We start from the raw sequence: 264729 nt of genomic DNA on the forward strand, positions 1-264729 counted from the left end.
AAAGTTGAGGCACTTGATCAAGAATATTGTTTAACGCAGTCGTAAACAAGCGAAGTGTGTAAGCGAACTTTGATGCGGTACATTAGAGTATAAAAAAAAAGGAGATGGTCGAGAGCACTTAATTTCTGCAGAATTAACGTTCTCTCGCGAGAGAACGCCTACAAGATGCACCGTTATTAATGAATAAACAGCCTTTGGCAAGTCTCGCCACGCATGCGTGCAACCTCATGCGCAAGTTTGTATATGAAACATTGGGATTTATGGTAAGATTTAATTAGCGGTCTACCGTGTTATACGGGAGCCTGGAGTGTTGGAGAGAATTTTGTCCAACCTAAATGTGCGCGTGATTACATATGACATACGTGCAAATTATTTGTCGTTGAAATGATTTTCTGATAATTGATCCTAATTTGAAACACATGTCGATGCCTTAGATAAACTAAGTGATTGGAATAGTTAATTTTAATTATAATGTATAGAAATAATCCTCTTCGAATTGCACGAGCCCATTTAAAATCTCACCTTAACAAAGTATAATTTCGACAAAATTTATATTATTCTTGATTTTGTACATTTATTACGACGATAATGGATTAATATTCGCGTATTTTACGTGTATTATAATAACGTATTATAATAACGTGTTATATGTTTATCTATTAAATGTGAATGCAGATATGATATTTTGAAATTTTGTTTTTCAGGGCATTAATAAGATAACGATATCCTAAATATTAAGTTTAATGTGTAATTGTATTAAATGGCCGTAATGGTATTAAAAATTAAAATATATTAGAGTTGAACAGTTGAAAACCAAATATTAACGGCATATTAATTCTTTGAAAAGCAAGATTTCAAAATATCACATTTGCACTCGTATATTAGCAGATAAATTATATAATACATCAATATTTAAAATAATTATTAACAACGTAATAATATAAATACGCAAACGATTTAATTTCTTGGTATCGTACGAAAATATTTTATCAGTTTGCTCTTCTCATAATTTGGTAAGATGCTTTTGCACAAATGTTTTTACATTATTTCATACGTTTATCGAGTTTATAGACGTCATTACAGTTCACTTTTAGAGATATTTGCAGTAAGAAAACAATCTTTCAAACTGAGTTTAAATGTTTATCTTGTATATATTCAATATATGTATTTAAAATATAATTAAAGTATGTTATTCAAAATATAATTAAATAAATAAATAATAATAATAATAATAATTTATTATTAATATTATTATTATTATTATATATCTCAAAATAAAAAGAATTTTAAATAACGTATTTTAAATAACGTACAAAATAAATATATAATTTGATATTTCATAAAAAGGATTCTGATTTTAAATACAAAATAAATATGTATAACATTATTTATAATATAATGTAATAATATAATATTACATAATATAATATTACATAATATAATATTAATATAATATTACATCATATTATATATTTATTTTATATAACGTTTTATTTAAAATCGAAAAATCCTTTTTATACCCTCAATCTCTCGATGAGCGCTCTGCGGACTACCTTTAATCGTTGGGCTTTTAAACGATTATTCGTTTCGCGAGATTCGCCCTGCTGATTCGCCGAGAAATTATCGTTAATCGCGACAAACGAGCGAGCAAACGATTGTCAAGGAAGACATTCGCGTTCGCGAATTCAAAGCCGGGGTCGCGGGATTTGCCCGATCTGATACGCGAATCGGAACGCAATTGTTGCCGCCGCAACTATGCCAGCGATGCTTTCTCTCTCTTTCTCCGAGGGACGAACGGCCGCAGGAACCGGGAGAACAACGGGCAGATGCTTCATTAATACGCCGATCGTGAATTGTTACCATTTAATTAAATCGCATTTTCCGCGCGCTTTCCATGACTCCGCGGATCAGCCGGAGAGAGGCTGCTTCGGCGATTCGTAATTAAAACTGCGGCTCTTGTCCCTCGCCTCGTTTGTACGCCCCCTATTTCCCTCTATCTCTTCCCGGGCAACGATAATGAAGTCGCTGACGTCAACGTCGATCGATTCGTTCAACGGAAACGTCTATCCAGCTGTGAAAAGTTACGAGATCACACTTAGGGATGACGCGTCCTAAATAAGCGCGACGCCCGCTTCTTCCGACGAGATACAGGCTTCGCTTTCGTATCTCATATAAATGCGCTTACAAAATGCTGCCAGGCTCGCCGATGTATCGATAAAACTTAGTAGGTTTGCAAACTCGACGAAAATTATATCGAACATATTTTTCGCGACAGAGAGAGAGAGGATTTTCATAAATATCGCAGAAATGATAACATGTAAAAAAGGAAAAATGCTAACTGTGCGTAAATTCTAAATTCATCGGGAGGGCGAAATGTTTTCACAATATATTCGCAATTGAACGTAAAGCGTTGAGCTTAATAACGTTACTCCCTTTTGAATTCGGCCATTCCTTAACGAGGAATTTTTAGAGCGAAGCTCAAAAGGCAGCGCATCTCGTATGTAAAAGCAACAACCTCCGCCAGTGGGATGCATCCTTTTAACCCGAGAAACTTTTCATTCATGGGAATTTCGAACGTTCGTCCGAGATACAGCGGCATTAGTCGCTTTGTACATAATGTATGTTGAGCTATATTGGAGACTATCGTCAAAATTTCACATGCGCGGCGCTTTTACGCGTAAATATGATAACCGCGATATCTGGAAATTTATTATAAATAACCAAAATAAATTCTCGCCTTTTCGCGAATCCAAAGTGTTCGCATCGCGAGACGAGCTTCAAGCTTCTCTCGCAAAAATCCACGTCGTAATTTCAATATTCTTACCGGTAATTCTCGACGGGCTTTTACGATATCGGTTTATGCGATATTCGTCGTCGTGAATTCCCTACCTGCAGCTTCATCGCAAATCTACACACAAAGTCCCCCGTATTATCAATTCCGTATAAACTGGTTGACAAAACAAATTAAACATCCCGGTCACTTCTCCCTTTCCTTTGACCGACGTTCCTCCCACGACGTTGGAGCTTTCCCAACGTGATTTTATTTTCAAGATTTTATCTCTCGGATGATGATCTCTCTTGGAATTATCGAACGGGGGTGGTGGTATGTATATCTAAAAAGGGTAGATTCGCGTACGCGGCCAAAACGGGAATGGGAAACCGCGAGACCGCGAAGAGACGGGATGAAAAATCCGGCGAGCGGACAAGGAGGACGCGGCAAAAGGGGCAAGAGAAGCGACGCGTTCACCGGGTCGAAAGGACTTGACGGGGTAACGAACCGTCGACGATGACAATAACGACGAGTCGAGAAGGACCGAGGAGTATTTGTGTGCGCGCTGGCGTTTACGGATGAGCTGGGCGCGCATTGCGGTTATCGCTTATTGCCAACGCGAGGATGACCTCGGTCCCGGAGAAATAAAGACTCGATTGTGCGTCGTCGAACCCCCGGGTGAGGGGGCCGAATCCTCTTTCGACCGCGAAACGTTGTAATGTAACCTCTTCTCGCGAAGAAAATCTCCGTCGTAAATAGTTAGAGGGAATGTTTTAAACTGAAGAAATTTTTCTACATTTTTATACTCTTCAAATAAAAATATAAATACGCGAGATGAAAAAATGAAATTAAATGTGTAGTAAGAGAGAGATTAATTTTGTAAGATGTAACTGTGTATTTATTTGATGCCTCTTTCACTAATAACACTTAATTATTAATTAATTAATTAATTAATTATATAATTAACTGTATAATTTAATTAATATGTAATTTACTATTACATAAAATATTTGTATAATTTCAATATCTATGAAAAAACATAATTACACATATATTATTACATAATTAAGTTAATTACACAATTAAATGGGTTGCACCATTTTTTCTCTGGAATATGTATTACGAAAAATTCAGATTCATATTGAAAACGCAATTGTAAATTGGACGCTTGCGCTCCTACGAAGAGATCGGTGTCAGCGCATTTTTCTCCGGCAGAATAGCGGAATATGTATTAATCTCTCGCGGTTGCAAATGGGCTTAAAACCGCGTCCGGTTCGCGTATTACGCGTCGCGTGATACAACCGGTCGTCCCCACGGGCATGGTAGAGCGCATCCGCACGTATCTGGGGTGCGTGTGCGAGTGCGTGCGCGTGTATTCGCGCGGTATTTAATCGCGCGAGGTCGACGACGAGCTTGAAGTATCGGAAAGTAAATGACACATAATGGTCTGGTCATAAGCGCCACTTTGGCACTTGCGTAAAAATTGAAGCGCGTCGCCCGCCGCCCCCGGGCGAAAATCGAAATCGTTTATTGGGCGGATTTATTAACGCAGCTTCAAGTGACGATAACGCGCTTCAACTTTCCCCGGACAATTTCCCCGATATATCTCGACCATTCAACGACGCGACGGGTCAATGTAACGCGTTGTAGACATCGGTCGGAGTCCGATTGGATCCGCGCCAGAGTTGTCGTTGGCTATCCTATTCGAATCGTACATAAGTTACAAATGCAGGGTGTATGCTTGAATTTTGTAAAAAAATTCCCTCGTCTCCCAGACTTTTAAAATTCTAGGTAAAGAGAATTTTTTGAGGGATTTTTGGATGCAACTTTGTAAAACGAATTATTTTGTATGCGTTTTCCAATCCTTATCATCCATATAAAGGAAAAATAAAGAGCCATTTAAAAGTTGAAAATTTTTCCATCACTAAAAATTAAAATGTAAAAAAATATATACTGGATATTCTATATTTTATTAAGACTATTATTATAAACAAAAAAAATATAGATTTATATATAATATATTTAAATCAGTTATATAGTCTATTCAAATCTTGTAAAAGTTGCCTGAAAATTCTCTGATTTTTCACATTTTATTTTTGTTCAAAATTCCAGTTAAGAAAAATATTTGAAAGTTTTTTTATGCAATTTTTCTAACAAAAATAAGCGTTTTTATTGTATGTATTTCCTAATATTTTTCACTCGTACGAAAAAAAAAACAGAAAAGTTTTAACTATATATTTGTAAGTGTGAAATCTTTGAAAAAATTAAATAATTTTTGTACAAAATAAGCATTTTTTACTTGTATAAAATTTTCATTTTTTTTCTCACTAAAAATTACAAAATTACAAAAAAAACCATGTATTTTGTATTCAATATTTTAAGACATTGAATATACAGATATATATTTGTGTATTCATAATAAATTTTTAACACACAATTCACTTAGCTTGCCGACTATCTACAATATATGAGAGCAAAATTATCAAAGAAGGGATTTTTTTTTTTAAATTCTCAGAGTTTTTCAATAATAAGTTTCCATAAAAATTCTCTCATTTCTTTAGATTTAGAAAAATCTCGGCAAGTTTTCCATATTTTTCCAGGGAGTAGACGCTCTGTTAAATACATATAATTCACATTTGACTAATCGGTAGATTAGCTTACAGCATAAAGGCCAAATTAGCAAAGGGAGAATCTTTTTTTGTCAAATTTTCTAAATTCCAATAAAATTCCATAAGAATTCCCTGATTTTTCTAGGTATTAAAAAATCTCTGAAAAAATGTAGACTCCATATTTTTTCATGGAATAGACGCCGAAATGGGACACATTACGTGCATATAATTACCGTTGAATCAAGTCTTCATAGAAGGCACACTGCGCGTAAAACTTTCTTTAACAAAGCAGTATCTGACACTTGGACGCGGAGCAACTTTCGCGACGCGTATTAACTCTCAAAACTTGCGGGATATCGGTCACCGGGGGTGAGATGGATGTACGGGAACGCGCGTCAAATACATACGTCTCGCAAATGTAGTCTGCGAACGCGATTCCAATAACAATGGCAAGACTGGAGTCGCCCTTCTTTCTCCTCCTCCCCCTCGCACGTTCTTTCGCCGCATCCGACCGGCTTTAGCATGACAATCCGAACAAATTGGACGGCTCAATTTGAGCGAATTGCAACGGGGCGAGTTTCTACATCGACGCGATCTCCATCAACCCCCTCGAATACGCGCTCTCGCTCCGTTACCTCGAATCAGATCAACTCACTCGTCGCGCCGTCCGGAGGCCGAAAATCGGTTCGGGCCTCATTGTTGTTCGCAGCCAAACGAACAAACGAATGCACGCACGCACTCGGTTATGCGCCGATGCGCGCATAATCGCCCGCAATTGACTTTCTATGTACGCTGCTAATTACTGGCCGTTGATCGCGAGAACTCGAAACGAGTCGAGCCCGCTTCTCTTTCCGTCTCTCTCTCCATCTCTCTTGAACAATCTCATTTTCCATTAATCGATGTGCAAAATTTAAAGTAGCGTTTGAAGTGGAGCTCCTTTACGTCACTTATAAATTTTTGAATGCCATTAAAAAGTAGTACCTCGCGTATCGATCTAGACAAGAGCTTCGTAAGCAATGACGTGATTAAATTCCGCTACAGATGTATCATTAGTATTATTGGTCATCAGAAATTATTTGCGTAATAAAAAAATATCTTTAATTACGAGATAGCTAAGGATTAAAAATGTTAATTATTGGAATTTTATAATGAACATGCGCTAACATGTTACGGCATTTCGCTAATGGATGCAGGATTGAGGACTTGCATTTACTAAAAATCCACTTTGCCGGTGTGGTTTAAAAAAGTAAACAGCGCGACATCGAATTCGATATCCAAGTACTTGCGCGAATAAACGAATTCAGTTTGTTAATTAATTGACCGAATTAATAACACACGAACGGTTACGATGCATATTTTATCATTGATTAATTGAATTTGTTATTTGCCGAAAACGACCAAGTTAATTATTTATTCAGGCTTGATCAACAATTTTTCCGGACGTTTTGTGTACACAAGTCGTCATGTAGTGGAACCGGCGCACCGTTTCATTTCATAAAAGTTTCGTTAAAAATAATGCTTTCACTCGGAAACGGACGACTGTCGAGAGCGCGAACGAAGCTGTAAATAAAAATATACAGGTCTCAGGTCGCGTTTACGATACCGCAGCATAGCTGACATAATTGCTGGCAACATTTCGGAAATAAATTTCGTTGCCAGGAATATCCCATGGTGTCATATCGAATTCACGCTATTAATCATGAAACCTCAACGTCTCGTTTCATTGTCATTTTTTCCCTCGGAGAACACTCGATATTCATAAAGCATTATTAGGGACAAGATTAATGAAATTAAAATTGAAACAAAATTCCAATAGCAAGGTGAAAATAAAGATGCACGTCAATTTTGACATTTGACACTGTTTCCAGCCCGAGTACGATTGCTTGAAATAATGGGAAAAGTGCGCTAAATGTGAAAGTTTCTGACAATATTCCGTTTTACGCAGTCGAATCTCTGGCAACTTTCGACATTTCTTCGATGTTTACCGAACAGGGAGCAAATATTTGTCGGCGATAATATTATCAATGTACGCAATTGCCGCCAATATTGGCTACTTTGCCCACATTTGAGGACAACGCATGTCGAGCATGTCGACGGGAAACATGATCGTGATACTTTACCGCGACATGTGGAGCTTGCACATGTTGCTAGAGATGATCGCGACAAAGAGGTGAGGATTCAAGGCAGGCTACCTGGTCAGGTAGCGAAGGGCAGCTGAACATCCCAAAGGTTTTGCGAAGGCGTGCCAGCATATGTTTCCAACGAAATACACATTTCTACGGCGATGCGAAATGGATCTTTGGATCCTCTCTTGGCCTCGTCTCGCAGGCGAAATTACACCCTCGCCTTTGTTCGCTAAAGACAAATAAGGACTCGTTTGTAAGCTTGAAAGATTGAAGTTTGCCGGTCTCCAACACGCGCGCCTCGTCGTATACGACTTTAATAAATGTGGTGTTACGTAATAAACGCGTCCTCTGCATTCCTGCGAGCATTCCGATAGGACGTGCAACGTGAAATGAGATTGTCACATGTCGGTTTGGCTGCTCCAGCTCGCATTTAACGCATGTACAACTGGATACAGATGTTCCTGATGTATTTCGCGTGCATTGTCTTTTTTCCACGATAACAATTTTGTCACATTTTCCCCGCTAGTGTAAAGCGATAAAACGCTACTTTTATCGGCCCTCTCGTCATCATTATTCGCCCATTAAGATTGTCTCGACACGCCGAAATTTATCGGATCCAAGTTTAATTTACATGGCCGCGGCCGCTGCAACTGGGCCATCGTGATCGACATCCTATGATGCGCCGCACAGTGCAATGCAAAATACAGTTTTAATCTCTGCGACGCGGTTTATCATTTACCAACGGGGGTGCGAGATCCCCAGTGCATCAAACGCTAATTTATGCCATCGCGCACCCCCGAATTCCACGGTTACAATCGACAACGGAATAGGCGATACAAACATACATATATTAAAGAGACTGTGTGTGTGTATGTGTGTGGGCGTACAAAGAACCCATTTTGTGTAGCCCCTAAACCAGCCATCTCGGCGTTGGCGCTATCTTTCCTGCGAATTGCGAATCTATGCAAATCGCAACAGTTGAGTCTTCCATAAAGAGGCGTTTTTATTTAAAAGGGAGGGGAGAAAAAGCGAATGATTAATGCATAGAATCGGCAAACGAGGGGGAGGGGAGGGGAGTGTGTGTTTATAAAAACTCTTTCAAATTCTCGCGATATCTATCATATCGCAACTGCGACTGGACACGCAAAAATGCTAACGACACCACAATACCGGCTATCAAAGTATCATATCGCCATTTTGTCGTATCGATACATATTTTACGGTTACCGGGCATTCCCCGCTCGATACTTTACAGATACCGAAATAAGCTCCGCGCGAGAAAAATATTAATCTCCCTCTTTTTTTAGAAACAACGTACATGAGGGATGAGAGAGGGAGAGTTTGACGAATAAAAAATCCAGGACGGAGTAAGTATCGTAATTTCGCGAGTGTATTTGCGGATTTGCAGAGGACGATTTGAGTTTTATCCGATCGGAAGCGCGATCCATAAAAAGAAAAAAAAATATTCTACGCGCGCCCCTCGATCCGGGGTGCGCTCGCAGCAGGTTTCCGTCGTTTCGTGACGGTACACAGGCGGTCGGCCCGAAATGCTTGGTGGTCCCTCGAGTGGAGAGCCCGCGGGAGAAAGAACCACCTGCCGTAGAGATCGGTGGGGGCAAACTGCCGTCGTGCACAGCCTCTTACCCTCGTCCTCGCCGCTCCTCTACTCTCGCTCGACTAGGGCCCAACGTTCGCCGACACCCTTCTGTCCCTTCCTCCCCGCCGCGTGGTCTTCTCCCCCTCTCACCCCACCCCATTCCACAAGCCGCCACAGGCTGGCAGGGTTGGCTCGTGCCATATTAACGCCCCGAGCACGAGACGGTTTTCCCTCCGAATGAATTTCACATATGAAGAGGAAGAGACAAGGGGAGAGGAAAAATAGATGGGTTTACTTATTTAAATTCATATCGATCCGTTCCATAAGCGGAATATTTAAATAATTGTAATAGTTTCAATTAACAAGGGGAAAACGACAGAAGTTACACATGAGAAGCGCGTAAAAATGCATAAATACAATGAAAAATGCAAGTCTATTCTTATTCAGGGTTATAATATACTGTAGCAAAATTGGCCGGAAAGCTCTCTTAAGTAATTAAAATAATTAAACTCGTTTAGTCCCCGCATGTGCAGTCATATAGGTACCGATTAACAGACAATTCTCAAATTAGAGAATTACGTAAATTTCGGCAAAATTACCTCTCGCCAAAATTAGCTTGTCTAAAGCGCAGACGTCATCGCACGCTGCTAGGCTGTATTAAATTTTTCATGCAATTTTCCGCGACGGTTATTTAAAAAGGGGTATTTTTAATCGAAAGTACGTTTAGTAAAAATTTCATTATTAAACACTACGTCGAAACTATTGCGATCGAGCAATTTTTTTCTACACATGTACATTCGATTGCTCGTATATCATACACGCATCGGTTGTAAATTCAGTAAAATTAAATTGTACTAGCACATTGTTCTCTTTATTGCGATTGATGTTATAATTTTATACGCATCGCACGCGCAGTATTTTTCCTTAAGAGAATAAAAAAATTATTCAAATCTAAGAATGTATAATCAAAGAAAAACTTTTCGTTCATAATTTTTTTTTTCACTCTGACATGTTGAATTGTAAATACATTTTTTTCCCTTTACAGTCATGTCTTAGAATCGGTCTGTTGTATCTCTTAAAAAAAAAAAAACACGCTTCTCGTAAAAATGTAAACAGTAATATTACACACAAGACGTTATAAAAATTTACCGCCCTCATTAAATTCGTTGTTTCAAGAGGGCAAAACGTAATGCACCCTCTTCACATAACCAGAATGCACTATTACCAGCGAGTTGAAGTAGTTCCTAGTGTCTCGTCCAAGTACTTTACTTACGGTATATATCTCAAGAGAGGGACCATGTATGCAGCAGGGACCATATTTCGAGACTCAGCCTTATTTAAAGCTATTTCGTGCCGTAATGAAAATACGACATGCCGAATAACGCTAATTAACAATAGAAACTCCCCGCGACACGCCGTGGAATATTTTCGTGGCGCATAACGCATCATACTCGACGCTCCGGGGGAAAATCGCTGCCGTCAATTTATAAAAAAAAATTACTAAATATTATCGCGAAATTATTACGAGAACCGCTCTCTCCTCGCCGCGTACAAAGGACGCGTCCGATTTGAGAAACCCTGCGAGGTAAGCGAGTTCTCTCACGGCGCCTCTCGCACCTGCAGATGGTGCATCCGGCTCTGGCCGGTTACCACCATCGTCTTCTTCATCGTCTTCGTCGTCATCGTAGCCGCTACCACCACCATCACCGCCACCACCACCATCAACCACCACCATCGTCACCGCCGTGCTACAGTCGGTCGTAGTACGAACGCGGCACTCTGTGCGTGGCCGCTCGAGGGGTTGTGGTGGGGCGCAGGAGGGGAGGGGGGTGCGAGAATCGCGAGGTGGGGGCAGCGAAGGCGCGATGAGATCGCGGGCTCAGTTGCCGTGCGACTGTCAAGAGACGCACTGGCGGTGTCGACGGACGTGCGACGGTTTCGCCTTCTCGCGCCAGATTCTTGGTCGTTCCGTCTCGTCCTCCGGGGTGGAGAAAGGGAATCGCACTGTCTCGTCGTCAAACAGTGATTTAAAAATAAATAAATAAAAATAACAGTTTTCGAGCACCCCAGATACGAGGAGAAAAAGGAGGATCTCGATTTAAATCACCGACCGCAAGAAACCATCAGGTGTACGCGTACACACATATATATACACACATACGCACACACACATACACACACGCATCCCCTTGTACGGGAATGGAGTTTCATCTCGCTTTGAAACGAGCCTGATGTATCTGTCGGGCCATAGTGTCATCCTTGACGTAAGACCGCCGGCGAGCATCCGCCCGAGGACGGGCGAGCGATCGGGAAGGTAGCGATCGACGACGACGAGGACGATCGAGGGAAGCGGCGAAGGCATCGATCGAATTTTGATGAAACGAACGAAGCGATGAAGAAGAATGGTGGAGCGAGCGTCCCTCTCGTCGCCGTCGCCACTTTGGTGCGACGAGCCGTGCAGTGAATGTCATTGGGATGTGCGCGCGTGTTGTGTCACGGGCCTGTGAGAATATAAATAAATAAATACACAGGGTGAGGAAGGTGACCGAGTGATATATTGTACTGACGATGCGTATATTATTATTCGATTGGCGCCTTCGGTGAGAGTTTCGGGATCCAGGGAGGCTTTTGCAGCGAACGAGTGTGAAACACGTGTGAAATTACTATCCCCGCGTCAAGTTTTCTCCTTCTCTCTCGTTCGTCTCTGCATAAACTCTGTCTCCTGTAATCATGGATAGAAAGCCGAGGATCAACCGCCGCACGCAGATTGCGATAATGAACTTATTGCTGCTCTGCACCGGTGAGTATACTCCGATCCTTGTTACCGTGTTTTCCTAACGAACGTGTTGGACGCTATGATTAAAAACTAATTCCGTCGAAACGCGAGATGGTGGTTAATTAATGAACGATTCACGAGCCAGGGTGAGAGACGGGCTTGGGATCGGTCGACCGCCCTCTCTCGTCGGATAAATATCGAATAAATTGATAATTCCGCGGGGCGATGCAACACCCTCGCGAGGGACGGGAAGAGAGGTGTCGAGGAATGAAACCGGATTCGCGTATGCATTGCGTGGGTTGCGAGTTGCAACACTGGAAATGTTGAAACGTTGCTTGCTTTTGCCGCATCTCTTTTCTGTCAGATGGTCTGAAGAGTATTCCAAAAATATCCTCGACACCGAATATACGATTTTTCCCTGAACAAATTCGCGAGACTTTTTAACTTCCGCTGTATTAAATTAAATAACATGTCGATAGTTGACGGGTTGATCTCGAACTCAGATACATTGATGACGTCAAGCAATGTCAGAACGTTTTTGTACAATCAATGGAAACAAAATGAAATGACAGCACGAAAGACACTTATAAATTGGACGTGTAAAAATCCTAGACAAAGTAGTACGCAAAGTTAGTTGTAATTAGATCAGCTGTTGTAAGTCGATTAGAGAATGTATGGCAGGCGATAGGAGGTTGGCTTTTCACGAAGTTTCTATTGTTCCTTATCTAGCTAGACGTCGTAATATAAACGCTTAGATTGACGTAAAATTGAGAGGTTCTGGAGATGCGGTGCCGCGGGCGATATTTTAAAGATATTCGCGAGCGATTCCATTCCAAGGATCAAACTATACGAATGAAAGAAAGACTTTCATTTATTACGGGTTCTCGGATATCGCGGATGAAAAACAGTAAATAATACAAAGACGAGTCACGGGTGCGTGATCGTGCGTCGAACCGATCTTACAAAGAGCAGCTTCATGGAAGGCCGCCTCGGAAATTACCATCATCGTGATGGCTCCATCAAGAATGATCCGATGCGACTGAAGATAATAATAATAATAATTTCCATTTAACAATGTAAATTAAAGTTTTGATCGACACGGAATAAGGAAAACATTAGAAAGCTGTTTTTAAAAAAGATGTACGGTGTGGGAGAGATAGATGCTTCATCTGTTTTTGCTCTCCTTCTTTTTGTCTAAATTGATTTTACTTTCTTGAATGAATGTATGAATGAAAATTTCGACACAAATTAGGTAAATCTTTGGAGAATATTACTTTTTATTGACATCTTCATCGATATTACATCTTGATGCGAAATGGCATATTAATGTTGCATTGGTGTTCTTAACTCTCAGAAGAGCGTCTTCCTCTCTTGGGATCTTTAAGCTGCTTTCTCAGTCAGTTTCACTTTATTCATATTCAAATATACATGGAAGTCGCAAAATATAGGCTGTCACGACATCAAATGTGTAAATATACACATTTACACACACACACACATACATATATATATAAAACCTTTAAGTATAAAATTCTGGAAACTAACAGAATCAAGCAACGGTATCAAAGGAGAGGAATGACGTAATTTTTAAGCTCGTAAAGTCCCATTTAAAAATTATAGATGTGGTAAAACCGTCATATGGAGGAAGGAGTGAGAAATTTGCTCTCGTATACGATGTTCGTGGACGTCGATGAAAGACAACAGTGCACCCATAGCGTGCACGGATCGGTCCTTTGTGGCGTGTCAAACCGCGCGGTAGTTTAAACAGCCGCCGGTGAACGGCGGTTCGTAAGAAGAAGGAGAGGGGGGAAGGGTGAGCGGGGACGAGGACGGGAAGGGAAGCAGAGAGAGGCACGGAGGGAAAATTTGCATACGCGCAAGGTTACACGTCGGCTGCATCGCGACATTTTTCTTCCGCAATGAGTCCGCGGATTGAGATTCGGCGGATTTGCAAAGGATGGCCAAATTAAAATTGCTCTTGCCGCGGGAAAAAAAGATTTTATCCCGATGTAGGTAGATCTCGTTGGGTTTCGCAACAAAAATTTAGCGCAATTTTTTATACTTGCTATAATGTTGTTTGTAACATGTAAAATTTAATAGAAAATTCCAGTAAATTTAAATTCAATGACCAAATAAATATGAATTTCGATACTGCAGTTAGAATCATTTTTGTGAAAAATTATCTTCCTTACCATAATCGCGGATTTTATAACAAACATGAGGGTGTCTTCAAAAACATGGAAAACCTGAAATTTTCAAAGATTATTTTATAGTTGGAAAAATCAGAGAGTTTTCATGGAATTTTATTGGGACAGGGAATTTTTTTTAAATTCTCTCACATAATTTTGTTCTTATATGTAATCAGCGAACCAACAAAATTGTGTTTAAGATATATATTATAAATATATATTTTATTTCTGTTTCAATCTTAACAAAATATAGAATAGGCCATTTATATTTTTTATTGTAATTTTATATTTTTAAATTTTTAGCACTTGAAACTTTAATAGCCTTTTATATTTTCTTCGAGTGGAAAACATTATAAAACGTACGCAATGAAAAAACTTATCTTAGAAAATTATATCTAAAAATTCTCTTTACCTGCTAGGAATTTTAAACAAAAACACCTAGAAGCTCAAGGAATTTTCAGAGAATTTTGTTACAAAATTTAAGTATGTAGATTCTGTCTAATTAATTAAGGCGCCACATGATAACAGATAATTGACGCCACTTTCTAAATTTTACTAAAAATCCAGATTCCAGATATAAATTCCGTCTTTGTCCATTTAGATTAATTAAGTACAAAATGTATGCGATATTACAGTATTTATCCATTCACTCATCAATTATCATTTCACTCATTTATCTATTTTAATTCATTTTTCGTATCCAGAAAATTGTTGCAAGACAATTTTTTTTATTCGATTCACACAGGACTTTAATAAGGGAACATAATTAGATGAGAGGGCGCATTACACTTTATGTTGCGCGCATAGATCGAGGGATGATGGTGGCTTTCCTCCCCCCCATCTCTCTCTTTCGGATCAACTCATGGCTCGGAAAATCGCATCGTTAACGACACCGCATTTTCTAATCGTCGTTATCCACGAACGACCGTTTCCCACGCGAAGATCCGCGATTCGTGCCAAATGTTATCGCTCCGCGAAATTATCGGAAAGTAATTAACCGCTAATCGGCCGTAGTAGCCGGGATTGGAAATCGCAATGTTTCTTCTTAACAACGATGATACATTTAATTGCAGGGGAAAGCGTTGCGTCTCGAGTGCGTTTACCCGGCCTTTCCATCTCGTCGGGTGCGATAGATTTAATCGCGACTATCACGCACATGATTTCATTACTGCATTTGGCAAATTATATCTTCGAAATAATTTATATATTTTTAAATTACACCTGAAATCCCGCAAAAATTGCGCCAAGTGTATTTTATCCGATAAATGTCTCACAGGGCGTTTGACGAGTTAATTGAAAGATAGAAAGGGCGATCTCTGAAAACGCGATATTTGGTTGCAGGACAGGTCAGTTACAAGAAGATCGGTGACTATTTACGGTCGACAATCGTTTATTTCAAGTAAAGTGGCACGAGTAATCGATCGACGTCTTTGCGGCGGCCCCTAATAAATTTCCCGCTCTTATTGCCGCTGTTTTTCCTCGAGAGTGAGAGGGAGACCCGAGGAGCTTCTAAGCTGTCTGTCCACTCGATAAATTTCGACGACGCTTCCTGCGAGGAAGCGTTAAAGAAATGCATGCTGCAACGCAGGTGCGAAGGCGCCATTACCTCTCCGTTGTTGCATTACGAAAAGAAGATTACGAGGACGACGCCATGTTAATGGCGCGCAGGAGGGTGCCGACATACCTCTTCTCTCGTCGCGCGAAACATAAGCGATTAATGGCTTTAGTAAACGACCTCTTATTTCTTGTCGTCGCGCGAAGGTAACCCTGAGTTATGCGCCTTAGATCAAAAATTATTTATTTACTTGCCACGCGCCTGGCGATTACGCCAAGTATCGCGCCTTTCTCGCTCTATCTATCTTCATTCCCGATCTCTTACGGCGATAATGTAAAAGTGCCCGCGGCTATTTTAGATTTCACTTTAATGGAATTTTAATTCGATGATAATTCAAGGTATCTATTCCCTAGAAAAATATGGAAAACGTGGAATTCTCAGGGAATTTTATTGGATCTCGAGGATTTCTCTTTAATTCTCTTTTATAATGTTTTTATACTGTAAACAGTCTGCCGATAAGTAAAGTTATGAATTATATATTTTCAAGTTAGATATATATATTATATATATTTTTGTATGCAAATGTTTTGACGAAATATTGAATATGCAGTACTTATTCTTTTTATGCAATTTTTAGCGATGAAGAAAAACGAGAATGATATGCAACTGAAAAAAATGTTTATCTTACGAAAGCTATTCACAGTTTTTTTTTCCGGTACATTTGCAAATCTAGCGCTTGAAACTCAAGTGGCTCGGTATTTTTCCTTCGTATGAATAAAAAGCATTAGAAAACGTGTATAAAAAACACTTATCTTGTAAAAGTTGCATCAAAAAATCTTGAAAACATTTTCTTTATCTGGAATTTTAAACAAAAGTATCTCAAAGATCAGAGAATTTTCACAAAATTCGAGACACTATAACCAGAAGAGATTTTTTTTAACAATTAATGGAAAGAGATTAATTGTAATCAAATTACAATTTCGCCCGACAATTGCTGGGAGACTTTTCTCTAATCTTGTTTATGATAAACAATCTGAATTAATCGGGATTAAGAATTGACAATTGTGGACGATCGCGAGAAAGAGGCACGGAAAAAAGGACATTCTTGTTTTGAAAATATATTTAGTTTTAACATGGAAATCTTGAAATGAGATTATATTGCGTTAATTAAAGAAAAATATAATTGCTTGAATAATTGCTTACTTGAATGAAGCCATTTTATATAGTTTAATCAAGAAAAATATATATATGATTTAAGATTTAATTTTCTTGAATGGAAAAGAAACAATGTTAGATAGAAAATAACATTTTTAAATCAAAGATTATAATTTTCTTAAAGTAAAATTAAATAATTACATATTCTTGAGATGACAATTACAATATTGAAATAAGACTATAATATTGTTGAAATTTACAATTATTAAATTCTTCTAAGAAGATTATAAATTGTTGCGTATATACGAAACAATGAACGCGTTAGTTTAAATATATAAGTTTTGATTTGACACTTATTTTTTTCCTGTGGGGGGAGAGAGAAATGTCGCGACAAAGATCGGCAAACCCGGAGTGTATCATCACTCCGTTTTCACATTTACTCCAGTTTTCCAATCCGTGCGTATCCGTATTTCCTTACCGATTCCGCCGCGGGTCAAATATTTTCTTTTGCACCGATATATCCGGAGTCATTCCATTCCTTGAAAAGCAGAGAAACGGTCGAGGAATTAATTTTTTATATTACCGGACGGCAAGGTAGAGAAGGAGAGGAAGGGGGAAGCGGGGGACGAAATGGATGTCGGGGGGCGAGAGCGCATTTGTCGGAGGTAAACGCGCACGCACGTAGGGAGCATTATTTCGTCCGCCCCATACATGTGTACGTTTCCACCCCCGCGCCGCGCGGTGTGGAAATAAAAAATTGTCGGGCCATTTTTTCAAATCATTTCGCGCATCGCTCTCATGCCTCGATAGGGCCGATACCTCCGGTTCGACAACCGGAGAAACGGTCGGTCAATCGTACATGTCGCTTTTTTCCCAACTCCCGCCGTATGTTTCCGCGCGCGGATCCTATCGCAAAGGTCGAATAGCGACGTATCGAATGGACATATTTCAATATACGCGTTGTTATAGTTGTACGAGAAAGAAGCGGCGGGCTTTTTGTCAAACGACACAGGGCTCACCGAGTACCTCGAGTAACGTCGTTCTCTGCGTATAAAATACGCACATGTTTAAAAAGATTGGATATTAAATATCTTTGTCGCGCAATTTCATATATTTCTCCATTTTATTAAACGACAAGGCAAATGTTTGTTGAAATATCATTTTTACATTTTGTAAAGCTTTTTAATATAATTTTAAAAAGTACCCCTCTGTGTGATTGTATATATTTTTTATTAATATATATTATTAATTCATATTAATATATATTTTTAATATATTAATATATATTTTTAATATATTAATATATATTATTAATATATATTAATATATATTTTTTATTAATAAAATTCTCTTCGTCATCCGTCTTATCTTAAATGTCAATGTAAAATATTCCTGAGAAATCGTTGATCCTGTCGTCATCGAAATGATTCACCCGACATCCGTGATTGATAGAAAGCAGAGACGACTTCCTATGACACTATAAATGCCTTGCTTTGTACTACCATCTGGCCGGATAGCCTGTCGAGAGCCGATGAGTGTATAATCGTGTCTGAAATGGAGAGAGAAAAAGAGAGAGAGAGGTCGTACGCTTTTGGTCGGGTTTACGCTTTCTCTCGCGTTGAGGCGGACTCGCGTTTTTCGCATGTGCGTTATGCGACTACAATTCTCGCCGTCATATTGCACGGACGTGCATGTACGAGAGCCAATATTCTCGCGGTCGCACGCGGTGCAAGAATGCCTACGGCGATGATATTCGATGCGATGAAATAAGGTTCGACTGCTGGTCGCGCGCGCGACGTATTGTTATTGCTACGCCACAGACATTAACGCGTTTCGCTTTGTTATGTCCTGCCCACGGGCACTGTTGGATGTATATATATATAGATATGTATTTATATATAAAATGTATATATGCATGTACAGAGTGTCGCAAAAACAGAGAAACATGTGTCAATAGGGCGAAGAGACTAATAATAAGTCAATAGGATTATGACGAATATCATTAATTTTCAAATTATACAGGGTGTTTAAGTGCGAAAAATTTTAGGAGATGATTCTTTGTCGGAAATTAGAGTTTTTTCATATAAATATATATTCCTACAACCCTCCCTGTGGAGTTTCACTCCTCCAAAAATAGGAATAAAAATTAGGTTTTTATTTTTTTCTCAAATTTGGAAGTTAAAGAAATGAAATTAGGTGGATATTTTCTACTAGTAAAAATGTTATTTATTAATATTTTTTTCAGCCTCCCGTATTGTTATAAGGGGATGAAACTAGTAACCTCTATTCAATTTTTTATTACAACTTTTTAACGGGCCGGAATATGGAAATAAATAAAGAAAATAAATAAAAATAAAGAAATGAAATTAGGTGGATATTTTCTACTAGTAAAAATGTTATTTATTAATATTTTTTTCAGCCTCCCGTATTGTTATAAGGGGATGAAACTAGTAACCTCTATTCAATTTTTTATTACAACTTTTTAACGGGCCGGAATATGATCATCTAAAAATATGCGTTAAAAAGTTTGATTTATTTAGAAACTCTTTTATCTCTTTAATTTTTTTCATAAAATCAATACTTTTCAAGAAAAAAAATAAAATACGTTATCGAACGATAAAGCATCGTGCTGTGCACGATGCTAAATAGCATAGGTTTCGAATAACGAGAAGTTAAATTTCAAAGTAAAAATAAAATTAGAGTAAACGTTGGAAAATTTTCCTTCTTGATAAACTGTTATAAATAAATAAAAAGATTTGAGATAAAAAGAAGTAAATTTTCTATTCTGGTATAAATAATTACGATATTAGGTTAATCAATTTCGATTGGATTTCATTTTGACAGAAAAGTAATTTGACGCTGATTATTGAGGTATTAATAGTTAATTGATCTGGTGAAATAATTATACTTTTTATGGGTCACGAGACCAGCTAACGAGTAACAGAAATTGGGAAATCTATTGTAAAATTTTCACCAAACAAAAAATTAATTCCAATTAATCTAAAATTCATGGAGCACGCTATGCACGTGTAAAAAAATCGCACGATACACATATTTTGTTATTTCTTTCAGATTGCGCGATTTTTCATTAATAACAGCTCCCTCGTGTAATGCATATAACATACATATGTAATGTAATATAGTTTTAATTTCTCATACATCATATCCAATCATTTCGCGTAGTATAACATTATAACGCCTAAAGTATTAATATTTCAGCCATATTAACTTTACATTCCTGTCATTGTTTTACATCCATTTTACAGGCACGAAATACGGTAATTTGAATAATACCGCAAATTAATCGCATTTGCTCATATTTAGGTATGTTAGACGGGGTAGAAACAAGGTATGAGAACGCGTAGAAAATAGTGCGTGTATTTTACAACGTAATGCGCTCTCGCGAGCGATATTTAGATTAAGAATAGTTCCCTTTAAGTGGCCGTTTAATGCCACCAGGGGGTGAAACCCTTCATGTTTATTACCACAGGAAGGAAGTTAGATGGTGCACGAACGTGCGAGAGAACATGTTTGTTAATACTGCGGAGGCAACACCTCCGAAGAACCGTGCATTACGTCGGCGAGGCCGAATCGACACTAGTCACGTAAAGTTTCACGTGCACTCCTCCCGTTGCGGTCACGTCCGAACAAGTGGCAATGCAAACCCAGGTCTCATAAAGCGTGTGTTTTCTAAATAACTAAAATCCATTAGCGGGGGTACACGCTCGTCCCGACGTGACGCTGATACGTGAAAACGAGAGGGAGACCCGGGGAGGAAGAAAGAGAGAGGAATTATTGAGGCGAGGAGTTTACCTTATAAGAGAGACAACAATCGTATAGGAGAGAAAATTCTCCATATATATTTTCCACGTGAAGAAACACCTAAAGGCGCGGTCGCATTACGCCGAGATAACAAGGGGAGTCTCTGCAATAAAATCCGCAAGGAGGAAATTTCGATATTCCCTCTCCTTTATTTATATCGTATCATTCCTTTACGCAAGTATAATACATATCAGGGCGTTCTAAATAAAGGCGCACACGCGATAAAGAAGGCGCGATATCGCGCGCTCTCTATAAAATGCGCCCCCGCGATTGTAGTTTATGCAACCTCCCGCGTTCCATTAACGTTTAATGCGAAAATAATTAATATAAATTTTATCTCGAGCTCTTTTTTTCGCGAATGTTACGTACGCGGCCGCCTGTAAAATTTCGCTACACGATTCATAATATTCATGTCGGTTAATTAAAAAAAAAAAAAATTTTGTAAGCGTTACCTTAAAAAAAAAAAGTACTTTTTAAGAGTGACGCCTTCTGAAAATGTCATGGATCATTTCTCCGAGACAGTTCTCTTTGAGAAACACTGGCGAACGCGCACAAATGGCGATTTCTGCCAGCGACATCGATAACATCGACGATGAATAACGTGCCTTTACGTATTTACTATGCGCAATGTTGCCGACGTTTGTTCGTTTGTGCTCGTTTCGCGGCTCTTTGGCCTCGCATTAGAGGCCGATCGGCACGTTTCGCGATTAATACTGCAGGATGTTGCGACACATGTATCCTGCATCGCGTGGCACGTATTGCACTCGTGTTGGCGATACGACATTGTTATATTTATCACTCTTTTCTCTCTTTTTTTTCAATTAAAAGATTAAATTATAACGCCTCGACATAATGCGCGTCATATTCCTCCGATATAAGGATATTGTGTGCGAATAAAATACCCGCACACGTTACACGAATTGTTGAAAGTACAGAATATATTGATACAAGCTCTCTCTCTCTTACTTTGCAAAGTACAAGCAAAGTTCACAAAAGAAGCCTGACGTAAAATCCAATTAAGATCCATCGCGTCTTGGTCTTTTTATATTCCTATGATGAGAAAAATTAACTTTTACGCCAAACTTGAATTTTTCTACCGACTCGTAATATTCATAATAGAACAAATGAAAAAGGCAAGTTTTCACATAATGCTTGTATACATATATGTATATTATATAGGATGCTTTGATAAAGTGGGTTGATTAGAGCAGGTAAAAATAAACCCACACATTTCTAAAATTTTTTGTTATAACGTATCTTTTATCATCATCATTTTTATTATCAGCATTGTTAGCTTTCTATCGATCAAATGTATTTTTCTCGAAAATATTTAGTTTTGATGAAACGAAACAATAATACCCCTCTAAAAAATATGTGAAAAAATCTACAAAAATATTAAAAAATGAAAACAATCTACTGGTTAAAAATTTTACAAGTTTAGCAAAATTTTGTAATTTAGTTTATAGTCTATTTCCGATTCTCTGACGTGATATCAAGTAATCTATCACACTAATTTTTTTTTAAGATCTTGAAGATTCTTTATTTAATAAAATATAATTATTATAAATTATTAAATTCTGCAGAATGATACAAAAGTTATTTAAAGAAAATGTAAATTTGCGTAAATTTTAAAACAAATATCTTAATAGAGATGCGTTGAGAAAAAAATTTTATAGAAGCTTATAAAATTATTTTACCTATTCTATGAGAAGTTGCCCATCTTTATTGAAACATTCTGTATACATATATATATATATATATATATATATATATATATATATATCATAGCATGCAATATCTGGCAGCTCGCGCGAGATTAACCCTAATCGTTAACGATCCTCGCATCGGTCGCGGTCGGTCCAATACCGTGGCGAACTAATTTATAGACGACCGCATAAACCGCCGAAATGTAAGGATCCAGGAACCGGGCGACGAGTTAGTATTAATCTCGAGCGGATTTGCTTTGCGATGTACGCGTACATACATATTACATACGAACGAAGCCGACCCCGACATTAATTCGTCGCGTGCCGCATGCGAGGCGACGTCTTGGATAAAGTAAAAAAAAAAAGCACATACATGTAGATGTGTATGTACGTACGTATCGCGTGCATTCATTACCGGGTATATTAATGCAAAAAAATTGCCGTGCCCGGCCCGGCAATCGCTTATCGTCCCGTGCGTACGTAAACGAGCTTTAAACCCGGCGTAATCGCTGATCGAGATCGCACGAGACCGCTCGACTTTCCTCGCCTCGCGATTATGCTCGTTGCTGCCAGACTCGCCACGATTTATCGCCGGTGTATCAGTACCGGCAAAACCATCGCGCGTTAATGAGGTTTACATAGAACACTCGGCGTGTTACATAAGAGCTGCAGGAGACCCCGGGCTTGAAATTTCGGATAACGGAGTCTTGGATTTTTGCCCTCGTACATCTGGAATTGACAAGGCGCGCGGTTGTCGAAATTAAATTAAGCGTCGAGATTTTCCAGGACGATTAAATTACAAAACCAAATCTGAAATTTCGCGACTGGAGATCGCTCTCCGGCGATTATTCGCGACGTTTTACACAGACGCGAATGCAATTTCCAATAAATATCTTGAGGATTTATACCGACAATATTCTGAGCGACAAATTATTTGTCTGTTTATCGTTGGAAATCACTGGAAAACTATAATCGCCGTTATCAATTTGTATTACCGCACATTACTGTCGGGAATTATTATCTAATAATAATCGGGCATTATGGAATTAGTGTACATATTTTTGGTCGGCGGTTTACAACCCCCTCTCGCCTTTTCCCGCCCAAATGTCCGATAATGATTTAATGCAATTAATGCGACGAGCAAACTGCGCGCAACACGATTACGATTTTGCGCGATAGATTCACGAACGATAATTTTCTAGGCCCCCATACGCGGTGCGTGGGTGCGAATAGCGTGCGCGGAGGCGAAGGTCGGGGCGCGCGCCTAATTGTGTATACATAATTTTTCATTTCGATCGCGGCCGATAACGCTAATTTGTTTTCGCGAGTCGATATTACACTTCCCACGTGTTTTCATTGTATACTTATCGCCCGCTTATTCAAATATATTCCTCCCCCGCCCCGCTCCCTCGTTCCCCTCTCCCCCCTCCCCCTTTTCCAATACACTCGATACCTCAAATATTGGAAAAGGTATTCGAAAGTCCCCGAATTATCGTCGTCGTCGATCATTCCTTATGTTTGCGCTCCTCGTGATATCGCATCGTCGGGAGAGCCGGCCGCCTGCAGGCGGGAATAATCTCCCTAGCGGAAAATTCATCGGTGTGCCCCGCTTCCATCGGTGCGGGAAATGACTATGAGAATTTCGAGTAACTTTACCGCACATATATGCGAGGCGGGCGCACGAAATTTCGGCGCGAACATGGTTCTCATCGAGAGATGGCAAACAAGATGAAACGTGCAAAGTAATCATTCCGAGAGATTTCCGGGTATTTATGTTACATAATTATGTTATAGAAACTGTGTATTGCGATAGAGAGGGCTTTGTTTATTATTACCGTGTGTATTCAGCAAAGTTGATACAGTAATATCTATTCCCTGGAAAAATATGGAAAACTTGGAATTCCTAAGGATTTTTTTTTTTTTGAACCTGAAGGAAGAAACTTTATTGAAGCTCGGGGGGAATTTTTTCAGAAATTCTCTCTTTGATGATGCATTTATATCAACAGTCTCTACCGATAAGCAAAGTTACGAATTACGTTTTTAAATTATACTATTACATCTACCTTTGTTTTTATATTCAAATGTCTTAACAGAATATTAAATATGAAGTTCGTGTTCTTTATTGTAATTTTTAGTGAAAATTTTATGCAAAAATGCTTATCTTATAAAAGTTATTCAGTTTCCACAAAGATTTTACATTTATAAATCTAGCACTTGACATTTAAGAAGATTTCCCTCTGTACAAGTGAAAAATATTAGAAAACGCATACAATAAAAAAAACTCATTTTATAGAAAATTGCATAAAAAAAAAATCCTGAAAAATTCCCTTTATTTAGAATTTTGAACAAATGTACCTGAAAATCAGGAAATTTTCAGGTAGTTCTTTTACAAGATTTAAATAGACACCCCCGCTGAAAGACAAATAGATTTTAATTTCCTCCACTATTTGACAAAAATGTATAACAAATTTAAAGAGGACGAAAGCAACATTCCCGCTGGCTTTAGCAGGGAAGAGCGCGCTGTTTATCGTAATGTAAACCCCGCAATGCAAAGTGACGAAACATCCCTTCTCGCTCAGAAAGGAGACGTGTATGTCGATTGCCGACATCTGGCAAGGAGAGTCTCTTGCGCTTGTCTCTATCTCGAGCACCGGGAGAACCGACGTTGGCGAGAAGGTACCCTTCACGGCACTCGTCCCGTGCATCTCGTCTTCCCTCCCCGATCTTTTGTCCGCCGAACCGTAAATCTGTCCGTAAAACAGCACTATGGCCATACATCACGAGGCGCGGCCGGAAGGCGGGCGCGCTTTCCTCCTTATTAACGTTGGCGGCACGATGAACTCTCGAAGAGGAGATGCCTGCAGCGTCTTCATATTTCGTTCGAGAGTGCGTTTCTTTTTCTCCCTCTCTCTCCCTCTCTCTCTTTCTCTTGTATTGTACTTAATTGGCAACACGCGCGGGGGAGCCCTCGCCGCGAAGCATCCTCTCTCCCTCTCTCCCTCTCTCTCTCGCTCTCTCGCTCTCTTGACGCAATGCGACCGACGCGACGGCGCGGCGGCAACGTTTCCCGAATGCGCGGCTTCCGTGCAACCCCCGAAGTTGAAAGACAGCGCCCGCGGTTTGCCCCCTTCGTCTGCTGCTCGCGTGATTTACCGCAACCCTGCATCGGAGGCTGAGATGCCCTGTTTCGCGGGCTCCCAGATGGCAGCGCCATTCGAGGGATAAATTTATAAAGGGCCCGAAGAATGTGCATGTGTACGTGTGAAGGAGGGGGCAAGGGTTGTAAAAAATCCGATACGGGATTAATTCATTATTCTGGGTAAAATGAAAACACTCGAAAGCGAAAGTTGAATTTACGTTTTATATACATCACTCTATCGAGTGTCTAAAAAAAAAAAAAAGATACATTAGCTTGTCACTTGTCGTGCACGTTTATATACTACTTCTTATTATTGGTTTTTTAATCCGTGTCTGTCGGCTTTAAACAACTTTTACTTTTATATTTGTAATTTTGTGTAGTGTACAAATGAATTTTTTAAAACAAAATATCTACAATGTCTGACAGTATCTGATAGTATCTGAATAAAATAAAATAGACATCATTATAAGATAAATTATGAGAGTAGAATAGTAATATTAAATTTAAACTTAAAATTATTTAAAATTAGTTAAAATTAAAATTATTAATTAAAATTTAAAATTATTTAAAATTACTTAAAATGACATAATTATATACAAAAACAGAAATAGCATAGCATCAAATTTAAATAAATAAATAAAACACCAAATATATATATACATAAAAATAAAAAAACGAGAAATAAAATCAAGACAATTTAGATTGTGATCCATTGATTCCTTAAAAATTAAAATTAAAATTAAAATCAAAATTAAAATTGTGAACTTAAACTCCAATATTAAATATTGTTATTAAAATATCAAATCTAAAACTGAAAACAAAAACTGAAATAAACTCCAAAACCAGAAATTAAAAAAAAATAAACTCAAACAATAGATCTAAAATCTGGACATCTGTTAAAACCTTAATCCTATCAAATAAATCTCCCACTTTCTTTTTACTCCCTAACTTAAATTCGAAAGCACAAATTTTTAAACCTTTATACTTTTAATACCTCGGCAACTAAACATATTATTGCATTAACTACTTCTCATCAATGTTTATATGATTATTGGATTTGGAAAATGCAATTAATTACACTGGTGACGCTATAAAATCACACATAAACTTTGCAGCGGTGCAACCGTTTCGATTTCGCTGAACAACAGTTTAATTCCCATCGGATTTTTCTTTTCCTTTTTTTTTTACGTCTTTTTCGTGCGACTTTCGATCGCCTGGTACGACAAATCTTGACGTAGGAAACGTTTCAACGGTTGCCCACGATTTTAACCGCGCGACAGTAAATCACAGTAGGATTGCGCTCGAAACACGATACCACGTGGCATTCCTTCGACAACGTGTTGAATTACACTTCCTCGACGCAGGCAAATTTTGGGAGCGAAACGGTTTCCGTTAACACGTAAAATGCATTTCCTGCGTCGATCAAACGAATAGTCGAGTATTTAAATATATACAGAGAGACGAGTTTTAATTAATCTTTGCGAAAGAAAGAGGTAATTCAACTTTTAAATTAAGAGGCTCCGGAAAATTACGTACAACTTGCCTTGTTAAAGCACCGAGAAAAATCTAAGGTAAAACACAGGGCGAGTAATTTCTAACGCAATCTCTTGTGTTCTTGCGAGGGACGCACGAAGGGGATGCGCGCGGAAGGATCTCCGACTCGGAAAAATATAAAGTATAACGCGTGCTCCTCTCGTATTGCGCTTCAAGTTAAATACGCGAGAGATATTAAACTCCCCTTCCATTTTCGCGGCGAATAACGCTCGTAAGATCGCTGTAAGTCACGTAAACGTCCGTTATCTGGAGTTGTATCCGGGCGTTCTTGTAAGATCGCTTCCTTTATCGCCTGCCACGAGATAATGATTTCTACAACTTTTTCGCGCTACGTCCGAGTAACACGTCGCAGAAATTGCCCTCACGTCGAAATTGCTCTGTCCGGGGCTCACCACGATCGATGCTCACGACCGCTTTTACTTACGCCAATTGGCTAATCCTGTGTCCTCTTAATATTGCACAAAGTGTCGCCTCGGAATATTGAGCCGCCCTGCCTTAAAATGGCGCAATGTATCTTGGAAATTCATACTCGGCTGGCGCCGACACTAGTGAGACGTTCGTGTTACATACAGACTGGTATATGAGTCACTTGAACTTTGTGCGGTTTGACTTGAAACTAACGCGTACTACGTGTTCGCCTCCCCTTCTCGAGATTAATCCCGAGGAATTTAAAGTTCGACGGAAAATTATGCGACTCTATCTTGGCGAATTGTTCGAAAAATCTAAATCAAAAAATTAATTCCGCTCTCTAAATACAGTACTGGTGAAAAATAAGTTATAAAAAGGGAAATTACTCGAATGAATAAAAACATGTATAATTAAAAATAATAATAGAAATATTAAATTTATGAAAATTCTCTCAATTATCGGATTTGAAGCTACCTATAAAGCTATTGTAGGATAAATTTGATGGAATTATCCGAAAGATAAAACCTATTAATTAAAAACAACTGTAATTTAATAAATAATTTTATTTGCAAACATGCTGGAAATTAAATCAGTAACAATATTAAATAAACTGTCAAGAATGTCAAGTTTGTATGAATATTCAAAACAAATGAAAGTTATTGTAATCAAAAATTTAATATTTCTGTTATTATTTAATATTTGTTATATATTTTTTTAATTTCTACGCGCAATTAAAGCGTAAAATAATAGAAAAATATAAATAAAATATAATTGGTAATATAATATATATTTTTTGTTCAGTAAAGTAACGATTTTTATGAACATGACGAGTTACTTTTGAGCGATACTGTATACGTGAACACTTTAAAACAAGAGATATAAAAAAAAAAGTCTCTCTCCGAACAGCATACATACTCCCTTCCGCAACTGTATGAATTTAAAATCTGTCCCATAATTCTCTTTTCCGTCTCATCATCATTCTCTCCCGGAACGAAAGCAATTTTCTTACGGCAGAATTGTGCTGGGGATTTCCGAAAAGAAAAAAAAAATGCCATTACGTACACGGCACATGGTATGTCGCCACATCTTGCATTATGCAGTATTAACAGTTTCGTAATTGGTACGCCGTGGTAAAGGCGTGTGCCGTGCGTGTGCGCGATCGAACACCTACAAGAGATCGGTACGATTGTTACTACATGACTAACAATAAGCCGTATTTACGCAAGTCAGTATTGCGCGTAACCTCGTTATGCCATTCTCCAGTGTACAGGGTGTCTCCGGAGACCCGGAGTGCTTGCATTTTTAACAGTAGATTCAACATTTCAAAGCGATCGCTCGAATAACGAATCGCTCGATTAAAATGACATCACGCGCGCAAACACGTGGATAAAAATAGTACAGCTGTCAATCGCTCGCATCTGGTTTCAAGAACGTGTACGATCACTCGGTATGCATATGCATACATATATATATGTGCGCATAAAGTTACCGATGAAGAACGGCGCGAATGTACATCTCGGAGCAAAGCTGTCGCTTGTCGAAACGCGACGCGAATTATTCGTTATGCCTTGTCTTAATTACTCTGGTTCCCGGGTGATATACGCGGCTGGCTTTGTTCATTTGTGCCGGCTCACGCAGCCGTAAATATCGATTATACGGGATATAGCTTTGCGTCTATCGGGCCATTAATTTGTCGAAAGTTTGTTATCCGCCGCCGTCGAGCGTCACGCGCAAATTGTTTGCAATACTCGTCGAATTCTGTGTCGCGTAGAATCTGCGTCGCGGTTACGCGAACTGACGCATCACGCATGTGCTCTTCCGCTGAACACCTAAACTAATTGGGAAATGACTCATTGTAATATGTACTCTTTGAAAAACACGGGAAAATTGGGAATTTTCAGAAATTTTGTACTTGTGGAAATGCTTATGGAATGTCATTGGGAATTTTATTGGGAACATATGTTTTTTTTTAATTCTCTCTCTGATAATTTTGCTCTCATATATATGGTAAATAGTCGGCGAGCCAAGCGAATTAATATTTAAAATATATTATACTTATAATATATTTCTATATTTCTTCGTTATAATTTTTTACGATAAAAAATGAAAATCTTACGCAAATAAAAAATCAGGTTACAAAAGTTATCCCATTTTTTTCATCGGTATATTTCGAATCTAGCACTTCAAATTTGGGATTTGTATTTTTTATTTCGAATGAGTGAAAAACATTGAGTTTGTGCAGTAAAAAAATTTATTTTAAAAAGTTAAAGAATTTTGAAAATATTCTTTCTATCCGGAATTTTAAGTAAAAGCATCTAGAAAATCAAAGAATTTTCAGCGAATTTTTTCCAAGATTTGAGTAGACAATCTGAATAAAATCGCATGCACTGATTCACTAACAGATGATGAAAAAAAATGTATAAGTGTATTACTGCTCTCTCTTTATATGGACATTACTCTATTAGAATTATTTATTAATATTAGTCTCTTTCCGTCAGAACGATATTACTTGATACATTTATTCGATGCACCGGCAATATCGAGATGATATCTTTGCATAGTCGCTGCGACGTAAAGCGTAACTCTTGTTGTGCATTCACAATGCATGGGCGCGCGAAATGTTGATAATATTGGTACAGATAGCAGTAGCGCATACGGCAAGTGAGATACATGTATATACTCGTAGGAATACGCGAACGTCTACGTTCATAGAAGCATGGCTGGTTATACTTTCGGCGAGAGCGAGACGAGCGTGGCATTTGTGCGAATCGAGGCGCGACATGCGACTGTTCCTCGTGGTTGAACATTCGTCACGGGAGAAAGTTTCAGCAAAGGAAACGCTTTTGCACACAGGGGGAGATCTTAATTTAAATCCGTCATCGCGCAATTGACAAAAAAGCGGAAAGCTATAGAGTCAAGGTACAAAGGGATGATAACGAGAAAGGCGATTCCGGAGAGACGGAATGAAGAGAGGAAACTGAGAGGAGACGAAAGGGGGAAGGAACGAGTCATGACAATAAGATATATTATAGGGGTTGGTTCTCTATCCACCCCGTTTCACGTGGCACGCATAATCGCGGCATAAGCAGAAACCTCGCCAAGTACATCGAATATTTCGATTCTATCCCGTTACGTTTCAACCGCAGACGTCAATAGACTCGGGATTTTAAAGCGATTATAAATTAAAGAGATTTATAGAGATATGGCGAATTTGCGAAATTTTCACAATTCGAAATTAAACTAGGGTTGGTCGGAAAAATCCAACGAGTGGAACAAATCATGATAAATTTCGGTTTTTACTGTCCCGAATTTTATTCAATGAACTATAAACTGACAAAATTTATAAAAACAACTAATATATGATTAAAATGTAACTTTATGAAAAAAAATATTTTTGCTTTAGTTAAAAAAATCCTACTACTAATTATAGTTTAAGAAAATAAAATTAATATAATAATAAAGTATTTCTTAATTCAAAATAAATTAAGTAAAATTTTTAAAACGAGAATTTTAGATATATAAATATTATTAAATTTTAATAAAAAGAATTTTTACCAATATAGATGTGGTTCGCGTTTATTTAACATTTTCTAATAAAAATCTATTTTTTTGCTACATCAATTCTTAATCTGTTATAGATTACATTTTGGAAAAAGTTTAAATTAGAAAATATCCTCTCAATTGACGGATATAGAAATATTTTCCATTTATTTTAACATTTTTAATAGAAAGACTAGTTTTTGCCGGTTTTTCCGAAATTTTTACCACTGGCATGGATTTTATCTAAAAAAAGAAAAATGCAGAATTTTGTCATCCTGAATTAAACTTCTGGAAGACGATAAACAACGGGATCCAGGTAATCGAAAGATCAGCTGATACTGAAAATAGTCGGGTAAAATTTCGTTTCGATATTTTCAGCGTGAGATTTAATCATCAAGATATTTAATATTGCTGCCATAAGTGATGGACGTTTATCGAATTTCTGCTAAGAGAATAGCGATTGAAAAATCGATAAACCGTGACTGTGAGAAGTAACGCGCCGTCTTTTAGGCGTTTTCGCTCTATTTATTAGATTGTTTATTCTTTCACGATAGAGAGATTGATGCATATACCTTTTTCATTTTTTTTTCTTCCTAACGACCGTATCTTGTCGCGAAAAGATTTTGCGTTTGCGCACGCAACGCGTATCGCACGCAAAGAGAGCCAAGCGCGCTTTGAACGAAACCTGGTTAGAAATAGATTTAAGCAAAAGTAAGAGTCTCTCTTTGAAAGAAATGTAGAACAGAGCGGAATAATCTAGCGCGGAAAGTTGATTTTGAGCCAAGCAACGCGATTCACTCGCTCATGGAGCGAGCATAACGACTTAAAAGTCGCTCCGAGAGCGACTTTACGACGACAAATTGTAGTAACACTTGCGATCGACGAAGCGAGGAAATATGCAACGATGATAAAGGCGTAAAGAGGTCTGGCCTGGAAGCATCGATATGAAGGGAGAGACGAAAAACCAGTTTCGGACCATCTGTGGATCGTCGCGCGAAAAAGTCGCGCTTTTTCACAAACACGATCCATTAGATATTTATATTGAAGCCATTTTAAAGCTTAGATATTTTAGAACGTACGAATTTTTCAAAGAACAACGTTAAGTTCAATAAATGATTAAATTTCCCAAAACTCTCCCTTGATGTTTCGCGAAATCAACTTTCTTCATTTTTCTCCTCTTCAATAACTGTAAAACTTGCGGAAAATATTTCCGATACCGTTAAATGGGATTTTAATCCTGGCTCAGTGAAATCAATGCTCGCTCTATTTTAGTAATAATTCGTTACTGCTAAATAATTGTGGCGTTTCATTTTTGAAATAGATTTGTGTCAACAAAAGCTGCAATTCTGCTCTACTGTGCCAATAATAATGTTGAATGACAAAGTTTCTCTGCAGAAAATTATAAATATGACTTCGCACTTTTAGCATTATAATTCAATGTATGCTATATAACGAGGACAGAATTTTATTTTCAGATTCGTTTTGCAAAACAAGAAGACTAAAAAGGATTCTTTTATTTTTCATTCTTAGACCATATTCCGAAGATACCTGTTCTTGTAAAAGTTTGGCGAAATTTCCCTTCTTCTAAAAATCTCAGCAAGCTGCTAAAACTTATCCATATATAAGAATGTAATATCTTAATGGCGCTTTCTTGGGGAAGCCACGAGAATCAGGGTTCGCACCTTTAGGGCTGAACGTCAGCCGGAAGAGGAAAAGAGGAGGTTCCGCGAAAAATGGAGCGTGCATAAAGATCGCTGAAGGAAAATAAATAGGACAACGCGCGCGTTTCACGGTGAACGGATGTATAAGAGAGCGAATTCGTCGACTCGACAAAGTGTCGGCTGATGGGTGGACGGATGGGATGAACGAAGGAACGTACGAGCAATCAAACGCGTGGGTGAATATAAATCGAAAAGGGGGGTATCGAGATACAAATTCGACGCAGATTCGTACACGATGAGATGTAAGACGTATCCCTGACATTTCCAAACAGAATGGCAGGAGAGGATCCTCGATAGCAGGTTGACAAGTCGAGTCGACCGGCGGTTTTACCGTTACGTGACCCAATGACGAGAGAGATACGTGGCTGCTTCCACCACGTTCGACGGTGCCTCGTAACCGATAGTACGGTATAACGTGAATGCGTAAATGGGTTCGTTGACGCGAGAAAGTTCCACTTTACACCTCCGGAGGCACGAGGTCAAACGTTCATTTCGCCGAATTCATTAAAAGAATTTCGATAGATAATTTCCCCCTTCCGATGGCTCGTCTTCGGAGAAAATTTCGATACCCATTAAATATCCGATCCTTTAGTATCCTGTTCCATTACTCCGGGGAATTTTGCGTTTCTCCACGTATTCGCTTTTCGTTAAACTCGATAACTCTCGAAAATGCACGCTTCCTTTTACACCATCGTCCCCGTTTCTTTCTTCGTATTATTAGCTCCGGAATATTCAGCGTACGGCGTATTCTTATTCATGATGAACCTGAAAATTCCGGCTCTGAATAGGTAAGCTTGCGAGTGGCAGGGCAGGATAAGTCCGAGACAGACAGACATACAGACGAACTCGAGTGGTTCATAGGGTTCCCATTTGAATATACGAAACCATGACAAGACGTACGCTTGCAACGTACGTCATGAGCTTCATTGTTGAATATCACGAGCCTCTACGGGAGCAGTCAAACAGACAGCTGTTTCCGTAACTTCCGTGTATGATCCTTTTTTTCGTAAATCATAATCGTGACTGCGATTTAGATGGAGCATTTAGTTAACTTTGGTTAGTGTTAACCAACGCTGGTCGAAGTCAACCATAAATATTCGCGACATTTGTGGTCACGACATTGCGGGGAACTATTAGTTTTCAACGTCACCGCGCTGTGATATTCGATTTTCGCAATGATTTGTGTCGACATTCGATGTTACGTTACGATAGTGAACCGCCATGATGCTATCATAGGAAAATCGATTTTTATAACAGTGGAGATCCTTTAGACGATGCAAATCATATTAGAAAAATTTCCATGTTATTAATATCATATAATATATATATATACATACATATATATATATATATCAACATATATTATGCATTTTTTCTCTCATCTATATTTTTCATCGATTAATTTAAAGATTATTTCTCTCTAAAATATAGACAGATCGGAAAATTATATTAAAAACCTGGACGTATTAATGTCATAATACAATATATATTAGTATGTATATATTAACTTATAATATATATCTTCTCTCATTTATATTTTTCATCAATTAATTTAAAGATTATTTCTCTCTAAAATATAGATAAATCGGAAAATTATATTAAAAACCTCAACATTATTAATATTTTAATATAATATAAATTATATGCTAATATTTTAATGTATTATATTATATGTACATTATTTATTTATTTATTTATTTATTTATGTATAATCATCTCTCTCCTCTCATTTATACAATATTTTTTATCGATTAATTGAAAGATTATTTTTCTCTAAAATATAGACAGATTAATCTCTCTCTGAAAAGGAGAGATTTATAAGTTTATTTAGCATAAATTGATCATATGTGAGACATTGGATCAATAAATGTTTATCGAAGTGTCTCTCCAAAGTTGAAGTAATTATAATTGAATTTATCATGGAAATTATATTTAAATATCCATCATTTTACTGTCATACTGTTTTCACTGTCGATCGCTCTTAAGTTTCTCTTTAAAATTAAAACTGGACTCTATGCGCGTGCGTCCCTCTTAATTTGCATGAAGAATTACCGAAATTTCGTACCATTTATATTTGCTAAACAAATGTATATGGTAGAGAGGAATGGATGAGAATGACGTGTTGTTTCCACGGTTGGTTGCAAAACGCACAAACAGCGTTGCAGAATGCAGGATTTTTTTTGTTTCTCTTATAAAGATGGAACAAACAAACTTTTAAGCTCTGAATACTTTACATACACACGCAACAAACTTTAAAGAGATATACATATAACAGAGATGTATGTATTTTTAAATACTCATTTACAAATGGAGTGGAAGAAATTTTTCCTATCGGTTATCGCTTTTCATATTATATCATTTTTGATCTTTTATTGTAAACTTTGCGCGCGTATAACATATATTGGTTATCGTGTATAACAGATTCGTACGTAATAGATTTTTTTTTATGAAACCTATTTTAATATACACGGAATTAAAAAAAAAAAGAAAAAACATAGAAACGAGCTCGTTCAATATTTGTTATCGATACACGTTACAATGGTGTTCCTTTCTATGGACACAGATATTAAATCTGATCCGATACGTCATTGTATATGTAATGGAAGAATTAATTCAAAAATTATTCATTTACATATACACATATAAAATTGTTCTTCTTCTTCCTTCCTTTAAAATGAATCTTTACGGCCGTCATTCTTCGCGCTTTAATTGGACGGCTCACGACGAAAACACGAGGCAGGGTAAACCCAATTTCTCTCGCAGAATGCGAGAGCCGTCCCGGAGATATTCTCTATAACGGTACCGTTGCCGCTGCCGTGAAGAGACAGAAGGAATTCACGCAGCTGCGAGAGCCCGTAACCGGGCGACGAACCGTTTTCGAGCGTGTTCATTATTTCGTAAATGCGAGGAACATCCGACGCTTTTCGCGCCGGCAAATGCCAGCGCGTTATTTCCCACCCACTTGCTTCAATCGGATGACACGGCGACAAAATCGGCTGCGAAACGGTAGCGCGGCTCGCCGGTTAATTGTGCAGAAGGCGCGACCCCGTCGCCTGGAGTCGGTGAACCTAAAACTAGGTTGACGCCCGACAGGTAATTTGTATCGCATTAACGCACTCGCTCTACGCGTCGCGAATTTATTCCCCGTCGTCTTAATGGAAAACGCGTGTACGCGCTCCAAGAGTGTAAAGTCCAAGAGGAGACCGATCGATCCTCGCCCATCATTCTTGCGGTCGATTTGCTCATCGGGTCACCGGGTTATCGGGTCACCGTGACGCCGATCGATCGGTCGTTAACGCTACAGCACGCGCAAAGCTGATAGTGCGTGAGCCGAGGAGGAAATATTCAATTGGAATATATAATTTTTTTTTATTTTTTATCTCGAAAGATTTCAGTCGAATTTTGAACGAGTTTGCTTCTCCTTTGCTTCAGTACCCATTCATGCGCGCGTCGACGAGACGCAGATGGATACGCACGAGGGCTCGACGGTGCAGTTGCAGTGCCGGTTCCCGCCCCCGCGGGAGAACGTCACGTGCTTTTGGCTGACCCATACGAACAACAACCTCGACAATGCGGCGATCGAGAACCGCTCGCTGTCGCCGAACTACAAGGTGTTCATGAATCTGGAGGAGGGTCGCTACGATTTGCAAATCAAGAACGTGTCCTACGAGCGCGACAACGGCAAGTACGAGTGCAGAGTTAAGGTCAGCAGCACCGGTACCGATCTTCACAGAAAGTACATCACCCTGACGGTGCTGAGGGCACCGGGTCCGCCAACAATATCGCCCACCTCCGCCCAGGCCACGGAAGGTCAACGGCTCGAGTTGCAGTGTAACACTTATGGCGGTAGCCCCGAGCCGGAAGTGAGGTGGTACCGCGGTAACAGCACTCTACCGTTGCACACTGGTAGAACGCTGATGGTGGAACCAACGCGGGAAGACGACCGAGCGATCTTCCGGTGCGTCGTAAGAAATCGAGCGATGCGCGAAGGCGACACCCTGGACGCCTCGGTGACGCTCGACGTCAGCTACTTCCCGCGCGTGACTGTCGGCCCGGAGAATCCGCTCAAGGTCGAGGTGAACGGTACCGCTATTCTCAAGTGCGAGGTGGATTCGAAGCCTACGGTCGGCATGATCCGCTGGTGGCGGGACGGTAGTTTCATCGGTACCAATTTCGAGCACATGATACCTAAGGTGACGTTGCAGGACGTCGGCAGATACACCTGTCAGGCGGACAATGGACTAGGCAAGCGTACCGATGCCTCGTTGAGCCTGGACGTGCTCTATCCACCTACGGTGTCGATCGAGGGCAATACTTCCCGAGTGGCCGACGTGGAAGATAGTGTGACCATTCACTGCAACGTGAGCGCCAATCCGACGCCCACGGTGATCGAGTGGCTGCGAGATGGCCGGCCGGAATTCAGACAGCAAGGCTCTATCCTTCGATTGACCCGGGTCACGGCGGAGCACGCCGGTAATTACACTTGTCGCGCGGTGAACACGATCCATCCTACCGGTGGCGAACGCAGGAATCATTCGGCATTCGCCACTGTTACCATTCGGGTACGGCACAAGCCTGGCCCAGCCAGGGTAACTCCGGACTCGCCGGTCGCCATCGAAGGCTCTCGAGTGATACTCACATGTATAGCCAGCCCGGGCGGCTACCCTGAGCCGACTTACAAGTGGTGGAAGGAGGGTGAAACCAACGTAGGTCTAATACCGATGCCTTTGGGACCCAAGTATGAGATCGACTCGGTGCACCTCGGCAGCGAAGGCATGTACAAATGCAGCGCGGTAAATGAGATCGGCATTGGCGAATCCGCGGCAGTAAATCTCACCGTTCATCAACCACCAAAGATACTCACCAAACTGCAGCCTCATGTCACGAGAAAGTAAGTAGTAATTACATTGCGAATGTGTGCAAAAAGATCATGTTGCATTAAACTTTTCTTGAGCTTGTTGGAAGAAGAGTTGAAGTTTTATAAAAAAAAAAAACGTGACATGACTATTTCTAAATCATCTCTTGTTTTTCGGAAAATTGTTAATATTCTTAAAGAACGTATAATCATAACGCATTTTATACGTGACATTATTAATAACAATTACATATCTGCAAGTATAATTAATTTTGTTGCAAATTGCATGGTCTTTTTTTATCTATTTGACTCTTTAATTCTCCAGTTATTTTAAAATACGTTAGCGTAATTGTGGATCTGGGAACTCTACGTTTGTCTTCTTCTGCACTTTTCTTCCGTGAGATATGCGCCGCTCAGAGAATGAAGTAGTTCTTTGCAGGTAGAACAAGATATATGTTCTGTTCTAATAATGTAACGTCTTGTTGCTTATCGCAGAGTCGGCGAGTCGTCATTTCAAGTATCCTGCGTAGCACAGGGTAAGCCACGGCCTAGCGTGCACTGGTTGAAGGACGATCAGGAATTAACGGCCGACGAGAGGCTCTACAAAGTAATTACGACGGCGTCGGAGGGCCATGGTAGCGTAGTAACCGTAAATTCTACGTTGAGCTTTTTGGGTCACGCTCGTCCGCAAACGGACGAAATCGTGGCAGGCGATCGCGGCAAATACACCTGCGTCTTCATGAACGAAGTGAAGAAAGTCGAGTCCACGATGATGCTCAAGGTGGAGCACGAGCCAATAGTGCTCCATCAGCATGGCAAGGTGGCGTACAATCTCCGAGAAACCGCCGAGGTGGCTTGTAAAGTACAAGCGTGGCCAAAACCCGAGTTCCAGTGGAGTTTTGGCACCAACGTCGCGACTCTTCAGGGTTCCTCCAGTGACGGTCACTATGAAATCACTACCACGAGCGACAACTATGACGTGTACATATCCGTCCTAAGAATGACCAATATTCGCGAATCTGATTACGGTGATTACACTTGTCGCGCTGCCAATGCTCAAGGCAGCGTCATGTCTACCATCAGATTACAGCCGAAAGGAGCGCCGGAAAGACCAACAAATATCACTGCCATGGAAATCGGGCCCACGTACGTCGCACTTTTGTGGCAACTGGGTTTCGACGGCGGCCTTCCTATCACAAAGTACTTTGTTTCATACAGAAGAGTGGCCGGTGGTGACGAGATAGTAGCGCCGGATTGCGCGCCTCCTCGTGGACCGGCCGGCCAATGGCTCGAGCTCGATTGTCGAAGATCCAATCCGTGTAATGTGACCAACCTGGAACAGCATCAGACTTATACCTTCAAGGTGAAGGTCTACAATACTAAAAATCATTCCGATTATTCCGACGAGGTAACCGCCACTACAGCGGTGGCGAAAATACCTACACCACTACGGGTGAGTTTTGACCCGGAGAGCGGCACACTCGCCATTAACGTTGGTGCCACGTGTCTGGCGTTAGTAGCATCTATCGAGAAGTTTGACGGAGGTTCCGATAGTTCGTGGAGAATCGTAGACGAGTGGCCTCTTGAAGTTCTCGGGAGTGCACCCACTCAAAGAGAAGGAATATTGGACGATCCTGAAGCAGCTGATTCGGAACCTCGACTCAGAATTAGACTCTGCCTCAAAGCGGATCGACAGAAGTGCGGCGAGTACGCGGAAGCCGAAAGTAAGTTTATCTTTGAAAAGAGAAATGTGATTATGTAATGGTTTATAAAATTAGCCCTAGTCAATTAAAATAATGTTATATATTTTGTGCGTTTGCCAAGATCTTATCACGTTGGAATTTAAAAAAGACGAAATGTTTAATTGATAAAAAAATTGAATTTTAATCCTCTTAATGAATATTTCTTCCATTAATTACATCCTGTAATTCTAAAATAATGTAGTAATTTAAGTTGGAACAAATTAATTTTAGCGAGTGTACTTTTGGAACGACTTTCTTGAATTCAAGCCATTTTCTTATTCTTTCTCGCAGTTGGACCATCCTACATCGCGCAAGCCGGTGCTCTTGCAACGCCAACTTTAATCGCACTGATAGTAAGCGGAGCAGTTTTTCTACTGTTTGCAGCATTGCTGTTGCTATTCTGCCGGTGCCGGCGGAAACACGCGACGAAAGCGAAAGATTACGAGATGGACTCGAACGCGTAAGTTTTCATCTCGCTCAAAGCTATCTCTCGTTATGAACAAAGAATATGAGACGTAAGCTAAACGACATGCTGCTTCGCATGACTTGAATAAAAGAAGGCAGCTCACATCTGTTCTTTATTTTTGCAGCGTTCGTCCGAGTCTCGTAGCAGGTAATGGTCAACAAACGCAACCACCACCGCCCTACTATGCCGAGAATAAAGCTCTAGAACATAGTTTGGATCATGCCTTAGCATTGGAAGACTCGAAGACTCCCGCTTATTCTCAGTCGGGATATGGTTATCATCAACCTAATCATAACATCAACGGTAAACGTCAAGATATAAAGAAAAAGGATTTTTCTCTTCAATGATTGCATCGCGCGTTATATGATCTTTTTCCGATTTTTCACAGGCGTGAATATGGGATACATGGATAACAGTTACTCAAATTCTAACAATGGCGGTTCGGTGAACTCGCAGGACTCCATATGGCAGATGAAGTCCACCGCTGCAAACGGCGTTAATCAGCCCTACGATCTTGCTGGATATGGCACTACGGAATCCGATTATCCTACGCATCCTCATTATCTTCCGCAACGGGAGAATTATAGGGAGAGCCATAATCTAAGTCGGCAGCAGTTCTGTCCGGAGCCCTTTGCCACCGTCGTCAAGTCTCAGAAACATGTTGGTCAGTATTAGCCTTACGATCGTTTCACGTGACTTCCCTCGTCCAGGGCCTAGCTTCTAATGACAGTCTCTATATTACCGGTGTGCGTGTCGGGTTGCAGCGTTATAGATTATATCGTACGTTACATCGATCTTCCACGGCTACACTGCATTGCTTGGCGATACTTTCTCCATTCTCAGAGAAGCTTGTTTCGAGCCCTTCCGCTTTCCCCGTCCATCGCCCCTCGCCATCGCCAACTTCCGCAGTCTCGCAATTTTGCTCGTTTTCATATTAATCGTTCGCTCCATCCTTGACAGATTCACCTTACGATGTGTCGGGATTGCCGTATCAGGAGAATTACGATGAAGATACAAAGCCGCCGCAACAGGTCAGCCTCTCGTACGACGAGAGCCTAGAATCAGGCTACTCCACGCCAAACAGGCGTAGAATTATCAGGGAGATAATTGTTTGAGACCTGCCTACCGGCTCACGAGCCGGAAACACACGTACCACTTGGCTATAGCAGCAGGCCCCATGTCATACGCTGACGCAGCATCACCCGCACCTCTATCATCGCCATCGACATCGTCATCGTATGGAGATAGTCCTTGAAAATCCTTCCGTACCACCATCGGCGAGGACACCCGTCGTGCCGTCAACTGCGACAGCGACACCGCAACTGGGTCTTCCGATGCGTCCACCGCATCATTTTCCTCAACGCGCGGCGTATGATACAGGTTTAGGACGTGGTCCATCGTTGACCACGGAGGATTATTACGCGAGAAATTGGCACGGAGTAACGTATACTGATCTGGACGGCGTGCCAACGCCGGTGACGGTCCGACGAGTTGACAAATCTGGATTACTAGAGATCGCGGAGACGGATCCTGCGACATGTCCCCGTCCTTGCGTGCTCACTGGTGCGGAGGACGTCGTCGCACACACTGTGCCGTTACGGGTTGATCGTTCCGGACTATTAGAAGCGGTTCCTGAAGCAATCGATCAGTTGGAGGAGCACTATAACAATGACAGTGCAACGAAGATGCTTGATGAGGCTGCGTCTCTGCCACGAGGAGAAACGTTAAAAGTGGATGCTGACGTAAATCCTCGCGTATTCGAGGGAGGTTGCCTACTGGAACGACCGTCTTCCTTGGAGGGGCAAGCCTGTTCGGATGAAGTCGATACGAAGGGCCGTACGGTGGATATCAAGGCGCTAACCGAAATTCATTTCAACGCTTCCAAAGCCACGGAGAGGCTATCGCACTTGCCGTTCTCACCCGGTCCTTCCCTGCGCCTTCCTTCTCGAAACGATCCTTCGAGGACATCCCCGCTGACAGGCCGATGCGCGGACTCGACCCGATCGCGTAATCAGAAGTCTCCAGAATTTGCCGCGAGGTATACTTCCGCTTCCAGGAAACTCGCCAACTCATCAAATCAGAATCCGATTACGCGAGAACGACCGCAAGTGGGATGTTCCAAGCACAACGACGATCCGGCTCAATCGACTGTTTTGGAAGAGTCAGCAGTCGACACGAGCGAAACGCGCCACGAATCGTTACTCGCGAAAGGAAGCGCGGAGCAAGAGGACGATCCACCGGGAGAGGAGAGAGCCGAGGCGGAAGGATGCGAGCATACGACCGTCGAGAATCTCGAAGAGGACGAGGTATCATCGTTCAAAGGGTCCAACAAACTTCTCGACAACGACAATGTCCAGACGCTCAGAGTGATTATTCTGTCGGAACAATTGTGAAAGTGATTGTGTAAAAATCGAATGCAATAATTATAGACGTATATGCGCGTGTGTCGGGAACGAACTGATCAACGATACGATTTCCCGAGAGAAATTATCAACTATCGACAATGAGGGCAATGTATCATCTTGTGCGAAACATTGCTCTTCTTTGTCCGTTTAATTTATTGACTTTTGCTATATAATAAGTCTATATAATTGAAAAACTTTTTTAAGAAATTTTATTATTTGAAATTTGTGTATTTTTGTTGAATATTGACCGCGCTATTTTGACATACTTCGAGAAATCAAATTTTATCATACAGATCGCAACATATTCAGCCTGTCTAATCGTAAGCCGCTCGAGACTGATTGAATATTATTATTATTAACGCTTTGAATCCGGCACTTGTATCCATATTTAACAATATTGTTGGTCTCGAAATAACTGCCATTCCGAATTCGATGCGTTAATGTAATTAATCAGTCTGGACACTCGAGCCACAACGAAATTTTTCTACCTGCATTTGTCATGTGATTTTATTGCATTTATTTGTATTTTCGGCGTAATTGCGTTTTCTTTTATCAAGCGAATCTGTATAAGGGACGTGCATTCCTCGTAAGACTGTATGTTCACAAGCGATGTTCATGTGTTATGGTGTTAAAAAACTAAGGCACTTCAATTTCCGGCCGAGAGAAAGGATGCCGTACAAACGTATAAACGCAAAGATAAACGGGCTTCAAGAATGATAGATTGGTGAAGTCTCTCGAACCAATGGCGCGCAAAAGTTGTACGATTACGGTGATGATATACGGCATTCGATGCATTTTATACTTTTATATACGACTGTGGGTGACGCCATCTCTTCGAATGACATGCGATCGCGGTTTCTCGTGATCAAAGAGATTATATATATATGTATATCAATCGAGGCGATTAACGCCGTCGGTTTTGTAAGTATGTATTAGACGTAGTGTTTATAAGTTAGAGATGTATTCTTTTATTTTTATTTTTTCGCAGAGAGAAAATAGTTTTTGATCGGGATGACTGTCGGGCTGAAATGAGCGAGACGATAATTTCAAACGTCATCTGCCACGTTATCGACAATTCGAATGTTCAAGAGATGTCTGAGAGAGAAATCTCCTTTCAGATGTCTTCTGGACTATTGGATTGCACGGGGCGCTTTGAACATTCATCACAGCTGAACATCACAGCTCTGTAAATATTTCCAAGTAAATTTCCTAAGGTACTTAAAAGAGAACCTGCGATGTTGTTAAATGCGATACTCAAGTCTGCAATTGTATTCGCCGCTTCGCAGTCGCGGGGAGAGCGCGCGATGAAACTTGGGAAGTGAAAAAAAAAAACGAAAGCGACAACGAACCACGCTGTTTCAGCCTGAATATATTTCGGACTAACGGTAGCTGTTAAATGTATAGATGCTCCTCTTTTTTTACGTTCGTGCGAATATTCTACGCGTCACTTCGTTTTACAGTTGTATGCGACGTGTAGAGATTACGTACTTTTTTTTGTTGAATTTTTCTCCCCCGTTTTTCATTTTTTTTTTTATTCTTTGTATCGTCGATCGGACGCCGGCAAAGCGTCGTCTTTCTTCGCTCGCGCCAAACGTGAAAATATGTATAACAGGACAGAGTGTTAGGGGAAGTTGGGCTACCAGATGCTACACATCTGCGTTCGGCGTCACAGTTTTATGAATGTTTTAACGCGATAAATCTTAAAGCATCTGTTTGGATAAGAAATTTCCACCCAGAGGGAGCGAGAGCTGGCTTCATCTAATTACTCGTTGTTTCGTACATATTTTCACGTTCGCGGGAGCAGAAACACCCTTGTTCGCACCGTTCGCTCGCGCATCGTTTGTTGATCTCATTTGCTCGTAATGCAATCTCGGAGACATCGTGATCGCATCTCGTTGCGATTGTACGTTCGGCCATTAAGTCTCGTGTACCACGACGTATAGGCGCGATTAGGAACAGAAATACTTTAAGTGTAACTCCACCGAAACACGATGTCGTGTTGCACGTATAACGCGATCGTGACGAGTCTTGTTGGACGTAATGTAATCTTCATCGCTAATGAAATAGGATTGTATTTATCAAGCATGACGTCGGTCAAGTTATTTACTGCGTTGTCCCACGGGCATTTTTACTTTTTCACTTTTCGTCCCGATCTCTCTCTCTTTCTCTTTCTTTCTATCTCTCTTTCTCTCTTCCTTTTTCTGATGCATTTTTTACAAACGCGAATTCATTCTACTAATGCTAATACGCTGTCCAATATTGAAATATGTTTCGTTTTATATGCAAAAATACTTTATCTCTTGCACGCTCGGTCTTTTACGTCGAATCGCATTTTACCAATTACATATACCATCTCTCTTTTTTGCTCCATCCTTCGCTTATTCTCGGTTTATCTGATTCATTATAGTGTCTGTTATTTATTAGATTTACATATGTAGTCCTTTTATGTCCTATATTACGTTCTCTATCGATGACCGATGCACGAAAACCGATGAAAATCTCCTACTTCCATGTCTTTCATAGAGCGAAAGTCAAGCGTTACACACGTTTCACGTGTCTTGAAAACGCCGATATTTGGAATCGACGAGAGAGAATTTACTCGGCACAATTACTTAAAGGACGCGAATACACACCCTTGTATAGTTGCACTCCTGCGAGTCGGGCAATGTAAATTCTAGCCGCGATATACGAGGGTAGAAATCGCAGAAAGGTGAAGGTCGCGGAGAGGCGGAAAAGAACGGAGAAAATGTAGTCGACATATTTTTGCACACAACGAAATCGTAGAGGATACATGTACGTTAAACACGCGTATATACTATGTAGGGTTAATAAATTTCAAGAACGCCAACAAGACCGTGTTCGATCGATTTTCGCTACCTTACGCGCGAAGAGAATGAGAATTAGGTTGCGGTTTTGTACATAATACATAGCGAAGAGGAAGATGAAACGAGAGAGAAAGAATATACATATATATATATATATATATATGTGCGTGTGCGTGTATGAATGTACGGGTAATGCGTGCTATGGAGAAAAGAGAAGCAAAATGTTATGTTTTAAGGAAATAATTGTAACGAAGACGAGCAGCTAAGTTGTAGAATTTCCTCTTCGTCGCTCGCCGAAGTAGATGTAAATATGAGAGAATGTTTCTTTAAATCATTAAAAAAATATATATATATATAAATATATATATAACGGCTCTTCTCCCTTTTCCGATGTGAGTGTGCATGTGTGCGATTGTATGAACGAGAGTCACGGACCGGTTTATCTCGCTAAAAAGTCGTCCATCACTCTACGAATACATGTATGTAAAACGTATGCGTGTCGCGAACAATGGAATCTCGAGCGGAAGCGAATGCCTACGAGAGCGTCGGATGCTAGGATATAGAATATTGGATCCTCATCGAGGGTCTTCGTCAAACTGGATAATTTTTTTCCATTTTTTTCTTCTTTTTTTTTCGGGAAAAATCGCCGAACTCTCGCGCGACGATCCGATACGCACCGCGTGCCGCGCATGCTTGCGTGTGTGCGTGGTCGCTCGCAATATTAATTAATTATATAGCGCGTATGCGTCATTCTCGCGCACGTGTGCGTGCATCCACGCGAAAAATTCGTACATTAATTATTATTATCCATTATAGTTATATGATAGTATAATGAATTATTATTTGTACAAATTTTATGTTGCAATATAAAATAAACGATGAAGCGACCATCTTGCGTCTTCGATCCCGTTGGTCTTTCTCGCTTCCTCGCTTATATCGAATTAAGATTTAGTTTTATCGATTTTCTGTCAAAATTTTTTAAAAATTTGTTTCGATTATTTACTTTTTTATTAGAAAATAAAAAAATGAGAAAGAAAATCTCTTTATTACATAAAAAAATTTAGAAAAATATGTCAAACGCGAATAAAATAAAAATATATTAAAGGAGCTGATTAAAACAGCGAGATGAAATTTTGAAAAATAGAAAAATTCAAGTCAAAATGTTTATAAATAAAAATATGTGAATTAACATGCGATATATTAGTTTAGCCATTCATGAATTTGTAATAATCCTTATAAAATTTTAAACGTCAGCATGGCTCAAAATTTTTTAAAAATTTATTTCGATTATTTACCTTTTTATTAGAAAATAAAAAAATGAGAAAGAAAATCTCTTTATTACATAAAAAATTTAGAAAAATATATCAGACGCGAATAAGATAAAAATATATTAAAGAAGATGATTAAATAAAGCAACGAGATCAACTTTTGAAAAATAGAAAAATTCAAGTCAAAAAATATTTATAAATAAAAATAAATATATGAATTAACATGCAATATATCGCTTTCTCGATTATCTCTCTCGAAATCGACGGTTGAGATTTGTGGAGTCCCGCGTGCGATTTATATCACAAGCGGAGCAAACTATCGAGAGATGACTCCGAACTCTAGTCGATCTCGACATCGAGACATCGACCTGGAGGATTCGATGGCGCGAGTTTGCGCCGTGTCGGGCGGCTTCCTCCCACTTATGTGCTCGATAAAACGCTCGAGGCTTTTTACCGTGTGCGATATTCGTGTTTTCCTTGCGGAAACCGTGGCGATATTTTACGCTCGTGACGCGAACGGCCGGTGAAAAATGCGCGGACGGCTATATCGCCGGGAACAATCGATAATAGGCGAGACACGAGCTTCCAGTGGCACGCGCGAACCGCACGATGTAACGTGTAACATGTTGGCTTTGCTGTCGAAATGCGAGAGAATCAGGTAAGAGAGCCTCGCTAGAAGTGCGCTCGCGAGGGGCAATGCTTTTCTGCATCACGTCAATTACACGGCACGTTTCCGACGTGTTACGAAATAGCAGACACTCAAGGTGCACGATCCTGCTGAACATGTAATCTCTTCAACATTCTGACGGTGATTCTAATTTATTATGATCGTAATAATGTTATGTCGTAACGCATCGAGCCTTCCTTAGTCAAATCGAGAGCATTTATCGGGCATTATAAGTAATGGTATAGATAAGACTCGATTGTGGAATATCCCTCTCCCTTTCTCTTCGAGAAATATATTTATGTTATCTATTCAAATATTATTTACATGCTTTATATGCGTAGTCAAATTCTTATATTTTGTTTTGACAGGTAGAATAAAATTTTAAAAATTATAATTTTTATAGTAAATTATAATAATATTATGAGATATTTTAAATTGGGATTTTACAATAGGATCCAAAAAAATTATCTTTACGAATATCTATCAGATTTATCAGATAAATAATAATAGATAAAGTTTGTGATTGTTAAATATCTCTTTCTCTTTTTTTCTAGAAATATATATGTTATATATATTTCATATATATGTTATCTATTCATATTATTTAAATTTGTCATGTGTATAAAATAATCAAATTCTTATATTTTACATTGACAAGTATAGAATAAAAAGTCGCAATTTATAATATATAATAAATATTGTGAAACGAGATGTTTAAACAATCCATAAAAATTATTTTTCTAATAAATTTGTTAAAGTCCAATGCTTTTAATTCTTGTTTGATAAAGGCAATACATAAGAACTTTTGACAAGAATTGTTTATAAGTTTATTATATCGAGGTATACGTCTGTGTTGATGTTTGCCCTTGAGGTATCCCTCAAGATTGATTTTCCGAGGCACAATGAAAGGTAACGACGCGAACAGGCACCGGCTTTCTAGTCGCGTGACCGACGCCGGTGTCACCACGTGGAACATTAAATTCCTGTGAGACCGCATAATTAATCGGCGCTTGAAATTAAAAAGCATTACGTGTATTTTATGTGAAAAGGAAAATTGTGCCAGTAATCTGTTATTTATTTATATCGAGATAATGTATAATATGTGACCCGATTCAGATGAAAGACAAGTGTAATTTCGGGATATACAGTAACAACGAATAATTGAGAGGAATATGTGCCATAGGGACAACGATATCACATTTGTCAACCATGATAAATGCTGTATTAAAGAAAATATCGGCGATATACTGTTATTATGTCAATTGTAATCTGAATCTCGTGTATACCATTTTACGACGCATTTTCGATGTGTTATCGTGTTGTGTTAAAAATTTGTTTCAAATATTCATGAGCTTTCGTTTCTTCGCGCTTGTTATGAACGTTACGAATGTCTGGAATCCAGCCGTGTTCTATAGTTCAAACTTTGTCTATGCATCATGTTTGTACGTATTGAAACGTAAGCAATACTTTTTTTTTGTTTTATCCGGTATAGTTTAAAGTGTTTGTAATATTCGCTTTTAAATATTTGATCTCGTTGAAGTGAATATGTTACACATGTAGTTATAAATTTTACGTCTCTTTGATTTTTTATTTATTTTAAAAATACCACATTAATAATTCTATGCAATCGAAACTTATTGTTTCTAGTCGAGAAACAAACTGTCGTGACATTTCTACGTGCGAAAATTTTCACTTTTATTTTTTCCTCCCATGGAAAAATTACGCGAACAGCCTTGAGTTCGAGATAATAATAGTCGCCAATGACACCAACGTGCTCTAATAATAACAAATCAATGTTCCGGTATATGGAAATATTCAATCAGTGTTCAGGCGATAGCATTGTTTAGTTACCGTGTGATATAAGGTTATTAATATTGGAACTGTCAATATCCGATTACGCAACGATATCTGAGAAATCTCGAGTTAATCAATTATCAAGGTAATTCATAATCAATTATATTCAGGTATCTATTTATATTTTCTTCTTTATATCCTTTCGCGGTGTGAATACAATTTAAATAATCAAGATGCAATGTCTAATTTTGAATTTTAATTTAAATAAATTTAAATTTAAATTTAAATAAAACAGTAAACTCTTAAATAATTTGGATTAATTATTATTAATTACAATTACACCCTTGGTTTTCCACTTTACTAATTAAATTCCAATTAACCTTATCCAACATTTATAGAAGCGATTCTATCGGCAAACGTACACAATATAATTGAGTTAACCAGAGTGCTAATGTTGATGCGAGTGACTCGAAATATTCGATTGCATTAATCGAGTCATCGAGTTGATCGGAATGACGAGCTCACGAGGTGGTGACTCGGCACCGTGTTTGCATTCGCAGCGACCAGCATGCGACGAAGGCGTCGGAGCGACGAGGACGACGACGACGACGACGCCGTGATCGCAGATACTGCAGCTCTCGATTATCGACCACGGATGCACGCCCGTCATGGTCAAGGCGCAGCCGCGGCCCAGGCGCGGTCGCCGCGATCAAAGCTGTCGGACTTCTTCCACCTCTGGGTCAACAACATCCGGCTGCTCTACTGGGGCAACTTTGACGATCTGGCCCCACAATTACCCGACGCGATGGGCAATCTGCAAAGTGACAGTAAGAAGAAGCAGAAGAAGCGAGAGACCGCGGCGGTGCCGACGTTCACGTCCACGGGGGAGCTCGAGACCGTCGAGGACCAAAGGAAGGATAAGCGGGACCAACCGCCCAAGACTCTCGATGAGTGCGACGAGCCGCGCGAACCGATCAAGATCAGCTTCGAGAAGGTCCAGACGCCGGGACACACCAAGAGACCGGCACCCAAGCCACCCAAGATTTTGTTATCCAAGGTAGATGGTAGCGTTTTTCTCTTACGTTCGAGTACGCAACTATCGATCAGAGAAATCTTTTTGGTGATATTACGCGTAATTTGAGACTGCGTTGTGTTTAAAAAAATGAAAGACACTTTAGTAAAATGAAATAAATATATAATTCGTTTGATTGTATTTGCAAAGTGTAGAAACTGAATATTATCTTCAATTAAAGAAAAAGAAAAATAATTTCCAACGCTTATTTTTATTTCAAGTCACAGTGCATGTACGTACCATGATTATTAACATAGAATCGTCTTGTAATTAGGACACGCAAGAAAGTGTAGAGCCCGAATGTCGCAAGGATACCGCAATAACACCGAAGCCATGCGTGACAACAACGGAGTCTGTCCGTCCGAGTATCACAACGTCGACGACGACGACACCCGCGCAAACCCCGACGACGCCTCAGGCCCAGCTACCACCATTGCTAGTGACCGATTCGTGGCGTTTGGCGAACAAGGGCCTAGTCGTTGCGGAAATGCCGACGCCACCCAGCCAGGAGTCCTCGAGCGACAGTGTTTTCACCGATCCCGGGGAACTTACCACGAGTCCGGTCGCGGCGCCCGCGGAGGTTCAAGTGGAGAAACCGACGCTTGAATCGAAGACGATCGAGGAGACGAGCAAGGAGGAGAAGAAGAGTCCGTTTGCAGTCTCGAGACACAAGAAGATCCACTTGTCAACGATGAGTCCCCGAATAAGTGAGGAATACTTTATCAATTTTTTAATTTAATATGCATTACTTCTTACACAATTTTACTGATAATGAGTGATTAATCAGCTTTTAAGAAGTTAAATAAGTGACAGTTTGACGACTTACGTAAGCTTGAGGATTCTGTGTAGACAAAGTACATTGAAATAGATAAGTAGATAGCTTGTATAAGTAATATTGTTTAAGAAGAGCCTAGAGAGTCTAGTGTGTTGGACCTAAGTCAACATAGCTTATGCGTCTCTGACACTCGATGTCTTAAACGAGCCCATCATTTTCAGGCGTAACGTTGAGCGAGAAGACGACACCAGAAATGAATGCCAGTACTCTGCAGAGACGACACAGTGTCTACGAGTCGCCGATGAACGAAGGAACGGTTCTGAGAAGAGTAGCCAGCTTGACCCTGGGTCATAATAGCGCTAAGAAGAAGAGGAGTTCTAGGAGTGTCGTCACTCAAAGGACGGATCGTCACAAGCAATTCGAAGGTGAGACAAAAACAATTAGAAGAGCAACGGAAATTTCACCAATCTTTTTAAACGAAGAAACGATAACGAGATTTTTCAAAAAGAATTTCTTGAAGATTTAGATTTTTCTTCTGATTCACAAATCCAGGGCAAAACGATGATTTCGTCGCGATACAAAACACTTTTATAGCTACGCATGGGTCAGCGTACGACCTAGAATCTATCGCTCTAGAACGATCGCGAGTTTAATGCGAATCTTATCTCATGACAGAGAAAAAGGCGCGCGATAACGTTACGGAGGGTAAACACACGGCTGTGGTTTTTTGCTCTCTATTGGAATGACATAATTTACGAGACGCTCAAGAAATCGCGAAGCCATTAGATAGCAGATGATGACGCCAAAAAGACAATCGGCGCCTTTCATCGGTGCGGCGCTATCGCAATTAAAAATGCTTTTAATCAGCCAAAAATAATCACCATATCACCGCATCGGCGTAGTCGAGGTTAAAGCGAATGATATGTATGAATCAAATGTGCTTGTTTGCCGATAAGTCTTATCGATGGGGCGTATGCGGGGTTAGGCTCTGGGATTTATGCTTGCGCTCTCCCATGTGTTCGCCTGTCAAGGAGATGTAACAGTTCTTTACGGAGCAGCATAGAGTGAAATACACGTCCGGGACAAGCGTGACGAGATGAGGAGGTGTCTAATAGCGAAATTGAATAGTGATTGCGAGGAAGAAATGAATAAGCGTTTTCGAAACGTGGGTCGATGAAGAAGGATCGAAAATTTTTTTAAACGATCGTATATAATCGAGGAACCAACAATCTTCTCCGAGAAGGTAGACATTGCTACTGCTTCAGTGATGATTGCAGAAAAATTCAGAATTTTGGATACATTTCGCATATTTTTATTTACATATTTACTATATTTACATAATATTCTCTTAGAAGCCTCATTAATGATGTGATTAGGAGATAAGATACATCTAGAAGGATTCCTCGTCTCTGTTGAGCTAGAGATAAAACGAGATAAGGGAGTTATACAATGATAAAGAGTTGCCTTGTTCCCAGAACATGCATTATTAATTAGGATTGATTATATGTTCATAGAGAAACCAGTGTCGTTAACTCTACTAATAAGGCTTAACTTGAGATAAAACAGTTGCTCAGAAGTTTTTAAAATTTGCCAAACGATGTGAAGAGGTCAAAAATAATATTTACTCAGTTTTTTGTGCAATAAAAACAAACTATCTTATAATAATCATAATAATAATAATGGGTTTTCCAGAACAAGGACCTTCACCATTATCTAAGATCTCCGCATTGCCAGACAAAAGTGTGAAGAAAGCTATGACGCCCGTGGTAAAATCTTGATCTATTTATTAAATTGATAATGATTAATCCATCGTGAGTATTTATTTTTATAACATTCTGTTTTAATCAGATAGATCGGACAGATACCTGCATGCTGGCGGATGAGTTTCTTTCAGTTCAAAGTAAATCGAGCCAAACGTACAGTGAGCAATCCATGTCTGAAGATATACATAGATATGAGGAAGAGGTGAAAAAACTGAGAGATGAAATCAAACGATTGCGCCGTGAGATATCAATAAATCGACAGACAAGTACTAAAGGCCAGTCTACTCAGACGTCGCCGAGAAGTTCGTCACCTATCGATGAAAGCGCTAAAGAAACAAATAACTTGAGCAGAGAATCACTGATCAGGAATGCAGCGGATCTCGTTACGGATCTCGAGCAAACCAAGATGACTCGCGTGCACTCCCCTGCATCGACCGACAAGGTCGCGAATCGGTCGTGCTTATCGCGTCAGGTGAACCCGTCAAATGAAGACTTGGCGCTATATCCGGTACCGTCGCCACCTCCATTACCCGAGTCATTTTGCAAGAGCAAATCCACATCCATCTCACTATCAACGACGTCGTTGCAATCCTTCATCCCGCCACCTCCGCCTCCGCCGTCTCCGTACGCGCTCGCGACCGAGTCGGCGCGAGGTAGCGAGAGGACGGTCTCGACATCGGTGACGAAACTGACGGATATTTCAAGGATACCGCCACCGCCACCTCCGCCCATGCCGTCGCAAAGTATCATAAGTACATTTCCACCTCCACCTCCTCCGCCACCTCCGCCACCGCCTACGCCGATGTCGAGCACGACGAGCACTATACCTCCCCCTCCGCCACCGCCTATGCAAACTATCATAAGTGCGATATCCCCGCCGTCTCCTCTGCAGAACGCGGTGCCTCCGCCACCGCCTCCGCCCGCGCCTCCGTCCATGCCAGTGCAGAGAGTCGAGAGTGGTATACCTCCTCCGCCACCACCGCCGCCACCTATGCCTCCTCAGGATGTCATGTGTGAAATCTCCGCATCTATGAAGAGCACCATGAGTGGGATACCTCCGCCTCCGCCGCCACCGCCTACGCCGATGCTGAACACGTGCGGGATGACTGGAGCGCAAAGTTCTGCGAGTGGTCCACCGCCTCCACCGCCTCCACCGCTGTCGGGGATGCCAATGCTAGACGGTATACCTCCTCCGCCACCACCTCCAATCGGGGGATCAGGTGCAGGTCCTCCGTTACCGCCGCCTATGGCACCGCCGCCCCCTCCGGGGATGACAGCACCCTGTCCTTTACCCGCTCCACCAGTCGGAGGGTGGAATCCGCCTAGCAGAGCCAGTAGGTGTCGAAATTACAAAAGTACAGTGTACTCTCGACTCTCTTCTCTTCGTTGTAATCAAGAAATAATCGAAAGAATTGAGGATACACTGTACAATCTTCCTGTTGAGGGATTCCGATATTTGCACCGCGTAACACAGTGTTTTACCTTTATAGTTATGAGAAAACAAGCTTTGAACCCTGATGTGCCTATGAAGCCACTCTACTGGACAAGAATTTTAGTACCAGTTACTACGACTAGTCAAACTTCCGCTGCTTCAGAATCGCCAACTCAGGTAGATGAAAGACAGAGACTACGCGATAAAATTAACAGAGTTGATATAAATAGTTATTTAAATGCGTGATTGATTTTATATTGTCTCCAGGTGCCTTTGTGGTTAGAACTTGCGGAGGAAAAAAGTATAAATATGAAAGAGTTTGCCGATTTATTTTCGCGGCAGGTGAGACAAAAGAATCCGGCCAAAAAGAGCGAGGAGACTTCCAATAAAAGCTCTAAGATCCAACCAGCGAAGATATTGGACTCGAAACGTTCCAAAATGGTAGGAATTCTTGAGAAGAGTCTACATATTGATTTCAGCGAGATCGAGAACGCGGCTTATAATTTAGACACGAGTGTAATCAGTTTGGAGACGCTGCAACAGATCTACGAAATCGTGAGTAAACAGTATGATTAAAAATCTAAATTTAGCATATATTAAGTTAATATTTTTTTCTTTCTTAGCACAATTAATTTCTGTTAAAAATCTACAAGCATCTACCTTGACGTTTTCTAATTTGTAGAAACCTACAGATAAGGAGATAGCAGAGATCGCTGCCCACGAAGCAGAGTATCCGGATATTCCTATTGATCAACCGGAATTATTTCTCAAACGGTTATCCGGTATAAAGCACTTCTCCGAAAGGATAACTTGCTTGATGCTTCAGTCGGAATTCCAAGACGCAATCTCATCGGTCTCGTATAAATTAAACAACGTACGAACTACCTGCGACTTTTTGATGCAGTCCGAGTCTTTGAGGAAAGTCATAGCCATCATACTGACTCTGGGCAATTACATGAACGGCGGTAACATGATGCGCGGCCAGGCTGATGGCTTCGGTCTGGAGATCCTTGGCAAACTGAAAGACGTAAAGTCAAACATGCCCGGGATCACCCTGTTGCACTATGTTGTCAATGCAAAACTATCTCAGGATAAAGAGCACAAATTTGACGACCCATTACCTCTACCCGTCCCTGAACCTGCCGACGTCGAGGCCGCATCTACGATCAAGTTTGACGATATTGCCAAGGAACTTGACAGATTGGAAAAGGAATTACAGAGTAAGTGATATTAATTTAAAGTATCAAATATGTGACATAATAACGTCACTTAAAAATTTTAACATTTTAAATAACATTTTAAAATATTTATATGTTAATATTTAAAATATATATACGTTATCCACATCAATAAAAAAAATTATGCCTTAATATGATTCTATATTTCATACAGTTACGCAATATATATGTAAAAATATTCTGATATAAGTGAAATTAATTTGTTTTAATTTGTTAGCATGCGCGAAAAAGTGTAACACTGTCGTGGAAGAGGATCCAACTACGTCCAAGGTATTCATGGAGAAAGTGGATTCGTTTGTGACGAGGGCGAATATCGAATTGGCAAACGAAAAAGAAGAGTTACTCGAGGCTAAAAACAGATTCAAGGCCGTAATGCGATTTTATCAGTTCGTTCCCAAAGGCGCCACAATGGAAACCGCGGAACCTTACGATTTCTTCAACCTATGGCTTGGTTTCTGTCGGGATTTCAAGGTATACTTTGCAGCGTTTGCGAAATACACGAGTAAGTCAATTATGACAGATCGGTTTTACAGGATATCTGGAAAAAGGAACAGCAGCGAATACGAAAGGAACGGATGGAAGAAGCTCGCAAGAAGCTCGAAAATAAATCCGATGTCGTGAGAGTAAAATTAAATCCTCACGGATTAAAGGCACGATTACAAAAACTGGCGAGTAAGAAACAGACTCAAAGATAGTCTTATCGAAATATACAGGAATTTTGATAGCAATTTCAAACGGGATATATCTGCCGATAATTTGTATATAATTATACTCGCCAAATCACGAATTTCACAAATAATAGCGTTTGATATACAATCTCCAAGAATTTAATTGTATATTTAATTGTATATATATTTCTGATATTGATTTTTTTGTTATTTTCGAGCCGAATCGAAAACTATAAATTTGCGAAATTCGTTTTCAAGATTACAAATTTTGTTTTCAAAGCGAAATCAGCTGCTTTGCGCAAATTATTAGCTTCATTAAATCCACAGAAGCTTAAAGAATATATTTTGCTCATAAATATTTATTACAAATATATCTTTAAAGTTACGATACATCAAAAGTCACTTTTTAGAGGCAAATCTTTAATTGCTCAAAATTAGGATAATTTACGATTAAATTGAAATTAATTTTTATACAAAAATATTAAAATACATACATTAGAAGATACAGAAAAGAATCACGCAACGAAATGCGATTACTTACAATTCAGATACGATATGGATTGTCAATCGCAAATGTCCTTAAATAATCAGTCGATCAGATTTGATCTATGATGCGTAAATTATAACTATTACAGATTAAAACATTAATCGTATACTAAATCTAATGCCATTTCAATAGAGAGAGATAGCTTCTTGGAATTTATTAATCATTATTAATATGGAGCATAATTAATAATCTAAGATCAGCTTTACGAGTATCACTTACGGACACGGTCCATCTCTACATTATTTCGAGCGATTAAAAAAAAGCACATTATTGATAATTGGATTTTTTCAATAGAAGAAATTTATAGATAAGATCCGTTCTTTTTAGATGCATTTTTTTCGTATTATTTGCACTTAATACAAAGTACGCAAGTTTGAAAAAGATTGTGAGAAGTTCTAAGAAAGAGGAATTAAAAAGATACGCCTACAGATATTATAAACATTCATGATGACTTTAGAAGAGGGAAGTTTTGTGCCTCTTTACAATATTTCTCTTTACACCTATTCTAAAAATTTTCGTCATTCTAATTGTAAATCAAGATTTTAAGAAAAGAATCACCGATATATGATCCGATAATATGATCATCGATCGTGATATTTGTCACTAAGTCATTATCTATTTATTTATTTATTTATTTATTTATTTATTTATTTATTCATTTACGTTAATTTATATTAGATTGTCATCAACAAATAATGTAAATAGAATGTTAATTGTACGAGATATTGATATTTAATAAAATCTTTTATATTTTTCTTTTTTAAAAAGGAAAATGAAAAGGATTTATTATCCTTTTGCCTAGCATAAAAATAATGTTAATATCTCGATATATCGATAAATATATATATATAATGTTTATTGTATCGCCTAATTATGTAAAAGCGTTATCAAGGGAAATGAATTTAAAAAGACCTTGTTATTATTACTTTGAAAATTTTAAAATATATGAAAAATATAATAAGAGAATTAAACATTAAATATCAAATAACGAACTCTGTGCCTCTGCCTTTTTATATTCTGAAACATCCAACATGTAAAATGTAAACAATAATTTAAAAATTTGTGTTATTTTGTTTATTCAAAAATATAACTTTCTTTTTATCATCAAGAATACGTTTTTCACTGATATTCGCACACGTTTATGCATATTAATGCATAAACGTGTGCGAATATCAGTGAAAAATATAAACAATTTCAGATTTCGCATTCTAGATATTTGTAGCACCGCAAATGATTCTTATCTATACGAATATAGAAAAAATGTTTCATAATATAAATATAAATTTTTGGGAATATTGTGGATATGAAGAGATATATTTATATTTTATTTATATTTTAGTTGAATTCTCACATTTGTTTATCTTTGTTTATATATTATATATATAAATTGTGTACGAAGGAAGAATTATTTCAATAGCAAGTGATATGCGCACTTTTCTTTTATATTATTCCTGAAGCAAATAAAATTTTTTTCTGAAAAATTTTATATTATTTTATATTATATAATATTAGAAGAATTATATAATAATAAAACAAAATACATATATATAAAACATAGTAAAATAAAATTGGACACTGTTTTTCAAATATCTCTTAAAAATCACACTTGAGAGAGAATATATTTTTCAGCATTTAAGATTTCTATGTCAATAATGATTGAAAATCCTTTATCTGAAGTATATATGAATATGTATATACATATGTGTTGCTAAAATGTTGTAGTTGGTTGTTTGCAGCAAGCAATTTCCAAGTGATTGATGTCTAGCAAGTGTATATTGGAACGAGACGATGACATTAAACACCAGTTTCTGATTTTCATATAGTATGAAAAGGACATAGCTTCATTCAATGCATTAAATGCAAATGTTAGGTCGCGTTGAAAATTATATGATGTGGACTTTCATTTAATTAATAAAATCCTTTTGATCTTTCTCTCTTGTCTAAATATAGAATGGAGATAATTGGATAGAACGATACGTGGCCTGTGGATTGAAATTCTCATAGAACATCGTAATAGACATTTTGCTTGAAAGAAATATAGTAAAATAAATATAATAAAACAGATGTGCTACGTATTTCAAGAATGCGTTACAATAAATAATGATCAAACGAATGTATTACGTTAATTTAAAAAATAAATCATATCTCAAAATACCGGGTTTTCGAGATGAAGGCAGGGGGAGTTTCGGACTCGTTTTATTATTATTAACTAAAACGCATTTATTAAGTAAACCATATATGTATTTTTAAAAGGATATATTAATTTATCAAAAAACAAAAATATTTAAAATTATTGAATCTCAAAATTCAGAAATCAAGATGCATATATTTTCATATTTATATTATTTTCATTAAATGATTGATGTATATATGTGTATATGCGACACATATTTTACTTTAATAAACTTATAGAAATGTGTGTGCATACACACTTGTATAATTTACATCATATATGCAAAATTTATATCATTAGATTAAATTGAAATGCTTGAGATCTTTTGACAAAATCGCATTATTTCATTATTCATTAATGAAAGAACTATAATCAACACAAAAGGTCTGTTTTTCTTAGATCCCACTACATGCAAAATAAAGACGGCGCAAATAGTAGCATGTAAAATGGCACTTCTATTGTTTGGTAATATGGTCCCGCTATCTTCGTGATCTCACCTGTGATTAAATAGGTGTATTGCTACGTTTATGGGAACGCCGAGCAGATTGCTTCCTCATTCACCTTTTACATTACTTTATATTTACAGTTAAAATAAATATTTATTGATATTATATCATAAAATATAAAGTTTCGTAAGGTTTCGTAAAGTTTCAGAAATTATTTCTATGTAATCAAAATATTGCTCTCTCTCTTACACTCTTTCTTTTTTTTTATTTGTCTCTCCTCTCAATTTTTTCAATTCTTTTTTATAAAATCTAAATCTAAAGAAATAATCAGTCAAATAATAAATATTAAAATTTTTATTCTACAAGTTACCAGGATTTGGATAGTAGATTTATTTGCAATATAAATCCAAAGTTAATGCGTAAATTAATTTGTTAAAAAAGTTAACTGACTACATCTTTGTATTATATTAATATTCGAATCTCGAATTATCTATTGCTACTTATATTTTTGCTATTGTGCTTTTAATTTATAATAGCATCTCATCAATTAAAAACGGCTACATAAAATATTTGATTTATTAATATATCAATTTAAAACATAAAAAATGAAAATATAAGATATAAATTATGTGAAACAAATATAAATTATAAAAAATATAAATATAAATTAAATTATTTTAAATTATTTTACATTAAATTTATTAGCATATTAAGACATTTTCGAAAATCTCTAAGAACAATAATTTAATTAAGATTCATTATGTTATATAATTTTTTGCAGTATTCGAATTGATGTGCGAAAAACGCGCGAAAGAAAATATAAATGAAAGAAATATATAATTAACATTATTTTATTAATAATTTAAATGGAAAGAGCGCTACACTTTTTAAATATTATAGAAATCATGGAAAAATGTAGTGTTTATTGCAATTAAATAATAAAATTATATAAAAATGTAGCACTGGATATTATTTTCGACTACGCATTTTCGACTTCGATGACGTATTATGAGTACGTAGCTCCCACGCGCGTCCACGTTACGTGCTGACGTAGTCGAGTAGTTGACAGTTCTGATGTCATCTCTACACGAGGAGGCCTGTATCTAACGAAGGCGTTAGATCTAGGTAGTATGGGGAAGACTACGAGGGTAGTCGTTTGCGGGATGAAAGGAGTCGGGAAGACAGCTTTATTGGAGCAGCTCATTTATGGAAATATCGACGCCAAAACGGTATGCGTTTGTTAGGTTAGGTTACCCGCGTGATTTATCTCGCGCGATACATGATTTTATAATTAATAATAAATGTAATAAATCAATTATACAGGAAATTCATCCTACAATCGAAGACGTTTATGTCGCCAACATTGAGACTGATCGGGGCACAAAGGAGAAGGTTCGATTCTACGACACAGCTGGACTTGAATCTCTACAGAGTAATGTAAACAATCAGCAGCTTCCACGACACTATCTCGGTTTCGCTGACGGCTATGTCTTAGTTTACGATACTGGTAAGCCTGAATCTCTCGATGTTTTATTTCCCCTGAAAAAGGATATTGACAAGAATAAGGATAAGAAGGAAATCATTGTGATTGTGATCGGTAATCGAACGAAAACCGATGCGGTATTGAATAATTTGGAGAATACTGCGAGCAAAGCGACTAACTGGTGCGCTAGAGAGAAAGTTAAACATTATGAAGTGAATGTCATGGATAGGTCTAGCTTATTCGAGGCGTTTGTGCATCTGTCGTCTAAGTTGAATCCTCCTGCCAATAAAAGTACATTTTCGCAATTAAGTATGGGTAGGAAAACCGTCAAGGCGGAAGCACAGTGATGCTTGTTTAAGGGTGCGGTGGAATTATATGAGCACAAGAGGATTGCGATGTGAGAGTCGCTCGTGTGAATGTTGTACTCAGGTATAATTTATTTCGTAATGATTAAATGTCATGATACAGACATACTTTGAGATCTCAATAACAATATATATCTATGGCACAGTATGTACTTTTCTGTTGGACATATTTGTGATATTAGACTTGAAAGAGCATAAATGGACTTATAACCATGAATGCATCATGGGTTATGTACTTAAGTTATTAATAACTTTACCAGTGTAAAGATGCTTATTTATTCACAAAAAAAAATAAATGCAAAAGAAAGATTATCTAAATACAAATTCTTAATATTTTGCTTTGTTAGCGCATTGTCATTTTTTGAAAGAGTTATTGTGTCCTTGTTTAGTCATTAATATACATATATATATATATATATATATATATATATATATATATATATATATATATATATATGCTAGAAAACTGAATCTCTTTTAAGAACTCGCGTAAGTACTTAAATTTTTATGGGACTGACACTATGTGTTAAATATAAATTTATATTTAATTATTACAAGGAGTACAATCTGTACTTATTGTAATTACAATTGTGATTATATTAATAACGTATTATTATTTATGCGATGAAAATATTTTTAAAATAGATTACTATCAATAAATATAAACGCCGCTACATCTTTCTTTTTCACTTTATGTTACCATTCTAATGGTTCGTTTAATTTCCGTAAATTTAGATCCGTTTTCATTAAGTGATCCCACAATTCACTGGTTACGCCAAATCCTGCAAATAATAAAATAATTAATCCTTTATCAATCTTCTCTCTGATAAGTAATTCCCATCCGTTACCTTGATTATGATATAGAAAATGATGATAATTGTGCCTTCTTTTCATTGTATACAAGTAGGATTCGGCTTTCGGTGCTCCATTATGCAAGTAATAATGCATTAGATCGTAACATAAGTAGCCTATAAGTTAAAATTGCAATTATATATATAAGATACATTTAGCTTATGAAAATAATTAATCTCGAAATATACAAGATACATAAGACTTATAAATAACGCACCCGTTATAGTACCAGCGCCGACAAAATTAACTATTGTCAAAGGAAATATGGCTTTATAAATTTGCCAAATAATCGCTGCTATGATTAAACTAAATGTCGGTGGAAACACCAGTCTTCGTTCATCTAACGGTGCCTATTGATATAGCTTCTCTTTACTCATGCATGTACATTCAAGGCGAATAATTAAGATGCATTTAATTTGAAATATCAATTGAGGCTCTGAATTGTACCTTATGATGATTCCCATGAAATAGGAAATGCAAAGTGATCAGTAATCTCGAATTATGCGGTGGTTTAAGATGAAATATTTTTCGATGTCCGAAATATTCCATGATGGTCCAGATAAATATCCCCAAAATAAATGACGGTAAAATCCTTTGCAATGTAATGACTAAAATATGCAGTAACTTTATGTCGTAGATCATAAGCAGTTTTTTTGCTTGCTATAAGAATCTCATTACTTTATGAAGGTTTCAATTTAAATGCAAATCATATGCATGACACACGCGAATTACCGATGTTTGTCGAAGTATGTGGAACGCATCCCATGTAAAGAAAGTATATAGCTATGGGAAACCAGACGATCGGCATAATGTACCACGGTGTGATCGATAGCAATTCTAAAATGTCCGATTGGAAAAATCGAATAGGTCTATTTACTGGCAGGTTCACCCATTCCCAATATCGATCGCCCATAAGGCCCACTTGTCGCAATATCGGTGCATCCCAATTAACTAAATCCTGAGATGAACACGATTTTATCAACGATAATGTTTTTTTCTCGACGCATTATTTATTTGTTTGGCATCCAACGCCATTTTTTCGTATATCAGTCTTCAAATAATTTACTATAAATAAATATCGTAAAAGAATGATTACGTAAAGCGTAGGTGTTTGTGATAAGCGTCGTAAAATCAAGATAAATTGTCATAAAAATAAATGTTTTATAACTGTTATAGAGAGGGGTGTGCTAATTTTCATTTTAGATAAATCTGACACGTTGTAGACAAATTATTAATATGCAACGAAAGCACGTCATCAGTTTATCTTCGATGCCTGTAATGTCTTTCATATGTAGTATTTTACAATAATTGCAATTATTTTTTAATAATATATATACGCAAAATTTTTTATTGGGACACAAAGTTGTTTTTTTTTTTTTTTCAAAATTATGTATCCAATTTGCATAAATATATTTAAGAATATTCTTTAAAATGAGGATAATTTAAATAAAGATATTTTAAAGAACACTTTTTTTTAAATAATACGCATATGGATGCCATCTCTCATGTATATCAATATTTATTTGCATATCACTCACTTCGCACTCGTTATATCTTTCTTGATGTTGCACAGCAAATTCCTCAAGAAGATAGTAGGCAGATTTAGAATGAGGATATTTCGCTAATTCATCATCCAGGATTTGATCCTTCAAACGTACAAGCTTATTTTTTCCTCCCGGATGGTAATTTAAGAAACTTTGTAAATTATAAACGCGATCGCGATATGTGACGTGAAATTCTGATTTCTTTCGCGTTGTATCGTTATGATAATTTTCCTTTTTATTTGCGCAAATCATATTGACATTCTTCACTTCGAGTGTATTCGCACACAAATTCTCTGAATGAAGTGTACTATCGAACCTTTTATCTCGACGAACGTTCATTTGTAAAATTGTAAAAAAGAAAGCTAACTACGAAGCTTGTTGTGTACCGTGCACTCTAGTGCGTTCTGCTAAATAGACAACGTTTGCGACTTGGTAATGTATTATAATAGATAAGATTTTGCCGTAAATGTTGCGTGGGAGAACTCGATGAGTGTATTACGTCCTAACAACACTATCGTACTGACAATGAATATGATATTGTTCATGAGCGCAACGGGACCTCGAAAAAAGCAGGGCAAGATCACATACGTAAAAAAAAAGATCAAAGGCTTGAAGCCTTTTTTTACACGTATATCTTTGTTTCGCAATGACTATGTACATTATTCATAGCAGTTAGATGATAATTTTTGCAGGCGCGACAAGCTTTTATAGCCGAGTCTTCGTGACAATTCTTAAACTATTTTTATTTCCAAAAATATACTCGATGTATTTATGTAAAAAAGAGATACGTAAATTCGAAAAATAACTTTGTGTATTTATATTGATGTTACAAAAATAGTTGTAATAGTGGATAACAAATTTGATTTTTAAGTGTGTGATTCCCTGCGCCGCAGATTGTTGGTTGCTAATTTCTTAGTCATTGCGTATATCATACATTGTCGATGTCATCAAGCAAGATTAATAAGTTAATAAGTTTGCTGAGGGTCACATGATTCATGAATATATGCTCTTTCTGATTATGACGTGCTACGATAGTTGCAGGTATTGATTATTATTATTCAATTGCGCATTTTAGAATCATAAACGAAGATTGCAATGTTTTTTTCTAAACAAGATAAAAGTTTCTAGAAATGAACGTTATTAATGTTTTCGTATACGTAAGTCTAAGCTTGCTTTTGTAAAAAAACATGAAAAATTTGGAATTCTCAGGTATTTTTTTTTTCGTATCTGGAAAGATCAGGAAATTTTCATGGAATTTTACTGAAAATGTGGAGATTTTTTTAAAAATTCTCTCTAATAATTTTGTTTTCATATTCTAAATAGACAAGCTAAATGAATTATGCGTTAGAAATATATTATAAATATATATAATATAAATATATATAAATAATGAATGAACAAAAAAAAATGTTATACAAGTGAAAAATGATTATCTTACGAAAGTTATTTATTTTTTTAGTACATTTATAAATCTAACTGAAACTTAAAAAATTCTTTTTTTCTCCATATGATTGAAAGACATTAAAATACGCATGCAATAAAAATTTATTTTAGAGAGAGAAAACATGTACCAAAAAATCTTTAAATTATTCTCTTTACTTAATTTTAAATAAACATGCTTGAAAAATCAAAGAATTTGCAGGGAATTTTTTCAAAGATTTAAATAGACGAGAAACAGTAAATAATTTTACCAATATCATGCAACTGATAGCATTCAATCTTTAATTTTCTAAAGACTAGATAAAAACGATACTATATGATTCTCGAAGCAAAAAATATATAAAAATATAGAAATGCATTAATTTAATATGTTATTAAAAACGTTTCTGTAAAATTACATCTCATTGATTCAATCCGGAATAGATATCGTAGCGATTATCGAAGATTAAGTGAGGAAAGGTTATTAATGTTTGCGCATGTCTAATGAAAAGATATGAATGATAACTTTGTGTATCTATATATTAAAGTTCTATATATTAAAGTTATATATCTATATATAACTTTTATATAAAGTTATATATCTATATATCTATATATTAAAGTTATATATTCAAAAATATATATATGAATGCAAAATAAATGCAATATATTTATTCGATTATGCTGAAGTGGCTATGCCAGCTTAATAGACATTTGATAAATATGGAAAACGCGCACATATATTTAAAAGCGTTGAAATTTAAAGATTTTAAGCGAAATAAAAATATATTTTTTATAAATTCGTAATTGTTTTTCAGGTAAAATTTTTATAAAATATGTAAAACTTTTAAATAATATGTACGAATCAAAAATTTATAGCAAATCTCATGAAAAATATTTGTAGAAATATTATTAAATACTCTAGAAGAAAACACATTTTTTTCGGCAATAAATAAGCTTTTATTTAAACGCTTTGAATCTTGTATACACTGTGTACATAGTAGTCTAAGTTTCAGTCGCTAAAAGTACGGCGACAATGTTCAAATTCAAAGACAGCTTAGGATTTGAACACATTCTCGCTATTAAAAACGTACTTATTGTGTCGAGCAATAAAATACAATCGGAAGTACTCACTCGCTATCGTAAATTGATCTCTGCACTAAAATAATTATCATTACGAATCGTACAAATCTAAAGAATGAAAATATAGTATTTGCTTTTATTTTTTTAAATATTTACGCATAATCGAAGAAACTTTCCCCCGGGAGAGAAATTTCTTCCCCCGAGGGACTGAATTGAAATTTAGCTGCGTCTAAGATAGAACTATCCAACATTAATTATATCGTTTATAATTAACTATATTTACATATCACTTCGAGGAATTACCGAGCGCATCGGACACACAAACGTTTAAGCGAAACTCAAATATAGAAAAGTTGAAATGAAGATAGTAAGCGTGCTCTTTGTGCTCAACGGTGCCATTTAATTTTCTTTGTTTTTCAAAAAGACCTACCTTCAATTATATTCAAATTGTTTAATTATTAAATGTTGACTTTGACGAATTTATTACAAATAATAGCTCGATTTGAAATTGAATGTCGCAGAAGATAATATCTCTTCAGCTTTTATCCGGTGACGAAGAAAAATTCGACAAGAATTAATGAGAGGTTACACATATAGATCTTTTGCTTTTTTAGATTTCTTCTTCAAATAATTTATTTTTAAATATAATGTGATAATTGCTCTTTTATTGGTATATATTTATATCATCTCTAAGATATCTAGGAAGACGAGAAGAAAAGAAGAGAAAAATAATTTATTTTTTTTTTATATAAACGAAATTTAAAAGGCAAAGTTCGAATTCTAAGGTCTGAGAGACTCCACACATGAACATGAGTTTAACATTATTTATTAAAGATTAACAAATTTATTAAGGATTAACAGATGCACCAATCTTTTTAATTTGAAGTCACAGCTTTGAGTCTTTAAAAATACTGTTTATTTTTCCAAAATTAAGCAATCTCTCGATTTTTGGAAGCAGTAAAAATACATCTCTTTTCATAAAGAAAGAATAAAAAGTTTTCAAGAGAGATAATTCGTTCTTTTCTTTACGAGGAAGCATCTTCTCCCTTGCACTTGTTTATTTTCTAATAATATTCATTTGTTTGCGTTAAAATTAATCATCTTTTTAATAATTAATTATATTCCATAATTAAATTACATTTCATGAATACATCATACTTCAATTATTTAAATTAATCTAAATAATTTGTGCTTTCTTTTAATCTTGAATAAAATTTTAAAAATTATATACATTCTCTTGTATGTAATGCGTATTGTATAAAATCAAATGTTCGTGTTTTTCCGAATTAAAAAAGATTCCATCACATTTATCGAGAGCGAAGTCACGGCAATACTGCAAGATAAAAATTCTTTAAATACACGCTGATATTAATGCGAATCTGACTTTAATTTCTGAAGGTATTCAGAATGACAATTTAATAGTTGGATAATTGTTGTGATCGAAATTAATATTAATATTAATATTAATAATGCAACATCTTTGATGGTCTCTTGATCCTATGATTCGAACAAAATCCCGTTACAAAAATATTTGGAGAATTTCTCTCTCTTATTTCCGATAAAAGAAAGCTTTAAATCTTTCTCATGAAAATTTATTTAATAAAAGAAAAGAGAAAGTCAAATCGAAGAATCATCTAAAGCTGTCAGTATCAGAATTAATTTGTAAATAATCACGTAATTAAAAAGGAGATATTTCGAGTTTTTCCCTTCGTTTTCTGCTGCTAAAAATAATAACGCGGAAAAAGAATATTATCATAGAATATTTAATTTATATTCGTGAAACATTACGTGACTGTTATCTCGATATATGTGTTTGTTATAATTGGACTATAGCATAATTGTTTGCTTTTGTATATTTAAGTTCGCGTGTCAATTTTGAAAAAGTAAACAGTCGACAAAAGAGAGTGCGCGATAAATTCTGTAAAATATAATAGATTATAAATATAAATAGATTACAAATATAAATAATAGATTATGATGCAACACGTTCTGCAATTTGAAATTGATTCAAATGCATACAGAGGATATACTCGTACAATAAATACGGCAGCTCTCTTCCAAATTTCTTCTCGATAAAGAAAGGAGAACATTATCTTAGTGAGCGATTTTTAAAAGAACGTTTAAAATTTAACGTGCAGTAAAAAGTAGTAAAAATTAGACACGGTATGACTTTTAAATGTAAACAAAAATGTGTAAATGCGTAGGTGGAATAATGGCTTCTGAGAAAGAAAATGTGCTCTTGTCGCATGTTTTACATTAAGTCGACATGTTGTCTCGTCAATTTGTTCGAAACGGCTATTGCTTATCGTATCTAACTCATATGTCATGTCGAAGGGAAACGTTTCGCACAATTGTCTACTTACATACGTCCACATTTAGACGACTAGCTTCTAAAAATTTGTGTCCCTCATGCACGAAGTAAAGGGGCGTACGCTTTTACACGTAGAAAAAAGGGAAGAAAGTAAATAGGTATGATACTTTGTCACATTATTCCTAAGCGATTCAAAAAATAGGTACTTTACGAGGTATTAATTTAGATGCGGTTGGCATATATAAACGCCGAGTTATTATTTACAATGGCACACGCGCGTTATGTTTTCATCGAATTGTTCATCGTATAATGTCATTAATATAATAATAATAATATAATAATAATAATATAATCTCTCTCGCTCCTAGGGCTCCTATTTTACATACCGTTGTTACTTTCCTTGCAATACGAGCGCTTTTCGATACAGTGTTCGCAATATTGTTCTCATTGCTTTGTTCAGTTAATTGATCTCTTGTCAGTTTAAAGTATGTACAATATATAAATAGGACAGAGAATAATCACAATGGCGTTTCCGAGCTTAGATCGTAACGTACATGTACACGAAAGGATATTTCGCCAAGTTTGCACAGCAAATGCGATTCCCACGCGGATCGCGATCTCTTTAATATTGACATTACATTATTCGAAATTCACATTCGGTCTCACGAGAACTTGGGAGATGGAACTTGGCATATCATGTCCTAAACACGGACGCGCTGTTTCCAAGTATTCAAAATAGCTGGACCAGCCAAACAATGCCCGGCGATGGGGCTACTTCACGAAAGAGAGATCTATCTGGGAGGATAGCGGAGATAATCCGTATTCGCGAGATACCTCGTACACAACACGATACCAGTCTAGTCTATCGATGTAATCTGCATCGATAATGTGTTTTATCGAAATGTCACGTTCGTATAATGGCACCGCGTGACGCCACGAATATTCTTCTTCTGGTGAAATTAATTAAAAGAACGCATCACGTTATGATGACTTTTAATTGTCAACTTTAATCGTTAACGATATAGCTCCGTCACAGCTGATGATGAAATTTAAAAACAACTGCCAAGAGCCAACTTTAGAGCTTGTTTGGATAATCATAATACCTTCTCGCTGAACATAATCTAATTGCCAATTAAAAGTATTAACTCGTACTTGTGACGTAATTTGTATACATAATATTATTCGCAATATATATATAATTTGTTTGCTGAACAAGAATGTAGAACTGATCGACCATTTTTATCGTGTTTCGAAAATAATCTTTCAATGAAATATTAAATCAATTAACTTTTTAAAACGTATTATATATTTATAATATATAAGTATCTAATCTCTTTAGTTTCCCTTCTTTTTCATAAAAAGTCATTTTGTATCTCAAAAATTTTAAGCAAAAGTACTTATATTAATAAAATAAAATAATAAAAAATTTTATTAATAAAATGATAAAAAAATAGAATTAATTGATTTACGAAACTTCTTTCTTTTGGAACATTTTTGATGAGGTCGATCATGTCCGGGCTGCAATGATACGCGAAAGGTAGAACCTCGGAGGAGCCGAAAGCATTACACATTTCATCGGGATCGTGTAGAGAGAGGGCGGTAAACAAATGGTCATACATTTAACTAACAACTCGACTACGTTCAATTTTATTGTCTAGTCTTTCCGACGTTTCTCTCATTGGAAAGATCAAACTGCTACGTTCTAATAAGAAGAAAAGGAAAAGAGAATCGCGCCGTTCAATTAAAATCGAATTGACTCGGACGAATTCAACGATCCCGCGTCAGATCGTCTCCATCGCATCACGCGATACTAAAAAGCCAGAACGCTCTATTCTCTCGTTGCTATTTCTTGTCCACTATATGCGTCTACCGTATTCCATCTGGTGATTCGCGATTTTACCCGGAAACGACGGCAAATTGGCCGCTCTCGCATTCTACAACCTTTCTAAAACTTACTTCGTATTATCATATTGCTCCTAATGGCGCCTCGGTCCTGTAGATTGAGCTCGATTTGTAGCGAATTCATCCTATATCTAAAGTTTATGTATATACGAAAAGATCGTGATCGACACCACCCTACTCGAGCAAGCCAACGACGAGCGCGAAATCTGCGCCGTTAAATTTTTCGAGATGTGTAAATCATATTGGATTCAACACTCGTTAGTTTGGTTTATTTGCATCTGGTCTGATTCGCTCATCATCGTGGTACATCAAAGAAAGCTTCAAGTAAAGTTGAGCATTCGCGCTACGCGTTTGTTCGTTGCTTGTTTGCTCGATACATTCCATCTTAAGGACGCATGGCTCCGACAACTCGACCCACCAATGACTGTAGTATATATAAAGACCAAACTTGCGAAATCTTCAAAGTTAGAGATTTCAAGTCATAAATTTAACCTGTCATAAATTTAACCTGTCAAAAATTTGCTCTCGCTTATAACAGATTATTCTCTATTAAAATATGATTTCTCATCAATATTCCCAAATTAATTGTCGATATGGCAAGTTTTATTTCTTTATGTGATACTGTATCAAGTGAGTTCATCTCTAAAATATATTGACTATAATTTAGCATAAACTATATAGAATTAGTCTTTATATATGTATATAATCATTGTTGATATCTTCAACCCGCAGTGGCTCGCAAACAGTACGAGTTGTGCCGACATTATGCGCTCTTCAAAAGTTCATTACTTCCATTTTGAAAGCTCTACCCTGCATCGCCTTCTTGGCGAGTTTGCTCATGGCCGGTACATTGTTTGTATCGTCGTCGCTATTAATGTCTTCGTCCTCTTCCGGGAAGTCCTCGAGCCGGTCGTGATATTCATCAAGCTGAAAATTAATTAATGACATTAGGTATTTATAGAATTGCTCGAGCTAAGGCTATAGCTAAGTGAAGTAGACGAGGCCACGGTCTTGACTTTTGGAACAAGAATAAAGAGTCAAAATTACTCTCCGATCATAGTCTGTAGACTTATTTCTGCAAACTGCTATCTCATTGAAAATAGGAATTACGTTAATTTCTACCATTAAGGTGTACACGTGATCGTAGCTTCGAGAAAAAAATCGAAAGGTTCAGCATCATAAGTGATCCATATTTTGAATAAACGTCTATTCACTTTCTGTCCGCGCCCACGTAGCACATATTTCTACACACAAGCTATTTATGAACCTTCGTCTCTAAAAGTTGCAAATTTTTAGCTCATGCTCGAAGATTCATAAATAGCTGGTGCTCTTTAGCTATTTGTTATTTTTTATTTTTGCGTGCCATGAGAAGCTCAGTTGAACAAGAACTTGTAACGATCACGCGATTTGACAATTGACAGACCACTTTTAATTCTCAACCGATCAATGTTATTCTATGCATGAGTGTTCCTTCATTCCTGATAATGCATAACGTGAATCTTGATGATGGATGAGAGTTGTGGATTTCATGTTTGACATGCTAAAATCAGGTCAAACTTCTCGACACATACTTACCAAAAGCAAGCATGCTGATTCATTGCATGCTGACTCATTAATGGAATTTATATAAGTTTATATCTCTCACAATTTTTTATGACAATCTATTTGATATAAATTTTATCATACAATAATTTTATTATTTTCAATTTGCAAATTTGCAGCCTATGTCGATTATAAAAGTTTCATTGATTTGGATTCTGATAGAGTATGAATTTGTAAAGTGTCGTAAAAATAGAATTTAAATATATAAATTTATAAATATATAAATATATACATTTAAATATAAATTTAGATAGAGTATGAATTTATAAAATGCCGTAAAAATAGAATTTAAATATATAAATTTAGAAATAGATACTAAAGTGATTTAAGTTTAGAATATTTTATGTCATGGCGTTTCTCGTATAAAATAATTCTGTTTGAAAAAGATTTTTTCATATTTTCTGTTATCATTACAATTCTTTACATTAACTGTTCATTTAGAGAGCTAATCATGCATTCTATCGATGCTGATGATATTTTGCCATGAAGTGTGTTACATTAAATTTATTATAGTTTTCCTTTCATTATTCGATCGTGCAGAGTATTAATTAATCGCGCCGCTAAGCTCAGTAAGTGAAAGACTTGTCACGTGATCAAGAAAATAGAATAGAGCTTAATGTTCTGCGCTGTCTGCGATGCACACTAACATCGTGTACGTGATGTATGCGCTAAAAGTAACATTCATGAAGATGCATTCTCAAAAGTTAATACTGCGAACTCACGTGTATAACGTAGCTACGGGGATATCAAGTAATCGATGTTACCACAGACAGAGAATGGATGCTTACCTACAACTGCAGATCGTATGTTCAAATGTGAGTTACCTAGACTTCATGTGACGCTTAATTGGCTCACCATGAGAAACATCTTGCATCATAAGGAATTACGGGATCGATATGAGCGACATATCATTTTTACGAGTCCGTTTCATCGCGCAAGGCTGTATTGCGATTAAATATGAGGCATGAGATACTCGTCAGCCCGTGGTGCGCTAATTAAGCCGCTACACCATTTAATAGATAAACTATCTGAGATAGGGAAACAACGCTACTCGATCGAAACAATTATTTAAAGGGAGAGGGAAACACAACGCTACTTGCGTCCAAAACAATTATCTCGAAGGGAAAATGGAAAACGTGCGCTTATCTTGGATTCACGTCCAGTTATTGTTGACTGTTTGTCGCGAATTTTATAGACATTCCATCACAAGCCACAACGCTATCTTTGCTGGAAACATTTTTTTCTCGCACATTTTTCCTTTGCCATACAATTTTCAACGATCATAACTCATTAGGTTTCTACTTGTAAAGACACACGATTGTCATGATTATAACAAGCTCTACTCACGTCAACATCGCCCATCATTTCTTTGGTGGAAACGGTGGTGTCGATACGACGAATACTGCCTTGATGGATATCCATGTCGAGTTTCACGCATTGGAATCGTCGCAGGAGGAAAACGATCGGAATCGGCGCGATACCCGCGAAAATTATGACAGCCGCGATGCCCAGTACCCAGCTGGGATAACTCGTGGGTTCTGCCACGCCCTAAAAATAAGATATAAAAAGATATCGTTACGATAATATAATTCTATATATCTTTTTTGTAATCTAATGATCTCTTACCAGTGTCGCGTTCCATGCCGAGTATTGCGGTTTCTTGATGAACATGGAGGCGATGCTTGATATAAGAATGCAAACCATTATTATGGGAGCGAGAAATCGCCACGTGAATTGCCAATAAGGTCCCGGTCTGTATCCTGTCATCTCCTCGATGTCCTTGGTGAATCTGTACAGAGTTGGCGTGATTGTTAAATCGATCAACCGGACGAAAAGTGGAAGAGAGTGGAATTTCGACTTACTTTTCGTGACCATATACGAAGATCACGGAGAGCATTTCCATCAGGGCGACCATAACGAGACCGATGGTACCGGCGAAACTGTCAAACATTTTCAACCAATATTCTCCAGCACCAGTACAGAAAATGAGTCCCACGAAAAAGCAAACGACACAGACAACACCTAAATTCGCAAATTAGACGATTAAAGCAGATAGTTTTGTATATTTATTTTCCGAACGATACCGGTAGATGATGAAACACTAGATAAACAATTGCCCTCACCTGTCATATATTGCTTTTTTATTCTTTTGAAGAGATCTATGTCAAAGATTACGCAAAGCATGCCTTCGAGTATTCCTATTTGTGAGCCCAGACCGAGGGCCAGAAGCATCAAGAAGAAAATGCAGGACCAAAACGGCGCACCCGGTAATTCCACAATCGCCTGCGTAAACACGATGAAAGCCAATCCAGTACCCTCGGCAGCCTGAAAGCGATCATTATTAATTAAATCGTACGCTTTCAATAAATTCATTCATAAGATTTGTCATGCATTACTCACACTGTCCAACTCATTGCTGAGACTACAAGATTTTAACGTGAAATTTCTTTCCGAAGAGTTGAAGGTTTTCATAAAAAGTTCGTAGTCTTCGAGGTTGAATGAGCTCGAAGCATTCAATAGATTATTATCCACCAGGGTGTTGTTCGCACTAAAATAAGAGCGATTTAACATATCTTTTGTGTCTCTCCTGTTGTTCGCCACATCAGCGATTAGCATATCCCGTCCCATTATGATTCATTCCCTCCTACTTGTAAATGCTCAATCATTTGACGTTTACAATTAAATTAAATCATGATGAGAATGTAAATCTGCGTGCATAATTATAATAATGTGTGTGTGATTGATTTTGTGCAATTTAATTCAGTAGCATCATTAACGTGAATTGTTATACGTTAATAATGGGATTGGTTTTTACAACTTAATTAAATTAATTAAAAAACCGTTCATCTAACTTATGTTATATATATTAATAGCGTAACACTGTTAAAAGAGCGATGACGCATCTCTTGAACAAGCAGCAACAGTTATCATTCAGCCGTTTAAGATACATCTCCGCAGCCGTGGACGATTTTCACTACTCTCTTCGCGATGGCGAATTTAGAAACGATGGCCGCGCTTGCGGTCGCATTACCTGGCGACGCACTTGTCCACGTTTGACATTGCCTTGAACCCCAAAATGGCGAAAATGACAACGCTCGCATAAATGGCAGTAAACGCGTTGCACACGCTCACCAGGATCACGTCCCTCACGCAGTTGTTGTTGGGAGTGTTGTAGCTGCCGAACGCGATCAGGGAACCGAACGCCAGCCCGAAGCTATAGAAGACCTGGGTCGCCGCGTCAAGCCAGACCGTGGGTTCCAACAGTTTTTCGACCTTGAACGAGTAATGTAAATGTCATATCTAATATTCGCGGTCTTTTATATCACTTGCCTCGATAAAGCTGGAATGAATTGATCGTCACCTTTGGTGTGTACATGTGCGCCAGTCCGGCGCTCGCACCTTTCAACGTTATCCCACGGATGAAGAAGATGGTCAGTACGAGATACGGGAACATGGACGTAAAGTATACCACCTGGAAGAGAAATGATGTTAAAGGGAAATTACATTCAGTATTCGTGACATTAAAAGAATATATCGAGACCAATTTCTTCAACGCGATTAGCAACAATAGTCGATATCTGAGTGCGACATGATCTTACTTTGCCGGACGACTGTATGCCCTTCATGACGATGAAGAACACGACGATCCAGCTGAGCAAGAGGCAAAGGACAATCCACCATTTGAGACCTTGACCGTCTTCAATCGACGGTGACGCGTCTAACGTAGTCCTGTACCAAAAATATGCGGTCTCCGAACTCCTGGCACATTCCTCGACCGGTTTCCCGTCCAATTCTGGACATTTCGCCCACGGCAGTGGTTCCTAGTTGCGTCAGAATATGCAAATAGATCATCAATATACGCTTTAACGAGCATACCGTTATTGCGACGTAAAAGCTAAAGCGGCACTTTGAGAGTGTCACATCTGATGAAATTTGCATGCATGCTATAATTTATGCAACTCTTTCAATATCGCCAATAGCTAGGCAAAACGGTGCTCATTGTTTAGAAGAAAAGGGTACTTACACCGAATTTGATCGTGACAGCCTAATTAAAACATGAAAAGAAAAAACATGAGCGTTATTAATATTTTGCAAATATGGAAAATATACCACAATAACGCCATCGGTATTTGCAATCGAGGATCACACTTTAATTTATTTAAAATGATATTATTTGCATCCAAGACTGTAATTTTTTCAATTGATTGCAATGAAAATAATTTCTTATTTTTCTTATATAGCTTAATTTCTCCTTAATTATATTTTTAATAAAAACAGTTTAGTTTTTATTAAAAATATTGGTAGATTTTACTTTTGTACAAGCGACATGCACTGATCTGTTACATAAGTTTTCAAGACTCTAAATTGGGATAGAGAATGAAGGGGAAAGAATTATACTTAAGGCGTCTCGACGCAGATTACCGTGGCGTCAATCTCCGTTACGAAGCTTATCGATTTGCTTACCGCGAGCGAATTGAAGAGGTAGTAGAAGCACCAAGTAATAATTACGTTGTAGTAAAGCGCAACGAAAAACGTAACTATGCACGACGCGATTCCTATACCTCCTAACCAAGGATGTATAGTGTTCCAAACGCCCAGGGCACCCTGTCGCATACGTTGTCCGAGACCCAGCTCGATCAGGAAGAGGGGTACGCCCTCTAAGATGAGCATCACGAAAAAAGGAATGAGGAAGGCACCTAAAATGTACACACATAAATATCGCTTTAGCAGGACTGTAACTTTCATTGTACAGATATTTTTAACGTTGAACATTACAATGCTATTATATATTCGCGGAAAAGCATTGAATGAAATAGAAGAATCACTGAAGGATCTCTTTTGAAAGAGATTCTCTTTCTGAGAAATACAGAGTGGGCGTGAAATGTCCACTTTTATTTCCATTTGCAAATCTAGATCTGTCGAGATCTCGATTTAACAAAGGAAAAGGCAAACGATCGACTACGAGACGAAGATATTTATATTTCGCGTGTTGACAACAACAAATATTTTAGACGACGATTATTCATTGTTTGATCGATTTTGTTCTTGAAACGTACACAGAAAATATTGATGTTGGCATATTTTTGGCATATCGTGCATATCGTGTTCTTCCTGCTTAATCTATAAATTTTAACGTTTTTCTTCAAAGAGTTAAACTGCGATTTCAGCGGTTAATATACGAAGAATACGAGTATGTATGAGCATGACAGAATTCGTACGTAAGGTCGCTAAGTAATCAAAAGATATGCTAAACAAATTAACTTGATATCTGATTTGTTATGTGTTTTATTTGCGAGACAGATAATATGCTTCTCACATCCACGAATGCATTTGCAAATCGGTGGATTATATTGTTAACACAGAGCAAGACAAATAGAGATCACCTCTAGAAAGACATTGCATACAATATAATTTTAGGATTAAAATTTCGACGCGATCGCGTATTTAATGCATTTAAGAAACGCAAGGTTTTAAGCATATCGATCTATTTCTTTTTATCCAGACCATAATTTTTAAATCACATGCCTCTCTCACCTTGTCAGCAGTTAACGTCAAGTGCTTTTAAATTAAATTTCTATTTTTATAAAATCATGGTTATCCGCTTTTTTTTGCATCTTCCCTTGTTCGCAACACGTCCCTCTCTCCCTTTACCTTTAGATGTCTAGTTTCGCGGTCGTAGCTGGAGCGCCTTGTATTGATCGAGCAACCTAAGTCCTAACCCGTTCAGCCGCTCCACCACTTGAGCGATCTTTTTGATATTCATACAAATGCAAATTAGAGCTATAAAGAAAAAATTGCAAGCTGCGATACATTAAAACCTGCCTTTTCCTACACTAACGCGTCCACATAAAGCTACAGGAAAACAACAGCAACTTTTAGCCCCAGCTGATTGATTAATTGAACCTGATTCTAAATAACTTCCTAAATATTTGAATATATGTTAATCTTTAATTTACTGAATAATAAAAAAGTAGAAGCGAGTAGAAATGATAAGGTGAAATAATTAAAACGTGCTAAAAGAAATTGAAACTTCCTGCAGAAGTAGATATCGATCTCTCGAATGGAGTTCTCTCGGATCTTTCGGGCCTTGATAGCAACGTCAATCGGTAATCCGACATTATACATTGGCGTTTAACATGTCAATGGCTCGTAACGCAGACTCTCCGTTTAAACTCCGCTATTACTTTAGAGCTGCGAAACAGAGAGCGGCAGATGTTATGTCGTCGCGTGCTTTCCGTTACACACAGTGGTATGGATCGATCGATAGGCGTTCGGCGGTGCGGTCGTGGTCGCGATACGACGCACCGAGGAAATTTCCATTGAAAGCCGGGTCTTTTTACTTGAAGAAAAGATTTACGTTTCCCCACGTATGAGTAAGCATCGCGCAATTCAATCGTCGACAACGATTTGCAGTTAGGCGTAAAAATTTTCGTTACTAAAGTCCGAAGCCGGTCAGTTTGCAATTTTGCTAATCCGACAAATTCGAGAATTCCTTCTGCTCGAAAATAACATGAGATTCAGCAAACTTTTTTTCATACGTTTGACATGCGATTTTTAACTTATACAAGTTTAGCTTTCTATCTCGGTTTAAATTCAAACGTAAAAAACCCACGTTTATTTCATTTGAAAAAATATATTTATACATTTTAATTTTTTTCGTGTAATTCTATTATATTGCTCCAAAGTTTGAATCCAGCGAAATCTGATAATTCGAAAATTCCTCCTATTTAAAAATAATACGAGATTCAGTAAACTTTATATCTTGTTTTTAATATATCATATTTAATTTATAAAAGCTTTATTTTTCTATTTTGTGTTAAATTCATACTTAAAAATTCATTTGGAAATATATTTTAATTTCATGTGATTCCATTATATTGCTCTAGGCTTTTAATTCAGTAAAATCTGACAAAGAGAGTTTCTTCTTAAAAATAATATGAGATTCAGCAAATTTTATTCTGTGTTTAATGTATAATGTTAGCTTATAAAAACTTATTTTGAAAAAATAATTTATTTGAAAAAAAATACATATATTTTAATCCCGTGTGATTCTATTATATTGTGTATTCCAGGCTTTTAATCCAGCGAAGTCTGATAAATTCGAGAATTTCTTCTACTTAAAAATACAAGATTCGATAAACTTTATCTTGTATATTTAATATATAATATTTAACTTATAAAAGCTTATTTGTCTATCTTATTCTAAAATCAGATATACAAAAATATTTCATTTAGAAATGTATATATTTTAATTTTTTACGTAATTCTTTATTATATTGCTTTAGAGTTTTAATCGAGCGAAATCTGATAAATTCGAAATTTCCTGCTACTTGAAAATAATACGAGATTCAGTAAACTTTATATCATGTTTTTAATATATAATATATTAAAAACAAGATATAAGTTTATTGAATCTCGTATTACTTGATATATAATATTTAACTTATTATATTAAAAGCTTATTTTTCTATCTTGTGTTAAATTCATACTTACGAATTCATTCGAAAATATATATATTTTAATTTCATATGATACTATTATATTACTCCAGAATTTTAATTCGGCGAAATCTGATAAACTCGAGGATTCCTTCCACTTAAAAATAATACGAGATTCAGCAAACTGTATGCAATCCTGTATTTGATGTATATAAAATAATATTTAATTTATGAAAGTTTATTTTTCGAGCTCGTTTTAAATTCATACTTAAAAAAATTTCACTCGGAAATATATACATTTTAATTTCGCTTGATCCTATTAAATTGCTCGAGAGATTTACTCCTGCGAAATTATAGCTATTTAATTCTGAATCTCTCATACATTCCTAAGTGGAATGCCTTTTGATGACGATGAATTTTTAGAGGAAAGTTTTGCCTTGCCTACAGGGGGGATGTTTGAGTAGTTTAGTAATGGAAGCTCTGCGCAGTTGCCTGGATAGTAACCGATATGATTTCGGTGTGCATATAAACTCCGACGTCATAATCACGCGAGGGCCACCCGTGAACACCTCTCGTGACCTATCTACCTACCCACATCCGCGAAAGTAGATGTACGTTAAATAGCTTCGTTCTCGCGATTGTGATAAGAAGAGCTGCTCAGCGGAATGAGCTTAAAATAATTTAACGTACGAGAACGAGAGCTTTACGCTTATTGTTAATCAACGAACGCTAGTTTCTCGGGCAAAAAATGCACGCTCGTAAAATCTGTGTAGATCGTAATATACGTATGTTGCATGAGCGTTTTGTGCTCGTATTTCATGCGGTACTAAAACAAAATGCCACTCTGCTAATGCGTATGTCTTTTAGTACTTGCGGTTGGTCGACCTTTTCCGTCAGGTTGAATTAAATCAGGTGCAACCTTGAACTATCTTTATCTCGATGAATAACAGATGTCTTTCTTCAATATTGATTTTTTATTTCATAATATATATATATAAAATGAAATAATATCAAATCAATACAGAAGAAAGACATCTGCAAAAATACAATATCGCGATATATCGCGATACTGTACTCTTGCTGTAAATTATATATTAATTAAAAATAATTTAAATTATAATTTAAATTATTTTTAATTAATATATAATAATAATAATTTAAATTATAATTTAAATTAAATATATATATATTTTTTCTTTTTTTTTTATTAGTATAATTTAACATATCGATTTAATTGATAAGATTTTTTTAAACGGGACGCCGGAAATATTTAGATTCAGATTTCAATTTAGGTGATATTTTTCACAATATATGTATACGAACGATATAATTGTATACTGTTTTTCCAAGGAAAGATTTATTAACCTTCATGTAGCCATCTATAAATTATAGTAACGTACACCTTCAGGTATATACTCGGTATTTTTCCACGTAAAAAATACTATGCCACATTTATACTGCTTTCTTTACTAGTATATTATTTTTTATTAATTATAAATGAAAAATAATTCATCTTATAAAATCAAGTTATCCATTTTTTTGTATTAAAATAAAAATTGATATTCATAAAATTAAAAAAAATTATATAGAAACAAAGTTACACACATATAGAGTTATTATTACATTTTTAAAAATAGAAAAATATTAAATAGATTCGAATGGAATTACAGAGTTAATAAAAATTGAATTAGTCACGCGAAACAAAAAATCTTTTGTTCGCATTAATTATAATAAGCTGTCAAGCACGATCTAATATATTGATTATCAAAACGCGATTCTAGTAAAAATTTTATGTTTTATTTATATCAACATATTAAATAATTCTTTCTCCCTCAAGAGAGGAAAGAAAAAATATATTTTATCACTAAATTAAAAAATAAATACATAAATAAATTTCAAGATTATATATACGATTTTTAATAATATTGCAAATGTTGAGCGACTGTATTAATCGGCCGATAAGAGCGCATGTGCCTTTAAGAACGCGAATACACGGAATATTTCGTAGCAGTTATATTTAACGTCGGCGTGGGATACCTGAAAATAGTCGTCGACTAGTATAGTTAGCCGTGTGCTATACCGGCTCCACTGCCCTCCTATCGTACAACCTTGTCCCTGCTCTTCTTCGCTTTACATCCGACGCCGTAGAGGCTGGCGCCGACTGCAAGTTGCGAGAGCCACCTCCAATATTGCATGCAACATTTTTGCGGCAACTTATGGCATGCACGCTGTCAATACTTGTCGCATATCGAGAGCAATCCAATATAAATAATAGAGATATATAAAATCAGATATATTGCGCTTTTCGAAATGAAATATTTTTCACAAATCATTCAAAAATATCTAAAGGAATCAAGTGAGAGAAGATAAATTTAAAGAAATTTCAAGAGATTTCTATTTTCTTTACATGTGCAATATTATGTAACAGTTGAAATATTGTAACTTGGAGATTGGAGTCTTGCAAGTTTGCACGAAATAATTTCTTCCGCGATTTATTTACTTTCTTTGATACATATTGGATACAAAATTGACATTGATTTTGCAGATAATAAACATTATCGCGCGTTACTTTGTGGTGCATATGAGGAAAAAACGTGTTTCTATTTTGACACTATATTAACATGAATGCTGCAAGGGATAATTTATGTATACATTATGTGTTCATACATGTGAGAAACTTTACTAGGGATTTACCTAGCTAATCACTGATACGCATACGGTTCAAGAACATCTCGAGGTGTCATTTGTTGCAAAAATAAAAAAATATACAGCTTCCATCGACAATATCACATACACACACCAATAGGCAGTGTATACGTGTATTAAAAAAGTATAATTTTACGTCTGCTATATATTTAATAATTTTAATTAGCCATAATTCTGACATATATCGAGTGCTTTATTTACACTCGCTCGTATCAGTTGTGTGGCGCGGGATTGTTCTATAATCCTTGTAACCGCGATACGTTACTCACCACCTCCGTTCTGTTGGCACAGATAAGGAAACCTCCAGATATTGCCAAGACCCACGCTGTACCCGATAATACTGAGAAAGAATTGCATTTTCCCACTCCATGCCGCCCTATTCTCCTCCTTTGTCTCTTGGCCACCGGTGGCATTTTGGCTTCCTGTTGTCACGATCGTCACGTTATGGGCGGGTTGGCGACGGTCGTTTAAAGGTGCCAGCTCGTGCCCATTTCTCGCCGCGGTTTCGACTACCATTCTCCCGTGGGTCCCGATGGATACGCAAGAATCGATCACCCTCTTCTCGCGGATGATGTATCCTAATTGAGATTCTCGGCACACTCCTTGTTGTTTGCTCTCGTAGAGATATATCGCGACCCCACGTGCCACTTCCTGCCCTCTATTTATTTCCTCTCCCGTGTATCACTCTTCTTCCTGCTTCTCCTCTGTCAGTCTTCAATTAACGATTTGAAGAGACACGCGTGTGTCTTCGCGTAAACTCACGAGTTTTTCGGCGACCGTTGTCACTGTCACTATCGTCGCTGATTTCGCAGCGAATGATATAACAACAACGGAGGTAACAATAACGTTAACAACAATAACAGTAATAGTAGCACAACAGTAGTTATCTTCGTGATTTAATTATGTAATAGTGTCAGCAGTCCGTAAAAATACTGAGGTCGGTTCTTCCCTCGAGGAACAACCGACAACGATTTGTTCTCCAATACTTTATGTACAATTGTCGCCGAAACAGTTTCTATATTTGTGCTATGCTCGTCTCGTTTTGGTACTCGTGTGCCTCGATGGTACTTGCTATTGACTGTTTGCAGACGCATACGCGATCGCGTAGGTGCTTCGAACTGCAGGAGGAAAAGGTGATACGTCACAGGATAGACTAGGAACTGGTGAAAACAGAGTGGGTGGCTCTTGTAGGTGACCCGATAAAAATCGAGCATCGGCTGGTGCGAAGGAATCCGCGACCTCCGATCAGAGTAAATCGGGTATTGTAGTCGGAGCTATCGAAGGATATCGACCACCGATGATGCAGGATACGCGGGGCTAACATGCGCTACCTGACATTGATGGAAGAATCGACGATGGGGGGAAGGGGGTTCGGAGGAGGTTACACCTTACGTTACGTTTGGAAGCAATCGTAGCGTGAAAAACGGAGTAGGAGGGAACGAATGAAAAGTACGCGTGTTGTTAATAGCCACCGTCAGGACAAAATATCGATCGATCCTCCGCGCGGAAGCGAGATATCTAAATGAAGGAAGGAGTTGGAGAGAGGTATAGAAAGAGAAAGAGAGAGAGAGATGAATGAGAGGGACGCGAGATTATAATTTCTGGCTCCTCGAAGCTGCCGGTAAGATATTTGAAATCTAAAATAGAAGAGGATCTTTCTCGTCAGCCGTTAAATCAGTGCCTCTTCAGCATTAGCCAAAATCAACATTAGCGATCTTCGTATTTCGTGGGGATTCGTCGGATTCCTTTAAGTCGCTGCCGTTTGCGGATGGGTATAATTGGAAGTCACAAGTTCAGCATCATAGTTCGTCTCCCTCGGCTTGACTCTGCACGCGAGGAAGACGTTGTTGTCGTTGACGTTGCGCTCGTCGTCGTCGTGGCTGGTTCAGATTCGATACAAATACTCGATCGAGGAGCCCTTGCGCTGCCGGTGCGAATTATTAAACTAAATATTTAAACTGAATAGTCTTCGGAGTGAGATTGACGTCGCAGCGCGCGCGGGTGTATCGTTGAAAAGCGAAACTTCCAGGGCGTTTGGTACCCATGTATACCACTCCTTGCACTATTACTGCGCCGAAGCTGCCTCTGTTTCCTCCACGTGTTTCGTTGCTCTGTGTCCCATCAGCAAAAATGCGAGAAGCGCGAACAGCCAAGGCCGTGTAAAATTTCGCAACGTGTGACTCGATGGATATGCGCCTCGTTCGGACGTCGATATCGGACTGAGCCGACGCTAGTGCGCGACGATGTGCGCGAGGGAACGAACCTACGGAACAGGCACCTCTGGAGCGACATCGACGTGTGTTCAGCGCGACGAAGGTTCGTTCTACCGGTGGTCCGGTCCCCCGATTGGCCGAGGTAATTGTGCATGTACGCGCATACGCCAGCCGGCCGACCCTTTTCAAATGATGAAGAGCTGGACAGCGTGTTGTTATTATATTATAAAGCGGAAAGGGTAACGAAGAGACTAAATGAAATGGAGGAAAATTATTCGAGACGTCACCGTATGATTCTTTTTGGATGAATTTTTGAATTTTGATTACTGCAAACAACGTAACCCGAAATGTAATTGTGCAAACATTGGCCGACGTTGGCGGAGCGATTTTTATATAAATTCTCAAGCACCACACGATTGACTTGTATCAGTCGTTGATAGGTTGCGTGATAATCTCGTCCTATATCAAGCTTTTCTCAATGAGGATTGCTGACGAATGCAATAAATTGCTGGCAAATTTACAGATAAATTTGATATCCGCGTCATAATTTGTCATTGAAATTTCTCGATCATTGTTTTGCACGCGTATTCTGATTGACCTTTTAACACCGAACGGATAAAAATGTTTTTCATCCTGTTGTTTGACGCACATTTTAATATAGTTCGTTTAAACTTCGCGCTCCTATCGGGTTGGCAAGAAAGTGGCATAGTTTAAACTGACAAACTGACGTCACATCGATCGAACTTTATTGTTCTACAACAAGAAAGGAGTAAAGATGCGGTCGCGCAGCTTTTTACGCGTCAGCGTCTCTATCATAGACGCATCGATCGAAAGATTCTCCAGCATCCCTTATCCTAGAGACGACTTTAGACAGCGTCTTGACCCCTATTCGCTTTATTTGCCAGTCGAGGGGAAAAAGTAATTTTCGTTGGGATGATTATTTAGCAAAATTCCAGTCAAACTACCCTAAAGCGAATCGAAGACAGCGAAAGCAAAATAAATCTCCTTTTTTGCTATTTCTACTTGGAATATTTTATGTTATCTCACACACACATTCCATTTTTTATTGTCTTCCATTCTCCTTTCTTATATCCCTTTTACGTCATTGGCGAATTCTTGACGTCATTGGCTAAAGGGAGTCGATATTACCCCGTGATGTCATCCGACGCTATGTCTAGATATAATACTTCGCAGAATTCGTTTGTATACATACATGTAATGTATAAACATAGAACGGGTCAGTCAATAGCTTCATCAAGTTATGCAATCAGTCGCGTAACCTTTCGACCTTGCGTTCTCGAGTTCTTCATTCTATCCGCCACTTTGTATATCGCCGATTGCCTGATTTGCATCGAATAGCATGCGTGGATGTGTTCACATAAGCGTGTTGGATGCACGATGACAGGAACACTCTCTCAAATAATGTTCCACATTGATTGGCCTGTGTCGAGTAAAGTTTGCTCTCAGGACGCACATAAATCGTTAAAACTGCTCCCAGTAAACAATGACAAGAATGTTTAATTGGAGAAAGTATCCCATAAAATTCGCTTAATTATGTTCCACCGAATATTGAGTTTAGCCTTGTGGAAATCCGATACATTGCCTATCTTTCTTTTCTGCTTACCTGTGCTGATTACCTGGCATATCGCGCGAGCTCCGCTTGCATAATATCGCGTAAATCTTGAAAGTAATTTTCCGAAAGTAATTTTACAAATCAGTTGTGACAATTTTATTAGCATTTGTAATAATAATCTAGAAATGTATCTACAAGAGCGAATTTTAAATTAAAACGTTATATATAATTGAGTCATATGTGCAAAAAATATTTAAAAATCTATTTAATAAAAAACAAAAACTTTCAAAAATGAGAGATGAAGATACATAAGTGCTGTGAATGTTTTTCAATTTTTAAGTTTGATAATTATAAGTTGTTTTAATGTGATGTGAATATTCCTTCTTTGCAATATAATTCGTTCTGGATTTTTATGTCCGTAATTACGTTACATGTGTATAAATTATCCGATGTTGTACTCGCTATTGTTATAGATAATTCGACTAATAGAAAAAAAGACTGAAACGCGAAAATATAACGTGCACGCAATAACTAAACCGTATCCTTGTTATACAATGCACCGTGCTAAATGCGATGAACAATCAATGGTTTCCGAATGACGCACAGAATATTTGTTGATCTGTTTTATTTTTTTTTTCATTAGAAAAGTTCCAATTTTATTTTCACTGCTGCATAATATATAGAAATGTCAGGAGTGAAATTCACAATGGACAGAGATCGCGCGACTTCATTTCTTTTTATTGTACTTTTCCTACGCTATACATAATAAAAAAATGTTAACAGGTACCTGCGCTTGTATCTGTTTTATCCATCAATGTCGCCTACGAATGTCGTTATACAATCCATCGCCTCCTCTCACAATGCTCATTCAGCTTCTTTCTGCGCGTCGCTCTAAAGAATTTTTATACTATTATTCCAAATGGCACTGCGTCCCTTGGGAAGAAAGCTGTGGATTATGCGGATCACAAACATGTGGGAACATGTAGATTCTATTCGTTTGAAATTCTCACGGAATATTCGCTTGACACGTGGGGGTCATATATTTTAATTTCATCTTGAAATTTTTTATAAGAAATAAAACATATTATTCACATCATAAAAGAATGATACTCGATTTTCCAATTTTTTTTAAGCGAATAGACTCGATCAGTTCAAGATAAAATTAAATTTTGTTAATAGTTTCTTTCACACGTGATACAAAATTATATGGAATATTTAAATTTCTCCACAAGAGAAATATATATTTTTTTGCGCAAAGCTTTTCATATTATACAAAGTTCTGTCGATGGGAAGAGATCTATTTGCGTACTATTGGATCAACAACTATGTCAAGGATATATTATCGCGATACATATCGAAGAAATCAATTTATTTAATAAATGTATGGCGTGGACACGAAACTACTATCACTAACTGATACGCGTTCATAGAACGCGACTTTCGTGCAAAGTCAATATTCTATGAATATTGACTTTGCACGAAAACATTTGATATAGTATTAATACATAGTTTATTTTTTATATATTTATATAACTATTTATAACTATATATATTCTCTTTATTTATAAAGAACCGAGATAAAAAATACAGCAATTTTCACAAATCAATTTCGAATAAAGAATCGAAGAATTCTTCATCATAGATCGAAGATCCTTTGATTTTCAATATTAATTATTATATTTATTTATATTATATAATTTTATTTTTTTCCTTTTCTCTTTCTCTTTCTCTCTGTAAGCACAGTAAAAGAGCAGATATAAATCTTTGGTGCATACACACCATGACAAATAAGTTAATATGGTACTACATTGGTCGCTGTAAGTGGACGTTTACCATAGATTCCCTCCTATAGACGGTTTAACGTCACATCCTCATTCAGGAACTTATTAATAATGGGACATTGTTTACGAATGAACGTTAATGTTGATCATTCTACATCGTGGAAATTGCTATTAAAAATAATATAAGATCTCATAAGCGTATACACACAACTCGAATAATTTATTATATGCAATTTTCTCTCTATAATTTATTACAATAAACTTAAAATTCAATGATTTTGAAATATCGTATATCTTACTATTTATTGAGATATATTGCAGTAAATATTCGCTCAGAGCTCTTCTGCCTAAATTATGTAAATACACGCATCAAACATGCGCTACGTAATAACTTCAATATTCAAGTTCTATTCGAGATTTATTAAGTACATAATCTAGGTTTGAGAATATCAATCGCAATGACTAAGGCAGTAGATGAAATATATTTTACTGATGTTAAAGATATAAATTAGGAATATGTATTTTAGCTCATAAATACGTACATTAAATAAATCACACATAAGTTTGGAATATTTCATAGAAATGAGTGTATATAAATAATAGTCTACATATAAATAATGAGCAATATCGAAATAATTTCTGAAATGACAAGTAACCTTTTCTTTAAATAAAAAGAATTATTAAATAATGAAAAGAATTATTAAATAATAATTTAAATAAAAAGAATTATTTGTGCCTCTTTATTCAGTCTTGCAGTAATTGGTACCTGTAAGAGGATAAATAAGCACGAAATGTAAGATGATGACGTATTGTATATTTCATATATTTCGTATATTTACCCGACGTCACATGAAGAATCCAATCTATATAAATGCCAACACGTGTATTGATTCCTGGTTCATTATTGCCACAACCGTTTCCGAAACTGATAATACCCACGAGGACCTCTCGTCTCGTCGTAGGATTCTGCCAAAGGACGGGACCACCGCTGTCGAACTGTAGTAAAATTTGTGGATGTACGAAACTATCTTTTTCTGGAATAACTTTATAGAATTTGCGCAAAATAAGAAAACACGATACTACCTGACACGCATCCTTCTTTTCTCCATAAGTACATAATTGGCTATATAATAAATCCGAATCCCATCGACGACAGTCTCGATTTGTGATTACGTTTAACGTGACCTTCTGTAAAGTTTTCGATTTCATTCCGCCAAATTCTGTCGTTCCCCAACCTGTATTTCGATTAAATTAAATGTATCTCAAAAGTTGTTTATTATTATGCAATTTACGTGAAACCACGACAATTTATTATTTCTGAAAACATGATGACTTGGCGAATATTTGCTCACCCAACAAATCTACATAACTTCCTGCGAAGGAGTCGGACTGATGTTGAAACGGAAGACAAGCCGGTCCAACTTTCTCGCTGAAGCTTATAGGGGAATTCGTTGTTACTATAGCTATGTCATTTTCAAGGGACTCGTTGTTGTAAAGAGGATGTATATCGAATCTGGATACGGTGTACAAGCGCGAGGCATTTGTGTCTGCACCTGAAGTTAAGGAATTTTTGAGCATTATAATTAACACAATTTTAAATTAACTTGTATTAACAATAAAATTAACATAAATTATAATTATCATAAATTTAAAATAATATTAGTAGAGATTAATAAAAAAAATTGAATGAAAAATATGTATGTTCTATTAAAAAAATTTCCAAGTCTCTCTTCGATAAAGAGACACGCATTTACCTGTACTAAGGTCGTGATCTCCCACAAGTACGCCCACGTTACTTGTATCTTTATTGGTCAAGCAATGTGCAGCTGTCAAAACGTGTCTTTCTGATATGATGGTTCCCCCGCAATAAACGTCTCTTTGAAAAGGATCGACGAGACCAGCCATCATGGGATACTCGTTCACTCCAGTTTCCATGCCTCCCACTATTTTTGTCTGATAAATAAAAATGACATGCATGTGTATCGATTTTTTTGTACTGTTTCGTTTTATCCGATGCACGCACCGGATTTTTCCATCCGCATCTACAACTCTGATCATCCCCTGGTTCTTCTTCGATCGTTTGTAATTCGCATAGAAATTTAACTCCCAATGACCAGAAGGTGGTTGATAATTCAATGGCCATGACTTTTCCCGTCGATTCCACGCTAAATGTCTTGTTTCCACAATAGGAATGGGCCGTGGATTCATTCACGTATACAGTTAGTTTGTCGAAGGCACATTTGAAATTCTGCGAAAAATATTCTGGGCATTATCGTGAAAAAATCTGTGATTTATTTGTGAATTTTAATTAGTAACAAATAATTCTAATTTTGTTTCAATGACTTAAAGTTCAGCAAATAAAATTATTCTTTTCATGAATGCAGGTTTAACGATTATAATAATAAATATTTTTCAATAATATTCTAGTCCTTTACATACCCACGGTATACTAAAATTATTGCATATTAATTTCACCCGATAGTCACTTTCCGCAATCCACTTGCAGAATTGCCGGCCTTTGGAAACATTAGGATAATCGGGATTGTACACATAATAAATGTTACCAGGTCTTAAATATTGAGAATAGTTGCAATTTTGAAATAAGCCATTTGACATTATAAAACATAAGGACAGCTTCAGCACGAATAATCCAACTAAAAAGATATAATTTATTATTAATAATTTGTGTGGAGTGTATATCTTACAAATTATTTCTTAATTGTTACAGATATACAATATGTGAAAAAAATACATTATGTTACATACAATTTACGCCATCGATAATTATCAATCAGAAACGCGCAATATAATTTTTTAATCAAGGTCGTCCTATTTATAAATGTTGGCGTTAAAATTGCCTTGGAAATGATAATGATAATTGTGTTAGTCGTGGCCAAGTATTGCCTAAGAGTATTTCAAGAATAAATTATTACATAACTAAAATAAATTATTACATAACTAAAATGCGTATAACGTCTCCCTAAAATGCATATAAGTTTTTCTACTTTGCTGTTCCCTTAATATCGCAGAAGCGGATTTACTGGAATACTTCTCTGAGCAATCGATGAAATCAAATTTACTTGCAAATCATCGTGTAAAACGGTACAACTCGGGGATAGGCAGTCATTTAATAAGAACTGCATTGCAGTTGTTATCGTATATCGTTCAGACACATGTACGGAAACATGTCGAGCTTTCAATACAGATCTGTTCTGCCAATGTTATGAATTAAAACTTCCGTAAATTAAAATTTTCGACACTCTATCGAAAATAATTGACGCATTATTGCTTTTGCAATCGGTTTTTAACGAGAATAAATTGAACGTAAGTAGAGTTGGAGCAATTTTGTTATAAATAGCAATTCCCTCTGTCCCTTTCTTCTCGCCTCTCTCCAGCAGGCCCTACGTTGAATGAACTTGAATGAAATGTCATACGCATGTACATGTGTGTTTCTCTACATATGTCGCCTTTCATTGATTCGCGCGACGGTCGTTTTCATTATAGTTGATTGTATGCGAGAAACTATCGCGGAATTTGCATTCATCGCCATCTGACCATGGGCCGTATGAAAACTATCAGGATAGAATCTTGTATCTAGAGAGCCTCTAATAAAAGAGTTTGGGCACTCGATAGAAAATGGTGGCTAAATTTGTTACCATTATTAATATTTTCCAAGTAATTTTGTATTTATTAAATTATTTGTTAATTCATATAAATTTGATGTATAAAATATCTTTTTATAATTTTCATAAATTTATATAATTGTAAAATTATTTTATACAATTAATGAGAATCTTTTAAAATTTCTTTAATGTGTAATTTCTTAGGAATTTGTTTAATTTATTTAAGAAAAAAAGAAGCGTATTTATAAACAATTTTAAATTTGAATATTTACTATTAAATATCTTGTTCAGCTTTTTCTTTTTATTAATATTTTTACTGCGAAAAGAAATTTATAATCTTACGAAGATTTGGAAAAATATATAAAAATTTCTTAAATATACAAAAAAAATTTACTGTTTGTTAATATTATTAAATATTAAATATTTTTAATAAATCAAATATAACTTTTTATTCATTTTCGTTTTTAAAATTTTTCAATTAATCACTAAAAAAGTCGCCAAGACTTTTAAATTTAGTCCAGACTTTTAAATTTAAAGTCCTTGTATGCAGCCATAGGGTCTGTTCTTTTTAGCTGCACTGCTGCACTAGTGCAATAAGTTAGAAAGAGACAAATATACTTTCTTTCACTCTAACTAATTGCACTAGTGTAGCAGTGCAGCTAAAAAGAACAGGCCCATCAATTTGCACTTTAATGACATCTGAATCAACTTGCTGGTACTTTGTCATCATAGTTGTCATGGTAATGGAATCAGCTGTATTCAAAACACAAACAAACCTAAGCCTTCCAAAACTCTCACTTAAGTTTGGTGTAAAAAAACCGTAAAAGATAAAATCGGTTCATGACACCTTATATGTAAAAAAAACTCTCATTTAAACTTGATGTAATCGCAAGTATCATGTGACATTCTAATAATATTAGAATTGCATTAGAAGTGCAATGAAAAAATTAATAATTTTTTAAAAGCTATTGTTTGTTACTTTAGCAGCAGGTATAGGCAATGCCAAATCGCGATAATAGTGCTGATAAGCGTGTTAAAGAAAAGGTAACCGGTAATAAATATTTTGAGTATTTTTTTGTATATCTTTATTTCATGAAATAATTTTTAATATAATGGTTTATTTTATTATCTAATTATAATCGTATAATTTTATTACAATTGCAGCCTAGCAGCCATAAAGTTTCAGTCACTGAAAATGAACTGGAACCAGTGCATAAGCCACTACAACGTTATAAACGGTTTCACAGAACAAGACGTCATTCAAGAGTTAACGGTGAATTTGAAGAAGTGACGGATAAAAGTAGAAATCATGACAGTGTTGCATTACCCAAGAAAAATGGCAAACATTGTATTCAAAAGAAAATTGATAGATTAGTTGAAGAAAATCGGATATTGACAATGAAACTTGAAAGTTCTGCGATGAATCCTGGTAAGTTTTCTTATTATTCTTTCACAAGTATATTTATTACAATAAATAATATTTTAATAACTAAAGAATAATTGTAAAAATTCTATAATATTAATTATGATATAATTTTAGAGACTATTGCAGAATTAAGAGAAAAGGATTCCTTAGTGTCAAAAATTTGCAATAAATATCAGAAATTGTTAAAAAATCATGACAGCCTTCAACAAGAATGTGAGAGATTAAATACTATTTTGGCAGAACGTGAAACAGAATACCATCAGCTGCATGCTTATTACAAAGAATCTATCGAAGCTTTACAAAAAATAGAGAAAACCAATTCCAATCTTCTAACATTTAATCAAAGATGCAAATCTGAAAATGTTCAGCTAAGCGAAGATGTACTGCTTTTAAAAAATGTGATATATTGTTTAAATGCAGAGCTAGAAAAATGTCAAGATAAAATGACAGAATTGGGACAAAGTGCATTATCTAAAAATACTAATAACATATTAGATTCTAAGAGACCAGTAGATGATATGAAGAAAATATTAGAGTCATGGGGTTCTGTGAATACTCATGTATTAGGTCCGCTTTTAGATGCTTATCAGGAAAATCTGTCAGAGAAGCAAGAACTTTTAAATAAATATGAAGAGAATATTGCAAATTTTAGTACTAGATGTAAAGAAGTTGTCGTAGAGAATGAATGCATGCAAAATGAAATGGAAAAATTAAAATTAAAGGTATTCTAGTTATAAGAATTATTTATTTATTTATTTTATTATACACTTTACAAATTATTGTAGTAAAAGTTTTCTCTAGTGTACCAGGTATGCGGATGAAATCAAGTTGATATCTGAGGATGCTGACTTACTCAAGGAATTGAACGAGTGTTATACAAAACAGGCTGCTCATCAGAAGCAAAAGATACACGAGATCCATACATTGTACGAACAGAAAGTAGAGGCAATGTCATTTGATAATAACAGACTTCATGAAGAATATCTTGTATCAAAGACAGAATTGAGTAATCTTCAAGGGAAATATGATATTCTTTATAAAGAACATAAAAAATTACAAAATGACAATATGAAAACAATGTCCATCGACGTTCATAATGCTGCCGTTGAAGAATGTAGGCAGCTATTTGAGAAACTAAAACATCAGTATGAAACTGAGAAAGAGAAAGGATCTACTCGTATTAAAGAATTGGAAGAATTGCACTGCCAAGATAAAACGCAATTAGATGTAGTTACAATAGAAAAAAATCAATTGAAAGTGTCGAATAGAAATTTCGAAAAAAGTTTAAAGTAAGCATGTCAATGTATACTTGTTACAGATTTTATAAATTTGATTTTTCTAGAAAAAGAAAATATGTGTTTATATAAATATTGTATTTTTCTCTTTTAGACGAATGCAGCGAAAATTGGAGCATTTTCAAAAAATGGCACATTCCATGCAAGTATCTCGAGACTCTTTCAAGAAGCAACTGAGAAAGACTACAACATACTGCGAGGAGTTGTTCAGTGAATATGAAAGAACAGTCGCCGAACGAGATAAGTTGATTACAATTTTACATGAAACGGAAAATGAAAATGCAAGTATTCATTTTCTCGGTGATACTATTACGCAACGAGTAGGTCATTTAAAAGAACAATTAAAGGTATATGAAATATATTTATCGATATATATATATATATATATATATATATATATATATGTTTATTTCATTATTATCGATTTTTTAAATTACCTTATCGTTAGATCGTACACGAAGGTGCTAAACAACAATTAGCATTGGCGGAAAAAAATATGAAGGTGCAGCAACTCGGAGTGCATCGGATGAAAGATGAATATCATCAAGAATTGAAACGTCTTAAGCATCTGCTAAGGCAAAAAGAGGAAACAATCGGACGATTGCAAAAAGAGATTAGCACCACTCGCGAAAACTTGGAACTCATTTGGAAGACTGCTGCTGTGGACAATAAAAAAGATAAGGAAGCGCTGAAACACGTGAAGATTCAGCACGTTTAGTAAAACTTACAAATATAATCTATTGGCCATGAAAGAGGTATCAAATGAATGTTGAATTTCATTCGATACAAAAAAGATACTGTAGAAATGTCACTGCCAATGTAAATTTTACATGGCCTAACATTGATTATCGTAAAAATCATATGTTGCCTGCGAATGAAAACTAGTTATTGTATAATACAATGTAGCATAATTATCAAGCGCTTTATAATCTTTGTAATATTTATTACGCATGATTATATATACATGATTACATGTATGGCTTACAACAACTATTTATTATTTTACATCATCTTTTTAAATCCATGTACATTAAGATATGTGTATCAGAGCTATCGATAGATTGATTTAACGTTACATCACGAAATAAAAACGGCACCGATCATCAAGATAATGTATTCAATACGATAATGACATGCCTCGTGTCAAATATACTCAAACGCGCGTTTGCTCGTTCAATACTTAGAGGAAACAACAGATTTATCGATAGTATCACTGTCTTTATTTAGTGGTGACATCAACCATAGCAAAAGGTTTTGAAGGTTGCCATTTGACGACGGAATTAATGTCGGGAGCGAAAAATCGTCCTCACTTATATAGGAATGATCTCACATTGCATTAATATTAACATGCAAATTGCTCGTAATCGTTCTATCGCGTCTTGCATGTAATGAGCAGTTTTTGCTAATTGTCAGATTTTTTCTCTGGAAGGTTTTATGCAAACAATTTATGGACATTGGTTTGATACTGTGCTCTAATACATTTGCATTCAAAACATGCTGTTCAAAACATTTTAGATAATATAACGCATTATTAATTTGTTTAGTAAATCATTTCTGAAATTATTTAGATAATATTTTAATAATTTGGAATTACCATAATTGTCAATATTATAGTATTAAGTCTCTTACTTTCTTTACTTTCTATTGGATAAATGAATTTTTGTCTTTTGCAACAACTGCTTATTACGTTATTTAGATATAATTTTTAATATTTATTACAATAATTCGAATCTGATTGAAACGTCAAAATATTTGTTCGTTTTAATTGCGTTTATCTTTATCCTTTTCTTCTTTCTAAAAAAAAAATGAATGTCATGTTATGAAATGCAATTGTAAAACGAGCAAATGTGACTGATTACATCTTTCGAGAATCACAATATCCGGGTCTCTCTTCGAACATTCTCGCAATTTTTTCTACTTAAAAATGAGTCTCGCGTGCAAAAAATCACCACGAGTGTCTCCGTCAGTTCCGGTCATTCGTTCGTCGTAATAAGTCGTAATAAGAATCTCTATTATTTGTTGATATCGCAATTTCCGTATCGGCGATCCGCTCTTGCGTTTCAGAGTTTTTTTTATTTATTCCAATCCTCGCATATTTCTTATTATTTTCTCGAAAATGCAAGTGCTATCATCAGGTACATACACGTCATCAGTCTGTGATCAGCTGTATTAACTATATACTACTATAATTATAATTATATAAATATAATTTTTAAATGATGTGATGGATAAATAAAGCTGAGATCTCTCGTTCTCTCTCTCTTTCTCTCTCATATGATCTTGCAAAAACTTTTACGAATCGAAGATTCATTATTAAAAGTAGAAATTATAATACGCAGAATTTTCTAATCAAACCGCAATTAAAAAGTACTGAATTAATATTCGAATTATTAAATATAGGAATAGTATTCATTATATCTTGCATTTAAAAAATGGCGCTTTTTATCTTTGAAAATTTGGAGAGAGGGAAAGATTATTTCTAACTAAAAAATTCTATTTTCTATTCGCATTAAAATTCTCATCGAAAGAATTAAATCTTGATCACGAAAAGAAATTACAGCATCGAACGTAATAAAGATTGCTAGGTTTTTATTGTACGGCTTGACACTAACGTTCTTTCGGCAGTTAAAACAGGATAGCCAAACTGTTGACGCCACGCGAGCGAGAGAGAGATGGGGGGGAGAAAGAAAGAGAGAGAGAGAGAAACGCGAACAAGTGATCGCCCGTGAGCGCCTAGTTAAGGTTAACTGCTGCGCTGGTTACGACGCATGCCGGTTACACGCGACACGCATATTAATTCAAGAAACTAGTTCTTGCACAATGTATGCGTGACGAAGAAATTTCAAGTGAATTCACAAGGATACCGCGAAGGAAACTGAAATGCCGAAGGTTCGTCCCGAAAATCAGAAACGAAATTATCACTGCTTGCAAGTAAATAAATAATCATTCTCTCTCTCTCTCTCTCTCTTTTATCTCTCTTTATCTATTAGTTTATATCGATAACAAAAAAGATACTACTCTGTTTTCTAAAAATTCGTTTCAAGAGCGTAATCAACAGTCATTATCGTATTATAAAGAATGGCAAAAGATCGGAATTAGGTTAGCAATGATATCGAAATGATTTACATTTCAATAATTTTTTCACTATTTTATCTATATATTATTTTACATATAATGCTATCGAAATTACTCGCATTTTAATAAGATACTTTTTTATCATTTCATCTATTACATCATACAGAAAAAAAAAATGAAAAAGAAATACTGTTTTCTAAAAATTCGTTTGATCAAATAATTTTTTTATTATTCTATCCATTATTTTATATCGATAACAAAATGGGAAAAGAGCTACTGCTGTTTTCTAAAAATTTCTTTCGTCATAATAATCATGATAAAGTTTCAGTTATATCGAAATTACTCACATTTGACGTATTTTAATAAGATACAAATTACATATATATTTATCTATACATATTTATTATATTAAATATTTATTATACACATACATTTATTCATTGTATCACGTATTTATTATATCATATATTTATATATGCGACAATGGCACGAAACGACGCCTCGCACACTTGATCCCGGATTTATCTCGGGCGATCGAGCATAAATTTGAATCGAATATTCGCGGCAGCTGACGGGCGCGCCGCGGCGCGTCGCTGCGATCGGCCGTCTACGGCGCACTTCGGGCGTGTTCGGCCGCGGGCAAAATGTCGTCTGCTAGACGCGTCGTCCGTCGTCCGTGTGCAACCGGGGGTCGGGCATTCGTGACGCGAAAATCGTGGCGCGATAAGGCGATAATGCGCGGCGCGCGCGCTCCGCGCTCACGACTCGGCGGTGACCGATAGTTTATTGTTATTGCTCCGCCACGTTTCCCTCATCGAAGCGGCTCGCCGGCCGATCGTGGGAGTCGCTTCCGTCTCTGTCTATTGTGTACAAGTGTGTGTGTGGGTGCCGGTGGGAAACATCGATTTTCGCTTGTTTTCCGTCCTCGCGAGCGCGACTCCGGACGAAGGAGCACCGTCGGCGATCGACGTCCCGGGGAGTCTTCGCCTCGCGCCTCTCTCCGCGTCGTCGCGGACGATGCCGCCGTGAAGGCGGCCGTGCACCAGGAGGCGAGGACGAGGATTATTTTCAGAGCGTAAGTTTCTCTATCTCTCTATCTCTCTCTCTTTCTCGGACGTCCGTTGACGTCGAGCTCGCTCGCTCTTCCCTCTTTACGCGTGGCACGCGTGAATTACGTCGTCGCGTGGCTCCACCGCCGTCTAAAGTTAGTAGAGGCTCCAACTGAGCGTCGCGGCGACGACCGACAGCGGGAGGGAGCGATGCATGAGAACGCCGGAAGTGAGAATCCTCGTTACACTTGGCGAACGGCTACGAGGTTAGCTCAACCGCGATCGCGTATCGCACGCGCTGCGTTTGACAGTTGAACGACGGTCCCGTCACTCCTGGATTTTTCGATTCCCGTGGGTTTCCTCGCTCGATCGATGCGTCAAAGTCCGAGTCGCGATCACATGTTGCACTCTGGCACCGGGGATAAGTGAGCAAGTGCGCGGAAAATACTTTATTAAAGTGACGTAAGATCGAATATCGCGAATGACGTTTTCTCGACATTTCTCGCTTTCGCTGATTTCTTCATTTCGCGATGTTACGTTACGCATTACGCTCGAGAAGGGAACCGAGAGATGTGGAACGCTGATAAATCGATATGACTAATCCTGTTTTATTCGCGCAATTGCGGAAAAGTAGACACTCGCCGAGTGTCCGAGCGAGTCTCCATTATTTTCGCATTTAATTCGTGCAGTGAAAGAAAAGCAAGGGTCTGGGGCATTAATCAATTTTGCGCAACAATTTTACAATCGAGCTTTGATCGAGCGCGAAAGAATCGAGATAGCGACGATAAACGCAACGAAAACAAGGTACGTAGGTGTTGACGATCAGAGGGGTGACTCCTCGGAAGGTCGTCCTGTCGCGATTTCCCATCGATTATTCCGACGGGGGATTTGCGTGCCTGCCTTTAAAGTATCCCGCGATCTCCAAAGTTTCGATCGATTCCCCGGTTTCGCGTTTCCGTCGACCTCGCGGAATTTATCGCCACCGCAACCCTCGACCTACATAAGTGCTACCCGAAGAGTGGGACTTTCGGAAAAATTCGGAGACGCGTGTTGTGTCCGATCGATAAGCGGCGGTTTAATAATGCGGTTTAACTTTCCCACGTGTATATTTATCCTTCTCGTTTTCGTAGAAAAAAATAATGAGGCCTCTCTGGAAAAGTTCTCTCTGAAAATCCTATACAATTTTTTTTGACACGTCACGATTTTCATTCTGATTGTGAAGATGTCTCATCCGAGTTTCTTAAAGAAATATTTCTTTCTTGGAATATCGAGATTATTTAATATTCAAGATAATTTGCATTTCATAGGAAAGAAAAAATTAAATAAAAAATAAAATAAAATAAAAAATAATGTAAATAATATAATGGATAATATATTAATTTTTATTCCACTCGATTTTTCAATAAATCTTTTAAATTCAAATAAAATTCAGTGACAACTTTTTGTGTATTATACTGGTTTCATTTTTATAATATATTCATATGAAACGGCAACAGTGCGTTACGAAAATATTACTGGAAAGTGTGAGACATAATAATATTCATATCTAAACTGACTCAACGTGAGCTTATATTTCCGTTCGTTACATTCTCCTGTTCAAGGCAGTGAAATAGGTTGTATAAAAATACACGTACAATGTATGTACGAAGCTAAACGTGCTCAAAATTGCAAATGTTGACATTGCAAATAGACCCGGTACTTTTATCTCGGTTTATCGCACATTTACGAGTAAACACGATATCATTTTATTTACATGGCGTGCAAAGATCGCGTTGGAGAAGCTGCGCTCGCTGCCAATCATGCGACGAGGATATGCGAGAATTAAAATTCAACCGGTCGTAATATATCTATAAGGACACGTGTCATAGGCTGAATTTTTTATCTCGTGTGGAAAGAGAGAACGAGAAAGAGGCACGACCGGCTTCCACAAAGCGAAACGCGGCAGATGTCTGAGCTTTCGTCGGCGACCGGTTATAAAACGTATAGCACCCTCGTGAGACTTCCTTAATGGTCGCCCTCGTAAAACCAGATCCCAAAGGCGTCGTTTCGTTTCTCTAAGCAAAACTATCGTGAACGTGTGTCGCTTCGTATGTGTTACGACTCGCTAATTTCATTAAAATTAACCGGCAGCATATTGTTGAAGAACCGGTGGAAAACCGCGAATATCTATTTTCTGATACAACCCACTTCTTTCGTTTTTCGCATATATTATATCTTTAACACGGTCAGCAAAAATCAGTGAGTGAAAAAAAATAAATTCTGTAAATTCTGATTTTTAATTTATTTAATGGAATAAATTGGCAGAAAAATGTCTGATATATATGTAACATTATAATATATTTATTATTATTAGTAACCTTATGCAAAAGATACATATTTTTATTTTGATTAATAACCATTTTGATTAATAACTATTTTGATATTTTTATTTTGATTAATAACTATTTTGATTAATACGAATTATTATAGTTTAAAGAAACGGAATCAATATAATAATAAATCTTTTTTATACATTTAATGCATTTTTACAAAACACTTTTACAAAACTTAAACAAAAACTTTCTGGAGATGTGTGTTATTAAATTTTATATTTTTAAGAATTGGAATTAAAATTTATCAATAAATCTGATTCGCGCTTGTTCAATCAACATCTACCAAAAATTGATTTATTTGCTATGTTGATTCTGTATTTACTACGGATTTTATTTTGAATAAAGCTTAAAATAGAAAATATTTTCTCAATGAAAAGATTTTCTATTTATTTTAACATTTTTAATAGAAAAGGCCAGTTTTTCTGAAAAATATCGCCCATTACTACCTGGATTTTATCTGAAAAATGTGGAATTTTGCGATCCTCGATAATCGAATAGAAAAGTGAGCTAATTCCTTTTTATGAAAAATTCCACCGTGCGACATTTCGTGCCTCTTGACGCGCCTCGTTGCGAATCGCTCGCCCAATTACGTCCAAACAGGCATTATTTCACGCGAATCGAAGCCGTTCGAAGCTCGTAAGTGGAACGGATATCCGCATCGCGTCGTCGAAAGCGTTGTAGAGGAGGGAAGAAAAAAAAAAAACGAGAAAAGAGCCCGAGGAACTCGCTTCCGCGCGCGCTACCGCGTTCCACTTCTTAATTACACGTGTTGCGGGTGTTCCTCTTGTGTGTGCGTTACCTCTTCCATTCATAGCGATTTTCTCGTAGACGAATATGCGGCCTTAATGGCGGCCTCGTTATGATTTGATACGTCTTAAACGAGCGCACTTTTGTTTCCACGACCACGTTATAAACGCCCGCGTTCGATACGATAAGGAGAGCGACATTCGCTTCTTCCCGATTGTTCGCGATAATAAATATTCAACGGTATCCGCGCGAACCCGGCGACTCGACACTCCCGGAAACTCGATACGATTGCTTGGTAACGTGAATGAAAGTCGATCGCTCGATGGGTTTGGCCACATTCGTGGATACGAATCGCAAATAGAAGTCAATGGACGGAGATAGCGATGGTGGACGAATAGCTGGCTGGTTTTCATAGCGGTTTTCATGTCGAAGACGTTACTGTATATATTATGTATGCAGGATTGGCAGGAAAAGAGTACAGTGGATGGAAGAAGCCGCGGTGAATTCCGATTTTTATTCTCCTGGACTTTATCCAATGAAATAAACTAGCAAAAAGTAAATTAAAAACTAAGGTAAATTAACAAAGTATATTAAGAAAATATGTAACACTAAAATATATTGAAAATATATTAATGTAAATATATTTATATTATTTTATAACTTTATACAAAATATACATATTTGCTCTAATTAATAAATTATACTATAATCACTATGCTTTAAAGAAGAATGAAACCAATATAATTTATAAAGTCTATTTTAATTCAAATTAATATGTCAAATACATTTTTAAAATAGAAATTTTTTAAAGTATAAAATGTTATAAATTTTATATTTTTAGTTTAATAAGAAAATTGTAATAATATTAAAAGAATAAAAAATATTTACCAATATTTTCTGGAAAATATCAATTTCCACTGGCATGGATTCTATCCAAAAATATATGGAATTTTGCCAATCCTGTATCAAAAATATTACTGCACATAATGTGTATGATATGCGGAAACAACGCACACGCATTATGTGCAATCTACAATGTCTCTAATAGCTGTAAAGAAATAATGGTGGGAAATATAATTCTTTATTACGAAATTGTTATTAAAGGAAGGGAGATTTATATATATATAACATTTGAGAAAAATACCATTTCTTATTCGATATATTATATTTATCTAAATTTATTATATTTAATATAATATTTTATTATATTAAATTTAATATAATATATTATTTTATATTTTATTATATTAAATTTAATATAATATATATTTAATATAATATAATATTACTAAAATTAATATTTAATTTAACATTACGTTAAATATTAATATTTAATTTAATATAATATTTTATTATATTTATCTAAATACATATAATAGATATAACAATGTTATGAGAATTGCGTTGCTCATACATATATACGTACGTAATTATTAATTCGTCAAGGCCAAGGTCACGTCCTCGAGGTAGCTTGTATTTTCAACTCGTCTCCTAGGCAGCCGGGATTCTCGGAAACGAGCGATTCGAACACCCCGTATAATAAAACATCGCAAAACGACCTCAATGAGTGGGGTGCGTGCGACGCGACTCGTGACCTCTACAACCCTCGTGAATCCCCCCTTCCTTCGTCCTTCTAGAGGGCTAGAGTTTCACGCGATCCGACAGGGAATCTAGTCTAATTGCGAGCGCTACCGAAGACGGGAAATAATATTACTCCGCGCAGGAACAATGCGAAGTATCCCGTTATTACACACGTTGTTTTCTTCCATTTCCCGATTTAATTTCCCTCGTATTTCATCGTACGAATGTACACACAATGCGTGTAAACAAAGCGCGAGGTTCGACACTCGCGCGACCGCGCAAAAGTAAAAAGAGAGAGGGAGAGAGAGAGAAATGGGAGGGGGGGGCGAGCGAGAGGGATAAGGAATATACGTGTTACGTTTCTCGCAGCAGTAGACGCACGTGGGTCGGGACGCACGTGTCGCGCGGACGCTGATGACAGGCGGCAGATCGGTGTCGCTTCGCGTGCAACGGTGTAAACAATGTCGATAAACGGTCGCGCGTCACGTGACATTGTGGTGCAGTGATAGTGCAAAGGAACATTGCCGTCGTACGACGAGGAGAGCGGCTCCCGAGCATGGTGTAAGGAGGAAGAAAAATCGCACGGTTGCGGGGATCATGGAGTTCGAGCTGGACGGCAGCCTCAAGGAATGGGCGAAGGACAAGCCACTGAGCATCCTGCAGCTCGATCCTGCCGACCGGGCCGTACTGCGAATCGCTGGTGAGTACTTTAAAGGCATTTTATTGATTTTCCGCTTTTTACTATCATCGCACAGCAGATGAGCTTCTTTCTCTTCTGTGTTTCCGGGATGTTGAGGATATTTCGCGTCCATCTGTGATGATATCAGAAATCATGTAAAGATAAAATAAATGTTTTTTTTGACAGTTATAATTTATAGAAATATCATGATTTTATTTTAAAAACTATCAGTTTGGAGAAAATATGAAATAATGACTTGTTATTGTATTTTTTATCCTTTTAAAATTCCGCTCTTTGTATTTATTTGTGATGATGAGAAAAGGTCATTCTAGTAAATATAAAATTCTTGTGAATATGTAAAGTGAGAATTAAATAGATGAGAATTTATATTAATTTTTTTTACATTAAAGTGACTTTATAATTTAATCTATTTGGTTCAGAAAATAGATGTATAAATATATCTATATTTTTAAAGCGATAAATCTACAGATGGTCGATACAAAAGCACAATAATTACAGTGCTTCGTCCTTAATATCCCAGAAATAACACGTAGAAAGCCCGACGTGATGCGCTCTTTGTCGTTCATTTTGATTCTCTACAGGTTTCTTATTCACGTAGCGCAAATGCGCGGTGAGTTTGCAAAATCTAAAGACACTACCCGATGGTGCTGATTCATTTAATGCGTTTGCGTTTTCGTTGTAGCGTGCGATTCATAGGGTTTATAACGTTAACAACACTGACATGTCCGTCTCGTGGACTCGGTTATTTTTGACTAATGGTTATTTACTTTCCGTTGATAAATATAGCAGCAAGTGCAAAGCATTGTTCGAATGCGTATTTTATTCCCGGACGACGACCGGACAACTGAATTTAAACTATTGTAAACATCCGCGATTATGTTTTGATCACGATCAATGTCGAATCCACATGGCTTATCCGGTCAAACGAAAGAAGTTTAAATGTTGTTGACGTTATTACAGTTCGAAAACGTAAACAGAGCTTTGAAAGGCATTGATTAACCAAAATTTTTTAAAATTTCGGAAAACAATAAGAGTTAAAAATTAATCAATCATTTAATTAATTAATCAATTATATAATGTGTGTGTAGTTGGAATATTCGTGGAAACTCAAATAATTAAAAGTCCTCGCTTTATTTTCAATAGTGTTTTCTTAATTTAAACAAATTATTCGAGCTGTTGAATCAAAGAAATTGCAAAACTATTTGTTTAATCTATCAAAAATTATAAAATTATTGAAAGTAAAGCCAAAATTTTTCATTATTTGAGGCTTTACGAAATAATACATTAGTGTCACACAATATATTTTTTTTATATAAACTGTAAAAAAATAGATAGCAAAAATTAGAATTTATTATATATTTTTTTTACTCGTGGTCCATTTTTTCTGAGATAAATATAACTTATAGAGATAAATAGAACTCATTGTACAAGATGGTTCAATTAGCACGTGCTACTCTAAATTCATTATGCATCTCAACGTAATCTGACACTGGGGATGTAGACGCGCCCGAGATCGTCGTCTCTGTATCATTCGCTTATAAATTCTTCTCCCACGATACTGCGATGTCTTTCTACGAGATGAGAACGTGACGAGTGAATATTTTTATTAAATAATTTTTTTTTTTAATATTAGCGATATATGAGAAGATATCGTTAAGCAAAATTAAAGTTTAGTTTTAGTTTCGATCGATATATATCAAGGGGTGTCTTACTGACTAAAAATTTGTACATGTATTGCGAATTATCAGGTAATTTCAGGTAATTCCATGTAATGCACCATGTACTCTAAGTAATGCGACGTAATACGAAACAATTCCATGACATATAAAGTAATTCTATGTAATGCGAATATATTTATTTATAATTTTTTATTTTGCAAAATATACATATTATAAATTTAAAAAAATGTTTTATTTTAAACTTTGTTCCAATTATTAATTAAAAAAAAATCTTTTATTTTAAACTTACGAACATGAACACATATAAAATACAAATAAAATTAGTACAGATCGGAATAAAATCATTAATGATTTTATAAATTATAATATTTAGTTATACATATATTTTTTAATTATTCATGTATATATTTATTTTATATATATATATATATATATATATATATATATATATATACATGAATAATTAAAAAATATATGTATAACTAAATATTATAATTTATAAAATCATTAATGATTTTATTCCGATCTGTACTAATTTTATTTGTATTTTATATGTGTTCATGTTCGTAAATTTAAAATAAAAGATTTTTATTCTAAATTACACACACACACACACACACGCGCGCGCGCGCGTAAAAAAATATGTAATTTGCAATTAACAATTACATTTTTTTTTCGAAACAATTGTGTTTTTTTTACACCAATTGATTCCTCTCATTATTTTGTACGTAAAAGTATTAAGGTAAGATAATTGAAAAATGAATATTTTACAAGATATTTTACGGTTTATGTAAAATTAAGAAATTATTTCAAGCCTCATAACTCAAAAAGTACTTAATAGAAAGGTACTTAATTATAGTGTTTTGAAAAGCTCTCGAGATAAGCTACAAGAATATGCAATGAAAAATAATAGGTTTCATTTAAGAAATTGAAGGTGACCTTTATGTGACCTTCAAATGACTATCCAAGGTCAAATTTTTGCCACCACTTTCTGTCCCCCTCGAAGTCAAGCAACTTTTATTTGAAACATTTTGTTGTACATTCAAAAATAAAAAAGTTATTGGGGTGGGTAACTTAAAATGGCTCACCCTGTATATATATATATATATATATATATATATATATATATATATATATATATATATAAAATAAATATATACGTGAATAATTGTTTATTTTGCAAAATATACATATTATAAATTTAAAAAAATGTTTTATTTTAAACTTTGTTCCAATTATTAATTAAAAAAGAAATCTTTTATTTTAAACTTACGAACATGAACACATAAAATACAATTATACATATACATATATATATATATATATATATATATATATATATATATATATATGTACACATATTTGAGTTACATATAGTTAATCATTATATATTCTCTTTAATTCTTTGTATCTTTTTTTAATTAATACTTTTCATGTCTATTTAAAGAAAACGGTTCGGTTCCAATTAGAGTAACTGGCCCAAAGAATAAGTATTCATTTTGTATTATTTGAATATATATCTGTTTCTTTAGGCCATTTATAAACATCTAATTTGGATTTTAAAAATTTAATTTTTGTAGAATTTTCAAATATTTCAATGACTCTTCCAATATAGAATGTGTTATTATAATAGACAGCATAATATTTTTCCTCATCCAAAAGTCTTAAATTGGAAACAAACTCTTGAGAAATTATTTCACATTCATTTACATGCTGTTTGATACGTTCACAAATTTCAACAAAGTTTGTGATATTCGTTTGATTTATATCTAAAACAAGATTTCTTTTTGTCTTTGTTCGATCTAATCTGCTTGGAAAATTTGTTATTTTTTGTGGAAGCTGGATAAGTGGACGTTGTCATTTTGATTTGCCTCCTTAATAATTTCACTCTTAGAAAAATTCAAGGAAAAATCCAAGAAAAGACTTGCATTATGTGATGTTAGTTGTTCATCCATATAAAGTTGAGTACATATGAAACTAGAACTTTGTGATACATTTTCAATAAAATTAATTTCTTTTTTAATCGAATCATCAACACTTGATGAAGAATATAATGAGACACTTGATAATTTTTCAGCTTCCATACATGTATTTTCTTGAGTGCATTATCATACGGAATTATGACGACATTGTTATTACGTTCATCAGGTTGTTCATTAATATTTTTTTCTATTACATTCGATTTTGGATTTACTTGAAGAAAATTTAAAATATTAGAATTTTTTACCATATTTTGAGACTTTTTATTTTTAAAATGCGTTTTAAAATGCTTATTAAAATTTGAAAGAACCCATTTTTATTTATTATTTTCAATTTGTGTAAATGTTTTAGAAAAAAAATTGCACTCTGTGCAATTTACATAAGCAGTTTGATTTTTTATTTCTATGCTAATATTATCTAAGTTAGAAAGAGTTTGTGATTTTTTAGCTTCATCATAATCGATGCTTTGTAGGAATTTAATAATATAATTTGAAACTACGTTTTTAATATGATTAACAGCTTTAGATTTATCGTCTTCAGTTAAATAAGAAGATTTGTTTTTAGATGTATTAATTGTATCATCAAAATTATTTTTATTACGTTTTATATTTCTATCTTTATTTAAGCATTTACGTTTATTAGACGTGCTTTGATGTTGTGTACTAACGTCACATAAACATTCTAAATTTTTTTCTTGAGTTTTTTCAAGAATAGTAGATTCAAGAAACTTTTTACTACTTTTAATTAATATATTTAATAATTCTTTATGCCTAAATAAAATTTCAAAATATTGTTCTTTTGCCGTGTATATACCAAAAAAATCTTTTTTTTCTTCAGGAATTAACAATAAAGTTAACTTTTCTTTGGCAAAAATCTTTCTTCGTTTATTTTGCTTATTGATGTGATATTGTCATATCCAGTAAAAAGGAGAAGTTGCTTCAAATAATCAGGAGATACAATATCTTGTAGATTGAACTTTTCTATAAGTTTAACATCGACAGTATGGGAGTGGGGATGGTTCTGAACGGCCGCACATGCATACAGACACTGTATACCGTTCAAAATGACCCCCACTCATCCCCATTCCTATGCTATCGATGCTGCTTCAGACGTAAGCGCGGTAAAATGCGAAATAATACAACGTAATGCGAAGTAATTCGAAGTAATGCATAAGTAATTCCAGGAAAAATGTACATGTATTGCGACAGTGAGACACCCCCTGATATATATATTTATTTTTTTGTAAAGCCGTCAAGAAACAATTACAATTCATATCTAGACAAATATGAGCATTAAATATAACAACATATAAATTTAATAATTTAATAATTTAATATAACAAATATATATAACAATTTAAATATAATAATTTAATATTCGAGATCACAGATTTAGAGAAAAGACACAGTTGTATTTTCAATCTCGATATTCCTTTCAACAAGTTTACATAGAAAAAAATATACTTGAAAGATATACAATATCTAGAACAACTTTATCTAAAGATTCTTTTCGTATTATAAATGTCTAAAAATATTCGCTTGTCGCGTTTTATGTGCCTGACCCTGTAGATTGGATCGCTCGTAGCTGTTGTCAGCTGACATTATCATTCATTGAACCTTTGCAAGTTATTTATTGTCAAAAGAAGTGGACAAAGATAAGAAACTTATTTTCTTTTGACATAGAAACTACTTGTTTATTCGCAAGACGCTTACTTTGTGTCTGAATATTTACATTTTAAATAACATGCTCTATAAAATGTGTATAATATAATATATTATTATATAATAAATACATATTTATAAAAATTTTATTTAATATAATAATAATAGAATTATTTAATATAATAATAATAGAATAAAATTTTTATTTAATATAATAATAATAGAATTATATAATAATAACAGAATTATGTTATATACAATAATTACAGAATTATATATTTTTTTAAATAATACTAATATGAAAATCATTCTTGGTTGGAGAATCGCTGTTATTTCGGTTATTTATTCCGCTGTTACTGTTCTGATTGACGATGATTGTGTCGATCAACGATGACCCTCGTAAGACTGGAGAGCTCGAAGTAACGAGCACTTTGGATTCAATTGTACGATTTGTTTTCTGACGACTCTGCTTCTTCGCTGTCAGTATTATCCCGGAGATGAGGGGTCACGTCAAAAGTAATGGATAATGAATGAAATTGATAGTCCGCTATTTTCTAAGATCACGATGGTCGATGGCTACAAGACGATGGATAAAAGCTTTGGGCGTTACCTTTGGACTTTCAAAAAAATAGCATAATAACGTGGTACCTCTGTTTTTGTCGACCACTTTAATTTCCGACTACAAGACTAAGGATCTTTAACAAGCGGTGCCGGATAAACAAACAACTTTCCATTTTTTCTTTTTTTTAAGAAAAAAAATATATAAATTTATAAATAAGATAATTAAAAGACAATTAGAAATAATTTTTCTTGAGATTATTTTTTTTTTTGCTTTTTTTATTTCATCCACCATTTTTGATAATTCGTTAATTATTAATTCTTGTATCAAGATGCTCTCGAGTAATAAAAGATACATATTTGTTAAAGATCGTGCGCGATAAATTATTTCCTAAAATTTAGCGTAGTTCCTTTCGCGTTTGTACATCGTGACATCATCCGGGATCTTCAATGAGGGTTGCTGACGAGAGCGGAAACCCGAGATTATTCCGTAAATATCGAGTTGCGCGTCAGAGATCGTCTTCCCGCGATAATTTTTTTCACAGAGACTCTTTTTCTTTTCTCCGAGATTCTCGCTTCGGCGGGTCAAACGAGTTTAGACCTCGGATTATTATCTGTCTTGGACGCGCATGATGCGTGGGTGTCAATGGTCTTCATTATTCGAGGGTTCCCGGATGTACAGAAATAGGTATTTTTGTAAGGATTGAATAGTCGAGGGCAGAAGTCGAATGAGCATAAAATTTACATAGAAAAGAAACGAATAGATATATTCTTTTCTTCAAGTTTCCTCACAAAGCGTACATGCTAGATTTCTTCTCGAGGGAATCCATATAATTTGGCTCGTGCAACACGCGCGTTAACTAGGATGCCGAGCTAGGATTAGTGTCAAGATGCCATATCACGTATGGATCTATTCATTAAGCATTAATGGTCCGTGGCAATTGAAGTTTGTTATGCGCTATTAGTCATAAGGTGGCGTTTCGCAGTAGCGCGTTTCGTAGTCATCTATTTGCGCGACGGTGATGTAATCCAGGAACTACCTGTCATTGTTGCGTAATTGAATCATAACGTGTCCACCGTGTCACCTATGAAATTTTTATTGGATTTCATTCCTCTCAATCGCCTACTCCATTCATGACAATTGGTTTACTTAGACCAACTTGGAGTTTTTCGAAAATATAGACAATTTTTATGAACCTCTCTCTTTCTCTCTCTTTATTAATAAATGATAAATTAAAAAAATAAAAATATTTTAATTATTTTAACTATATATTATATTTTTAAATATACTCCTGGACAAAATTAACGCATAATTTTTTTTTTTAAATTTTTTCTTTAAAATTTAAATATCAGACTAAAGAAAAAGTGAAAAAAAAATTATGCGTTAATTTTGTCCAGGAGTATAGATTCAATTCATGTATATGACAATATTTTATTGTCATAAAATAACATAAAGGTGTTGATCAATTTATCTTCAAGTCAAGAAGTGTATAGGGTGTCGAAAATATAATATTGAAGCTAGGTCTTCATAGATTAACTCGTCAAACTGTCGACAGTGGAGCGTCGTTTTTGTCTGCTGGTTGGGCTGGGTGGTAGAATCGCTGCATCTTTTGCCGTAGGAAGTAGGGACAGGTTAGGTCAGTTCACATTGAGCCACGACCGTGGAGGCGGCAACAGGTGCTCGGGTCACGGTTCGATGCCCGGCTATATACGCCATCAGCCGCCTCTCCGCGTTCGCCTCTCTGCCTATAAAGTTCTATGCTTAGCGATGCTTGTTGCGCCCTCCACTTTTAATTATTGCCAGCTGGGTGACTTTCTCCGCGAGAGCGTAAAAAGCCATTTTGTGATTAGAGTCTTGCGATACAGTATCGCGATGATTATTTTAAAACGCGCCTTAATAATTTTATTTTTTTTTTTACGATTATAACGAATTATATAATAATTTATATATACACTATATAATTATATAATAATTATATAATAATGTAATAATTATATATATAATTAATTATATAATTTATGTAATTATATAATAATTTGATAAATAAAATTTAAATAATTAAATTATATATTATATAATTATATTTTTGATTTAAAATTGTGGATATTACAATTGAACTTTTGACGGGTTAAAAGCAGGTTCTCGATTACTTTTCCAATATCCCTGGGTAAAATTAAACGAGGGTATGCACAAGGCACTCCTCCATGTGTCAACGCGTAAACGTAGGTTGTTTGAACTCACAGAGAGTCTTTCTCGCATTAGGGCGTGCAGACTAAACGTACGTGTTACGAGAGGCGTTCATTCGTCGGTATACGCTTTTACGTTTCTCCCCGAGCACAAAGTCCTAATGTAAATTTAAACCGCGAACAATGATCAGTCTCTTTCCTCCCCTCCTCTCCCCCTCGAGTCGTGCGGTTTTTCGCATTAACTCCATAATTCGTGCGAGAGGTCTAAAGACCTCGCACGGATGTCGCGTTCTGTCAAGTCCATTCTTATCAAAAGAAAAAAATCGCACATTATGTACCACGCTTAGTTAATGTGTAATGTAATTGTCGCATAATTCGGAGCACGAAATTGGAATATTTCGCGACGCATCATAGTATACGTCACATTATGAATCTATATAATGCTGAATGGAGAAATATAAGTAACTGATTGAATGCGAATTAAGTTCATTGCTCGTATAAGGGTTTCTTGTTCTCTTCCACGATCTATCATAATATTATGCTCGAGAGAATGTTTTTCAAATTTTTTCGTGTTATAAATAACAGTTTAAATTTCACAAGTATCACTTTATACTTGTATCATATTATGATGATAATTAAATTAAATAAAAATAAATTATTATTGAATTAATTAAATATAAATATAAATATGTGATATAAATATACATTATATTATATATGTATGTTATATATTATATCATATATATCATATTTATTATATAATAAATATTATATAATATGTAATATGTATATAATTATATGTGTTACATAATATATATTATATATTATTTAAAATTTCATTTTATATATAAATATTAAACACAACGTTTTTTTAACACACAAGAAGAATTTAATATTTACATATTTTCACCAGTTAATAAATTATTTATATATTTTCAAAAAGTACGGGCGATTAAAAATTTTGAAACATCTTTTCGAACGTATTTTTCTTCTCTGTAACGACTTTCGAGATGTAAATGATACTTTAGAATACCGCTCGTCCGACTCGGGGCTTGCATGTTCCTTTGTGGTGTCGGTTGCTATGTAAATACCATGTACCCACCATATACCTGACGATACCGGGGTGCTCATCCTGACTTACTTGTTGACACGTACATTATAATTATTCTCGCAACTCGAAATTATATCGAGCGACTTGATAAGCTTCTCTGGAGAGTAAAGCTTTTACTCTCCAGAAATTGCTTTTTATTAAATAAGAGGTCTCTCTTCAAATAGCAGTCTTGTATTTTAAAATTTTATTTTATTGATTATTCCAAAATTATTTTTTGACAGATATACCGAAAAATAATCTGATTATTCTAGTCCAATATGTATATTGGAACATATGTGAATATGACACATCTAAAATTATACAAGGTAACGAAAAGATTAGCTCAGAATACCGTTAGAAGCCAAAGGTCAGACGAGTTAATTTGCTTTACAGATGTGAGATTCCATTCACAATTATTGTTACTCTGTATTTGATTTGAGGATAAAAAAATTGTAATATATAAATTGAAATTATATACGTTTTAATTTGTAATTATAATTTATATAGTATACAAATACCGGGTGTATAATAAAAAACGCGAGATACCTTTACTCTTTCTACCTTACCGTCAGGAGATATTGGTATATCATGAGAACCTTACATTCATCCCCTATCGATATCAACCATAACATTATTGTCATATGGTGATCGATATTTTCAATCACTGATAAATTTTTTGATGCAAATTATTTTAAAATCATTCTATAAAAACACTTTAAAAAAATTAATGTGGAAAATTTTGGGCTTCTATAACGTCGATGCGAACAAAAGTTATCTGTCACATTCATCTGTGTCTTCCCTCCTTATCTTTTCTGTGTATTCTGACCTTCAAGATTTGCTTCACTCGTGATATATGATAAGACACGTGTGAGAATGACGTGTCATAGTTGACAGAGCGATTTGGCGATTCGTGCAAATGTATCCTAAGATACGCACGTCGCTTTTGATTTCGCAAAAGTCGATTTCGCACGAATTTGCCTATTTCTTAAGCCGATTGGCGATTATGCATTTTTCCTCGAAGAAATATTGAAAATCAAATTTTTTGAAGAAATTTATTCAACTGTAAGTATACAAGATCTGCATATTTAATCCGTAATAAAATTTTATGTGAAATAGAGACTGTATAATTTAGTAGAAGCTTACCTTGTGGAACATTTTTGAATTTCTGTCGCATATTTCTCCGATTAAATAATTGATATCTCGCAATATTTAACATCTGCGCGATACTTTGTTTCTCAACGCTTGAATAAATTTTAGAATCACTCATAAATTACACATCACTAGTACGCAATTTTTGAAAACTATTAATATATAATTTGCCGACGATTAATACATTTGTAACGGAGCGTGAAAATAATCGTCGTCCATCTACAACCGTAGACTGATTTTATACGCGAAGCTAGCGTATTTATATATTTGGAGTAATCACGGTCTCATCGCTGTACAGTTAGGAATGCCAGTTAAACTTGCTGCCAGCTACATAAAACGCGAGTAAGTTAAAAAAAAAGCCTGAATCGTGGCCGGCAATATTGAACATTTAACGACGAACCGGAAGACTGGCGAGCTTATTTAAATATCGAATGCAATTTAATTTAATTCACAGTTCTCCAAAAAATAAAACATTTTCTAGTCTATTCCTCGATAAAATTGATAAAAATTTGACTTAAATACATTTATTAATTATACAAGAATGATAACAACATTTAATTAAGATCAGAGATTATTTAAATTAATTAAAATTAAGGGTTTATTAAGGTAGGGCTGAAGATATTCTTTCAAATATTACTATTATGAGTTTCTGATAGCAATTCATGTTCCGGCCATGCAATGATTACATCTTGGATAAAAGTATCAATAGCTGATCAAAATTAAGTATCTCTGGACACGCATACTGTCGAGGGTTACGTGGCTGCGAGAAATAACGCGTGACCCCGCCGGGAAGATTTGACCGATACTCTCTTTCTCTGTCTTTCTCTCGGTCCAAAGACGAATGTGCATAAAACAGTCCCGCCACGCATTTCTGGGTGGGGTGCGTGAAAGATGACCGATGCTCTAAATAGTAGTGGTCTCACACCAGCGTGTCCTCCACTTGACCAGGGTGAGTGTTTCTCCGAATCGAATTCTGAAACATCGCTAGCAGCCAAATAATCGGACCGTGAATGCCTTGATGATGACGTTCGTTATGATACAAATATGACGGCTCTCCTGACAAATATCTTTGAGAAAGCGTGATTATGAGGGATGTCACTCGCAAATTCCTGCAGGGTTGATCAGAAAAGTCCGAGAAGTGGGGGAAATTATGGCAAAATCCAGTTTCGATCAAACTTTATCCAATGGGATAAATTATAAAGTGATTAATATTGAAATATATTTATATAACTAACGCGAGGAGGTATTTTTTTTTAATTAATAAATCATACTAATCGCTATAGTTTAAAAATACGAAATCGATATAATAATAATAAAGTTTTTTTTCAAATTAATATGTGAAATATGTCTTTAAAATAAAAACTTTTGGAGATATAAATGTTGCTCAATTTTATATTAATTTTTAATTTAATGAGAAAAGTGTAATAATAACAGAATTAAAAATTTTTATCAATATAGATCTGTTCGCATTTATCTTATAACAGGAGAATTAATTTATTTAGTCGTTAATTCCTACACAGAAAAAAAATAAGTGTCAAATCAAAACTTATATACTTAAACTAACGCGTTCATTGTTTCGTATATACACAATAATTTATAATCTTCTTAGGAGAATTTAATAAGTTTAAATTTCAACAATATTACAATCTTATTTTAATATTGTAATTGTCATCTCAAGAATATATAATTATTTAATTCTACTTTAAGAAAATTATAATCTTTGATTTAAAAATGTTATTTTCTATCTAACATTGTTTCTTTTCCATTCAAGAAAATTAAATCTTAAATCATAAGAATATATTTCTCTTGATTGAACTATATAAAATGGCTTCATTCAAGTAAGCAATTATTCAAGCAATTATATTTTTCTTTAATTAACGCAATATAATCTCATTTCAAGATTTCCATGTTAAAACTAAATATATCAAGAAATATATTTTCAAAACAAGAATGTTCTTTTTTTCTGTGTACGAATCAATTTATAACGAATTTTATTTTAATAAATTAAATTAGAAAACATTTTCTCAATTGACGAATATTGATAAAAGGATTTTCTATTCATCTTAACATTTTTAATAAGAAAAGATTTTTGCCGGTTTTTATATCTGAAAGGTATGGAATTTTTCCAACCCTGTTTTTTACACCCTATTAGGGATATAGAATTGACATTTGATTTATATTGACGTTTGATGTATTACTTGCACTTTTTCGTTCATATAATTTTAAAAATGTAAATGACATTTAAATAATGTCACCTGTATTTTTAAGAATCTCAACGAGAGGATGCAGTTGATAAACGAAATTGTTTATTACATTCTCGGGTGTAAAATTGCAAATTTTTACAATTCCAAGTCGCGGGGTCGTTCGGGACGTTCCTAGCTTTCTCTCAATCGGGCGAAAATAACATCCTCCCGACCTGGAGGAGGAAAGAACGTACGAACGACGTGAGACGGCGAGACTTCCGCGCTCGTATATAACCCCTGCCGATCCGTGACCTGCCTTACTGCCTCCTTCAACGTGTAGCTATTCTCCTCGGCGTCGCGCGTTTCTCACCCTCCGTCTTACGTTCTCCATCTCCCCACCCTCTCTCGCTTTTCTCCCTCCTCTCTTTATCGAACCGGGTTCCTTCGCAGGAGTGAGCAAGCAGGATCGTGATCGGGGAGCCAACCGATGGGTCGCTTAGAGGGAGCGGCGAGGAGGTTTCAGATACGGTGGAGGTGAGGTGGTGGGGTGTGAGGCCCGTTTCTTGGATCTCTCTTTCTCTCCCCGTCCTTCTCTCTCTCCCCCGACCGGGGGAGAGAGCCAACCGCCGGGTGGGCGGCAGTTGTCCAGGCGTCGGCAGTCTGCGTTCCGAGGCGACGTGGCTTGCACGCGGAGCGACACACCGCGTCCTCTTCGATTCTCAGTGCGCTCTCCTCTCTGTCTGTCTGTCCTCTCCCCTCCTCCCGTCTCTCTATTCCGCGATCTGCCTCCTTCCCTCTCTCTCTTTGCGTTCCTCTCGTCGCTGCCGCCTCCGTCCTTGCGCCTCTGACTCTCTACCTCTCTCTCTTCTTTCTTATCCGTCTTCTTCTAATAGCGCGATCCCTCCTTGTCGCTCCAGCACCTGGCTCGCGACTCTCCGCTCCGGATACTCGGCGACCAAGTCGCCGCTGTCGCCGTTTCCTCGCGAGGCAATATATATATATATACACACATGTATACATACATGTGTACGTACGTTGTTGGCGACAGAGGAATTCGCAGTGCCACGTTTCGAAGCAGCGCCCGGTCGTCGCCGTGTCGCGCGTGTGTCCAGGAGTAGTGAACTGTGCTCTCGCGCCGGAGAACAGCCTCGTTTCCTCAGCCCGGTGCTGCTGGTTCGCGGGTGTCAGTGACATTATTCTAGTCTAATAGGTATACGCAGGTTTGCACGGTCACGACGGGATCCTCGCGACACCGTTTTTCGCGAGACTGCGAATGTCACGATGTTTTTATCGCGATAAACATGACGTTTGGTCGTTCATGAGTTATTCGAGGCGCGAGGATTCCGATCGTATTCGACGAATCTTTATGGATCTTTACGAAGAGAGCTCGCGAAACTGATGACTTGCCGCGAGTTAGGGGGATTTTTCAAAATCATTTCTGAGGAGATTAAACGTGAAAGACGTCATTTATTCGTGATATTGGTGAAGGCACTGTTGATGCGAGGTGCAATTCCCGTGTTTGCGGCGTGTGAAGAAATTGAAATTTGTCGAAATATTAGACTTTTAATCGAGTTTAATCTCCAATTTATCTCTCGACACGTATCGATCGATACTTGGCGAGGTACATACTGTGCTATCGAAATATTTATCCGTATGAAGCACCCTGAACAACGGCCAGGCGTCTGTTTGAGTCATACGCTTCGTAATCGCGGCAGTTCCAACACTCTCTTCCCCCTTTTTCCCTCTTTTTCTCTCTCTCTTTCTCTCTCTCTCGCGCGATCGATATGTTGATATTAATGGGTGCTACACCTTTTCTTTCTCTCCTACCGCGTCTTTTTCGCTCGTTTATCATTATCGTTCGCGCGTGTTTGATTTATCTGTGTATTATCAGTATCGAATATTTCATTGACATCCAAGTCATGATGTAGATTTTGATTTTTGCACGACTTGTGTACATTTTATACGTGATGCTTATATTTATTTTTTTTTTTAGGTGAAGGATTTTTTTAAAAATTTGCAATGCACACTAGAATTCTATATCTGACAATTTGAAATTTATTACCACTTTATTTTTATAGAAACTTTATTCAAATTTGTCAAGTTTTATTTAGGTATGATTATAAAAAAATCACGACAAATTTGCCAGGAAACTTAATAACGTTTTAAATGTGTAGGTGCACAAATATATAATTCTGCTAAATTACTACTGAAGGATTGGCAATAATGTCGTCACATGATATATCGTCGACTATCAGTTAAGCGCTGCATGTTTATCTGTTATTATCGATATCGTATAAGCCGGATAAATACGATACCGCACAAAGTAAAAAAAACACAGGTAATTTGCCTAGTCTGCTTAATGACGATGCAAATACGGTGCTCGTAGATAACGCGAGGAGAATACTTATTATTAGTCATCGGCGGAAAAATTTGCTATTTTTTGTTTTCGTTCACAGTTCAAGAGATTTTCGTCGTATCGTATTGTTTTAGAGCTTTCAACCGACGACAAATCATTGTATCGAGAATAGATAGCGCGTGACAGAAGAAAGTAGTTTTTATCGAGCACCGATTATGTAATAGACCGAGAGTGAGAAGCAACAAGTCAAGTCGCACGACAAAACTGGTCGAGACGCAGATATAACGTGCGTTTACTCACGCACACGCGTCGTCACGACTTCTTAATTTGGTTAGATCGCGAAACTTTTACTCGAATTGGCGCTGCTCGGGTCATTAATTGTCGTTAATTTACGCGAAAAATTTACTCGACGCAAAACTCGGAGTATATGAATGAAATCTGGATTTTTTTCGCGCGGTTCTTATTAAGTTATTGCTCGACAGGGTGTCTACTTCCTGAGAAAATATAAAAAACTTGGAATTCTTAGGAAATAATTTTTATACTTGGGAAAAAATCAAGGAATTTTAATGAGACTTTGGGAATTTTTAAAAGAATCTCCTCTGATAATTTTGTTCGTATATTGCAATCAGCTGATAAGCCAAATTTTGTGAATTATGTATATTTCTGTTCATATATTTTCAGTCTTAATAAAATATTGAATATGCAAAACATATTCTTTATTTTAATTCTTAATGATAAAAATGAAAATGTTATGAAAGTTAAAAATTTCTATCTTGACAAAAACTTCAGATTTTTTTCAGTACATTTGTAAATCGCGCTTGAAACTTAAGTAGCTTTATATTTTTTTTTGTATGAATAAAAAGTATTAAAAAAAGCGTACGATAAAAAATTTATTTTAAGTAATTGCATCAAAAAATCTTAAAATATTTTCTTTATTTGTAATTTTGATCAAAAATAGCTGGAAGATCAGAGAATTCTTTTACAAGACTTGAATAGACACTCTGCTTGAGGCACTTGATGTGATAAAAAAGTAATTAATAAAGCTTACAACATACATAATACAGCAACTAAGGACATAAATTATTTGTTTCATATTTAATAGTAAGAAAAAAGCTAATACAATTGATTAGTAAAATTTTTTTGCACGAATATTTAAGAATAATGATTAATTTATTTACTTTGACGTTTCTTTTCATAAGATTACAGTCGTTTTCTGTAAATTTGTTCGTATCTTAATACACACATATGGCACAAAACCATATAAGGGAATCGTTTGCTATGCTATTATCAGTATTATTCATCTTTTCTAATGGAATTACTCATCGCTAAACCGCATTCTCTTTCGTCGGTATTTTGAGCGATTCGCTTTTCCTTTCTACTTGTTATTCTACCTGCAACCAAATCACTTTTTCATCGCGCCACGACGCTTTCAGTCGAATGCAAATTACCGTAAATGACTCTCGTGAGCGATTGTGTTCGACGAGATGAAATCATTCCCGGTTGTTTTCTCGGCTCCCCTTTGCCATGTGAACGTGAACTCATCGTCCCCTCGTATAAACGATATTCCAGTGAAGAACAGCATCGCTCAAAGACGATTCGCAGCATCTGGACTGCTAAATGTCCTTATACGGTTAATTTGCCGAGACGAATTCGCGCGATCGAAATCACTGGTTAACATTTCGAGAGGTGTGATTCGATTGTGGGCGGACTCGTCTAGGCAAATATACGTGTGGGACCCGTGCTCGGTTTCGGGCCGAATAATGTACCCTCGAACCGGTCCCTTTCTCTCGAAACTAAATTCGACCGAGTCTAAACGAGTTTTCCATTCTTGGTAGCGGCAGCAGGTAGAATTCACTTTTCATTATGAGATAAGAATCTCGTCAGTTTTGGCAGCGAAAGCGAGTCTAAGGAATCTCGCCGACAAGTCCAGCTAGAAACAAAAGTATGGGTTAAGAATAAAATTTTCTTATATTTAAAAAATTATATTAATTTAAATATGTAAATAAAAATATTAATTATTTATTATTCCGATTAAAAGCAATATATTTTTTATCATTATATTAACAATATATTCTTTTATATATTTATATATTTTACAGACCTTTTCTTGATACACTTGGTACTCTAAAAACAAAAATATGAGTTAAGAATAGAATTTTTTTACGTTCAAAAAGAAGTCTGGAAATATGTAAACAAAAATATTAATTCTGATTAAGTGCAGTATCTTTTTTTTTTCAATATTATACTATCTGTTCTTTCATATTTTACAGTCACCTTTTCTTTGTACACTTGTCTACTGGTAGCTCGGGGTAGGAATAAACGTGATTCCGTCTCCCTGTGCTGTTTTACGTTGGCGGCGATTGCATTGTAATCGAACAAGGTGCATGTTCGGCTCGTATCCACGTAAATTACGCCTCCGCGGGCTCCGCGGAAACTCGCAACCTGCTCTCGGTAAGAGCTCGTGACATCCGTGTGAACACTTTGGTATCGTTATCTCGCGTTAACCCACGTAGCTCGCGGCTCGCACGGCCTTTTAAGGGCCGATCGAAGGTCTTCCCTACACTGTTCTACATTCTTCTCATTAGAGACTATTTCTAAATCGAACTGACAATTGGAGTCAAATCGGTCTCCCTTGATTTATGACGGTAATGAAACTTTATTCACGTTTCATCGTAAAAGTCATCAGCTTCAGGAAGCGACGTGGTTATTCTCCGACACTCTTCCGCCTACCTGGCTTTAAAATCGATCCTCGATTTCTCATTACCTTAATCGTCCTCGTCTACGAGGCACGAGTAGCCAACGCCCTTTCGAGGTAGCCATAGTCGAGCGAGGTACGTGCTACGACGAAAAATACACGGGAGCGATCACATGTAGGGGGAAAATGCATGATATGAGATGTCAAAGTATCACGATAGACTACGCGCTTTTTGTAATCGGGACGCGAGACGCGCGCGACTCGATTAACCGCGACGGGCCTCGGAGAGGAGGTCCCCTTCAAGGTTGATCGCGGGAGCCCACCTCGCAGGACCCCGAGAGTAGTGGGCCGAGATCGACTATGGACCCGTTATGCGACTTGGCGCAAGAATGCCGCCGAGCCGGCCTCTGTAGAACCCGCGCGTGCCTTTTCCTCTCTTTCGCCGGCCTCCTACTTGCGCTCGCAAGGATGTTCGCGGATCCTTCCCTCCGGAGGATTTCGATGAAGCCGAAAATTAATTCGGAAAAGTCCAACGAGTGGGAAAAATTATGATAAATCCCGGACTTTCAATAGAATAAATTAGCAAAAATTATAAAAATGATAAAAATCATATATAATACTGAAGTACATTTATATAATTATGCAAAACGAATTTTATTTTGATTAACAAACAATCATATTAATCACTATAGTTTAAAAAACGAAATAGGAATAGCCTTTTTTTAAATTTAAATTAATATGAAATGCACTTTTAAAATAAAAATTTTGGTTTTTCTTTAATAAGAAAAATGTAACTTAATTAAAAATTTTTATCAATATATAATAGACATGATTTTTTTTGCGTTTAACATTCAATGTCTTGTAATAAAATTAATTTATTTGCTAATCGATTCCTAATTTATTGCCATTAATTTTATTTTGGGTAACTTAAATTAGAAAGCACTCTTTCAATTGATGAATATCAATAAAAAAATTTTCTATTTAGCTTTTCTTTTTAATTTAATTTTTAATAGAAAAGACTAGTCTTTGTCAATTTTTCCCGGAAAATATCGGTTTTTATTACTGACATGGATTTTCCTAAATATGAGGAATTTCACCAGAAAATAATTTCTAGTACATCTTGCGATATTTAATCGCGAAGCTGTTAATGTCGCAATTTATTTGCAAAGAATCGAACATGCGAAGAGAGAAAGAGAGAGAAAGAAAGAGATGTTATCTCTGTAGCTATTCCAATATTCCTTTGCAATGTCGTTGCGGTTTTGCTCCGTCATTTAACGGGTTCGTTGTTCGTTGCTCGTTAATATCCCGCGGTTATATTTACACTATGCACGCGACGTAAGATACATCGGAGATATTAATGTGCGCCCCTTTAAGTAGAGATCAAATAAACAGATCCAAATACAATCACGAATGAGTATCGACAAATATTAGTAATAGAAGCATTACTTAATTAATTAATAATTTTATAAAAATATTTTTATACAGAATTTTATATACATTTTTTTTTTGTATTTTTTTATATAAAAATTTTATATAAAATTCTATCATACAGAATTTTATATAGACTTTTTTTATATAAAATTCTGTATAAAAGAATTTTATACAGAATTTTATATAAAAAATCTAAAACAAATTAAAAAATTAATAATTAATAAATAAAAAATTAATACAAAAATTAATAACTGACATTCATTCATTTGTGATCGTTCGTGTTGGTTTGCTGCATCCGACTTTGAACCGGAATTTTTCGCGTACGGTGCAGTGATGGTGCTTCTTATATTAACGGATTTTTTTATGGCCTTTATGCATCCGCGTTTTCGGCATACCTTTTATACGCTCGCGGTGTATGACGTGCGTTCTGCAAGCAGGCTATGCTCATATAAGGCACACGAGGATGCGAGAGAGCGACGTTTTCTCAGAACGCATGATTCAGCACCCAGCGACATTAAGAGCCGTCGTCGTTGCTGGTACGGCCATTCGGCGTTTAATGAATTAACAAGGGCTCGTCCATTAGGCGTGTCTCCCAACGCGTACGGGCTCAATTAAAGTCCATGGGTCAACGAGCGGCGAAAGATGCATTCTCCTCGCTTCGAGGCTTTAAGTTTAAATTGAATTCGGAACACGAAGAGTACCGTTAGGTATTAAGGTATCTATTCCCTGGAAAAGCGTGGAAAACCTGGAATTCTCAGGGATTTCTCTTGTACTTAGGAAAGTACGGAATCAGGGAATTCTCATGGAATTTTATTGGGGCTCAAGGAATTTAAGAAAAAATTCTTTTTTTGATAATTTTACTTTTATATTGTAAGCAGTTGGCAATCTGCTGATGAACCAAGTTGTAAATTGTCTTTAAAATATATTATAAATATATATCTGGCTCTATAATTATATTATATATTTAATGACTTACGTTAGCAAAATATTGAATATATATTTATAATTTTTAATGATAGAAAAGTAAAAATGTTTTGCAAGTAAAAAATGTTTATCTCATGTCTCATGTCAAAATCTCTTATCTTAAAAAATCGCACCAAAAAATTTTCAAGATATTTCCTTTATTTAAAATTTTAAACAAAAATGCCTGGATCAAAGAATTTTTTAACAAGATTCGAATAGACACCTTGATTAGATTTTAAATTCAGAATATTTTCTTATTTGAAATTTTAAATAAAAATACCTGGATCAAGAAATTTTTTTATGATCCAAATGGACACCTGGGTTAGACTTTGAATTCAGAAATGAAAAAAATGAACTCAATCTCCACATTTGCAAAAACGATAATTGCTTTCGCATCGAGTTTCCAAAGACTTGTTTGCCTAAAGATACTTCTTTACACTCGTTATTTAACGGTATCGATGATTTTTTAGCGGAGTCGGTATTTCTGTGCGACGACCACGTGTCGAAAGAATGGTCTCATCTAAGCGCGTGGCGTCGCTCTGTTTTCTTTCCGTTTCTAATTTCGTGCAGGGACAAGAGCGAGACACGACCGGCTCTCCTGCTTGTGCGTATATATACGTGGGTTCGATTGCACGAGTGCGGCGACATGCATCCATGACTGCAGCGCGAGTGCAGTGATCGACCGACCGTCGTGCTGATCTTTCGCGTCGTTATCGCGACGATGCACCACTCGTATTTCGCGCGCCATTAAGAGTCTCTGTTTCTTCTCTTGTTTTTTTCTTTGAAATTTTTTCCTCACAGGAAAAGAGAGAGTGCAAAGTATGGCGACGTGTCTATCTATTACCGAGCGGTGGTCGAGCGCGTCTAGTCAGCCTCCGCGACGTCGGCGAATTGGTCCATGACGACCCTTTCTGACACGCAACGACCACGACGCGGGCACCCACGTACCCATTCTCCGTTTACCATATGCGGAGAGTTCGATCTCGCGGTTAGGCGCGCTTCCATCGTCCTCTTAAGCCTCCGCCAGCCGATGCCAGGCGTGTGCGTCGGCGCTCAGTCTCCACGCGCCTCGCGAAACGTCAGTTCGTAAAGTTCGCCCGATCCGACCGTCCGATTTCGCCTTCCATTCGGTTCCGTGAGTTGCGACCGGTAGGTTTCTAGGTTCGGTGTCGGCATTTTTAGTGCTAACGAGTCGAAAAAAAAATAATAAATATCTTTGACGGATTATTGTATCCAATAGTTTAATAAAAGTCGAGCATTTAAATCGGGAATGATTGGTGGAAGATTGATGATTTTTAGAATTTTTTTTTTGGAAGAATATTGAAGATTGATCTTTTTGATATCTTACATATTTTTATTGATGTTTATAAAATAATATGTCAATATTTTTAAATATCTTGGATATTTTTTTTTTGTTTAATATTAAATCTCTGCGCACATAGCGTGTTCAGAAATGCATAATTAGATGATGTAATATGCTATTTCTCGTATAATTCTAATTTCGTTAGAGCAAATTGCAAAATAACAAAGTAGTAGTGTTGTGTCGTTTTAAAATTAAATATTTGAATTTTGCTAAATTTTTTTCATTTCTCCAAAGTCAAAAATATTAAATGTTAATTTTTTAAATTTTAATTAGTATCGTCGTTTTTGAACTTGCTACAAAAAGAACTAAATATCCAAGATTTAAAAATATTGACATATTATTTAAATGTCAATAAAAACATATGTTGAAACAAAAAAATCAAATTCTAATTCTTCAAAAAAAATTCTTAAAAATCATCAATTATTTTTCATACTGCTAAAGTAGATTAGGCTCTTAAACAATACACATTTTTCTCGCTTTTCGCCAAATCTATCATTATTATTCTTACTTATAAATTCTGATTCATCCCTTGGATCTTATATAAAACTATGCAATTATAATTTGCTATTAAAACCCGAGTGAATAAATGAGATGATACTGGATTAAATGAATCACAAATTAATCATACTTAATCGCGTTACGTTTTGCCGCCATTGTTGCGGTTAGTGGTTTGATTCCTATTTTGGTCTTTAACTTAATATGCTGGATCGATTACAAATTTGATGGACGAGCGTAGAATAATAATAGTACCTAATAGTCGGGTGTAACCATGATTGACTTTCCAAGTTTCTTAGGCGTGCATCAAGGCCGTTGAATTCTAATCTAACACGAATATATCGATTAATCATCCCTTCCACTCCTACGCCCCATTTCTCTTTGTTTCCATTGCCTTTCGACAATTTCCTGCATTTTTTCGCGACGATTCGATGACTAGTATAAGAAAAGATTTTTTTATGCTAAAATTGTCGACCTCTCTTCGTAAAGTCATTTATCAAACTTCTCTCAACTGAACATCTGATTCGCATATTGTGCATTGTCGTTGCACAGGTTTTCCATCTTCGTGTTGTCACTGACAAGAGTGTACGAGGGGCGACGAGTCGGGAGTTTTTTCGAGAATTCACAAAGTGCCATAGCGTATACGAGGTCGGGGAGGTATAAAGCGACGTTCGCATTTGCATGCGCGACGCGGCAGCTTGGAATCCGAAGGTAAGAGAATCCTTGGCCGATTCTCCGAACGATCGACGGGGGACGGCTCGAGAATTCGATCGCGTTCCAATCGAACCTGGCGCACGTCTCGTGTAAACAGCGGCGGATAATCGACGAAACTCGTACGTCGAGCATTCTAAATGTTCCGAGTAGAAACGAGAAACTATTCCACGAACGATCGACCCGAAGACTAAGGACTAGAAGCTCCTCTGACTCGAGGGTGGATCTCGAGAAAGGGAGAGAGCACGATCAACTCGCGAGGATGTAAAGAAGAAGGAAAAAAATCGAGCCAAATAAACAGTCTTAAAGTGCGATTTTCATGAACGGAAAGTCTCGAGCGAGTGATCGACCCAGGAGAACAGAGTGCTCCGATTCGTGCCGTGAATGTGTCATGACAGTTCGCGCGGCCGGGCATGAACGTTGAAACCTGCACCCTCTTCTTCGCTGGGACGGCCCGGGGCCCGGAGAAGGACAGGATGTCGACCCAGGCTTACTACAAGGAACGGCTCGGCTTCGATCCCGCCGACACCGTCGCCGAGCATCAGCGGGAGCAACGCTCCCAGCACGGTTACGAGGAGTCGCTCTCCAAGTTCAAAGGTCAGAATGCGAACGGGTTCCCGGAGGAAAGTCCGGGATGCAATGGCGTGGTCGGGGAACACCGTGCCGGCAACACCCAGGCTTTCTGGGGCTGCTGGGCGATGTTCATCGAGGCGCACGGTAGGTGGAAAGAGGAGGCGATCAGCTGGCATGCGGATGCTGGAGGATTTTTCGTGAGAAGCTCGCCCCGTTTTCCCCGGATTAATTTTCTCCCCTTTTTGTGTGCGTCAGAATTTTTACTATTTTATTATTTACGCAGTTTGTAGCTTTCTTACTTCGATAGGCAAGCAAGTACTTTGCTATCTGAATCGTCCTTGATTGTTCTGCTGTTTTTATATAAATCCGCCAGAGATGATTTATCCTTTTTTCGTGTGAAATAAATGTCTTCGGGAGCTATTCATTGGAAATTTTATTCCAAGCATGCGGTTGTCCTTCACGACATGCTAATTTCAACATTCTTGCCCGGTTTAAGAACGGAGAATTATTTAGAAATTACTTGAAATTATAATGGAGTTCTACGATTTATTGCGAAATTGAAATTAATATTTATGATACAAAATATATAAAAAAAATAATACTATACAATATTGATGATAATGTAAATCAAATTCTTATAAATAGTGTATTACTTTTTTCTTGAAATGATATTTGTACGAGTTATTTGTAACGTTTTAGGAGAATTAATTATAAAGTTTAATTACGAATTATTGCGGTGTTTTAACATACAAATATTTTTTCAACTGTACTATCCGTCTCTGAATGTGTTACTGTGTTGTTTGCAGTTTGCAGATTGCAAATTTACTCACACGGTGTTTTATTAACTTTGCGATAAATTGATCCATTGACACTTATAACATGCGAGAGGCGCCGAAAGATCCGAGCCAAGTTGCGCTTTTTCGGGACGTTTGTTTGATAAATGTTTGAGTTACGAGTGTCGCTTTCCTCACCTTGCCTTTTCAGCAGCCGGATATACATAGATTTCAAGAGAGGTGCAGAGAGAGATAAACGGGATATCTCGAAACTGTCACTGTATACATAACTTAATAAGTGGACAGATAACGAGAGACGGCGATCCTCTTTTATCGCCTAAATACCTTAGACCGGTGCCTTTCTATCGCCTCGTCTCTCTCCATCCAACCTGAAAAAATTTTCGGAATCCCAAGTGTCATTCGTGAAGTAGCCGGATCCTATGGTGTTTCTAGCGCAGCCCACTATTTGACGTGCCAGGTGGACAAACAATAAACAATGGCCGTCGCTTTTCATAATCTCTGCCCACTCGCAGATTGCGTATCCGAACACGCCCAACGTTGCTTTTCACTTAGCGCGAAAGTAAATGGCCGGAAGGCTCGTATGCGAGTGACGTCAGCGCCGTTACATCGGGAGATTGATCGCTAATTTATCGTAATTATCCTCGGCATCTCGTATCCGGTCGAGAGTGAATTCGTTTCGTGACGTCGACGTGTCGTTATCGCCGTCGCTTGCTTCTTGGCCTCTCCTTTTGACGGAGATTTGCCGGCGATGCGAAGGACGTATTATGAAATCGAGAGACTCTCATTCGAGCGAGGCAATTAATAACGGAAGCGTAAAATGCACGCTGCTCGCGTATACGATTTACGTTGATGTACGAACCAAAGATGTCAAGATATCATGGCATTTTGCACGAGATGGTTCTCTTTCATAGTTTCTTTCAAAGGTATCTTCCAACGAAACGTACACTTGATGAATTTTATTTGCGCGTACAATAAATGGAATGATATATGAATTCTCTCTTGGATAACAAAGTACGGTTAAAAGATTAATAATAGTGTGATAAATAAAATTAATTTGAGAACATTCATAAATTAATTAAAATACGGCGCTCCAATTTGTCGTTAAAACTTTTCTTAATTAAAAATTAATTTTACAAATTTTTTTTATTAAAGATAATTTTGATCATATATGTATAATAAAATTTTTTATTTAAATATGTCCGAATAATCTCGTTTTATTTAAATATGTTCGAATAATCTCGTTACTCTTCAGAATCATTGAATATTTGATAAAAGCGGGGCTTTAATTTTTCATTAAATTTTTTAATTAAAAGATAAAAGTTAACTTTATAAAAATTTTGCTTATTTTAAGGATAAATTTTGATTATATACGTATAATAAAACTTTTTAAAAATTTCTGAATAATCTTGGGATGCATCGAATATTTGCAAAAAAACCAAGCCTTTAGTCTTTCATTAAAAGTTCTTTTAATTAAAAGATAAAAATTATAATTAAATTTTTCGTGCAAATATTTCTGAACGATCTCTGGGATTACTCTGGGATTCATCAAATATTTGATAAAACTAGACAATATTATCTTATGTTAGCCTAAATGCCGAAAGGGTATCGCGTAAATTGGTGTCAAGAATTTTCGAAAAGAATAAACACTGATGAATACATTCATTGACGTTTATCTTTAGCCCCTGTAACGTCAGTTATCGTTATCAGAGCTTCCACATTCCAGCATCCGTATCCGCTAACAAGGACTTTACTGAAGAAAGCATTAGCGCATTTCTTCGGGATTAGTTCATAGCTCTCTTTCTGCCGATGCGCTTACGTCTTTTTGCATAAGATAACTAAAAGATGTAAAATAAATACATTAAATGTATTTATTTTTATTGCCAAAGAATATCTATTAAAAATATATTTTATTAAAATTATTAATTATATAATTTAAATATAAATACAATCGAGAATTATTAATGATATCTTTATAAATTATATGAAGAATTTAATGAATTTGAATACTTCTTTTTTATCTATTAATATAATTTTAATTTTAATTGAAAAATAAAAATATATAATTTAATCTTGTGTCGCAATTTTTCGTCAATCACAATCCTTAGATTTGATCGTTAAATCTGTGATTGTCCATCTTGGCATAAATTGGCGAAAACAGCTGTTAGAACCGTGTCGATTAATGACTGACAATTTGACGCAAAGCTATCTCCGTTCTAGTTATAGCATTGAGAGAATTGGATTCTCTGAAATTACGTTAGCTCCTCGTGATCGGTACTAGGTCATTGCGGCATGTCTGATAAAGATCGAAAGCCATTCTCGGCAAATTTAGAGGGAGAGAGAGATTCTAACTCCGTCAGTAACGTTCAAGATATCAACGTTGAATTGACCGTAACTTTGTTTACTCCCATTAACGTCAATACTGATTACGCTGGAATTTCTTCCAGCGAGACATAACAGATTAGATCGTCTCTTAATCAATGCTCTCTTTAACTATGTCAATTAAGCTTAAAATGTTAGAAACATTATTGAAGTATATATATAACACGTCGAAAATAAATTCAATATCCTAGAAATAACTTTGCTGATTATATAACACGTAAGAGACTCCATATTTTTTTATTTTTTCGTTGGAGAAGAATTTTTAAATAAGGTGTCTTGCTTGATCGAGACATACATATAATTTAATTTTAAAATATTTTATTAGTGCGAGAATATTAAAAGTGTAATTAACAATTAACAGAGCATAACGTAAAATCACGTGTTTCGCTTCCTTCTATTAAAAGAATTGCGATTAAGTAAGTTTCTCTGCAGGTTTTAAATTCAAATTTCATCAGAGGAAAATAAACTCCCGATTTAAAATATCTTGTATACTGTTAAACCTGCGTTATTCGATGCAGTATTATTAACAAAGTGTGAAAACTGGGCCAAACTTGGACCCAGCAACGAGGTGAGATAATCTACGAAGAACAAATGCTCGGTTCGCAGATAATGGAATATGTGATTTAGCGCAAGTTAAGCCGCAAAGTTCGCTAAACCAGGCGTACGTGCGTGCATATAAGGCATTAATAAACTCTTTCCGTACTAAATAAAGTTGCCGGTACACACTTGTCACGCGAGATATCTGAATGTTTGCCATCCTGTCGGAAAAAAATGTGTTTGAAATCAAAGCTTCCTCCCAATAAGTTTATATAATGTGGCTACCATAAACCATCCAGGTGCACAGAAAAAAATAAGTGTCAAATCAAAACTTATATACTTAAATTAACGCGTTCATTGTTTCATATATACGCAACAATTTATAATTTTCTTAGAAGAATTTAATAATTTTAAATTTCAACAATATATAATCTTATTTCAATATAATTGTCATCTCAAGAATATATAATTATTTAATTCTACTCTAAGAAAATTATAATCTTTGATTTAAAAATGTTATTTTTTACCTAACATTGTTTCCTTTTCATTCAAGAAAATTAAATCTTAAATCATAAGAATATATTTTTCTTGATTGAACTATATAAAATGGCTTCATTCAAGCAATTATATTTTTCTTTAATTAACGCAATATATATCATTTCAAGATTTCTATGTTAAAATTAAAAATATTTTCAAAACAATGTCCTTTTTTTCCGTGTGCAAAATATATTTCACACATTTTGCTAAATATATTTCTCTCGGATGACGAATACGTTTCATTTCGCGTTAACGTTTCCTACCAAGCAGTCGTTCATTAAAATATTTGATGGCGATTTTCTCACAGCTATCTGACATTGTTTCCTTTCCATTCAAGAAAATTAAATCTTAAATCATAAGAATATATTTTTCTTGATTGAACTATATAAAATGGCTTCATTCAAGCAATTATATTTTTCTTTAATTAACGCAATATATATCATTTCAAGATTTCTATGTTAAAATTAAAAATATTTTCAAAACAATGTCCTTTTTTTCCGTGTGCAAAATATATTTCACACATTTTGCTAAATATATTTCTCTCGGATGACGAATACGTTTCATTTCGCGTTAACGTTTCCTACCAAGCAGTCGTTCATTAAAATATTTGATGGCGATTTTCTCACAGCTATCTGACATTGTTTCCTTTCCATTCAAGAAAATTAAATCTTAAATCATAAGAATATATTTTTCTTGATTCAACTATATAAAATGGCTTCATTCAAGCAATTATATTTTTCTTTAATTAACGCAATATATATCATTTCAAGATTTCCATGTTAAAATTAAAAATATTTTCAAAACAATTTCCTTTTTTTCTGTGTGCAAAATATATTTCACACATTTTGCTAAATATATTTCTCTCGGATGACGAATACGTTTCATTTCGCGTTAACGTTTCCTACCAAGCAGTCGTTCATTAAAATATTTGATGGCGATTCTCTCACAGCTACCTGACATTGTTTCCTTTCCATTCAAGAAAATTAAATCTTAAATCATAAGAATATATTTTTCTTGATTCAACTATATAAAATGGCTTCATTCAAGCAATTATATTTTTCTTTAATTAACGCAATATATATCATTTCAAGATTTCCATGTTAAAATTAAAAATATTTTCAAAACAATTTCCTTTTTTTCTGTATGCAAAATATATTTCACACATTTTGCTAAATATATTTCTCTCGGATGACGAATACGTTTCATTTCGCGTTAACGTTTCCTATCAAGCAGTCGTTCATTAAAATATTTGATGGCGATTCTCTCACAACTACTTGACATTGTTTCCTTTCCATTCAAGAAAATTAAATCTTAAATCATAAGAATATATTTTTCTTGATTGAACTATATAAAATGGCTTCATTCAAGCAATTATATTTTTCTTTAATTAACGCAATATATCTCATTTCAAGATTTCCATGTTAAAATAAAAAATATTTTCAAAACAATGTCCTTTTTTTCCGTGTGCAAAATATATTTCACACATTTTGCTAAATATATTTCTCTCGGATGACGAATACGTTTTATTTCGCGTTAACGTTTCCTACCAAGCAGTCGTTCATTAAAATATTTGATGGCGATTCTCTCACAGCGAGAGCGACAGGCGCTGGGAAAATGTGATCGTTCGCAGAGCAGGCCACTCGAGATATTTCTAAATCCAAAAGTGTTTCTCCGAGAGAGTGTACCTCTCGTTTTACCTCTTATTTTGTATCGTCTGGCGGCATATTAGGCTGACACTTACGTCGGTTTGTCGACCGGGTTTAAACATACCCGGTCGATGATACCGTCGCTCGAGTGGCCTTAACTTTTCACGGGATACGATGATGATGAAGTGTCGAGTGTACGCGCTATAAATCATAGCTAAATCGAATCACGACTCCGATAAATCTTCACGCGACTAATCCTAGCTTTCCTCAATTAATCGCTTAGATGGATGATTTATACGTTCATTTAATTTCAATTATATATATATAATTCCATGTAATATATACATGCCATCTTTCGTATTATAACGATATAATAATCTGTGGTCTTTATTATAATTATGTAATTTTCAATATTCTAAGATCAAAAATTAATGCCGCTGTGATTTATATGTTTCGACATCTCGAATCGATCAAATATATCGTGTCGTAATTGATTTCAACAATGTATGTATTGATTTACTATTCATTTTTTATTAGTTGCCGCGAATTCAAGAATGCAAATAGAATTGCACGAAATAACAAGAATAGCCTTGATATCGTTGTCGTGTCTCAAAATTTGAGACAAGATCAAAATAAGATTTTTAATTAATTCAGACATACCAAGACTAAGATTGTCACGATTAATAAAATAATAGTCTTGTTAAGAATATTGATTTTTAAAAACAGCTAAAATATGTATTTTTGTAAATTAGATGAGACAAAAATTATATATGCGAACTTAAAAATTTTATTTTATAAATAAAAACATTGGTAAATTTAGAAACAATTAACGCAATAAACAAAATGAACAATATAAAATTTTAACATATATTTATATATTTAGTTTTTTAAAAAATAAACGAGTGACATAAATACTAATAATTATCTTAAATTATTATCTATAAATTACTATCATAAAGATTGTTAAATATTATTTTAAACACAATTGTTCAATATTAGATAAAATTGAGACAAGACAATAGGAGATTTTTGCTAAAAAGGATTCACCCAAAATAAGATTTAAGTTTTTAAAAATTTTAAATATCATTACAATATTTTTGTCTTGTCTTGAGTCTTATGCAACTCTAAATTCGTTAGAAATTAAAGCCTTTCACATACGTGCTAAATTTGACGTTGACGTTTCAATTTCAAATAAAAGACGTCACATAAAGACGATAAAACGAAAAATCTCCAATGATGATTTCAAAAGCAAACAATCGACACCCCAGAACATTTCATGCATCCGAATTTTGCTGAAAATCATGTATACCCTCGATACAAAAAATATAGATATAATCTTTAAGATTCTATCCCGGACTTTTAAACAGAGCATCTAAAGTAGGCTTCGCTTTTATTATCGTACGACCCATTGTCCGGATTTTTCTGCCTCGCATGCTAACCGATCGAGCAGCTTTGCCAAGCGGCCGACCTTCTGTCGGTTCGCTCGCTTGCCTACCAGTCTACCTGCTTGACCCTCATCTGACGTGACCCGATCTGGTTGCTTGCGACTTTGGTTTCGTTGTATACTGACCTCGACCATCCTTAAAGGGTCCATTTCCAGATGCCATTGCGTCACGTTCTCACTGTCATGCAGGAAAATCGAACAAGACCTTAGACCTACGCGATAACAGCTATACTTATCAATTTGATGAAATTGGAGTTTCACTGTAATCTATATCGTAGCTGTTGATGACGAGCTATTGATGGATACGTGACGTGCATCTGTAATATATGCATGATATTTATATAATACATGCATTCTACATTCGCAGTATAACATTGAACAAGGCTGAACTTGTGACATGATTGTACTAGCGATTATAGTGTGAATTAACATGAATCGTTGGTAATATTACAAGAGATATTATTTATATTTATTGTTATGACTAAAAGCGCAATGCGTTATATTATTGCCCAATATAATTATTATTGTAACGCAAAATAGAGCTATTGAAAGAAGAGACCTCTCATTTTTCTGATAAATTTTTTTGTGTGTTTGCAGACGAACGAGATGCTATACAGAAGAAGACCTTCACGAAATGGGTGAACAAACATTTGAAAAAGGTGAGACTGCTTTTGGAATGAACGATATTTATTATTACTTGCGACATTTTGCGAGTAATTCACACAAATCTTTTCTCACGTCATCATTTAATTAGCTTAATGGCATTATCAGGTATATTTTGTTGAAGTAATATTATTAAATGGACGAGCCTAAAGGATGAATTATAATCATTTCCAAAAAATGATATTTTGCGTATCGTAAAAGCGTTTTAATTTAATAGTTTGTATAAATACTTTACTTCGATAAAATGAGAGAAATTTAATTGTGTAGACTTTCAATACAGGATTGAATCATTTTTTAGAATCCACAGTTGAAAGAAAAATACAATTTTAACACCCTGTATAGATGCTAAAAACTTGAATTCCTAGCATTATTACACGTCAGACTCATCTGTTGTGAAGGTGTGGCTTTCTTGGTCTTATCGTTATAACTTACGTTTTTTTTTCTTTTTCTTTACGTGGTCCTCGTCTTCGGTAAACAAATCTGAAATTTGTGCGTGATGACGCATAATAGGCTCGCTTCATCCATTTGCGTACTCTTTATCCTACACGTCTATAATTATGTGACGAAATTACTCGCGTAGGCGGATTGTCATTTCGCTCACCAAGTGATAAATCGTCCTCAGGAAAGGATTTACGATCTTATTAACTGTGACACAAGAGAGAATTTATTCCCGTTGAAATGATTTTTATTCAATCAGAAGAGAAGAGAAATTTGGACGTCGATAGAAATAGCTCTCGAGGAACGATAATAAAAGAAAAAAAAATAAATAAATTGTCGAGCTAAGACGGCGTAAAACCAGTGAATGCGCTGTCAAATCGAAATGACAATCTCGCGAAAGTGCCAAAGTCACCATTGAAAGTAGGAAACGCGTCTTGAATGCGACAAAACGACGACAGGAGTCGTTTTGCGGTCCGATCGTGCCGTTTTGTTCCCGACTTTCGAAAGGATACGTCGTGCCTTTTCTCGCATTCGTCGCCAAGAAGTACAAGTAGGCGTGCGCGCGCGAAAATAAGTAAACTCTCGGTTGCGCAACGACGGTCCCGATATTGCGGCCCCCGTGTTGCGTATGTGGCACACACGTGGGTCGAAAGTACCTGGTCGCGAGAGGAGATACGACTATAGAAGGCAGCAAGGACCGAGCAAGACAAGCGGGCGATACACGATCGAGGAAAGTATCGGGCGACAAATCGATGATTCGCGCTCGTTCGGCCGAAATTTCGCCGGTCTATTCTAGGATTGATAAAATTTTACATTTTTTGTGTGGATAAAATCATGATAAAAATGATATTTCTGGAAGAAAAACGTCAAAAACTGGTTTTTCTATTAAACATGTTAACATAAATAGAAAACTTTCTCTTATCGATTAATTCTCTTATTCGTCAAATGAGGGATTTCCTAATTTAAACTTTATCCAAAATAAAATTTATAATAGATTAGGAATTAACAAACTATAAATTAATTTTTTTATTAGAAGGAGAAAAATAAACGTGTGAATAAAATTGATGACAATTTTTAATTCTGTTATTATTACATACATTTTACTTATTAAACTAAAAATTAATATAAAATTTACTAACATTTATATTTCCAGTTTTTTTTTTAATTTCACATATATGAATTAAAAAAGATTTTGTTATTATATTAATTTCATTTTTTAAATTATAGTGATTAGTTAGTGATTGATTTTATCTAGGATTAATTGGAAATATCTGATAAGCAGGAAAAAAACTTTAGTAAATGCCGGTTTTTACTGACTGGGATTTCATCCAATAGAATAATTTGGCAAAAACTATAAAAGTGACTAATATGTAACATTTAGATATATTTATGTAATTTTATACAAAAATGTTCTTTTGCTTTAACAAATCATATTTATCACTAGTTAAACCTAGTTAAAAAAAACAAAATCAATAAAATAGTCTTTTTTAATTCAAATTAATATATGAAATATATTTTTAAAACAAAGACTTTTAAGAAATATAAATATATATTTTCAAATTTTATATTATAAAATTTTTAATTTAATGAGAAAAATGTAATGGTAACAGAATGAACAATTTTTATCAAAATCTAATTCGCGTTTACCATACAACATTTTGTTAAATCTTGTCTAATAAAAAAATTAATTTATTTTCTTCGTTGTTTTTAAATTTATATCGGATTTTATTTACGGATTTTTGAATAAAGCTTAAATTAAAAAACACTTTCACTTGATGAATATCGATAATATAATTTTCCACTTTCTTTAACACATTTTTAGTAAAAAAAGACCGGTTTTTCAGGGAAATACCGGTTCTTACTGACATGTATCTTATCTAGAAAATGTAGAATTCTATTAATCTTGTTCCACATATAAGAAAAATATCATGTATAAATACGGGTGAATTTCACTTTCACATTTACGCTTAAACTCAAGCTGCTGGCTTGATAAGGATTATATTTAATTGTAAGATTGATACAATCATTTTTCTCGACAAGAATCAGATACCGATCGCGCGGACGAGCTTTGATCTTCGCTATCTGATCGGATCTGCTGCGGACGCTGCCTGGTACGTTCGTGATAAGAGAACGCGGTCAAACGTTTCTCGATAAAGGACTGTCCGTCCTGTATATCTGTTGCATTGCATTGCATATCTTCGAGAATGTCGAGCGTGAGGTGAGGTTGAGCGTGAATAACCGCGAGCTACAGCTGGACTTTCCGCTACAAGAGAGTACGTCGTGCACTCTTGACAGCTGATGCTTGACAGCTTATTAATAGCATTTGACAGCTATTGCAGTCGCGATTTTGCACCGAATATTTGCATACCACGAACAATACTGAGAAACGTTAACAATAGCGTACTTTCATGTACTGACAAGATGGAGAGAATTATCCACTCGGAGCGATAATAAAATATGAAATATATTATGCATTTCTCGTAATTTTGCACCACGTCATCCGTGTTTGAATCATCGCTAAATGTAAAGTTCTTGTTATAAATATTTTTAGATCGATTGTTGCAGATACGATCGATAGGGATTTTTAGAATCACATTAATTGCCGCCATTTTGCTGATAAGATTCAATAATATAGTGGGCACTTTATTGGATAAAATCTTGAGATAAGTTTTAAGAGAAATTATTAGTTTCGGCTCTCTTTTATGTATATGAAATAATGCGATATTAATCGCGAGATCATTCAAGATATTGGTTACAATCATTGTCACTTTTCACTCAGGGTGTCTACTTCCTGGAAAAACATAGAAAACCTGAAATTCTCAGGTATCTTACCTAGAAAAATTAGGAAATTCTCATGGAATTTTATTCGGGCTATGGAAGTTTGTTTAAACAAATTCTCTCTTTAATCATTTTACTTTTGTATGGTCGACAATTTGTCGAGAAGTCAGGTGAATTATATATTTAAAATATATTATAAATTTTTTTATATTTCTTTCTGTTTATATATTTAATATTTTAACAAAAAAATGGAAAATGTTTATCTCACGAAAGCTATTCAGTTTTTTCAGATCTACATTTTCAAATCTAGTACTTGAAACTTATTTTATTTTTCTCAATTAGTGGGAAGCATTAGAATAAAAATACAATAAGAAATTTTATTTTAGAAAAAGTTGCATCAAAAAATCTTTAAAAAAAATCTTTAAAAATCTTTTTATTTCTGGAATGTTGGACAAAAATACTTGGAAAATCAGGAAATTTTCAAGGAATTTTTCTACAAGACTCGACTGTATGAGATCCTGATATCACTTTATAGAAAAATAAATGAAGGATTGCGATTGATATCGAAGAAGCATTAATCATTTCGAATTTTTAAATCAAGACAGGAGAAATTTAAAAAATAGTAATCAATTTCTTATTAAAAGGAGGATATGTTAACGAGATACACATTTCGCTGCGAAACCTACAATCCCGATAAAGTCGTTTGCATATTAATTTACATACGTGCAAACATAAATGTTTAATTAACTCGTCAATTACACGCGAGAGAAAATTCACGACACGGAGAGGAGCCGTATCTGCCTCGGTTCGGCAGTATGCATCGCGCGTATGTCAGTCAGGACTTAATACAGACAATGATTCATTCGTCACGGTGGAGTCGAACCGAGTCGAGTCGAGTCGGGTTGAGTTGAGTCGAGCCGCGAGGCAAGACCGGGTCGGCGGCACCAGGAATGGTTCGCGAATCACAGCCGTATACGGGTGGAGTTGTCCCGTCGACGTATAATTATCGTAAGCCGGCATCGTTTCTATCTTGCCGTTTCCTGCCCACCGTTTCTCATTCCTCGTCTCACTCTCGCCGCGTGTTTCTTTGCGCGACGCCCCGATAAAGCGGGATTATAGCGGATGCGGCTCGCAGCAAGCGCGCCGATTAATACGCTTTATCGCCGGATGCTGAGAGTGATGTAGACCAAATGCGAGATACAAGTTTGCGAGAGAAGAAGAGAGACACTTGCCTGAAAATGTTGTGGAATTTTGCTCGTCTTGGAATTTAATAAATCGGCTCTTGTAGATTTTTTTATTAATTTAATAACTTCTTTTAAGATCTTCTCTCAAGGACTCGGTCTTTACTCTGGCAATATGGAAAATTGATGATTTTTAGGAATGTTTTTTTGAAGAATATTAAGATCTGTTATGAATTTTTTTTAAAGAATATTAAGAATTGTTTAAAGTGAAAAAACAAATGGTCTAGTTATCTAATTAATTATATATTCCGTGGGATATTTTTGAGACACTGAATCTAATTAGAATTCAAAAAATTAATATTTAATATTTTTCTGATTTTCAAGGAATTAACAAATTTCAATAAAATTAAAATATAATTTTTTTAAATAATTACTTTATTTTCCAATTTTCACTAATGAAATTAGATTCAGTATCTCAAGAGTTGGTCTAGATTTATTCCGTGAGATTTTTGGGACTGAACTTAATTAGAATTCAAGCAATTCGTATAAGAATAAAACTAGATCGATTTTTTCATTTCAGTCAATATTACACGAGAAGTAGCATATCATACCATTAAACTATTTTTCAACACCTACTTGTAATAAACAAATAAAACTAAATATCCCAGATTTAAAAATACTAACGTATAAACATCAAAACATATGTGAAACGTCAAAAAGATCAATTTTTAATATCTTATTTTTAAAATTCTTAAAAATTATCAATTTTTTATATTGTTAGAGCAGACTAGCCTTAACAAAAATCGGTAAGATCGAGAGAGAACACAAATAAAAGAAGCATAAATGTATTTTAAATCGAATAATAATACCTGCGAGTATCAAGAGCGAGTTGTGTGAATGGCGTTTTAATGATCGCGACCTTCCTCGCAGACTTTTGTATTACGTACACTTTTATAACGCGACATAAAGTTCTATTGTTGATACCAGCGATCGGATGGCCTCTCTTTCTCAGTGCAACGAATACGATTACAGGGTCAAGGTATCGTGAACTTTTTTTTACGTTCAATTGTTTGTTCAAACCGCCTCGAATTCGATCCACTTAAGGATCTTTGCGGTAACTTATTCATTGATATTTATTTTTATTTTTTTTCAATCGCAAATTATATATAATAATATTGATGGAAAAATCGATTTTAAATTGACTAAAGAGAATCCATGATTAAATTGAAGAATATGTCATTTTTTTTCGAGAGTGATTAGAGTCGAACGTTCACCTGAAATGGGGGGTTAATCTCTTTGCCACCCAGGAGGTACCATAAAAATAATGACGATATTTACGCGTCGCGCGAATACCGGTTGCCGGCATCGACCCACGATCGGTTTCGCGCGCCCACGTTTGGTCTTGCGAGTCTGACCTTATTCGGAAACCCTCTCCGAGAGTGCCGTTCCCGATTTACCGCAGAGGTGGGGCTGTAGGGCAGGTGAGGTAGGTAGGTAGGTAGGTAGATAGGTAGCGTTTGTTCGGGGCACCCCGCTTGTCGAGAGGGGGATCGAGCGAGCCCATGGGGAAGGAACGTTGAAGGGGGAGAAAAGAGAGCCTTTTACAGCTGTTTTTAGCGGTCGCACTCCCCGGGCGAGTGTACCTTTGATATACGGCACGAACCTGCGGCGCTTACGTAATCACAATGCGACGACACCCTACATTCTCGACTTTTTCTACCTTCTTTTCTTACGTTCATCGTGTCGTATATTTCAAGAAGAGTAGGGTACCTTCTAAACTCTAAAGATTTCTCTCTTGATGCCACGATTAAGGAAATACATCATATTATTTATAAAAGTTTAATCGATGAATAAATATAAGAGAATATAAAAGTTTATACAGGATATATAAACTTTTTTTTCTTGTCGAGAAAAATCTTGAAAACCTGGTATTCTCAAAAAGTTTTGTTCTAGTTTGAAAAATCGGAATTTTATTAAGATTCAGAAAATTTTTTAAACAATTTTGATAATTTTGATAATTTTGATAATTTTTTATATATGTTAAACATTTATGTGAATCGAAATAGCTTTAATTTTCAAACTCTGAAGAATGTTTTTAGTAGCTTAAAAACTTAATAAATTTACTCTTTTGTAATAAATTTTGTGTTAAATTTTAAAATTTTATTGATTTTATTTTTACTCGCATCTCTTATATTAATTTTATCTTTTGTATTATTTTACATTAAAAAATATTTTTCTTATATTTAAATAACACAACATATTGTATACACACAACATTTCTTGATAGTTTATAATATTTCTAGAATTTTGTTATATGTTGTTTAAATTTTATGATTATTTAGACGACATTAAATATTAATATTTAGAATCTATATTTTATTGAATATATAAATAGTTATTTTAAAATATATTTATAAAAAATACAAAACTTTTTATTTAAAATATATTCAGATATATTCAAATATATATTATTCAGGTTTAAAATATATTTCATCTATGTTAAAACAATTACATACATAATAAATAAATTTATTTTAAATTTACAATTAAAAATACTTTCATTCTATTTGAAATTTTGAATAAAAATACCTGGAAAATCATAGAATCCTCAAGGAATTTATTTACAAAATTTGAGTATACGCTCTGTTATATAATAATTAATATCGTGCACTTATTTGTTGTTCAGTGAATTGCATAATAAAAACTTATTTCTCTTTTGTACCTTTTTTTCAAAATATCATATATCTTCCGAAAAATTACGGGAGATGCTTATTTTTGAAACCTACGTAGCATCTTTTAGCTACGTATTTTTTTGAATATTCTATATTTCAACTAGCTGATAGATGACAAACTATGCGAATGGCTCTTCGTAGATAGCAGTTTCGTGCTTCACATTTTGTAGGACCTTGTACATATCACATTCGCGGAATCACGGATACAGGAAGTGGACGATCTGCGCGATCCGAGGACAGAGTAATGAACCAAGCCCCAATGTTGCGTAAGGATGAAAGCTGTTTTTCGCTGGTCCTTCGAAGAGGGATATTTGCATCCGTGTAAATCGCGCATTATCTGGAAATGGCGTTACTTGAAGTTGCGTGATCAACGTGTTTGTCATAACAATAATTATAATAATGACATGTTGCGGTCAACGTATAACGATAAGACCAAGAGTGAATCGCTGCGTTCTCCCACGCATTCGACCTAATTATACGTAAATTATTATCGTATTTACATCGATTTGTTGCATTTTTTTTGTTTCCCGCAGCATTGGAAATACGTCAAGGTACGTATCATGATTATTGACTATTCCTTTTACGATGTACGTAAATAAAAACACATTCAAGTCCATTATTGGAAACTTGGATGGAATAATATATTTAATTGAAGAATAATATATTGGAATAATATATTTAATTGAATTATTGATATATTTAATTGAAATATATTTAATAAATATATTTATGAAATATATTTAATGAAATATATTTAATTGAAGACATGATTTTTTTAAAGAATAAGCAATATATCTCCATGCGACGTTTTAATTGTTCTAGTTGAAGCACACAAACCACAAATGTGGAATAACGAGGAACTATATCGTAATAATGATGACAATAATGTATCACTTTTTAGACGCGGTTGTCACAACCGCAGTTCTCTCTATAAAGACTATCCTTATAACATACACGTAAAATTATGAACGTAGGTCGCAGGTGGATTAATAATAATTACTTTCGTTCCTGTGTCGTAAAAGCATTCGTGTACCGTTACATGTCGCGTCTTATTCTCCCGTGCCTCTAATGCCTTTATGACAGAGTGGCATTCGTGCCAAAACAGCACGTCAGAAAAGCTCGTCACGCGACAGTCGACGATATATTCCTACGTAATAATGCTCTCGCCCTTTTCACCGCATGCCCGACCCATCACTCGTGACTTGAACGTGCGAGGATTTCAAATTTTCGTGCCGCCCGAAGCGACTAATCGTGAAATTCCCAGTCAATCACATTGTTTAAGGCAATTGAACATCAATTACGAGGCAGTGTCATTTTATGAGAGTCAATTTTAGCGTTGAAAGGTACTTTATATGCAGAGAGAGTGACTACAATATTTTCCTTCATTTTTTTCACACGCCTTTAAACACGCAATAAATTTGAATAATGAATATAATGAAATATAATGAATATTAATAATGAATATATATAAATAATAATGAATATGTATAAATAATAATGTAACTATTGAATATAAATCTGTTACATATTTGTGAATTGTATACAAAACGCGATTCCTCTCTAATAAATCTGGTAAATTTCAGAAGCATGTTTTATTGGTCCTTAAGACGAAAGAAGTTCTTATGAGTTTCTGCTCCGGAAATACTTCCGTTTCGAGTTATAGGGCTTTAAAACTGACGGAATCCGTTGTTTATTATCTCTACGTAAACAGAACTTGCCAACAGTTGGCGAACAGTTTTGGAAAACTTTGCCCCTGTTTTAATTATTACACACGTTTTAATAGGAAAAATATGCAAATTATAATGTAATTATTATTAACCAAATTTTTAATATGTAGAAAATATTTGCGAACTACGTTCAAAACTACTTTGCTTAATTTTACTGTAATTAATGAAATAAATGATTTAGTCAAAATTATATATATATATCTTTTTTAAATAAAAGTAATTGAATTTATATATTATATAATATTTAAATTTATATAATAATCAAACGTTTTTAAATAAGTGATTTTTACGACGTTTTAAACTTGAAAAGATCTATGTAATTTGTATATAATTTGGACTCAATCTTTTTTTTTTGAGATTTCCAAGTTTCCGCTTGACTGCCATTTTTATGATATATGGTGCACGCATTGCGACATTTGTGGTTGAATCGCGTCAATATTTGTAGAGTTCGCATGTATATTCATCGATGTGATAAAACGGCGATTAATCCTCTTCACAATCGCGACATAAAGAAACGAATGTCACAATGTCGTAAAATTGGAACGCAATCATCTCGAAATCATCCTTTGAGATGTGCAGACATGACACTTATTGCAATTAGTCACGGTTACGAAATGTAGATACAAGGCGAATGTATGTGCGTGAAGCTGGCGTGTATTTATAAATTGTTAAGAGTTCTGCCTTTATTTTTTCACTGGCTAGATTTTGGCTCTTGACAGTTTAAACAAACAGTTTTTATTATTAAAGAAATTGTCTTTAAAGTACTCAGCTTCGCTCACGTCAAGACGGGCTGTCAATCGCTTGACATTTATACTCACTGTACAAAAGACACTCGACGCACATTCAGGAGTGGTGGATCCATGTATGAAGTCTAATAAAATTCAATTATATTGACTTTGGAGGGTAATATCTTGAGATGAAAATATTTCAATTGTATCACGAACATAAATATTTTGATTAAAAATATCGATCATTTTGACAGAAATAAATAATGAAATTTTTAATAGAAGGGAAATACATTCTTTTAAACATTTTATGCTCTTGCTTGGGAGAGTTTGTGCTGAAAATCATCATTCTCGGATTCCAAAAGATCGCTCCTGTTTGCGCGAATTTTCTTTACTAACCCACGGTGACGGTTCTTATCGCTATCTTTTTCAGACTTACACGTGCCTACACGTATGCGTCCTTGTGAACAACCAACCATGCTGTTCCCCCACCGTAAGTTTATAATTTTCGTTCGCTATCTCGGCCGTGATGACACGCATGCATGATTTATCGTTGTGTTTACATGGTAGATTCCGCTTTCGTGTGAGCCGCGATGTTGCGAATTAAGAAACTATGTAAAACGCGCAAACCGCGATACATCGCGCTTTTGAATCCACGAGGAAGCCCCTCTCGCAACAAAACGCGTTTTCTTATTAACTAGTGTCATTAACGCGCCACTATCCAATAAACACCTGCCTGAGATGACGCACTCACTTTGCACCGTTGGAGTTGATCATTGGTCAACCGATATGGTAGCGAATGCGTCGAGCTTAATGCGTATTTTCAAAACCGGTCTGTAGATCTGCATGCATTTATGCTTTTGTGCGTAGTCGCAATTCGAGTGTCTGGAATCGGGAAACATCGATTTCAGACGGTTCGATAATTTTATTAGTTCCTTTAAAGATCCAGTCTATTCTATATAAAACGTTGATGATTTTCAGGAATTTTTTACAAATATTAGAAATTAATTTTGCTTTTTGGTATTTTACATAATTTAAAAATTTAGACTGTCAGTATTTTTAAATCTTTAGATGTTTAGCCTTTTTTGTTCAATAGGAGCCTCTTCGATAATGTGATATGCTGCTCTTCATGTCTGAAATGAAGAAATGTGATCTAGTTTTATTCTATAGGATATTTGAGGGATATTGAACATAATTTTTCAATTTGAAGAAATTAAAAAAGAAAATAATCTAACATTAAATATTTCTCCTGCTGAATTTTCTTTCATTTTTGAAGATCAGGAAAATACGAAATATTAATTTTTTAAATCCTAATTAGGTTCAATATCTCAAAAATATTGTCTGAAATAAAATTATGCCGAGTTTGTTTATTTCAGACAATTATAAGAGAAGCAGCATATCATGCATTTATTTTTTTAAATGCTATGTGCAAAGTTTATATTGAAAAAATAAAAGCTAAATATAAAATTTGAAAATATTGGCATACTGTTTCATCAATGAAACATATGTAAAACGTCAAAAGATCAATTTCTAATATTAAAAAAAAAAGTTTCTGAAAATTATCAATTTTTCATACTATTAGAATAGACTTAATCTGTAGCTTTTATTGCAAATTCTATCATAACATGATTTACAATATCGTAATTGAAAGATTTTGGATATTCGTCTTCCAACGTTGCATGTTTTTATTGCGTCATGCGCGAATAGAACTATGATTTGTTGTCGACGATATACCTGTATACATTCAACTCATATAGTCACGCTTTCATTATTTACATTATACATACACATATACGCAAAACATTCTCACATTCCTGCGATTTTTCATTTTCTATTTATGGCAACTGCTTAGACGAGTACATGGCCAATAGATTCTATACCCTTATGCGTCCTCCCATTTAGCTTTCCGGTTTGCCTTCTCTACGTCAGTTGTATCAATATTTTTTTTCTTTTTCTCGCTAGATGTGCCATTCGTAAACGGCAATTAACTTGGAACTTTGAAATTTGTTGCAGGCGAGCAGACATGTCGGCGATCTATTCGAGGATCTACGCGACGGTCACAACCTCATCTCCCTGTTGGAAGTGCTTTCTGGCGAACATCTAGTGAGTATATTTTAAAATTTAATTTTCAAAAGTAGAAAAAGATATTTGTAAAATATTCGAGCTTATATAAAGTCACATTTTTCACTTCCATTTAAATTAAATGTCTTCACGAACTTGTTTCTTGCGACATTTGCTTTATAAATTCGAGTTACTTCCATGTCTTTGATACCGAGAAGTATAAAGGTACATTGAATTCTCTAGTTGAGTCGAGTTGTAATCGACAATTGGATCAATTGTCCTCGATAGAAGGTAATTAATGACGATTCGATCGCGCTTTTCAGCCACGGGAGAGAGGCCGAATGCGTTTCCACATGTTGCAAAACGTGCAAATGGCCCTCGATTTTCTACGCTACAAGAAGATCAAACTGGTGAACATACGGGCGGAAGACATCGTGGACGGTAACCCGAAGCTCACCCTGGGCCTGATATGGACCATCATCCTGCACTTCCAGGTAAGTGCCGCGGTTATTTCAGTTAAGAGACGCGACGATAATGTTAGGTAAGGACAAGTGCGACCCTCTCCGAGTTAACGGTCGCGGTAACGACGTATTCTAAGCTAACGCATGGTCCGCCTTTCAAATCGACCATGCGTCTCGGGACAACGGCATTCCGGTTTATGCTGAATTTGCCAGTAGCGTGCGAGTATCGCGGCATCGTAAATTTTTATGCGCTCGTACAAGCGCACACTGTGTTTTACGTCTATCTGATATTCACGGGAACATCCCGGAATCGCTCGCGCTTCTTTCTAATTACCGATCTTTTAGAATCTCCTGAGAAAATTGAACAGAGAACCATCACTGTCATATCTATTACGGTACCGGCCAAAAGTATATCACTTTTATATTTTTTGAGGATAACTAATTCAAAATGCATATATTTAATTAATTTTTTTAAGTTGCAATTTTCATTATTGAATGAAAAATCTATCTTATATACACTAAGAAAAAGATAATGTTGAACCAACAACATCACAGTGTAATTGGAATTTATTTTATTAATTCAATAACATTTTTAATCAAATCAATACACCATGTATTAATTTGATTAGTAATGTTATTGAATTAATAAAATAAATTTCAATTACACTGATGTTGTTAATTCAACATTACTTTTTTTTTCAGTGTACCTACTATTAAAACAAGTGTGACTAGATAGAAATATATGCACTTTGAATTAAGCTATCTTTAAAAAACATAAAGGTGATATATTTTTAACCGGTATTGTACATCCTTTTAATTTTTTTTGTATTATGTATAAATTTAGATTTTCTCTTTACATATAAAATATTGAACAAGGAATTCAAAAGTATTTTAAATCCTTTTGAGTTTAGAATTTAATTTTTGCTGAAACGATTTATTTGATTTTTAATTATCCTTTAGCAATTATGAGATTATTGATGCCTTGATAATTAAAAATAATCGTCATTCTCCTCAGTTTACCTAGTATCTGGAGCACAGCTTGTATAATGCAAATGAGGCGGCTGCTATGTCAGCATGATGGAAACCGCCCATCGTAATTTACTGCAATGTCCGTTGGACTATATATGATGCGTCCAGTCGGCCGTGAAATTCGATAGAAAGTGAAATGCATACAGAGTGTCCGATAGAACGTAACAGTTTTTCACAATCGCGGCGTCAATCATTTTCATTTTTAACAAGTCTGGAATTAAATATAGCGAGATTTTTACACCGTATCACGTGAAAACGTTAGACACGAGTCGAATTTTGATTCAGGAAAGGTTGAGGTTTCTCGAAAAATTTTTTAAATTTAATATAATATACTCGCGAGACAGCCTGTATATTGTTCTTTCTGGACGCTTGCGCGAAAATAACGTCCAATATATTCATTATAGTCTTTTGCATCATGAAACGCCGCGATATGGCTGGCGTAATGTCACAAGTATTTTGCATTTGCGTACTCGCATGTGCGTGTACCGTTGGACTAACGGAATACGTTGGTTCTACTAGGTGCGGCAACACTTTCGTATTGGAAATGATAAACCACGCTCGGTCACTTTCCGCGGAAAATAAATTTGAAGGAAACGAGCGGCAAAGCTTTTCACGGATATGCGAGCTCTTTTTTTGATTTGACATTTTCGTCGATTTGATATTTTATTTATTCCAAACGCGATCAAACTGCAACGTCAGATACGTCGTCCAAAGGTCTAAAGTACTAGAGTTATTATTGTGAAGTCTCAGAGCTCAGGGTTGGCTGGAAAAGTTCAATGAGCGAGAAAATCATGATCAATTCCGGTTTTTATCGTTTTGGATTTTATCCAATGAAATAAACTGGCAAAAACTAATGTGTAACATTAAAATATATTTATATAATTTTATGCAAAAAATTTTTTGCTTCAATTAAGAAATCATACTAATCATTGTAGTTTAAAAAATGAAATCAATATAATAATAGTCTTTCAAATATGTGAAATTTTTGAAACAAAAACTTTGGAGATATAAATGTTATTAAATTTTATATTTATTTTTAATTTTATGTATCAATTGACAGATAAATTTCAATAAAAATTTCTATTTATTTTAATATAAATAATATATTAAATTATTTAACATAAATAATATATTATTTAATATAAATAATATATTAAATAATAAATTTAATAAAGACTAGTTTATGCCGATTTTTTCCGGAAAAATACTGGTTTTTACTGCCATGGATTTTATCCAAAAAACGTGAAATTTTGCCAATCTTGAGTTTCGGTGAAAGCAAGCACTCGAAAGAATTTTGATCGCAATGCATTCTCCTATTTCGAAACCTAGAAAATCGCGGAAAGATAATTCGAGCGGAAGATAATTCGTAGAATTAGCTATCGGCATTTCGTCATCGGTTTCGCGTAGAATTCTCTTTCTCCAGTCTTCTACCTCTAATTTGTGTCATCGTAGCGAGACTAGATGCTGCCCCAGCGAGGCAAATTTCATCCCGTTGCGTTTTACGCGCGTGCAAAACGTTTCTCGGTCTGTTGCACTTGGTATCTCACCGGCCAGTGGCTTGTGTCATAAAACTTGACAGGTTGACTATTAGCATGTCGATGAACTCCACCTATCCTCTCTCTCTCGCCTTCAACAACGTGATATTTATATATTATGCATGCGGAACTTCCGCTTTTCCCACAATCTCTTTTCCAAGAGATGCTCCTTCTTGTTTCTCATCTTTTTAACGGGGCTTGGAACGCTCGACTATCGGGTCCCACCGGCGATAAGCATGTCGATCAATCGGGAGGGCGATGTTTAAGCGACGTGACTTGACGCGTGCACGCTAATCAAGCATCACGCGTACCCTCGCGATAGATCTCCGGTGCGTTGTGTCCAACGTTATTTTTAGATCGCCCGTATCTTTCGATGTAACGTTGTGGTAGGTGCCGGTAAAACGAACGTATATAGCTCACGTGCATTGTGCCAAAGAAAAGCGAAAGCGAGGACGGCCGCTCGTCTCGCGCCGGACCCCGGCGGTCGAGAGTAAGTCGCGCTCGGCCGAATCCCCGCGACGCCGCGGCATGAAATAAATTCAATCTAGGAAAACACGTCTATTTTTGCAGTTTGTGCACATTGAGAGTCCAGTTTATTCTTAGCAGTATGAACAAAATTGATGATTCTTGGGAATTTTTCTTCGAAGCATGTTAAAAATTGATCTCTTCGACGTTTTTTATCTTGTAATTAGATATTTCGATTTTGCTGACATTTTTTTTTAATTTTCAAGATGAAGAAAGTAATATATTAAACATCAATTTTTTACAGTGTAATTAGGTTTATGTAAAACTGACAATGATAGATAGATCCAGTATTCTCTAGTTAATATTAGAAAAATTGATGATTTTTAAGAATTTTGGGATTAAAGAATATAATTAGAGATTGATCTTCTTCATTTTATATGTATATATTTTTAAATTGATTTTACATATATTTTTATTGATGTTTAAATTGTATATTTTATTCTCTTTATTATTTAACATTTTTGTTCAATAATAGCTTTTGCATGTGTTAAAAAAGTGACAGTATGATATATTTTGCTTTGTGTAATTATTCGAAATGAAAAAATTCGTTTAGTTTTATTCTATATTATAACTTAGGATATTAAACCTAATTAGAATTTTAAAAATTAATATTTAATTTTTCTAATCTTCAAGAAATAAAAAAATTTCAGCACAATTAAAATATATAAATTTAAAATTTATTTTTCAATTTTTTCTGATGAAATTAGATTTAGTATCTCTAAAATATCTTACGAAATAAAATTAGATCGAATTTTTTCACACAATTATAGTATAATGAATAGCATGAACTATAAAAGTATAATGAATTTAGTATAATGAATCTCTTTTGAACTATAAATTTTTAAACATGATACGCAGAGTATTTTCGCATTTTTAATAAAAAAAGCTAAATATTAAAGATTTAAAAATACTAATGTACTATTCAAATATTAATAAAACCATGTAAAACGTCAAAAAAATATTCTTAAAAAAATTTATAAAAATTATCAATTTTTCATACTGCTAGAATAGATTGGGCTCTTAATACTAACGCGATTAATTAAGATCCAAAAATCCCTTTCAAAAATACTCTCGATTTCATAGATCTCGATCGATTTAATTTTTTCGTTACAATTTCTACCGAGACGAACACGCATAACTAAATAAAGGCGTTAATGTCCGGATCTCCCGATACATCCCGATATCGGCAAATCTCGAAACGCTCGCGCGAGTCTCGAAGCGCGGCGTCTTGTGCTCGCTCATGAATATTTCTTTTGATGGCGAATCGCGCTACCGTGTGCGGTTCGCGATAAATGCAGAAGGCGCATTTATGCCAACGAGAGGGATCATCCGCGTTTCTTTCTAAAGGAGCCGCAAAAAAGTTGAGCGAAGGCGCGAACCGAGTAACCGAGTTACGCGAGCGATATAAAGACGACTAGTGTTTGCTCTTCCCGATGGCGCCTGCAGAAAATTGCGGTGCAGGAAGAAAATTACATGTCAGAAATTCCAGATATAAATTCGAAATACGCAAGGAATGATGGCTTGCATCTCTGTGTTTTTTGTATCTTTTTTTGTGGCTTTTTTTGCCTGCGTTTTACTCATCTTTCTGCATCTCCCTCACTAGACGCATTTGGTGCTAATTGAAAGGAAGAGTATTTTACAACGAGGTCTCTTAGTTTGTATTTTATCCGAAACATATACGCTTTCCTTTCTTTGTTAATCAGAGCGCTTCATAATAAGTGTAGAAAAGATTTTAATGTTCGAAGAGCGTATTTTTTGAGAATATATTATATGAAAAAATTATTATATAATCTCTTTAATTTTGTATGGCTATCAATATCAGGGTAAATAAATCCGTATCTATCGATCCGATTATATCAATGAACCGCAAAAAACGTAGTTTTATGTTTAATCTTAACGCCATAAGTAGTTCACCCTTCTAATAGTGAATTTTCTTTTCTTTTGCGCCGCAGAGATGGCGACGCAAGGTAAGTCGATCATTTGCATCCCCTAAAATGATCATCATCTTGAGATGTGTAGATGATGTGTTTGGGAACCAAAGTGGTTACGCAATCGCGTACAATTATGCGTTATTTTCTGCTTTACCGACGATTTGCCAAGACGATCGCTTCGTTAAACACAGATGGCTCGTACAGGTAGTTACACCTGAATTACGAATGAATGAGCTCTCGGTTCTCCACTTGGTTCTCACCTGAATGCCCACTCTTGTACAAATTCATTCACGAAGAAAATTCTTTTTATATGTGCGAACTTGAATTATTTATATCATTTCATTATCTCTATTTTACTCAGAGTTCACGAATTATTGAGAAATATATATTTCTTTTCTCAAAATATATATTCAAATTTGGGAAATTTAATTTAAGGATCTAGTTTATAGCACTATGAAAAATTTTTAGAATTTTTTTTTGAAGAATATTGAAAATTAAATTTCTAAATATTAGAAATTAAATTCTTTTAACGTTTTTTATTTTAAAATTAGATATTTCTCAATTTTGCTGAAATTTTCTTATCTCTTGAAGATCAGAATATTAAATATTAACAGAGAATTACGTTTGAATTACATCGAGCGAATAAATGAACTCTCAGTTTTTTTCCATTTTATTTCCATTTGAATGGCCACAATCAAGTCCTATACAGATTCATTCATGAATAAAGAAAATCCCATTAATATCCCGTGCGTATTTAAATTGTTTCATTATCTCTATTTCACTCAGTGTTCATGAATTATTGAATTATATTTTCTTTCAATATTCGGAATTGGAGGATTTGAGAGCCCAGTCTCTAACCTAATAATATGCAAAAATTGATTTTTAAGAAATTAATATTTTTGAAGTTTTTTATTTAAAAATTATAGATATTTAAATTTTATTGAAATTTTTTTATTTCTTTTGAATGACAGAAATATAATATTAAATATTAATTTTTTAATTCTAATTAGGTTCAATATCTAAAAAATATCGTACGAAATATAGTATATAAAATTAGATCGAGTTTTTTCATCTTAAATACGAGGAGCATGTCGGATGATCGTTTTTAAACATATTGTGCGCAGAGGTTCGTATTGATTAAAAAAAGGCTAAATATTCAAGATGTAAAATTACTGACTGCTTAAACATCAATAAAAATACATGTAAAATGCTAAAAAGACCAATTTTTAATATTTACAAAAAATTCTAAAAATCATCAATTTTTCATGCTGCTAGAGTAGATTGGACTTTTAATCTTCGAATGTAAACACTCTCCTAGAAAATCTGGCATTTTCAAGGATTTTTTTTATATTTGGGAAAATTAGGAAAAATTGTCATGGAATTTTATTGGGACTCAGGGAATTTAAAAAAAAAATTCTTTCTTTGATCATTTTGTTCTATTATAAGCAATCCGCTGATAATTCAAATTGTGAATTAGATGTTTAAAACATATATATATTCACTGTCTTAACAAAATATTGAATATGCAATAAACATACTTTATAATTTCTAATGATAAAAAAATGAAAATATTATGTAGTGAAAAATATTTTACAAATATTATTCAATTTTTTTTCAGTTGCACAAATCTGATTTGAAACTTAAGTAGCTTTTTTCTCCGTATCAGTTAAAAATATTAGAAAGCGTATACAATAAAAAACTTAATTTAGAAAGAATTTAGAAAGAACTTTTAGACTTATTTTGAACTAAAAAATTTTTATTTAGAATTTTGAACAAAAATATCTAGAAAATCAGAGAATTTCAAGAAGTTTCTTTAGGAAATTTGAGTAGTATTCTGAGAAAATATTGTCTAGATTTTATTGAGTAGAATTATTTACTTGTTTAAAAATATATATAAGATAATAAATATCTTTCCTGATAAAGTAGACGCAATGTATAACGTGACTAGCATTATATACTTGCATTATCTGTCAACTGATGTTGCGAAGTATTTCTGTGGTTAAAATAAAAGCAGGATTTATTATGCCGACGGTTTTTCTCCCTGGCCCCGTGCCAATGTCCTTTTTATCGAAGATCTCGGAGATGGAGTTTGTGCCATGAATATTAAGAGCTCACCTTGCTAATTTTCACATGTCTAAGTTGTGGCCTCCGATCTGTGCAGCGACACGATTCATTGTGAACGTAATTATGTATATATATGTAGTAGGATACTTTGTGACTGAATCGAGCTATTCAAGGTTTTTTAATGAGGAAAACTCGATTTAACTTATTTGAAAGAGAGTTGCGATAATTTCAACACACGTTGTACTTACGTGCTGTTGGTCGTACGCAAGTGCGTATAAGCGCGATGTTTTGCTCGGCAATAAATTTGCGTGGGTGGAATTGGCAATAAAACGATCGTTGGAAAAAAAACATCGAGGCGCAATATTAAGTTCCGCAGGGTAGATGCAGTTGAAGGCCTTCGCTAATCAATTGTGCAATTTATCCATCGCCTCGAGGTTCGTCATTTCCGATAAATATAATTTTGCTATAGATGCAAATTTTTTCCTTCACTGTTTCGTCTCGAAAATTGTACTTTTTACGCACCTTTATCTTGTGAAATATTTCCTTCCTTCTTAGTGAGAAATATTAAGAATTTTGCTCTGGAAAGTTATATTTTCCGTTTAATAATTATCTGATAAAGAATTTTTGATATCTCAGATTTTTTATTTTATTATTTTATTATTTTTTTTTTTTTTTCAAGAATAAAAATATTCGCGATAAAACTTAATAGTCTCGTTTCATGGCGCTCTCTTAAATAACACCTTTATATGCGCTGAATGTTTCGATGATGACGCTATTACGAGTGACATCATTCACCTGTGTGCGAAATCATTCAGGGTCCGTAAGTACAGGTTTCTTCGATGCTGGTTACGAGTTTCACTCTCTTTCACGCGAGGGAAGGCTTGTCTGGGATCGTTGCCATTGATTTCCAAGGAGACGACATTCACACATATACGTCGTAACTGCATGGGACTGTTTATTCAGAATTTTTGACTACCGATTGATGGTGTAATCTTTAATTTATCTTAACGACCTGTTTATCTTAACGAACGAATGAGAGTGAAAGTTGGACCGACACTCACACACATTGCAGAGATTTAATATTGACGTTACATATTCTAGTAATGTGTAAATAATTCGTATTAATATTATATATTCCGATAGCGTACATATACAATAGCTGTATTATTTAAATTTAAATACCTTGTTTGCTTATTTATGAGCTTTTCCCGATGTCATTATTGTTGGGGAGAAATTGTTCATTGTATTCGTCCGTTGTTACTTTCTTATTTCTTAATTTGATTGTGTAAAAGAGGTATACCCGTCTAAGTCATGGTGCACGTACACGATGCACTGTGCACATTACAGCTGAATTATATTCCATCTTTGCACCAAAGGCAACGAATTAGCGTACCCACAACGGCAGAAGCCACGACGGAACAAATCAAGTGGCCTCGGGCGATGACTTCATATCCGCCTTGTGATCGTTGCAATTAACATAAAGCTTTACAATTATCATTTTTATATTGCAACTGATGCAAAAATTCGATATGGCCGAATATTATTTGATGATTTTGTGAAAAAGTGCATTACAACATTCATTTAATTGTCTGTCAAAATATTTATATGCGATTGAAGAGAGACACTTTGCATATTCTCGATTAAGATTGACACGTCAAAACACGTGTCACTTTTATCAAGAATGTAGAAAGTCTTGAATTTAAATGTCAAAATTTCCGGAAATTAATAGATAAACTAAGAACAAAAGTCTTTTAGAGATTTCTCATTTTTGCTTCATTTTAGAGAAAATCAGAAAAAATGTTTTATTTTTTTCATTTATTTATTATTATTTATTTATTTATTTATTCATATTGTAATTTCCTTAATGAAGATACTATTCAAAATGTATAAATGTATAAACATAAACAAATTAAATTAAAATAAACAGGGTACAATAATTTCACGTATTTATTTACAATTCTCTAATTTTCTTTCAGAAGAATTTTAATTTTCACTCTCTTAATTTTATACTCTACAATTTTCATTTTATATTATATTTTCCTTCATAAACCTAATAATTTTAACATCATTTTATATTTCTTATTAAAAACTTTTTTTGTTTGTTTTTTGCGATTTTTTTTAAAACGAAATAAAACCGACCAAATCTTTAAAGGACATTTTTCTTAGTTTCCCACACACACGAAATTAATATTTAGATTCGATATCCTGTATAATAAATTGCAGAATAATTTCCAATATTAATTTAATATTGGAAATTATTCTGCAATTTATTATACATCCAATATTAATTAATTGGAATAATTTCCAATCAATCGCTATAATTTTGACTTATTTTTTTATTTTTATTTACCGAGCTTTCTCGTTCGCTGCTACTTATCATTTTTTCCCTGGGATCCTTTTTTTCCGAGGACCCACCAGGGGCCATTGACCTTATTCCTAAGTGCCGGCACGCGTATAAATTTGCAATGAAAGCTCGATTGTGCGCCGTATCGGTCGGAATCGGCGCGTGTACATCAGCGTCTGAGAATTCTGATTCTCGCTTCCGCATTTGTTTCTAATCATCTTAGTTGACTAGTCGGATTAATCTAATATTAATGAAATATCTAATCATGTAGAAGATTTTTTTTCTCTCTTTCCCCCTCTCTCTCTCTATATATATATAGAGACATGTCCCCCTTTCATGCGATATAAATCTTGTAAGATACTTTATTACAAATAATTTATACATGCGTGTGTCGCGTATCCTGGTTCGATAGATGCAGGACACTCCCCTCAGGATAGGAAGAGAATAAAAAGCTGCACAAGTAGGTTGCCTTTCCTTCCTAAAGAAAGGTTGTTTGTACTCGATACAATATCTGTGGTATTTTAAAGAAAACGACAGGATGAGATATCTCCATCGCAATTAGTCTCTGAGCTCGAAATAGTTGGCGATGCAAAATTGGATCGTGGGATTAAAACTTGCTTCCGCAGTTACGATAAAAATCGAGGAAAATTAACGAGAAGAAGTAAATTATCGAGGAAGTCTCTTTTTTTACTGCCAGCAATTACGACATCGATTTTCCATTATCCTATTATCTCAATCGTCCTCGAGCATAAAAGGGAGGAGGGAGGGGATCTACGTAATTATCTCATTCGGATCAACATTACCGCGTTTGGTCCAGAATCAAAAGCGTATCGATGTCAATTTACGATTTATTGATCTTAATTCGCCACGCAATTTATTAGCATAAAGACTTTGCTCGTTACATTTCTAAGCACTTACAATCGATTCGGAATGTGCGGCCCAAAACAGGGACCCACGCCTCTTTCCAAAAACGACGAGATTGTTTGCTCGTTAGAAATCCTACGTATCAGCTGATGCAAATGACATTTGCATCAGGAGTATACTTCAAGTTTCCGCATAGAGTATCTAGAATATCTGCATATTTTGTGTCGAGTTAATTATACGTAATAAGACGTTTTTGCGACGTGTTATTTTCTTGCGAATCTTAAACAACTCACGTTAAAAGACATCTTAAAACATCTCTGGAATATCTTCATCTGTGGAATAGTCTTGCATTTTTTGACTACTTTAAAAAGCAGCTACAGAGATATCTAACGATTTTTGTTTTCGTTTATGCGAACAGTATATCTTGCGTTTGATTCTCATGGCCCTCTTCTATTTTCATACTCTTATCGTTATCATAATTGTATTTATTAACGCGGCGCTTATCAGACGTCCACCGAACTCGAGCTCTCTTGGCTCGTGATGTCACCAAGACGCAAGGATCGCTCGCTCCGCTTCCTTTTTAGGCCTGTCGCGAAGGAATCTCGGTCTTTATCAAGGTCGCGTTCCCGATCGTGGCTCGACCTTGATATCGAGATAACCAACGCCACCGCTCACGCGTGAATTATGCACGGTACCGTTCGAGACCCTGACGGAATGTCGTGGGTCGCGGAAAAATATGTGTATACATGTAACTCGCGCGCGTGTTTGCACGTCGGTGGAACGCGAAATCTCTAGAAAAGGAAAAGGAGGAAGGACGTGTGCGACGATGACGTCCGGACGACGAGGAGAAGGAGGAAGCTCCGGTGCACGTGAAGTCGATCGATCGAGGACGCATGCGCGATCCAGAAGAGATTGGCTCGATGTACAACGGAGTGCATTAATAACGCAATCTATGATCTCTCTTTCGCTGGAAAAATACAATTTCAGGAAATAATATCGTTGAAAGATATTTTTTTGAATTGACGTAAAAATAATTATATACCAAATATACGATAGCAAAAAATGATAGAAGAAGACGTGCAAATTTTAAAAAGATTTTTTAGGATTTCTGTTTCCTAAGAAACGGAGAAACATGAAGAACTTGGAATTTTCAAGGATTTTTTGATATTTAGAAAAATTAGGGAATTTTCACGAATTTTTATTGAAATTTAGGAAAATTTTTTAAAAAATAATTTTCCTTTTGATAATTTTGCTTACATATTATAATGGCAATTGGCCAAATTGTGAATTATATAAAAGTAATTAAATATTAAAATATTTGAAATATATATTATAAATATATATTTATCTATCTTTGTTTATATAATTAATATCTTACAAAATATAGAATATATTTTTTATTGAAATATTTAATAATAAAAAAGTTTATCTTAAGAAAGCTACCTATTTAATTTTTCGAATACATTTTTAAATTTAATATTCATTAATATTAAGTAGCATTTTATTTTTTTTATATGAGTGAAAAGCATTAGAGAACGCATACAATAAAAGACTTGCATGCAAAAAATCTCTAGAAAAATTCTCTTTACCTAGAATGTTGAATAAAAAAAATCTGGAAGAATTCATCAGGGAATTTTCAAGGAATTTTTTTACAAATTTTGAGTAGACGCTCTATTTTTTTCACTTTTTTAAATATTGATATCAGAATAATCTGGTCAAAATAAAGAGAAAAAAAACAATGATTGTAAATTCATTCTCAATCAGTGACATACGTAAAGGGGGGACAGGAGGGCGATAAAGGCATCGCATGGTGCGCTACGCGACGAGGTGCGGCGAAGCGCGAGGTAACGCCAGGTGGGTGGGTGGTGATGGCAAAAAGGTGGGAGAGCAGAGGTGCCGGCGGTGAGGAGAGGGGGAGAGACGTCTCTCACCTGTGCGCATTTCGTTGGCCTACTCTCGCCACGACGGCCGGATGCTACGCGGCGATCGTCCGGCTCGTCGCGCATAGAGTCTACTCGTCCGTCGTCAGTCAGATCATTTTCAATCATCGTCGTAGCCGTCGTCGTTGCCTTTTCGTCCTCGTTAGTGCTCGCGGTTTCGCGTCGCGCGTGGTCAGGTGTCAGTTCGCTTCAGTTTAGGTGGTTCACGAGGGACGATGACGAGTGCGCGCCGACCATCTTTCGCGGGTCCGTGTCGTCCAAGAGAAAGATAGAGAGAGGCTGAACTGTCATAACATTCGCACCAGTCTGTTTCGCTGTCTCTAACCGGCGCGGTTCCGCTTTACGACGCCCGGTGCCTGGTTAACGTGCCGGCGCGAACGAGCTACAGTTACTCGACTCTGCCGGGATCACCGGCGAGGTGCTATTAAGAGTGACTACATTTTTATGACTGTTGAAAATGCTCCAAAATGGTCTCAGAAGATTGCTATAGAGGCGAAAGGTATCACCTTGACTGTAGCTCGTATTCTTCGGTTCGTTCCAGGCGTCGATTTTCCCTTGATTCCAAACGTCAAAAAATAATCTTTGATCTTCTCGTCACATGTTTGAATTAGAATGTAGCTCCTTGATTTTTATTCTACGTCAACATTGGGCAAAAAGTTGAAAGTCATACTTAGGCGATAAAAAAGTATACGAGCTAATGATACTTTGTTATTATCACTAACTATTGTTACATGATGTTTGAACGTAATCCTGGCAAATACTGGGTTCCATTTAATTAAACGCGGCCCGACATGGTATTCAAAGGAAAATACAAACAGCGAGCAGCCTGGTGCGAGCGATGGTGTTGTGTATCGCGTATGTAAATGAAGCAATTGTGTAGCTCGGGGACGAGTCGCGGTTTGAACGACTCTCGGTCCGAGGAGAAAGGGCAAGAGGAGAGAGATAAGCACGTGCGGGCGATACTCGTCTCGTGATCGACGAAAAAAAATGTCCATCTATCGATTCAGCAAGGGAGGCAGACTGTTCGTGCAAGGCACGAGGGAGGACGACAATCGTGACGTTGGCGTTTCACCCAGTCCAACGGGATCGCGCTCCGCCGACGATCTGCGAGCTGTGCACACGAAGCGCCGATTGTCTACCGAGGTCTTAGGTAGAGTTTCGAAATCGAGGAGGAACAGGGAAAGGATTCGTGTTGACGATTCGCGCTGACAGGAACGCTCTAGGAAAGAGACTCGGCTGGATTCCTCGGAGGAATCGTGACTATTTTGCGAGTACTAATTAGCAATTAGCTCAAAAGTAATCTCTCTGAGAATGATCGTTATCTTCGATTAATTGGTCTTTACCGAGACAATGAGAAATTATGAAGAGGGGTATAAACACAATTAAGACCGCTTGTTTTTTTCGCGATGAGAAGACTCAACCAAATTTATTTTTATAATAAAATAAATATGAAAATAAATATATAATGAAGAGGAATATATAATAAATAAATATAATGAAGGGAGAGGGATAAAAATATTGCAATATGATATATGAAATTTTCAATGGAATTACGCACTTCCGATTTAAATTACTGCAACAGTGTCCGATATATCGATATACTTGGTGTGTAATGGTTTTCTCCAATGTTTCTGTGGGATCTTTTCTCAACGAGGTGTAATGAGCTGTTACATCACCGTGACTTAAAGAAGCACGTCTACCTCACTCGGCTAAATTCAATTGCTGTTTACCGTATTTTGCGAAGTTAAATGGAGATAATTTTCTTACTGGATAAAGATAGACCAAGACACACCTGTAAGGTTGCACAAGATTCAAAGACAATATTCGTAAAAGTATTGTTATTGAACATTTTCGAAAACTTAAATCTTGTTTTGTGTTCGAATTAAACTTTATAGGAAAAATAAAAATCGTTGCATTGCATTATCTTGTTTCGATTTTATTAACAATTTTTATCTAATATTGAACAATTGTTTAAAATAATATTTAATCTAATCTTTAATATATAATAATTTAAGATAATTACTACTATTTGTCATTCGTTTATTTCCCACACAAAATACTTTACGTATTCGTTATCTTTACGAAAAGGCAGTTGCATACAAATGCCATGCCAGAATGCAAATGCGGTTCACATACATAATTAGAGAATTGCATACATGTGCTGTACGCAAAGATTTGTATTCCTAAATAATTATGAAAAAATATTATATTATTTATTTTATATTATTTTATATTATTTATTTTGTATTAATTGCTTTTAAATTTATTAAATTAAATAAATTTATAGAGAGAGATTTATTATTTATTTTAATTAAATACATTTAATTAAATAAGTAATAAATATTTTTATATATAAATAAAATTGTTTTTATATTGATATAAATGTTTTTATTTAATAAATTTTTTAAAATTCGTACAATATAATGATTGTCCTCATTTCTAATTTACAAATATAAATATTAACTTTTTTTAAAAATCAATAATCTTGACAGACAAGACCAATAATCCTAGTCTTGATATCCTAGTCTCGTCAATTAATTAAAAATTTTGTCTTGGTATCTCGTGCAATCTTACCAATAGATATTGATGATATTGCGAACACAACTCAGGAAAATTGGAAAATAAGCAGTTGTAGGCACATTTGTGCCTCGATGTTCGACAGCGATCGCTTAAAGTCAGCGCATCGTCAAACGAATCCTCTTCCAAGCTCGATCGAGCGCGAAACTGTTGCTCGGCTCAACGGTTCGTCTCTCGAACGATCGTTCTCGCTCGCTCGCAGGTTCGTCGATCGAATCGACGAAGACGTCGAGACGAGGTGAGAACGGCACAAAACGCATCGTCACTCGCATCGTTCGTAAAACGACGACTCTTACGCGCGGCGAGGAGCGCAGCGTCGCCGAGGACCTGACGAAACGCGCTCATCCGAGGTACCTCCAGGAAGCCGCCAGTCTGTCGACGACGGCCATAACTCGACATGCTCCAACGAAACCGAAAACTGTCCGGGTAAGCGATTATTATCGCGGAAAATTGTCGAGAGGTTCTTCTATTAATATTTACTAGATACAGTGTATTTTATTTAAGTGTATACATTCAGTTATTTTTTTTTTAATAATGAAGTTAGTATAAAAAATATTTCGAATAAAAGTTATTAGTTTAAGAAAATCGATCTTATCCTTAACATGCAACTTACATGAAAATTTATTTTAATTGTCTATGATAGTTATATTTTTTTCAAGAGAATAATACAGCTATTTTACTTATTTATTAATTTTTATTTATGCATATTATCGAATATGCCATAAAGTATTTTATAAAATTACAATAAATAGGTATATTATTCCATTGAAAAAATAAAACTGTCACGGAAAACAAAAAAATAATTTAAAATTTTTGTTTAAGATACACATTTATTATAATCTTAAAAAAATAAAATATAAATGATAAAATAATATCTATGTAAATCTTAAACAAAATAACTTCTATTCAAATACATTTTATAATTTTATTATTTAAAGAAAATAACTGAGTGTATACATTTAAATCAAACACTGTATTCGATCGAGAAGGCTGGTATTACAACAATTGACAATTTCGATGTAATTATTAGAGATATCCTCTGAGCAAGTACCTATATCTGGTGAGCGTAGCTGAAAGTAAGGCAAGCGTGATAATTTTTCCATGAACATTGCAGAGAGCTGGGAAAAGGAACTCGTCTCGTAAAAATGCCCGACTTAAACGCTCTCCCAAAAGAAACACTCTCTCTCGTAACGGACGCGTCGCCTTAATTAGGATTGGAACGCTTACCGCGTTAGCTCTATTACCGTTCTGCTCTTAATCCGTTATTTCGCTTCTGCGAAATTAACACTCGGCGAGAGATACATTATTTTCATCGCATCACTCAATCTGGACGAACGCGATGTTAATTGTAGCGGCGCATGAACAACGAAAGTCGGCGAAAATGTGGTTTCTACTTATTTGTCGATAACTGCTTTTGACGTTACTCAACATGAGATCCACGAGGATCAAGTTTAGAAGACACGGTAGCCAATTTCGTTGAAAGTGTGGTCACTTATGGCAACCGACATACTATAAATCAGGGTCTATCCCTTGGAATTCTCAGGGATTTCTTGCGCACCTGGAGAAATCAGGGAATTCTCATGGAATTTTATTGGGACTCGGGAAATTTCTTAAAGAAATTTCTCCTTGATAATTTTCCTCTCATATTATAAGCAATCGACAAGCCAATGAATGAATTGTAATGTTTAAAATTATAAATACATGTTACTATAAATTATTATAATTATAATATAAATATATATTTATTTTTGTTTATATATTTTTAACAAAATATTTTAATCAAATATGCAATATATATTCTTCGTAATTTTTAGTGATAAAAATGTGAAAATGTTATGCAGATGAAAAATGTTTATCTTACGAAAGTTATTCACTTTTTACTACGTTAATTTAGTGCTTAATTTAACACAAATTTAGCACTTAAAAGGCTCTGTTTTTTTTCGATGAGGGAAAAGCATTGAAAAACGCGATAAAAAAACTTATTTAGAAGAAGCTGCACCAAGAAATATTGAAAATATTCTTTTTACCTGGAATTTTGAACAAAAATACCTGGAAAATCAGGGAATTTTTTCACAAGATTCGAGTAGACACCCCGTAAATGAAATTACCTCGACGATCGAAGAGTTTGCATCAGCATCCCTCTGCAACCTGTTGCTGCGAATTGCGTAGGTTGGGGAAACAGATGGCACAGGCCGGCTGTGGTCATTCGAATAACGCATATCTCACACGCGCAAACGCGAGAAACTGTGATGACCCGAATACTAACATCGACCTTTATCAATGCCAATAGCAGCGACAGTCTCAAATGGACGCGATTTCAATTTCAGTCAGTCGCTACCAATGTCAAGTCTATTGCCAACGATATTTGTCTCTATTATTTCATTACTTGAGCGAGTTTGGTAATCAGCCAGGCGGTCAAGTGCTCTTTCATCGTTTAATAAGTTCATAGTAAAAACATTTCCGAGAATTTTATAAGAGGAATCTGATACAGATTAATTTATAAATTTATTCCATCATCTCCAAGAGCTTTCATAGGAGAGAAAATTCCTTTTCATTCATTCATTCATATCTCTCTCTCTTTCTTTTTCTTTCCCTCGCTCTTTTACATTTATATCAGATTTTTAAATATTTTTTATATGTTTTAAATTCTAGTTGAATGATTTATTTATTTCTCAAGTACTGCTTGTCAAGAGAAAATATTATTACTGAGCTGAAGAAACATGAATGAAACATGGAAGACACGTGGCAAGATAGAAGAAAGCTTGTCCTGTTTCTCCTTGTTTTACATCCTGAGAACGGAAATTTTGTTGCGCTATTATTAAAACACAACGCATGTTTTAAAGATTTTATTCTTCCATCGAAGAGAGAATACCATGAATGTTTTTATCGTTTTCTGTTTTCACGTGCATTAAAATGTGAGCAAGATAATAGCGTTGGTTCAATGAACGCAAGCGAGAGATACGCCTTAGGTAATAATAATACGTAATTTCTGATAATCGATGAGTATGTAACTCGGGAAAATACAGGAAGGAGATGTATATAGGTACGATGTAACGCATGTATATATGTGATAAGATAACTCCTGACGTTAAAAATAAAGAAAGACGTGAGAAACTGAACTATTCTAATACACATAATAATTCACGCATTCAAGTGAGAGCCGTTTTTTGAAATTATTTTGCTCCATACATATATATGTATATGTATGTATTTTTACATTTTAATAAATTTAAAATAAATATAAAATTAAAATTTAATTACATTTAATTAAAATCGTACGATTAAAGTCGTGACCAATTTCCTCGGCGCCGGCCGCTTAGCAAAATGTCAATAGTTCTTGAAAGGTTGCAGCGTTCAGTTTCTATTAATGTCAAACTCGAAATTGTAATTATGGAAGATTACGAATGCATTTAACGATTTCATGCTTGATAATTTTTAATTAAACCACTAGTGCGTTCTCTAATGCAATATTAAATGTCCATCGAATATTTATCAAAGATTTCTAGAGATTACTATTTTTTAAAAAAGCCTTTATGAACATTTATAGCATATATTTTATTCAATTCATTCTTTTCTATTTACCTCAAAAATAAAATGATATATTAAAGGAATTAATATATATATATCGATAAAAAATATTTTAAAAAAATTATTATATTAGAGATTACTATTTTTTAAGAAATTAAACATTAATATTTTCAAAGATATTATATTAGTGAGAGAAAATATTATATTAGAATTTTAAAAATATATATTATATTAAAATTTTAAAAATATTATATTAGAGAGAGAAAGAGAAATTATTAGAAATTTTTTCTACTTATCGCAAAAAGAAAATACAAAATGATATATCGGAAGACGAATCAACATATCGATACAAAATATCTATTTCTTAAGGAATTATAATGATATTAAAATAAAAAAAATTATTATATTATACTAATTGTTTTATTATGTCAAGGAACTGAGATTTTATCTTCGACGTCCTTTTCTTCTGTTTACAGATATCGGACATAGTGCACGGTCAGGAACCGAACGTGACAGCGCGCGAGGCTCTTCTGAGATGGGCCCGACGATCGACCGCCCGATACCCCGGCGTCCGGGTGACCGACTTCACCGGTTCCTGGCGCGACGGTTTGGCCTTCAGTGCTCTTCTCCATCGGAATCGACCGGATCTCGTCGATTGGAGAACCGCGCGTTCGAGTCAGCCGCGCGAGCGGCTCGATCGGGTCTTCTACGTCGCCGAGCGCGAGTACGGCGTTACGAGGCTTCTCGATCCAGAAGGTAACGACCGATTAAGCTGTCTTATCGGTTATCTTCGCGAAATCGTCGCACGTCACTCGCCTGTAAATTTGAAGCGGAGAAAGAAGCTTGTTGGAATTTCTCTCATCATTTTGATCGCGTTTCGTTTTGGGCTATTTGTGGCTTCATCTCGCTAAGAAGAGACCTTTCACGATGCAGCCCCACCTGTCGTATCTTCTCTACGTATGCATGCGTGAGGTATAGTTTCCGTGCGGATGGAACGTGGTGGTGGTGCACGTTCTTTCTGGTCACGGTACCTGACCAGAATCGCTTCCGGTCTCGGCTCGTATACCGTAACGTCGCGCCATCGGCAGTCGTCGTAATTATGCTTTCTATATACTTGGCTCTCGTAGATACATATATGTATCTGACATTGGTCAGGTTGCAAGGAAAAGCGAAACAGAATCCACAAATAGATAGTATATCCATAATTCAATATGGCTTACTACGACATTTATTCCGTAGATAGATAACATCTATTGCTCTTTAATGGTCTTTTAAATGTGTCGGTTTTATCCTTGATAACAAAATTACTTCAAGATGTAAAACTGAAAAGACGAGTCTCACATTTAACAATGATTTCCGAAAATGTTGATCGGACATAATTGATCAAGTTTGTCTTCTAATTATGCGAACACTTGTACACAGATGTTGATACCCCCGAGCCGGATGAGAAGTCCTTGATAACGTACATCTCTTCGCTCTACGACGTGTTCCCGGAGCCGCCGGCCATTCACCCTCTGTACGACGCCGAAGCGCAAAGACGATCCGCGGAGTATCGCGAGCTCGCGAGCTCGCTACACATGTGGATCCGCGAGAAAATGGCTCTTATGCAGGAGCGATCTTTCCCGCCTACTCTGATCGAGATGAAGAAACTGGCAGCGGACAGTACCAAGTTCAAGAACGAGGAGGTACCACCGCGATACAGGGACAAACAGAGATTGACGTATATCTTTAGAGACCTGCAAAAGTACTTTGAGGCGGTGGGTGAAGTGGACATGGAACCGGAACTGCATATTGATGTCATAGACAAGAATTGGAATCGCCTGATCATGCTACATCAGGAACGCGAACAGTCTATTATTGACGAAATTAAACGGTACGTACAATTGTAATATTAATTATATATAAATGTATGATGCGTGCTTGATTATGTGTGTTAATTGGCAGCCTTGAGCGTCTGCAACGACTCGCTGAGAAGGTGCATCGCGAGATGAAAACGACCGACAATAGGCTGGAAGAGCTCGAGCGACGTGTAGAGGACGAGGCTCGCAAGCTCGATCGCCTTCATCCTTTGGAAGCGAAACACGCGGTGGACTTGTTGGAACAAGACATACGCAGCACGGAAACCCAGATACAGAATATATTCACCGATGTCCACACCCTTACGGAGGGTAGATACAGTCAGGCGCCCGAGCTTCACAAAAGGTAAAACATTGATGTATATATTTATTTCACACGTGTTATCAAGATCACTCTGAAATATTAATACACAATTAAAATTCATCATCCATTAACTTAGAGATGTAAATAGGAAAAAAAACAAAATGTTTTGTTATAAAATAAAATTTTTTCTTTAAAATTTTGTTTTTTCCAGATATTTAACAACTTATATTTTTATTATTGCAAGATTTTTCAATATTTTTGATTTTCTAGGATAGATTTGAACTAATCATCATTATTTTAAATATAAATTGCATTCCAATTGGCTATATTTATAACTATATAACTATTATTTTGAATTAGGCAAATTCTCTAAAAACAAATATAAAAATTATTTTTACAAGAGATACAAAAACACAGTTTGTAATTTTTAAAAATATAATTTAATCACAATGAAAAAACTAAGTTCTTATATTTTTAATTAATTTTTTTATGAAAGTAATTTTAATGAATTTTTTTGGAAAACATCTTTTTCAACATTTGTTCTTTATTAAAAAAAAATAATAAATTTTTTTACATCTCTAAGTAAACTTATTAGCGCGAAAATCAAGCTGAATTGTGTGCACTTTCCACAATTTTTATATTATTTAAATATTTTCTTGAAAATTTGATAAAATTTCTTTATTACTTTTATGAGAAATTTTTTACCTTTAGATTTATGTTTAGCTAATATATAATATATGCTAAAATAATATTAATTAATATGATAGATAAAATAATATGAATTTATATTTGCCGTTAATAATAAATATATGTTTATCTGGTTTTTAGAGTCCAGAAGCTACATCAAAGATGGGTTGTATTGCGATCACTCTTGCACAGGCGTCTAGTACAACCGCTCTCCGTGGTTTCCTTCCCTGTTGAGGAACGCGTTGTCACAAAACATCGCACAACGGTCCACGAGACGCGATTGGTCGACACCAATCCCCATTTCCGCGCGTTGCACGATTGCATAGATTGGTGTAAGGGCAAACTGAAACATCTGCAAGAAGCGGACTACGGGTCAGATCTGCCTAGCGTGCAAAATGAATTAGACGTACATCAGAGGGAGCACAAGAATATCGATCAGTTCCAGACAAAGGTCGATAAGTGCAAACAGGCGAAGAATAACTTTCACGGTGAAGAGCTCACGTTGTACAGTCAGCATCTTGGCACTCTGCAGAAGCTTTATGACGAGCTTCTTGCCATATCGACTAAAAGACTCTCTGATTTGGACACCCTACATGATTTCATACAATCGGCGACTGGTGAGCTGGTTTGGTTGAACGCTAAGGAAGAAACCGAAGTCACGCGCGATTGGAGCGACAAGAATCTTAATGTACAGAGTATTGAGCAATATTATGAGGTTGGTTGTAAAATAATTTCATTTTTAAAGAAATGATAAAAATGCAATTTTGCAATATTTTTGTAAGCTTTTTAAATATAAGAAATATGTATAATGTTGTTGCATTTATGTCATCTTCACATATTTAACAGTATTTCTTGTTTTGTTAAATTGAATTAATAAATTGGAGACTTTCTTCTTTCTAAAGCGAACGTATGGATCAGGCATAGAGGTAAAGAATATTGAAAAATTATGCACTTATACTTTTTAATCTGGCTTTTTAATCTATACTCTTTAATTATGTTAGATATTATTTCCTTCAATTTTTAATTACAAATTTATTCGGCTCATTTATTCTGAATATAAGTTATATTTTTAAACATTATATATAGATGAATCAGAAATATATATTTTTATTTGCTTGCAGTCTTTGATGAGCGATTTGGAGAGACGCGAGATACAATTTTCGGCAGTGCAAGATCGCGGTGAAGCACTGATTCTTCAACATCATCCCGCGGCGAAAACTATCGAAGCCTACATGTCCGCGATGCAAACTCAATGGGCCTGGCTGCTGCAACTCACACTGTGTCTCGAGGTGCATTTGAGACACGCCGCACAAAACCAGCAATTCTTCAAAGACATTCAACAGACCGAGCAATTGAGTTCCAAACATGACGAAACGTTGAATACCATTTACTCGCAATCTGATTTCTCGTTAGATGAGGGAGAACGACTCTTGAAGGGCATGCAAGAGTTGCGCGAGGAACTCAATAATTGTCACGTTCACGTACAAAGACTTGTGGAGAGAGCAAAGGACATCGTTCCCATGAAGCAACGCAAGCAACCTGTTGTGCGACCGTTACAGGTCACTTGTATCTGTAACTACAAACAAGTCAATGTAAGTATTATTTACAGTATTTCTTAATTCACACACACGAAAGTTAGTGGACTTTGAATATATAATCTTATTTGTATAATTTTTCTAGATGTCCATCGAGAAAGGAGAACAATGCACATTATACGATAATTCTGGCAGGGTAAAGTGGCGCGTGAAAAATTCGCAGGGTGTGGAATCTCCTGTACCGGGTGTCTGCTTTGCGTTACAACCTCCTGATAAGGAAGCATTGGATGCCGCGGAACGATTGAGACGACAATATGATAGAAGCATTGCTCTCTGGCAACGAAAAGAATTGAGACTACGACAAAATATGATATTCGCGACTATCAAAGTGGTCAAGGGTTGGGACTTGCCACAATTTTTAGCAATGGGACAAGATCAACGTACCGTTATCAGAAATGCGCTGAACGAAGACGCGAATAAATTGCTTTCCGAGGGAGACCCGGCAGATCCACAGCTTAGAAGATTGAAACGGGAAATGGCGGATGTCAACCGACTTTTCGACGATTTCGAGAAGCGCGCCAGGGCCGAAGAAGAATCAAAGAATGCAGGCCGCATTTTCAATGAACAAGCGTCTTCGCTTCAGCAGGCGCTTGATGAGGCCGAGAGAGTATTGAACACGCGTATAGCCGCGCCTTTACCTCGAGATCTCGACAGTCTGGAATATCTTGTCTTGCAGCATAAAGATTATGAGCAGAACCTGCAACGTCTAGCTCCAGACGTGGAACAGATACAGCAGACGTTCCGCGGAATTACTTTGAAGACTCCGGCGATGAGGAACAAGCTCGATAACATTACAACCAAATGGAAACACCTGTGGAACCTACATAACTTGTACATTGAACGTTTGAAATGCATCGAGATTGTGCTATCCAGTCTCGAGGAAAATACGACAGCTATCTCCGACTTTGAGATCAAATTAGCCTCTTTTGGCGAACTACCTTCGGACATCAAGGGTCTTCAAACCGTATTGGAGGATCTTATGGTTCTGCAAAACTCTATCGCGCATCAGCAGGTGTCGGTGGATCAACTGAACGAAGATGCGCATAATGCCAGGCGTCTCGTAGAAAAATCGAGACCGAATCATCGTGGTCCGCATGGTGACATGGATAGATTGGACGCTGAGGTTAACAAATTGAACGCACGATGGACAAACGTCTGCGGACAATTGGTAGATAGACTACGAAGTGCCGAAACTGCTTATGGATTGGCACAACAATATCAAAACTCGTATCAGAACGAGGTGGACTTTGTCGACGAGTCGTACGGAAAGCTCGAGTTGGAGAATACGAAGGTAATGTTAGATTCCGACGATAGACTCCGACGATTTATTTTTTCATTCTCTCTCATGTATTATCAATGAAATTGTGAAATCATGAATCTTTATGAGTGCAGAATCTGCTGAGCAAAGTATTGGATCGCGCGCCGGCAATCGAGGCGGTGAACATGACAGGTGGCAGACTGATTCGTGAAGGAAAGGTAATAACAAGTGGATCGTGATGTATAATTCGGTGCTAGTAAGCCTTATAGGTAGCCTTAGCTTACGGTGTGAATGGCTTGCATGAATGGAGTTCTGCGTGTGTCTTACATACATACAGGTCACAACCACTATTTTACGGGTTTCGAGATTTTCAGAAATTATGTGCGCGACAAACCTTCTTCATTTAGCACTCGTCGGAGCGGCCGCTTTTCTTTAGCGGCTGGGATATCGAGCGAGCAGTTGCAAGACGCACTGAGACGCGCTGTATCTGCTGTATAAACATGATCGTTCCTTTACAGTCGAATCTGCTGCTGTTTTTTCGGTGCCTTCTTCACGTCGGCGATGTCACATTAATTTTCTACCTACGGTAGAATTTTCTATTTATATCCGGACCACTAAACGGTCCACAAACCGTCTTTTAACTGTCATTCATTAAATAAATGTACTCACTTATGTAACACACGGGACGATACAATCTAAAGCAGCGCGCATTTATAATATCACTGATGACTTTCTCTCCTTTTTAACTTTAACGAAGGAAACCTCGTTAACTCAATTACATCAGAAGCACGATTGAATGAGCTGCACGATCTCGTGTTTAGCGGCGATTTAGTGCCAATTTTTTTTATAAATCCTAGACGCGCATACATCGCTTAAGTGCTTTACAATATAATTGACACTTTCCCGAATACTCTGGACCTATAGCATGCGCAAGGTGGAGCCTGATCGATTAATATATAGTTCGCGAAGATATAACGTTTATATTTCGGCACGCATTTTAAGTGTATCTCTTGTGCTCCCTTTATCAATATTAATTGCAGCGCGATTTAATTAAGTGCTTGTCCTGAAATTATTCGAAGCATATTTAAAACTTAACGTACTCTCGAATATAGCTGGCAGCTATTACATTATTATGCTATCTATTTACTGGAACCACATTGGTTTGTCAAAATTGTCAAAGACCCGCGTGGCAGTTTCAACGCCTCATCTCTCGCTGTCGCTTTCGGAGGCTAACGGTATAATTGGTACACACACACATAGCGATAATTTCACTAACCATAACGGACTAACCGGAAACCCCTAGATCTACGGACAAAGGCTTCGAGCGTTCAAAGAACAATTGGAAGATATCTGCCCGTCGTTGGACGCGTCGGTGAAGAGGCCGCGAAGAGATTCCGTTATTACGGTCGATAATGTTGCTCGCGATCTAGATACGCTGAACCGGAGATATACGACCCTCGTGAACCTGCTCGAGGAACGGATTAGGCAATTGGCACTGCTACATCCTGAAGACATTTCCTTACAGGTGAGTCACCACATATTATTTTGGCCGTGATTGATATCATTTCTGAGAGGATGTTGTATGACACAATTTTAGTGGCCTTGTGGAAGAGAGAAGGATGAATCTTTATTTAGTATAACGTGCCATACAACATTCTTCTAAGAAAGGACACTCATATGTGATCTCATTAGAGATCAATTGAAAGGATATCGTATAATTTAGCGTGTCATGTATTTCTTGTATTAATATTATTGAGCAATTTATTGAGAGAGTTGGCTTAAAATTGTTATAGGCGAATTGGTGGATATCTTAGATTAGATTTAATCTTTGTGCATATGAGTGCGGGAGTGTCGACACGTGAACGGATTTAATGTTAGGAACCGAGTCTCAACAAGGTCTGCAATTTGCATTGCTGATGAGCAAACGACGAGAACCCATCAAGTGGATTCGCTATTAAACTTTCGATCGTAACACTTCGATATTCGGCTCATTGCATGATCATGAATTAGAACTATTTCTAATCACGCGATCTTATTGCCTCGACGAGAATTTATCAACGTCAAAGTTGTTTGGATACGAATTTTGCATTTTGATTCTTGTAAATGTGATGTCATTTATCGGAAAGATAAAGCACGATGTTTCAAAAATAATATCTTTTTGTTCTTATACAGTATGGTTTGAAAAAAATTACACTCAACGAAAAAGTTTGAGAGATAAATACGTGAATAAAGAGTGCTTTTAATTATCATTGTTTTTCAAAAGGTAACGATAAAGTTGCGATAATGGAACAAAGAAAGCCTAAAGAATGTATGATTTTTATTTCTTTAATATTGAAAATACAAAAAGAAATATTCTGATGAAGTAACTCGGTCGAAGCCTTTCGACAAACTGCGAGTGACACAAAATTGATATTAATGAGCGGAGATGAGGTAAGCAGACACATGAACGAGCGCTCTCATGATGAAAATCTATCTACCTGTCTACATTAAACGAGAGATAACTCGAGATTAATACACGTGCAAAGAATCTTAATTATCATTGTTCTTCAAAGGTAGCGGATAATCGGATGAAGTCAGTCGTGGAGATGTAAAAATCCCCTTAATATTGAAAACAAAGAGAAATAGTTTGCTGAAGCGACTCGGTCGGAAACTTTTCGACTTCGACGAACTGCGAGATGACATAAGATTGAAATTAATGAGCGGAGATGAGGCAAGCAGACACATGAACAAGCTCACTCATGATGAAAACCTGTATGCCTACGTATCTCCGCAGGTATAATTATATTCCGAATGACGACGGCATCAGAAATAGCGACTATTTTTCTCTGGTAATACGCGGCAGACCTTGCGGAATCGTTGAGAAATCGCGCGAGGGAAAGAGCCGGAAGGAGACCTCTTTTTTTTTTTTTCTTTCTTTCTCGATCACCGAGTTCGTGCGTTATCGCTCGTTCACGTTAGTCACGGAGCCTCGAGGCTACTCACGTCGTGACTGAGCGAAACAGCACTCGTGACGGGCGACCGACTTTCATTCGATTAACGACCGCTTTTCATCTTTCCCGCTCGTGTCGGTCTCGTGCGGGATCGATAGAGTCGACCGGCGCAAAAACAGGACAGTAGACGAGCAGTGGCGCGTTTGCACCTATCGAGGCCCCTGTGATGTATTTAATTAATGCGTTAATTTATGAAAAGAGAAATGGGAAGGAGGGTGTATGTCTGTCGAGTACATTTTAATTAACTTTGCCACGAATCTTAGAAAGCGGAGATCGCTCGTGGAGTCCCGCTCGTTATCTTCTCATCGCCTTTGCTCGAGCATAATTATGTTAATTAAAGCCATTTGAATTTGTAGAGTCAGAAATTAATAACATCCGCGATAATCTCGAATGTCTGTTGTGCAACAGATATCAATTAATCACCTGAGAATCTTGATATTTCATATTTAGTCGCATCCTTAACGTTCTCGAAATACGTGAGAAAATGTCCAATGAGTTGGCTCGCATCGACCGTCACTAAAATTGCGAAACTTGTTTTCCCTCTGTCTCTGTTGCTCTCGGGAATAAAGACGTAGCCCGGGTTGCGTAACCCGATGGGGGCCATTTAAATTGCAGATGATTAAATTGGCCAAGGCCGTACGTTTTAATTCGCCAAAATCCTCAACGTCCCAAAGCGCCCTCCGACCGCCCACGCTTGAACGCCACTGGGGGCGGCGTCTCGCCTCACGCCTCGTCCGAGAGGAGCGTCACCGAGGAAGCCGTAGTGAGGGACCGGCTGACCGTCTACGTCGAGCATGCTCGCCGGTCGATCAGACTCGTCGTCGTCTTCGTCGTCGTAGCGTTAGATAGATAGAAACGTGAGCTCCGATGTGAGCGATCATCATCACGATGATCGTGCGAAAGGTACGAAGGCATGACATATCGCTTACCGCTTACCTCGGATGCCGGTAGGTCCGAGGATTCGTCAGCGAAATTGAAGGTGGAGATGACTCCATGTGATGAAGTGACAAGTTGACAAAGGAGATTCGAAATTACGAAATTTATTAACGGGATATGTATGTAAGAAAGTGTCAATCAAGTTATACATCGGAGTTCGATGATAGTGCTCGTGTTTGACAAGTGAAGACCGCAGCCAATGAATCTTTTATCTGTTTTATTTTATTTATTTTTTTTTTTCAAGTGTCATTTAACGTGTGTTGAAAGTTTTATAATTACACGTAAAATGACGCAATTTTGGAGTTGTAAGTTAACATATGTTTAGATGACTCGTGACGTTCCTGGTCTTCAAGAAAAAAAAAATCCTCTGCAGTCTTAATTGCATTTATTTAAAACTCTACGCGTTCTTCGAATTCAATTTTCAAATATGTTTCTTTTTCTTAAGGTGACATGAAATGACTGTCAAATTGCGAGTGCGTAATCTTGTGAAATTCCTCTGCAAAATTCTCATATCGTGAAGTTACAATAATAAATAATTCTTGAGAGCTTGTTTTTACGATCAATGTGTCATTCTCTTTACGATGAGTACATCTGGGAATACTTTTTACATATATTTCACGATGTTTATTATTATTACAAATATCGACTAACTTTATTACTGACATTCACTCGTGCTACTTTATTGCCAACGTCTATATTCGCATTTAGATTTTATCAAACACGAATATACGCATATGTATGCATATATATGCTTATATAAGTGAAATAAGCCGGAATTGTCAACATTTCATTAACGATGTATTAAAAGAATGAAATAATTTTCCTTCATGACTTTCTAATTTAAGCAGAAATGACAAAGTTAGTACGAACTCCCACGTGTACGTGTGACATTTACGAAACTTTTCGCTGCTATTTGACTAAGTTATCATTACACTCTTATCGCTGGCTATCGCCGATGTTGCAAGACTTTTATTTATCGTTAGCACGACTCTTGTCGCGATCGATTTTCGCGATGAAACTTTATTAAACGTAGAAATACGAATGCATTCGCAGACTTGACAGACGTTGCGTCGACCAAGCATTGTTACTTTCCCCGGGAGAGCTCGCGTCTTTAGATTCGCGCGTACAACGTGCGTCTAAATAGCGGATTCTTATTTTAACGCGTGCACAGGGTGACCCACAAATACTGGGCCGGTATATTTTGGACGACGGTTTTCTAGATTATACGCGGAATCGATTTCGTATCGAAATTTTTTGCAAGTTTCTCTTGTTTCGATGTTTCACCTTTCAATTTCATTATTGTTTGACAGCTTGAAAGTTTTATTAATACTCTAAAATTGAAACAATCGTCATTTTCCTTTATCTGCCCTCCATTTATCGCGTAACAAAATGTAACAAATGTGAATAAACCGAAGCTTTTAAAAGAGCGTAGGTAAAACGAATGTGAGCGATATATATCGCTCGTGCATCACAATTCAATAGTGACAAAATTGTGTCTGACAGTGAAACGAAATGCTCGAAATACATATGCTGTGTATTGCGTGGGCGAGTTGAATGACTTCTCGATTATTTTTTAGATGTATTACACGGTATAAATTTTAAACACACACATGTAATTTTTGCAACCAAAGGCAATCGATATTGGAGCTCAGCGATTCCATTAATCAGCTATAATTTCTTCGATCGAATTTATGATACAGATAAATCAATCACGGATTTTACGTTATCAACTTTTCGTCGATAATTTTAGATTTACTTTCATTGAAATAAATTGATTTGATTCATTTATATGCCATCCATAAATTAATTAGTAATCGTCACAGATATGAAACTATTATTTTGGCGATAAATTTGATGTATTTTTTATTTATACAGATTGCCATAAGTCGCTAGTTTTGTTTTATTTAAGCACAATTTTGATGTTAATTTAGATAATCTTTTAATTTATCTATATTTATCGCAGCTGTGATTTCCTGAAATTCTTTCAAGGTTTTAGAATGATTTCAAGCATCAATATTTCGATGTGATATTCATGTCTCGTCTTAAAATTATGTACATAGAAATAGATGAATTTTGCAAAATGACATTTTGCTGTAACTAAATTATTATTTTATTCTATATTTCGCTATTTTATCGATTTCAAGCATCTTGGGTTATTTTCCAATTCATGACACGTCGCACGTGTTCTTTCATATCTTAAGTTCACATGTAAACAATGATAAGGATAACCGTCTCGCATTCGCGATAATATAACAGGGTGTCTACTCTCTAGAAAAGCATAGAAAACTTGCAATGTTGCATCAAAAAAATCTTAAAAATATTCTCTTTACTTGGAATTTTTAACAAAAATATTTGGAAGATCAGGGAATTTTTTTACAAGATTTGAATAGACACACACCCTGCATAAGCTGATTCCATGGCTGTCTAGGCTGATGTATTGCGTTTGAAATTATGTATTTAATACGCCGTATCTCGCATATGGAATTAGGTACATAATTAAAGGAAAGGCACGTTGCTTCGCATTAGAATTTTAAAAATAGTAACATGCGTCGCAAATACCACTCTATTTAAGAGTCCCGTCTTAGTCGAAAGAGCTAGCCTGTCGACCATATGATTCAATTATACACTAGTTTTGCATATAAACTTGCGCTTTTATTATCAACGTCTCGACGACTCGACTTTAAATATGAAAAACTTACGGGTTTTACATGGTGGACGATTATAGGTGTGAGTTGTCAATCTAATTTAGGAATTAAAAGTGACAGATCAACCCAGATGATTCAGTGTGTTTTGATACTGATATTAATTAAAAAATATATATATTTTTATTTTTAAGAATATTTGATATTAAAAAATAGTTTTTTATGGTGACTCCATTGAAGAAAAATTGAGAAAAATTATAAATTTAAATGAAAAATCGGTAAGAGTTTGTGTAAAGTTATCTTACAAATTCTAAACATAACGTATAACGAAAATACGAAAAATTCATGATTTTTATATAATGATTATAGACGTGATGTAATTGTCAATCCGATTTAGGAATTAGAGGTCGGCTCAGATGTGTTTAATCTTCATAAAGATGATAATGACATTAGCTGCTCCCACTGGATTTAATAAATCATTATCAAGAAATATATTTCTAAATTTTATTCTTAAGGATCAAGATTATTTTTATCATTAATTCTATGATTCTCTATTCATTAATTTCTATAATTGTGTTTTTAATTATACTATAATGATTGTTTTGTATATTTAACTTCCCAAGAAACTCTTTAGTCTTGTATCTATTTATAGTTATTATTGAATCAATTAGATTAATCGTTTTATTTTTGCTACTCGATTAATTACAAACATAACTGCAGGTCATTATTTTTATTTCTTTTAGGTTCATCTGGACAAATTGTTCATAATCTTTTTATCTTTTTAATTCTTAAATCTTAATCTTAAATCTTTTAAATTATAATTTTTTCACTAATTTTAGAAAAATCAACTTATTTTATTCAAACTTATATATTTTTCAATTTTATATAGAAGAGAAATTTTATTTTATTTTAGAAAATTATTACAAATTATGATAAAAATCTATCAAGACTCATTTCGTTTAGTATCTTTTAATAATTATTTCTGAACAATTATTATTTCTTTAGTTATTTAATAATTTAATATCAATTATTATACATAATTTCTCATAAATTAAATTATTTAATTATACTTTCAATCTTTTATATAATATTATGTATATATTAATGATGATGTAACACGAGAATCAATTTAGAGATTTTTTTCACATTATTTCTGTTTACAAAGAACTTCGAAGAGGAATATTTCTTTTTATTATCTTTGATATTAAAAAATATTTTTTTATGATGACTTTATGGAAGAAAAATTGAGATTTTGGTAAACATTTAAATATATATAAAGATTCTCTGCGAAAATCTGCATAAAGCGACCTTTCAAAGGTCATTCTAAACATAATGTACATATATAATGCACTTATTTAGAATGAATATGTATTGTAAAGTCTGTGTATTCATTTTATATGTTTCGAAATGTTTCATATAAGTTATGCAATGTTTACTTGCAGCGTGTTCTTCAAGAACAAAGGCCACTGCGAACGTTCCGCACAGAATTCAACATATATGAAAGCACTACTAGCGAGGAACGTTACACATCTACGACCACACATTACACTCAGTCGCAGTGAGTATAACTTAAAAGCAGAGTATGAAGAATCTATTTTCAAAACGGTTCATTTCACTTCATTTTTTAAAAATAGATTCAAGCTTCTTTTATGATATTTATATAGGATGTCTCAAAATTGAGAGCAAAAAAAGAGAAGGCAATTTTACAGATAAAAATAAGCTAGAATTATCTTAAAATAAAATTATCTTGAGCTTAAAAAATTGATGCATATACGTATTTTTGTGCGTTTTATTCATTTTTTCGGCGTCAAAGTCTGAGTTTAGATTTTTAGTATATAGAAAATTCAAGTTTTTTTCGAAAATTTTAAAGGACATAACATTTCCGGACAATTTTATTTTATTTTAATCTGTATAATATATCTCTTCATATTTTGCTATCTCTTCTGGGACATCCTGTATGTGCAAAGTATTTCGATTACATCTTTTAACATGACTACTTTCGCAGATATACCTCTGAAAGGCATGAGTCTACGGAGACGACTTTCTCGAGCGAGATCTCGAAGCGAACCTACAACGCGGAGCAAGTACATCGACCAAATGGCGAGACCACAAGCCCGGAAGCCGTTTCACCCGTTGGTGCCGATGGAAGTCTGCTCAAGCGCTCGCACGAGAGTGAGGCGATCAGCTCCAACAGACGGCAACATCAGCAGCAAGACTTCTCATCCATCGTAGACAGCGGCGGGTTTAGTAGCGAGCTTAGGGATCTTAGAAGGGTACCGCGTGTCGACGATGGGGGTGTTATCGGCGCGGAGAACGTGATTGACGTTAGGGGTATCGTAGATCCGAGCAGCGGCGAGGTCCTGACGGTGGGCGAGGCGATTCGGCTCAGGATCCTCGACGTTAGAAACGGTAGGATCGTGACGTCGAGCGATGGCAGGACGAGCGTGTCGATCGAGGAGGCCGCGCGCGACGGTATCATCGACATCGCTCTGGCTAATCGGCTGTTAGGTCCATGCGGGGTGAAATCCGAAGAGGGCCGTCGGGTGTCTCTGCTCGAGGCGATCCAGCGGGAGCTCTGTGATGCTGAGCGAGCGGACATCGCAGACCGAGTTAAGGTAACGACAGCACACGACGACAACGGCGCCGGAAGCGGCGCCGTCGCGGGGGTTAGCGTTGTCGATGCGATGAGGCAAGGCTTGTTGGATCCGGCCACGGGCGAGGTCGTCGCCGAGAACGGTGAGCGGATCTCGATCGAGGAAGCGTACTCACGCGGCTATCTTACGAAGGTAGACGTGACCGTTAGGGTGAGCCGCAATGCCGTCGCGCTATCGGATGCGATATCGCAGGGTCTCGTGGATGACCGGTCCGGCCGCGTCGTTGACAGAATCACTGGTGAGTCCTATCCCTTGGACGAGGCGATCGACAAAGGTGTTATCGATTCGAAGATAAGAGAGATCGTGGACACACGGAATGACACTAAAGTGACAGTGGCTGATGCTTTGAAACGCGGTATATTGAACGCCAAAAGCGGCAGATACATGCACGGTTTATCAATGGAGAAGTTGCCGTTTAAAGAAGCTCGTCGTCGTCAGTTGATTGTTAAGCCGATGACGCTCAAGGATTGTTGCGATTTAGAAATTATGGACGATAAGGGCAAGATCGTCAGTCCGGCTCATCGTAGTAAATTGATGATATTGGAAGCTATATCTCGAGGTGTTTTAGATTCGGAGAGTGTCAAATCCATAGTAGATACTCGAACAGGTGAAATGAATACGCTCGCGGATGCCTTAGCTACTGGTATAATCAAAGTCGAAGGTATATATCGCGATATGCTAAAGGCTGAGGAGATGTCTATCCCTCAAGCCGTTGAGAAAGGCCTGATTACATCGGTGACACAAAAAACTATTTTTGACATCGACGGTTTTAAAGATCCAGTTTCCGGCGAATATATCAGTCTAAATGCAGCCTTGCTGAAGGGCCTGATTAGCTCAAAGTCCGGCGGTACCTTCACGATTGATCTAAAAACTGGGAAGACTGTTTCGTTGAGCGAGGCGGAAGAACAAGAATATATTAGACCGGAAGTGATAGAGATGTTGAATCGTGGCATCGGCATCATCGAGAACGGACGCGAAGTGAGCGTTTTGGAAGCCGTATTGCTCGGACTGCTTGATCCAAAATCCGGTCAATTACTGGATCCGCGTAGAAAGAGAATAGTTCCACTGGAAGAGGCAATCAAACGTGGACTCATCACTCCCGACGGTGCCGCCTTACTCACTAGTATGCTGAACATTGCGGTCACCACTCAAACTGTGACGAAAACCATCAGGAAGTACGTGACGACGTTGCAAACCGGTGAAATTATTACTAGAGACTACAAGATAAGTTATGAAGAAGCATTAAATAGTGGATTGATTGACGAAAGTAGAAATGAATTTAAAGATCCTGATTCGGGAGTGACGATGTCTATCGAAGATGCTATTGAACAGAGTCTGCTCAGTACTGATGTTCGTCAGCATGTTGTGCACTCATCTCGAGAACACACTCCAGCACACACAACTTTCGAAAGCACTCTAACGGCAAGTATCGAGGACATATCTAGAAGAAGCGAGTCACCGCCTAGAGCAGTTGGAACGGTTACTACTATCATTACCAAAGAGATAACTCCACAAGCGTCTTCCACACCGAGAAAGGAATCTTCTTCCATTACAATGACGATCGCACCATCACCGGTAACTGATTCTATTTCTTCTGTGACAGATTCACTCGTACCTAAGACTGGAGAAATGACAACATCATCCACGACAATTGAGGCAACCAAATCTCAGGCATCCGAGATAACATCGGAAACAACTTTCTTCAAAGAAACACATGTAGAAAGTCATACAGGTACTCTTACATTATCATTATCTGATGAAAAACAAGATATGGAAACAAAAGTAATTGCATCAACTACACCAAGTACATCTACACCAAGTACAAGTCACAAATCGGAAATCATGAAATTTATAGAGAACGAACGTGCTATCACTGATAAACGGGTGTTTGAATTGCCTACGGATGGTTGGACACTCGCCGAGGCTATCGACAGGAAACTATTTGATCCTGCGACAGGTCTCTTCATAATTCCAGGCACCGACAGATTAGTTTCTTTTGAAGAATGCATTAAGCTGCAAATCATCAATCCAAATTCTGGTTTTGTTATCGATCCCAACAACGGAAGAAGAGTGTCTCTGGTGCGAAGCTTGGAAAAAAATATTTTGGACTCCACGGGTCACTATAGTTATCCGCAAAAAATTTCTATGAGAGAAGCGATCGCGAATGGACTGGTTATATTGGAAGATGGATTGAATGCCGACAAGGATAATGCTAATCAAAGACTTTTGCAGATCACAAGAGTTTCGGGTCAACCTGACATAGTAAAGTTGACGCATATTGGCGATCCTTCTCAGCAAACGGAAATAAAGGTCAGCGATGATATGTCCATGCCAGATCCAGTACAGGTAACTCAGGGAGTAATTTATGATCCAGGAACAGCTTTGGTGATCTCCACGAAAACCGGCAAATCTGCGAATCTCCTGGCCGCGGTCTCCGAAGGAACAATACCATCTACCGCTGTAATTATTAAGGATCCAACGACCGGTAAAGATATTAGCATGGCGGATGCTGTCAATCGTGGTATCCTTAACATGAACACATCCGAATATAAAATCGACGGTGGCAGGAAGATATCACTGCTTGATGCAACAAAGTTCGGAGTGATATCCGTTCTTGGCGCTCCTCTTGCGGCCACCGCGGCTGCTATAGAAGCCGTGCAGAGAACAATGGTTAAAGATCCAATAACCGGTCAGAAAATACCAAGAGAAGTTGCCATCGAACGTGGTATCATTCCAATGCACGAAAACGCAACTTCGCCGATTATTGAATCTGCAGGTGGTACATCTGATGGTGAAAATGAAAAGGTTGTCGCGCAAGTTATAATACACGGTGAATCTGAAAAAGTTTACGTGCCGAAAGAAGATACTAAAAGCGCAGTATTTACTGATTCGTCAACATCTATCAATGACGTTCCAGATGGGGAGAGTCTGGCCACGAAAACCAGAGCGCGAGTGACAGTCGAACCGAGATATCAGGTTACGATTGGTAAAGCGAGAACTATATCGCAGAGTCCTGAGCGGGAAGCGAAGCCTATCGTTCTTCAAAAGATGCGAAAGAGGATAGTCAAGGTCGAAGAGGCATTACAGAGCGGTCTCATCGATGTAGAAACGGCGAATACCTTCGCGAAGAAAATGTGCAACGAGAAAGGAGAACCGATTACTCTCTCGGAAGCTATCCGCGACAATCGAATAAATGCTGATCAAGGACAGATTGTGGATCCTCAAAGAGGCGATGTGCTCACCATTAAACAAGCCGTCGATCGCGGAATCTTGGATCCAGAGAACGCGCACATATTAGTGCCTTTGGCGAAGAGTCTGTCCGTGCACAGCTTGTACAGGCAAGGTTTGTTAGATCCTTTAGAAGGTAAAATCGTTCATCCGGAAACTGGTGCGCATCTTAATCTCAACGAAGCTATAGTATGTGAAATAGTAGATCCTTTATCCAATTTGATGTTTACTATTGACGGTCGTACAGAAACACTGCAGTCTGCTATCGCGAACGATATCATTGACGCGGACAGATTATTGGTGAAGACACAAAGTGGTAGCGTGAATTTAGTCAAGGCCATAGAGAATAAAGTATTCGAATTAAAAGAACCAGTTGAATCTTCTGACATACCGCCGGCCGGAATGACATTCCCTGTCGCGTTAAAACGTGGATTGATAGACACGAGTAAAAAAGAAGTTCGTCATCCGATTACTGGGGAACATCTACCATTGGAAGATGCTATAAAAGAAGATTTTATCATGGCATTACCTTATCCAATGGCTCCTGACAGCATAGAAATAACGAAAGCTCTGGAATCGGGATTGATCGATAGAGATAATGATATATTTTTCCATCCTACTACGGGAACTCCAATTTCCATTGCCGAAGCTGTTGAGTCTGGTCTACTTATCATCAAACCACCGGTCCGCGGTGACAACACGATCGCTGCTATCACCGAGACAATTACGTCGTATCACACTATCACGACCAAGACTGTTGAACTTTTGCCAGGTTACGCGCTGAAGAGCGCAATGGAGGTGCAAGATATCAATACCGGTAATATTATTACTATCGAAGAAGCTCGACGAAGAGGTATCATTAAAGACGAATCGGAAAGCAAGGAGGAATTTACGACGAAAGATATCAAAATGTCCTTCGATCACGCGGTAGAGAAAGGTCTCGTGGATATGGAGAAAGGTATTTATACTGATCCTTGTACTGGTATTACAATGCCTATCGCCAAGGCTGTCGAAAAAGGAATTCTCGATACTTCATCTAGCAAGAGTGAATCTGTATCACCTAGAAAATCCAATAACAGTTTGACCGTGTTAGAGGCAGTCGAGCAGATTTACGATGAAGAAACCGGAACGTTTAAAGATCCTGAGACGAATGAATCTTACAACTTGCAGGAAGCAATGGAAGTGGGCCTAATCGAATCTGATTCCGTGCTTTATAATGTAAAAACCAAAGAAACTATCACTACCAAAGAAGCAATTGAAAAAGGCCTACTTGATCCCGCTACTGGAAAAATGAAGACCGTACGAGATCAGAAGAATCGTCCAATTAGCATAACAGAAGCTACAAAAATGGGTCTTTTGGCAGTCATCGCGGCACCGGTTCTGGCTGGAAAAGCAGTAGTCGACGCAATTTCAAGTCACAAATCTAAGGAAACGAAGCCGGATGTACTCGTGACGGCGAAACCATCCGTCGCACATACAGCAAAGGAGACACCTGCAGAAATTACTTCAACACAAATTCAAGTTAGCCAGAGGCCTTCTCAATCTGATTCACATGAAGCATCCAAAGAAGCGCCTATCTCACAAGAGAGTAAAAATTCAAACGAGGCGATGACACAAGAATATTCATCTATACAAAAAACAGAATCTTTATACACGGAAGATATGGACATTGTAGATATGGAAATAGAGGACGATAATAAATTAACGACAATCACGGATGAAGAAATGCCTAAACAAGTTTCGATAATTATTACGAAAGAATTGACGCCTCAGGTTCTCGCGAAATTTGGAGTATTTGATCCAGTGAGAGAAAAGTTTTTAGATCCAGAGACAGGTACTATCGTTTCCTTCAACGATTTAGTCTTGAATCTGAAAGTTTTCGATCCTGATCGGGTGCTTGTTAAGGATCTATCTTCTAAAACGGATTTGTATGTGAAATTGCGTGAGGCGATTAGCAGGCCTCTCATAGATCGAAATATTGCTTACATGGTTGATCCAAAGACTGGTAAGAAGATACCGTTCTTCGAGGCAGTACGTTTAGAATGGATTAAAGAGGAGCCAGAAGACGAATCAGAAGAAGAAAAACTCACAGAATCGCAACCTCTGAGTTTACAGGAAGCTATCGATATCGGTATATGTAATCCTATCACGGGAACGATCCAAAATCCTGAGTCAGGACAAGCATTATCAATGAGTGAGGCTATCGACATGGGACTCATCGATCCTGAGTTACTTAGCGTAAGAAATCCGATTACTGAAGAGCTCATGCCGCTGTCCGAGGCGCTAGAAACCGAAGCTCTCAATCTGCGTAAAGACATTATCAATATGGAAACTAAAACAGAAATCGATGTCGTCACGTCCGCGTTTTTGCAAGGACTGATTGTGCCTACTTCTCGCAAACCGATTTCCCTGGAAGCCGTTATCAGAAAAGATCTCTATGATACCGAGACGGGTAAAATACAGGATCCCTTTACTAAACAACCGATCGACATCGAGGAGGGTGTTCGTAGAGGTATTGTCGATGCGTTTATCACCGAGATCGAAGATACGAAGGCTGGTTCATCCGTTTCATTGGACGACGCGCTGACGATGAACCTGATTCTCAACACAGGTCGTTTATGCGATACAAGAGCAGGAGAACTTCTACCATTGGACGTAGCGCTTAACAAAAATTTAATTATTACAACACCATTTGTGCTTTCATTGATCGATGCGATTGTTCAGGAGTATTATTCGCCAAAGACTGGCCTCGTTTTGAATCCCATGACAGGGGAAAATTTAACACTGAAGGAAGCATTGGCTATTAGTTATGTAAACGGCTCTACGACAATGATAAAAGATGATAGAAAAGACAAAGTTATTTCTCTTCACGATGCAGAAGAATGTAAGCTAATAGATTTAGTAAAAGGAACATTGATTTATCCACATTCCATGACATTAGACATTGCTTTTGAAAAAGGATACATCTTGAGTACTGTAAAACCATGGACATTGCAAGAAGCTTTAGCTCTTCAAGTTTACGATCCGAAAACCGGTAGTTTTAACATTGACGGTAATAATTATACCTTAGAAGAAATGATTGAGAAGAATTTTATTAGCAAGGATGGTCCGTCGATTAAAGATCCAAGAAATAATGATATTATATCTCTAGGTGACGCTATTAAACACGGCTTCGTCAATGCAAAGACTGGTACAGCTATTGATCCATGTACCAGTGTGCCCCTTTCGTTGACTGATGCATTAGATCGTGGCTTCATCGTTCCTGCGAAACGCAAAATATCCTTACCTGATGCAGTATTTAAAGGTTTATACGATCCAAAGACTGGACAATTCACAGTGCCTGATACGCAAGAGAAGCTTCCTACTGATCGCGCGATTAAAATGGGCGTGATAGACACGACGACCGCAATCGTACGAGATCCCAATGGTGATGTAATAACATTCAACAAGGCTATCAAGACTTCAGTAGTCGATCCCAAGTCTGGAACAGTCAGTCATGCTAGAGGACCGCCCGTAGACTTCCAGGAAGCATTGGAACGCGGTCTGCTTCTTGAAACAAGAAGACCGATGAGCTTTAGCGAAGCTATTTCGAAGGGTATTCTCGATGAGAAAACTAATAAATTCTTAGATCCGCAGACGGGAATTTATTTAACAATATTGGAAGCTATTCAAAAAAATTTGATAGATGCTGATTCAGTTACCGTCAAAGATACAAGGTCTAGCATCTGGAAAACTATGACATTGATGGAAGCTATAGATTTGGGTTACGTGAATGGCACTACTGGTTATCTCAAGGATCCTAGCAAAGATAACAGAAATGTATCTCTAAGGGATGCCTTTGAATCTGGCCTCATCGTTGACAGCAGAGCCGCCGTGTCCTTACAACGCATCATCCATCAAGGATTATACGACGATAACACAGGCAAAATCACCGATTCTAGCACAGGAAGAACCGTAACATTACACGAAGCAATGAGGAAATGCATTATCAGCCCTACGTTACCGTGTTACTGGGACAAACGTGGCGAGCGATTGTTATCGTTGGCAGAGACGTGTCGCGCTGGTGTGATCGATAGACGTACCGGTATGTTCAAGGAATTAGGCGCCAGTGGTTCGGTTTCGTTGTCAGTCGCGTTACAACTTGGCCTGATCGTCGACATTGAAAGTATGGGATTCAGTCTTTATGAGGCCTTATTGATGAACATGTACGATGTCTCATCGGGCAAATTTGTACATCCGACCAACAATCGCAAGCTGACGCTGGCCGAGTCATGTCAAGTGGATCTGATAAATCCGTTGACGTCAATTGTCAAATGTAGCAAGTCTAACAGATACATTCCCTTGGCTGAGGCGATCTCCGCTGGCATCATCGACGATATTCGCGGCATGTATGTCATTCGTGAGTTAGACAAAACAATTAATCTGCAAGAAGCGAGGAAGAAAGGTTTCATTGTCACGTTGAAGATGCCTCTATCAATCGAGGAGGCAGTCAAATGTCATCTTTATCGCGGGGACAGTGGCAAGTTCGCTGATCCTGTCGCCAATGAATATCATGATCTGTTTCAAGCAATCAATTGTGGCCTCGTAGATCCAGATACTACCGCTTTGAAGGATGCGACAACTGGACAGATCAAATCATTGCTGGCAGGAATTGAAGATGGAACGGTCGATGTGTCTCGAGGAAGAATATTGGATCCGAAGACGACACGCGCTTTTAATATTGATGTTGCTTTAGAAAGAGGTTTGTTGGTCACGATCGATAAATCTCTGGCACAGCAGATGGCTCATCGATCACCTTTAGAAGCTTCCAAAGTCGGACCTGGCGATAGAAGCGTCAAAGAGTGCACTCTAGAAGAAGCTATCAATTTCGAATTGATTGATCCGAATACGTCAGTTGTGAAAGATCCCAGGACCGGTCGGTTCATAACGACGACGAGAGCGATAGCGGACGGTATCGTGGATCCATCCGTCAAAGGCACGATCGAACTGAACGGCGGAAGCAAAAGAGAACCGCGTTTCGTGCGTTTCGGTGATGTCACTATATTCGTTAGGGAACCTCTCGCTTTCGAGGAAGCGATCGAAAAGGAGTATCTGTCGCTGGAATCGGGCAAACTCACGGATCCGATCTCGAATGAGCAATTGACTCTCAAGGAGGCGGTCGGCTTCGGTATCGTAGACTCAGATTCGGCACTAATCAAAGACTCGCAGAAAAAGAAGCTAGTAAAATTGCCGGAAGCCTTCCGCAAGGGCATGATGGATGCAGAGAAGGGTAACGTTCTAGATACGGCCACGTCCAAATTGTATAGTTTGTCCAAGGCCCTGGAAACCGGCCTGTTGATCACTCCGAGAAACGGCGTTTCATTTATTGAAGCGCTGCAGTTTGGCCTTTACAATCCGACGACAGGCGGTTTTTACGATCCATTTGTTGTCACCTCAGTGTTAGATCGCAAACGTCTCACGCTGGCAGACGCGATCGAATCGGGTTTGATCGATCCGTCTACTACTGTGATTAAAGATCCGTTGACGGGTAATATCGAGAGTTTGTTAGAAGTGATAAATAGCGGGAAAGTAGATTCCGTGGAAGGCAGGTTAATCGAGGACACGGACGGCAAGAGTATCGACTTCGTGAAGGCCTTGGAGCGGGGTTATATACTCGCCGCTGAAGCCAGGGTAAGTAAGGATCACAAGCAGAATGTCTTTTACATCCTCGCGTCTCCCGCATCGATTGACTCTTTTTTTGCCATCCGTTCGTTTTACTGTTTGAGTTTCTACAATTTTCTCTCACCGAGTTTTTACGTTGCTATTCTGTTTCCACTCATGGTTCTCTAACAGCTTCCTGAGAGTTGGATGTGATTATCATTACATATACCATCACACGAATTGACATTACATTTTACTGTCATGCGATTCTCTCCGTCACATCTCACATCACCTTTGCCTGAGACTTAACGTGAATCCTATTATTATTCGCTAGGAGAGACGCTTGCATCGGCGCATGGTGGTCTCCCATAGACCTTTAATAGTCTTCATTCTTGACTCGCATGACTTTTCTCCTGTTTTTACATCTCGATCAGCAAAAAAAAAATGAATAAATTGATACGTGCATGGGCATATAAACAAGATTCATCTTCACTCTAGTCTTGCCTCTTTCTCCCTTCGTTTCACAAAGGAATCACCCCGTGCATCCTTTTATCGGAATGCTCGCTTCCAACGTTTTTATCTCACATTATCAATCCGTCTCCTTTTCACATAAATCTCATACTCACATCTTCGTGCTTACTTTAATGTGGGTTCAGTAAAGGGTTGGCCATCATCACTAATCGGATCGCGTATGTTCCTTTGAAGGACTCGTCATTATATAATCGGCGATTGGCAAGCCATCGAATGATACATCGTGCATCGCATCATGTGAACAATCTCTTTGACCATGCAGACTATCATTAATCCCAAGCCAAGTTTGGTCGCATCAACAACGCTAATCTCTTTTTTAATAAATTATAAGTAGCATTAATCTATAATTTTACCATTAATCTATAATTTTATCATTAATCTAATAATTTTGATTAATTCTGATGTTTATCTTATTTTATGATAAAAGCATTTATCGTCTATGTATATAAATTTTTATATATTTATATACATATATTGTAAAGATTCTTTTGAAAGAATACAGCAATTATATATTCAGGTAAATTGGATTTACGTACTGGGGATATTTTGGTCTCATTCAGGAAAACTAATGATCTTTAATTGTAAAAAAAAAACATCATTTGCATACTAATGCATATCGCCAACATGCATGTATGGAATAAAAATTTGCGAATTGGCATTTTGTTTCATTTTTCATTCAAAATTAACATTTGTTTACAAGGAAAAAAAGGATTTAATTGAGAAGTGCAATCGCTCACATATATAATTATATAATTTATCTTTCATTATTTTCATTAAAATAACTAAAGAACCGATTATGGCAAATAAATTAAATTGTTGAATGAGAAATAAAATAATAATAAAATAATAATAAATATAATTGAATATTTTTATGATATAATATCTAAAAGAAATAACAAATATTCTAATAGAAAATGTAATAATGATACAATAACTATCGATTGATACTATGTCACCTTTATATCATTTTTAACGTAATTTTAAATAAAATGCAAACGGTAATTAAGATCAATGTAATAATAATAAATATCGCAGCATTAACAATAATTACATAATATTATGATTATAATTGTCATTTTCACATAAATATATTATAATTACATAATAATCAAAGATCTCTTTAATCAGTAGATTTTTATATAAAATGATCAAGGTTGGTTTTATTTACCGTTCCGCAAAAAATTTATATGATTAACACATTATAAAATAATATTAATAGATGTATAATATCTTGTTTCAGTTTTATATTAATTTACTTGTTAATATGCGTTTAATTCACTCGTTAATTTTTAATATCTATCTGTGTTAAAAAAAAAGTTATGATATATAATTATTATACATTTAAATGTTTTTTTCCTTTTTTTCAGGTATGATTATGTTTACTTATCACGAACCTATGTTTTCGCTAGCATGAGTTTTAGCGGAAAAATTTCTCCACGTTGTACATTACTGTATATCATACATTATACGCATTATATTACGCAGTACCATCACGTTACTCTGTCATTGTGCGTTTTAATTTATTTGCTTGTTGGAACCTGTTTTATATTATGTGACTTCATACTGTTATCGTTTATGCTTTAAACTGCATATGAAAAAAAACCGATACGTAAGATATGCAGTTCTTGCAGATAAATTAAAGCTACCATTTAATACTGTATTTTACCTGTACGTTAAAAGAGTGTGCCTGTGTTTGCATGCGTGAGATATGTCGTAAGCTTACCTACGTTTCTCTTAATCTTTAATTAATACGACGAACTATCGTCATTGGTAAGATGATGATAATTTTGACGATGATTTATCTTAATGTTTTTCTAGCACACATTAAATATAAAGAAATGGCAAGTTGCACGAATGTAGATCAAAATGAATCGTTTTCATTTTAGCAAGCGGTGGAGGAAAAATATAAGCTCTGTGACGAAAGCTTGTCTAAGCTTTTACAATGGATTTCCGAAGTTGAGGACAAGTTGGCGAATCAAGATACCGTGAAAGAAGATGTAGAAGAGTTGAGAAAGCAGATAATTACCATGAAAGTGAGTACAATAGAATTCATAATAATCGAGCATCTGTAGAGTCAAGGAGTTTTAGATATATTTCAATATGGAATGTAATATTATTCGCAGGATATTAAGGAGGATCTTGAGTCGCACAATCGGCCCGTATCATCCTGTCTAGATCAGATTCGACAAGTCGTCTTGACTGGCAGCAACGTGTTGTCCAGCGATGAAGTGTCCACGTTGGAGAAGAACGGTCGGTCTCTCAAAACCCGATTTGACAAAGCGTTAGATCGCACTGATAAATTAGTGAAACGTCTCACTGGTGCCAGAGATGAATTGACAAAGTTCAAGTTTGTATCACTACAGTGTACTTGCCAATTAATCGAGTGTTTTCCGAATTTAATTGATTTATTTCTTCATAGGAATGAGTTGACGACATTTTCAATTTGGTTGGATAAGACCAGATGTATTCTCGAGGATAAAGAACGTTCCCTGTCCGATTTGAATAAGCTGAGCAGTAGTACGGATACGACTCGCGATTTCATCAGCGATGTCATTGCTCATCAAGCAGATCTGAGATTCATCACGATGGCAGCGCAAAAATTCGTCGACGAGAGTAAAGAATATCTTCAAGTTCTCAACGATTTCAGAACTAGTTTGCCGCAAAGATTGCCACACAAGGAACTCACAGCTAGCCAAGACTCGCCAGTACGAGCTGAAGTATCCAGCGCGACAGCTCAGTACAAAGATTTATTGTCCCGAGCAAATCTTCTGTCAGATAGATTATCGGGTGTCGGTGGCAAACAGAGAGATTATCACGATTCTCTGGATAAAGCTAGAACGTGGTTGCGGGAGGTCGAACCGAAAGTGCACAGAGTTATCTCTGAGCCTGTCGCCGCCGAACCGAAACAAGTAGAAGACCAACTGAGCAAAGCAAAGGCATTGAACAACGAATTTCTCGCTAATGAACGTTTGGTCGATAATGCTAAACATAGCGTTGAGGCTCTGCTGAATTCTCTGAAAGGCCAACTGACGATCAAGGAGGCTAACGACCTCGAAGAACCGGTGAGGGCGTTAGAGGATAAGTATAGACAACTTAGTAACGCCCTGGCTGAGAAATGTCAGGAGCTCGACACGGCGCTAGTGAGAAGCCAAGGAGTGCAAGATGCATTGGACAGTCTGGTTGCGTGGCTGAACAATATTGAAAGTCAATTTAAGTACGTATAAATACGATTACGCTTTTTAAATTTTATAATAATGATTTAATTTATTCTCATATTTTAATGCAAATTGTATTACATAGGTCGCTTCAACGCCCGGCAAGTTTGCAGAAGGAACGCTTGGAAGAGCAGCAAAGAGAGCAGCGATTGCTTCAGGCGGATCTGGATAGTCACCGATTGAGCGTAGAAACTATCACAAGAAACGCTCAGGATCTTCTTTTAAATTCCAGCAACGTTCGCATTGCTAAACGTATCGAGAGCAAATTAAAAGATGTACAAAGCAGATTTGAGAAATTGATGGACAAATCCTTGAGGCGCGGTGAATTTTTAGATGAAATTGCGCAGGCCCTGAACGAATTCCTCGCGGACGTATCCAAATTTGAGAGTTGGTACGCGCATATGATGGAAGTTCTTGACTCGAGAGATCTGGGCAAGCTTGATATGTCGGAATATGAGGCCAAGATGGCTCGATTGATAGACATGCGGGAAGATCAGCGCGGAAACTTTGAAGATCTCATACGAAACGGAAAGAATTTAATCTCCAAGAAGGATATAACCGAAGCAGGCGCGATTAGAGATAAAATCAAGGCGCTCGAGTCTCAATGGAAGGAATTGAATAATCTCCTCGACGAAAAACAACGATTGTGCAAATCACGGGCGGAACAACATACGGCATATGAGAAACTGCGGGATCAAGTACTCGAATGGCTTACTCGCACGGAGAATAAAGTGCAAGGGCTCGAACCGATTGCCGTTGATTTAGACAAACTAAAGATGCAACAGGAGGAGTTAAAACCCATACAAAAAGAATATCGCGACTATGGCAATACTGTCGATAAAATCAACGATTTGGGTATCGCGTATGATAGCTTAATGAAGGAACGCGGCGAAAGTCCGACTCGTCGACGTGGCAGTACTAGCCCGACAAAAAGGCCAGGTATTATCGTTTGCGTTTGCTAAAATTATTATATTTGTTCAATTGCATAGATATATTTTTCGATAGTATATGATCATTATCATGCTTGTAAACGATATATGTTGGATCCTTTACGAGCCAATTGATACTGTCCATTCGTGCAATTTATTAGTTATAGCAATTCTAGCTTACATACCTTTCACATTGCATTTTTTTCAGCACACGAGCATTGCCATTTTCGTTATGTTTGATCGTTTTTTTCTGTCATTTTTTTTGTAGTACTGCGAATGTCGCAAGACGGTCGCTCGCCGTCACCCACTAAATCCTATGCAGTTCAAAGTCCGGTCTCTCCAGGTGGTAGCAGCGGATTCAGCAGTCGTCGTTCGAGTCAAGATGGATTCCATTTGGAAGAATTATCGCCGGTTCAACAGCAGCTTTCGGAAATTAATCACAGATACGGATTACTTGGCGTCAGACTGTCGGATCGCCAAACAGAATTGGATAATATTAAAGAAGAAGTGAAAAAGCATTTGGATCATCTGAAAGTACTCTCTCAATTCTTGGACAAGGTAATTATATATTTCTTTATAATAACGTTATAATTTTTAAATTATAGTTTGCACGCAATAATGTATAAAAATATTTTTTAAATATAGATTCAACGACAGTTGCCTAAAGAAAGTATGCCTGTCACTAAAGATGATGCGGACAAAACAATCAAGCAGGTAAAGATTCTCGTCGAAGAGATGTATGAAAAACAGTCTCTACTGGACAGCACTCGAACGCAAGTGCGTGATTTAGTCAGACGTAAAAAAGGAGCAGACGGTGTGGATAGATTGAACGACGAGATGGAAGATGTTGTTAGTCGATGGAAATCCATCTCGGACAAATGCAAGGACAGAATTAAATTCTTGGAAGATATTAAAGACTTTTACGACACATATGAGAGTCTTGATTCTTGGCTCGGCGCTAAAGAACGAATGCTGAGCGCTTTAGGACCCATTTCAGCCGATCCTCGTATGGCTGCGAGCCAAATGCAGCAAGTGCAAGTCTTGCGAGAAGAATTTAGAACTCAACAGCCGCAATCGGATCACCTGGCACAAATCGGAGAAAGCATTCTCATCGCGATATCTATAGATTCTCCGGATGGACAAAAGATAAATGCGAGATTGCAGAGTATTCGGCAGAGATGGGCGGATCAAATGAGAAGATTGGACGAAAGAGCTCAGAGTTTAGGAGATGCCGCTGATACCAGTCGCGAGTTCGATGCCAGTCTTAACCGATTACGGAATGCCCTGCAAGGAATTTCAGATAACTTGGACGAATTGAGTCTCGAAAAAGACCCTGAAGAACAACTTCGTAAAATCGAAAATCTAGAGAGGCAATTGGAAGGTCAGAGACCGTTATTAGCGGACGTGGAGATGGCCGGTGCTCAATTGTGCGAAGTTTTAAGTGATCCAGCATCGAAATCCGAGATCCAAGGAAAGCTCGCTACGGTTGGCAAGATGTACAACAACTTACAGAAGAAGTTAGATCATAGGAAAGCTGAAATTGAGGGTAATCTCCGAGATGGAAGACAATTTGAGGCCTCTTGTAGCAGAACTCTCGGATGGCTTGCGGACGAACTCGGTAGCATGTCTGAAAAATTATTGGTATCTGCCGACAGAGAGGTTTTGCAGCAACAACTTGATCATCACGAAGTATGTATAAGTATTCAGTTTTATGCAGTTTTTTTTCTTAATTTATATACATTTTGCCTCACTTTTTATTATTATTAAAATTAAAATATTACTTTTTTAGCCTGTGTATCGAAATGTAATGGGCAAAGAACATGAAGTCATAATGTTGTTGAACAAAGGACGCGATATACTTGCAAGATCTCAGAAAACTGAAAATCGCTCTCTCCAGCGCGACTTGGATAAAATGCAATCGCAGTGGGATCGTTTGAAGAAAGATACCGTCGAAAGACACACCAGATTGCAAACTTGCGCTGAGCATTGCAAGAAATATTACAAAGCCCAAGACGTATTTCTTCCATGGCTTCGACAAGCTGAAGACAAATTGGATAGTTTAATTCCCACTTCCTTCAGGCGTAAGGACATTGAAAAGCAGTTAAAGGAATTATCATCGTTCAGAAATGAAGTGTGGAAACACTCTGGAGAATTCGAGAATAACAAGATGCTTGGCGAAACATTCGTCAGTGCTTGCGACATTGATAAACAAAATGTGAAGAATGAGCTTGGTGCTATGAAAACCAGATGGGATAAATTAAATAATGGTAGATATTTAATTATATCTTAGTTTAACTTATTTAATATCTTATTTAATATCGTAGTTTATTATAGCTCATTTAATATTATAATTAATATAATTTATATTAATTTATATTATAATTTATATAATTTATTATAAGATATGTTTTAATATTATAATTTAATTTCTTTTCTCTGCAGATTTGCTATCTAGAACACAATCGTTGGAAGATACTGCACGACACTTAATGGACTTTAATGAGAACTTGCGTGATTTGCAGCATAGTTTACAACGTTGTGAAGATAAATTAGCTTCGCATGATGCTCTTGGTGGAGCGGCTAAAGACCCGAAACTTCTTGATAGAATAAAGGTAATTTAAGAATTTTTTCTTCTATATTATATAAAATAAAAAAAAAGATATGCGCGATTAATATAAAATATATGTACTAATTATATAATTTTCATAGAATTTACGAGAAGAGACAACAAACTTGAAGAAACCTTTACAATGCGTTAGACAACAGGCTAATGATCTTGTGAATAAAGCCGGTGAACAAGGCGTCGATGCAACACATTTACAAGATGAAATCGATAATGTTACCGATCGTATCAATGACTTACAAGCGAAACTGGACGATAGATGTAACGAGCTGCAAAGCGCAGCGACAGCGGTTGCGCAATTTAATGATCAAGCTAAATCTATCAGTCAATATCTGTCCGCTCTCGAAAGAGATTTAGATTCCATGAAGGCACCTGGTAGGGAAATTAAGATTGTACGAGGCCAATTGGAAGATACTGCCAAAGTCATCAGCAAAATTAATAAGCTGTACGAGGAAATCGGCGATCTGCAAAATCGTGGTGAACGATTGGTTGATTATGGTTTTGCTGCCGATGCTGTAGCAACTAGAGATCAAGTTGACGGATTTAAACGACAAATTGGCAAGCTGGATGAGCGTGCACGTGCCAGAGAAGATGAGCTCACTTCCACTTTAAACAAATTACAAGAATTCTATCAGTTGCATGCAAACGTTATAGAAGGTATTAGTGACGCGAACGAACAAGTCAGAAAGTTCAAACCTGTTGGATCCGAAGTGGATTCGATTAAGGCTCAACAAGAGGACTTCCGGGCTCTTAAAGCCAAGAAGATCGAACCATTAGCGCATGCTGTTGAAGAATGTAATGCGATCGGTCAAGGTTTAATCCAAACTGCAGGACGAGATGTCAACACCAACAATATCGAAAAGGATGTTGATAAGATGAATGAAAGATGGAATGATCTTAAAGACAGGGTAATCATTTCAATCTGTATTTAAATTTCTCTGTATCAATATTTATACAAAAATTAATCGAGATAGATATTGTTTTATTGTATTATTATTATATTATTATTGTATTATTGCATTATAATTTTATTGTGCATTATTTTATTTTATTATTTATATAATTATTATTATATAATTATTATATAATTATTATTTATATAATTATTTTTTTAGCTGAATGAGCGGGATCGCAAATTGGATGTTGGATTATTACAATCGGGCAAATTCCAAGAAGCTTTGGATGGCCTAGAAAAATGGTTAACCGATACGGAAGAGATGGTTTCAAATCAGAAACCACCATCCTCAGATTACAAAGTTGTGAAAGCGCAGTTGCAGGAACAGAAGTTCTTACGAAAGATGTTACTAGATCGTCAAAATTCTATGTCTTCTCTCTACAACATGGGACGGGAGGTGGCTGCCGATGCTGATTCAAAGGAGCGTAAAGCTATCGAAAAACAATTGAACAATCTTATAGGCAGATTCGATAATCTGACGGAAAGCGCTGCGGAAAGAATGGACGCTCTCGAGCAAGCTATGGTGGTAGCGAAAAAATTCCAAGATAAATTGGTGCCGCTTGCCATTTGGTTGGACAAGACGGAAAAGAAAGTGAAGGATATGGAATTAGTTCCTACCGACGAGGAGAAAATACAGCAACGTATCAGCGAGCACGATATACTGCATGAAGACATTATATCCAAGACACCTGATTTCAGCGAACTTACGGAGATAGCCAGTCAATTAATGTCTCTCGTGGGCGAAGACGAAGCTACTACATTGGCTGATAAACTTCAAGATGCGGCGGATAGATATGCCGCTTTGGTCGAGAGATCCGAGGCTCTCGGTAGTTTGCTACAACGATCGAGACAAGGATTGCGTCATCTGGTTCTCACGTACCAAGATCTACAAGCGTGGATGGAAAGTATGGAGATACGATTGTCAAAATATCGCATTTTGGCTGTACACACGGAAAAACTCTTACAACAAATGGAAGATCTCGCAGATCTCACAGAAGAAGTCTCGACGCGACAAACAGAGATTGACAGCACCGTGGATTCCGGTCTAGAGTTGATGAAACATATCTCAAGCGACGAGGCGCTTCAATTGAAGGATAAATTGGACTCCTTGCAACGACGATTTAACGATCTCGTCACACGTGGCTCGGATCTTTTGAAACACGCTCAAGAGTCTTTACCGCTGGTGCAACAATTCCATGACAATCACAATCGATTGATGGATTGGATGCAGGGCGCGGAATCCGCTCTGCAGTCGGCTGAACCTCGTGAAGAAGAGATTATTCGACTTGAGATGGAAATATCGGAATACAGGCCCGTTTTGGACAAGATCAATGCGGTGGGTCCACAATTATGTCAAATGTCACCAGGAGAGGGTGCCGCGACTATTGAAGGTCTTGTAACTAGAGACAATAGACGATTTGACGCAATTGCTGAGCAGATTCAGAGGAAAGCAGAGAGAATTCAGTTGAGCAAGCAGCGGTCCTTGGAGGTAATTGGCGACATTGATGATCTACTTGATTGGTTTAGAGAAGTAGATAACCAACTCCGAGAGGCCGAGCCGCCTAGTAGCGAACCTGAGATTATTAGAGTACAACTAAAAGAACACAAAGCACTCAATGATGATATATCCAGTCAAAAAGGCAGAGTGCGAGATGTCATATCGATGGCGAAGAAGGTAATACGTGAGAATGCTCAACACGAAGATACATCTACAATCAGAGATAAGATGGAGGATTTACGAGAAACAATGGAGATTGTATCGAGTCTATCAACAGACAGATTGGGAGCTTTGGAACAAGCTTTACCATTAGCCGAGCATCTTCGCGATACTCACGCTGGTCTAGTCAATTGGCTCGAAGAGGCTGAACAACAAGTCGCTATGTTACCCATGCCCGCTTTGCGGCCTGATTTAATAGCGGCGCAGCAGGACAAGAACGAGCTTCTCTTGCAGAGCATCAATGAGCATAAACCTCTGGTGGAGAAACTTAACAAGACTGGCGAAGCTCTTATTAAATTGTGCAATGAAGAAGAAGGTATGAAGGTACAAGACATTCTGGAAAACGACAATGCTCGCTATGCGGCATTGAGAGCCGAGCTGAGAGGCCGACAACAGGCGTTGGAACAAGCACTGCAGGAATCTTCGCAGTTTTCCGATAAACTAGAGGGTATGCTGCGCGCGCTGTCTTCCACCGCCGATCAAGTGAACGGCGCTGAACCTGTTAGCGCTCATCCAACTCGTTTGCGCGATCAGATGGAAGAAAATGCGGCTTTAGCAGATGATCTCGCTCAGCGATCCGAAGCTTATGCAGCCGTTAAGAAAGCGGCGGACGATGTGATTAGCAAGGCCGGCAATAGGGCCGATCCAGCAGTAAAGGACATCAAACGTAAATTGGAGAAACTCAACAAATTATGGGCCGATGTGCAGAAAGCCACGACCGATCGCGGTCACACTTTAGACGATACTCTGGCCATCGCCGAAAAGTTTTGGGCCGAGCTGAATGGAGTTATGGCCACTTTGAGAGAACTGCAAGATGCACTCGCTGGACAGGCACCACCGGCAGCTCAACCAGCCGCCATCGAACAGCAGCAAGTAGCGTTGCAGGAAATTAGACAAGAAATCGATCAGACCAAGCCGGATGTTGAGCAAGTCAGAGCATCGGGACACGAATTGATGGGCTTATGTGGCGAGCCGGATAAACCTGAAGTACGAAAGCACATCGAAGATTTAGATCAAGCTTGGGACAATGTCACCGCTCTATATGCCAGACGTGAAGAGAATCTGATTGATGCCATGGAGAAGGCAATGGAGTTCCATGAAACGTTGCAGAATCTATTAGAGTTCTTGAAAGAGGCCGAAGTCAGATTCGATCATATGGGCCCGCTCGGTAGTGACATCGACGAGGTGAAGAAGCAAATTAAGCAGCTAGCCAACTTCAAGGCTGAGGTGGATCCGCACATGGTGAAGGTCGAGGCGTTGAACAGGTGATAATTAGTTTTCGAGTAAAGATTACATTTAAATGTTAATAAACGTTACAAAGAGTTCAGTGCACAGCATTGTCCCCTTTGTGCAACTCCCATCCGAGAGTTACTTGCGATGAGACCTTTAAAAAAACGTAAATTCTAATCCCGACTTTTGTTTTTCTCTGCGCCGGTTCCCGAACATAGGAGTCTGACAAGGCAAGTCAATCTCTCTTTGTGTTGTCGCTGGTAGTTAGAGCATGGCTTCATGTTATTTTCAACGTGTCTAGTTTATTCCGTTTAGTTTAATATCTTGCAGCCCCTTTAACACAACATCATGTCACACATTTAATCCTTCCCCATTTATGTTATTCCAACATTATGTCATACATTTAATCGGATCCTTCCCCATTTATGTTATTTTAAGATAAGTTACTCAGCCGCATGTTACAGGTGAATCGAGCGATCAATCATACGAAAATTCGTAGATGATAATACAATTTATATTTTTGACAGAAATAATATGGAAGCGGCATTGATTAATGTTGAGTTGATATTAATTCCCTCGGTAGTTAAACTCATTGAAATTTTTATACCTGTCCTCCCTGTAGATAATGTGGTGTTCAATGTTGTGTGGTTCGAGCATATATTCTACATGTTGCAGTATATAATAGAAATATAAAGCAACTCACATTTTCTAATATTATTGTTATTTTTAGGCAAGCGGCCGAATTAACGGAAAGAACCTCTTCTGAACAAGCAGCAGCCATCAAGGAACCGCTCGGTGACGTGAACAAGCGATGGGATGGATTATTGAGAGGTTTGGTGGAGAGGCAACGATTACTGGAGAACGCATTATTGCGACTTGGTCAATTCCAGCACGCTTTGGACGAGTTGTTGGTATGGATCGAAAAAACTGATTCGACTTTGGATAATCTCAGACCAGTAGCGGGTGATCCGCAAGTGATCGAGGTCGAATTGGCTAAACTGAAAGTCCTAGTGAACGACATACAGGCTCATCAGACCAGCGTTGATACCCTGAACGATGCTGGACGTCAATTGATCGAAGATGGTAAAGGTACCGCGGAAGCGTCCACTACAGCCGATAAGTTAGGCACGCTGAATCGCCGTTGGCGAGATTTACTGCAACGCGCCGCTGATCGCCAACGAGAATTGGAAGATGCCTTACGAGAGGCGCAATCCTTTACCGCCGAGATACAGGACTTGCTATCTTGGCTGGGCGATGTTGATAGCATGATAGTAGCTTCCAAGCCCGTTGGCGGATTGCCCGAGACGGCATCCGAACAACTGGAGCGTTTCATGGAAGTGTACAACGAACTGGAGCAGAACCGACCGAAAGTCGAGACGGTATTGCAACAAGGACAGGAGTATCTAAAGAAAGCGGATACGAGCAGCGCCGGTGGATTGAATCACAATCTGCGAACATTGAAACAGAAATGGGATAACGTGCTTGCGCGCGCCAGTGATAAAAAAATAAAATTGGAAATCGCCCTGAAGGAAGCCACTGAATTCCATGACGCGTTACAAGCCTTCGTTGATTGGTTGACCAACGCCGAAAAGATTCTAACAAATCTCAAACCCGTCTCAAGGGTCATGGAAACGATACTTCAACAAATTGAAGAACACAAAGCGTTTCAGAAGGATGTAGGCGTTCATCGCGAGACTATGTTGAATCTCGACAAAAAGGGCACTCATCTCAAATACTTTTCTCAAAAACAGGACGTAATTCTTATAAGAAACTTGCTCGTCAGCGTGCAACACAGATGGGAGCGTGTGGTCTCCAAGTCGGCCGAGAGAACGAGGGCCTTGGATCATGGTTACAAAGAAGCTAGAGAATTCCACGATAGTTGGTCGAACTTAATGTATTGGTTGGATGAAACCGAGAAGACATTGGACGAAGTCGCTGCTGACGGACTTGGTGGCAACGATCCGGATAAGATTAAATCTCGCCTCAACAAACACCGTGAGATACAAAAGGCTCTGAGTGCTAAACAAAGCACATATGATACTACTATGAAGAACGGCAAAACATTAAAGGACAAAGCACCGAAGACCGATGAGCCTGCTTTGAGGGAACTTTTGAACGAATTGAAGAATAAATGGACCACAGTCTGCGGTAAATGTGTGGATCGACAGAGGAAATTGGAAGAGGCCCTGTTATTCTCCGGACAATTCAAGGACGCGATTCAAGCATTACTGGAATGGCTGAGCAAGACCGAGAAATACTTGGCCAGCACCGGACCATTGCACGGCGATCTGGATACAGTGACCAATCTAATGGAGCAGCATAAGACCTTCGAGAGAGATCTAGAATCTCGTGCATCGCAAATGGAATCTGTTATCAAGACTGGTCGCGAACTAGAATCTAAGGCTTCGATTGAGGACGCATCGATGATCCGCTCGCAGTTGTCCGAATTAAACAGTCTCTGGGACAGAGTGACCAGTCTCTCGTCGAAGAAGTCTTTGCAGCTAGAAGAAGCCCTCAGGGAGGCTGAACGACTTCACAAAGCTGTGCACGTGTTGTTGGAATGGTTGAGCGATGCGGAGATGAAGTTGCGATTCGCCGGACCGCTGCCAGAGGATGAGCAAGAGAGTAGAAACCAGCTAATGGAACACCAGAGATTCCTCCGCGAATTACAATCTAAAGAAATTGAAAAGGATCACACATTAGAGTTAGCGCATGTTATTCTTGGAAAGGCGCATCCTGATGGTGCCGCCGTTATCAAACATTGGATCACAATTATTCAATCTAGGTGGGAAGAAGTGGCGACATGGGCCTACCAAAGGAATCAAAGACTGGAGAACCATATGCAAGGACTGCAAGTTCGTACTATATTTTATATTATACAATATTTTATGTAGTACAAGAAATAGTGACAAGAAATATTGTATGTGCATTTTTCAGGATCTTGATAATCTTCTTGAGGAACTATTGGCCTGGCTCGAAGGTTTGGAGAACACTTTGAATGCCTTGGAGGCGGAACCGTTGCCTGACGACAGAGCTACACTTGAAATGCTTATCGCAGATCACAGAGAATTTATGGAGAATACCAGTCGAAGGCAAAACGAGGTTGATCGCGTGTGCAAGGCCCGACAAATTAAACCGATTAAGGACGCGAGGAAAATATCGAAAGTTAGATCGCCTGCACCCACGTACGTATTTATTGATATAAAAATTTATGTGTATATTGCATATAATGGAAGTTTTCATTTGTTATGAAGTATATGCAGATATGTCATGGATGCTGATAATACCATTGATAAAGCATTGTACTGTTATGCTTTGTGTTCAAATCGTTAAGTTTCATTTGCACTCTTTAGTCATATTTGTGCTATATTTTTTGTGTCTTTGTATAATGAATTATTTTAGTTTGTTTCACATGTCTTATTATGCATATTGCAGTCTTAGAGGAACTATCAGACCACCGTATTTGAAAGAATCACTAGAATCTCTCACTTTGCTAGCAGCTTGCAAATTTAGCATCTTTTATGTCTTTTATGAATTTTTTCTGTGTTTTGTGTCTTTAACTGTCGCATGATGTGTTGCTTTTGCAATGGAATTTCAGTAAGGATCTCTATCAGGATAGTGAGCATGAGCAACCTCAACCACGTAAACAAAGGTGCGTTGTTCATCATAACATAGATCTTTCATACATAACTTAATCGTATAGCTTTTTCGTAAGTATAGCATATTTTTAATGATTGTATAAGTTTCTTTTTGTGTAATTTCTTGTTATTCGATACACAACACCACCATACAATAATTCTTATTCGCACAATAGCAAATAATATTATATAATAATATTAATTTTACAAGAGCAAAAATCCTTAGTTTAGCAAATCATCAAATGTATCAATTCACTTGCTTTTCACTCGTAACTGTTCACTATGTACATAACGTTTGCAGTGTTTGCGTTACGTTAAAATATGTCGTATTTTATTACTCACATATTTTGTGTTATATGTATATTATAACATTATAATGCATACACATAGCTTAAGACATTTACAATTGACAATTTTTTTTTCAATTGACATTTACAATTTACAATTGACAATTTTCTTCATAAAACGAAGCTTTTCAGATGTTGATTTTTTTAGACATTTATCAAATATAGTTTATTCGCGTGAAAAAATGTTATTTGAAAAAAATTCTTATTATATTTCACATAAAATCCAGTAAAACTCACATGAAAAACAATCTATAAACTAAACTATTGAGATATCAAGGAACGTTTCTATAGATGCCTTATTTAGTAGAAAGTATTTGAGTGATGTGACGCATGTTCCTGTTTAGCCGAGGCAGCCCAGGTCGTGACAGAACACCAGATCTTTCATTGCCACACATCGGTCCACGCTTCCCGCCCAAAGGAAGGTTCGTTTTACACCTAATTTTATTTCAGTTCATTCTGCGCTCTCCTATTTTCATCTGGAATCATACAGGCATTAAGTGCGCTTTGATGTGTACAATTCGACATATCGTATGACTCGCTAATGGTCCGGTAATGGGATTTTTGTTTTCTTGCGGGATGAAATGTGGCTGGGTTTGATGAATTTTTATTACTTGTTTCGCTCGCAAAATCATGTTTTGAAAGTGTGAAGTTTTGGGTTTCTCCTGCGACATTTATATATCAGGGTATCATTGCTTGGGAAACGTGAAAAACTGGGAATTCTCAGAGATTCTTTTATAGCTGAAAAAATCAGGGGCTTCTCATGAAATTTTATTAGAAATTAAAAAAAAAAACTCTTTGATAATTTTATTTTTATATTGTAAGTAGTTGGCAAGCCAAATAAATTATGTATTTAAAATATATTATAGATATATATTTTTGTTTATATATATTTAATGTCTTAACAAAATATTGAATGTGCAGTACATATTCTTTATTGAAATTTTTAGTGATAAAATAATAATGAAAATGTTATGCAAGTGATAGTGTTTATCTTATAAAGGCTGTTTAATAATTTTTTTACTTATTTGCAAATCTAGCACTTAAAACTTAAATAGCTTTGTGTTTTTCTTTGTATAAATAAAATGCGTTCAAAAACGGATAAAATAAAAAATTTATTTTGGAAAATTGCCCCAGAAAATCTTTAAAATATTTGTCTAAAATTTTAAATAAAAATATCTGGGAAATCAGAAAATTCTTTTTTACAAAATTTGAATAAATATTCTGTACTTTTAAACTTTTTTTATTATTTTTCTTTATTCGCGAATATTTGACACATTATCTCATCTCTTTAAATTCTGCTGTGAAATGATATCAATGGCTAGAAAAGATAACATTCATCAATTTTTATCTTTGACATACGTTTGTATATATTTTTTAATAATGCATGTTGACTTTCCGTATGAGCAGCAAAGGAGCAGAACCGGAATTCCGTAGTCCGCGAGTTAAACTGCTCTGGGATAAGTGGCGTCACGTTTGGATGCTGGCGTGGGAACGACAACGTCGTCTGCAGGACAAGTACAACTATATCCAGGAGTTAGATCGCGTTGCTAACTTTAGCTGGGAAGATTGGCGCAAACGAGTAAGGCTCTTGTGGTGCAAATTTGTCTAGAATCTTTCTTTTGAGGAGACAATTCCTGTAGAAAACTATATATTTGTGTTATTTAATTGCAGTTCCTGAAATTCATGAATCACAAGAAATCCAGACTGACCGATTTATTCAGGAAGATGGACAAAAACAACGACGGACTTATTCCGAGGGAGGACTTTATTCAAGGAATCATGAACACGAGTACATTTGTCATTTTTTTCCCAAGTAGAAACATCTGTTGTGGATATTTTTTAACATCTTAATTCTTCAATTTGTAGAATTCGAGACTTCTCGTCTGGAGATGGGTGCTGTTGCTGATCTCTTCGATCGTCATGGCGAAGGCTTGATAGATTGGAAAGAGTTCATCGCCGCTCTGCGACCTGATTGGGAGGAACGACGAACCTACAACGACACTGATAAGATACACGACGAAGTTAAACGGCTAGTTATGCTCTGCACGTGTCGCCAGAAGTTCCGCGTTTTCCAAGTTGGCGAAGGAAAATACAGGGTACGTATACGCCATAGCCATAATCTAATTATAGTATAAAGTTTGCGGTGAATAGCTTTAATAACAATCAATTAATTAATATTGATAATAGTATATTTTAATCACATGGGATTGTTGTAGTTTGGTGACAGCCAGAAGCTACGATTGGTTCGAATTCTACGTTCGACTGTCATGGTACGTGTTGGTGGAGGCTGGGTAGCGTTAGATGAATTCCTTTTGAAGAACGATCCCTGCCGCGGTAAGTACTCATCGCGAATCTTTAATCTGCGAAATAGGCTATCCGAGATTAGGATGAGATAAATCGTGTATTTCTTTTCTATTCACAATTCTTCCTTTGATATCAAGAGAAAGTGGTTGATCGAATGGAATTAGTAATTGATCGAATAGTTCAGTTGCGAAATATATTTGCAAGATGAATTGCTCTTTACAAAAGCAACTGAGATAGCTTTCGAAAGAAATGTCAGTACACTATCTCCCTTTCTCTCTCCTTTCCTAAGAGGCAATTAAACTTATGTTCCTGTTTAGTTTTCTAATTATCGAAAATGACATACTCTTAAATATATTTGTTATTGTTAATAACATTATTAATAAAATCATGCGTTAGTATTTTTGTTTCCATCTTTTTTTATTTTATATTAATCGATTTTAATTTGCTTCGCCGCATTAAATATAAGAATGTAATGCCATTTGTGTGAGAATATCATTGTCATTAACGAAAGCAGTTGAACATTGATTCGATATAACTATACGTATGCTGTTATCCTAATACTAAAAAGATATTATTATATATGTACGATTTCGACTCCTGAGGTGTTATAACATTACCATTAATCACAGACATTAAACGCAACTCGATGTAAATCTAATATTTAATATCTAACAATATCTAACGGACAATTTTGGGTAGTGTACACATTCGCTGTTTATTGCTTTTGCTTATCTAGTAATCATCTTTTAACCACATTTTATTGATTTAATTCGTTAGCTTTTGAGTGCTAAATAAGGATATTAATTCGAATTGTTTATACCATGTTTATACCATCAACATAATTTTTCTCACATTGTATTTTATGTTCGCGCTAGTAATTGCATGACGAGGATTAATTTGATCGTGTATTATTAAAGAAAATGTCCGTTTGCTCTATCTTCCTATCGTACTTTTTTTTTAATCTCTCTGTTTTACTCCGCCACAATTAATATTCGTCTCAATTCTGATATATATCAAGATATTATAATCACTAATTCAGAGAATTTCGTCAGAGAACTTCTTCTGGTATAGTAGATATTGTTTCATGGATATTGAGTGTAGGTAGAGAAGGTAATATTACAGTAGGCATATATATTATGTAATCTAACATCTTGTTGATATTGATTTGTATACTAACGCTAACAACTATCATCCCTTATACTATCCATCATTCCGTTCCCTCTTACGTCCCATACGTTCAACTCTACGACAAATATTTGTTTTGTTTCTACGCGTCTCTTGTTTCACGAATTTGTTTCTCGAATGCGTTTTTCGCGAACTTTTTCTAAAAATCTTGGAACCGCGACGAATGATTTGCATGGCTGTTTTACATCTCGCCGCTTTCTAATTGACTCTCTGTCTCTCTCGAGAATCGTGATTAACTCGTTAAGTTTTTCTAATGCCAATACCGGATCCTAACAAACCGGAACAACATGAGGGTTGGTGTCCGCTCGGTGAGAATTGTTTTACGTGCACATATAATTCCTTCGTGGTCTATACGTTGAGAAATTCGCTTGTTCGATTGTGAAAAAGTGTCATTCGAAACTCCAATTGTGGAGAGATGCTCCGATTATTGTATAATACTTACAAATAGTATAGGCCATGAAGGTCACATCCCTACGTATGGCGCATGATGTTCTTCGCTTATCCGGACTAATTTTCCCAAGTGTCATCTTTTTTTGTTGGATGTTTATATGCGTGCGTTGTATCATGTGATTGAATATTGGCTACTTTTCTGGTTAAGGTAAATATATAATACAGATTTGATACAGAAATGAAATATGTAAGCTCTAGTTCTCTGTGCTACGTGATGTCCTTTCATCATTTTGATGAAATATCGATGAAGTCGGTATTGCGAGAAGTCTATGTTTAGTGATGTCAATAGTTTCGTTTTTCTTTCCTCTCCGCGTTCTATACTTTCGCAATTTCTTGATTTGGGTGGCTGGTGTTGCATTAATTATTATATAGGTATATAAGTTCTTCACTATTTTTTTTATGAAATTCAATGTTTATTAACAAATTATACACACATGTACAGTTCAATCATGAAAATAATCCTCATCATTTTTTATCAAGACTTCTATCCATCTTTCAAGTAATTTACAATTTGCTTGAAGGAAGTACTAAAAAATGATGGGGATTATTTTCATGTAGAATTTATTAATAAACATTGAATACATCATGAGAAATAATGGAAAACTTATTTATACATCTAATACATTTATCCGATTTATTTCTCGTGCGAACGCTCTATCTTTGCACAATCTTGTAATCTTCAATGTGTGATTGTTTCATATATTTATGCATTTGTAAAAATCATTCGTAGCCTCCTCTGTAAAAATTCTTCATGTCCTTGCTGCGGGACAACCAATGCATGTTTAGTGTTTTTAGTATTATTTTTTTCAAATTAATATCGAAAAAGAAGAAAATTTTATACATGTAAATATATACTTAAAAATTCTTAGTCTATTTTTTATTTTTATTTTATTTAATTTATCATTTATTTTATCCACCGAGATACATTGGTTTCTTTTGGCATGATTACGAGTGCAATGCATAAATTAATTGCTCAGGTATGCATTATGAAATGTACGACAATAAGCGCGACTCATTATATTTTTATGTTACATTTTTATTAGAAAGATTCAGAGAAAAAGAATAAGTATATAATAAACAATTTTATTTCCAGAAGAAAAAAATATATATAATAAAATATACATAAAATATTATAAAAGAGTAATCTTATCGCACGTGAAAATCGCACATTTTATATAAATATCTTGAGCATTGAAATCTAATTTATTAATGTTGTAACTAAAGTTGAGTCTCAGTGACAGAATATTTAGATAGTGACTTCTGTATCACCTTTTCTCTGCAATGACGTAAAACTAGTCTTGAGTAACTATTATTAATAAGCTTGTATCCAAAGTTATCTCGATATATTTTTAATATATATATAAGAACTCTTTTTTTTTGACCATATATATTCTAAATACGCTGTTCTTTTCTTTTTTTTTTCCATGACACTTTAAACATACATACAAAACCTGGATTTACGCCACTCACACCTACTCGAAACATGCACGCATATCGTAATACATTTTTTCGCCTTTCACTCTTTTTCTCGCCTCAAAAATATATTCTTTTCCTGTCCATTATTGCCGCTGTTCATTGACAACGCGCATGTCTTTGATATTGTGAATATGTAAAAAAAATATTGTCACACCTTCCGCTCCATACAATTCACAACTCTCGTTCCGGATGTTGTCGTTCCGATATTTACTCATTTTTTCTTTTATTTTTTTTTTATCTCGTTGATCTACACGATATCGTTCTCTCGCGTTCGTTATCTCACCTCGATGTCATCTCTCTCTATTTTTCTGTCTTTTATTTTTTGTGAAAATTTCAAATCTCTCTCTCTTTATTTCTGGCACCTTTTCTCTCATATGCCCCGCATCCCCCAACGCCTTTCCCCTAACTGCGTGCACGCAACACACTGTAGCCAAGGGAAGAACGAATATCGAGCTGCGGGAGCAATTCATACTGGCGGATGGCGTTAGCCAGACCATGACGGCCTTCCGGTCCAAACCGAGTCCGACCTCGACGCTGCAGCGTACTCAGATATCCTCTGCCAATACTGGACCGATCACCAAGGTAAGGAAAAGGGGTCAGGTGCGGCTTGATATGCGACGAAGCACGCACAGTACTCTTTTTTTATTTTTCTATCGTTAATTTGTATCAACTGTTGAACACTCTTGAATTCTTTTTACACCGGTCTCTAGTCGTAGATTAGAAGATTAGAAAAATTAAGTTGCACGTTCGACTTTTACAACTCTCTGTCAATGTCCACTCGTCATCGCCGTCGTCGACAATCTACGTAAGTATGTACGATTACCTTTGTACAATTCGTCAACTTCCTTAGCAGTTTGATTTTCGCATGAGCATGGCAGTTTTCAGATCAATTACGTTGTTTGAACACGTAGAGGCAGCTAGAAAGAAATGAATAAATAACGCTTGTTTACTTTCATCATATCGGTCGATCTTGCGAGAACGGTTCGACTGTATCAATTAAAGATCCAGACGATCCAGACAAATCCGTCGTCGCGTCTGCGTCTTGAACTTTTTCGGCCAACCTCAGGAGACGCGATTTCGTAAATGTTTTGCCTATCTTCTCCGGAAATCCTTTCCTCCGAACCTCGTTGTTTTGTGATAATAGCAAAAAGAACATATCCCAACTTCTGTACCAATGACCGATCCTTGTTTACGAAATTTTAAGAAGAAACTATGGAAGTAATTGTATTAATTTGTGTGAAACAAAAATTTTCTACGATTTGTAATTCGACAGAGTGTCTATTCCCTGGAAAGATATAAGAAACCTGGAATTCTCAAGGATTTTTTTGTATCTGGAAAATGGAATTTTATTAAAATTATTCTCTCAGGGAATTTAAAAAAAAGTTTGTCTTTGATAATTTTCCTTTTATAAGCAGTCTGTTAATAAATCAAATTGTGAAAAGTCTGTGTTTCAAATATATTATAAATATGTAGCTGTCTCTGTTTATATGTCAATGTTTTAACAAAATATTGAATATGCAATATAAATTCTTTATTGTAATTTTTAATAACAAAAAAATGGAAAAATACTTATCTTATAAAAGTTATTCAATCTTTTTTCAATATGTTTGGAAATCTAGCATTTGAAATTTAAGTTGATATTTTTCCTTTGTTTGAATAAAAAACATTAGAAAATAAATTATATAATAAATAAACTTACTTTAAAAAGTCACTAAAAAATATCTTCAAAGTATTCTCTTTATCTTTTGAACAAACGTGCCTTGGAAGTCCAGAGAATTTTCAGGGAATCTTTTTACAAAATTTGAGTAGACACCCTGTTCAAATCCAAAGAAAACGAATTATACATGTCATTTTAGCGTGGAAATGGTAGCAATATATTTCAGGAATATGTTTCACTCTCAGTGAGAGCTTTAAAGAGCGATCGCTGCGATTGCATGAGGAATCTAAAGATTTTCGTTTGTGGTGTAGCGGAGGAGTTTATGAGCCAGCTGATGCCGATATTTGAGAATTTGAGGCAAAAGGAGGACCTCCCGTGCTCGTATCCCCTCCACATGCACGCCCCCTCTTATCATTGGGTAAATAACGAAATTTTTTCTCAATTTTCTATTGCCGTTTCGTGTGATGTTGTTGTTACACTGACACACTTGAGTTTGGGTTTCCAGTGCGGCCACTTTGATATAACTCGAGTCGATCGACGCGATGTATTGCGCGTTTCCGTAGATTGTCATTGTATCTGCTTGTTCTCTCTGCGCTATTTTTCTCTCTATACATCACAAAGATTGCGATAAATGAGCAATTGTCCAGAGATTATGAATAATATAATATGAGCGATTATTCATAATCTATCACAAATGCTTCTTTAATCGCGATGCAGTTTATAATGCGATCAATGCATGTCGGAAGAATCGTGTCACACTTAAGGGTAACAAGGATAATGTGAAGGAAAATAAAAAATAGAAATGGGGGGAGGGCTTGGAAATAAAGGTCTTAGCTTCCAATTTATTATCATACATATGTCATTTTATTTCTGCACTTATCCAGGGTGTCTGTTCCATAGAAAACCTAGAATTTTTAGAAATTTTTTTTTTACTTGGAGAAATCAGGAAATTCTCATAGAATTTTGAGAAATTTTTAAAAATTTTCTCTGATAATTTTATGTATTTTTTAAATAATCGGCAAATTAAATGGATTATGTATTTAAAATATATTAAATATAAATTATATATTTCTACTTATATATTTAGTGTCTTAAAATATTGAATATGTAATATATTATGTATTATTTATCGTAATTTTTATGATAAAAAGAAATGCAAACGTTATGTATAAATATTATTTCAGTTTTTTTCAGTAAATTTGCAACACTTGAAATTTAAGAGACTCTATATTTTTCTTGAGTTAAAAAACGTTGAAAATGCATTATAAAAAATTTTATTTTAGAAAGTTACACGCGAAAAAGATTTTTAAAATATTCTCTTTATCTGGAATTTTGAATAAAAATATCAGGAATTTTTTTACAAGATTTGAGTAGACACTCTATTATCAATTTCTGTATAAGAAACGCATGATGGGGATCTCTTGCGCGTCTAATAAATGTATTTCGCGATCTGATGCCGTTTTGATTAAAAAGATTCGCAGCACACGTGCCAAATTCTGTGGAATGTAACACCTTATCACATCATTCACCACTTGCATCACCTTGCATCGAATCGACTTTTCTTTTAGTTGATCGTCGAATATATCTGATTTTATTGTCAGAATTATTTGGACGCCTCTAATTCCCGCCCCTTTGCCCCTCGGTAGAGAATGATTGATTGCAATCTATCCTGTGAGCATGAAGAGACTTAGTTGATTTTTATTTTCTGCGAATGTGCAATATAAGTCTTAAACAATAAATTCGCGATTTTCCAAGATCGATTCCTCGATTCTCGTGTGCATCTTTCAGAATCTCGTGCTCGATAATCATTGTTGATGAAGTTGCGAAATTTAAGTTACAAGCAGCCAGAGAAATTTCAAAAATAAACCCGCATCGGAGATATGTAGTTAATTTATTGAATATTGAATATGCATAACGAATGTCGTGTCCTGTATTACTGCGTGCGTAGTGGCATTGATCGGAGATACCTCGAATCACCATAAGCTACTGTATCTCTCCCAACTTCTTCTGGTAAGTTTGCATGACAGTATAGCTTTATTCGATCCTGGTAAAAATGGTAGCGATTTTATTTTATTCCCATACTATTATATATTCAATCTCTGTATTTTTTTCAACAATGATAGCGCTTCGACAAGCGTAAGGGACCGCAAATCTGTACACTTATACCAGTTAGCTGCTGTCTACAATTTTGTGTTGCCTGTTAAACTTTTAGATTTTTTATCAAATTAAACTTATTTTACATTCTTTCTTGCTCGTTGCATTTATTTATATATTTTCAATAAATTCAAGCAATAATTGAATCCTAATATTATTTAATATGTGTATGTATAGTATATAGTTCTTTTTTTTATGTAGACTTTTTTATAGTAAATGTATTAAAGAAAGCATTATTTCTTATATTATCGTAGATCAAGAGAATTAATTTATACAATTACAAATATTTCTCTTCACTATATTAAATATCATTTGATTTCATTTTTATTAAATAATTAATTCACGAAAATTAATGCTTTTGTATTGTAAGCAGAAAAATATATTTTTTCCTTCTTCTAAAGTAGCTCTTTAACAAATTTCTGTCAAAAGCGTTATTTTATTTCATATGTTTTATCATAACTTGCATTGCAATGAATACGTTTTTGCGGTGTTGATAATTTTATAATTTTATTTATAGCAACAGAGAGCGTAACACAGTACTTATCTGATGATTCTGTTGATGAAACACGAATCACGATGGCTTTTCTTGCTCTTTTCCCTACTTATGTTTACATGTCAAATTTATCAGTTTTTGCTTCTACGATTTAGGTAAGAGAACGCAGTGCTCGCAGCGTACCTATGGGTCAATCGCGAGCCTCGCGTTCATCCTTGAGCGCCGGGACGCCGGACAGCCTTAGCGACAACGAAAGTTCCTTCAAGATATCTGCTAGGAAAACCAGCACGCCTTATAGATCCACCGTGACGCCCGGTAAGCTATCTAAATTACAATTTGGAAGCAATTACGGATCAAAATAATTTACCATGTTGCGATGTCCGCAGGTGGTAGCCGTCCATCTAGCAGGCCAGCCTCAAGACCTGCCTCCCGACCTGCCAGCAGACCGAGTAGCCGACCCGCATCGAGACAAGGAAGCAAGCCACCCAGTCGATATGGATCAACGCAGTCTTTGGATGGTACGAATAAATTCATGGATAGCTTTTATATTTTATATAGGATAAAACGATGTAATATGTCCCACATTTGTTTAAGTTAACATAAAATACACTTGTGATAGACAGATCTTGTTGGGCAAATTTAAAAAGATTTATTAATATTACTAATATTACATCATGTTACCCTATTTTACCTTATGGCTTTTTTTCGCCCTAGTTGAATTAATTTTCAAAACGCTAATCTAACGTTGTTGCAGATGATTCGATGACTCCGAGTCGTATTCCCCGGAGGGCCGTCGTGGGTGGTTCCAGCAATACACCGACGTCCAGTAGACACAACAGTATATCTGGTAGAAAACTTATGACCCCGGTGAACGGTTCGAGTTCGCGACCTCGTACCCCGACAGGATTGATTAGCCCCGCCAGCGGGGTGCCTTCCAGGTTTGTAACTCGCGAGACACTTATTTTTCATCGAATTATGTCTAAAACAGATCACGGACTAACTCGCATCAGTGTGTTTAATAGAAACATACATGACCGATTATCATAACATTTGCATTAACGATAATCGAGCATCTAGTATCATCTCATCCTACATTAAACTGATAGCGATGGTTCGAGGAATGTTCGATATGTTATTTTTTCCCCAATCAAGGATTTATTTACTGAATGAATTTTCCTTCTTTTTATTTTTATTCTTTATTGTTTTTTTTTCTTAAACTTTAGTATTATACGTACCACGTAAAAAACCGTCAAAGTATTAATAAATGAAGAAACGAAGTTCTCAAATTCGAGGGACTCGTGATGCGATGTCATTACATATCGATTGATCGAACCTCATTATTACATCTCGTGTTAACCATTTACTACTAACGTTCGATTATAATATTTCAATAATCATTAACGGATCTGGTTAACAACCATTTTTTAGGTTCGGCTCAATCCATAGAGCTTCGAGCATTCCAACCCTGACTGGTGTCGGAACACCTATCAGGTAAAGCAAATTAACGAATCGACAATTTCGAATAAAACTGGCTCGGGAAGGTTGATTCTTGCGGCTTTCGCTTTGCGCTTTGCATTCTGTCTTTATCATTTTATTTTTTGTTTCGCTTGTTTATAAAAATTACAGCAATAAGCAAAATGCAAAGCGCAATATATTTGAAATGCTGCAAGGTATTTTATGGTGTAGGGTATCGCTTTCTATACAAAACACGTGGTGACGGTGATACATTTAAACTCATTCTTTTGTTTGATTTCAATCCCTGATCGCATCTTCTTTTCATTTTGGTTCTTCTCAATCCCTGATCATATCTTCTTTTCGTTTTGATTCTTCATTTCTGTTTCTTTATTTGTTTAATTTTCTTGTGTAGTAGAAAGAGATTCTTTTGTCGTATACTTATATACAATATATAGAGTGTCACTAAAAACTACCTTCTTATATATCTTCATAAATATTAATCTTACACAAAAATGTTTAAAGTAAAAGTTAAATAATTTTGGAAAGGCTATATTTTAGTCGTTTCTTTTGTTAAATGGAAGCGCCAAAAAGTTTCGCAAATTATATTTTTTTAAATGGAATTACTCTAATTTATTCATGAAATCGATTCCTTGCAATATTCGGCATAAAAAGTTAAGTATAAGGATAGAATGATCAAAAATTGAAAAATTGACGAGATATTTTATACTTTAATTTATTACTTTAATTTATACTATTTATGCTTTGACAATTTTATATAAATTATAAAATATCTTATAAAATATTAACTTTTGAATTATTTTACTTCTCTTAATACTTTTATATATCAAATAATGAGAGAATTAATGTAAAAAAAATATATAGTTATTTTTAAAAAAAGCTGCTCATTGCAAATTTATTTGTGAAGATATTTTGGAAGGCAGTAAAATCAGATATTTATGAAGATATTTGAAAAAAAATAATTTCTAGTGACTCACTCTGTATATATATTTCGTGCAATAAAATGATGTTTGATTTCGATTGCTCGTTGATGCCTTAGCCGCTCTAGGATACCCGTGTATGTGGGAGTGGATATAAAATCTCCTCAGTCGACCACCAGCAATATGTCGACTCAAAGCAACCATTCTACGATTTCTACCGATTCCACTGGGTATGGCTGAACCTTGGGCTTTTACATGTGTAACCAGTTTTCCGTTTCTTCTTACACTCGTTTCGTCCTTCTTATGAATGTATTTGTTTTCGTTTTTCGTTTTCTGGGTTTCTCACAATTGACACCATTATTATTGAACCATTATTATATCTATCTACCATTAATATTCGGTTTTGCATTTTGCATATTATATCGCATAGTTTTTCACAAAAACAGTTTGCTTATCTAATGATATCATGTCAAGAATGCAACGAAAAATTTAACAAGTATAATTATTTCGATGTTACCGCTTTCATTTACAAGTTTCATGAATTGCTTGCGTGTGTATGTATGTGATCGTGATCATTTTGTACTTGTCAATACTAACAACATTTTCTTTCACAATGCCAGGAGCAGCTCCGTGTGTACAAATTCAGCAACTAACATACCAACAGCCATTAAACAAGCTAGGTAATATTCATTCACAAATTGTCTTCTTTTGATTCTGAAAAAAAAAGGTACATACATCTCAATACCGAATTTTGCATATTCGAGCGGCTTCAACGGTGTTGAGAGGTAAAACGCACGTGGATGTGCGTGTGTGCACTGGCTTATGTATACCGTGATCGTTTGTTTCAGGGTACGCACACCGTCCAGTGGATCCAGCACGCCGCTACCGCCGTCCTCGAAATTGTCGAGGAAGCCCTCCGGAGCCTCCGACACGTCCGTGTCGGGAACAACGCCGGGTACACGAAAGGGAAAACCCACACCGATCGATCAGCGCGCGCCGTTTCGATTATAAGCTTATTAACGAATACGCGTAGCTTATGAAAAATCTGCGTATGTTATATATATACTTATATATATATTGTATGCCTGAGCGAAAATTATATAAATATAAAACGTCCCCGCAAATTTATAAAGATGACCGCATGGTATTACAGGGAATAGTTACGGGAATAGTTGTGTACGATGAGAGGATAGTGCGTGTGTAATATACGAATACCAAATTTGACTTGATTAAAATTTCATAGGCAAAATGACGATACCTAGAAATAACGATATGATCTTTACATTTCGTTGAGTTTCATCAAATATACCGAATGCCATTAAAAATTATATACAATATACCAATGAGTATTTGATACTCTCTTAGGGGGTAAGGGGGATCACAGACAGTTGGGGAAATGTATTTATTTTGTGCCCGCGTTATAAAGTGCTTGAAGCATATATCTAGTTTTTAATAATCCATAACACAGTGACATAAATTATTGTTACAAATACCTAAAACTTGGTATTACCGAGAGTGCAGGGTAATGCTCTATAACTGAAAATATTTAGGCGAGATATCAATAATATCATCACTGACTTTTCTCGATAAGGACAATACTATATTGAAAAGATTCTAACGTAAAAAAAAAAGAAATCGGCGATATATATGTATTATAATTACGCTTATATTGTGTTTTTGAAGTATAACTAGTTGCCTGTAACTACTTTTATATAATAGCATAGTTTGCTCATTTGTCTCACGCATAGCTTTGCGTGTTTTATATATCGTGTAAACCATCGAGACTATTTCTCGATGAGATTTTTGACTTCTGATATTGAGCAAATTGTACACACTTGAAGACATTAATTTATTCAATATTTTCGCTTGACTTATATATTTGTATTAGTTATACGACGTTATTAACGTCTAATACGCATTTGTTAAAAAAAAAAGAAAATAAAAATAAGCGTATGCGCGCGTTTTTAGATTATGATTCGATTTATTTTTGTTATCCGTTTCGCAAATGGAATCGTAAATGTTCGGTCAATCTTATATTTTTATCAAATAAATATAATTTTTTTTTATTTAGATTAAATATAATTTTATTTTATTTTTTTGTTTTGTCACATATATGACCAGTGGAGAGAACCATTAAGTTTATAAGTCATAAATAAGTCATAAATTTTGAATGGCTATACAATTTTGTTTAAGATTAATATATTGAGAAATATTTTGACGTATTTATGTTCTTGCGAAACGGAATATTTCATAGTTTTGTAAAAAAAAAAACTATAATAGTAATCAAATCTAATTTATGATTATGCATAAGTTTAATCCTCGAGCGGTTGCATCTAAAAAGCGCAATTTTATTGTAACTATTATAATTCTTTTAAATAGATCTTTTATATATATGTCAATTTTTATGCTTGTTTTTCAAGCATTGTAATATATTATTACACATATAATCGAAATTGTATAATATTACATTATAAAGGATTACTTAAATAATAAATTTCGATGGCGAATATATTAAACAAAAAAGTCGAATCATCTGTGCATCCGCTTCAGGATTAACTTGCGAACCGCTTTTTGTTACACATTTGCGAATCGATTAATTAATGATTAATAATAATTGAAAAATAATTATTATGTAGTTGTAACTATAGGATTATATCATTCAATTATATAATTAATTTTGTAGTTGATTATGTAATTAATTATGTAATTAATTATATAATTAATTATATAATTGTATACAATAATTATTAATGATTTATAATCGATTAACGCGAGAGATTTAAGAGTTCGAAGGAACATACCTAACAGCGTTGAAATATTAAGAGGGAAAATTGTGCGAATGATAACCAAGTAAAATATATTCCGTTGCGTGAAGTGGCCTGTTAGGTGACGGGTAGAAAAAAAAACTCTGAAAAAAGACATTTCCATTTTTTTTTACATATATACTTTTAGATGCGATTAATAATTAACGAGATGTGACTCGCTGCCTCTTATAAATATTACGTAAATGCGATTAATCTTATTAACAACTTCTCAAGATACGATTTTTTTGTTTCTTTTCGACATACCGAGAAGTGCTGTATCAACGTTATAATAATAATAATAATAATAATAATGCAGTGACAAAGAAAAATATATAACAGGTACACGCACACACATGACATATTTCAATGAAGACTCTCGACCCGTTTCTCTTCAACTTTTCATTTCCTAAACGAGTGTTGGACACACATCGTGTAAAAATGTATATATAATATTTTAACGCGTGCGCGCATATTTTTTTCAAGTTTGTATTTTCTGATTCAAGTCGCGGATGCTGTCGTCAGGATACGAATCTTGCCGTTGATTACATGTCGATGCCTATATCAAGCATTGCTATTTACAATTAGCTACATTTTGCGAGAACGGATAGGGTTTTCCCAAACGAGGATAACGTGCCAACTCAATTCCTTTAGTGTTAATTGGCAGACGCATATGTATAATATATCAAGCAGATACATTTCGGGAGGATCTCGTGGAAGAGACGGCAGCTTTGTGCATGCTTCGCTAATAAGGCTTACCAAGTATCTCTCGTTGCGGTGCTCCTGTGACTTGTAATTTATACGAAGTTACAATCTTACGTCTCTAAACGAATTTTATGCAATTTTTACACCATGGATTTACGGTTTTGAAATGCGTAAAAAGGCTCCTCCATTGTAATGCTGATCATTGTAATCGGATATAAATGCGTTTTTGTCGAGTGCTGGGGCGAGAAACTGGGAATGTCGGTGGTACGTGTAAGAGAGAAATCACTGTCAAAAAATGTGTAAAGTATCAAAATAGTGTTTATCATACAGCTCTATATTGTGTGTATTTCTCCCACATCCTTCCTTTTTTGATTTAATCGGCCTTAAATTCAGATTTTTAATAAAACGTATGATATAATAATTAATGTAATAATTATTATACACATCATTATAAGATGCCATAGGCATCTCTTTGGAATTTTTAGATGATACATAAGATATCTAGAGATGTAAAAATATATTTTAAGTTTAAAAAAGCATATAATAATAATATAAAAAAGACAGACCGCTCGCATAGCCATTTTATCTATCTATATTATGATCATTTTTTATCAGATATTGCTTTGGTGAACATTTAATTTCTTCATATTCGGGATATGAAACAATATTTCACAGTATTTGATGAAATCACTGCATCCACATCAACAATTGAACCAGGAAGAACTGGATTGGCTGTAATCCGTATAGTGTGTATTAGACAAGGGAAATATTACAGAATGTTAATGTTAAAAAAAAAAGAAAACTGGTGAAACTTAATATTGCAAGATATTTTTTGGATTATAGTCTTGCATAAATATGAACTAGTAAATAATAAAGAGTTTTTGGAATATTACAATATATGAAATTATTATTTATATCCTATTTAAAAATATCTTCTTTTGATTTAATTTAAAATTCGATTTATTTTTTCTTTTATTTAATTTTTCTTAGAATTTTAGTTTGTCATATTTTTGCTGATTGTATTCTTCTAACATTTTTTCGATTTTTGCAAATTTTCAATAATTTTGAAGACGTTTTCTATGTATATTTCTCTCTTTATACATATTTATGAAATAAATTATATATTATGATGTAAAAAAGAAAATATATAAGTAATGAAACATTTTCAAAATTATTGAGAGCTCTCGAAAATCGAAAAAATGTATTCTTGTGGATATAAAATATATAAAACGATTTCATTTTTTATTTTATAATTAACTGTAAAATATATATATTTTTATATACAAAAGAAAAGTCCGAATTTATGTAATCAAGTGAGTTAATTAATTAATTTAAATGAAAAAATGCGGATAGCAAGTCCCTGATTAGTTATGCAGTATTACATTTTTTATAATGAAATGTTCATATTCATAAATGTTCACCGTTCAATTATCTCTTGTGTCTATTAGTAATCTATTATGGATCGAACACATATGCGAGTGTTCAGACACTCAATATCACGCGTGTACATGGCTATATAGCATATAGTGGATTAACGCAGGTAGAGTTACTGGCGTGAGCATGTGATTCCTCGAGAGGATCCTCGAGTTACTCTAGACTTTCTTGACCTATATAAAGCAAATATATATACGTATTTGATCAAAAGTCGGCCTGACGATGATCCCCGACTCATAAAGATTTTATTACTCAATATGTCGCAATGGCATCAATTATTGATTTACATCAGCGCTACTGAATAATACGATCATCCTCTTAGCGCGTACTTTAGCTTGACTACCTTGATCGAGTGTTTGATTACAGGTCGACTGGCTGCCCTTCGTGGTCGTATTAATAATAAATATATTTTGATTGAAATGACTTGGTTTAATTTGATTAAAAAATTTACAATAAGATTTTGGCAATCTATGAACATAATAATTATGAATATTATATAATATATTAATGAATTAGACGTGAATCGTGAGATAGTTTCTTTCCGCGAAATTAAATTCTTGATTTGAATGTTATCATAAACAGTTGAAAAAATTTAAAGAATTTTATATAATTATAATTTTTCTCTCTCACACATGGATAATGGTTTTAATTATTCTACCGAAATAAAACTCTCGAGAATCTCGAGAAATTAAATTTTCCGTAGAATTTAGAATGCATTAAATGGCTTGCATTGTGTATATTAAATTTTTATTAGTACGCAATATACATAGTTTTTTTAAATTGTTTCCTTCTGTCTCTCATTATATTTCGTTAAATAATGATAAAATTAATTATGTGTTGCAAATGATTGGTACTACTAGTTTAATTTGATTAAAAAGATTAAGGAGATTTTAACAATTTCCGGATAATAATTGAGAGTTGGACATAATCGTGGGAAAGCTTTTTCGCGAAATTAAATTCTTGATTTGGATGCCATCAGAAATAGTTTGAAAAATTTACAATTTTATATAATTGTAATTCTTCTTGCATAGGTAATGGTTTTAATTATCCTACTAAAATAAAACTGGAAAAAAATTAAATTTCCTGTAGAATCTAGAATGCATTAAATGGCTTGCTTTGTATACGTTAAATTTTTATTAGCACGTAATGATTTTTTAATGTTTCCATCGTGTTTTGTTAGATAACGATAAAATTAATTATAACTTGAAAATAATGTCGGTGCACTAAAGACAAATATAATGCAAAAATTCGACCCTACCCGATCGAAGTTCCACATATGTCCGTTTTTAATTTTACTGAGGAAATATTAACTCTCGAGAGAATTTAAATTGAATGGAAGGCTCTCCTTCCTCTCTCCCCCTCTTTTTTTATCATATATTTGTACTCTTCCGTTCACATGATGTTCTTGGGATTTTCAGCGATATCGCAATCTCCACATTGGCATATGTTATACTCTATCCATAATCCGCATAGAGTAAAAACGTATTGACCCCGATGAGGGTGGGGTGGGTGATATAGAGATGCAAGGACGGGGACGGTCTCCAGCACGACTGGTATAAAATCTAGTGTCTCCAAGTCGTGTAAAGCAGACAGTCAGTCAACGAATACCAAGGCACAAACCGGTGGTGATCATCATGTCTTACAAAGTAATATTCTACATTTTATTATTATTTGTTAATTTTCGCTCGAGTTAATTTACAATCGCACACATTTTCCACAAACGTTGATTCGCTAATTCTTTTTTTACAAGCTACAATAATAACTGATCATATTTTTTAATGAGATAATTAATCGATAAACAAGTTTAATAAAATAAAAATAAAAAGTTTAATAAAATAAAAAGTTTAATAAATTAATTTTTGCAGTTTTTTGAGAAGATATACTTAAATAAAGTTCTATTGGATATAAAATGTAATTATATTTCATTGCAGTAATTCAATGTAATTGTTACGATGCATCTGACTATCGGGATATCAGCGATATTAGCTGAAACCATATTTGAGTTAATCACCTAGCATGTCGACGATATCTGATATTTCCTTCTTGATGCACAGATTATCGGTTATTTCGCCACCTTACTGGCCCTCACCCGCGCCGAGATCACTGGTCCAGGTGCAGCCGCAGTAGCTGTCTCGCAGCAACCAGCTGCGACGGTTATCAGAGCCGAAAACTACAATTCACATCCTCGATATAGCTTCGGTTATAGCGTGGCAGATGGTCTCACCGGTAACATCCTTGCAATACAATTTGTAGATATTTATGGACCATTTAATTTTAATTGGCACAACTGAAATTAAATGCAATATAATCCGGATCGTTTATCTAAAGATATAGCATTAAGATCGACTTCGATCGAGGAAAATTATTTATTTGCAAATATCTTTCGCGCGGAAAAATTATTAAATATTAGTAATTGAGGATGTAACGATTCTCGATAAAATTGAAAATATGCAATCAATAATAGCGAATTAACGATCCAAATATATTCTAATAGCATGAAAAATCGATAATTTTGAGGAATTTTTGTTGAAGTATATTAGAAATTGAACTTTTTTTGAGTTTTACATATGTTTCTATTTTTCATTGGTATTTAAATAGAACTCTAATTATTTTTAAATCTTGGATATTTTCTTTGATCAAGATGAATCTAGCATATTTAAAAATATATATGGTTCGATTTCTTCCTGCTTCTCATTTATCTGAAATGAATATAAATTTAATCTAATTTTATTTTGTATTTCTGGGATATGAATGTAATTTTATTAGAGAAAATTGAAAACCAAAACAGTATCGTTTTAAAATTAGATATTTCAATTTTGCTGAAATTTATTCATTTCTTGATCAGAAAGATATTTATTAATTTTTTAAAATTCTAATTAAATTTAGTATCCCCAAACAGTGTTCGTTTTCATTAAGAGATTTGAAGTTATTCATTAGTTTTCAAGATATCCATCACACCAATTTGAAAGCAGTGTTTTGCGAAAAAGTTTTGCAGGCTCATTTCATTCGGAGATTTGCACACTATTCAAAATCTTATAACTTTATCAAATTTATTATTTTTTTAATAAAATTTAGAAGACATTTTTCTGCTATTATATTTTCAAAAAATATTTAAGAAATATTTTTCAATCCTTTAAAGTAGATTTAATATATATATAAAACTTTAATTTTAAAATCCTATGCGTCTATACCATTTCATGCAAAGGATGTAAATTATATGTTTTAATTTTGTGCAAATGTATTTGTAAATTGCATTGTATCTTTTTTTTCTTTTTATCAATTATGATGAAAAATTCTATAAAATTGACAGATTCAGATTTACATACAAATGAAGCAAACTATGACAGTTTTACGAATTTTTTGAAGGACATATTCTTCAAACATCATACTTTAAGGAAACATAAAGAAAAAATCAATTTTTTTCGACTCTTTAAATTAGAAGGCCGGGTTCTTAAATCTTCGATTTCGAGACAAGAGCGAGAGATGTCTCAGATTCGCAAGAGGGATTTCGTAAACAAAAGGAAGTTGAGTCTGAACGACGTTACCAAATTCGTAGAGTGAATTCCTGCCGATGTACCATTTAATTCGGTTATTTGTCGAAGAGGAGAGAAGAAGAAAGAGGATTTTCTATCGAATTATAGAATTTCCGGGACTCCGTTCGCGAAACTTAAATGGAACAATGAACGCGGAACTTTTATTCGAGTATTATAAACACGTATTCTTCCCAGGCGACAACAAGGTGCAGGAGGAGACTCGCAACGGCGATGTAGTCGAGGGAAGTTACAGCTTAATCGAACCCGATGGTGCCCGGCGTCTCGTTTCCTACGCGGCCGATCCCATCAATGGTTTTAACGCGGTCGTGCAGCGGGATCCCAGCTTCACCGCCGCTGCTGCAGCAACAGTGCATCCCATAGTTACGCCGGTTGCAGTTGCTGTTCGTCCGCAGGTCGGTATAATCCGGTTACTTTAGAGAGGCGCCTTCATTAATCTCCGCGAGCGAGAAAACGCGAAGAACGGAGATCTATCCATTTTGGTGGTAGCTTTTCCTGCCCGCGAAAATTGTTGAAGAAGATGACGAGAATCGTGCGAATTACATCGAGAGATTAAAAGTTGCTTTACTGATTGTGCAGGCGACCGTCTCGAGGCAGTTCAACTCAGCTTCCACGCACGTCCTGGCCGCGAATCCGGGACTGCTGAGTCTGGGAGTGGGCCTGGGAGTTAGATCGGGATCCCTTTACGGCACGCAGGCTCTCTTCGCGAACGGCGATATCGTGAAAGTTCGCTAAACGCATGCATAATTGCATCAGACAGCGGCGGTTCCGCTACTTGGCTTCCCTTCCACGACGCCTCTCGAAACGTTCCTTGCCCGTCCATGCGTATCACGATCCCCTTATGCATCACTCTTAGCCACAGATTATAATGCGTAAGAAGATATTACTATGTTTATCATTTTGAAACCTAAAATTTTATAATAATACATATTTTTATATAATAACAATAATAATAATAATAATAATAATAATGTATCTTGAAATAAAAATTTTTGGTAAAGATGATGAGCAATCGTCTCTTGGATTTTTAACACTGACGACCTTCAGAATTAAGATTAAGACAATCGAATTTATTGATAAATGCGATGAAGCTTCATAAAATGGCGATAAAAATCACGGCTCGATGTGAATGACGGCTTGATTAGTCGAAATGGAGTTGACATCGACGAGGAAAGAGAGGATCGGAGGAGCTTAGGAGAAATCACCGTTAATGGCGCGACCAAAGGATTTCCTGGCCGTTCCGCGGGCTTTTTACGAGCTCGCTCGAGCATTCGCGCTCAGTCGAATCAGGATTTTCAGCTTTTCAACAGCAGACGTGCTGCTTAGTTGCCCTTTTTCCGTCGTCATCCATCTTTCGTGTCGTCGGCCTCGCGCTCTCCGCGTCTAATCTCAAACCTAAGCTCGGTAGTTCCCCGTTCGCATTTCGTCTAGTTAAGCTATCAATTTTTTTCAATCATAACACGGTTGGATCATCCTAGTCGGACCCAAACATTAGCCTAATCTTCCCAGTCCGAAATTCGTGGATGATGAATTATTCGACGAAAATCCTCGCCGAATCCTTCTTGGACGCACATGTTTATTCGCGTGATTAAAAATTCAACAAAGGAATTTTAAAGACAGCATTTCATGATTAAAGTTAATAAAAACTAACAAATTTCCTAATTTTTCTTCCCTGCGATTACTTCTAAATGTAAGCATAACGCACATATTTTCTCGCGTGTTTAAAAATCCAATAGAGGAATTTCAAAGAGAGCGTTTCATGATTAAAAGTAATAATAAAAATTAACAAGTTTCTTAATTTTTTTTCCTTTTGTATAGGGTTGCACGAGATATCAAGATTAATCTTGATATTATCTTGTTTTATTTCGAAAGTCGAGACAAGATCAAGGCAAGATTTTTAAACAGTTGTCAAAACAATATCAAGATTGAGATCATCAAGATTGGTTTTTATAAATAGTTAAAATATGTATCTTCGTAAATTTATATGAAAAAAATTATTATATTGTACAAACTTAAAAAAAAATAATTTATTTAATAAATAAGAAAAATCACATTAACAAATTTAACAATTAATAAAATAAATTCAAGATTTAAGTTTTGAGAATTTTCAATACTAATACAATATTTTACGAATATATGTCTTGTGCAACTTTATCTTTGTGATTACATCTAAATATAAGTATGATAAAAATAATTTAATATGCAATCTCGGATGATTGAACTTGTCAAGAGTGTTCCAGAGAGTGTAATACTATATAAATACATTCTATTGAATGTATTATACAGTATTGCATGAGAGAGAAAGAGAGAGAGGGAGGGAGGGAGAGAATTTAGGTTTACATTCTATCAACATGAATCGCGTCAATGTAATTTCCAATATCGCGCAATGCTATCCGGCGAAGCTTAAACATGCACATGGCAATTTAGTTATATAGTGGAGCAATACTATACCGCGATACGAAGGATATATCAAGCACGAAGTCATACACAAGTAAATATGTACTGATGTAGAGGCAAAACTAACAAGCAGTATCGATTAGTCCGGGTGTCTTTATATATATTGCGACGTCACCCTTAGTTCAAAATTAATTCTCTTAGTGTGCTATTGAAGGATGTTGAAGGTAAACCTAAAGTACAAAATTCTTTTTAATTTTTATGTCTCGAAAATTATTATTTTTTTAGTTAATTTATGTATGTACTTACATACAATGTGTTTGTTTTTTAAATGCATACACGATTATTTTTTTAAATAAAATAAATAGAATTATAAAAAAATGTGTTGAGTAGAAGTTATTTTAAATTATTTTTTAAATATAAATGTTGTCATGAGAGAGACAGTTTTTACGGGAAATATTTTTTTTCTTTATTTATTTTACTTAAAAGCAATACAAGTGACAACATCTTATAAACGACTATTGAAAATATCACTTTATTGCACATTATCGAATTTCTCAAATAAAAATATCTCATAAAATTGTAGCAAAGAATATATTCAAGATTATTCGGATTAGATATATTATTCCCATTTAAAAATATAAAATTTATAAACAATGCATTTATAACATAAAATAATTAAAACTTTTTGTTTTAGTCATTATATATATAGATCTTTCTAAACAAAATAACTTTTATTGAAAACATTTTTTATAACTTTATTATTTAGAAAAATAACTGAATACATACATTTAAACCAAACCTGTTCATATAAATAATAGTAATTGATCAAAAATATATTAATTTTGTTAAATTAATTTATTTTAAAAAAATTTTATTAAAAAACTTTATTAAAAGATATGTTGCAAAACTTAATATATAACAAAATTGAGGGACGAAATATTATATTGTAGAAGGTATATAATATGCGATGATTCTTAACGGTATCTGATTATCGCCATTGAAGGGATGCGAAACCTAAAACTTGCCAGGAATCAGGGAGTTGTGGTAAATCCGGCACTTTGTGAAACTTGGAACTTTAGAGAAACCCCAAACATCCGGAAATATATACTAACCAGCCCATATATAGTCCCCGGAAAGTTGTAACAGGGAACATTCAAACGATCTAATGATTATGAACCGTTCCCATACTATACGTAATACCCGTAGAATTTCGTTTGCTTTATCAAATTATTATGTAATCTAAAACTATATAATTGCCCTCTCCACAAAGAGAATTTAATCGGAATATCAAATCTTTTGTATGCGAGTCCTGAGCGTGACATTTATAAAAGGCGCGTCGTAATTTCACATCTATCACGTTAATCGAGAGATTTTTTATAAAACCCGACCGCGTCGAGCGTTTCCGCTTCGTTGATCGCGCAACATATTCCCGAAGAATCTCTCTCTCTCTCTTCCGGTGAGAAAGTTTCTCAAGTGTTTCGGTTTCTGTGAAATCTCGAAAACTTCCCTCTCGCGCAAACTTGCCCGAATTATTCGCCGAAAGGTCACTCACAACGAGAGTTTCGGTTTAGCCGGAGATTTCTCCGCTTGCATCTATTCATTTCCGGAGTAGCTGATGAAGTCGCGGTACCAATCACTTGATCGATATGCGATTCCTCGCATGATACGTGCACCGATTAGAGACAGAAAAAGAGGAAAGGGGAGATGGCGAAGGGGGCAACCGAGCGCGATAATCGTGAGCAGATTGCGAGTCCGGAGCAAAGGCGACTTACTCGACGGTTGGCTCGGCTTTTAAAGGGTGGGAAGGATTACAATATTTCAGAGTGACGACAAGGAGCAAGCCACTGGCAAATTAATTAAATTCCTACAAGCTTGCCTGGAGAAGGGCTAAGGAGCGACGGGGGAGGGGGCGGTATAAGGGGGGCGAGAGTCGGCGGCGGCGACGGCGAAGCGCGGGCCAGGGGTCCTGTGTGTTCCGCCCGTGGGAATATTGTAATTAAGATATGCACTTCTCTCTACCTTCCATTTTCCTTCTCGTGCGCAACCCCCTCGGACCGGTATCCGCGTCCATGATTTACGCTTCGTAGGACGTGGTGTTGTCTGTTTCGACCGCGTCTAAATTGCATCCTATTACAGAGACGCCCCTCTTTTCTTCGCTCGTGTGTCGAATCTTGAGAGTTATTATGCGATAATAGAATCCTTCATTCAGCCTTTGTCATGAATTCGTGACTTACTCGATGCGAAGCAACCAGCGTGGAGAGATAATGGTTGATTTGTAATTAGGGTTGTACAAGACTCAAGATAAAATGATATAAAAATATTATATTAATATTGAAAATTTTCGAAAACTTAAATACATCTTGTTTGAATCTTTGTAATGAAAATCTCGTCTTGCGTTGTCTCGATTTTATTAACAATTTTTATTTAATAATTGCTTAAAATAATATATTTAATATAACTTTTATAATATAATTTTATGATATAATTTGGAATTATGTCATTCATTTACTTTTTAAACCAATATATAAAGATAATATTAGACTAAAGATAATAAAGACTAAAATTATCAAGATTTTTAGTTTTAAAAAAAGTTTATATATATAACTAATTAAAGATCTTACCTCGATTTTGACTTAAATTTCGAGACAAGACAAACATATATATAATAATTTTATAAATATAATTTTATTTTGAAAGACAATTTTTTTAAATATAGAAACTTTAAAATTTATATAAGAATTTATATAAAAGTGTATACTTCTGTATATTTCAATTTAATCGTCTTGTTTAAATCGTCTAAATGAATAAATCGAATTGACGCGTAATTTAAATGACTAATATACATATAAATGTACACCCAAGGATTGCTCTGCTGGCGCCCAATACCTTTTTCTCCTTCATTCGGATTGTCAGAGTTTATTGATTCACACATTATACTCACTGAAAATTCATACAATTTATTTACGAAACAATTTATACAGTTTATTATGCGCGACATTTTGCATGGCACTAAACAATTTCGCATGACACTAAAAAATACAATTTCGTTTACTTCGAATCGACAAGGTAATTTTTTTATAGATATGAGAATTTAATTTGAAGAGAAGAAACAAAATAAAGACTAAATAAAGATTAAATGAAGACGATCTCTGCTCTCTTATCGGATAAGCGATCAAATTTTAGTCGATTTTAATCGAATATCAGAAGCAAAATATGCGACTAATTAATCATAACACTTTAAAAACCTAGTTATTAGTTTGCGCTCATTATATTAAATACGTTCTATTTGTGGCTCGTGGTACTGCTTTTACATTTTTGTTGCAAGTCGTTTACTTGGTTTATCCTTCAGAATAAATCTTCCAAGTATTAAATCCTCCCCACTAATGTCAAGATATATCTAGAAGGATTATGTTGTATTATATATATTTTGTAATACATTGTATATATAATTTGTAATTAATTTTATAAGTGAAATGAATTATATTTATATCGCATTTTAAGATAAATGAGTAAATATGTACAAATTAAAATTAAATACTGCGGTTTATAATATCCGAGTGCATAATTAGTTTTGCTAGATTATTTATATGATAGATTTCGATCGAATCAATCTCTAAATAATATTTTATATATCGAAAGAAAAGTCAAACATCATGTAAAATAAATTAATTAATATTACCGCCACAACAATATAAAATAAATTTATACGAAATATTTTGTCTTTCAGATTTTAAATTAATTATTTTCTTTTATTCGTTTTTTAAAAATATTACTTACTTTAAAAATATTACTTTATTAATTATTTTTTAACTTGATGTATTACTGCTTTTCATTATTTTATCCGTTTTAATTTTAACGTTTCAATTATTCAACGTTACGGGCAAAGTATCAAACAAAAAAAAATTAAATGTTGAAAATTTAAAAATAGTGAAGAATTAAAAATATATATATATATATACTGATATGTATAAAATGCCACAAATAAATTTCTAATATTCTTCAAAAAAAAATTTCTAAAAATCATCACTCGTTTATCCAAAAGCGAATTCTGATGGGATAGCGCCCTTGTTTATCCCTTTAACATGAAAAAAAAATTGTAATATAAATCAATTGTAATATGCATTTTTTATTATGAGCGTGCATTTTTACACATTTTGCGAACAATCGATAGTTTTCCACTACTTATTTCACGACGTGTCAAAGCATTTCGCGGTGCCAAGTGCAAAATTCAACATGCCACGATTTTCCAATCATGATCCATAACGCATCGAACCAAATTGATACTATGATGACGGTTCCACGCACAAAGCAGTTACGCGCTTCAAGATGGTTGGGTAATGCAAGCTCGACTCCTTTCATCATTCCTTACAAGTAATGTGGGCCCACGCTACAACTATGGAAAGCATCTCCGCCATAATTTTCGGCTTGCTCCTGATGTTACTGCTGCTCGTACAACTGCAGATGCTTGTCGTACGTGATCAAGATTAATTGATCATAAATTGCACCTACGAATTGTTTTCGTCTAAGGGTAGTAATGATTTATTGCGCCGCGGGAGATATGTAGGTTAAATACCGCAGGGGAGAAAACAAATCCTCCGTGCGTGTAAAAGGACACAATGCATTAAAGGAGGAAAGTAATTGAAAAGAGTGTCGCGTTCATTAATCATTTCTCCCTCGTGATATCGAAGTTAAAACGCGAAAGCGTCGTCTGAAAAATTTATAACGTTTATTTATCACGAACATGTTCCTTTTTTTTTCTCTATTTTGGATACCTCGTGATGTGCCATATCATGCTTCGGATCTGGAATTTACAGCTACATCCTAGGAAGTTGCTGGCGACACTTCGATGCTACTTGACAGAGAGTGCTCGTGACGTCCGGCGCAGCGAGCGTAACCTGGTGCAACATTACCCCAAGTTACCAGACCTGTTAAATTCCAATTCCGAGTCCAGGATGGTGGTGTGGACCTCGCCGAGGATCGTACTCTCGTCACCTGCTGTGCCACGTGTCGGCCAGCATGAGTTTGTTAGAAAAACGATACCGCTGGCGCGGCACTCGTCGTCTTACGTCGCGACGCAGGTCGAGCTCCCGGTGGTGGATATAACGTGCAACTACAATTCCTATCGCTACTCGACCTTGGAGGAGAGCTTAAGGGAGCGATACGGCGCGAATTATCCTCCGGGCGAGGTGGTGTTGAATTATATCCAATTAAACACGCCGGATTCGCGGACGAGGCTCGCGAACGACGACGTCGGGAACGATCTCCTGGATCTTTTCGAGGGCAGAGCCAACGCGTATTCATCAGTGCCCACGAAGCTCGAGACGGAATATCTGAATCTCCTGGATCACTTCGTATTGAAGCAACCGGGGAAGGTATTGACCGCTGGCAAGTTTACCGAGACGCTTCCATTCGCGGATGAAAGAAATGTTGAAATGTCGTCTGCGTACGCTAGTACATGGAGCCAGTCCACCCTGAAAAGTTCGGTCGCTCAAGAGAGAGAATCCAAGTCGTCCAGCAATCAACGGTCTTTAAAAGGTACGAATACGCGTGATTTTTTGCCAGATTTGTGCGATTTGATCTCGGATTAATTTTTGATTTTTGCGAATTCTGAAATTCTTGACTGTTTATAAATTTACCACTCCAGTAAAAATATCTACTCTGCTCTTAAAATTTCGATGTCATTATCTGATCGATAGATTGAGCCTTTTATAACTTGATCGAATTTGGACAATTTTGTATGTAATTCAATTTATGGTAACATAAATCTGCAAAATTGAATTGTACAAATTTTTTAAATGTGTGCTAGTTTTATAGGAATTTGGGGGCTCTATAAATTTAAAAATGATCTTAGATTTATTCTATTACATACAATTTTTCCAAGACAAAAAAAAATTGCTATATAAAATCTATTTCGCAGCCAATTATGAATATATTTATTTTACAAAAATTATAAAATTACTTACATGTTACCTTGATTAAAAAGCTTAAAAACAATTTAAAATTACTAAAAAAAATTGCATTGAATGATCAGCATCCTTACTTAATCAAAATTAAGTAACAATTGAACCTACAATTAATGTGACTTGGCAATTTATTTAGAATCTCTCAGAAGCTTCTAATAATTTCCAAAAATCTGGCATTTTCTCGATCTCGATTTAAAAAAAAATCGAATTCGGCGTCCAAAAATATACTAAAAGGAGCTAAAATATTGAAAAAAAATTTTGTATCGCGGACTTGTAATAATCGAGCTCGTGTCTATCAGCAACGGTCATCCCGAATATTGTCAACACGCGTCGCGCTATTCCTCTTACACCGCCTTACATTCTCGTCATTACAGCAACGCGTCACGTCCTCGCCTGAATACTAATAGGCGGGCGTACAACGCTAAGGGGAGCGTGCATCTGGCTCGTCGTCATTCGAGGAATCGTCATCGTCCTTGCTCTCAATAGGGATCGGTAATGGATAGGAGAGCCGTCCTCCCTGCAGGATAGCTCTCTAGGAATCGCGTCTATTTATTGATCGCCTCGCTGCATTGGAATATTCAATCCGTCTCTCAGAGAGCTGCGATTCGCGAATACACGCTGGCGCATCTCTTTCTGTCACCGACGACTCGGATCATTTCTTTCCCCCTCTCTTCTCTATCTTTCCGCAGCGAACAGATCTTGCTAAAACGACTTTATCCAATACAATCCTAAATGTCCTTCGATGTCACGTCATTTATTAATGCCTAACTAATAATTGAATCGGTCAGAATTCTTAAATATAGCCATTGGGTATCTATTTTATCAACCCAACATGACAGGTGAAACATGTACGCGCATCTCTGCGAAGATATTTTAATAGACACTAAGGATATATATGCAAGAAGCTTTCTTTATCTTCGAGAAGATAAAGAAATTATGATAAATTAATTCGCATTCAAAAATTATCCTTACAATTCGATAGCACATGTAGTAATTAACACTTGTCATGTGTGATAGGTAAGGGAATAATGATCCCAACCTGTCTAGGTATTGAATACGGCCAAGGCGGCGGCGCAAATAGACGTTCCAACAGCTCGCAGAGAGAGCTTAGACGACAGTGAGAAACGTTCGATCGGCCAAATAGACGGCGATCCCATCCGTGAACGCCAACCCCAATTGGCTATCTGTCATGAAGTCGGGAGAGAAAACACACAGAGGAATGGTAAGTTTAGCAGCAAGAAGATAAAAGTATAGTGTTCTGGCTGTGCTATTAGCTCTCTAGGTTAAGCCGGAAATTCCAGACCGGAAGCCGACCGAAGCTGCAGGTACGAAAAGAAGAAGCCCGGCTAAAGGCGAAACGTGGTAAGGACGGGATCTCGAAGGGGATGCTGGTGTGGGAGACGATAAAGAAGAGAGAATTTAGAAATCTATTCTTGAATACGCGCTGTCGAGCAACTCGGAGTCGTTTGCTCGGTACTCTTCGGATTCGATTAAAACGGAGGATAATTAACTAATCTCGCGAGAGATTTTGATTGGAGAAACTCTCGGGACCGAGTTCTTGTCTCATAGCGAAGACAAACTCTGATTCTAATTTTCCGCGAACGGCTAATAGACACTTCCAGCTGGAGTTTTGATACGTTAATTTAGTCAGAATTCTCTGCTTTTCGTGTTAATCGCACTTGGGTTACCTGTCATTCGGGATGTCGATGATAACAATTGAGCAACTTGCAAACAAGGCACCTCTCCTCAGAACTTTCAGAGATATCCGATTAAGATTCTGCTCAAATTTTACTAATATAATTTTAATAATTTTAATAATTTAGATTTTATAATATATACTCACTCAATAAATTATTCATATATTTTTATATCAATTTATCAATTGTTAATATATATAGCTTTTTTTATCAACGAAGATCGAACCAAATAGAATAAGCAATAAGAGTGTCGCGAGTGCTCGAATTCGACGTACGTAGAACGAGGTCTGATCGGATTTCTCGCAAAAAGAGGAAGATTCGGAAAAACATGCAGCAGCCGACAATAGGATTCTGCGACAAGTGGATTTGTCGTAGAGTCAAGTTCGCCGACACGTCATTTGTTGCTGTTACGTTCCTGACTTTTTTTCTATCTCTTTCTCTCTTTCTCTTTCTCTCTCTCTCTCTCTCTCTCTCTCTCTCTCGTTTTCTATTGATGTCCGCAACGAATGATTCAGGGAGGATTTTGTCATGATGGAACGGTAATAATGTCGTGGTAATTCGAAGCTTCATGTATTCGTATTCAAGATGCATATTAGACTTACCGAGTCTATTTCGAGTAAGATGTACTTCCGACTATACATATTCCACGACCCGTTATATGCATATTTATCCCGTATGTAGCGTCGACAACTATTGGAGATGACGATCTTGTTGCTGTAAAATAGAACGAAGAAAATAATTCATTAGGTAAACTACTTCTCGGAGCTATAAACTGTCAATAAAATGCGGTTTTATTCGATGGCTTGTTCTATATATATATATATACGTCGCTGATTTGATGCAAATACAATCAGCGTGACGTCGAAATCAAGTCTAAATCATAAACGTTAAATTGCAGCGAAATAAAATGTAAAATATAATGTCGTTCATTTCCATCGTCATATTTAAATTTTATGATTTTATAATTCATATATATTGTGTAAAAAGGAGAACATTTAATAATAATGTAATAATATTAATAACATTTCTGTGATAATAATAATAATCTGTACTATATGAAATATTATAAATTTTATATATTTAATTCATGCACAAAAAGAATAAATCTTTGAAAAGATGAAAAAGAAGTTTGGAGAGATTTCTAATTAAAAATCGCAATATTTGCATCGATTGTTGTTCTTAATTATTATGTTTATAATACGACGAATAATTATTACACTATAATATCAATTAATTTTATTGAAGATATTGACGCTTGAAAATATACTATTTTGAGAGCATTGCATGCGTATATTTGTTCGTCTATTTACACAAATATGTTGCAAAAATAAAGTTTGCGCAAGTCGTGCGTTATATTTTTTATTGTATTGTATTTACTCAAGATTCTCGATCGATGACATATTGAACAAGTGCGGGTCAAACGGCGGTGGCGTCAAGTGTGCGGAAAGATGGATAGCTTCTTTAGAATCGAAAAGAGAAGTCTATTACCGGAGAGTAGCGTCAAATTGACTACGTCCCGCTCTGTCATTTATATGTGTCACTAGTTTATCAGATATACAATTCGTCCCGCAAAATGATGGAGACGATGGAAAAGAAAAAATAAATAATGAATATGCAGTTTTTGTTCTACTACTTGACTGTGCACTTTATATCGTTTATTGGAAAATAAAGCTGCTTTTTTACCATGAATTTTTTATAGGAACTTAATAAAAAGTATTTCAGGTCTATCTGGATCTAGAAATCATCCACTTAGAAATCGTCACCTTAGTTAGAAACAAGGCATAGGTCGTTGACTCCCACGAGGAGTCGAACTGAAGCGTGACTTTAAAGTTGACTGCTTTTAACCCTGGCATTTATATTCATCGGCAACTTTGATTGTGCGCCATAGGAATTGAAAATGGTTCCCGAAACGAAGCAAGACGGCAGTAAAAACTTCCACGAGGGACACTGAACGAACAGGGAGGACAGGGAGAAAGAGAGAGACGGGTAGAGTGAAATAGGCAAATCCCATGGCACTCCATCGCGTTCTGGCAGCGAGTCTGCCAGACTCTGGGGAGAGAGTGGGCCTCTGTTATACCGGAGCTTTTATTTCCGAAGCATCGATCTCCATAAAGTTGCCGCCGCGAAATGAGTTCCTGCGGTCTTCCCGGAGTTACCCTAAAGCGCTTTTGCACCTGCAGGAAATATCCGAAGCAACACGCGCGTGTATCTGGGCACAGTTGCATTTAATTAAAGAATGCAATTTGGTCCCTCGAGCGCACACAATTGTTAGACACGTTAAACAGCGTTCTTTATAGACAACGAACTATATCGTATATATCGTTACTATATAATTGTAAATCGATAAACGTGTAAATATGGAATATTATAAAATATCAATTCGTAGATAAAAAGATATTTCTCGGTTTTATTGAATTTATCTAATAATATTAAATAAAACTTGAGATTCTATTAAATTAAGGTCTATTCGAGGTAAGCAGGTGTTTCATCATGAGTGACGATTATAGAATCGAGAATTGCAAATTTGTAGTAGAAATAATTAAAATCGACAGTTGATTGACGGAGATCTATATAGTTTCTCTCTCTAATCGTTAAATTTCTAAAGACATTACATAAAATATAAATAACTTCATAATAATAAACACAATAAATTACTTTTCATATTAAAACGATATAAAAAGTTTTGATATTTTTTTTAAATTTTATATTAAAATATACTTTTACAATTTTGTTTCTTTAAAAATAAATCTTGCTTTTAAGAGAGTTAATTAAATATACATATATTCTATGAAAATGAATAATCTCTTGGAAATTTCTTCTTTCTTTTCGTGTAAAACTCCTTTTTTATCTTTCTTTCTCTCTTTCGAGATATATTTCCGTAAATCCCAGGCATTGTGTATTTTATACGCGGTATCTAACAGACGAGATATATTCAGATTGGTGACTAGAACAGTGCACAGACGAGTAATTCGAAGGAACGCGTCGGCTCCTTTCTCTCCTCTGTAAATACGTCTTGTTAACACTGTATTTACGAGTCGTTTTTCGTTCCCTCGAGATTAGCTAGCTAACATCGGACACGTAATTTTCCTTCGTAAAGCGAGTATCTCTCTTCGGATTCTCTTCTCGTGTCCTTTGCAGCACGTGCGCTTTGCTTTCTCTTCAACTTTCGTGGCTTCGGATGGTGTCCTTTTAATCTTTGTGTTCTCACATTCCCTCTTCAAAAATTCCCAATTTATCTCACGATTTGTCGAGACTTTTAGTAACATCTTTTTACACATCAAAGGCGAAACAGTGGTGTGAAGTGACAAGTGTCAATTTAGTCGCTGTTGAAACATTTATGACGTTTAATGTAGACATATATAAGAAAGGATTTCTGAAGGAGAATCTTTCAGGCAAAAAGATCTCTCTGTCTCTCTCTCTCTTTCTCAAATAGAGAGATACATTCCCATCCCATTACGACTCGCGGCGATTCCTTCCGTTCTCTCGTCTTCTTGCGTGTATGCAAGGATGATTATGTTCTAGGACAACGGTGATACGGGTGGACAGATACTTGGACGTTTACAATTGCGGCGAAATGCATATAAGACAGGCAAGCAGGTAAATATCTTGCGGACGCACACAAACTACAGCCGAGGATTCCATTATTGTTGCTGCTATTACTGCTGAAGCAGTAAAGCAGAGTGTCATAGTGCTAGAGAATTGATACAGCGAAATACGTTTCTCGCTCGTGGAGTGTGTCGTGTTACCCCTTAAATTCAAGACTTTGGGGCATGATAATTCGAGCTGTTTTGCGAAAAAGAGTTCGACGTGATTAAATTTTGAGAGAAGAAAATTTGATGGATGAAAAAAAAACAGAAATATTACACACGCATTTGAAAAAGAAATTGGTGTAAAAAGATGTATATTCTTTCGTACATTTGTTCCCTCTTTTTTTAGTAAATTTTTAAAAGTGAAGATTTAATAGTAATTTAATATTTTGGAAAAGTGTCTTAAATTCTGCGTGTGTCCCAGGACGATTATGTTCTAGGACAACAGTGATGCGAGTGGACGGATACTCGGACGTTTACAATTGCGGTGAAATGCATATAAAGTAGGCAAGCAGGTAAATATCTCGCGAATGCGAGATACATAAACTACAGCCAAGAATCCCATTGTTGTTGCTGTTATTGAGTAACCTATTTTAAAATAGATTTTTCTTGATAAGACTTCATTTTGCACAATCAGTCCGAAATATTTTCTACTTTAACGCAGATACTTAATTTTTGAATTTTAATGAAATGTAAAATTTTAAATTAAAGTAGATATATATATATATTCACTGAACAATACATTTTTTTTCCAGAAATTAAATTTATAGTGAAACTTCTCTCTCATTTCTCGATCCACTTATGAAATATTTTTTACGTTAACACAGTACTTAAAGAGTCAATTTATTCTGGTGTGAAAAATTAATGAGTTTTAACAATAATTTTTTTAATAAAATTAAGAAAATTTAATATTTTTCTGAGCCTGAAGAAATGAAAAATTTTCAGCGAAATTGAAATATCTAAATTTAAAATCATACTATTTTTATTTTCAATTTTTTCTAATAAAATTAGATTCAGTACCTCAAAAATTTCTTACAGACATATATAATTAGATCGAGTTTTTTTATTTCACATAATTACACGAGAAGCAACATGTCACACTGCCAAACATGCCAAACATGCACTTTAAACATACAAAGACTTTTATTGAAGGAACAAAATTAAAAATATCTACAAGATTTGAAAAATATTGAAAAATATTGATGTACTGTTTCAATAAAAATATAATACAATATATATTTTTATATGATATATTATTTATATTATATATTTATATATTAAATTTTTTATATATTTTATATATCATATTAAAAATATAACATATAATATTCCAGAAAGATCAATTCTATTTAATTCTAATATCAATTTCTAATTCAAAAAAAATTCTTAAAATTCATCAATTTTTTCTCTACTAGAGCAGAGTCCTTAATTTATATTTTAATTAGATATAAGATTTACAATTAAAGTTGAGCACACATGTATGCAATGGGCTTTGTTAGGAATATTTTTATCGAGAGAAAATATTTTTGACAAAATATATTCCAGGATTTGAATTGAAATCAACTTTAAAAGAGGGATTTCATACGAGTGATGCATTATGCAATATGAGCGTGCAGTGACGTCCCCGCGGAGCAACTGCATTAATCCTTTACGTGAATGACTCTCTCAAGCTCGAGATACTGTATTCGTATACGTACGTTCTCGATTCCTTCGAGACATTCGTATTGCTCGGGTTGAGATTCACCGAGAGAAATCACAATGAGCAACGCATCTCGAACAAAATGCATCCGCGGCATCCTGTGCGCGAAATCCATAGTAACGATAAATGTAATCGTTAAATGAACTGGAGGAACAAAATAATCTGTCGAGAGCACACAATTTATCCATTGCGGAAAGTGGTGAAATTAGTCCGCCTCGGTTAAGTTGGTAAAATAAATCAACGCGTCAGCCAACTGTTACGTAACGCGTTGACATAAATTAGTTATACGTATTAACAGTGATAAATTATCGAAACGCTTATTCGCGCACAGGCGTGCGTGTCCGGCGATTTGTCGATTGCGACCGGTGAAGAGGTGGTTTCCTGTGAAAAGTAAAATAGGATATATTGTTTTAATTATGATCGATGAAAGCTCTTTCAAAACGAAATTTCTCAGCATCGTTTAACTCTGCCTGTCACTTTTATATCTTTGATAATCAAAGGACATCGGGATGGAGCGTCTCGCAAAATCGGAGGATAATAGCGTCGATAGAGGGTCAATCTTCTTTTTTCGCTCCGTCTCTCTTTCTCTCTCTTTCTCGCAAAACAACTTATCGGAGAAGCCGTTTAACAGTTCGTTACGAGAGAGCTCCTTCGCACTTTATCTCGTTTGAGTCTCTCTGACGTGAGCAGCGGCGTAGCGGGGTTCAAGGGGATTTCCTGGTACGTGGGAATCATTCCGAAAACGGCAGACAGATCACGAACGGGATATCCTCGTCGACCGGACTCAAACTTGTCATGGTTCTAAGCTGTAGCAAGAAAAGAGATCCGCCTTCTTTCTAGGAAAAAAAAGAATGAATTTTAAATATGTCAGATGAATTACAAGTATGTCTTAAAATAAACGATCAGTCTTGTAACATGTAAAATTCCAAGTCATAGTTCGCTTCATTTATATAAATCTGTCAATTTTATTCTTCATCATAATTGATGAAAAAGAGATACGAATTATTTCTAATAACTATACAAAATTAAAATGTTGAATTATAAATTTTTCTTAAAATAATATATTATAGATAATATGTAATATGTGATCATAGAGTTTGTTTTATTTATATGTAAATTCGAATTTGTCAATATTTTATGGAATTTTTTATTATAATTAATAAAGGATATAAATTGTTTGTAACTCCACAAAATTAAAATATATATTTGCAATTTTACGTTACATGAATAAAAAAACGCATCGCGGTTTAAGAAATTAAAGTTTTATAAATGGATGTATTAAAGACTCAGATCTATTTTAAAAGATAAACAACATCGATTTTTTTTTACATTTGCTGAAAGTGCAATATTTAAAGAATATGTCTTTTAAATTTTATTGAAAAATTCGCAAAATTGATAGAGTTATAAGACTTTGAACAGGATAGCACATGAGTCTTTAAATAGGTCTGTAAAACTATAAACGCGTTTTTCTTAAACCACTCTTTTCAAAGTTGGTGTGATAGGTATCTTGAAAACTAGATCGAATAATTATAACTTTTTTTAATAAAGGTAGACAATTTTTGGAAGTACTGAACTAAAATAGAATTTACAAAATTAATTATTAATATTTGCCTGATTTTTCAAGACATGAATAAATGGAAATTTTTCAATAAAATTGAAATATTGAATTTTGAAATGACACTATTTTCTTATTTCCTTCACATACATATACACAAAATTTTCCCTAATAAAATTAAGTTCAGTATTCCACAAATATCCTACTAAATAATAAAATTACATCGAGTTTATTCATTTTAGACAATAAAAGAGAAGAGCGTGTCAATATCATATCGTCATTTTTTAATACATTACATTGTATTGAACAAAAGAAAACTAAAAATCCAAGATTTAAAAATACTATGTAAACATTAATAAAAAATATAAAACGTCAAAAGGTTAATTTTTAATATTTTTCAAGAAAAAATTTTTAAAAATTATCATTTTTTATTATGTTACAGTAGACTAAGCTTTTAATTAGCGCGAGAGAGAGAGAAAAAAAATTTCTTACCGAACCTACAAGCTGCGGGTGTCATTGACATCCGTAGGTCCGAACAGTGAGTCGCGTGACATTCGCGAGGAATGCATTTTCGCGAATATTATATGCCGTTCGTGCTCGTCGGAGCGACGGCCCGGGGAAAATTTCGCGGTCCTATTACCCTTTTCGCGTGACGCGCTAATTAGTACCGCGGAAAGGTAGCGGTGGACTTCGTTAGGGAGTTAGGCTCTATCTACATTCGCGGATTCTCGTGTTCACGGCGCATTATACCGCGTCTGCGGATTTGTAAAACGAATCCGTATATTACATCGGTCGTATCCGTCCCATCTCGAGACTTTAAACTACCTCGCAATTGCCTTTTTTTTTTATCCCGTATTTCGAAGCAACTTTTATCGAGACGGGGTGGTTGATAATTAGGGGTAGTTTTATGTAGCAGTCTTTTTAGCGCGCGAAACTCGCAGAATTCGCATGTGGCAATTTTATATAGCCTAAAAGAGTAGAGAATATAGTGTTAAGAGAGAGAGGGAGAGAGGGAGTGCAATAGTACTCGAAGTGTATCGTATGGATAAAGAATTCGGCGAGAAGAAAGAAGCTAGCGTTGACGGAGGCGAGACGAAGGTTTTCTCATGGAAAAACACGTCCTCACCTATTTCCCGAGCGTAGGAAGTTTCTTTGTGTCTTCAAATTAAGTTAGACCACGTGAAAGACGTATCCTCAAACTTTTTCCTCTTTCCGTTCGCCCTTTTTCATCCACCTATCTTATCTTCGTCTTCGAGTCCTTCCGCCTGTCTCGACTCGGCTTCATAGAGACGAAACTCACGTCTCGGTCGCACTTTATAAGGAAGTACTTTATTTAGTAAGCCGTTAAAATCGACGGAGTCTGGAAGGGAAGAATAACATTAACGGGATCGATATTATTTGTACTTTCATGCGAATCTTAATTCTTGTTGCCTCTTTTCTCTTCTAAACAATATTTTATTTATCGAAGACTTTTCATATCAAATTTAGCTTATCCCAGACGACGCAATTGTTCTTACCAAGGAAACGTTTTTATCCCAGGAGTAACTCTGAGGAGATAAGTGCTCGTCGAGATTTTATCGATTATCGGGATAAAGCAATCGCGCCCTGAGTGCAGTTTAAATACGACCTATCTTGTAAATATCGAAATTGCGTGCACGTGGCAGAGATTGTCATCGTGAAGGGCAAACGCTCGTCGACGAGTGTTAAAGCCGAAAACCGATGTGGGAGACTGTCATAACCGATTCTCGCTACTAATCCGAGGGACTCGGTTGGCGAGTCGATGGAAAAGTCGGCGAGAGAGAGAGAGAGAGAGAGAGAAAGAGCAACGTCATTGTCAAAAGCAGTAACAGCAAGACGGAAGCGGCAATGACCCGTGCAAAACGCGGTGGGAGTGACGGGACTTTTGCACGGCAATCAGGGTAAAGCGCAAACTATTCAAGTTGCGGGCTTTCACCGTCGACTCGCAAGCCTCAATCTTTCTCTTCCCTCCCTCTCTCTTTCTCCTTCCCGTCGCCCTTTTTCTTCGCGTTCATCCGCCCCGGTTTTTTCTCCCTCGCCCTCCATCGATTCCCTTCCTCGCCGACATTTTCGCTCCTCGCGAAGAGAATTTTCCTTCTTCATCGTTTCTGTTTCTTTTCGAGCCTTCCGCACTGTATACAAAGTGGAAGCACTAAATTGGAAACCGTGGCTTTGTCGGCGCTATTGCGGCTTCTTCTTTCCGCCGACCCTGTTTCGCCCTGTGTCTGTGTGTGTGTGTGTGTGTATGTGTGTTGCGTTCCATTGCCTTTTTTTCCCACTTCTTCACTTTTGCTCTTTTTGTTTCTGCAACGCGAAGGACCGTTACTCTTGGACCGTCGTCTTGACGTCGCGAGGACAGACAACCCTTACAGTTGACACTCGGTCCAGATTTATTGAACGCGTCCTGTTCCTGAGGCAGTCGTTCTTTCTCGCCGGTTACAATTGAATTTAAAATCGAGAAAGACCTCTCTTTTTTAAACTCTCCGCCTCTGGACGAGATATTCCTTCGTCATAAAAGTCGACGAACAGATGTTGCGAATATATATTTTTCTGAATGATCAGCGTATTTCCCTCTCGAGCTAGCCTCCGACTCTAATCGGACGAGATATTATCGAGAAATTAACATTACGCAAAGTAACCGATGTCAGCCGATAATAATGCGGTCAAAATATTCAGGTTTATAGGTAAACTTTGCTGGTGCATTATGCGCAAAGTCTCTCGAGTACTTTAGTTTTACCGCAACATTCTGCTGAAACCTGTAAATGGCTCTACTAAAATGTCCATGAGCGGATGCTGGAAAAGTTTATGCATGGTTAGAGAATTGTAAAGATTTCGAGAAATATCTTCCTCCATGTCGGAATATTCCTTTAATAATATTACAAATCTTTTGTATTGGTAAATCTAGACATCGGACATAACTCAGTTATTATGTCAAAAAATTATGATTCTATTGAAATATATAAGTGAAAAATTTTATTAAATTCTTAAGGTAAATATTGGACTTTCATGCTTCTGTATAATTCTTCTATAATTCCTTATATTTCTGTAATAAGGAGAAACAACATTAAAGAATTATTTAATGTCCATCAGATCTACAACTTTTAATTGCGATCGTTCCTTCCATTGGACGGGAACGTGATAGGATTATTCCCATCTAACTTACTCATCGGTTCCCATCGCGAACGAGTGTAGATGGCTATCGGGTAGATGTAATATATGTGGAGGTCGATCCACCTGGAATTAATTAAGATTGTTCCGCAAACGTCGATTACTATCGTTTAGAAATCCCCGATAAGGGACATCGTTACCTCTACGTATCTACCTATCTAGGTAACCGTCGGAACATTGTGAAATTTATCCGACCGTTTCTTACTCTTGGTCCGCGATATGATATGAGAACAGTTCGATAGGACATTCATATTATGAAGTGAAATTACCTGCAATATTATCTGTAATTTTAGATTTGTAATCTAACAAATTCGCGAATGTGGAATAAAGTATTCTTCAAGGTTTTTTTCTCTTTCCAAACATTGTATATGCGAGCAATTTTATATAATATATATAGTATCGAAAAAAATAAGCATTGTTGAAATGATTGAGTCGATACATGACACAATCAATCGGGAAACTTCACTCTGAGTACGATTTTTATATCAAATAAAAATTACAAAATTAATAATTTTTAAAGAAAAAAAATTATAAAATTTGTTAGTATTTTTAATTAATTTTTCGTTCCATAAAAAAGGAATTGTTTTATGTTTATATATATTTTCACTGTATTTCTGATTCTGTTTTGTATGACTGATGTAAAATATAACTGGTGACAACTGTATAAATCTTTTTTCTATTTGATATGTATTAGGATGTGGACTAGAAGAAGGGTGGATTAAAGAAGAGAAACTTGAAGAAATGAGAATTGCTTGAAGCAATGACAAAGATCATTACGAATGATGAGAATTGCTCGAAGCAATGACAAAGATCATTACGAATGGATGTCAATGTTTTTTTTTAAGAAATAGAGAAAAACGCAATATTGAATTAAAATATGAATTTTTGTTTCGTCGAATTTTATAATTAAAAAGAAAACTATTTTTCTTATAATTATCTAAGGCCTTTCTCATTAAAATCTGGGGGAAAACTGTTTAGTATTTTCAAAAAGATATCTTTATAATTATTCTATTAATAAAAAAGTCGATGTAATTAATTATAATTAGTAAATCTTTGTAAATTCCAATTATCAGCAAAATATATTTATCATAAATATATTTTATATTGATTCAAGCAAATATAGGATATATATCGTTTCACCCTATAAAAAAATATATTGAGAATATAAAAAAAAATGTATACCTAACTGAAGAAAGTTTCGATATTTTTGCCATGTCACGTAGGGCGTTGCACTCTGTGGTAAATCTCTGCGGTTCGCCAACATTTTACAACACGACCTGTCGGTATCGATCGACAAAAAGCCAGCACGCGAGATAAGAAATCTACGATTCGATCGCCAGGATTAGCGGGCCGAGACTGTTTAACTGTTTGGACAGTCGGTAGCTGCAAGTTTGTAGGAGAGAGAGTGAGAGTTGAGATTAGGGATAACTGAAACTATCAATAGAGCGAGGCAACCTAGCCACTGGCTTGTTGTTGGACGGTCGCTAACTCGCTGTTGCGCTATAAGTACTTTGGTTAACGCAGTCGGGGGCTATACATGTATACATAGCGCAAGTGTACAGCTTACTTGTAGGATTGTTTGCACTGACAGGAGTGACGTTACACGCCGGCAACTGCTGTAATTATTATTACCCGTATAATGAGTAGAGAGTCGCATAATTCACTCTACTAATTACTATCAAAAATTATCAGCAATCAACGAAGCCAGGGAAAATTAATACTGGAGAAACAAAGAGTCTGGATAAGTAGAAAAACACTCGAATAGTCTGACAAGTGATAAATTTGCATTTGAGTCTCCCTGTCTAATTATATCTCATATGTAGAGAAATATTAATATTATATTAGAGAAATATTAATATTATAAATATGATAATATTAGAAAAAAAGGATTCAAAAATAAAGAAAACTGAAACTGGAGAATTCAATCTGGAAAATATCTAGTTTTTAGAATTTTTCCTTTTCAGAGAAATGAGATTTTTGTTTTCCTTTCCATAAAAAGAAAGAAAAATACCTAACAACTTAGAGTTAAAGAGGATATTATTATATCATAGTATGAATTTTGACATCTCATTACATGTGACATTACATAAATGTTGTAATTATTATTATCTTTATTTTTTAATTATTATTATTATTCGGATTTTTATTTTATTTAAAAAAAAAAATATTTAACTTGGAGGATATTTTCATATCATAGTATAAATTTTTTGTTAGAGTGTGTAAAAATGGACATCTCGCCCCAAGCTTCGAATCCTGGGAACAGTCGTACCCTAAATGTCAATCGTCACGTTGCGCTATAAGACTCGACTTTTCGGACGTCGCAAAAATGGCGGACGCGTTATTGAGCACGTTGCGAAATAGCAAATGCGCCGCGGGAGAACGCTCAGCAGTAAATCACTCAGCAGTTGCAAAGTTGTTCAACTGAACGTGACCGATGTGTGCCAGTACACACGGAGCTTGCACGATGATGGTGCCGAGTTTGCCGGCTGGCGAATTGTACGTTGCGTTAGATTTAGTTAGCATAAAGGGTGAGTTCCATTTAACTGAGTACGGGATAAGACCGTAACGATACTGTGTGTAGAACTTTTGCCATCCGAATTAACGCTGGTTATATCGCTCTCCAACAATAACAACTTTATGCATATAATTTATGCCACGGTTGTAGAGAATGGAGGCTTGCTAAAACGTTTGTCCGTCTCTTTCTCCCTTCTTTCTTTCATCTGAATTTATTTAATAAGAATTATTAAAATTAACGATGATCGCGCAATAATCATATACACACACATCGCCATTAAAACAGAGTCGTTCCATAAAAGTACGGTTTAAAAACAAGATTTCATTCCTTCTTCATATTCCGTTGTAACATATATTTCTATTCGCTCCATAAAAGTATATTTTAACAAATGAGAGAATTTAGCCTTTTGTTCTCTCACGCATATCATATTGCAAACTGTAGAAACATATTCGCAGAATGTACGGTCAGGTTTATTCAACAAACTTTTCTCACGTTAATTAGTTCGCGAAAAAAAACCCGCTAATTCCAGAATTAAGTTCCGCCAGACTGCACTGTAGACAAGTGCCATTCACTCTTTTATCCCCGCAGAAGTAAACGTAGATTGGAAGGCTGACGTTTTCCACGTGTGGTCGGCTAAACTGACCGGGCTTTCCAGCGGCAACCGAGTCCCTCTTCAGCCAAGACGTTTTGATTTCGTTTTTGGTTCCACTCTTGGGTCCTGAAGGATCCAGACCACCAGCCTCCGAGGCCTCATTGCGAGATAGTTCGACGAGGAAATTGAGAAGACGCTGTAGGGCATAGCTATGAGACATATTGGAATTCCAGAATTCACTATCTTATCCCCCACATCTCCTCCCTCCTCTCTGTCTCTCTCCTTTCCCTCCCCGTTGGATTTTTCGTTTCATCTTTTACGCTGGAAACTACTTGCACCCCCGTAGCCTGTTTCGGAACTGGGGCAACCCCCGAAGATGTCGTCGTACGTGATTGAATATCGATTATGTGTCGAGTCTCCGCCTAGGTATCCACGGTTAGTCGAGGAGGTAGCTTCGAGAACGACAAGGATCGGGAAAAGAGAGAGATTGGGAGTCGAACGAGCCGTGAACTTGCTTCTCATTCACGTTAGTTTGAGCGGTTTTCTGAGATCTTAACGGCGCAGTCGAGCCGCGCCTTCCTTGATCGATTGGATCAGGTTTTTGCGTGGCGGAGACTGCAGTTTGCTATGCTGTCGCTTGATTCCCGGTAACTGCAAACGTTTATTTATTCTGTCGCGATTATCGAGCGGCGGTTGAACATTCTTTGCGCAGCGTGACTTTAGAGGAGTGAGTATAATTCTTTTAATCAATACTCGTTCAACGTATCGTCAATATTTCTGAAGGAATTTGAATCGTGAGTTGCTTTAAGAATTCAATATTGAGTAAAAATTTACATTTTTAATTTACACAGCGCGGATCACTTTTATTTTGACATGTGTATCGTAGAGGATACGTTCCTAAGTAATACACGATTTGAAGTTTGTGACGCTCTCTTTTGATTGCTGAGATATGCGATTTTGAAATATATAATCATAATTTTCGTACTAACTTGTATTTATTATCATCTTGTCGATTTATCTTATTTACATTGTTTATTTACATTTGCTTATTATTGCCAGAACGTTTCTGGATTACTATTCACTTTCGCTAAGAATTTATTTTTGTTTACATTTGCTTGTTATTGTGTCACTGTCAATATTCGCCGCAGAATTATTTCTAGATTATTATTTAATTTCATTAGGATTTCGAAATAGATGTAGCAATGCAGCTTTACGAATTTCTAGCCATTACTGCGGCTAAAAGTAAATTTATTACTCCAACATTGCTATACGTGATGAAGTCAAGTGCTCTGAATATTTTATTAAGCATTTATTATTAAAAATAAAAAATAAAAAATAAATATTTAAACGCGTGGCATGCTGTGACAAGTGAGCCATTTGAAGGGAAATAATTCTTTGTTAGATAAATGTTTAATTAATATGTAATTTTATTAGCCAAAAATTATTATTAAATAATTATCTGTTGTATTATAAAGTAAATATATTTTAATTAGCAGATTAATATCTTTAAGATATTATTCATCATTAATTACTAAGTGATATTCTATTTTACATAATCAATGCGTATATGAATTTATTATATTAACGCAAATTTATTTTATTAACAACACTATAGATGCGCTGAAATGCTGTTTGACATTTTAATACAATGCAATTATTATAAATAATCTATTGATTTCTAACATATAATTTTGTTCACAACATGTTTTGTTTATAATACTGACGTAACATTATAAGTATAAATTGAATTTATAAAATAAAAAAGCCATTTGAAAATTATAACTTTAACGTTATAACTTTTAAAATAATAGTTAATAAAAAAAAAGATTTATATTATATATATTTCTCTCTCTCTCTCTCTTTCTATATATTTATTTATTTATTTCAAATTTTTGTAATGCTTCAATTTTAACGGGATAAAAAATGATAAAAGGAATCTCCACATTACCCCATTGTTATATTTTATAATTATTAGCTTTTATAATCTGATTTACAATATCTTATTTTCAACACTCGACTGCCTTGATTTACCGATATTAAAGTTAAATTATATTTTCAGACGCGATAACATCAATTTTGCGAAAAAGTATTTTAGAAATATGGGCAAACAGCAATTCTATCTCACGCAATAAAATCTTGATTGATTTCATAATATCATATTTTATCGTATTAATATCGTATTTTTAAATATTTTAATAAAATAATTACTGATCTCAAAAATATTTTAATGTAATGTAATGTAAGAATTAATTTAATCAAATATAATTATTTTATCAAAGTAATTATTAAATAATAATTAAAAATCTAACAAATATAACAAAATAAAAATTATTTCCCTTCAGATCTTTCACTTGTTATATTATGCGTGGTCGTGAAAAGGATTAGATCCCTTATACTTTAAAAAAACTAATCTAATAATCTAATAATCTATTATTTATCCAACCTTTTAATGAAATTTGATTCTAGTATCGCTCTTTTACATCGTGAAAATCTAATACAATACGCGAGTAACACATGATATCCCTTTTCATTTTTCTTCCATCAATAAAAAAAGGAATATTCAATCAATTTTCTTTTCTTTTCATTTGAATTATCGCACAATTGGCTATCTGCCTGTTTTCATTTACGCTTTGCACTCGTTTCTTTTTTTTCCTCCGATAGTTGCACGTGATTTTTCCCTTCTTGTTATTTCCTATGTCGCACCATGCAAACACGTTGAAAGGAGGACTAGATAAAACACGATCCTACCCACATGGAGCTTCGAGGTAGGCGCAACTGCAAAGGAAAATATTGACTTTCCCGTGAAAGTCGCTCAGGAATCTGCGCACGCTATACTTATATGCGAGCTAAAATGCGTGACGGCTCCAGTTTTACATTTGCTCTTTATTGCATCATGTAAAGAGTGGATAAAAGAAAGAAAAGCAAAAGAAAAAGAGAAAAGAGAGAGAGAGAAAAAGAAAGAGTCTCTTTGGAATTAACGTTTAATTTGGAATTGCGCGATGATAATGATGAGACTTACATCTAAATTCATATTTTTTTAAATCTGATATTAAAATGGTGTCTCGGTTTTACACGAATGATCGAATCGTTCAATAATTCCTACGTTTCAAATTCATAAATTCATCTGCACTATTTATCCAGCTGTCTTACTATTATATACTTTCTTTTATTTTATCGCATTGTGATTTTTCTATCGTTCTTCCTTCACTTGATAACCGAATGGAGAGATTTTATCTCCTCAATTATTATTTATATAATGATACTGTGATTATACGGTTATAACGATTCACCCTCAATAACTGGCATCTCCTGTTTTAATTATAGATCCTGTTATACAGAGTGATCCAAAAGTCGTATTTCTTCTTCAGAGATTCATCGAGGGTTATAAATTTAAATGAGATTTTCACCTTAACACGTGCGCGAATATTAAATTAGTTGTTATCCTTTTAATTTACAATCGAATATTTCACGAGACAAATCTTTAAAATCCTTTTAATAAGATTGATTTATTGTTAGAGTAAATTGGGGAATAAAGTCTTTTTAATTGAAGAATAAATTTTCTGCGATGATCAATCATTATCTCTGCAAAGTGTAATTAAAATATTGACATTATAACAACTGTGATCTTTTTAGATTAAAATTTTAGTATTTATAATTTAAAGAGAAAATGATATTTCTGAGGCATTCTGTACCTATAGACACCGCTCATGATTCTTAATCATTTCTCGCTCCATCTTTACTTTCGTGATTTGGTTCTCGCCAAATCTCATGGATTTTCCCAGTCGCGCTTCTCGTAATCTCGTTTAAGACCTCCCTCGTGACTACCGCGTATTAATTTGCATTTTTCTCTATAGAAACATCGTTCTTTAACCACAATCAACTACGAAATAACGATCGTCGCGATTTTAAAGAATATTTATGCCCAGAAAAAGCGAGATATACAGGGTGTTTCTTAATAAGTGCGGAAAATTTTAGGAGATGATTCTTTGTCGAAAATTGAGGAGGGTTTTATTCCTACATCCTCCCTATGAAGTTACACTTCTCCAAAAATGGGGGTAAAAATTAGGTTTTTATTTTTTTCTCAAATTTGGAACAAATTAAAGAAATGAAATTAGGTGGATACTTTCTACTAGTAAAAAGGTTATTTATTAATATTTTTTTCAGCCTCCCGTATTGTTATAAGGGGATAAAACTAGCAACTCCTGTTCAATTTTTTAATATTTATATGAAAAACCTCCCTTAATTTTCGACAAGGAATCATCTCCTAAAATTTTTCGCACTTATTAAGAAACACCCTGTATATTCATATATACACGTTTGATAGCAAAATATTTGAAAAAGTTATATTCCAAAAAAACGTGCCAATCTATAGATATACTGCTATGTGTTCGTGCTTTGCAATTTACGCCAGCTCCCGATATCGATATCGCGTTCGCGATATCAGGAAATTACACTAATCATAGGGAGGCGCATAAACTTGGAGAGCAAATAAAGCAAGTGGAGGAACCGCGTGCTCGGTGTAAGAGATCACACGGGGATGATAACGAGGCGCGGTAAGTACGAATCGAGCACTTCCTCTCCAACCCCTCTCTCTCTCTCTTTCTCTCTCCTGCCGTCGATGACGAGAAGATGTAAGGCGAGGAGGCGTCGACGAGGTTCCGTAAGTCCCGTCCGACTGGAAATAAGAAATGTCATTAAAGTTTCTCTCCCGATCCTGCGTGTCGATCCTTTTTCCTCGGGCGGACCTCTTCGAGGGAGTCCGCTCGATCGCTCTTGCTCAACCTCTACCCTCTTCTCCCCCCCCTCCGTTCCCCTCTCACTTCTTCTGATTATTCGTTATTCTCTGAGAAAAGAGATGGAGGTGACGGCGGGTGGCTCTGGTAGTTATCTGCATTGGAAATTCAGAGAGAAGGGTAGGTTGGTTAAGGTGGTGACCGCCAACGCGCGGGAGATACTCTTTTTCTCTCTCTCCTTCTGTCTCTTTCCTTCCCTCTAGTCTCCCTTTTCCTTTAATTTCTTCCACTTCTCACCAGGCGAGCCGAAGAGTTCCTAATTGCGAGCTCCGATTGGTTATTCCGAGTGTCTGCTCGGCGATACCGCTTTTGTTGCCGGCAGGATAGACAGAGTACGAGGGCCCCCCGACAAAGTACGGTGCTTGAGTACCCTTTCTTTCGCCGCTTTCGCGCTTTTCTTAGCCTTCAGCTTCGCACGTGCACCGACTGCGGCCCGAATATCCTATGAATATTGCGCAATCCTTCGGAAAACTTCGTTACGGGTTATATCTTTAACCTCCCCATCTCTCGGTTCCTCGTGGAAAATGTATTATCGAATGGATAAAATATGGATAGCCTCGAACGACGAATTTATGCAAAGATTTCGTTGCTCTTTAGACGAGGCGCGCCTTGATTCTACTCTCGGCACAAGCGTCGGCTTAATTTCGAACTAGACAGTTGATCTTGGAAGAGACTATATATTCTGCGTTGAAGTTCTCACTTGCAAAATATTACTTTTAAATTGACAAAGCGAATTTAAAGAGATGCAGTACCGGTCAAAAGTATTGCATCACTTCCAAGAGGTATAAAATTATTTGTTATTCAGTTCCTAAAATTAGTCAATATACAATTATTATTAATACTTGTTTTGATACTGTTTAAAATGTGTTATACTTTCAGTGCTTTTTAATATTGTTGTTAATTGTAAATTATATATGTTACTCAAATTATTATTTATTTCTCTCTTTTAAATCTCTCTCAACAACTGTAAAAATAGTTACAAACATGCTGGAATCAAATATATTAGTGATAACTTTAAAAAAACTAAACTGTCAAAATATCATATCAAGAATATGTGAAGCATATATTATATTGCAATATTAAAAGCAATATTGAAAGCAATGGGAAACTATTTTCAAAAATTATTTCTATTATTATTTCTTATAATTTTTAATTTTTGCAATATTAAAACATAAAATAGCAGTAATAAAATATAATTTAATAATTTTTAAATATGATTTTTAGTTTTATATGTATCTTTGGTTATTAAATGGTTAATAATTTTGCTGTTTTTAGGTATTGCAATATTTTTAATCTGTAGTGTATGTATCAGGGGGAGAAAATACCATGTAGGACGACAAAAAATTTCCAGGAAAATTGATATCTCCGAATTATTGACCGATGAGAGATTTTGTTCGCGCGTGAGATTATAATTCTCACGTTTCACGTAGAGAATCACGTATAAAATCACGTAGACTTCGATATCACGCGGCAGTGTAAATAATTTGATTTACCGTCGTCACATCTTTGCCATGACGTCTGCACGTCTCTCCCTCTCCCCTCCCTCCCCCCTCCCCCTTCGATGTCGTTCAACCCCACATCTCGCCCCGGAGGGGCTGCTCTTCTTATTTCCGCATCTAATAATCCGACGTACGTGGCCGTCGTCCGTCTCGCGACAGCTGAGAAACGCAACAGGACATGCTGACGGCGGAATTCGTTCCTCGTAATACGGCACGATTCCATGAATAATAATGTTTACTTCGCCGGGATGCACAGAAAAGGGATTGCGCGCACACACTCCCGTCCTGGCTGATTGCGTGAAATGAAGCGACTCGGATTCCTGCTGCTGCTGCTGCTGCTGTCGCGCGTCGAATAAATCCGCATCGGCCCCTGTATTGAGTTATTCTTAAGACTTCTTTCGCCTTCACCGTGTTCCATTTCCATGCTACTGTGTAGGCGCCGCGAGCGATAATGCGAGAGTGAGGCGGGGGAGTCTAGGGGATACATATCGAAGATGAAAAAGTTGCTATGGCAATTTTTGCTCTCCGAGTAGAAACGTCTATCTATAAGTATAGATTTTCGGATAAGTATATTAAACGAAACGTAGAGAATCGCATTTATAATACCGAAGATATTGCATTACCTTCATAAATAAATGATTGTTTTTTATTTCTTTCCCCGTGGGCTGTTTTGCTCATGTTCATAAAAGTGTATATTATCTGTTATTTGTAAAATTAATTAATGCACAATTTTTACAATATTTGTTTTAAGATGCGTCGTATTATCGATGCTTTTTGATTATAGTTAATTATAACAGTTACTGTATGTTATATATACTTTATTATTAATTAAAAACTTAAAAAAAACTTTTGTCAAGAATGCCAAGAGAGAATATGTGGAGCAAAAATGAAGGGAAGCTATTTTAAAGAATCAGAAATTTAATATTTTTTTATTATTTATTATAATCTTTAATTTTTATGATATTAAAGCATAAAACAGCAGTAATAAAATTGACAGTAAAGCAGTAATAATTTGATAATTTTTACACATGTTTCTTTTATTTATTAAAATAACGATTTCCCTGTCTTCCATAAGGGATGCAATATTTTTCACCATTAGCGTGTGTACGTAAATTACTGGAAGGTGTAGCTGAGAGAGAGACGCCCCTCTACAACTTTACGGTTCCAACCATCCACAGGATGTATGCGGTGTCGCGATTAATTTCGGAATCCGGGTGAGCTCAGTCGCGGTATGATAATTAAAATTTGTTGTCGAATGGCAATAGCGTGTTCCAATCTCTCGTCTGATAGTGTCGAAAGAGAGAGAGAGGGAGAGAGAGAGAGACAGAGAGAGCCAACACGCGGATGAATACGAAGGGGTGGATGGAGCGGACGAATCGCGTCCACGATTCCGTTTCGTTAAGCAATTCCGGAGCCGCATTGCGTCCGATAACGTGCGTGTCCCCTCTTCTCATAACGAACGAATTTATTCGCGCGCGAGTTTACGCGGGCAGCGTTCGCGCGGAAAATTTACACGGCGGAATGGGGGTGCAACACGGCGCAAACGGGGCCGGAGATAGCCGGCGAATACGCCGACTTTGCACAATTTCGGCTTCCTTTTTGCGAGCCCTGGATCGGCTTTATCTGCGGACGCTACACTTCGCTACACCAAACCGGAAACGTCGTAATTCTTTGAGCGCCGCTTTCCGTTTCGACACCCGGTACACGCGCCTATCGGAATATTTGATCGTTCGGCGTGATTACTTATGCGTATGTTATGCGCTGTCAATACCGGGGGCTATCCGGGTGCCCGGTTAATGCCCGTGGCATTAACATGGTGTGAATTAGACCACGGATTAATCTAGTTTCGACTCGCATCACATTCACGTATATGATATTCGCATTTTTCCTCCTCACGAATTTGTGTAAAAATTGCAAAATTAATACCTTGCTATTGTTATATGCGAGAGATAACGAGTAACGCGAAGCTTTATAACAATTCGGTAAATGACGGGATAACATTTGCTGCTTTACAGAAATGTATAGATACTCATTAGTCGGTCATTATTCATTTATATACACATATGATATGTTAATGTTGATATAGACTTTACCATATTGGGCTCAAATTTGAAGAGAGCATTTTCACATTTCCTCGATGGAAAAAAGCTTCTCTTTCATTTTTCTCATTAAAATTATGTGCAAAATATGAATGATATATATATATACTACATGACTGTTACGTATATATAATATATGTATGATTCGCGAGATGCTTATGCTTTAAAAAATAACATGTAATATTTTTCATTAAGGATGGAACGGTAATGAGTAACTCTATACAGGATACCTGCATTCACTAAAGAGACATATTCATTTTATTTGCATTTTATTTGCAGTATTACTTGTCGAGGGGAGAGAGAGGTCAATTTCTTTCAGTTTTTAATTATTCCAATTTTTTAATTATTCCCGTTTTTGTTTTATAACTCGATCCGGTTAATAGAAAAATATTTTTTTCAAATCTCGAGGTAAGTTTTTCTCATATATAATACGAATTATAAGCAGTGCGATGTGCATTTTCTGCATTTTTCATTTGTACCACGCTCCTCGTTGGACATTGTACTTTTTACGGTTATTATTTTGTATTCAGTTTCGATGTACATATATATGTAGATTACGTAGGTTTATCGAAAAAGTTAATAAATCAGTCTATACACGATCGCGTTGCGTGTTGTTATTATATTTTTTAAGCCGCGATATATCGAAATTGAGTTACGCTTCTTGTACACGGGCGGCATGAGTGTCACGCGACCGATTGCAATTGGATTAATTCAACGTTCTATATATATCTACACATATATAGATTTATATATATATTTTTTTTTGTTACAGCAGGACAGTGCAAACGATCGTGGCGAATGTTGCGTGTATTTGATGCAGCTCTGGGCAGCTTTAGCTTATTGATTAATTGAATTATCGATATATTTGAAGAAGGGTACACGGTCGTTTTTCGCGTGAAAAAACATTGTTGGAACAAGATGTTTTGTTCTTTCGCTTCAAACGGCCAATAGTTTATAAATATTTTTGACAACACTAGCTTTTTTCATTTTGCATAACTATTTTTATGATATAAAAAATCGAAATGATTCTAATGCTGCAAATTAATCACGCTTTCTTCATATGATTATTTACAACTTCTACAATTTTTCTATATTTTTTATTTTCCCGGGATCAAATTTAAGATTAAATCGCCTTTTTTTATTGGCTTCGTCGCTGTTATCATTTTCATGTAACTTCGTTATCATTATTGCTTATTCTCCTCGGAATAATTCGAATCTGTTTTCGCTAGAATTGTGATAAGATTTTTCGTTCTTGTGCTTCAAATGGACGTGTCTAATAGTTCATAAATATTTTCCGATAATATATTCGTTTTCTTCACTTTGCAGATTTTCGCGAGACAAACAGATCATGATGAAAATTAATTATTCTAATGCTGAACATTAATTACTTTCGCTCTCTTCATATTATGATTTAGCATCTTCAATTTTCCTATATATGTTTCTTATTTTTTCCTCTTCAAATTTGAAATCAAGTCGATCACGATTATTTATTTATCTATCTGTCTTCGTCAATTTTCCGTCGTTATCACTTTCATGCAATTTCGCCATTTTCGTCATTATCGTTTCCCTCACGATTTCGGATAATTCGAGTCCATTCTCGCCAAAACCGTGATTTCACGATGTCGCTCTTCTCGCTGACTATCCTCCTCGGTACAGACTTACGGAGATGCAGCGATAACCCGCTCCATTCTATGGTTCTGCATCACATGCAATACCACGGAATGCGATCGCGCCGCCTTCTAATTTCTACGTGTTTGTTTCCATCCCGTCTTATCACGTCGCATCGCCGTAAACGCAAATTCACCCTTATCTCTCACGATACGAACAGACGCTTCTTCCTGAATCTACCAGTTGTATTAGGTAACTTTGCCGATTAAAAATCAGATTGTTTTTTATCCAGATTTTTTTCTTCTTTTTTTTTTAATAAATGATGTTGCGCAATCGCCTCTCGCCAATTCCGGGACGTTTTACATGCAGCTGAATCGACCGGCATGTCGCCCTTAAATTGGCATACTTGGGAGAGAATTTTTCGGAGTATGGCGCACAAAATGCTTCCCCCGTTTATTCGCACATGATTGCCCCAAATCGTTGTAAGTCACGGCGTCACAGTTAACTCTAGCAGATCCTCGTAGATAGTCCGTCCTCGTCTCTCGACGAAACGTTCCTCGATATTCCACGCGCGTATCTTGCAAACGAGATTTCGACCAGAAAAGCTGGAGGAAAAAATTTCAGAGGATCGGCGAGAAGAAGGTCATGTAAAGACGGACGTTACACGAAACGCGCTACGCGAAATGTCTTGGGGAATACTGCGAGACTCTGCATCGTGTGCGGAATTTTCTGATCGTGTAATCTCGACTCTCCTCTCTAATTGCTTCAGAGATACAATTCTCGCGATACAAACAACCCCATGAACTGTTAAAGCGTCTTGCGAAAGTTTCAATATTGCAGTTTAATTTGTATCCAGGATGACCGAGTTTCGCGTTGCAAGACAGTTTATCCAATCCATATATGTTTCATTTTCTCCGCAAACCAACGTGGATCTATTTGCTCGGGACTAATATCATTTGAAATTGTAATTTACACTCTTCTTCGGACTAGACGGACCATGTCAACAATCCTCGTTTCGAGAAGATCAACAGACGAGGGGGCGTATTTTGCTTCTGAGAGCCGAGCTCCGTCCAAAAAACGGAGCATCGTAGGATTAAAAAAAAAATCTCCGAGATAAACGACACAATTTCGTTCACTGTGGTAATCACTGTGTGTACTCCCGAGTGTTAACAAAAAGCCCCAAAGTGCTATATCAAAACTCGAGTGTGTCGGAATGTCGTGCTCGGCGAGAGAGACGGGACGGGAAGCGGCCCGTGAAAAAGGGACAGGAAAAAGCTAACATTAAGAGGCGCTGAGCTGGCGACACGGCAATCTCAGGAGCTGGCAGGAAAAAATCCGCCCGCCTCCGACGCTTGAAAAAAGAACTCGCTAAAAGGTCGTTAAGGTTAATGTGCCGCGAGGATGGCGAGGGCTTGAAAGCGCCGCTTACTTGTCTGCGGTTCGTTCCAAGGGTGGAGAGGTGCTGCTTGAACCGCTCGTTGTACCGCGTCAGGATGCTGGCAGGATGCGCAGGACTACTGTACGAGGAGACGTCTTCTTGTCAAGCTCGTCGTATTTATTTTGCGTCGTAACATTGGATTTCCGAGGAAAAAAAAACGGTTAATCGTAAAAATGGAGTCGACTGCAAAGAAACTGCTGTTTTCTTTTTTTTTTTTCTTTTTTATATCCAAACATGTTTGTTGAACCATTGAATAATTAACTTGTAATAACCTATCATAATTGAATCTCATAATAATAATAATAATATAGATATTGAATTAATTATTCGCGAATTGGCGCACAAGGATAAAATAATTGTTTTCGTTGCGCTCAGTGAGGCATACTTCGATAACAAATTTTAATTGTTGCCATTAAATGATGCGCACGTAATTGTAAAAAGACGAATTTGCATCTGGCAGAAAAGTATTGATCAAATAATATGTGTATAACTGAAGTTGACATAATATCACCTCGTTGTATGCGCATAATTTTACTTAATATTTCATCCAAGAAGTTGGTTATTATTAATGAGAACGATTATTCTTCCAGTGTACAAGTGAGATGGAGCTGTGTAGCGTGAGACGCAGAAGTTTTCAGTTTGCAAACTTTCGTTGATTATACTGTTCGCGTACCATTCATGCTGATTCAAATACGAAGGATTTTATCGAACGAGCAGTGAAACAACTTTTGTTAAGTCTTATGATTTGACATATAAACGATATACTATATTTTCTTAAATATTTCTCTCTCTAATTCTTTAAATAATTCTGTCTTTTTTTAGACTAAGATTGTCAAGATTAGAATAGTTTTGTCAAGATCGATTTTTAAAAAGGCTAAAATATTTGTAAATTAGATGAAAAAAAATCACTATATATTATACAAACTTGAAAAATTTTTATTTAATAATTAAAAACATTAATATTAACAAATTTAAGAATAATTAATATAATGAACAAAATAAACAAATATAAAATTTTACACAATTATTTACCCAAAACTTTGCGTATAGCACATATTTGCGGTTCTCTGATTGTGTATGTGTACGTGTGTGTATGTGAGCTGAGTCTGCATTCTAGTCTGTCTGTACAATTGCTTTTTTGTGAAGATAACGAATATAGTGTTTAGAAAAGTAAATATATAATAATAAGTAATAATAATTCCATTTTAAATTATATTTTGTGCATAAAGATTATATTAAATATATATTATATTTTAAACAATTGTTTAGTATTTACTAAAAAATGTTAATAAACCCTCTAACAAATTTACCATTTTTATTAATATATTTTTATTTGTTGATGTGGATATTGCATTGGTTTTCATTGCTTCTACTCAATTTTATTTATTTTAAATTATCAGAGCCTTTATTATTTGGTCAATTTAATAAAATCAATACAAAATAATATAAAATGAGATTTTTACTACAAAAATTCACTCGAGACCAAGATATGATTTTTGAAAATTTTTAATATTAATATTTTCATGAATATTGATTTGTTCTTTAATAATATGAGCGCTTTTAAATTTTTAAAAAATTACGCGAAATAAAAGCGCGGCGGTAAAACCTTCCTTATAACATTTCCATAAGTTTTTCGTGAGCAAGTAAGCACTGAGGAAATTTTGGATATTACACAATATCCTGCGGTGCTCAAATTCTCCGCACGCGAGTGGATATGCTAGCGGCATATCCCCAATTAATTCAATTTGCATCTGTTACTTACACGACTCTAACGATAACCGAATTACACAATAGATTCCGCATCGATTGAATTATCTTCCTCCTCGGCACGTCCGCCAACTTTCTCCGAAGAGGAAGGATAATTTTGCGCGTGCCCGGGTCCAGGACGTTCACGCGCGTCGCATTATTATACCAGCGGAATTATGAATTTTACGCTGCCGACAAATTTTATTACCTGAACCAAGCCCGTTAATACGGCAAATTTGCCGCGCAAGAGGAACAAGGGGGAGTTTAAAAAGAGACGAGGCGATATAAGCTGCGGGGGCGGGGGAGAGAAAAGGGTGCGCTTCGTACACCTCTGTGTAAAATCCTTAAAGCTCCCTAAAGCCGCACGGTGACGCCGGATCTCACGTAGCTCCCGGGGATGGCGTGCGGGGGAGGCGGCCGGGGGAGTCCGCGGAATAAGCGTCGAACGATGGATGAATTGGGGCTTAACTCTGCGGTGGCGCGATTTGTAAGCCCGCTCGTTTCCGTCGATTTGAATGGTTAACTCGGCGATTATCTCGTCGACCCCGTCCGGATCTGACCCGCGTCGTGCTTTCCTCCGTCCTCCGGTTCGCATATTTTCACGATGCCACTCGATAAGTTGACGTTCGGTCCGTAATTGTCAAATTTGGAGAAAAGAGGTGGAAACCAAACGGAATATACTAGTCGAATAAATGCAAAATGCATCATTAATTAACCGCGATAGCCGAACAATTGCGTTTTGTTTGCGCGTGATCGCGCGCATTATTTTTCGGCCTCCCTTACAGGGATTGCAGGAGAGCCCGTTAAACATTACAGGAACTCGCGAGCGATATATCCTAGATAAGAGCTATTGGTTAGTCAGCTCGTTCAATGGAAACGTTGTTCCCTTGAATGGCGTGCACACCGAGCTAAAAAGGAAAGGGAAAAACAAGGGGATGAAGTATAAGCCCGACGGTGGGAAGGAGACGGCGATAGACAGATAGATAGATAGATAAATCGAGAAAGAGCAGACAGAGACAGAGAGAGAGAAAAGAGAGAGAGAGACGGATATTTCGACTAACGGATACGAGAAAGCGAGACGAGGCGAGTAAGAAAAAGAGTAGGAGTCGGCGAGCACGGCGTGAGATTCTCAGATAAAATATCCAATTTAAAGTTTCATCGTAATTTTACGATTCTTGGAAGTAAATTAATAGTATTATCTACTGGCATTTCCAACCCCCAACCCCTTCCCACCAAACCCTCCCGCTATCGTTTCTATCACAACCCCCGTCGCTTTCTGCCTAGTCGCGTTCGCCTCCGCGAAGGGAACTTTGAAAATAAGCAGCCTATTACTCATTACTCGCCTTCGCTTATCAGGGAGGACTCAGAGGCATCCCGAAGAGTCTCTTCCGTGTGGTCGTATAACGACTTCGACTTTGATATATAAGGTGTCCGAGATATAACCGGTACGTGGTTATACGAGACTTTGCTCGATATAGATTTAAAAAGCCATTAGCGACGAAAATTAGGAACGAGAAGAACGACTATGCGTCTTTACGTGTATGTAATACTCTATTGATATAGCTCTCACATACAGGATGTCTAGAATTGAATGTCAAAAACTTCGGAGATGTGTAAGAAATCGATAAATTAAGAAAGTTCTTAAGAGGTTTGCGCATTTTTTGAGAAAATCGTAAAAAATCAAACAGAAAAGTTTTCATCAAGAAATATAAAGTAACATTAAATTTATTAGGTTTATCGAAAACCATGAGATAAAAGTTGTAAAATATGGAATTAAAATTTTTTTCAAATAAAATTAGAGGATTGTGAATAATTCCGCAACAACGTGGAATTATTACTCTGTTTACTTCAGCTTGTTTATGTTTATGCATTTATGCATTTATTTGGCACATCTTCATTAGGGAAGTGACAACATGAATAAATAAATGTGAATAAATAAGCGAGAAAAACGGAAGCTCTTTTTGTTTCTTTTACGATTTTCTCTAAAACGAGGCAAAAGCGAGCAAATCTCTAAAGGACTTTTTCCCTTAGTTTATCGATCCCCACGAAACTTCAACATTTAAATTCGGGACATCCTATATATTTGTGAAAAAATTGTAATATATATTGATAGATCGATTTTATTTGATTTAAAAAATATACATTTCACTTTTATCGGGATGGAAAGTTAGAAGCAAAATTGGAAATGACAGTTTTTAAAAAATATTACGGTTAATTCGGTCCGTTTTACGAATAAAAATAAGTTTTTGATATTTATTGGATACGCGTTATATAATACAGTTTCGCGATGTGAAAATATGCACACGTGTAACAATAGAAAATAAAATTGACAGGCGAAGTAAAGCCGCTTCGTTGGAGTCCATCCCTCTTATGGCCAACAATGTGACATTCTGCAAATATCTATCCCCTATTTTTATTTCTATGTCACTTGTAAAATTTTACTGTGAAACTGTCACGTTCACTTTTAGAAGTTATCAAACGGAGATCTCACGGTCTGGCGTATTCAGATCTTTGTTCCATTTCTAATAGAGTAACAAACTCGCATGTATATAGATATATACAATATATGTATATGAACAAAGGCACGCGAAACTGTAGCGAAAATTTAAAAGCTTTTGCGAAGCGCAGAGACGAATGACAAATGCGGCTTATTAATCTTAAATACATTAGAACAATACAGATCTTGTTAAATTCATGGAAAATTTATTCTCATATTCTACTGAGACAGGACGGGATATTAATTTCTGCCTGCAGTGACTTGTCAGCTGATTTAAATTTCGCGGAGATGCGAAGCATAACTTATGGTTTAATACTCGAACAAGAATATGAATAAATGTTACGGAATGCATTTAACAACTACAAACGCTTCAATACGAGAGAATAATATTTTTTCAATTAAGACAGACTATTGTTAATGTTTAATTATTAAATCTTGTAACATATTCTATTTTCGAATCAATCGTATTTAGAAATTGTAATTTTTATTGATAGTTGAAGATACAAAAGAGAACGAATGTGTGGAATTTTATCGGGATTTAGGGGAAATTTTGTTTTTTATATTCTCTGATAATTTTGCTATTATATCATCAGTAAATCAAGTGAATTTTATCTATTCAAAATTTATTATAAATCTTAAATATTTATCTCTGTTTATTTAATGTCCTAACGAAATTTTAAATATGCAGTGCATATTTTTTATTGTAATTTTTAGTGATAAAAAATGAAAATGTTATTTAATTCATTTTTAGTATATTTATAAATCTAAAAATTTGAAACTCTATGTTTTTCCTTTATATGAATAAAAAATATTAGAAAACAGATACAATAGAAAACTTATTTTAGAAAATTGCCAAAAAATCTTCAAAATATTTCTTTTGAAAAATAAAGCTGCAATAAAATAAAATATAGATAAAAAATAAATAAATAAAAAATAAAATAAAATAAAAATTTCTTGAAAATTCCCTGGAAGATCAGGAAATTTTTAGGACATATCTTTACAAGATTCGAATATATATAGTAATATACCCCATTTTAATTGTTCACCACCATATCTCTATATGCATTGCGGCGACTTATTCGCGGTTAGGGTAGTGCGACTTAGCAAATAACGCCTGGCAATGACGGTAGGACAATCCGAGTTCTCGCACGCAGTAGTCGAGGACTATGGCATATGTAGGCCCGTCTGACGTATGCGGCCACTACTCCTGCCGAGTGGTGAGCCTGGCAAGCCCCGAGCGGAGAAGTCACTGGCAGACCATCTCAACGGCGAATATATGACCCAGATCTGTAATTTTTATCCGCTTCCTTGTCCTTGTTCTTATCCCCACCGCTTCATCCCATTTCTCTATCCTCTCTTTATGCCAACGGCAGCTCTTCCGCGATTCCAATTTCTTAATTTTTGCCTCGGAGGAGTCTTTTTCTACTTGAAATCACGCGGACGCGAGAGCCACGGAAGAGCCTGCCTTTGTATCGAAACATTTTAACGATACTTCGTTTTCGATAATTAATAGTACGCGGTTATTGAACCGCATAATTGAATTGCTTTCCGCCGTCTTTGATCGCATTGAATATTCATTGTCTTCTGTGCATGCATAGAATTTCAAACTAAGTCGGAAGGTATCATCGCATGTCGGCGCATCGCCGAGCTTGAGCGATTATGCTTGCATTTTCTTGCATGGAAAATAAAATGGCTGTGCCGGTGTGACGTGGCCGTCTCTAGAATTTCCCTCGGATTTGCTTGTCGCGTGACTCGGACAATCTCAGATCGGATTTGCCGATACCGTTTATGCACCGGCCCGTGACTGACCGACCGACAGAAT

At 36.0% G+C, this 264729-nt stretch overlaps 10 protein-coding genes and 2 long non-coding RNA genes across 71 annotated transcripts; 7 read left to right on the forward strand and 5 right to left on the reverse strand.

The window, feature by feature from the left end:
• The first annotated feature begins 10973 nt into the window (after window positions 1–10973).
• Ed (hemicentin protein echinoid) lies at window positions 10974–40845 on the forward strand. The gene is made up of 7 exons (XM_083085871.1): window positions 10974–11902; window positions 36100–37558; window positions 38018–39246; window positions 39556–39724; window positions 39855–40033; window positions 40119–40394; window positions 40691–40845. The coding sequence occupies exons 1-7, from the start codon at window positions 11833–11835 to the stop codon at window positions 40843–40845; spliced, it is 3537 nt and encodes a 1178-aa protein (XP_082941997.1). The 5' UTR covers window positions 10974–11832.
• A 5802-nt stretch (window positions 40846–46647) lies between these two features.
• Window positions 46648–57330, forward strand: LOC145963854 (uncharacterized). Of its 6 annotated transcripts, none has more exons than XM_083086129.1 (11): window positions 46648–46886; window positions 49250–49746; window positions 50036–50468; window positions 50758–50961; window positions 52229–52302; window positions 52385–53633; window positions 53790–53908; window positions 53999–54286; window positions 54414–54951; window positions 55187–55440; window positions 55503–57327. In XM_083086129.1, the coding sequence occupies exons 2-11, from the start codon at window positions 49258–49260 to the stop codon at window positions 55662–55664; spliced, it is 3810 nt and encodes a 1269-aa protein (XP_082942255.1). In that variant the 5' UTR covers window positions 46648–46886; window positions 49250–49257; the 3' UTR covers window positions 55665–57327. The 6 variants fall into 6 exon arrangements, with proteins under 6 accessions (XP_082942255.1, XP_082942257.1, XP_082942251.1 ...); XM_083086131.1 differs by lacking the exon at window positions 46648–46886 and adding an exon at window positions 47742–48337 and having other exon boundaries at window positions 55490–57330; XM_083086125.1 differs by lacking the exon at window positions 46648–46886 and adding an exon at window positions 47746–48337 and having other exon boundaries at window positions 55503–57328.
• A 2497-nt stretch (window positions 57331–59827) lies between these two features.
• Kappab-ras (NFKB inhibitor interacting Ras like 1) lies at window positions 59828–61033 on the forward strand. Its single transcript, XM_083087496.1, has 2 exons — window positions 59828–60032; window positions 60127–61033. The coding sequence occupies exons 1-2, from the start codon at window positions 59934–59936 to the stop codon at window positions 60631–60633; spliced, it is 606 nt and encodes a 201-aa protein (XP_082943622.1). The 5' UTR covers window positions 59828–59933; the 3' UTR covers window positions 60634–61033.
• Window positions 61034–61143: 110 nt separating this feature from the next.
• Window positions 61144–63564, reverse strand: Fa2h (Fatty acid 2-hydroxylase). Of its 2 annotated transcripts, XM_083087495.1 has the most exons (6): window positions 63042–63559; window positions 62236–62461; window positions 61951–62111; window positions 61721–61853; window positions 61500–61619; window positions 61148–61433 (listed from the first exon to the last, which is right to left on the reverse strand). In XM_083087495.1, the coding sequence occupies exons 1-6, from the start codon at window positions 63384–63386 to the stop codon at window positions 61348–61350; spliced, it is 1071 nt and encodes a 356-aa protein (XP_082943621.1). In that variant the 5' UTR covers window positions 63387–63559; the 3' UTR covers window positions 61148–61347. The 2 variants fall into 2 exon arrangements, with proteins under 2 accessions (XP_082943620.1, XP_082943621.1); XM_083087494.1 differs by having other exon boundaries at window positions 61144–61619; window positions 63042–63564.
• Window positions 63565–66626: 3062 nt separating this feature from the next.
• Window positions 66627–83809, reverse strand: LOC145964545 (sodium- and chloride-dependent transporter XTRP3). 2 transcript variants are annotated; one of them, XR_014436499.1, is made up of 13 exons: window positions 81779–83809; window positions 75829–76061; window positions 75389–75409; window positions 74964–75185; window positions 74726–74836; window positions 74396–74637; window positions 73765–73912; window positions 73488–73689; window positions 73227–73386; window positions 72991–73153; window positions 72712–72912; window positions 72087–72158; window positions 70550–70689 (listed from the first exon to the last, which is right to left on the reverse strand). XR_014436499.1 is itself a non-coding variant. In XM_083087488.1 (12 exons), exons 1-12 carry the CDS (start codon window positions 82023–82025, stop codon window positions 70537–70539), a joined length of 2103 nt encoding a protein of 700 aa, XP_082943614.1. In that variant the 5' UTR covers window positions 82026–83808; the 3' UTR covers window positions 66627–70536. The 2 variants fall into 2 exon arrangements, 1 of the variants encoding a protein (XP_082943614.1); XM_083087488.1 differs by lacking the exon at window positions 72087–72158 and having other exon boundaries at window positions 66627–70689; window positions 81779–83808.
• Window positions 83810–87575: 3766 nt separating this feature from the next.
• On the reverse strand, window positions 87576–113596 carry LOC145964548 (venom serine protease 34). 2 transcript variants are annotated; one of them, XM_083087492.1, is made up of 8 exons: window positions 113243–113596; window positions 89516–89730; window positions 89100–89324; window positions 88831–89029; window positions 88429–88629; window positions 88160–88311; window positions 87916–88072; window positions 87576–87842 (listed from the first exon to the last, which is right to left on the reverse strand). In XM_083087492.1, the coding sequence occupies exons 1-8, from the start codon at window positions 113364–113366 to the stop codon at window positions 87817–87819; spliced, it is 1299 nt and encodes a 432-aa protein (XP_082943618.1). In that variant the 5' UTR covers window positions 113367–113596; the 3' UTR covers window positions 87576–87816. The 2 variants fall into 2 exon arrangements, with proteins under 2 accessions (XP_082943618.1, XP_082943619.1); XM_083087493.1 differs by lacking the exon at window positions 113243–113596 and adding an exon at window positions 89843–90778.
• LOC145964547 (centrosomal protein of 89 kDa) lies at window positions 91394–95673 on the forward strand. 3 transcript variants are annotated; one of them, XM_083087490.1, is made up of 7 exons: window positions 91394–91587; window positions 91684–91743; window positions 91864–92128; window positions 92240–92847; window positions 92927–93414; window positions 93515–93767; window positions 93869–95673. In XM_083087490.1, the coding sequence occupies exons 2-7, from the start codon at window positions 91699–91701 to the stop codon at window positions 94136–94138; spliced, it is 1929 nt and encodes a 642-aa protein (XP_082943616.1). In that variant the 5' UTR covers window positions 91394–91587; window positions 91684–91698; the 3' UTR covers window positions 94139–95673. The 3 variants fall into 3 exon arrangements, with proteins under 3 accessions (XP_082943616.1, XP_082943617.1, XP_082943615.1); XM_083087491.1 differs by having other exon boundaries at window positions 91394–91581; XM_083087489.1 differs by having other exon boundaries at window positions 91394–91743.
• Window positions 97161–219386, forward strand: Shot (dystonin-like protein short stop). 45 transcript variants are annotated; one of them, XM_083087450.1, is made up of 46 exons: window positions 97161–97570; window positions 102614–102944; window positions 133953–134014; window positions 141681–141698; window positions 144033–144092; window positions 145613–145702; window positions 145984–146154; window positions 164935–165214; window positions 165881–166331; window positions 166403–166660; window positions 167447–168020; window positions 168208–168231; window positions 168427–168897; window positions 168986–170191; window positions 170293–170376; window positions 171462–171683; window positions 178169–178284; window positions 178732–188278; window positions 190666–190812; window positions 190903–191126; window positions 191199–191993; window positions 192080–192933; window positions 193192–193481; window positions 193569–194612; window positions 194713–195190; window positions 195366–195535; window positions 195633–196454; window positions 196662–199483; window positions 199667–199678; window positions 200179–202303; window positions 202386–202633; window positions 203047–203100; window positions 203778–203855; window positions 204841–205012; window positions 205105–205222; window positions 205300–205529; window positions 205650–205767; window positions 207168–207230; window positions 209279–209430; window positions 213308–213467; window positions 213539–213670; window positions 213907–214090; window positions 214581–214643; window positions 215665–215775; window positions 216166–216225; window positions 216394–219386. In XM_083087450.1, the coding sequence occupies exons 2-46, from the start codon at window positions 102842–102844 to the stop codon at window positions 216554–216556; spliced, it is 25626 nt and encodes an 8541-aa protein (XP_082943576.1). In that variant the 5' UTR covers window positions 97161–97570; window positions 102614–102841; the 3' UTR covers window positions 216557–219386. The 45 variants fall into 45 exon arrangements, 44 of the variants coding, with proteins under 44 accessions (XP_082943576.1, XP_082943577.1, XP_082943581.1 ...); XM_083087451.1 differs by having other exon boundaries at window positions 102617–102944; XM_083087453.1 differs by lacking the exon at window positions 97161–97570 and adding an exon at window positions 97668–98348.
• Window positions 152996–154939, reverse strand: LOC145964553 (uncharacterized). Its single transcript, XR_014436504.1, has 4 exons — window positions 154388–154939; window positions 154001–154302; window positions 153454–153783; window positions 152996–153294 (listed from the first exon to the last, which is right to left on the reverse strand). It is a non-coding gene; the product is annotated as an uncharacterized LOC145964553 (long non-coding RNA).
• LOC145964552 (uncharacterized) lies at window positions 170372–174267 on the reverse strand. 3 transcript variants are annotated; one of them, XR_014436503.1, is made up of 4 exons: window positions 174078–174267; window positions 173572–173973; window positions 170828–170904; window positions 170378–170739 (listed from the first exon to the last, which is right to left on the reverse strand). It is a non-coding gene; the product is annotated as an uncharacterized LOC145964552 (long non-coding RNA). The 3 variants fall into 3 exon arrangements; XR_014436502.1 differs by having other exon boundaries at window positions 170372–170739; window positions 170828–173973; window positions 174085–174267; XR_014436501.1 differs by having other exon boundaries at window positions 170372–170739; window positions 170828–173973.
• A 2288-nt stretch (window positions 219387–221674) lies between the features above and the next one.
• Window positions 221675–224939, forward strand: Cpr5 (cuticular protein 5). The gene is made up of 4 exons (XM_083086601.1): window positions 221675–222131; window positions 222540–222711; window positions 224214–224431; window positions 224616–224939. Exons 1-4 carry the CDS (start codon window positions 222120–222122, stop codon window positions 224769–224771), a joined length of 558 nt encoding a protein of 185 aa, XP_082942727.1. The 5' UTR covers window positions 221675–222119; the 3' UTR covers window positions 224772–224939.
• A 5687-nt stretch (window positions 224940–230626) lies between these two features.
• On the forward strand, window positions 230627–236403 carry LOC145964155 (uncharacterized). Of its 4 annotated transcripts, none has more exons than XM_083086606.1 (4): window positions 230627–230903; window positions 231248–231968; window positions 233444–233618; window positions 235476–236403. In XM_083086606.1, the coding sequence occupies exons 1-3, from the start codon at window positions 230808–230810 to the stop codon at window positions 233515–233517; spliced, it is 891 nt and encodes a 296-aa protein (XP_082942732.1). In that variant the 5' UTR covers window positions 230627–230807; the 3' UTR covers window positions 233518–233618; window positions 235476–236403. The 4 variants fall into 4 exon arrangements, with proteins under 4 accessions (XP_082942732.1, XP_082942729.1, XP_082942731.1 ...); XM_083086603.1 differs by lacking the exon at window positions 235476–236403 and adding an exon at window positions 233671–234270; XM_083086605.1 differs by lacking the exon at window positions 235476–236403 and adding an exon at window positions 233679–234270.
• The last annotated feature ends 28326 nt before the right edge of the window (window positions 236404–264729 follow it).

The sequence above is a fragment of the Camponotus vicinus genome, unplaced genomic scaffold (genome assembly GCF_025532165.1).
Source record: "Camponotus vicinus isolate PSW18456_S1 unplaced genomic scaffold, iyCamVici1.0 SCAF_13, whole genome shotgun sequence".
Classification (NCBI taxonomy): domain Eukaryota; kingdom Metazoa; phylum Arthropoda; class Insecta; order Hymenoptera; family Formicidae; genus Camponotus; species Camponotus vicinus.

Bases quoted from the DNA above. Each gene is read 5' to 3' on its own strand.
- Ed (XM_083085871.1), top strand. From the start codon at position 11,833: ATGGATAGAAAGCCGAGGATCAACCGCCGCACGCAGATTGCGATAATG. The intron at 37,559-38,017 runs GTAAGTAGTAAT...TGCTTATCGCAG, and splicing joins CAGCCTCATGTCACGAGAAA to AGTCGGCGAGTCGTCATTTC. The intron at 39,725-39,854 runs GTAAGTTTTCAT...TTATTTTTGCAG, and splicing joins TACGAGATGGACTCGAACGC to CGTTCGTCCGAGTCTCGTAG.
- LOC145963854 (XM_083086125.1), top strand. From the start codon at position 48,283: ATGTCTGGAATCCAGCCGTGTTCTATAGTTCAAACTTTGTCTATGCAT. The intron at 50,962-52,228 runs GTGAGACAAAAA...TGGGTTTTCCAG, and splicing joins TCGTCACAAGCAATTCGAAG to AACAAGGACCTTCACCATTA. The intron at 54,287-54,413 runs GTGAGTAAACAG...TCTAATTTGTAG, and splicing joins TGCAACAGATCTACGAAATC to AAACCTACAGATAAGGAGAT.
- Kappab-ras (XM_083087496.1), top strand. From the start codon at position 59,934: ATGGGGAAGACTACGAGGGTAGTCGTTTGCGGGATGAAAGGAGTCGGG. The intron at 60,033-60,126 runs GTATGCGTTTGT...TCAATTATACAG, and splicing joins GAAATATCGACGCCAAAACG to GAAATTCATCCTACAATCGA.
- Fa2h (XM_083087494.1), bottom strand. From the start codon at position 63,386: ATGAACGTTCGTCGAGATAAAAGGTTCGATAGTACACTTCATTCAGAG. The intron at 61,854-61,950 runs GTACAATTCAGA...CTATATCAATAG, and splicing joins TTCATGGGAATCATCATAAG to GCACCGTTAGATGAACGAAG. The intron at 61,620-61,720 runs GTGCGTTATTTA...TTTAACTTATAG, and splicing joins CGGCGCTGGTACTATAACGG to GCTACTTATGTTACGATCTA.
- LOC145964545 (XM_083087488.1), bottom strand. From the start codon at position 82,025: ATGGTAGTCGAAACCGCGGCGAGAAATGGGCACGAGCTGGCACCTTTA. The intron at 74,638-74,725 runs GTGACGATCAAT...TACTCGTTCAAG, and splicing joins CGCACATGTACACACCAAAG to GTCGAAAAACTGTTGGAACC. The intron at 72,913-72,990 runs GTAAGAGATCAT...TCTTATTTTTAG, and splicing joins CGGCATGGAACGCGACACTG to GGCGTGGCAGAACCCACGAG.
- LOC145964547 (XM_083087489.1), top strand. From the start codon at position 91,699: ATGCCAAATCGCGATAATAGTGCTGATAAGCGTGTTAAAGAAAAG. The intron at 92,848-92,926 runs GTATTCTAGTTA...AGTTTTCTCTAG, and splicing joins TGGAAAAATTAAAATTAAAG to TGTACCAGGTATGCGGATGA. The intron at 93,415-93,514 runs GTAAGCATGTCA...TTTCTCTTTTAG, and splicing joins AATTTCGAAAAAAGTTTAAA to ACGAATGCAGCGAAAATTGG.
- LOC145964548 (XM_083087492.1), bottom strand. From the start codon at position 113,366: ATGAGTGATTCTAAAATTTATTCAAGCGTTGAGAAACAAAGTATCGCG. The intron at 89,731-113,242 runs GTAAGCTTCTAC...ATATCTTTTTAG, and splicing joins ATTCAAAAATGTTCCACAAG to TTGGATTATTCGTGCTGAAG. The intron at 88,073-88,159 runs GTAGTATCGTGT...ATTTTACTACAG, and splicing joins AAAAGAAGGATGCGTGTCAG to TTCGACAGCGGTGGTCCCGT.
- Shot (XM_083087440.1), top strand. From the start codon at position 125,859: ATGAACGTTGAAACCTGCACCCTCTTCTTCGCTGGGACGGCCCGGGGC. The intron at 190,813-190,902 runs GTGAGTACAATA...TATTATTCGCAG, and splicing joins AGCAGATAATTACCATGAAA to GATATTAAGGAGGATCTTGA. The intron at 202,304-202,385 runs GTTCGTACTATA...TGCATTTTTCAG, and splicing joins ACCATATGCAAGGACTGCAA to GATCTTGATAATCTTCTTGA.
- Cpr5 (XM_083086601.1), top strand. The intron at 222,712-224,213 runs GTAACATCCTTG...TATTCTTCCCAG, and splicing joins CGTGGCAGATGGTCTCACCG to GCGACAACAAGGTGCAGGAG. The intron at 224,432-224,615 runs GTCGGTATAATC...CTGATTGTGCAG, and splicing joins CAGTTGCTGTTCGTCCGCAG to GCGACCGTCTCGAGGCAGTT.
- LOC145964155 (XM_083086606.1), top strand. From the start codon at position 230,808: ATGTGGGCCCACGCTACAACTATGGAAAGCATCTCCGCCATAATTTTC. The intron at 230,904-231,247 runs GTACGTGATCAA...TGGAATTTACAG, and splicing joins TACAACTGCAGATGCTTGTC to CTACATCCTAGGAAGTTGCT. The intron at 231,969-233,443 runs GTACGAATACGC...CAACCTGTCTAG, and splicing joins CAATCAACGGTCTTTAAAAG to GTATTGAATACGGCCAAGGC.